Source organism: Coregonus clupeaformis, chromosome 24, assembly GCF_020615455.1.
Source record: "Coregonus clupeaformis isolate EN_2021a chromosome 24, ASM2061545v1, whole genome shotgun sequence".
Classification (NCBI taxonomy): Eukaryota; Metazoa; Chordata; class Actinopteri; order Salmoniformes; family Salmonidae; genus Coregonus; species Coregonus clupeaformis.
In genome coordinates this window covers 31595784-31884141 of record NC_059215.1, presented here as the reverse complement: position 1 = coordinate 31884141, position 288358 = coordinate 31595784, and the positions used below count along the sequence as shown (strand labels likewise).

Here is a 288358-nt window from a genome sequence, read left to right as displayed (position 1 = left end):
AAAGAGCCATTGATTGGCGGGAGAGAAAAGAGGACCGGGGACAATAAGCTGTGGCTGTGGAAGAGGTGGTGATCAATACTGTCAGTTCTGCTTGAGGGGTCCATCCCACTCGATGTTTATACAGTGAGACACAGAGTAAAGAGCACCTATTGTACATCAGGCCACCACCGTCAATCAGTGTGGGACTACACAGCGGGGCGCACACAAGCGTGCGCACACACGGGCACGCTCACAAGCTTGTGCAGAGACATGCACACCATGCAAAAAAAAGACACAAACAGTGTTCCCACAATTTCCAGGGGGTGGTGATACTTGTGTTGTGTGTGTATGTTACTAGTGGACACATGGGTCATATGTGCAGACATTGACCATTGAGGTATACTTGGCTCCTGTCCTGCACGTCTAGATGTTACTGCCCATAGAACGTGCTTGAGTCTGCTATAGTACCAGATGTGTTAGTCCAGCCCAGCTCCATGTCTCTCCTGGGTCACTGTATCATCCAAACCCTGTTACACACCAGGGGTTGTACTGTATGTATCAAGTTCTGATGTAGGATCAGTTTAGTCTTTTAGATAATAATGAATAAGGTCATATGTACAGAGAGGACTGGATCCTAGATCAGCAGTTTCTGCTCCTGTTGACATAAATTAACATTTTACACGAAGGTCTGAGTTGTGCTTGTTTGTACAGTACCAGTCAAAAGTTTGGACACACCTACTCATTCAAGGGTTTTTCTTGTAGATTAATAGTGAAGACATCAAAACTATGAAATAACACATATGGAATCATGTAGTAACCAAAAAAGTGTTAAACAAATCAAAATATATTTTATATTTGAGAATCTTCAAATAGCCACCATTTGCCTTGATGACAGCTTTGCACACCCTTGGCATTCTCTCAACCAGCTTCACCTGGATTGCTTTTCCAACAGTTTTGAAGGAGTTCCCACATATGCTGAACACTTGTTGGCTGCTTTTCCTTCACTCCGCTGTCCGACTCATCCCAAACCATCTCAATTGGGTTGAGGTCGGTGTATTGTGGAGGCCAGGTCATCTGATGCAGCACTCCATTACACAGCCTGGAGGTGTGTTGGGTCATTGTCCTGTTGAAAAACAGATGGGATGGTGTATCGCTGCAGAATGCTGTGGTAGCCATGCTGGTTAAGTGTGCCTTGAATTCTAAATAAATCACAGACAGTGTCATCAGCAAAGCATCCCCACACTATAACACCTCCTCCTCCATGCTTTACAGTGGGAACTACACATGTGGAGATCATCCGTTCACCCACACAGCGTCTCACAAAGACACGGCGGTTGGAACCAAAAATCTCTGTCACGACTTCCGCCGAGGCTGCCTCCCCTCCTTGTTCGGGCAGGTTTCGGCGTTCGTCGTCACTGGCTTACTAGCTACTGCCGATCCCATTCTCATCACTCCACTTGTCATGTCTTGTCTTGTCAATCACACACACCTGGTGTTCATTCCCCTAATTAGTATGTGTATAAGTGTTCCCTCTGTTCCCCTTGTCTTTGTGAGTGATTGTTTCATTGTGAGAGCGAGTAGCTCGGTTGAGCTACTCTTCCATTTGTTATTGCCAAGGTGGAATATTTCCCTTGTGATAGTTTCGTATTGACGATGGGTGCGTTTTATTTATGTAAACAAAATAAACTCTGGACTTCGGTGTTTTACCTCCTGCGGCTGACTCCTTCATTCACACCTCGTCACAATCCCAAATTTGGACTCCAGACCAAAGGACAACTTTCCACCGGTCTAATGTCCATTGCTCGTGTTTCTTGGCCCAAGCAGGTCTCTTCTTATTATTGGTGTCCTTTAGTAGTGGTTTCTTTGCAGCAATTCGACAATGAAGGTCTGATTCACGCAGTCTCCTCTGAACAGTTGATGTTGAGATGTGTCTGTTACTTGAACAATGTGAAGCATTTATTTGGGCTACAATCTGAGGTGTAGTTAACTCTAATGAACTTATCCTCTGCACCAGAGGTAACTCTGGGTCTTCCTTTCCTGTGGCGGTCCTCATGAGAGTCAGTTTCATCATAGCGCTTGATGGTTTTTGCGACTGCACTTGAAGAAACTTTCAAAGTTCTTGACATTTTCCGTATTGACTGACCTTAATGCCTTAAAGTAATGATGGACTGTCGTTTCTCTTTGCTTATTTGAGCTGTTATTGCCATAATATGGACTTGGTCTTTTACCAAATAGGGCTATGTTCTGTATACCACACTTACCTTGTCACAACACAACTGATTGGCTCAAACGCATTAAGACGGAAATAAATTCCACACATTAGATTTTAAGAAGGGACACCTGTTAATTGAAATGCATTCCAGGTGACTACCTCATGAAGCTGGTTGAGATAATGCCAAGAGTGTGCAAAGCTGTCATCAAGGCAAAGGGTGGCTATTTGAAGAATCTCAAATATGAAATATATTTTGATTTGTTTAACTCTTTTTTGGTTACTACATGAGTCCATATGCGTTATTTCATAGTTTTGGTGTCTTCACTATTATTCTACAATGTAGAAAATAGTAAAAATGAAGAAAAACCCTTGAATGAGTAGGTGTGTCCAAACTTTTGACTGGTAGGGTACGTGTGTGCATGTGCCAGTGTATACAGCAGCGTTTCCCAAAACTAGGGGTCGCGACCCCATGTGGGGTAGCCTGATTTTGAAAATGGAGTCGTGAGAGAAACTCTGAAATGAAAGAAAAAAATGGTGCTTGGTTCATAGAACAAGGGTTACGTCAGACTGGGGGAGGGAAAAATAACATAATCAAGATCATACAAAATTATTGCCTGATGATCTTCTGAACTTCCCAATACTTTTCTGATGCATTTCAGTCACTTCAAACCATACTTCCTTCAGATTGAAATACTGCCAAAAGTACTGTCAGACTGATTTGTAATAGACTGTCATAACCCCAATTTAAAAAGTAAACATTGTCCGTTGATTAAGTCACTTTGTTCACATGGTGGGGTAGCAAAATAAATTTGATCTCAAAATGGGTTCGAAGGCCAAAAAAGTTTTGGAACCACTTGTCTACAGGTATGTCAACAGCTATAATATATGTGTGTGCTGGAGTGTCCCATGCGCGTGGGTGGGTGGTTATGTTTGCCCGCGTTAATAATCTTATCTGCCTACATGCATTTATCATGCAGTCTTGTCTCGTGGCCTCTCGAGAGCGGACGTAGATTCCAGATGAGTGGTTCTGGTGGAGGGGTGATCCATCCTCAGCTAATTGCTGTTAGACAGCGGTTATGTCCCAAATGGCACCATATTCCCCATATAGTGCACTACTTTTGACCAGGACCCATAGGGCTCTGGTCAAAAGTAGTGTACTATGCAGGGAATAGGGTGCCTTTTGAGACACACCTGGCAGAGAGGCTTGGGAGCCTCTGTTTATTCTCTGTCCGCTTGCAGCCAGCACCCATTGTAAAGGATCACTAAGGATCTGTTTATTGTATCAGTACAGATACGGGAATAGCACTGGGATGACGAAGTAGAAATAGGTAAAAACTTTTTTTTCATCTCAGGATGCATGGAATAGGCATGGTATGATACATGAAGATAAAATCAAATTCACAATCAATTAAATTGATGTCATTGTTGTCTATCTTGAATGAAGTCATAGTAGACTGTCATTAGAAATTGTTATATGTTTTTATTTTAATTGTATCAAAACAATTGTATGAAAATAATTTGTCATCCAAATTATTAAAGGCCCAGTGCAGACAAAACTCGATTTTCCTGTATTTATATATATTTCCACTCTATGAGTTTGGAATAATACTGCGAAATTGTGAAAATTATGATAATGCCCTTTTAGTGTAAGAGCTGTTTGAAAAGACTGCCTGGAATTTCTGCCTGTTTTGATGGGAGGGAGTTTTGGCCTTCCATGGTGACATCACCATCCAGTAAAATGTGTTAATATACCAACAAGAAAAAGTTTGAAAACCTCTCTGCCCACTCAAACCACTCCCAGACAGTCCTAGCAAAATTCTTTCTTGAAAATTGCTCTTTGCTAAGAATGTATTTTTGTTTCTTTTTGGCCATTTTCATTGAAAACAATCACAGTAAGTTACTTACAGAAAGTAAGGTACTTACAGAAGTGTCTGTATTGGACCTTTAAGAAACTTTATTCACTAAAAACTAAAAACTTAAATGTAGGTTGTAGTGCGGCTGGGTGACACATTGAATTTGTTCGATTAATTCAAGTGTTTTTTTTTGCACGATATTCCAAATGTCTGTATTGCAAGAATCCATGTTCAGAACAATTCAACTGTTCTGTTCTGCCTTGTTAGCTAGCAAATAGAGCCAAGTTGGCTAAACTTTAAATATAAAGATTAGATGGCAACTCACTAGCACGTGGGCTTGTGCTTGAGAGATTGTCCATGAGACCTGTGTTCATTTGCTACAAGAAGAGAGCAATTAAGAGAGAGAGAGAGATGGGTGTGCTTGTGAGCAGTTTGTGTGTGTGCCCAGCTGCATTCTCAGCTCTCTTTGCCAGTCTCTCAACACATTTGTTTGGAGTGAGGCCATCCACTTATTGACACTTGTCTGCCTTGCCTCTTGCATGAGAATCAAAGCAATAAAACCATGAGTGGTGGGCCACTGCGCATCATTTAACATAAGAAAAAACAAGAGCAAAGAGGAACAGTCTTTACCTTCCCATGACATGAAAAGAAGAGGAGAGTGAAGCTAAAGAAAAAGACAAGGGCTCATAACTCCGCCTCCCACCACACACACAGACGTACGTGCGCTGCAGTGGATAGCTGCCATCTTACGGGCTCCTGACCATTTATTATATTTTGTGTGTTTTTTCTACACTGATCTTAACTATATTTTTACATAATATTTCTGCCATAATTTCCTACGACCGAAAACAGCTTCTGGACATCAGAAGAGCGATCACTAACCTCGATTTGGATGAAGATTTCTACTTCAACGAGTCAACATTGTTTGTAACTTAATTTGTACATAATGTTGCTGCTACCGTCTCTTATGACTGAAAAGAGCTTCTGGACATCAGAACAGCGATTACTCACCTTGAACTGGATAAATAATTTTTCTTTAATGAGTCGGACGAGAGGGATTTGCTCCAGACAACCGACAGGGCCCTCATCCCCGTCATTCGCAGTAGAAAGAAAAGGAGATATCGCGGAAGGAGATCGGGGTGCCTGGTAAGGAGCCGGCGACGAGTGGCTAATCTGCCTTTGCCATTGATACTATTGGCCAATTTACAATCGCTTGATAATAAAGTGGATGAACTACAAGCACGTATATCCTACCAATGGGACATTAAAAACTGTAATATCTTATGTTTCACCAAGTCGTGGGTGAACGAAGGCATGAAGAACATACAGCTGGCGGGTTATACACTGTATCGTCAGGATAGAACAGCAGTCTCTGGTAAGACAAGGGGTGGCGGTCTATGTATACTTGTAAACAACAGCTGGTGCACGATATCTAAGGAAGTCTCGAGGTTTTGCTCGCCTGAGGTAGAGTATCTCATGATAAGCTATAGACCATAATAATAATATGCCATTTAGCAGACGCTTTTATCCAAAGCGACTTACAGTCATGCGTGCATAATTTTTTTTTTTTTGTGTATGGGTGGTCCTGGGGATTGAACCCACTACCATGGCGTTACAAGCGCCGTGCTCTACCAGCTGAGCTACAGAGGACCACACTATCTACCAAGAGAGTTTTCATCTATATTCTACGTAGCTGTCTATTTATCGCCACAAACCGATGCTGGCACTAAGACTGCACTCAATGAACTGTATACGGCCATAAGCAAACAGGAAAACGCTCATCCAGAGGCGGCGCTCCTAGTGGCCGGGGACTTTAATGCAGGGAAACTTAAATCCGTTTTACGTACTTTCTACCAGCATGTTAAATGTGCAACCAGAGGGAAGAAAACTCTAGACCACCTTTACTCCACACACAGAGTCGTGGACAAAGCTCTCCCTCACCCTCCATTTGGCAAATCTGACCATAACTCTATCCTCCTGATTCCTGCTTACAAGCAAAAACTAAAGCAGGAAGCACCAGTGACTCGCTCAATAAAAAAGTGGTCAGATGAAGCAGATGCTAAGCTACAGGACTGTTTCGCTAGCACAGACTGGAATATGTTCCGGGATTCTTCCGATGGCATTGAGAAGTACACAGTCACTGGCTTCATCAATAAGTGCATCGATGACGTCATCCCAACAGTGACTGTACTTATATACCCCAACCAGAAGCCATAGATTACAGGCAACATCCACACTGAGCTAAAGGGTAGAGCTGCCGCTTTCAAGGAGCGGGACTCTAACCCGGAAGCTTATAAGAAATCCCGCTATGCCCTCCGACTAACCATCAAACAGGCAAAGTGTCAATACAGGACTAAGATCGAATCGTACTGCTCCGGCTCCGACGCTCGTCGGATGTGGCAGGGCTTGCAATCTATTACAGACTACAAAAGGAAGCACAGCCGTGAGCTGCCCAGTGACACGAGCCTACCAGACAAGCTAAATTACTTCTTCATCGTCTTGTCCATTTTCCACCACAAACCGAAGCTGGCACTAAGACTGCACTCAACGAGCTGTATAGGGCCATAAGCAAACAAGAAAATGCACATCTAGAGGTGGCGCTCTTAGTGGCAGGTGATTTTAATGCAGGGAAACTGAAATCCGTCTAACCTCATTTTTACCAGCATGTCACCTGTGCAACTAGAGGCGAAAAAAACTCTAGATCACCTTTACTCTACACACAGAAACGCATTCAAAGCTCACTCTTCATTTCGCAAATCTGACCATAACTCTATCCTCCCGATTCCTGCTTGCAAAAACTCAAACAGGAAGTAACAGTGACGCGCTCAATATGGAAGTGGTCCGATGAAGCAGATGCTAAGCTACATGACATTCACTAGCACAGACTGGAATATGTTCCGGGGATTCATCCAAAAACATTGAGGAGATTACCACATCAGTCACCGACTTCATTAATAAGTGCATCGACGATGCCATCCCCACAGTGACTGTACGTACATATCCCAACAAGAAGCCATGGATTACAGGCAACATCCGCACCGGACGCTTATAAAAAATCCCCCTACGACCTCCGACGAGCCATCAAACTGTCAAAACGTCAATACAGGCTTAAGATCGAATCTTACTATGCCGGCTCTGATGCTCATCGGATGTGGCAGGGCTTGCAAACTATCACGGAATACGAAGGGTAACCCAGTCGCGAGCTGCCCAGGGATGTGAGCCTACCAGATGAGCTAAATTCCTTCTATGCTCGCTTCGAGGCAAGCAGGTAATCATTTACAAGGCCGCGGGGCCAGACGGATTACTAGAATGCGTGCTCAGAGCATGCACTGACCATCTGGCAACAGTCTTCACTGACGTTTTCAACCTCTCCCTGACCCAGTCTGTAATATCTACATGTTTCAAGCACACCACCACAGTCCCTGTGCCCCAGAACACCAAGGTAACCTGTCTAAATGACTATCGCCCTATAGCACTCACATCTGTAGCCATTAAATTCTTTAAATGGCTGGTCATGGCTCAAATCAACACCATCATCCCAGATATCCTGGACCTTTCCAATTCGCATACCGCCCCAACAAGGTAGCGCAATCTCTATTGCACTTCACGCTGCCCTCTCCCACCTGGACAAGAGAAACATACGTGAGAAGGCTGTTAATTTACTACAGCTCAGCATACAACACCATAGTGCCCTCCAAGCTCATCACCCTCTGCTACTGGTTCCTGGACTTCCTGACGGGCCACCCTCAGGTGGTGAGGGTAGACAACAACACATCCGCCACGCTGACCCACACGGGGCCCTCAGCAAGACAAATGAGCTGATCGTGGACTACAGGAAATGGAGGGCCGAACACACCCCCATCCACATCAACGGGGCGGTGGAACGGTGTCGAGAGCTTCAAGTTCCTCTGTCTCCACTTCAGTAAGGAATTATTATGGTCCACATACACCAACACAGTGGTGAAGAAGACATGACATCCCCTCTTCCCCCTCAGGAGACAGAAATGATTCAGCTTGACTGGCTGCATCACTACTTTGTATGGCAAATGCGTGGGGCCGAGCTCCCTGCCATCCAGGACCTCTATACCAGGCGGTGTCAGAGGAAGGCCCTAAAAATTATCAAACACTCCAGCCACCCAAGTCATAGACTGTTCTCTCTGCTACCGCACGGCAAGCGGTACCGATGCAGCAAGTCTGGAACCAAAAGAACCCTGAACAGCTTCTACCCCCAATCTATAAGACTGCTAAATAGTTGGTTAAATAGTTAACCAATAGCTACCTGGACTATCTTCATTGACCCTTTTTGTACTAACTCTTTTGACTCATCACATATCCTGCTGCTACTGTTTATTAATTATCCTGTCACTTTATCCCTACCTATATGTACATACAGTACCTTCGGAAAGTATTCAGACCCCTTGACTTTTTTCACATTTTGTTACGTTACAGCCTTATTCAAAAATGTATTAAATATGATTTTCCCTCATCAATCTCCAAAACAAAATACCCTGTAATGACAAAGTGAAAACAGGTTTTTAGAAGTTCTAGCTTTTTTTTAATTTTTTTACCAGAAATGCCTTATTTACATAAGTATTCAGACCCTTTGCTATGAGACTTGAAATTGAGCTCAGGTGTATCGTGTTTCCATTGATCATCCTTGAGATGTTTCTACAACTTGATTGGAGTCCAACTGTGGTAAATTCAATTGATTGGACATGATTTGGAAAGGCATACTCCTGTCATGTCAGAGCAAAAACCAAGCCATGAGGTCGAAGGAATTGTCCGTAGAGCTCCGAGACAGGATTGTGTCGAGGCACAGATCTGGGAAGGGTACCAAAAAAAATTCTGCAGCATTGAAGGTCCCCAAGAACACAGTGGCCTCCATCATTCTTAAATGGAAGAAGTTTGGAACCACCAAGACTCTTCCTAGAGCTGGCCGCCCGGCAAAACTGAGCAATCGAGGGAGAAGCACGGTCGTGGCAGCATCACGCTGTGGGGATGTTTTAGGCGACAGGGACTGGGAGACTAGTCAGGATCGAGGGAAAGATGAACGGAGCAAAGTACAGAGAGATCCTTGATGAAAACCTGCTCCAGAGCGCTCAGGACCTCAGACTGGGGAGAAGATTCACCTTCCAACAGGACAATAACCCTAAGCACACAGCCAAGACAATGCAGGACTGGCTTCGGGACAAGTCTCTGAATGTCCTTGAATGGCCAGCCAGAGCCCAGACTTCAACCTGATCGAACATCTCTGGAGAGACCTGAAAATAGCTGTGCAGCGATGCTCCCCATCCAACGTCACAGAGCTTGAGAGGATCTGCAGAGAAGAATGGGAGAAACTCCCCAAATACAGGTGTGCCAAGCTTGTAGAGTCATACCCAAGAAGACTCAAGGTTGTATTCGCTGCCAAAGGTGCTTCAACAAAGTACTGAGTAAAGGGTCTGAATACTTATGTAAATGTCATATTTGTGTAAAACATGTTTTTGCTTTGTCATTATGGGGTATTGTGTGTTGATTGATGAGGGGAAAAAATTGTTTTAATCCATTTTAGAATAAGGCTGTAACTTAACAAAATGTGAAAAATCAAGGTGTCTGAACACTTTCCAAATGCACCGTATCTACCACAATTACCTCAAACCCCTGCACATCGACTCGGTACTGGTACCCAAGTGTATATATATCCAATTTATCGTGTGATTATTTTCTATTATTTCTAATTTTTTCTTTCTGCATTGTTGGGAAGGGCCCGTAAGTAAGCATTTCACTGTTAGTCTACACCTGTTGATTACAAAGCATGTGACAAATAACATTTGATTTGATTTGACACACACATGCAAGCACATATGCACGCACACACACACACCCCACTTCTGTTGCTGGAGGGCATTTACAATCCAAAGCCACATTTGGGAAAATTGCATGATACAGTGGCTTGCGAAAGTATTCACCCCCCTTGGCATTTTTCCTATTTTGTTGCCTTACAACCGGGAATGAAAATTGATTTTTTGTGGGGTTTGTATCATATGATTTACACATCATGCCTACCACTTTGAAGAAACAAACAAGAAATAGGACAAAAAAACAGAACACTTGAGCCTGCATAACTATTTACCCCCCCACTGGGATTTTTGCCCATTCTTCAAGGCAAAACTGCTCCAGCTCCTTCAAGTTGGATGGGTTCCGCTGGTGTACAGCAATCTTTAAGTCATACCACAGATTCTCAATTGGATTGAGGTCTGGGCTTTGACTAGGCCATTCCAAGACATTTAAATGTTTCCCCTTAAACCACTCAAGTGTTGCTTTAGCAGTATGCTTACGGTCATTGTCCTGCTGGAAGGTGAACCTCCGTCCCAGTCTCAAATCTCTGGAAGACTGAAACAGGTTTCCCTCAAGAATTTCCCTGTATTTAGCGCCATCCATCATTCCTTCAATTCTGACCAGTTTCCCAGTCCTTGCCGATGAAAAACATCCCCACAGCATGATGCTGCCACCACCATGCTTCACTGTGGGGATGGTGTTCTCGGGGTGATGAGAGGTGTTGGGTTTGCGCCAGACAAAGCGTTTTCCTTGATGGCCAAAATGCTCAATTTTAGTCTCATCTGACCAGAGTACCTTCTTCCATATGTTTGGGGAGTCTCCCACCAGCCCTTTGGCGAACACCAAACGTGTTTGGTTATTTTTTTCTTTAAGCAATGGCTTTTTTCTAGCCATTGTACAGCTTAAAGTGGTCCTATGGACAGATACTCCAATCTCCGCTGTGGAGCTTTGCAGCTCCTTCTGGGTTATCTTTGGTCTCTTTGTTGCCTCTCTGATTAATGCCCTCCTTGCCTGGTCCATGAGTTTTGGTGGGTGGCCCTCTCTTGGCAGGTTTGTTGTGGTGCCATGTACTTTCCATGTTTTAATAATGGATTTAATGGTGCTCCGTGGGATGTTCAAAGTTTCGGATATTTTTTTATAACCCAACCCTGATCTGTACTTCTCCACAACTTTGTCCCTGACCTGTTTGGAGAGCTCCTTGGTCTTCATGGTGCCTCTTGCTTGGTGGTGCCCCTTGCTTAGTGGTGTTGCAGACTTTGGGGCCTTTCAGAACAGGTGTATATATACTGAGATCATGTGACACTTAGATTGCACACAGGTGGACTTTATTTAACTAATTATGTAACTTCTGAAGGTAATTGGTTGCACCAGATCTTATTTAAGGGCTTCATAGCAAAGGGGGTGAATACATATGCACGCACCACTTTTCCGTCATTTATTTTTCCACTTCACCAATTTGGACTATTTTGTGTATGTCCATTACATGAAATCCAAATAAAAATCAATTTAAATTACAGGTTGTAATGCAACAAAATAGGAAAACGCTAAGGGGTTGAATACTTTTGCAAGGCACTGTAAAGGAAAGAAGAAAAACAAGTTGATATTTTGACATGGCAAGGAAGAAGACTCCATGGCTTGAAAGCAGTGGCATCTTTTCAAAAGCTGGTGACATCTGGTTATAGGATCTGTTACAGTATCCCTACACACACTTCTCCTGAGACACCAGTGATGCTGTGTGTGTGTGTGGTGTGTGTGTGCATGCGTGTGTGTGTGTGTGTGTCACACACCAAGACATCCTGTTTGAGAACAATGACCCCCCCCTCTTGGGGCACGAGCGTGATAAAGTGATAATTATCTGAACACAACACTGCAGTCGTCACATAGTGACTGGGATCCATAGTGACTGGGATCCAGTCTCACCACTCACCAGACAGAAATGCTTGGGTTAGAAAAGTGAGGCATCATCACCTCTAGAAATGGAGTGACATGCTCTTCTCTTTCCTCCATGAGATGGATATTTAGCTCTCTTTCCAAAACAAAGTGGATTGATCAACTTTGGGTATTTGAAGTGTCATGATTTTTGTGAAAAGTAGAAAAAAAACAATCTTACTTGAGGACTTAAATCATGTACCAAATCTCAGGGGGTAGTCCCAACAGGGGCTGGATCTCACTCTCCTTAGCTGTTACACCAAGAGATCTGAACTTCTTGAGGTCACTAGGTGTTGGGTTGGTCTTTACAATATCAAAAGAGACCTCAGTCACACATACTGTAGCTGTTTTGTATGGTTGAGAGTTTAAGGAGAGCGGATTTGCAGCTGTAATCACCTTCAATAAAATTCCCTCTTCCTTTCTTTGGGATTCTTTCCTCATTGTCCATGTTTTTCATTGTTTGATAATCATTTCTGTTTTGCTCTAAAGGTGTTGACTAGCAGTGGCCCTGTAAACAAGCTCAGCATATCCTGTGTTTGACTGCAGTCAACGGATGTATCAATGAAATCAGGCACATTCTCTTTCTCACACTCTCTCTCACACACACACACACACACACACACAAACGCATACTGTATGAGTCAGAGCAGTGAATAAGTTGCTCTCAGGTGTCAAATCTGGGGCATGTCTGGGCATGTGGTGAGACCGTAGCTGATTCACACATGCAAGTGCGCGAACACACAAAAACACACACCACCCCCAAAAGAAGTCACCAAAACCAGTAGAGGTGCCCTGAGATCCTTTCACATAGTAGTTGGAGACTACTAAAGACCACCAATACATTAGCAGGGTTTTATCTGGATAAAAAAGAGGTTTAGGTGGTGGGCGTGGCAGGGGGCGTGGTGGGGGCATGGCAATGAGCGCAGTCGGCACGGCAAACATTTTTTGACATTTTTTGAGGCCCCCAACTTGGTGCTGTAGAGAAATGTTAGCATTTTTATGCCAATTTCCTGCAATTCTACACATTTTGCCATGCAGTTGAGAGAAAATGTTGCCTTTTTAAAGCTAATTACCTGCGATTATACATATTTCCTGCAATTCTATGCATTTTGCCATGGTTAATGCTGTGTTCTTTTGCTCTAACGTAATAACAAAATGAATACTACTAAATAAATAAAAATTTGAATGTTTTATTCTCACTGACTGTCTAGCTTTTATTTTGTTGATTGTTAGTTCTCAAAGATTATATTATTTAAAAGTATAAAGGTCCATTATCTTTTTCTACATACTTTCTATCTGGTTGTAGTCGTTTAAGTTTACACTTAAAGCATTTTTCCATCCCGAAAATTATTTGATTTATTTTTAATACTGTTTGGATTTAGGCAACCCGAAAAAACGCTTAGGAGGCCTGCCCAAGGATTACAATGGCAGAAAAATCATTAGTTGGCACTCTAACGAAAGTTTCCATTTCAGTGTGGGAACAGACAGGAAAGGATGCTTTGTACAAGCATGAGTTTGAGTGTTTGCTACACTTGTGACAATTATAAGGAGTTACAGTCAGTATCAGAATGGGTAACTAATAATAAACTGGTCTTAAATACATCTCAAACTAAAAGCATTGTATGGGTTCAAAACATTATCTAAGACATAAACTTTAACTTGAGTTGTGCATAATAGTTTTGGGATTAAATATTTGTTATAATTTCTATTCGTTTTTAGATTTCTATAAACTAATTAGCTTAGTTTCAGCTAGTTTTCAGACTGTATTTATTCATTTTTATTTAGTTTCAGTTTTATAAATATATTTACATTTTGTTTTTATATTATTTAGTTTCCGTTTTAGTGTTAGGGACAGAAAGTAGCCTATACGTGTGAGGCTAGGAGCAATTTATGTGTTGTAGGCCTATAGTTCGTTTTTTGGGATGACACTTCTTGCCACTGGGTGGCAGTAATTCATAAGGTGATGGGCCAGGACCATAGACTAGGATACATTTACACATTTAAGTCATTTAGCAGACGCTCTTATCCAGAGCGACTTACAAATTGGAGACATAACATATTTCTATCTGTGTCACGAGGGCATCGGTGAGAGCATGGGCTATCTCCATTTTGAAATAGTCAATTTTCTTCTTCACAAGTCAAATTCATTGGCTGATCCCTCCTGATGACCCAGCTGTCACGACTCTAACCGAGTCATCAGGTCATGCCAATCGGGTCATCAGGTGGGATCAGCCAATGAAGTTCGAAGTCCCGCCCAGTTGACTAAATCAAAATGGTGAAAAGTCCTCAATGGCGCTGCTCATGCTAACACAGACTAGAGGACTCCATACAACTCCATGGCCAAGACATTTGGTTAGGTTTAAATTATAATTCAATCCTAATGTGACTTGGATCTAAAGGATAAGCACCTAGACTGGTGCAAGAAATATGGTGGAAGGAAACTCTTCCCCATGTTTACAACAATCCAATGCTTTTTTAACTTTAGGAGTAGATTTAAGAAGAATGAAGTAACTTTAACTTTATCTGACAGATAGAGAGAGGAAAAAACTACAAATTAAGTCATAGCACATTTGACATAGGGCAGGGAATTTCCAGGGACCTCACGATAATATATTATCTTGATACTTAGGTGCCGATACGATATGTATTATGGTTCTCACGATTCTCATGATTCTATACATTGGGGAAAAAAAGTATTTAGTCAGCCACCAATTGTGCAAGTTCTCCCACTTAAAAAGATGAGAGAGGCCTGTAATTTTCATCATAGGTACACGTCAACTATGACAGATAAAATGAGATTTTTTTTCTCCAGAAAATCACATTGTAGAATTTTTAATGAATTTATTTGCAAATTATGGTGGAAAATAAGTATTTGGTCAATAACAAAAGTTTCTCAATACTTTTGTTATATACCCTTTGTTGGCAATGACACAGGTCAAACGTTTTCTGTAAGTCTTCACAAGGTTTTCACACACTGGTATTTTGGCCCATTCCTCCATGCAGATCTCCTCTAGAGCAGTGATGTTTTGGGGCTGTCGCTGGGCAACACAGACTTTCAACTCCCTCCAAAGATTTTCTATGGGGTTGAGATCTGGAGACTGGCTAGGCCACTCCAGGACCTTGAAATGCTTCTTACGAAGCCACTCCTTCGTTGCCCGGGCGGTGTGTTTGGGATCATTGTCATGCTGAAAGACCCAGCCACGTTTCATCTTCAATGCCCTTGCTGATGGAAGGAGGTTTTCACTCAAAATCTCACGATACATGGCCCCATTCATTCTTTCCTTTACACGGATCAGTCGTCCTGGTCCCTTTGCAGAAAAACAGGCCCAAAGCATGATGTTTCCACCCCCATGCGTCACAGTAGGTATGGTGTTCTTTGGATGCAACTCAGCATTCTTTGTCCTCCAAATACGACGAGTTGAGTTTTTACCAAAAAGTTCTATTTTGGTTTCATCTGACCATATGACATTCTCCCAATCCTTTTCTGGATCATCCAAATGCACTCTAGCAAACTTCAGACGGGCCTGGACATGTACTGGCTTAAGCAGGGGGACACGTCTTGCACTGCAGGATTTGAGTCCCTGGCGGCGTAGTGTGTTACTGATGGTAGGCTTTGTTACTTTGGTCCCAGCTCTCTGCAGGTCATTCACTAGGTCCCCCCGTGTGGTTCTGGGATTTTTGCTCACCGTTCTTGTGATAATTTTGACCCCACGGGGTGAGATCTTGCGTGGAGCCCCAGATCGAGGGAGATTATCAGTGGTCTTGTATGTCTTCCATTTCCTAATAATTGCTCCCACAGTTGATTTCTTCAAACCAAGCTGCTTACCTATTGCAGATTCAGTCTTCCCAGCCTGGTGCAGGTCTACAATTTTGTTTCTGGTGTCCTTTGAAAGCTCTTTGGTCTTGGCCATGGTGGAGTTTGGAGTGTGACTGTTTGAGGTTGTGGACAGGTGTCTTTTATACTGATAACAAGTTCAAACACGTGCCATTAATACAGGTAACGAGTGGAGGACAGAGGAGCCTCTTAAAGAAGAAGTTACAGGTCTGTGAGAGCCAGAAATCTTGCTTGTTTGTAGGTGACCAAATACTTATTTTCCACCATAATTTGCAAATAAATTCATAAAAAATCCTACAATGTGATTTTCTGGAGAAAAGAAATCTAATTTTGTCTGTCATAGTTGACGTGTACCTATGATGAACATTACAGGCCTCTCTCATCTTTTTAAGTGGGAGAACTTGCACAATTGGTGGCTGACTAAATACTTTTTCTCCCCACTGTATGCATTGCGATTCGATACCGTAATTTTATTGCAATTTGAAGTTCCAAACATATTGCGCACCAGATGTCTGCTGCAGAGGGACAAGAGAGAGCTATGAGAAAATGAGTTTTCATCAGTCATGGAAATAAAAGTGCTGAAAAAAATGGGGTCTCTATTTAAAAAGAAGATGGAGAACAAGCTATGAACAAAGAATACTGGAGTTTTGGTGCAGGTACAGCAAATCAGCGCAAAAATAATATTGCGATATTGTCAAAACGATACCATATCGTCAAAAATAATATTCCGATATATAACTTAATAGATTTTTTCCCTGTCACTAATTTCACATGTTATGTTTATATAATATTAAACATGTATGACTGACATACCTCTTCAACTAGGGTTAATAAAAACATCTGCAACAACAGCAAAAACATAAGCATAAACATTTCTTCACATTTCTGGTAGTACGTCCAACCGGCCTCACAACCACAGAACACGTGTAACCACGCCAGCCAAGGACCTCCACATCCGGCTTCTTCACCTGCGGGATCGTCTGATACCAGCCACCCGGACATCTGATGAAACTGTGGGTTTGCACGACCTAAGAATTTCTGCACAAACTGTCAGAAACCATCTAAGGGAAGCTCATCTGCGTGTTCGTCATCCTCACCAGGGTCTAGACCTGACTATAGTTCAACGTCGTAACCGACTTCAGTGGGCAAATGCTCACCTTCGAAGGCCAAAGTGTGCTCTTCACGGATGAATCCCGGTTTCAAATGTACCGGGCAGATGGCAGACCACGTGTATGGTGTCGTGTGGGTGAGCGGTTTGCTGATGTCAACGTTATGAACAGAGTGCCCCATGGTGGCGGTGGGGTTATGGTATGGGCAGGCATAAGCTACGGACAACGAACACAATTGCTTTTTATCGATGGCAATTTGAATGCATAGAGATTCTGTGATGAGATCCTGAGGCCCATTATCGTGCCATTCATCCGCCGCATTAACCTCATGTTTCAGCATGAAAATGCACAGCCCCATGTCGCAAGGATCTGTACACAATTCCTGGAAGCTGAAAACGTCCCAGTTCTTCCATGGCCTGCATACTCACCAGACATGTCACCCATTGAGCATGTTTGGGATGCTCTGGATTGACGTGTATGACAGCGTGTTCCAGTTCCTGCCAATATCCAGCAACTTTGCACAGCCATTGAAAATGAGTGGGACACCATTCCACAGGCCACAATCAACAGCCTGATCAAGTATGCGAAGGAGATGTGTCGCGCTGCATGAGGCAAATGGTGGTCACACGAGATACTGACTGGTTTTCTGATCCACACCCCTACCTTTTTTTTAATGCTATCTGTGACCAACAGATGCATATCTGTATTCCCAGTCATGTGAAATCCATACATTAGGGCCTAATGAAATTATTTCAATTGACTGTCTTCCTTATATGAACTGTAACTGATTAGAATATTTGAAATTGTTGCATGTTGCGTTTATATTTTTGTTCACTGTATAATAACCTTGTGTGACCGTTGAGCAAGTTGAGGAAGCTAAACTCCTAGGTATAACATTGGATGGTCAATTGTCATGGTCAATTCATATTGACAAAGTTGTTGTGAAGATGGGGAAGGGTATGTCTGTTATAAAAAGATGTTCTGCGTTTTTGACACAAAAATCAACTGTACTAGTTGTTCAGGCTCTGGTCTTGTTCCATCTTGATTACTGCCCGGTAATAGGGTCAAGTGCAGCAAAGAAAGATCTAGCAAAGCTGCAGCTGGCTCAAAACCAAGCAGCATGTCTTGCCCTTAACTGCACATACAGAATTAACATCAACAACATGCATGCCAGTCTTTCCTCTTTGAGGGTAGATGAGAGATTAACTGCATTTCTTCTAGTTTTTATGAGAGATATTACTGTGATGAAAATTCCAGATTGTCTGCATAATCAAATAACATTCAGCTCAAACACCCATACATACCCCACAAGACATGCCACCAGGGGTGTCTTCACAGTCCCTAAGTCCAAAACGAATCCACGGCAATGCACAGTATTATACAGAGCCATGATCGCATGGAATTCCCTTCTATCTCCAATTACTCAAGCAAACCGCAAAATTACCTTTAAAAAACAGATTAAACAACATCTCTTGGAACGGCAGGGACTGTGAGGGGACACACACACAAACACACGCACACACAGACACACTCTAACACACATTATTTTGTTGTATTGTTTGTATTCTTTTTTTGTTGTATTGTTTTTATATATTGTATTTAAAATGTGTTTGACTGTCCTTGTCTATCTGTGTATTGTTCCTTTTCATGTTTTGTGTTTTTTGTGGACCCCAGGAAGAGTAGCTGCTGCTTCTGCAAAAGATAAAGGGGACCTAAATAAACAAATAAGTTAATAAATAAACAAACAAAACCATGGAAATTATTGTTGGAAGGGGAAAAATCCTTAGGTGGGCGGGGCAGTTTATGCCCCTATATATCTGGATGTGTTCATTGACCCAGTCTCCATCCCACGTGGACACAACTTCTGCAAGGAGTGTATCAACAGTGTTTGGGATAGCAGAGACCAGTGCCAGTGTCCACTCTGTCAGGAGAGATTCCAAAGACCAGAGCTTCGTGTTGACAATCAAAGAGATTGTTGATTAATTTAAAGCAAGACACTCTGACCAGGCTCCAGGTGACTCTTGATAAGGATACCATACTGCCTATACTTTCATACATCATCATTATCATCATATGCTGTATCTTATGCCCCCTTGGGACCCTTTTGTGCCACTCTACCTATCCTTCGTTTTCTAATTGACCGTCAGATCCGGTGAGACAATACTGGCCATTAGATCCAACATGACAAAAATGTAAATAAAATATATTGAAATATATCTGGAAAATGTATCACTTACTAACCCTCTCAGAAAGTGGAAATGAGATTCTTTCAAACAGGATGGCACTATTAATTGCATTGGGTGGGTAATAATGCTCTTGGCATTGTTTACGGTGCCATGAAACTAGACCTGAAACAAACTAAAGTGTTTTTCCTTCACAGCTCCCGACAGCTCCCAACATTTTGACGCAAAACTCTAAACCTTTGTTAAAATAGAACAACAGCTGATCAGTCTGGGAGAAGAAAGATGAGGATCCCCCTCTGATAGATTAATAAATACAAATATAACGCGTTCAGATTTAAGGGCCAGGCTCTTTCAAGGCCACATAGGAGTCAGGAGGAATATAAACACTTGGGCGAGACCTCTAGCCTGTCAAGACTTTCCTTTACTTTCTCCCATGGAATCTGCACCAGTTGCAAAGGCATAAAGCCGAGGGCCCAATGACTTGAAACTAGAGATGTTGCTGAAAAGCCAAACCAGGCCGTAGAAATACCTCCTGCAGACAAGTGACAAGAATCAGTAGCCCCACGTGGCACCGGGCCCCTGTGATATCTGATCGGCCCTGGGGCGTCCCTACGTGTCTGCCAACCCGCGCCTCAACTCCTCCGACTACACACCCCACGCCTGCTCCCAGGGATAAGTGGTTCCTTACTATAAATGCTGGAATGGATTTTGGGGAGGTGGGGGGGTTAGGGGGAAGGGTGGTGGGGTGAACTACTTGAGAATGGTTTATGTCAGTAAAACACATACTGTATATAGTGTATCCTAGTGAACCTCAAGCACTTATTGCTAAGATGCTCCTGGTACAGTGCATCATTCATAATTTGAGACAGTTGTTGTTGTTATGACAGAACAGAACCTTTTGGAGAGAGCTTTAGAATTGCAAAGGAAACAAGACAGCCATGTATGTAGGCCTATTAAGGACAGTATGCATAAAGAAGTACAGTACGCTTCAGAAATGTTGCTGTTCTCTGTCTTATGTTTTAAACAGATTGATCAAGATTGCACCCGCTAATGTGCAAAGTCCACTAATATTGATTTTCCTTTAATTCTACACCTCAGACAATCTGAATCTAATGACGTTAACAATTACATCTTTCCCAAAAAAACTGTAATTATGGTATAGCTGATTAATATATGGCAAGAACAAGCACAATTCATAATTCGCGCAAAGTACAGAAGACCAGACTATTTATCTGAAATATCTCTCTCTCTCTGTCTCTTCCTCCCTCTCTCCCTCTCTGTCCCTCCCTCCCCTCAAGAAAACAGGTGCAAGGAGAATGAGTGTTCCTCTCTCTTTTCCGGAATAACCCCTCTCCCCCCTCCACCCCCACCTTTCTCTCACTGGCATCCATAGCCAAGCATGCTGAGCATTTCCTTCTGTGTCCCCATGAATGCGTCTTCGGTCTGGAGAGAAAATTTAGCCAGACCTCCACTTGAAAGTGGATGTGGTATAGCTCAGTCACAATCCTCCCTCAGCCTTACTCAGAGGACTGGGTTGAGTGCTTTTTTCTAGCCTGCCAGGAGTGCCAGGTGGGCAGGTTTGCTCAATCAAGCTCAATCAAGTTCAGATAAAGTATTTGCCATGGTTTCAAATAGTATTTGAACCCAGGTCTGCTCTGCAGTTCTATATCAGGCCATTATTCAGCCATTTCCTGTAAATACTGATACAGTATCTACTATTGACTAGACCTGGCCAGTTGAAGGCAAAACTCAATGTATGGGATACACCAAGAGATACAGTGCCTTCAGAAAGTATTCTCACCCCTTGACTTTTCCCACATTTTGTTGTGTTACAAAGTGGGATTAAAATTGATTTAATGGTCTTTTTTTGCCCAATGATTTACACAAAATACTCTGTAAGGTCAAAGTGGAAGTAATATGTTTTAATGAATGGAAAATAACACTAATATATTTGGGGTGGCAGGTAGCTTAGTGGTTAAGAGCTTTGTGCCAGTAACTGAAAGGTTGCTGGTTCTAATCCCCGAGCCGACTAGGTGAAAACTCTGTCGATGTGCCCTTGAGCAAGGGACTTAACCCTAATTGCTCTGGATAAGCGCGTCTGCTAAAATGTAATGTAAAAATGATTAGATAAGTATTCAACCCACTGAGTCAATACATGTTAGAATCACCTTTGGCAGCGATTACAGCTGTGAGTCTGCTTTTTAAGAGCTTTGCAAACGTGGATTGTACAATGTTTGCCCATTATTCTTTTTACAATTCTTCAAGCTCTGTCAAGTTGGTTGTTGATCATTGCTAGACAGCCATTTTCAAGTCTTTTCAAAACTGTAACTCGGCCACTCAGGGTAAGTAACTCCAGTGTATATTTGGCCTTGCGTTTTAGGTTATTGTCCTGCTGAAAGGTGTATTTGTCTCCCGGTGTCTGTTGGAAAGCAGACAGAACCAGGTTTTCCTCTAGGAGTTTGCCTGTGCTTAGGTCTATTCCTTTTCTTTTTATCCTAAAAAAACTCCCTAATCCCTGCCAATGACAAGCATACCCATAACATGTTGCAGCCACCACCATTCTTGAAAATATGAAGAGTGGCACTCAGTGATGTGTTGTGTTGGATTTGCCCCAAACATAATGCTTTGTATTCAGGACAAAGTTAATTTCTTTGCCACATTTTCTGCAGTTCTACTTTAGTGCCTTATTGTAAACAGGATGCATGTTTTGGAATATTTTTTATTCTGTACAGGCTTCCTTCTTTTGACTGTAATTTAGGTTAGTATTGTGGAGTAACTACAATGTTGTTGATCCATCCTCAGTTTTCCGCTATCACAGTCATTAAACTCTGTAATTGTTTTAAAGTCACCATTGGCCTCATGGTGAAATCCCTGAGTGGTTTCCTTCCTCTACGTCAACTGAGTTAGGATGGACGCCTGTATCTTTGTAGTGACTGGGTGTATTGATACTGGGCGTATTGATACACCATCCAAAGTGTAATTAATAACTTCACCATGCTCAAAGGGATATTCAATATCTGCTTTTTATTTCATTTTTAACCATCTACCAACAGGTGCCCTTCTTTGCGAGGCATTGGAAAACCTCCCTGGTCTTTGTCATTGAATCTGTGCTTTGAATTCACTGCTTGACTGAGGGACCTTACAGATAATTGTATGTGTCGGGTACGGAGATGTGTTAGTCATTCAAAAATCATGTTAAACACCATTATTGCACACAGAGTGAGTCCATGCATCTTATTATGTGACTTGTTAAGCACATTTTTACTCCTGAACGTATTTAGGCTTGCCATAACAAAGGGGTTGAATGACTCAAAACATTTCAGCTTTTCATTAATTTGTAAACATTTTTTAAAACATCATTCTACATTGACATTATGGGGTATTGTGAGTAGATCAGTGACACAAAATCTAAAATGTATCCATTTAAATTCAGGCTGTAACAACAATATATGGAAGAAGTCGAGGGGTGTGAATACTTTCTGAAGGCATTGCTTTGCAGTATGCTTTCAGAAAGATAGTATGGAAAATAAATAAGTAAACATGCTATTCTCATTTTATACTTTAGAGTTTGAGTTGGTTCATACTGTATACAGTATGCATGCAAAAGTTAAAGGATTGACGTATCATCCATCCTTAAGCATCTCTGACCTTCCTCAATGTTGACCTAATGTCACTGGGCACCTGAGGGATTCATGTACAGTATATCTAATTCTCAGTGCCCCATCATCAGAATAAAAAAATTAATAAATGTGTGTGTAGATCAGCTTAATATTGCAGATAGATTGTAACTTCCATCAATGTAATTGTCTGCATCACTTCAAATCCACCATGTTTTTTAAATATATATATATATATTTTACATTTATGTCATTTAGCAGACGCTCTTATCCAGAGCAACTTACAGTTAGTGAGTGCATACATTATTTTTTTATTTTTCACACTTGCCCCCCGTGGGAATCGAACCCACAACCCTGGCGTTGCAAACGCCATGCTCTACCAACTGAGCTACATCCCTGCCATACACATATACACACATACACACACACATACATACCCACATACATACATACATACACAAACATATCCTTTAAAAATATATATATATTCCCCTTTATTACTTTCCAACCCCACCACCCTTTCCTTACTTGGAGTAAACTAGTGAACAACAATGCTTAGGCCTCTACTTCCAGCTTATACTTACTATCTACATTTTATGGACACAGTCAATTTTACAATAATTACATTTTGTTTGTTCTTTCTCCTGAAATTCTTCTACTCTCAACCTCTCCGATCATTTTCATGATGTCCATCCGGTTTGCTTCTATATGCCATACAGTGAGGGAAAAAGTATTTGATTCCCTGCTGATTTGCCCACTGACAAAGACATTGTCAGCCTATAATTTTAATGGTAGGTTTATTTGAACAGTGAGAGACAGAATAACAACAACAAAAATCCAAAAAACGGATGTCAAAAATGTTATAAATTGATTTGCATTTTAATGAGGGAAATAAGCATTTGACCCCCTCTCAATCAGAAAGATTTCTGGCTCCCAGGTGTCTTTTATAGAGGTAACGAGCTGAGATTAGGAGCACACTGGGCCAGGACCCATCCATCGAAAACAGCACACAGTGCCACGCACAAAACAGAAGCAGATTAACCGCCAAAAGCATTTCCAATGCTGTCACCTCTATTTATATAACTATTAAAAAATATATATCTATTCAAATATCTTGCATATCTTATTTTCCATCATTATCAATTAATATGCGTAATAATGTTGGCAGTTCATGCGTAGGATTTTAACATATAACCCGGATTGCCATTGTATTACATTTAATTTATTGACAAGCAATTTATTATCCTAGCAAATAATTACTGCGGTCCATCCCATACCCCCCCCAACATCCCCACCCCCCGACAACAGATGCCGGACAAACACACACGCACATACTCACATACTTCAACACACTCAACCCCCCTCCTCCACAATCCACCATAAAATCAGATACTCAATGGTTGTTATATCCCAGAGCCCAACTCAAGAAAGGACCTGATTTACGAGTGCACATACAGTTACAGCTGATTGAGAAAGCATGCAAGATTGAGCAGAAATTGACAACAATGTGAGATTTGATTAATCTACTTAATCTATGTCAAGTCTTAGGTGATGGAGATCAGATCCACCCTCTTCACCTGAGACACAAACACTCTGGTCCCCCGTTGTAACCATTTTTCCCAAGCATCTCCGTGCAGTCAGACCTTTGATTATTTTGTGCCACCTGGGCCACAATGATAAACCCCCTCTCTGATTGTCCGAGTGTGACCCCTTCTCCATGGGTTACTGCAGCCAGTGTTGCCAGCACTGCCACTACCTGGGTGGGGGTACCCCACCGGAATCCCCACCGGCTAGGTACAAGGTCGTCAAGGTTCTCATTAGCAGCTTTGAGAATTTCCTTGTATATAATGCTCTCCCATCAGAGGGCTCTGGCTTTGTAGGACCAATCCTGCCAGGCAGGCTCAGAATCTTGAGGGGGCGGTGCTGCTCAAGTAGGTCTCTGACCGCATTTATTTCTCTGTTTAGGCTGCATACTCACAGCAGGTCCATAAAAGAGATGGGAACTTCTCTTTGGTGTATGGGTCACTCAGGTGGGTGTCCAGGATATAGGGTTGGGGATCGTTCCATCATGATAGGACAATAAAAAAATTTGATTAGATGTATACTATATTTAAAAATTTATATCCCTCATCTACACAAAATCGAAAGCTCTCTCTCACTACCCCTGCTCATAGACACCCGTCGGCTCTGGGATATGCAACCATTTCCCCTCTCACTCACTTAACACCGCACCTTTCCAAACACAAAAATGCACACCACATGGTTGACTGCGGAGGAAATGGGCCGAGCGTGCAAACGCACCCACATCCCACACCTGCCGCAATCAAACTTGTTTAAGAGCTGAAGGATGGACTGACAGAACCTCATCTCCCTTCACACCAAAGGAAATCTGTAAAAATCATGTCTGTGGAATGCACATTTATAAAGTCAGTTTGCAACAGTCAAACTCCTGAATAATGTTAAACATTCAAGTAGGCCTATTCTCAAAGAAAACATCGACATAACAGTGAAATAGGCTAAATGTCCACGTCTAGCTAAGGGTTTGTAAATCTAAGACTCATGCAGCCATAAAAGGTTTAATAAAATAATAGAAGGTAGTATATCCAAAAAAAAAAGTAATTAGGAGTGTAGTGCTTGGGGAGCGCAACCTCACCTTTTTCAATTTGAGAATACATGGAAAATTTATTCTGATCAATTCTAAATAAATATTTAATTACCACAAAAATTCCATGAAAAACGATAGAATGACAAACCAAATAAATATGTAGGCTACAGCAGCCTAGAGGTACAGTAGGTAAATAGTGGTTTCTTCTCTGTCTTCTCTCTGGCGAATGATGAAGAACTGTAGGCTACATGTGTGCGCTGCAGAGGCCCATTGGAGGCTTGACAACTTCAACACGTCAAAACGTTGAAAAACAGAATTCACCTGTCTACCTTGATGTTCATAAAACTCCACCAACCTGCTCTTGCGCAGTGGAACCCAGAATGATATGTGACCACTTGGTTACAGCAACACCGTTCTGCTGAGGCCAGCCAAACCAACGTGGCCACCATAAAGCCTGATCCTCTCTGGAAGTTGCTGTAGCCCTGCTTGGGATCTTTAGCCTATATTGGCTATATTGGTTGAGACGCAGGGCCCGTTAGGGTAGGCTATGTCAGGGTGGGAAATTGGAAATGCATTTAGGTTATAGTTTGTTGAGATGAATGAATACACTACACCAAAGCTTGATTTTATGGCTGTTTTAAAACGAATTAGCTGCAATTCTAATTAGTAATGACTTATGTCCACTACTTGGTCAATTGATTTGATGATTAAATCTATGCAAATAAATTATATTAATTGATAGTTCAGCCCTCTGTTTTCTTTTATTCTGTAATAGGTATATTGTAACAATGTGTTCAAGCTAATCAAATCAAAGTTTATTTAGCACTGTCCTTTTAAAACCATGAAGAGTGCTCCAATCATTTAAAATAACACTCATCAATATCTGTTGCCTAGCCTAATAGTCCTACTCATCACTTATTACAATTAGAAGATTATCACTTCTCACAAAGTTAGATCAAAGCTGAATCAATGTCTTGCAAGATCACATAACGATTCATTAGTATTTTATATAACAGAACCGAATAGCATAGCAGGCCTATAACATTACTGTTACACCAAAAACACCTCATTTCAAATGTGATTTTAGGATGGTTAGCTGAAGCTGAACAGTATATATATACAAAAAAAAGTATCATGAGCCAAAACTCTGAGCCACTATGCAGGATATATGCTTTGATTCCCTCACGAAACAGTAATTCAAGAAGATCGAAATGCATAGGCTATTCCCATGAAACTGATTGAGATCAATCAAATGATTGGCATGCAGATGCAGTTTCCCCGGTAAAACGTGAAAAATTATAATTCATGATTGACAGTGATGATGGCGTATTTTGAAATGAGGTATACCTAACTTGGTGTTTGAGGGTATTAAAAATAGAGACAATATGTGTGGGCATAGGAAGACATTGCAATTGGAGGATGCATTTTAAGCATATTCTATAACAGGGCTCTCCAACCCTGTTCCTGGAGAGCTACCATCCTGTATGTTTTCATTCCAACCCTAATCTAGTGCACCAGATTCTAAATATTAGCTTGTTTATAAAATCAATCGGGTTAGTTACAACTGGGTTCAGAGTGAAACCCTACAGGACAGTAGCACTCCAGGAACAGGGTTGGAGAGCCATGATAAGCTATTCAATAGGCTACATCTGTCAGTACAAACAATTTTTTGCGCACCCTCATCTAAAAAAAATAGCACTACACCACTGAAAGTAACATCTGTGGTAAGTCTGTAGCCAGTGGTGTCTGTGTACTGCATGTGTTCCCCGCTGGCTTCATCCATCTGAGCAGAAGCCAAAATGCAACCGTCCATGCTCCTTTCGAACATGGTAAATAAAGGACCTTGAATGAATCCACCATGTAAAACTCCTGGGTTCACCCGGAGACTTCGTGCCACTATTTTGATCTGCTGCTGACCACGTTTTAGCCTTCTTCTCCATTTACATTGTGTTATAGCCTACAATTGGATTAGCCTACACTGTAATTCATTAAACTGGACTGGATTATTTTACCGCACCAGCATTGCAACCCAATTCATGCACAATTTATGCAATAAACTGAGATATATTGTGGCGCGTTACATTTTTGGGGGTCTGTGCTACAGAAGGCTATATTGGTCCGCTAATACAGGACTAGTAAAGGCCCAGTGCACTACTTTTGCAAAGAAAAAAACAAACAATATATATATGTATTTACAGTGTATAAAGTGTTCAGACCCCTTGACCTTTCCCACATTCTGTTAAGTTACAGCCTTATTCTAAAATTGATTAAATTGTTTTTTTTCCTCATCAATCTATGCACAATACCCCATAATGACAAAGCAAAAACAGGTTGTTATTGACGCACCTTTGGCAGCGATTACAGCCTCGAGTCTTCTTGGTTATGACGCTACAAGCTCTGGAACAGGTTTTTATCAAGGATCTCTCTGTACTTTGCTCCGTTCATCTTTCCCTCGATCCTGACTAGTCTCCCAGTCCCTGCCGCTGAAAAACATCCCCACAGCATGATGCTGCCACCACCATGCTTCACCATAGGAATGGTGCCAGGTTTCCTCCAGACGTGACACTTGGCATTCAGGCCAAAGAGTTCAATCTTGGTTTCATCAGACCAGAGAATCTTGTTTCTCATGATCTGAGAGTCCTTTAGGAGCCTTTTGGCAAACTCCAAGTGGGCTGTCATGTGCCTTTTACTGAGGAGTGGCTTCCGTCTGACCAATCTACCATAAAGGCCTGATTGGTGGAGTGCTGCAGAGATGGTTGTCCTTTTGGAAGGTTCTCCCATCTCCACAGAGGAACTCTGGAGCTCTGTCAGAGTGACCATTGGGTTCTTGGTCACCTCCCTGACCAAGGCCCTTCTCCCCCGATTGCTCAGTTTGGCAGGGTGGCCAGCTCTAGGAAGAGTCTTGGTGGTTCCTCAGATCTGCGCCTCGGCACAATCCTGTCTCTGAGCTCTATGGACAATTCCGTCAACCTCATGGCTAGGTTTTTGCTCTGACATGCACTGTAAACTGTGGGACGTTATATAGACAGATGTGCCTTTACAAATCATGTCCAATCAATTGAACATAACACAGGTGGACTCCAATCAAGTTGTAGAAACATCTCAAGGATGATCAATGGAAACAGGATGTACCTGAGCTCAATTTTGAGTCTCATAGCAAAGGGTCTGAATACTTATGTCAATAAATCCATTTTAGAATAAGGCTGTAATGTAACAACATTTGGAAAAAGTCAAGGGGTCTGAATACTTTCCGAATGTATATATATATATAAATCATACAATGTGATTTTCTGGATTTTTGTTTTAGATTCCGTCTCTCACAGTTGAAGTGTACCTATGATAAAAATTACAGACCTCTACATGCTTTGTAAGTAGGAAAACCTGCAAAATCGGCAGTGTATCAAATACTTGTTCTCCCCACTGTATATATTATGATATATATATATAGAGAGAGAGAGAGTACCAGTCAAAAGTTTGGACACACCTACTCAATCCAGGGTTTTTCTTTATTTTTACTATTTTCTACATTGTAGAATAATAGTGAAGACATCAACACTATGAAATAACACATACGGAATCATGTAGTAACCAAAAAAGTGTTAAACAAATGAAAATATATTATATATTTGAGATGCTTCAAATAGCCACCCTTTGCCTTGATGACAGCTTTGCACACTCTTGGCATTCTCTCAACCAGCTTCATGGTGTACTCATCTGGAATGCATTTCAATTAACAGGTGTGCATTCCTAAAGGTTAATTTGTGGAATTTATTTCCTTCTTAATGCGTTTGAGACAATCAGTTGTGTTGTGACAAGGTAGGGGGGGTATACAGAAGATAGCCCTATTTGGTAAAAGACCAAGTCCATATTATGGCAAGAACAGCTCAAATAAGCAAAGAGAAACGACAATCCATCATTACTTTAAGACATGAAGATCAGTCAATAAGGAACATTTCAAGAACTTTGAAAGTTTCTTCAAGTGCGGTCGCAAAAACCATCAAGCGCTATGATGAATCTGGCTCTCATGAGGACCGCCACAGGAATGGAAGACCCAGAGTTACCTCTGCTGCAGAGGATAAGTTCATTAGAGTTACCAGCCTCAGAAATTGCAGCCCAAATAAATGCTTCACAGAGTTCAAGTAACAGACACATCTCAACATCAACTGTTCAGAGGAGACTGTGTGAATCAGACCTTCATGGTCGGATTGCTGCAAAGAAACCACTACTAAAGCACACCAATAAGAAGAAGAGACTTGCTTGGGCCAAGAAACATGAGCAAAGGTCGTTAGACCGGTGGAAATGTGTCCTTTGGTCTGGAGTCCAAATTTGAGATTTTTGGTTAAAACCACTGTGTCTTTGTGAGACGCGGTGTGGGTAAACAGATTATCTCTTCATGTGTATTTCCCACTGTAAAGCATGGAGGAGGAGGAGGTGTTATGGTTTGGGGATACTTTGCTGGTGACACTGTCTGTGATTTATTTAGAATTCAAGGTACACTTAACCAGCATGGCTACCACAGCATTCTGCAGCGATACGCCATCCCATTTGGTTTGGCCTTAGTGGGACTATCATTTGTTTTTCAACAGGACAATGACCCAATACACCTCCAGGCTGTGTAAGGGCTATTTGTCCAAAAAGGAGAGTGATGGAGTGCTGCATCAGATGACCTGGCCTCTACAATCCCCCGACCTCAACCCAATTGAGATGGTTTGGGATGAGTCGGACGGCAGAGTGAAGGAAAAGCAGCCAACAAGTGCTCAGCATATGTGGGAACTCCTTCAAGACTGTTGGAAAAGCATTCCAGGTGAACCTGGTTGAGAGAATGCCAAGAGTGTGCAAAGCTGTCATCAAGGCAAAGGGTGGCTACTTTGAAGAATCTCAAATATAAAATATATTTTGATTTGTTTAACACTTTTTTGGTTACTACATGATTCCTATGTGTTATTTCATAGTTTTGATGTCTTCACTATTATTCTACAATGTAGAAAATAGTACAAATAAAGAAAAACCTTTGAATGAGTAGGTGTGTCCAAACTTTTGACTGGTTGTGTATATATATATAGGCCTATATTATTATTGTTAGTTATATATATATATTTTCCCATATTTCCCTCAGCACCCCTGCTTCCAGCGGCTATGGAGATATGGTGTTTGTGCGGGATCTACAATGTTAAGTTAATGACAATGAGAATTTGCCAGCTCCAAGAAGGCAACCCTGACCCCTTCAATAGCGTCATCTCCCACGGGACACCATTGCGCTACTCCCCCAGGGCGCTCTATCCTCCGAAGGAATTCTATTGATCCCCAAGCACACCAGAAAAGGGGGTGAATTCGCGCGTATTTCTTTTTAACTTACATTCAAGACTGGTCGTTCCTATTGTAAATGAATGCATTAATAATAGTATGTGATATTTGACATGTTGCCTCACTTAACTTGCTTTCTGCCTCACTTAACTCCCTCCATATCCAAATATAACATTTAGCCTATAGGCATTATTTCTTAGTTGCTGCTGCCATATAAAGAAGGAAGGGCTCAGTAAACTCCCTCTGGGGCGGTCGGGTGGGTGTGTGCTCGAGCTCTGTCCAGCTTCTTTTCTGTTTACACCAGTACAGGCTCACTTCTTGGCGGCCTGCACGACCCGGCCTGCCAGCGGGGATTTACTGATTGGCGCTCTGCCCGGCCGCAAGCAGTCTAGTTCGCTCGGTTCTCACGACCTAAGCAACACAAAGGCATCTCTGAACTTAGACACGCAGGCACAAGGAACAAGGAACAGCCGCAGAGCCCACACACTGCCAACTAGTGTTTCAGTTATGCCTCTGTGCAGAAGCAGCCTTTTATACATTGCTGGCTGGAAGTTTCAGAATGCCATTTTCGGAGAGTGTCATTCTTGGGGCACCGAGAGAAAAGTAAAAAAGAAACTACACAAATTAACAAAATACAAACCGCATGGTTATTGTTATCTACAGTTAAACGGTCAAACAGGCCTATGTGATAATAAATTACAACTTCTCATTATTAGACATGGAGAAGCTAAAAGGGAACATTTTACGCACGATGAGTTGTATTAGCAATTCAACTGGCAAAATAGGTATTCTAATATTATTATAGGCTATAGTGAAAAGATATGTTTATTTACCTCGTAGTCCAAATGCTCAACAGAAATAGTCAAAAAAATTGCTCGCAACACGTATTCATTCTATTATGGACATAATATTGGTCTTTGCGCCCTATGTGCGGTGCGCTCGCACTGGCGTGAGTCGATTGGTGAACCTTTCTGAGCAGCGGTAAAGGGGGCCCTCTGACTGCAAGTGGCTGACACACGCCGCCCGCCGCAGCAACACGTCCCACAGTTCCGGAGCGCACTCACTGGGGAAAGATACGTTTACATCCAGGGATAACATAGAGAGTGGCGGAGAGGGAGGGACAGAGAGAGAGAGAGAGAGAGAGAGAGAGAGAGAGAGAGAGAGAGAGACAGTTTGGATTGGCTGGAGAGATGAATGTGCTATTTTGTTTTATTCATAACTTATTTGGAGCATGAACCCATACTTCAAAAGGAAATTTCGAATTGAACATGTATTACGTCAATTCAAAGTCATGAGGTCCAGGAGAACTGCTTTGATCAATTCAACTCTCCCATCCAATTTACCCGCCAAGGCACTAAACTCCCCATGTTCCCTCGTTTTCCGCTATCCACTTAAGCCTACACGGGTTAACTGAACAATCGGTTGCACAAAAGGAAGCGAGGATCCTTCCATATTCTCATTTCAGCGAGGCAATCTGTTAGTGACATTAACCCCAAAGCGCATTTCCCAGGCTCATGAATAGGGGTTTAGACTTCTTAAAGATCCCGCTGCATACAGGATGAGACCCCTTTCAAACTTGTAATTACCTTTTTGCAAAAGAAAGAATACCCCCCCCGCCATTGTCATTTCAACCCCATTTCAACTTCCCGCCACACTTAAGAAAAGTTGTAAACAACTGAAATGTCAGGACTTTTTACCATCCTATCTCACTAGGCCTATAACTACTAAGCCTGCATTGATATGAGCCTAGACCGTGACAAAAATTAGGCCTATATCTGATGTTCAAATGGCTATTCAACTTTTACACACAAGACTAAACAAGAAGATAGCCTACTTAATATTAACTTTTACACATAAGTATGTTCTAAGTGTAAAGTAACTAAGTACAAATACTTTGAAGTAGCCTACTACTTGACGTTTTGGGGGGTATCTGTACTTTACTATTTATATTTGACAACTTTTACTCCACTACATTCCTAAAGAAAATACGAACTTTTTACTCCCATACACTTTCCCTCACACCCAAAAGCACTGGACAGGAAAATTGTCCAATTCACGCACTTATCAAGATAACATGTGGTCTTCCCTACTGCCTCTGATCTGGCTGACTCACTAAACACAAATGCTTGGTTTGTAAATTTTGTCTGTTGGATAGCCCTCGGCTATACATAGGCTACATAAAATAAAAAAACGTGCCCTCTGGTTTGCTTAATATAATGCATTATAAACGATTTATAGCGTTTACTTTTATGTTTGATACTTTAAGTATATTTAAAACCAGATAGCCTACTGTTAGACTTTTACTCAAGTAGTTTTTTACACTTTGACTTTCACTTTTACTTAACATTTTCTATTAAGGGATCTTTACTTCCACTAAAGTATGACAATTGGGTACTTTTTTCACCACTGTAAGTGATATAGCAGTGATATCGAAGTGAAGACAAAATTGTTAATTTCTGACAACTGATTTATTAGGTAAATGGGCCACTGCCCAACATCAATTTCCAAACATAAAACGACAAACAATATAAAAACACACAGCTTTGGTATAACAATCAATATCAACTTTGTACAAAACTACATCTTTCCATAAAAAGTACTTAATCACAAACATTTGAATAAATCTTCCATTGCATGGACACCATATTTATCACCAACATCCACATTTTGGAATCAGCCAATAACTTAAACAAACGTTTACCATGTCCAACAAATGAAACGATGTCCCCTAGAACGGAACTATTTACTTCATGAAAATAACTTTCATTATTGTAGTGTCCATTTCAACCAAACTACCAGGGTCGCCAAACAGCCTCAGTGCTCTCCGAACCAGTGCTGACACCGACAGGGCTGACGGCCTGAGAAACACCGACGAATGATGTCATCCCATGGACTGGGGATGATGCTGTTGGCGCAGAGCTGCGGTGGACGGGACTGGCGTTAACTGTCATAGGCACACCTGCGTTAGCATACAGAGGGATGACTGGGGTTGATGATGAGGCGAATGCAGGGTTGGGAATCAGGAAAGCAAACTGTCCGTCGGTGGCAGGCACAAGCTGGAACCCCCCGAAAACTTTAGGAGACAAGGATTCCACGGTGCTGAGTTTGGAACCCATAGAGACACTGTTGGGCAAGGTAGAAGGTAGCTGCACGTGAAGAGGCTGCGCAAGGTGAGCCTGTTGAGTTGGGGTTGACTGGGGGTAGTTCATGGAGATCATCTGGCCTAGGGAACCGGACAGGTGGTTGAGAAGCCGCGACCTCACCTCCGTGTTCACCCCCTCGCTGGTGGACAAGAAGTGAGTGACCTCATTCATGCATTCGTTGAATCCCGCCCGGTATTTACTGAGGACGGTAGTGTCTGCTGACAGCGCTGCTGAGGCAAAATAAAAAAGAGAACATTAGAAACCGTGTCTATTCGATGAAAATGTAAAAAAAGTGTTTGCCAGATGTCAAATTAGATATTCGCATTTCAATTTACCAGTCATCTGCACACGCTGTAAATTCCGTAAGTGCTTCACTGTCATCTCCAGAATATCGGCTTTCTCCAATTTAGAATGTCTGGAACTCTGTGGATAAGAACATGGTAAAGGTAAGGAGTGTGCATTAATACAAAATAAAATTTCAGGAATAATGAACAAAACAGTGATTTTCAATTGTGAAATCACTTAGACTTACATCTTTTTTAAGTGCATCGAGGATGAGTGTCTTGAGTTGGCCAAGGCTTTCGTTTATCCTCGCTCTCCTACGTTTCTCCATGATGGGCTTTGAGGACTGCAAAATAAATATTTTTTACATTAATTGCATGTTTATGGATAATTCCGAGTGCAAGCCTTTCTTTATCTCACAAATACAATGTCGTTAGCCTACCTACAGTTTAATTGGCAACAACATTCGCCTAGTAGGTCTATGCTGAATATATCAGAAACGTTTTAAATCCATAGGCAGTTTTAGAAGTGTACCTTTCTATGCTCGCTGGCATTCTTGGGTTTGTCTGGAGTATGGGACCCATTTGCAGGTGTACCAGCAATAGGGGATGCCGTTTGCTTCTCCATGGTGTCGGCTGGCATTTTGGTTTAAATGACCTCCTCCGGCAGATAGAAAAAGTATATCCTTTTGGAGACGTTGGAAAATATTTCTGCTTCTTTATGTTCAGATCAAATCGTAACCAGTGTGAACTATATCCTACGACAGTCACGCAGAAGTGAGCAAGTCCCACTGATCAGCTATATCACTTGGTATAACCGAATTGTCATCAGGTATAAGAGCGTGCGCGGTGCCAGGCTGCGTTGGGCAGGTCGAGTCTGCTCTGCTGCCGACACACGCCAGCGGTACTTATAGATAGTTCGCATGCTCCCAGTTCGTGTGAAACCCTCTCTGCATTCTTTCCCACACTCGTCTCAGCCAATGGGCGTAAGGACTCACCCATTGGGCGCGGGGCAGACCGCTGATTGGACAACACCCCCGCGGGCTGTCAGTCACGCGCTGCTCAATCCGCACTGGAGGGACAAACAACAAAGCGGCGAGTGCAGTCGGTCTGTCTGTGAAGTGATAAGGCGAATTGGGGGAATGTGCTGGCGGTTTACTTCCAACTTCTTCATACCCTTCACAAATGTATGCTTTTTGTGTTGACAAATATTCACGATGCTTAAAGATACTGTATTTTACAAAGCCTCATCATGCTTTTAATACTATGTTGCTATAAATAGCCTACCTTTGAAATAATGTTGCATGTCTATTTTTTTCAATCGTTTCTATAAGCCTATCCCAAATGTCGAAAATAAATACTTGTTTTTCTCAATGGTTGAAGGCAAGAATATAGCCTACATTCAAACAAGTGTGTGTGGGTTTATACTAAAGTACCCAATAAATACATTTTTACTATTTTAATATTCATGTCACTGACGCAAATGCATAAAATGCATTTATATTTTGATAAACATAAGGGTTGTAATAACTACATTAATACTTTAATGATATAGGTTAATATTTCAGTATAGCTGTTCACTTCGTCTTAACCTATTAATAATAATAATATTTAATATATATATATATATATATATATATATATATCAGCAGCTAGGCGTAATCATGAGATCCAGTTGCGCCTCAGAACAACAACTGTAATAGCACGCGAGGCTGTTTGGAGGGGCACGCAGTCAACCAATGGCAGGTGACCACTTTATGCAAATCTAACTTAGCTACGTCTTATTGGCTGTGTGAACATCCAAGTGTCAATCATTCCAGCGCGGGAGCTGTGAAGGGGAGGAGGCAGAGCGATGCGACATCTGTCCGCGTGCCAGTAGTACTGTGTGCGCCTGCTCCGTACACTTGAGCCTCCACTGAGCACGTGCCGAAACGGATTTCCCTTATTACAGCCTAGAGGGGGGCTTTTCCTTGGATCCTTGGGACGTCCCTACCCCATTGAAGTTGACGTTGAAAATGGTTCGGGTTAGGTAAGGGTTATGGTTAAGGTTTAGTGTAGGGACGTCCCAAGGATCTCGGATAGCACTGACCCTTTTCCTCCCGAACTCGTTAATATTTTTTAATTTTTTTTATTTAACCTTTATTTAACCAGGTAAGCCAGTTGAGAACAAGTTCTAATTTACAACTGCGACCTGGCCAAGATAAAGCAAAGCAGTGCGATAAAAACAATACAGAGTTACATATGGGGTAAAACAAAACATAAAGTCAAAAAAATACAACAGAAACTATATATACAGTGTGTGCAAATGTAGCAAGTTATGTAGGTAAGGCAATAAATAGGCTATAGTGCAAAATAATTACAATTAGTATTAACACTGGAATGATAGATGTGCAAGAGATGATGTGCAAATAGAGATACTGGGGTGCAAATGAGCAAAATAAATAGCAATATGGGGATGAGGTAGTTGGGTGGGCTAATTTCAGATGGGCTGTGTACAGGTGCAGTGATCGGTAAGGTGCTCTGACAACTGATGCTTAAAGTTAGTGAGGGAGATAAGAGTCTCCAGCTTTAGAGATTTTTGCAATTTGTTCCAGTCATTGGCAGCAGAGAACTGGAAGGAATGGCGGCCAAAGGAGGTGTTGGCTTTGGGGATGACCAGTGAGATATACCTGCTGGAGCGCATACTATGGGTGGGTGTTGCTATGGTGACCAATGAGCTAAGATAAGGCGGGGATTTGCCTAGCAGTGATTTATAGATGGCCTGGAGCCAGTGGGTTTGGCGACGAATATGTAGTGAGGACCAGCCAACAAGAGCGTACAGGTCACAGTGGTGGGTAGTATATGGGGCTTTGGAGACAAAACGGATGGCACTGTGATAGACTACATCCAATTTGCTGAGTAGAGTGTTGGAGGCTATTTTGTAAATGACATCGCCAAAGTCAAGGATCGGTAGGATAGTCCGTTTTACGAGGGCATGTTTGGCAGCATGAGTGAAGGAGGCTTTGTTGCGAAATAGGAAACCGATTCTAGATTTAACTTTGGATTGGAGATTCTAAATGTGAGTCTGGAAGGAGAGTTTACAGTCTAACCAGACACCTAGGTATTTGTAGTTGTCCACATACTCTAGGTCAGACCTTCGAGAGTAGTGATTCTAGTCGGGTGGGCGGGTGCCAGCAGCGTTCGATTGAAGAGCATGCATTTAGTTTTACTAGTGTTTAAGAGCAGTTGGAGGCTACTGAAGGAGTGTTGTATGGCATTGAAGCTCATTTGGAGGTTTGTTAACACAGTGTCCAATGAAGGGCCAGATGTATACAAAATGGTGTCGTCTGCGTAGAGGTGGATCTGAGAGTCACCAGCAGCAAGAGCGACATCATTGATATACACAGAGAAAAGAGTCGGCCCAAGAATTGAACCCTGTGGCACCCCCATAGAGACTGCCATAGGTCCAGACAACAGGCCCTCCGATTTGACACATTGAACTCTATCTGAGAAGTAGTTAGTGAACCAGGCGAGGCAGTCATTTGAGAAACCAAGGTTATTTAGTCTGCTAATAAGAATGCGGTGGTTGACAGAGTCGAAAGCCTTGGCCAGGTCGATGAAGACGGCTGCACAGTACTGTCTATTATCGATCGCGGTTATAATATCGTTAATTCCTCTATGGAGAATGGAAGCCATTTGGCCTAGGCTACAAAACAATGCAGGTCACACAACACATTGAAAGCAGAAATATAATAACAGAAAATAATAATAATATCATGTAATAGCCTAACATAATAGCATAAGTAATATAACTTTTGAAATTTACTAGGAGAATGGGGTGAGAGCCTGAGTTTGAAGGAAAAGGGCTCCATCTAGTGACTAATTTCTTCTGGCTTCTCAAATCCAGAACTGACAACAGTGCCTTTTACCATAGATGTTCAGGGTTTTACTTCTCAAACGAAGAGCGTAATGAAATATCAACAGCTAGGCTATAGGCCTAATCATGGATGATTGGCATGAGAATAACTATAATGTGTTATTTTTTTAGCAAACATTTCTTAGATGGGGGGAGTACAGCATATTTTTGTGCATTCAATACTTATTGGTTACATAATGAAGTAATCAATCAAAAGTCGCAAGAGGGAAAGGAAGTAGCCTATATTTGATGTCGACAAGTAAGCCTATCACTTGTCTACAGTGTTTGTATACCACAGATGTATTTCTGACCAACTCTACAAGTGCTCAGAGAGGATGTATTTCTGCTTACATTGGCCACAAGGTGGCACAGTGTAGCCCAACTCACTAGTTGAATCATTAAAATTAGAATTGAAATGAAATGGTTTAAATAACTTTGTCTTCTGCTGCACTGGAAGAGGTTTAAAATCGTTTTTGTTAAAAGTCAATATGACATGACTCAACATTTGAATTATGGAAAAAGTAAGGTTGTATGCTTTATAATGGCAGAATGAAAGCTCACACATTCAGTACAGAAACAGCCATTTATCATTAAAGATGTATCAATCAATCATGAAGATAAACTCCCAATTTTCTCAACTATAACTTAAAATAGAAAACACATTTTACATAATGGAAGTAGCCTACTGTAGTACTTCCATAGAATGAAGTCACAGTTTCATATACAACAGATGATAAATACTGTATACCCACTAACAGGCCTCGATTCTTGTGGTTTTAACAGAGTAATGGGCAATCCCACGGTAACAGAGTGACACTGAGACTCAGATTTTTCACCTTGAAATGTATGTCAAACAAAAACCAATGATTGCAAAGTTAAACAAACCATATAAATTATTGCACAAGGACAACTTTTAACAATTTCCATAGAAAATGTTTCAAAAACACATTTACTTGAAGAACATTGCAGATGCAAGAATTACGGTTTGTGCTGTTTGTGCCGTCATTCTGTTACCAAACTTTGCATCTGCACTTTGCAATCATTGGTTTTTGTTTGACATAGATTTTTAAGTGAAAAAACTGAGTCTTATAGTGTCACTCTGTTCCTGTGGAATTACCCTAATCTTAAAACCCCTGTCTGAGTCCATGATCCAGAGTTCACCGCAAGTTTATTGACAAGCACCAAATGTAATAAAAGTTTTTAAGCCTTAGTCCTGCATATACTCTGGGCTGGTGTCATATCAGTCATTGTTCATGAGCTCTAGTCCTCGGTGGGTGAGCTTTGACAGAGCATGCTGGACACTTGTTTACCCGGGATCCCCAGGTCTCAAGGGCCAGCTGTGTGTACTTGAGCTCACGTTTACTTTATTTGCTTTGGGATCGGGGCAAATGATGCATACCTAGTTCTAGGGGGTTGGTTGGCAGAGCATAGGTTTCCCCCTACCACTGCCTCCTATTGCAGTGGCATGCATTGGCATGTTTAGGGATTTTATTTTTGTGATTGGATGTTGTTGGATGACAACCCATTTTTCTAGTCCGGATTCTGTCTATAATCTTTTTTTCTTTACTCTGACAATTCAAAAGATCAAATGATTCAAAGGCATTTCAATTGACTAAAGAAGGGCAACTTGAAAAAATGTACATCCATAATTCTGTCTACATTTCGGAATTTCAAACATGGAGGTCTTTGTGATACACAACAAAGACAACAGGAATCCCCTTCCAACTGGTTGAAACATTAAAAAAATCCCTTCATTATTACATCCTTGAAACACTTGTCGACACTGACAATACCATGTGGTGGAATGCAGAGTACAGGAATCACTGTTGAGAAGGGATCTAGTCTACATTCATCAAACAAGTAAAGCCAAAAGTACTTGCTGTTTGACTTAAGTTTATGAGGGAGTGAAGAGAAGCCGGGGAGATGAAAAGACCAAAGGGAAGGGGCTGTGTTTGCAGATTTATCACAGTCCAGTAGGCTGTTGTCCGGGTTCAGAGTGTGCTCAACAGCTCCTTTTCACCGGCGCCTGGTTAGTTTGTCGTTGGGTAATGAGCCACCCTCTGCTCTCCCCTCAAATCCGTGTGCAGAATGCAGAAAATAGAGTCAATTATATCTGTATTAGCTGCTGTTGACCAGCCAATCCCCTCGCACACTCTTTAATTGCAGTGCTCGTAATAGTGTTTACTATGGTAAATCCTTGCACAAGGCAGCAACGATGCCTGCAAAAGTGACTTGTGTTCTTCCTCCAGATGACTACTGTGGCTACTTTACAAGGACCAAAACACCAGGCAAAAACAGAGAGATAATTCAAAAATGCACCTATACTTTATTAAACTACCAAACATAGATTATCATGCTCTAGGTGTCCAATGTAAAATAACTTCCCAGGCCAATTTCTCCATTTTTGGTAATAAGTTATGATGAACTGGTCCCTTGTGTTTATGGACTAGGATTGAGAGAGTACTTGTTGCTGGAAAGGTTTTGAGATTGCAGGTGTAGCTCATAGTCTTGAGGTTTGTCATGTAATATATATATTTTTAAAGCCTCTAAGTTTTTTGTTGTTGTTGAAAGTCCATAGAAACTAAAGACGCTCATATTTGCTCAAAATAAATACATTTTGACAGCAGCATCTTGGTAAGTGTTATATAATGTTAACAGGCATGGAAATGTGCCAAAAGAGGATGCAGACAGAGCTATCAATGAAATGGTTGAGACAGTAGGCCTACTTTCCCAAACTACAACATTCTTAAGCTAAAATATCCCATCTGCTTTTACTTTGAGTGATTATCTTTTCTGTTTTAGAACAACACAGGGAAATAAGGAATGGATTTACTCATATAGAAAGGGCTTGAACCAGCCAAAAGTAGCCCACTACAGCAGTGCAGCTAAAGTTAGTGGACTGATTTATTGTTAAAAGTATACTAAGCACATGCGCAGACAGAACACTTATCCACTTAAGATATTATTGGCTAAAGATCTAAAGATATTTTGTCTTGGCAGGGTAAAATATCTAATGTGAATTGTTGCTAGGGATTTCTTAATATTTGGAATAACTTAATGTATTATACGTCTTTTTTTTTGTATAGGTATTAAAACATATTATTTCCCTGGTCTTGATTTTCTTGTTTGATGTGTTACCAGCTCTGTTTTTTTTTAAATAAGATGTCAAAAATGGAATTAATTAATATAAAGTGGGTGATATTCCTCATAGCGTGAAGGGGGTGGATGCATTCAAAGACATCAAAGCAGAATGTTAGCACCACAAACGTGACAGAGTGGTGTTTTCCATGAACTTTCACCTTATTCTTTCTTAATCTCATTACTCCATTTATTGTTCTCGTACCTGGAAAAAAAAATGTGGATCAATTATATTTGCTTCGCTTTTCAAGTAGTTGGTTGTCATTTTGCCATCTGCAGACCAGCATGTCCAGTACAATGTGATGTATTCACAGAGCCTAGGTTTTCTGAGCAGAGAGAGAACCCTTTCTCTCGCTTCTGAGCCCAATTCATGGCTTTCTTCTCCCTTTTAAGTGGGCTGTTGATGAGGTTAGCCTAATCAGATTAAGTCAACTGACATTGGTCGCCGCAGTTTGTTTTCCTTCCAAAGGCGGCCTGACATCTCCTATACTTTTTCTTTATCCTACTTTTTTTTTTGCACTTTTCATCAAGGCTTCCACCAAATTCTTTGAGCGCAGATTCCAATGGACTCCTTTATAAACCTCAGTACTCCAATGATATAGGTTATTTAGAATGGGTCACTAAACTACAATACTTTGGGGGAGCGCATTAAAGTTGTGCAATGACGCATTTGGGAATTTCCACTGGTGTCTGTGTAAAGAGGCTGAACGCCGCAGATTAGCAATACACAAAACACCAAATGAAATTCTGGAAATCACTGGAACCTTTAATTTGATTTCAAAATAAATGTTTGAAGGATGTTGTATTAACTACAATACTTAATGCAATCTTCCCTGATTTCAAGACACAGAGATAGGACCAACGTTTTCACAGCTGGTTAACTAGTCTTTTAGTGCAATAAGCATCCATTGTTTATATTGCATTAATAGATGTAAATACAACGCCCACTGAATTTAAACATCTACAATTATCCAATTCATCATTCATTATTTTTGTTGAAAATGTGAATGTTTCTGTAGATCCTTTAGGGACTTAATCTGAGTTCTATACTTTCACTGGGGAAAAAATGGAAAGGTATTTCATAGCCTACACTTACCAATTACACCCAAATAAAAGAGTAAAATTACTATGATTATTTTTTCCCCCTTTACTCTGCAAGGTAAGGATGATAACCAGGTTATCTTTACACAACATGAAGGGTATATTTGTTTCTGTTCATTGATAAAGTCGAAGTTACCATTAGGCCTACACCAAACTTTTCTCAAATGTTTACAATGGTATTTTGGTATATGCCTATATGACAATTAACAGATACCAACTAAATAGGTATGTAATAGACATTACTCTTGTGGTCCAGAAAACCTGGGCACCATAATTATCTTGATTAAAAAACCATGTAGACTACTCATCATCTATTATTTTTCAATGTGCTAGCCATAGACCCGTTTTGTTACCTAGCGACAATGTTAATTCAACAAAACATATGTTCTTGCAATAGCAGTGTGAATTTCTTTGTTTGGTTAATCGTCCAATATGCCTATAAAATCTAAATGTTTATGTTAGAGAAGACATTGCAATAGATGTCTTTCAAATTATTTCACTCAACATTGATCATTCTTACAGGAGGTATTCCTGGTATTTGAACCCTGAGTCGAGATGCCCAGTTGAACAGACATTCCCCCATTTATAACCGTACATCTCTGTTGTTCTCATCCGTGGTGTGCCGTAACTTGATTCTCCCCCTAATAACAGGCTTACAAAGACAATGAGCACAATCAGTACAGGAGAGGCCTTTTCATGAGACTTAAGAGGCCTCCCTTGAGAAAAGACATGGCAGCCCAATGACTGAAAGGGGGCTGTGGAACCATTTAAAGTTAATGGTTCTGAGAGTCTGTTGCCATAACTACATTATAGGGTTTCAGCAGCTCTTTGAGTTCCACACTTACAGTTTGGGCACATCACTGCCCTTCATTCATATCAGCGCTCTGCACTGGAATTCACTATGAGAGATATTGCCCTCTCAAGCACTGTTGAACCCGAGGTTGCACTGCCTGCAAATTCCTAGAGTTAAAACAGAGGGTGGGCACGACAAAGACTATCGATCAAACGCCGAGGGCAAAGCAAATCGGAAATCTAATTATTACAAAGGCATGTGTCAAATAACTACTGTTTGAGGCCATCTACAGTACATGGCATGCCTCTTCGCAATGCTGCTTCTCCTCATTGGCAATTCCACGATAATGCCATTGCGCTGAGACTCAGATTTTTCACCTAAAAATGTATGCCAAACAAAAACAAAGATTTCAAAGTTTAACAAAACATACAACTCTATGCACAAGTACTACATTTAAGAATGAACAAAGACAACAACAAAAAACACCCAGCTCAGAGTAGGCTTTAGGATGATGTTAAGACACTGCCCAGACAAACGCTGAGCCAGGAGTAATATCAACTCATAGAAGTTTATCTCAATGGTAATCAGACAGTTTGAGGTACCGCAAGGAAAGATAGTGAAGACGCTCATTGACACTAGCTAGGTTTCCATCCAGTTGGCGACAGATTTTCATGTGAATATTCTAAAATCGCATTTTCCCTCCAGAGATGTTTCCATCAAATTGACTTGTTGCAGATAAAAGTCTGTGCGTGATGACATAGTGCACATAACATATATTTTGCGGTTAAATTACCATGTACCGAATAAGAAAGACAAGTTAAATGGGTTTCAATCTTATTTTCAACTAAAACATCTCACAAAAATATTTGCATTATATAGCGAATGTGCCCACTCTGGTATTGGCATGTGCACTCCAGTCAATACCGCTATCTGTGCACTGTCGGCTAGAGCGCATGTAATAGCCTACATCAGTGGTCACCAACATTTTCTGATTAAAGATCAGTTTCGCAGTCAAAAAGCAAGCCGAGATCTACCGCTAAGATAAAAACAAAACAACATGACTTTTTTTTTACATGAACCGACGAAAAACAGTTATGTAGTAATCAGGTGTGTGCAGTAGGCAGGCCTAATACATTATCACAGCATAATGGCTAAATGCCTGGCCTGCCAATATTGTTATTCTCAGACCATATTATATTTCAAAACTCGAGCTTTGATAACAAAATTGATCAGTTCAGGGCCTGAAACTAACTTTTTGGTCCACCAGCCACTGTGGCAGGTAGATTTAAAAATCTACCAGCCAAATATTTTTTCCCGACATAATTACACTAAAAACTAAAAACGATGTGCATGCTTTGTAATGTTTCTAAAACAATACATGTATTACTAGTAAGTGATGTGTTATATTGCTCAATTTAATTTAATTTTTTGAGACCCTAGTCTTTTAACCAAAATATCACAGATGAGACAAATGTTCAGCTGCCCCTTTAAGCGCAGGGGGTTACCGTGGCAACAAGGGCACTCGAGCGGCTGGGAGTCGTCAGTTATAGTGTGCCTGCCTGGGAGATAGGAGAATCTGACTAGTAGCTGATGCGTCTTCGCTGAAGCATACACTCAAACATTTAAAAACAACCCTAGCTTGTGAACAAAACAATGTAAATAGCCAAGAAACACAAGGACAAAGGCTCACTTTAGTAGACTTAAGTAAATTAGACCAACTTTTATGCCTGTGTGCTGGGCTTCTAAAAAATGTATCTTCACTTCAATCACAGTGCGCACAGGTTCCCAGCCAGGCAGTGTTGATGCGCGTCGCGCGAGGTGGGATATATAATAATAATATAATATGCCATTTAGCAGACGCTTTTATCCAAAGCGACTTACATTCATGCGTGCATACATTTTTGTGTATGGGTGGTCCCGGGGATCGAACCCACTACCTTGGCGTTACAAGCGCCGTGCTCTACCAGCTGAGCTACAGAGGACCACATAAGATTCGTAGGTCTTTGTGTGATTAGCTACTAGCTATGAAACAAAAATACAGAAACACTTCGAAAAAAAATCATAATATATTTTGCTATAAATGTGCTCATACTTGACTACTAATTATGTTTATTTGCAAATACGAGTGAAATCCTTGCACTGTGGAACCCTGACCACCCGCCATCGTGGCTGGTGAAATAGCCTATAGATTTTACCCACCAATTCCATAATCTAACCGCATTTGGGGGGTGGTGGGTGTTAGTTTTAGGCCCTGGATCAGTTGGTGTAGCGCTTGCAAGGCACACCAGCTGAGTATAAATTGAAATAATTAGCAAATATTGTATTTTTTATTTTACTAGACTGATGGTAGGCTACATGCATCTGATGGTCATGGTGATTTCAAGACAACTGGGAAATCGGAAAAAAACGAGGTAAAATCACGACGTTCAGGTCGGAAAGTCGGTGCTCTAGAAAGATGCCTGAGTTTCCAACTTGGAATTCCGAGTTGGATGACGGTTCAAACCGATTTTTCCCTGTCGGATCTATTTTTTTCTGAGTTCCCAGTTGTCTTCAACGCACTGAAGTCGGAGATGTCGGAGTTCCGAGTACCCAGTTGTTTTGAACATGGCATTAGTCTCAACTGAGGGAGGGAGCGAGCAGCAGATGGTCAGCCTCTCACGGTCCCTGCTCTCTCCTTCCTTTCCTCCATTGGGACTGACCAGAGAGAGGTGACAGTCTTCCACCTGATGGCCAAACTCCAGTCGCATGGCATACGCATCTGCCTCAGGCACAAATTCATGTTGTTCCTATGACCAGAGAAAGTGAAATATTCCTTGATATTAAAATAGACATGACGAGCTGCTAATAATAGCTTAATAAAAACGCAGGGCTATTGATACACTTGGCTACTCATTCATTGCAGCAGGCAGTTTTATGTTTACATTTTAGTCATTTAGCAGACGCTCTTATCCAGAGCAATTAGGGTTAAGCGCTTGCTTAAGGGCACATCGATAGATTTTTCACCTAGTTGGCTCGGGGATTAGAACCAGGGACCTTTCGGTTACTGGCACAACGCTCTTACCCACTAAGCTACCTGCCGCCCTGTTCTGTAGTAGTGTTGAATAAAAACAGTGTTGACAATGCTTAATACACAAATAAACATAAACTCACTCATAAAAACAGCAGCTCTTTGCTGTATTCTTTGACAGTCTCTCTCTCTGGTCATGGTTTTAAAAGTTATGAAATCTCATGTAGGCTAGTATAAAAACCCAGTAGGCACACTCGATTTAGCAACAGATCTCCAGGTCCACCGGGTAGGCGGAGTTAGACTTTTAAAACAAATGAAATAGTTCAAAATGGGAACACTTTTCCTACCCGGTGCGCAGGGCTTCTGAATCAAGTGCACCTACTGTCAACAGCGCAGCACGAATAATGATTTTAAAAAGGAGCGCAATCCTTTAGCACTGGCTTTTTTACAGAAATGTTTGGTGATCCACTAGGAATGCCTTGAAGATAGACCACGGTTGGTGACCACTGGCCTATATGATGAGATTATTATTATGTGCAAAAGAGCGAGATAATTTGTAATTCCATCTGTAGCCTAATAAACTGCATGCTTTCCTAACGTCGTAGTGGGAGGACCACAACATGCCATTGCGTGACTCCAAGTTAACTTCGATATTCTGGTTATTAGGCCTATATCAATATTTGCGCATAAAAGCCTTTCCACCAACATTTCTTGCATAATTCAGTTTACCGACACAAAAAGATCCCACCATGCATATTTGATATTGTAGCATATTTGGATTTGTCATTTGGAAAGTTTAGCGAAAAATGTTCTATTTCCATCAGGCCCGTGATTTTTGTTTTACCGACATGGCCTACCTTACTCGCATAAAACGGTTGGATGGAAACCTGGTTACTGTTGCAAATGATGGGGAATAACCAATCGCAACGAGTCTTTGCCAGATGTGAGCTTTATAGCACTTCAGACAACCAAGGTGAATGTTGCAATGGAAAAACGTTTGACATCATTTATGCCTGACATGATAATAATAATAATATGCCATTTAGCAGACGCTTTTATCCAAAGCGACTTACAGTCATGCGTGCATACATTTTTGTGTATGGGTGGTCCCGGGGATCGAACACACTACCTTGGCGTTACAAGCGCCGTCCTCTACCAGCTGAGCTACAGAAGACCACATGTTCACTTTTCCTACTCTTAATTGTTGCATAATAAGCTGCCTTGCATAACTGTATATATATATATATAGTGGGGAGAACAAGTATTTGATACACTGCCGATTTTGCAGGTTTTCCTACTTACAAAGCATGTAGAGGTCTGTAATTTTTATCATAGGTACACTTCAACTGTGAGAGATGGAATCTAAAACAAAAATCCAGAAAATCACATTGTATGATTTTTAAGTAATTCATTTGCATTTTATTGCATGACGAAGTATTTGATCACCTACCAACCAGTAAGAATACTGGCTCTCACAGACCTGTTAGTTTTTCTTTAAGAAGCCACTTCTTCTGTTCTCCACTCATTACCTATATTAACTGCACCTGTTTGAACTTGTTACCTGTATAAAAGACACCTGTCCACACATTCAATCAAACAGACTCCAACCTCTCCACAATGGCCAAGACCCGAGAGCTGTGTAAGGACATCAGGGATAAAATTGTAGACCTGCACAAGGCTGGGATGGGCTACAGGACAATAGGCAAGCAGCTTGGTGAGAAGGCAACAACTGTTGGCGCAATTATTAGAAAATGGAAGAAGTTCAAGATGACGGTCAATCACCCTCGGTCTGGGGCTCCATGCAAGATCTCACCTCGTGGGGCATCAATGATCATGAGGAAGGTGAGGGATCAGCCCAGAACTACACGGCAGGACCTGGTCAATGACCTGAAGAGAGCTGGGACCACAGTCTCAAAGAAAACCATTAGTAACACACTACGCCGTCATGGATTAAAATCCTGCAGCGCACGCAAGGTCCCCCTGCTCAAGCCAGCTCATGTCCAGGCCCGTCTGAAGTTTGTCAATGACCATCTGGATGATCCAGAGGAGGAATGGGAGAAGGTCATGTGGTCTGATGAGCAAAAAATATAGTTTTTGGTCTAAACTCCACTCACCGTGTTTGGAGGAAGAAGAAGGATGAGTACAACCCCAAGAATACCATCCCAACCGTGAAGCATGGAGGTGGAAACATCATTCTTTGGGGATGCTTTTCTGCAAAGGGGACAGGATGACTGCACAGTATTGAGGGGAGGATGGATGAGGCCATGTATCGCAAGATCTTGGCCAACAACCTCCTTCCCTCAGTAAGAGCATTGAAGATGGGTCGTGGCTGGGTCTTCCAGCATGACAACGACCCGAAACACACAGCCAGGGCAACTAAGGAGTGGCTCCGTAAGAAGCATCTCAAGGTCCTGGAGTGGCCTAGCCAGTCTCCAGACCTGAACCCAATAGAAAATCTTTGGAGGGAGCTATTGCCCAGCGACAGCCCCGAAACCTGAAGGATCTGGAGAAGGTCTGTATGGAGGAGTGGGCCAAAATCCCTGCTACAGTGTGTGCAAACCTGGTCAAGACCTACAGGAAACGTATGATCTCTGTAATTGCAAACAAAGGTTTCTGTACCAAATATTAAAATCATACAATGTGATTTTCTGGATTTTTGTTTTAGATTCCGTCTCTCACAGTGGAAGTGTACCTATGATAAAAATTACAGACCTCTACATGCTTTGTAAGTAGGAAAACCTGCAAAATCGGCAGTATATCAAATACTTGTTCTCCCCACTATATATATATTATGATATATATATATATATATATATAGAGTACCAGTCAAAAGTTTGGACACACCTACTCATTCCAGGATTTTTCTTTATTTTTACTATTTTCTACATTGTAGAATAATAGCGAAGACATCAAAACTATGAAATAACACACATGGAATCATGTAGTAACCAAAAAAGTGTTAAACAAATCAAAATATATTTTATATTTGAGATTCTTCAAAGTAGCCACCCTTTGCCTTGATGACAGCTTTGCACACTTTTGGCATTCTCTCAAACAGCTTCATGAGGTAATCACCTGGAATGCATTTAAATTAACAGGTATGCCTTGTTAAAAGTTAATTTGTGGAATTTCTTTCCTACTTAATGCGTTTGAGCCAATCAGTTGTGTTGTGACAAGGTAGGGGTGGTATACAGAAGATAACCCTATTTGGTAAAAGACCAAGTCCATATTATGGTATGAACAGCTCAAATAAGCAAAGAGAAACGGCAGTTCATCATTACTTTTAAGACATGAAGGTCAGTCAATACGGAACATTTCAAGAACTTTGAAAGTTTCTTCAAGTGCAGTCGTAAAAACCATCAAGCGCTATGATGAAACTGGCTCTCATGAGGACCGCCACAGGAAAGGAAGACCCAGAGTTACCTCTGCTGCAGAGGATAAGTTCATTAGAGTTACCAGCCTTAGAATAAATGCTTCACAGAGTTCAAGTAGAAGAGACATCTCAACATCAACTGTTAAGAGGAGACTGCGTGAATCAGGCCTTCATGGTTGAATTGCTGCAAAGAAACCACTACTAAAGGACACCAATAAGAAGAAGAGACTTGCTTGGGCCAAGAAACACGAGCAATGGACATTAGACCAGTGGAAATCTGTCCTTTGGTCTGATGAGTCCAAATTTGAGATTTTGGGTTCCAACCGCCGTGTCTTTGTGAGACGCTGAGTAGGTGAATGGATGATATCCGCATGTGTGGTTCCCACCATGAACAATGGAGAAGGAGGTGTGATGGTGTGGGGATGCTTTGCTGGTGACACTGTCTGTGAATTATTTAGAATTCAAGGCACACTTAACTAGCATGGCTACCACAGCCTTCTGCAGTGATACGCCATCCCATCTGGTTGGCGCTTAGTGGGACTATCATTTGTTTTTCAACAGGACAATGACCCAACACACCTCCAGGCTCTGTAAGGGTTATTTGACCAAGAAAGAGAGTGATGGAGTGTTGCATCAGATGTCCTGGCCTCCACAATCACCCGACCTCAACCCAATTGAGATGGTTTGGGATGAGTTGGACCGCAGAGTAAAGGAAAAGTATCCAACAAGTGCTCAGCATATGTGGGAACTCCTTCAATACTTTTGGAAAAGCATTCCAGGTGAAGCTGGTTGAGAGAATGCCAAGAGTGTGCAAAGCTGTCATCAAGGCAAAGAGTGGCTACTTTGAAGAATCTAAAATCTATTTAGATTTTTTAAACACTTTTTTGGTTACTACATTTCAGTCATTTAGCAGACACTAATCCAGAGCGATATACAGTTAGTGAGTGCATACATTTTTCATACTGGCCCCCCGTGGGAATCAAACCCACAACCTTGGCGTTGCAAGCGCCATGCTCTACCAAGCGCCATGCTCTACACTGGGCCTTATGATTCAATATGTGTTATTTCATAGTTTTGATGTCTTCACTATTATTCTACAATGTAGAAAATAGTAAAAATAAAGAAAAACCCTTGAATGAGTAGGTGTGCCAAACTTTTGACTGGTACTGTATATATACAGTGAGGGAAAAAAGTATTTGATCCCCTGCTGATTTTGTACGTTTGCCCACTGACAAAGACATGATCAGTCTATCATTTTAATGGTAGATTTATTTGAACAGTGAGAGACAGAATAACAACAAAAAAATCTAGAAAAAAACGCATGTCAAAAATGTTATAAATTGATTTGCATTTTAATGAGGGAAATAAGTATTTGACCCCTCTGCAAAACATGACTTAGTACTTGGTGGCAAAACCCTTGTTGGCAATCACAGAGGTCAGACGTTTCTTGTATTTGGCCACCAGGTTTGCACACATCTCAGGAGGGATTTTGTCCCACTCCTCTTTGCAGATCTTCTCCAAGTCATTAATGTTTCGAGCCTGACGTTTGGTAACTCGAACCTTCAGCTCCCTCCACAGAATTTCTATGGGATTAAGGTCTGGAGACTGGCTAAGCCACTCCAGGACCTTAATGTGCTGCTTCTTGAGCCACTCCTTTGTTGCCTTGGCCGTGTGTTTTGGGTCATTGTCATGCTGGAATACCCATCCACGACCCATTTTCAATGCCCTGGCTGAGGGAAGGAGGACCTCACCCAAGATGTGACGGTACATGGCCCTGTCCATCGTCCCTTTGATGCGGTGAAGTTGACCTGTCCCGTAGCAGAAAAACACCCCCAAAGCATAATGTTTCCACCTCCATGTTTGACGGTGGGGATGGTGTTCTTGGGGTCATAGGCAGCATTCCTCCTCCTCCAAACACGGCGAGTTGAGTTGATGCCAAAGAGCTCGTTTTGGTCTCATCTGACCACAACACTTTCACCCAGTTCTCCTCTGAATCATTCAGATGTTCATTGGCAAACTTCAGACGGGCCTGTATATGTGTTTTCTTGAGCAGGGGGACCTTGCGTGCGCTGCAGGATTTCAGTCCTTCACGGCGTAGTGTGTTACTAATTGTTTTCTTGGTGACTATGGTCCCAGCTGCCTTGAGATCATTGACAAGATCCTCCCGTGTAGTTCTGGGCTGATTCCTCACCGTTCTCATGATCATTGCAACTCCACGAGGTGAGATCTTGCATGGAGCCCCAGGCCGAGGGAGATTGACAGTTCTTTTGTGTTTCTTCCATTTGAGAATAATCGCACCAACTGTTGTCATCTTCTCACCAAGCTGCTTGGCGATGGTCTTGTAGCCCATTCCAGCCTTGTGTAGGTCTACAATTTTGTCCCTGACATCCTTGGAGAGCTCTTTGGTCTTGGCCATGGTGGAGAGTTTGGAATCTGATTGATTGATTGCTTCTGTGGACAGGTGTCTTTTATACAGGTAACAAACTGAGATTAGGAGCACTCCCTTTAAGAGTGTGCTCCTAATCTCAGCTCGTTACCTGTATAAAAGACACCTGGGAGCCAGAAATCTTTCTGATTGAGAGGGGGTCAAATACTTATTTCCCTCATTAAAATGCAAATCAATTTATAACATTTTTTACATGCGTTTTTCTGTTTTTTATTGTTGTTATTCAGTCTCTCACTGTTCAAATAAACCTACCATTAAAATTATAGACTGATCATTTCTTTGTCAGTGGGCAAACGTACAAAATCAGCAGGGGATCAAATACTTTTTTCCCTCACTGTATATATATTTACCAATTCTGATATTTTGAATAATATGATAGGCATATTGCAATTAATCATACAGTATGATGGTTGTTAAAATCAGAATTTTGATAATATTACTGTTATATCAACACACTCATCACTCCCGTTCAATAACACTAAATCACTTTTGGCACAGTAGGCATCAACTCACTTGCCGATAATGTTGTATAAAACGTTTGAAAGGTCTACCATTAAACACTTAACACATAGGCCCTAAATGCTGTCAATTGTCCAATTTATAGGCATGCTCAATTTAGGCATTGTTTTTAACAACGTGATATTGCGCTCCACATGGATAACTTGAAATAACATGATGTGGGTTAACGAAATAATAAAAATAAAAATATGCCTAATGTAAAATAATTGTCAAAAGCGCAAGAGATAGTGTTTTGTGTAGGTAAACATTATTTATGGATTGCTCATACAAAAATATCAAAACATTCAACTCCAAAGCAGTTGCCTGTCTATGACGCAGTAACCAATGACTCAGCTTCCTTTTTCTATAATCAAGACACCTGCTGGTAACTCATAACTGGTTAGAACAGCTCATGAGGTCTTCTAAATATCTAATGACTAAAGAGGCTTTATGCCTAGCTTATATTTTTACCCTTAAGAGTAGGAGTAACTTCACGTTGGTGCTCATGGGTCCTTTAATGGTACAGACACACCGAGAAATCTGACTGCTGATAGGTACTTAGCACAGTAGGAGGCCATTCCTTCTCTTGCTAGAACAAAAGACGTCCCTGCTGTGTACCGACCTGGTACAGAACCTGCCGTTTCTACTTGTAGAATCACAATGCTCATCAGTGGCCTAGAACTTGACTTTGAGCCAATCAGAGAGCACAAACCTCCACGTGGGGGAGCTGACAGAAGTAATCTACCCCCTTTTATCAGAATTGTTATAACTAAACTGTCTTCACATCTTTTACATCTAGCTAAGGAGTTTTGTGCTTGAAATTCTAGCTAGCTAGCTAGGAACATCAATAGCGCAGCTTTCTAGTTAGCTTACATTAGCTACAGCAGGCACAAGCCAAACAAGCTACTGCCACCTTGTGGCCTGGAGTATTTAAACGAAGCAAATCAGAGGTAAAACTGTTCCATGTGAAGAACAAAAAGTTAACTGCCGACACTGGGCAATGGTGCTAATTACCTATAGGCAGTTAGATTTCTCTGTGTGTCTGAACCTTTACATGGAAATGCACATATGTTGCTGGGCAATACGTTTCAGTCTACTGTGTTGTGTTTGGATTTGTTCACATTTTTATGATAAAGTATACTACTACCTCTTTGAAAACTGTATCAATGTGCAATAGTCTATACGATAATAGCTTATATAATGCAGACATAATTTGCCCTGTATTTCCTGTGCATGTCATCCTTACTAGTGGGCCACAATGTTCAAAGCGTGATGAAACTATCAAGCTATTCACACGATTACTCAAATACAGTGAGTGTACGAAACATTAGGAACACCGGCTCTTTCCATGACATAGACCAGGTGAATCCAGGTGAAAGCTATGATCCCTTATTGATGTCACTTGTTAAATCCACTTCAATCAGTGTAGATGAAGGGGAGGAGACAGGTTAAAAAATGATTTTTAAGCCTTGAGACAATTGAGACATGGATTGGGTATGTGTGCCATTCAGAGGGTGAATGGGCAAGACAAAATATTTAAGTGCCTTTGAACAGGGTATGGTAGTAGGTGCCAGGCGCATCGGTTTGAGTGTGTCAAGAACTGCAATGCTGCTGGGGTTTTTCACGCTCAACAGTTTCTCGAGTGTATCAAGAATTGTCCACAACCCAAAGGACATCCAGCCAACTTGACAAGTGTGGGAAGCATTGGAGTCAACATGGGCCAGCATCCCTGTGGAATGCTTTCGACACCTTGTAGAGTTCATGCCCCGACGAATTGAGGCTGTTCTGAGGGCAAAAGGGGGTGGTGCAACTCTATATTAAGAAGGTGTTCTTAATGTTTTGTACACTCAGTGTATATTTCACTCCTGTGATTTCAGTATAAAACTACAGCAACATCTGTACCACAAGAGTGTTGATGAACTATTACTGCACCTCCACCAATGGCATGTCCTGAGATTCTGAGCATTCAACAATGACTGGACAAAATCAACAGACTTCAACATCATTGAATCTGACAATAAATGTGGCTTACAATAAATGTGAACAAATTAAACAGTGGCAAAATCTTTGTAGTTGGCAAGACAGCTCAAACGTGAGAATACAAACAGGTTGTAATACCTTTCTCAATGTTCCAATATTTTGGGATTTACTACCTCATTATTTATTGCAGTACAACTTTTTGTTGTGAACTTTTTGCCTATCTGCCATTAATCCAAAGGTTTCCTCCTTCAAATTAGTTTAGGATATTTTTAAATGTTCCTTTTCTCCCCTTTAGTGAAGACATGGATTCTGAAGTAATTGCCAGAACTGCAGATTACACAAATTGTATTGGAGAAGGTCTCATTTGTTTATTTTAACATGTTTTCCCCATTCATTTAGTGAAAAATGTATAATTCACTTCAAAATTGTAATGATATGGTTGTGAATTAAATACCGGAAGAAAAATAAGGCAGAAAATGCTAATTTTTCATCTTTCGGCCTGAATTGAGCTTGTGTCGAATGCATTTGGCCAAACCAAAACAGATGTAAAAAGGCAAACAGGACTTTTCACAGGCTGTGGCGAATGGTGTTGGTTAAGTCAAACAAACTAACACAGAGCAGAAAAAGCACATTTCTCACCGCATTACCATGCTGAATTCAATCCTAATGTGTTTGATTTATAAAGAACCTCTCCAGACCTTCACAAGCCAAATTATTCAAATTTAGACTGATGTTTCTAGTCTGGTGATTAAACATGCACATTCCATAGAAAAGTCACAGAAAAGCTATGGCTACAGACCAAGTGGAAAATTGTCCAAAATGAATAATACACAAAGGACCAATTTCAAGATTTTCCTCCTTGATAGCCATATTAAACGGTGCCCATTGATTGTTTTGTTCCATTTGGTCGGTTGGAGAAACGCTTTGCCCTCTAGTTTTTGGGGACAAAAAATGACTTCTTTTGTCAAGGGGAAAAATCAATGCAAATTAATCCTTTATGCATTTCCTTTTTGTTTGGTGCCCGCCGCTAGCTAAACAAAATCATAAGAAAAGGTGGAGAATGCAAGCGTTTATCGGCCAGTGGAGGAGAGAGATGACCCTGCTCTTGGGTTAACAATGAGCCCTTTATAGCAACTGAGCATTTCTATGAAGCACAAGTATTCCACTCTGCCTGACCAACACCACGGGAGACCCCAACACGTGCAGATGGTCCCCAGCAGAATCAGCTCTATTTACTCACATAAAGGGAGAGGAAAATCAACCAACCACATCTATGGCCATGAGCCATTCTTGGCCAATATTCCCAGGGACAATCAGACAGGCCAGAACTAGAACGACCGAGGACAGGATGCAGATTTGTTGGCAGACAGTACTGTATTGTCAGGTGCATAGACAGATGACCAGAGAGAGGAGACTTTCCCATAGGAATGTAAGAATGGCAGCCAGGAGATGCTACTGACTAAATAAATCACTGTCGGCTGTGGGGCTGAAACTGAAAACGTGGAGTTTACCCAAGAGAAATAACAATCCCTGAATCATCACTTCTTGGCCTCTAAGCTCACCCACTGAGGTTGAGCGCTGCATGCTCCATAGAGTGCAATGAGACCTGAGATAAAACAAAGGCCATACTAACAGTACACGTTTTCAGGATTTAATGCAGATTTTGTATTTACAGTATATCTACAGTACCAGTCAAAAGTTTGGACACACCTACTAATTCGAGGGTTTTTATTTTTTATTTTTACTATTTTCTACATTGTAGAATAATAGTGAAGAGATCAAAACTATGAAATAACACATATGGAATCATGTGGTAACCAATAAAAGGGTTAAACAAATTAAAAAATATTTGATATTTGCCTTGATGACAGCTTTGCACATTCTTGGCATTCTCTCAACCAGCTTCACCGGGAATGCTTTTCCAACAGTCTTCAAGGAGTTCCCACATATGCTTGGTACTTGTTGGCTGCTTATCCTTCACTCTGCAGTCCAACTCCTCCCAAACCATCTCAAATGGGTTTAGGTCATTGTGGAGGCCAGGTCATCTCCATCACTCTCCTTCTTGGTAAAATAGCCCTTACACAGCCTGGAGGTGTGTTTGGTCATTGTCCTGTTGAAAAACAAATTATAGTCCCACTAAGCCCAAACCAGATGGGATGTCGTATCGCTGCAGAATGCTGTGTTAGCCATGCTAGTTAAGTGTGCCTTGAATTCTAAATAAATCACAGACAGTGTCACCAGCAAAGCACCCCCACACCATAACACTGTGCCACTCGGGAGACAAAGTTATGGCGCAGTGGTCTAAGGCACTGCATTGCAGTGCTAGCTGTGCCACTAGAGATCCTGGTTCAAATCCAGGCTCTGTCGTAGCAGGCCGTGACCGGGAGACCCATGGGGCGGCGCACAATTGGCCCAGGGTAGGGGTGGGAATGGCTGGCTGGGATGTAGCTTAGTTGGTATAGCATGGCGTTTGCAACGCCAGGGTTGTGGGTTTGATTCCCATGGGGGGCCAGTATGAAAAAAATAATAATAATGTATGCACTCACTAACTGTAAGTCGCTCTGGATAAGAGCGTCTGCTAAATGACTGTAATGTAATAACACCTCCTCCTCCATGCTTTACGATGGAAACTATACATTTGGAGATCATCCATTCACCCACACCGTGTCTCACAAAGACACGCCGGTAGAAACCAAAAATCTCCAATTTGGAGTCCAGACCAAAGGACACATTTCCACCTGTCTAATGTCCACTGCTCGTGTTTCTTGGCCAAAGCAAGTCTCTTCTTCTTATTGGTGTCCTTTAGTAGTGGTTTCTTTGCAGCAATTCAACTATGAAGGCCTGATTCACACAGTCCCCTCTGAACAGTTGATGTTGAGATGTGTCTGTGACTTGAACTCTGTGAAGCATTTATTTGGACTGCTAATGAACTTATCCATTGCAGCAGAGGTAACTCTGGGTCTTCCATTCCTGTGGTGGTCCTCATGAGAGCAAGTTTCATCATAGCGCTTGATGGTTTTTGCGACTGCACTTGAAGAAACTTTCAAAGTTCTTGAAATGTTCCGTATTAACTGACCTTCATGTCTTAAAGTAATGATGAACTGTCGTTTCGCTTTGCTTATTTGAAATGTTCTTGCCATAATATGGACTTGGTCTTTTACCAAGTGCTATCTTCTGTATAACCCCCTACCTTGTCACAACACAACTGACTGACTCAAACGCATTAAGAAGGAAATAAATTCCACAAATATACTTTTAAGAAGGCACACCTGTTAATTGAAATGCATTCCAGGTGACTACCTTATGAAGCTGGTTGAGAGAATGCCAAGAGTGTGCAAAGCTGTCATCAAGGCAAAGGGTGGCTATTTGAAGAATCTCAAATATAAAATATATTTTGATTTGTTTAACACTTTTTTGTTTACTACATGATTCCATGTGTGTTATTTCATAGTTTTGATGTCTTCACATTTATTCTACAATGTAAAAAATTGTAAAAATAAAGAAAAACCCTTGAATGAATAGGTGTGTCCAAACTTTTGACTGGTAGTGTATATACAGTGGGGAGAACAAGTATTTGATACACTGCTGATTTTGCAGGTTTTCCTACTTACAAAGCATGTAGAGGTCTGTCATTTTTATCATAGGTACACTTCAACTGTGAGAGACGGAATCTAAAACAAAAATCCAGAAAATCACATTGTATGATTTTAAAGTAATTAATTTGCATTTTATTGCATGACATAAGTATTTGATCACATACCAACCAGTAAGAATTCCGGCTCTCACAGACCTGTTAGTTTTTCTTTAAGAAGCCCTCCTGTTCTCCACTCATTACCTGTATTAACTGCACCTGTTTGAACTCGTTACCTGTATAAAAGACACCTGTCCACACACTCAATCAAACAGACTCCAACCTCTCCACAATTGCCAAGACCAGAGAGCTGTGTAAGGACATCAGGGATAAAATTGTAGACCTGCACAAGGCTGGGATGGGCTACAGGACAATAGGCAAGCAGCTTGGTGAGAAGGCAACAACTGTTGGCGCAATTATTAGAAAATGGAAGAAGTTCAAGATGACGGTCAATCACCCTCGGTCTGGGGCTCCATGCAAGATCTCACCTCGTGGGGCATCAATGATCATGAGGAAGGTGAGGGATCAGCCCAGAACTACACGGCAGGACCTGGTCAATGACCTGAAGAGAGCTGGGACCACAGTCTCAAAGAAAACCATTAGTAACACACTACGCCATCATGGATTAAAATCCTTCAGCGCACGCAAGGTCCCCCTGCTCAAGCCAGCGCATGTCCAGGCCCGTCTGAAGTTTGCCAATGACCATCAGGATGATCCAGAGGAGGAATGGGAGAAGGTCATGTGGTCTGATGAGACAAAATATAACTTTTTGGTCTAAACTCCACTCGCTGTGTTTGGAGGAAGAAGAAGGATGAGTACAACCCCAAGAACACCATCCCAATCGTGAAGCATGGAGGTGGAAACATAATTCTTTGGGGATGCTTTTCTGCAAAAGGGACAGGACGACTGCACCGTATTGAGGGGAGGATGGATGGGGCCATGTATTGGCTCTCCCTCAGTAAGAGCATTGAAGATGGGTCGTGGCTGGGTCTTCCAACATGACAACGACCCGAAATACACAGCCAGGGCAACTAAGGAGTGGCTCCGTAAGAAGCATCTCAAGGTCCTGGAGTGGCCTAGCCAGTCTCCAGACCTGAACCCAATAGAAAATCTTTGGAGGGAGCTGAAAGTCCGTATTGCCCAGCGACAGCCACGAAACCTGAAGGATCTGGAGAAGGTCTGTATGGAGGAGTGGGCCAAAATCTCTGCTGCAGTGTGTGCAAACCTGGTCAAGACCTACAGGAAACGTATGATCTCTGTAATTGCAAACAAAGGTTTCTGTACCAAATATTATGTTCTGCTTTTCTGATGTATCAAATACTTATATCATGCAATAAAATGCAAATTAATTACTTAAAAATCATACAATGTGATTTTCTGGATTTTTGTTTTAGATTCCGTCTCTCACAGTTGAAGTGTACCTATGATAAAAATTACAGACCTCTACATGCTTTGTAAGTAGGAAAACCTGCAAAATCGGTAGTGTATCAAATACTTGTTCTCCCCACTGTATTTGAGCTGTCAACAATGACTAGTATTATTATCTGTTTAAATGTTGCATGTGTGATGTGTGTTGTTGTAAGCTACTGGAAACCTTGAATTTCCCTCGGGATGAGTAAAGTATCTATCTAAAACTATCTAGATCTAGGCTATCTACTAGCGCATTAATTGCATTTTAAAATACTGAGAAGAGCAGTAAGCAAAAGGACTGACGTGTGGGTGATCCAGTTTCTGACCTTAGTGCCAAATGTTCTAAGATGTTGTATAACTGTCAATAAGGATGCTAACATGCTAGTATGCATGTGACACAACTGTCTGGTATTGAAATGATACAAACCATTGTTCATGGTTTATGCCACTTCTGCTCTGTTTCAGTGCACGAAAGTACAGGAGGGACGACAGACATGCCACATTCAGAGTAATGGGCAGTCTGATATAGTAATGCAACCAAATGATTGCATATCCCACACCCAGCCACACAGGAACAGTAGCTTTTAACAAGCACAACTGGCTGTGAATCACGCAATGTCATCTGAAATACACAGAAGCATAATTTAATGGGTTTTGAAAGACGAGGGCTACAGCATCAGGAGTAGGAGCAAAACTTGTTCTTTCTACTTTTTACTGGTGTAAGCAACTTATCTACTGTCTCGTGTCACTTTTGTGCTTTCTGCATCACTTTCCTACTGTCTTGCACCACTTGGTTATACTGTCTCCCACCACTTACCTATTGTCTTGTGCCATTTACCTATCTTCAAACAGTATTGGCAGAGCAGTAGGTGAGTGGTGCAACATTGTAGCATAGTACCAATAACAACAGTAGAATGAAGGTTTTGCTCCTAATTCCTCTTGAAAAGTAGAAACATCAAGTACAAAAGCAAGGAAGTTGGGCCACATGTTTATAAAGAAAGAAGTAAAGATGACAGGACAGTTTTCAGTAGAACATCAGCAAGAATAGCTGAGTGGAATATGTTACTGTCATTGCAGTCATCAAGTCAGGAAAAAGTAGTAATCTCATTATAGTTTACATTTCAAACCAAACTCCAATTTGTTTACAACAGACCCAACAACAAAGCATGGCAATTCCCACTCAGCTACCCTGGTCTGTATTAGGCTACCACTGTTCAGCTATCGTGAAAACCACTAAAGTATTCTCTTAGCAATGGCAATCAAAGATTTTCACCTAGTTGGCTCAGGAATTAGAACCAGCAACCTTTCGGTTGCTGGCACAATGCTCTTAACCACTAAGCTATAATGGAGATCTCATTTGTAGCCCTGTTTTTACCTGATACTTTCATAAAAGTACAAACACATGAAGTGAGAGGTATATACACATGATTAAACTTTATTTAAAGCATGATTAACCTGAAGCAGGACGGAGTCATGTATTAAAACACCAAAGCAAGTTCTCTCACGTCACCCCGCTCCTCTGCACACTCCACTGGCTTCCAGTTGAAGCTCGCATCTGCTACAAGACCATGGTGCTTGCCTACGGAGCTGTGAGGGGAACAGCACCTCCGTACCTTCAGGCTCTGATCAGTCCCTACACCCAAACGAGGGCATTGCGTTCATCCACCTCTGGCCTGCTGGCTCCCCTACCTCTGCGGAAGCACAGTTCCCGCTCATACCAGTCAAAACTGTTCGCTGCTCTGGCACCCCAATGGTGGAACAAGCTCCCTCACGACGCTAGGACAGCGGAGTCACTGACCACCTTCCGGAGACATTTGAAACCCCACCTCTTTAAGGAATACCTGGGATAGGATAAAGTAATCCTTCTACCCCCCCAATTAAAAAAAAAAAAAACATTGTAAAGTGGTTATCCCACTGGCTATAAGGTGAATGCACCAATTTGTAAGTCGCTCTGGATAAGAGCGTCTGCTAAATGACGTAAATGTAAATGTTCTAGCTCAGGCTAGCTAGCGTTAGCATATTACCTTCAAAGTCGCAAAGAAAATAAGAAACTTAAAATTTGAAGCCTTTATCCAGTTTGCTACGTGGAGTCGTACTGGATGTCCGGACGACCCTCCGTATATCATTAACAGATACTTTAGGCAACTCCAGCAAACACCTTGTAAACTTCATCTCTGCCATCATAACGGTCTACTGTCACTGTCTAATGTTTTTTTCCGGTAACCGGAAATGCCCAAGCATCCTTACGCCAATGCGGAAGTGATGCGTGCATAGAGCCCATTGCTGCAGAAGTGCTCAATACTGTTTGAGCATATGGTACTTGGTACTCCCCAAAGCATGGCGCAACAAACGGGTGTGTCACAAGCTAAACACATGTACTTTGTCATCTTCTCTGCTTCCTTTTCCTGGTACTGGACAGGCAGACTTTGCAGTGCCTTCGTGTGCGACCGCCTTGAGCAGCAGTTTGATGGACTTCAGAGGGAAAATGCTGTGCAGTGAGATGTCTGCAGCAGGACGGCCCCCAGTGGATGGACGCCAAGGGTTGTGGTGCTCCTCCAGCAGATCTCTCATGGAAGGTAATCACCTCACCTATGGGGAGAGGGAGTGGAGAGGATGAGGGAGTGGGACAGTGGGTGAGATATTGTCAATATTAATGCATAATGGAACTGCATGTGATTTGTATGTGAACTGTATGTCCAATTACATAAAAAAACGTGTTCAGTAACCTGTTAGCTTGGGGATGAACTATGTGGCCATTGAGAACAGCAGTGTTGATCAGATGGAAAAACATATTCTTATACCACTTGGTAGTTTTCCGTGCGCATTCCACAAAGCTGTTTATCATGTCTGTCTTATCCACTGCCCCCATTTTGAAGTTATAGTCAACCACACATTCTGGTTTGATCTTTCTCTCTCCCGTCAGGTGGTCCAACTTCCCTGTGGCTGACATGGTTGCTGTATGGACAGTGGAGAGGACATGGACGTCTCGTTTGTCCTGCCACTTTACTGACAGCTGTTGACCGTTCTCCTTGAACACCACCTCCCCCCTCTGCATCTTCCTGTACATTTCAAAAGTGCTAAACAAATAGTTATATTGACTACATCCGTCCTAGCTCGCTCATTAATGTCTTAATCAAAATTACGGATTGCCTCTTATCCACTTGTCGTCCCCTTATGCCATAGTTTGTACATCTCAAATGTTATTAGAAACCACTGCACCACTCGGGAGGCCACCATTCTGTTAATTACAAGCATACCCATAACATGATGTAGCCATGACTACGCTTGAAAATATGGATAGTGGTACTCAGTAATGTGTTGCAATGGATTTGCCCAAACATAACACTTTGTATTCAGGAGATTTTTTGCAGTATTACTTTAGTGCCTTGTTTCAAACACGATGCATGTTTTGGAATATTTTGTACAGGTTTCCTTCTTTTCACACTGTCAATTAGGTTTGTATTGTGGAGTAACTGCAATGTTATTGATCCATCCTCAGTTTTCTCCTATCACAGGTTTTCTTGACCTTAGGCATCTATATCACGGTGTCAAGGCATATGAACTAACAGGTTATAGAGCAAACAACACAATTATCACAACACAGGTTACAATATGGCTTTTTCCCCCTGGCTTTCCCGGTGATTTTACCCAAGCACCGCTACTGATTGGTCTCATGGTGAAATCCCTGAGCGGTTTCCTTCCTCTCCGGCAACTGAGTTAGGAAGGACGCCTTTGTAGTGACTGGGTGTATTGACACCAGTGGTGGAAAAAGTATGCAATTGTCATACTTTAGTAAAAGTAAAGATACCTTAATAGAAAATGACTCAAGTAAAAGCGAAAGTCACCCAGTAAAATACTACTTGCGTAAAAGTCTAAAAGTATTTGGTTTTAAATATACTTAAGTATCAAAAGTAAATGTAATTTCTAAAATATACTTAAGTATCAAAAGTAAAAGTATAAATAATTTAAAATTCCTTATATTAAGCAAACCAGACAGCACACTCCAACACTCAGACATAATTTACAAACAAAGCATGTGTGTTTAGTGAGTCAGCCAGATCAGAGGCAGTAGGATGACCAGGGATGTTCTCTTGATAAGTGCGTGAATTGGACCATTTTCCTGTCAAAATGTAACGAGTACTTCTTGGTGTCAAGGAAAATGTAGGGGGTAAAAAATACATTAATTTCTTTAGGAATGTAGTGAAGTAAAAGTGAAAGTTGGCAATAATATAAATAGTAAAGTAAAGTACAGATAACCCAAAAAACTACTTAAGTAGTACTTTAAAGTATTTTTACTTAAGTACTTTACACCACTGATTGATACACCGTCCAAAGTGTAATTAATAACTTCACCATGATCAAAGGGATATTCAGTGTCTGCCTTTTTTATTTTTACCCATCTACCAAATGGTGCCTGTCTTTGCGAGGCATTGGAAAACCTCCTTGGTCTTTGTGGTTGAATCTGTTTGAAATTCACTGCTAAACCTTACAGACAATTGTATGTGTGGAGTAAAGAGATGAGGTTGTAATTCAAAAATCATGTTAAACACTTACTGCACAGAGTCCATGCAACTTATTATGTGACCTGTTAAGGAAATGTTTAATCCTGAACTTATTTAGGCTTGACATGACAAAGGGGTTGAATACTTATTGACTTAAGACATTTCAGCTTTTCATTTGTATTAATTATGAAAAACAATTACACTTTGACGTTATTGTGTGTAGGCCAGTGACAAATAATCTCAATTTAATCAATTTTAAATTCAGGAGCTAACAACAAAATGTGGAAAAAGTCAAGGGGTGTGAATACTTTCTGGAGTCACTGTATGTGTGGAGCCATGTTTGTTGACATCACACAATGTAAATAATTAAATAAATAATTAGTCATTTAGCAGACGCTCTTATCCAGAGCGACTTACAGGAGCAATTAGGGTTAAGTGCCTTGCTCAAGGGCACATCGACAGATTTTTCACCTAGTCGGTTCGGGGATTAGAACCAGCGACCTTTCGGTTACTGGCACAACGCTCTTAACCACTAAGCTACCTGCCGCCCTATAAACAGACCCAATGTATTCTGGATGTCACGTAAACGTCTGTCAGACCAAAGATGTTATAACAAAACGAGGTGAAGGGATGGTTCCCTCGTCTTTCGAGTAAACTTCCGGAAGGTAATGATGGGAAATGAATGATGGTAGACGACACACCCCCTTCAACATGCATACTGCAAACAGACCCAACTCATATTTTCACCTCTTCTTATCTTTGGTTGTCGGGCGCACAAACTCTACCCACCATTGGATTACTTTCAACTTTTAGAAAGTGTTTTACTCAATTATTTCAATCACTGGTGAGCTCACCCGTGATGTGATGAATTGTAAATAATAATTGCTATTAGCTAATTCATATTATGGTTTCTGTCACCCGAGAGTTAGCTAAATAGACCGCTTGTGTTAGCTCATTCTTTCCTCAGTTAGCGCTAGGACAATGTATCCCACATTTTTCGATTTGGACGAGAATTGTGTTATGCTGTTGGTACTTCTGTGAATGTCTGAACATTTCATCCAAAAATAAATTGCTCACATTGAGGACATAAAGTTGTGCAAAATGTTTAGGTGAACAAAAAAATATGGCCAGCTCAAACACTGACTGTTGCGCCAATTTTAACTAGACATTCTAAAGAAGTACTCCAATCACACCGGTTTGAGCGTACGCTGCAGGGACCACATCCGCATGCACGTCAAACAGTTAACATACAGTGTTATCAACTCAAATATGACACACTTTGACGTACATGACTACATTGTTCATGTTCATTTATACAGTAATTATTATTCAACATGTCCTCACCTGGGATTTAAACTCACAACCTCTTGGTTCACAATACTCCGATCTTCCTGCGACACCACCATGTCTGTGTCATGTATTGGTTAATCTAACTATTCTCATCACTGATTTGATTTAGGCCTACTTATTTCAGCAATTTATGGGCTTTCAGTATAGTTGTCTAATGTTGGTTGGGCATGTTAACCTGTTTTAATGATACTCCTGAATCACTATGATCAATGAACGTTTTTCTTGAGTGTACTTTTAACAGAGCTGAGATTTACTTAAGTGCATTCACCTAATTGCTAACAGCCTTAACACCTATCAAGCTGTTTCAGATCTACACAAGTGCCTAAGGAGGAGGGGGTTGGGTTTTTTCTGGGCAGGCTAGGGCCTAACTATATTGTCCCAATAAGCATGTCCTAGAGATATCCTATATTGGGACAGCGGTTAGGGCGTTTGTCATTGGTGCTGGTGGCATGGGTTCAAGACCTGCTAGGGCAGTCAACCTTCTCTCACATCTTTAGCAAAATATGTTAATGTCATTATTTGGCATAAATTACAACACACATCTGATCTCATTAAAATTAGTTTCTCATTGAAAGATGGGAATCTGTAGGATTTCACCTTGAGCACAAATTATGACCACATTTCCCCTACCTCACAAATTATCAGTATTTATTCGTTTTATATAGCTGAACATCTCAGAGAACTCTCGTCTTCTTTAAATCTACACCACATATAACATTTATAACAAACGTATCATTGACAAACTCATTTTAATTAGATAAGATAGGTGTGTTGTAACTGTTGCCAAATAATTACTTTAAAGGGATACTTTGGGATTTTGGCAATGAGGCCCTTTATCTACTTCCCCAGTGTCAGATGAACTTGCGGATACCATTTCTATGTGTCCAGTATGAAGGAAGTTAGAGGTAGTTTCGCGAGCCAATGCTAACTAGTGTTAGCGCAATGACTGGTAGTCTTTGGGTATCAGCTAGCATGCTTTTTTTGGGACCATAAGGCAATGTCCTGACAACTGACACACATAAATGTTCCTGTACGTTCCCATGAAACAAGTCTAGAACATTAATATCTTATATTCTGAGAACATGGTAACCATGTTCTGTGTATGTTTGGTGGGACGTTGAAGGAATATTCTCCTAACCCTCTGGACATGAATGTTCTTGCAGCGTTCCAATAAAACGTGCCTAGAACATTTATATCTTAAATTCTGAGAACGTGGTCAGCACGTTCTGGGTAAGATCTATTTGACATTAAGGGGATGGTCTCTTGGAAACATTCCTTGCACATCATGGGTACATTCCTATGAAAACATTATTTAATGACCTAATGAGACTCTTATGGGAACTTTCTCTAAGGTTGTTGGAACATTTGTTGTTAGCTGGGAAGCAAATAAGTAGGCTATACTGTATAGTCACTATAAAAGTAATAGGAGGCCACAAACCCAAAATTGTATTATTTTTCATCTTGTAATTAAAACAAAGTGTCAGTGAAACCTTTCCCCTCTGAAGAGACCAAAGCAACACCTCCTCCCCCCAGCTTCTCTTTCCCATACACACACACACTCCTACCAAAGTTTATACTCAAATGTGTGATCCTCAATAAGAGCCGCCACAGCCATCCTTCTCTCCCTAAGATCGGCATGCGTTCCTCTCATCCTCCCTCTCCCATCTCCAGCCCCCTGCCTGCGGCTGACCCTGTGTCTACCCGGCCGTCGGGCTCCCTCCGGGCCACCTGTGGGTCCCCTCCCAGGCCGGGGAGGCCCGTGGCGAAGCTACAATTCGGGCTCATTAGCAGGGGCCACCTGGAGGCTGGCCAGGGGCCAGCGGAGGGCCCGGGCCCATGATATGTGGTCTATGAACAGCGGTGTGACACGCTGCCTGGCTGGGGCTGGCTGGCTGGGCTAACATTACAGCTCACCCCAACCCAGGCCAGCACACAGCCTGTGGAAAAAGAGCCCCCTCCAGCCTTCAGCCAACTGCAGCCCAATCACTTTAATTGTCCCTACAACCAAAACAAGCCACCCTACTCTGTCCCCGTCTTATGACACCACCTGGAGCTTCCATTCACCCACTTCAAACACAAACTTTTTTGAGGAAATGCAGGACATCTTAGCATGAATTAGCTACATGTTTTTTTTTTTTACTGTTGCTGTTAGTGATATCCTTTGCATAAGCTGCTGGTGAAAATGGTAGGGTTTTTCATGTTTTCAAATCAATCAAAATCACATTTTGTATTTGTCACATGCGCCGAATACAACAGGTGTAGACCTTAACGAGAAATTTACATTTACATTTACATTTTAGTCATTTAGCAGACGCTCTTATCCAGAGCGACTTACAGTTAGAAATGATTACTTACCAGCCCTTAACCAACAATGCAGTTAAGAAAAAGAAGAGTTAAGAAAATATTTACTAAATAAACTAAAGTTTAAAAAAGTAACACAATAAAATAACAATATCTAGGCTATACAGTGCATTTGGAAAGTATTCAGTCCCCTTGACTTTTTCCACATTTTGTTACGTTACAGCCTTATTCTAAAATGGATTAAATAAAACAAATTCCTCATCAATCTACACACAATACCCCATAATGACAAAGCAAAAGCAGGTTTTTAGAAATGTCTGCAAATTCATTAAAAACTAAAAACTGAAATACCTTATTGACATAAGTAATCAGAACCGAAATTGATACTCGAAACTGAGCTCTGGTGCATCCTGTTTCCATTGATTATCCTTGAGATGTTTCTACAACTTGATTGGAGTCCACCTGTGGTAAATTCAATTGATTGGACATGATTTGGAAAGGCACACACCTGTCTATATAAGGTCCCACAGTTGACAGTGCATGTCAGAGCAAAAACCAAGTCATGAGTTCAAAGGAATTGTTCGTAGAGCTATGACACAGGATTGTGTCGAGGCACAGATCTGGGGAAGGGTACCAAAACATTTCTGCAGCATTGAAGGTCCCCCAAGAACACAGTGGCCTCCATCATTCTTAAATGGAAGAAGTTTGGAACCACCAAGACTCTTCCTAGAGCTGGCCACCCGGCCAAACTTAGCAATTGGGGGAGAAGGGCCTTGGTCAGTGATGTGACCAAGAACCCGATGGTCACTCTGACAGTGCTCCAGAGTTCCTCTGTGGAGATGGGAGAACCTTCCAGAAGGACAACATCTCTGGAGCACTCCACCAATCAGGCCTTTATGGTAGAGTGGCCAGATGGAAGCCACTCCTTAGTAAAAGGCACATGACAGCCTGCTTGGAGTTTGCCAAAAGGCACCTAAAGCACTCTCAGACCATGAGAAACAAGATTCTCTGGTCTGATGAAACCAAGATTTAACTCTTTAAACTGAATGCCAAGCGTCACGTCTGGACGAAACCTGGCACCATCTCTACTGTGAAGCATGCTGGTGGCAGCATCATGCTGTGGGGATGTTTTTTAGCGGCAGGGACTGGGAGACTAGTCAGGATTGAGGGAAAGATGAACGGAGCAAAGTACAGAGAGATCCTTGATGAAAACCTGCTCCAGAGCTCTCAGGACCTCAGACTGGGGCGACGGTTCACCTTCCAACAGGACAACAACCCTAAGCACAGAGCCAAGACAATGCAGGAGTCTCTGAATGTCCTTGAGGGGCACAGCCAGAGCCCAGACTTCAACCCGACCCAAGAAGACTCAAGGCTGTAATTGCTGCCAAAGGTGCTTCAACAAAGTATTGAATTCTTATGTAAATGTGATATTTCAGTTATTTGTTTAAAATAAATGTGCACAAATTTCTACATCTGTTTTTGCTTTGTCATTAGGGAGTATTGGGTGTAGATTGATGGGGGGAAAAAATGATTTAATCGATTTTAGAATAAGGCTGTAACGTAACAAAACGTGGAAAAGTCAAGGGGTCTGAATACTTTCCCGAATGCACTGTATATACAGGGGGTACCGGTACTGAGTCAATGTGCAGAGGTACAGGTTAGTCGAGGTAATTGAGGTAATTGTGGTCCTCTGTAGCTCAGCTGGTCGAGCACGCGCTTGTAATGCCAAGGTAGTGGGTTCGATCCCCGGGACCACCCATACACCAAAATAAATGTATGCATGCATGACTGTAAGTCGCTTTGGATAAAAGCGTCTGCTAAATGGCTAATTAATTAATAATTTGTGTACCTGTACGTAGGGGTAAAGTGTCTATGCATAGATAATAAACAGCGAGTAGCAGCAGTGTAAAACAAGCGGGGATCAATGCAAGTAGTCCGGGTAGTAATTTGATTAGCTGTTCAGGAGTCTTATGGCTTGGGGGTAGAAGCCTTTTGGACCTAGACTTGGCGCTCCGGTACCGCTTGCCGTGCGGTAGCAGATTGAACAGTCTAAGACTAGGGTGGCTGGAGTCTTTGGCAATTTTTAGGGCCTTCCTCTGACACCGCCTGGTATAGAGGTCCTGGATGGCAGGAAGCTTGGCCCCAGTGATGTACTGGGCCGTACGCACTACCCTCTGTAGCGCCTTGCGGTCGGATGCCGAGAAGTTGCCATTCCAGGCGGTGATGCAACCAGTCTGGAGTCTCTTGATGGTGCAGCTGTATAACTTTTTGAGGATCTGAGGACCCATGCCAAATATTTTCAGTCTCCTGATGGGGAAAAGGCTTTGTTGTGCCCTCTTCACGACTGGCTGGGTGTGTTTGGACCATGATAGTTTGTTGGTGATGTGGACACTAAGGAACTTGAAGCTCTCGACCTGCTCCACTACAGTCCCGTCGGTAAGAATGGGGGCATGCTCGGCCCTAGTTTTCCTGTAGTCCACGATCATCTCCATTGTATTGATCACGTTGAGGGAGAGGTTGTTGTCCTGGCACCACACTGCCAGGTCTATGACCTCCTCCCTATAGGCTGTCTCATCGTTGTCGGCATACTTAATGATGGTGTTGGAGTCGTGCATGGCCACGCAGTCGTGGGTGAACAGGGAGTACAGGAGGGGACTAAGCACGCACCCCTGAGGGTCCGCCGTGTTGAGGATCAGCGTAGCAGATGTGTTGCCTACCCTTACCACCTGGGGGCGGCCCATCAGGAAGTCCAGGATCCAGTTGAAGAGGGAGGTGTTTAGCTTAGAGTCCTTAGCTTAGTGATGAGCTTTGAGGGCACTATTGTGTTGAACGCTGAGCTGTAGTCAATGAACAGCATTCAAATATAGGTGTTCCTTTTGTCCAGGTAGGAAAAATAGAGATTGCGTCATCTGTGGATCTGTTGGGGCGGTATGCGAATTGTAGTGAGTCTAGGGTTTCTGGGGTGATGGTGTTGATGTGAGCCATGACCAGCCTTTCAAAGCACTTCATTGCTACAGACATGAGTGCTACGCGTCGGTAGTCATTTAGGCAGGTTACCTTGGTGTTCTTGGGCACAGGGACTATGGTGGTCTGCTTGAAACATGTAGGTATTACAGACTCGGTCAGGGACAGGTTGAAAATGTCAGTGAAGACATTTGCCAGTTGGTCAGTGCATGCTCTGAGTATACATCCTGGTAATGTGTCTGGCCCTGCAGCCTTGTGAATGTTGACCTGTTTAAAGGTCTTATTCACATCGGCTACGGCGAGCGTGATCACACTGTCTTCCAGAACAGCTGGTGCTCTCATGTATGCTTCAGTGTTGCTTGTCTCGAAGCGCGTTTGAAGTCATTTAGCTCATCTGGTAGGCTCGTGTCACTGGGCAGCTCGTGGCTGGCCTTCCCTTTGTGGTCCGTAATAGTTTGCAAGCCCTGCCACATCCGACGAGCGTCAGAGCCGGTGTAATAGAATTAAATCTTAGTCCTGTATTGAAGCTTTGCCTGTTTTGGCAGCTTAGGAATGGTTATTCGGCTGTTCGGCTATACACTCTACCTCTCCATCATTTTGACAAACATTATCCCTGTTGGTGGTTGTTTACTATGTATTTTGTGTTTGCTGTGTTCTATCCGTGCTCTGACTCCCTGGGTGAATCTCAAAAGTATATTCTTGATTCCCCATGTCCCTGTTTCCTTGGCCATGTCCAGAAACAACCCATGGACCCTAGAGACTTATGGAGATCTGATAGGATTGGACAGGTACAAGCAACATGGCGATAACTCCACCCAGCCTGTCAGAGGGCAAGATGGAGCTATTACCAAAGTGTTTTAGGGGGTAGGGGCTAGGTATTCTTTTCTGGACAGGGCCATCGATTCTTCATCTCATATCAACAAGAGTATGTTTTGACTAAGGCCGCTACTATCTAAAGTACACTGTGAAATCCTAACCTAGGCTAATACGCATATAACCAGGAACCTCAACAATTAGGCTACTGACAGCACATCACTTCTATTACTCATATTTTCAAAAGTAGTTTACGTATTTAGGTTCTTGAAAAGGGGATAGTTCACTTTAAGCTAAAACTCCCTTTTAAACCTCTGAACTGTCCCTTTAAACCTGACAGGTGCCCTCTGGCACAGTGTTTGCAACCTAATGACAGATGTGTTGAAAGTAACAGCAGGGAGAACATAATGGTTTATTCAGTTAGTAAACATAGTAGCCATGCCCCCCAGGCAGCCGGTGCCCCCAGGCTCAATGTCATAGCATGGCACAGCCTCAGGTGAGAGCGTCTGTGGGGCTTCACAAGACAATACCATGTCAATACACAAGCTAACAACACCCAGGGGCAAGCCAAATCTACCATAGCTGAATGGTAAATCTACAATGGCTGACTTAAGAAAAGGTCAACTTTGTAAAAGAGATGGCTAACTGCAGTAAAGTGAAGGTTAACTTAATTAAATAGCACAATATGATATAATGACACCACTGAAGATGGGCAATTCCACTGTAACGGAATTTTTACTTTATGCCAAACAAAAACCATTGATTTCAAAGTTTAACAAACCATACAACTCTATGCACAATGACGACTTTGAACAATTTCCACAGTAAATCAAAAAATAACATTTACTGGAAAAACTGTGCAGATGGTAAGTTTGGTAACAGAATTACAGTAAAATCTCCCTCAGTTTTATTCTGTAACCAAACTTTGTATCTGCACAGTACTTCCTGTTAAATGTGTTTTTGTAAAATGTTCACTGGAAATTGTTACAAGTAGTCCTTGTGCATTGAGTTCTATGGTTTGTTAAACTTTGAAATCAATGTTTTTTGTTTGGTATACATGAAAAAGTGAAAAATCGGAGTCCGTTAAGCACATTCCACCTGCAGCCTGCTGTTCAAAAGGCTCCTGTGAACTCCCTCTGCTGCACCTCAGCAGTGTACCGCAGACGGCCACCACCACCCCCTGCCATGAGGCTAACCTGGCTACAGCTAACCTATCTCTACACCGCAGGTGACCAGCTGATCCATCAAACACCACACCTCTGTGGATTTGAGAGGATTTGATAGCAGGCTAAGCAATATAGGTGAACATTCCACTATGCCTATCAGAGGGCAAGATGGAGCGATTGGATATTGTTTACCTATCCAATCCTCCCCACAGGTACATAGGGATGGGGGTAGGGGTTGATTTGGGTCTGGCTCACTGCCTCAGGTAATGTTCAAATGTTATATTATTAATTTCAAATGTTATACAAATGTTATAATATTCAGCATTGGCCACACCTCTGGCCTCTGACAGAGAGCACAAGGATAACAGTAGCATTTAGTCAGCTCCACATCAATCCCCCAACTGTTTGAAAAGATCTGGATGGTGATTGGGAAGTCACGCTCCCTCTTTACTATAAAGCTAATGATCTCTCGACTAACCTGTGCCCCCGCACATTGACTCTGTACCGGTACCCCCTGTATATAGCCACGTTACTGTTATTTTATTGTTGCTCTTTAATATTATTTTTTACTTCAGTTTATTTTAGTAAATACTTTCTTAATACTTATTTTTCTTCAAACTGCATTGTTGGTTAAGGGCTTGTAAGTAAGCATTTCACTGTAAGGTCTACGCTACACCTGTTGTATTCGACACATGTGACAAATACAATTTGATTTGATTAACGAGACTAAATCAGGACTGTTAAACTGCATTGTTCTCTGGTTGTTTCCACTGTGTTTTGGCATGCCTTTTCCCTTTACTGCCTTACTTTATGACAGCAAGTAAGAATTGAGGTTCCTCCCCCAACTTTCCCCTAATAATTTGTCAGCAAAAGCAAATGGGTACTTTTATGACTCACCTATACTTGTAAGTTAGGCTAATAGCTAAATACAGTGGGGAAAAAAAGTATTTAGTCAGCCACCAATTGTGCAAGTTCTCCCACTTAAAAAGATGAGAGAGGCCTGTAATTTTCATCATATGTACACGTCAACTATGACAGACAAATTGAGAAAAAAAAATCCAGAAAATCACATTGTAGGATTTTTAATGAATTTATTTGCAAATTATGGTGGAAAATAAGTATTTGGTCACCTACAAACAAGCAAGATTTCTGGCTCTCACAGACCTGTAACTTCTTCTTTAAGAGGCTCCTCTGTCCTCCACTCGTTACCTGTATTAATGGCACCTGTTTGAACTTGTTATCAGTATAAAAGACACCTGTCCACAACCTCAAACAGTCACACTCCAAACTCCACTATGGCCAAGACCAAAGAGCTGTCAAAGGACACCAGAAACAAAATTGTAGACCTGCACCAGGCTGGGAAGACTGAATCTGCAATAGGTAAGCAGCTTGGTTTGAAGAAATCAACTGTGGGAGCAATTATTAGGAAATGGAAGACAAACAAGACCACTGATAATCTCCCTCGATCTGGGACTCCACACAAGATCAAACCCTGTGGGGTCAAAATGATCACAAGAACGGTGAGCAAAAATCCCAGAACCACACAGGGGGACCTAGTGAATGACCTGCAGAGAGCTGGGACCAAAGTAACAAAGCCTACCATCAGTAACACACTACGCCGCCATGGACTCAAATCCTGCAGTGCCAGACGTGTCCCCCTGCTTAAGCCAGTACATGTCCAGGCCCGTCTGAAGTTTGCTAGAGTGCATTTGGATGATCCAGAAGAGGATTGGGAGAATGTCATATGGTCAGATGAAACCAAAATATAACTTTTTGGTAAAAACTCAACTCGTCGTGTTTGGAGGACAAAGAATGCTGAGTTGCATCCAAAGAACACCATACCTACTGTGAAGCATGGGGGTGGAAACATCATGCTTTGGGGCTGTTTTTCAGCAAAGGGACCAGGACAACTGATCCGTGTAAAGGAAAGAATGAATGGGGCCATGTATCATGAGATTTTGAGTGAAAACCTCCTTCCATCAGCAAGGGCATTGAAGATGAAACGTGGCTGGGTCTTTCAGCATGACAATGATCCCAAACACACCGCCCGGGCAACGAAGGAGTGGCTTCGTAAGAAGCATTTCAAGGTCCTAGAGTGGCCTAGCCAGTCTCCAGATCTCAACCCCATAGAAAATCTTTGGAGGGAGTTGAAAGTCTGTGTTGCCCAGCGACAGCCCCAAAACATCACTGCTCTAGAGGAGATCTGCATGGAGGAATGGGCCAAAATACCAGCAACAGTGTGTGAAAACCTTGTGAAGACTTACAGAAAACATTTGACCTGTGTCATTGCCAACAAAGGGTATATAACAAAGTATTGAGAAACTTTTGTTATTGACCAAATACTTATTTTCCACCATAATTTGCAAATAAATTCATTAAAAATCCTACAATGTGATTTTCTGGATTTTTTTTCCTCATTTTGTCTGTCATAGTTGACGTGTACCTATGATGAAAATTACAGGACTCTCTCATCTTTTTAAGTGGGAGAACTTGCACAATTGGTGGCTGACTAAATACTTTTTTTCCCCACTGTATAACAATATGCTCAAATTAAGGAGATTGATTACCAGTACATTTTCAGATTTAAATCTACAGATTTACAGTCATTGAATGATGAACATGAGGGGGAATACCTCAGAGTCTACCAGGTATGAGTGGAGAAGATGTATTTAGGAGGGGTGTTTGTCAGCAATGCTCAAATGGTAGTTTATCACATGGCACTCCAGGTGGACAGCACTACAGAGCACAGCAGGACCCCCAGTTCGAAGGCTCCACATCTAATTAGATTCCACACAAAATAAAAGCCCTGAGAATGCCTAAATCACAACCCAGCAGAAAGTCACCAGAGGAGGGCCCTGCTCTCTGCTATTTTATCTCTCTCTAGCTTACACACACACAGCGCAGGAACTCAGTGACTAGCCAAAAAGCGTAAACTAACACACACTATATCTCTCCACTCATAATCAATGTCCCATGTCAAAGTCCTGCCCAGCCAACTTACTTGTCAACAGAAAGCAGAACGAGAGACAACAAAAATAATAAAACAAATACATTCCTATAAGTAGTGATGAAATAAGTACAGTAATCTACTGAATCATTTTGACTATGAATTAAAACTAAACAGAAAGAGAACTACATAAAACACAGTTAGGCCTAAGTATGCAATAAAGAAAAAAACGGAATCCCATCTCTCAGCGTTTTGATTAAAACCAGGAAATATGACACCATTGTGGAAGGTTGCATTCCCCCCCAGCAGCATATTGTGGTAAAGGCCAGGATGCCCCTGGTTACCTTCCTGGGAAAGTAGTGCCGGGCTCATAATGAAGCAGGGACTCCTGCTGGAGCGGTGATTAGGACGAGATGCCTTAGCTATGAGGCTGCTAGACCGTGTGTCAGCACAGTCTCCTGCCCTGCAGGACTGAAGTCATTCACTGTAACACAACACTGACAACACTGGCTGAGTGGCTGAGATCTCGCGCCCTCTCTCCACACATTTAGTGCGGAGCTCAAGCAGCAGAGGTAGGAAGGAACCCCAGAGATGAAAGATATTACATGGTGAAGAAAAAGGGGAGGGGGGACTTTGACAGCAGATCTTAAAGCTTTTTACCACAGTGCTCTACCATGCAGCTAGCACCATATAAAAAAGGAGAGTGCTAACGCATTCAGAGACGTGTTGGAAAGTACATTTGTTATGCCGGTCAAGACAGTTTTATGTGATTGAGGAAGATGGCGATAGGCCTATATATTGTTAGTGTTCTTCACACACTTATGTTACTATCGTATCTGAAGATTATGCCTTTGTTAAATGTTTTGGAGGAACAAAGAATGTTGTTTTATGATCTTAGTTCAAATGTAGCGTTGGGAGGGTGATGCCCCAGGGGAGACTGGTGATTGGCCAGAAGAGGGGAGTCACTCCTCTTTTTGCATTGTTTATAAATAGGGGGTAAACGATGAGACGGCAGAACGGCCATATCAATCTGGGGAGCCGTTCTCCGGACATCGCGAGTCTGTATCTATGCTGTAAACTCGTGATTTTAATAAAAGCCTCTAACACGATGCAGCATAGCGGACTTTTTGTTGACAGCAATAATTGCCACCATTCATCATATACGACATAATGGCGCCCAACGTGGGGCTGGGTTTGCGTCTCTTCTGTGTTTCAGTCAATCGCCGGGCTGACTCGCTCTGAAGCGTGGGAAGAAACAAAACAAAAATGGTGAGTGTTTTCTTACCGCTTCGGAGTTTGTTAGATTGGATATGACTTGTGTACACTGGAGAGATGTTCCATTTCGACTTGGCCTCGGTGGCGTTATTGCGGTCGACTGGAGTCTGCTAAAATGTTATTTCATTGGTAACAATAGACAATGATACTTTAGAGCATTAAGATAGATTTCATTGGTAACGAGTGACAATGATAATTTAGAGCATTAAGATGGTCCATTGGTAACGGGTGACAATGGGAAATTCAGATATGTATACATTTTAGAGCATTGCAGGTTTAGATAAGCCCTCGTGACGAGGCGACCGCATGGTGGGCCAAAATCCTGGAAGGGCGTTAGGACTTTTCAGGTCAGTCTTGGACTGGGGTTTGGTTGAAAATTTATTGGGGATGGCTTGCTCAACTTCTGTTCGACGGGATAGTTGCATTGGGGGGGATCGCTCACTTAAATAGCCTTACCCACGGCAGAATAAATTTAGGGCAAACGAAACAGTACTCAATTAAAGGAACGCAATGCTGGGTTTTGTTACATGTTGTAGGCCGCAGTTAGCGAAAGGCTAATGCTAAAGGCTAATTGTGTTGCGTGCTACATGATAATCTCAACCTTAGAGGTCCACTGCGATGGATTCAAGCCTCTTAAACTTGTTTGTATGTGGTGGAACTGAACGTTTTACGCAAATGTGAGCTCTGTTATGTGTAATTGTGTGAGTATAACGTATAAAATAGTGACGCTGTAGCGTAATGCTATCGGTCTATTGTGTGGTAAGCATGGGCTTAAGGGGATGTGCGCATGCGTGTGATTTCTACGGGGCTAAAACTACAACATGTGTTTATGTGCTAAGCCTACAAAGCACGGCATTATGGGTAAGGGTCATAGGTCCCATGTGGGGGGTCGGAAGGGACAATAGTCACAGAATAGAGAGATTTTGGAAAAAATCTCCTAGGTGTTAAACGGCTGTTGTTTGAATGTGAAACTATTTGGCGAGATGTAGTACATTTATAGATCAAATATATGTTGACGGAGTATAATTAATTAAATTAAGACGATTAAAATTAAATGAAAAGTTTTGGAGCGATCTATTTAATAAATGTATGGGCATGCGTTTAATTTTGCGACACTACACTACAGAAAGAGGGAGTTTATGGCACGAGATTAGGGAACGTTTTGTTGTACGGCACTAGACGGCACCACGATGGGATGCTGAAACTCAAGCATGAGCTTAAAATGATATTTGCGCATGTGTGGAATTCTGTAAAACAACACATTGGTTAAACTGCAGGGGGAGACAGAGGAACACAGACGACGGAACAAATACGCATAAAGAGACTTTAACACGAATCTTATAAGTTTCAACGGCGGTGGGTTAAGATGAAACTTGTTTTGGGACCTATTGAATTTATAAATTAAATATATGATAATGGATTATAATGGATTGAATTAAATAATTAAATAACGGATTAAAATAATGTTTTTGAGCGATCTATTTAGTTCTGAGTTTAGTCTTAGAGTGAATAATGAAGAACGAATGAATATTGAATGGTTGGAAATACTCAGTGATGGCATTGACTACTAAAAGCTGTTCTTGTGTCTTTGTCCCTTGTCATGAGAGACAGGAGAGAGGGGGAGCGAGGAGATACAGGAAGTGATCACGTGACGCGGCAGAGGATCAAGTCATAAAAAAGGTTACTGTTACAAGATATGTGATGTTATGACGATTTTACATAGACTTGGCAAATACTATTTCATTAAAAATTGCATTTTGGATGCTCTGTGTATCACTGGGGTTTAATTACAGTTGGGTTGGGAATCAAGGACTGACATTATTCTTTAAATTTAAGATAATTAGGTGCTTATAGTGCAAGAGCTAATAGAGCAAGGGGTTATGGGAATTGGAGTATTGAAGGGTTGTAAGGTTAGAAGGCTTTGTTTATGGGTATTTTAGTCTGAAGATGACTAACTTGCATTTACTTGCATTTGATGGGTTGTGGTAATATACTCAACACTAATTGATAAATTGGTGATATAGGAATAAAGATTGGATTTAATTATTCATGATTTTTAATTGATTTATTTAAAAAAGAATTAGAGTGGGGGAAGCCAGAGGCTATACAGTCTAAAATAGCATAGTTCACAATAAAGGAATTTAAAAGGGTTGATATAGGGGAAAATTGACTAAAATAGTAATTATTTAACTAAGGTAGTGTTAGGAGAGACTAATGGCAGAAGTTAGTACACCTTTCTCACATATGGATTCAGCAGAAAGACATCATCCAGCAGGGTGATTATGGCATCAGAGATGAAGACGAATACGAGCAGAAACGACGATGAAGATGAATTCAAAACTCCAGAAGGAAGGAAAACCGGGATGTCTGGGAACTTAAGGAGATGAGGATGATGAACATGAGAGTGATTGAGAGAGGTCATGCATGGGTGGATATGACTCTGTGATCAGAAGGAAGTGGCAAGAGAGGAAAGAAGGGTACACGAGATTTGATCTCTGATGGAAGTTGAAGATGAAGAAAGCGATGAAGATTTGGAGATTAAAGGTGCTTTATTTTCAAGAGGAGTTTGTCCTACAAGGACTGGCACAGAAGAAAAGTAAGAAGATGATGGAAGATGATATTTCGAGGACAGAACTTAGAACTAAGGTTGAAGAATACTGATATGTCAACGACGAGAAGGAACAGGACTAAGAAAACTGCTGAGAGGATCCCAAGAATTGGAGAAGAAGAAACTCTGAAAACTCAATCATACAACGGGTGGAGAAGCTTGTGTGATGAAGAATCAGGGTGAACCAAATCAACAATCACTGTTACAGCTTCAACTGAACAATATCAAAGGCAATTGTACCAGCCAAGGGGGGACCAGATGTTCCATATCGACCGCCAGTTTCTGGACAGACACAGAATTGGAGAGGGAGAAGAACAAAGAAGAAGGAGGAATATTTCAGCTACACTTTCAGCAACTTTCAGAAGATTGGTATAATTATGGACAGATTGGGTACTTTACCTGTTCATGCAACAAGTTAGGAGGAAGAACAGAGAACATTTTTAAGGAAGATACAGGGGCAATTCAAGATCACCTGTTAGTGCCTAGAAGAGACGAAGGGGGGTGCATTGCTGAGAGCCTCGATTAGAGGAGAAGAGAAAATAGCTAACAGTTGAAACAACCGGCCATTAGAAGTGATAGTGAATAGTGGGAAAATTTATGTGTTCAGCCTAAAGAGGTTAAACATCTCACTATGTAAAATTAATTAGGGTAGGATAGGGATTTGATGTAGTAAAACAGTTTAATTACTCTTAAGGAATCAATTGAGCTCTGCTATAGAAGTCAAATAGGAATTAAAAGAGACAATATACCAATGACATTGTGGGAAGAGATGCATGGTGTAAATTGAAGTGTTCAATCAGAGGCACACTAGACAACTGACTGTCTGGTAGAATATTTTAAGAAGTAGGGTTTTTTGGGAATCATTTGCTTAAAAGATAATATCATAGGAAGGATGATAATGTATTAGATTACCTGTTAGACAATCTGTCTGGGAAAATAAACTTAATAGGGTGACTGTTATTCTGGGTTACATCCTGACACAAAGAGATTTGAGGTTAGGCTAAAGGTGTTTAGTCGGTTTTGCCAAGTCTGTGTGTAATGAGTCAGAAGCAGGTGGGGAACTTTCCCAGTCACATAGTCTAAACATTTGGTGGTAGGGGATTTTGTGAAAATCAGGGGAAAAGGTTTTAAATGTTATGGGAGAAAAGATTAGATTAAAATAAGTTAGGAGTAGATTAGGGTTGAAGGAACTCTGAGACAGTAAGCTAAGTTTTAACGTTAGTAGTAAGAGAGAGAGAGAACCGTAATGAATGACACTTTAGAATAGGAAGATCAAGGTAATTGTGGGTACCTTTTGTTATAATCAAAAGGTTTAAAGTTTAGAGGTAGAACTGAAAGGGGGAAAAAGTGACACTAGTGGGGATAGATGGAAGTACAAGTAAAGAGTTCAAAGTCTTAGGGGAAAACTGGGGGAAAACTAGGAGTAAATAAGGACATTAACACTTCAGTCTATTATAACAACAGTGAGAAGCAAGTTAACTCTTTCAACATTGATAGGTATTAAAGTCATAAATATATCGCATTTGATTATAAGGGAACCAATACAGCACCAATTTTAGGGGGAAAAATACTTATTAGGGTTTAGGATGGGGACGTTTCTCCCATATGGAGAGATAATTATGGAGAATAAGTATTGTTATCAGGACCAGGAGTAAAAGGAGGTATAGTTTGGAAGAGGTTAGGAGGGACTGTTCACTTATGTTGCGTAATGTTACAGAGAAAGGTCAGGGAGAATATTTGTATACTTATCTAGTGCAAGCATTAGAAGTTGTTTTGGTTAAGAATTATTGGTTAAAGGGCTATGTAATTTGTAAGGTGACGCTTATAATGGAAGATTTGAAGTCTGTAGAAGTTTCCACAGTCACAGAGGGAGTTAAGGATAAGTTTATTACAGTAGTCACTCCAACAGTGAATAATACACATGGGATATGGGTAGCTTTTCCACTAGAAGGAATTAAGGGTTTAATTCATCAACTAAATCAACGACGGTAATGGTAACTTTGGAAAGAAATTAATGACTCAGGAGTTTATGTTACGGATGGAGAGGGCTGTCAATGATAGTACGAATAGGATTAAAATAGGAGAGCAGATAGAAACAATATAGATTAATCTGAAATGGAGAATATAGATTCATCATGGAAGCTGCAGGATGGGGTCTTTTGATTTTGATGACAGAGGGGGGTATCTGATCAGTACTGCTCGTTCCTCTGTTGTGAAAATTAGAGATAGATTAACTCATTCTGTAAGGTCAGTGAGGAATCTTGAGGGTTGATGTCTGTTGGGGATGCCAGCCCAAGACGTGTTAGACGGTCGCGCGGCCTCTATCAGGTGTGGGTAAGTCTTATGCTTTGTCATGGCTGTGGTATCGGCAACAGTCATTGACAGATAAAATAATGTAGTTGTCAGAACAGTAGGGTTTAAGTGTTCTTGGGTAAATGGATTACCCTATGGGAATTGTTAGATGGAAAGTAAAGTCAGGTAACAGTGGAAACCTGAAGTATTCAGGTGAACCAGTGAGGATAAAAGTTGTTGTTGTTCTAATAAAACATATGAGGTAAGGGGTATGTTTATGGGAAGATCAGAGTGGGATGTTATATGATAACTTGGATAAGTATGACCTTAAGGGTAGTAATGACAAATAATAGATTACTTTTTATATATCAGGTAGTAAGAAGAGCAGGACTTTGATGGTTAAAAGATTAGCTTTTGACTGACAATGTGACTATGGGAATTTTAGAGATATTTGGTGGGTTTGTGATGATAGAGTATATTCTTACCCTATGGGGGATAGGATGTTGTTACAGGTCAACGTTTAAGCTTCCATATGAGGTTTTTACCATTAAAAGAGGAGTGGTACCAACACAGAAATCTGAAGCTAGGGTTGAAAATGGGGTGAAAAGAGACATGGCTACATGTCATAGTCTTCAAGCCTATCATTGAAGGGTAAGTCTAAGGGAGAAGGGGGGGACTTCATTCATGGTATGGTGTAACATTTGGGAAGATAATATTGATAAATATTAGTTATACTTTGAGTCCAGATAGTTCAGATAATATCACTGGGGTTATAGATGCATTATAAGGGATGTGTTTGGGAGATCTGAGAGGATGCAAGATCAATTAGGCCAGTAGGGGCAGTGATGGGTCAGATTTTAGTTTCAGCTTTGATAACACTGTGATGTTTGTACTGACTTTTGAGAAAGCTATGATATTGAGATAGGTTGGAGAGTGATTCCTGGAGACAACACTCAGATGCCGGTGTTGACTGTTCCTGATCTGGATAAAGATGGATGGACTACTGATGGATAAATATCATTTTTTTTATGAGTTGATTATTTTTCAAATTTTATTTTTTTTCAATAGTAGGGTGATGTTGGTATGATTTATGAATCAAGGGGGGGATAGGTTAATGTGATTCATACATCATTTATAGGTCATTTTTATATTCTTAAATTGATGTTGAGGTTTAATTTGAAAATGTTGTTTTGCAAAAGATACTGTTTGGTCGTTTATTTTCTTGTCATTCCAGAAGTATTTGGGAGAACATGTGGAGATTGGAATACTCAAACAAAGACAATATGAAGGGACAATATGACTGGAGGAGATGAAACAAGGAGGGTGTGGCTGATTCCATCATCAACAAGTCCATTGGAAGAGGACACTACAGGGAGATGAAGTGTAGTGGACTACATTCCAGTGTTTGCAATGAAATATAGACATGTGTAATACATAATTGTGTAATAGTCTCAGGTATTAATTTTTGTAGAATGATGTTTGATGTTATTGAATACATGGGAGGATCTTAGATGTTTTTGTTTATTTCGGTGAATGTTTAGGGACAGAGAGGCTAGGAAGGGAGAGTTTCATTGTCCGGTCCTATGGGTTGACCAGCCGTACAATGAATGTTTATGGATAGGATTTTGTTTGCAGGGCTTACATGTGTATTTAATTACATCATAGTTTCAAATGCATTTACATGGTTAATGAGGTTATCTGGAGTACCGACGGTGGTTGCCTGGGGCAGAGGGACCGTGAGAGAATTTTACTGTCTTGATTGATATGGATGGATGGCTGCTGGACAGTTTTTCGCTCTTACACTCCATAGAGATTTCTTCATATGTCATAGTAATGTATTTACACTCCATAGAGATTTCTTCATATGTCATAGTAATGTATTCACACTTCATAAACAGGTATTTCATAGAAAGGTATTTACACTCTAGAGGAGAATGTGTTTGGTTTAATGTTAAAGATACTCAATGAGATAAATGGTTAATAGTCATAATCTTATTCTGTTTGTTTTCGAGACGTTTATTTCGTCTCGAAAGGGGGGAATATCGTATCTGAAGATTATGCCTTTGTTAAATGTTTTGGAGGAACAAAGAATGTTGTTTTATGATCTTAGTTCAAATGTAGCGTTGGGAGGGTGATGCCCCAGGGGAGACTGGTGATTGGCCAGAAGAGGGGAGTCACTCCTCTTTTTGCATTGTTTATAAATAGGGGGTAAACGATGAGACGGCAGAGCGGCCATGGCAATCTGAGGAGCCGTTCTCCGGACACCGCGGGTCTGTACCTATGCTGTAAATCTCGTGATTTTAATAAAAGCTTTGAACACGATGCAGCATAGCGGACTCTTTGTTAACGGCAATAATTGCCACCACTCATCATATACGACATTACAAAACAGCAGCCAAAAGATTATTACTCTGTAGCTCAGCTGGTAGAGCACGGCACTTGTAACACCAAGGTAGTGGGTTTGATCCCCGGGACCACCCATACACAAAAAAAATTATGCACGCATGACTGTAAGTCGCTTTGGATAAAAGCGTCTGCTAAATGGCATATTATTATTATTACTGTATCATGATTAAGACAGAAAGGTGGAGAAATCAAGAAACCGATCATCAATTTCCTCAGATACAGAAGTGAATAATAATAATATACTTCTGTCAGAATTATTTAACAACTCTGACTTTGTCTAGACACAGATCCAAATGAGTTTGTTTGGGTCCTGCCCTGACCATCACTCCGGGGGGCCACATGTTTGGGAGACAATTACATTCCAACCAGGAGACAACAACAGTCTACATACTAGGGAGAAGGACCAAAACCACGTTCCACGGCTTGACCGTGTCTCTGCTGACCTTATGCCAGAAAGCCGACTGGAAATGCCAGGAATGCTAGACTGCAGCTCGATAGGAGACCATGTTCCTCTTATTGGCTACTGGTGAGCAGAGCCTCAGAGACAATGTCCACGATGAGTTCCCACACAATAGGAACAAGACATTTATGACTCTTTGGCCATGGAAAAATGAGAAGAGATTCACACTCGAGACACACCGGTGCTGTAACCCCGCTGACACCCCAGGAATGGGAATGCTCGGCTTGACATCCTGACATTTTTTAGCAAAGAGATGAGTGGAGTTTATAGGGCTGGAGAAAGGGTCTCCCCACAGTGCCGAAACGAGCCTGTCCCATTTGGGGTGATTTAAATGCCCGGTTATTACCTTTCCCAGACATAGTCTCTGCTCTTATCCAAGTCTTACAGGCCACTGCCTTTAACCATTAGTCTCAAAACTCATTATCTGCTGTCAGCAGAATTCCTGAATGGCATTATTCTATTGGAGCATTTCCCAAACTCGGTCCTCGGGACCCCAAGGGGTGCACGTTTTGGTTTTTGTCCTAACACTACACAGCTGACTCAAATAATCAACTAATTATCAAGCTTTTATTATTTGAATCAGCTGTGTAGTACTAGGGCAAAAACCAAAATGTGCACCACTTGGGGTCCCCAGGACTGAGTTTGGGAAACGCTGTTATACTTGTATGTGAAAATGACAAGCCGAAGTCATTGAAGTGTTGCCCTTTAAATAAATTGATAACCTCATGAAACTTCCTCACAACATGAGACTCTGTCCCCATCATTGTATCCCGATAAATGACATACAGACCACGTAGGCAATGCAGGCTTCAAAGGCCTACACTTCAGTACTGCCTATGGATAATGCACATTGTGAGTCTCATCCAAAAGGAAGACATGAATTTGATGGCAACTGCCTCCAGATAAATTATAACTGTGGGCAAGTATGCAGGCCATTTTGTTAACTTTGTTTAGTTCTCAAAACAACATTTTATTACATTAGTTTCTGGGTTGTCGCAATTGCAAATAGTTTTTTTTGCTGATGGCGTATTGATGAGAACCATTGACTGAGTAGCCTACATGCACTTACACAGGAAAGCATTGAAAGTTAAAATCTAAACATTTGATACGAAGCAGCAAGGTTTGAATTACCGATTGGCGTGCTCTGGCTGCAGGATAAGTTGTTTATGTCTGAAGTTGTCTGAAGTTGTTTGCCACCTACCATCGTTAAAGGGACATCACACATGTGGTCCTCTGTAGCTCAGCTGGTAGAGCACGGCGCTTGTAACGCCAAGGTAGTGGGTTCGATCCCCGGGACCACCCATACACACAAAAAAAAAAAGTATGACTGTAAGTCGCTTTGGATAAAAGCGTCTGCTAAATGGCATATTATTATTATCTTCAATGGAAACGGTGAAAGGACTTATTTTGTGCGCATAGGTCGTGCATCAAAATTACCTTGGAATGACATGTCTGTCAGAATGCCCTATTTTCCCCCTTTCCAAACTTCCAAAAAGATAATCTACGCAGTAAAAACCAAAAAAAAATGCATCTTCTTGAAAATGCATAGGCTTAAAAAATGGTATTAGAAATAGGTGTTAAAAATGCTTTATTGATAGATCAAACAATAAAATCAAATACAGGTATGCCCAGGTTATTGTTCAAATAGGCTATACACCAAGAATCAAAATCAATATACAGAAAATGGTCAGTCAGTGACTGAGAGAAACTGGTGTAGCAGACAGAGGAGAAGACTATGGCTAACCCACTGGGATGTCATGGGATCATCAGTCGTTTGGTAACAGGTTTAAAATACCTGTGATTTAACTTATGTTTATCTTATTCTCTAAAGATGTTTTTGTAAGTGATAATGAACTGGCATACTCAATAAGTTGGAATGTCTGCAGACTGCAGCAATCATTCATGTCTCTGTGATAGGTTAGGCCTAGCCTACTCTATAAATACATTTTTAATCGCTGACTACAAGGTATAAATTAAATGTTCATAGAGATTTTACATATTTGTAAAATGGTCTTACATTAATTGCAAGCTAGTTATTCATACTAGAAATAACCCTAACCCTTTTTTGTCAATTTAGTATTTTCTTCATATTTAGACCTATCCCAATTAAATTGGTGTGCAGTGATGTTTCCGGGAGCTTCTTTTGATACCTATCACACATAGCCCCAATTAGGACCATGCCTGAACCAACACCTTTTCATCTACTGAGTCTCCTGCTCCACTACTGATAGCCATTGTGTGCTTCAGCTGGTCTGCTGCTGTTTGAACCTCACATTCTAACCTTTTCCCAATTAGAACCATCTTCCACTTGAGGTTTACTTACTCAAAAGACAGGGAGAAAATGGACCCCTTTTTAACAAGTGTGCTCCATTCTCTAGTTCACTGGACGTTTACCCACATCCGCCGCAGCCCCTAACCCATGGAAGAGAATGGGTCGCTGCAAAGGTCAGGGGTCAGTACTTGTCCTATTGTGGCCTAGAGCCAACTCCAATCCAAGGCTGCCGTCAGCAGGGGAGAGCGCACGGGTTGTTTCAGGTCCACCGGGATGAAAACTGAACAGGGGTTGTTGCTTTGACATGGGCTGCTGCATGGAAGGGGTTGAAAGGGACTGTTCAGATTTTCTAATTAAGATAATAACAAATAGTTGAGCAGCTTTGTCGCTCTTTTATGTACCGTCAATGCTGCAGCACCAAATTGAGGGGGATCGGGGGGGGGAGTCAGAATTTGCAGTTGCTTAGATGCGTGTGAAGCAGCTTGGTGAGAAAAAGTTTACGTGGCTCCTGGGGTGAGGGGGGGCTGCTGTGTGAGAACGGCTCTTGTTAGGAGCGTCACAACAGGCCGGGCAAAACCAGGCAGCCAAGTCAAGCTCCACTCTGTCTGTAGGGTGACCCGGTGGTATTCTAATGGGTTATTATAAAACAGCAGACTCCCTCTCTTTCCCTCATTGTCTTTCTCTCTCTCAATTTCTTTCTCTTATCATCAAGCCATCGTCTATAATTGACCTGATTCCCAGATTCTAGTTCCCTCTGTGACCACCCTTGCTGTAGCATAAAAATGGGCAGCGTAGGTGACAGAGACTGCCTGACCAAAAAGAAAGGAACGTAAAAGAAAGTATTCTTCTAATGGCATTGAAAAGAAAACAGGAAAATCAGCATAATGACCAGCTCCTCTCCTCCCACACCTCCACTTCCCCCTCCTCTCTTCCTCATCCAAATCTTGATTAACCTCCTCTCACACACCCCCCTTTCCCTCCCACACACATTCACATACACACAATGTGCCTTGGGGGCCCCCTGACAGATGGGGAGAGAGGGGGTTCTTGGGGGTTTGCTTGGGACAAATAGCAGCCTGGTTTAGTGTGGTGTTGTCAGGATTTGAATTGATCCCTTGGACCACAGAGGCTTCTCATTGCCAGTGTGTCACAATGGCAACAAGTGTGTGGAGCTGGGAGCAAGCTTGTGGAGGCATGGGACCCTCACTCATGAATGATAGCTTAGCAAATGTCCCTCCTTTCATTGCGGGCCATCGCTCGTTTTCTTTTCTTCAAAACGTAGCAAAGCTTCTTTTTTGAGATTCTGAAATGTTACTTTTTGTCTGATTTCTGGGGTATTTTTTGTGTGGTAAATTTCTACGTGTTAAGTGGGTGAGCTCAGTCTCACGGTACTGTCTGGGGGATGGTGTAAAGCTATCTGTCATCAGCTAAAGGGACTGAATGTGATTGGGTTCCATCTAAAAGCGCCTGTCTGGGAGGTCTTGATGTTTTTCATCGCAGTGAGATAAACTGAATGTGTGACATTCCATAAATTCAACTAGCTAACCGCAACACTTTTATTTATTTTGATTAATTTTAGTCCTTGTTATTCGCCATTCTGTAGAAATATCTATGGATAAGATCATGAGGGAATTTCCCAAGCACATTGTCATAGTAAACCATAAACTCAACCATCAAATACGTTTGGTTTGATGTGGCTGCTATGTTAATGGAAAAATATCAGACCTGGTTTCATAGCATTTGTTTCTTTAAAATATTTAAGCTGTGCTTGATTGAGCTTACCTGGCGGAATCGAACCAATGGAACAGTCCCAAATGTGCAAACCCCACCCATCTGGCACTGCAGGAAGGCTCAATCAAACGCTCACAGTATATGAAAGAAAATTATTTTAACCCAGGTCTGGGCCCGTATTCACAAAGTGTCTCAGAGTAGGAGTGCTGATCTAGGATCAGGTCCTCCCTGTCCATATAGTTTTATTCATTATGAGTGAAAGGACAAAACTCATCCTAGATCAGCTCTCTTATACTTTGAGACACTTTGTGGATACAGGCCCATACATGGTCCTATACATGTGAGTAATGAGTCCCCCCCGGAGTAGAGCTCAGCTGAACGCCCACTCTGACCCCCTCAATGACCCGGTGGAGGAGGAGAGGCTTGGTTAATGACGAAAAAATAGAAAATGGAAGGTGATCGATTGATTGGTAAACAAACAGGATGGACAATGCAGCAGAGCAGAAGGGACTGGAGGGAAGAGTTGGGGTGGGGGTGTACTCCTGCTCTAGTACCTGTTACACGACAATTGATCACAGCTCATTGCTCTAATCCCACAGAACAGTCAATCCTCCTTTTAACAGATTTCACTTCAGCACCATATTTCAACCAAAATATTCGTATAATGCAAATAAAACCAATGATGAAGCAGTGAGCAGGTTGTAATGGCAACAGGTTACAAGTGTACTGTACTGTATTACTTTTAATTCCTTGCTGAGGATGTTTTTGTAACACCATGTATGGCTTGTAAGGGGTGATTGCATGCATTACAGTTTAGTGAATGGGTTTCAGAATGGAATTTGGCTTTGGACAACATGTGGGCCAATATCTAGATTCTTATTACTCTTTGCAATAACTTCATTAGTCAATATGGCCCAAAATGATCTATACATATAAAGAGGTGTCTGCATGAATGATGGTCTTGAGATGTGCATCGTCTGTGGTCTACACTGGTTACGGGTCAAATAGCAAATGTACATACATCTCAGACATATCTAGGTGTCAAGACGTTACGTTCTCTCGCTCTCCTCTGTGCCATTCAGCCTGCATAGCAATGGCAAGTACATTACCATGTGTTTGAGTTGGGGAGGTGTAGAGGTTTGCACGTATTGTTCACAGGCAAGGTCCGCATACTAAGAAAACACGGGGCAGAGAACAGTGAACTGACAAGGAGCCTGAATGAGAATCAATTAATTTTCATTTACCGCCATTATCACTGGGCTTCAGATTAGCATCTGTGTACCTCATGCCAACCTGGCTGAGGCTTTTTAGTGGGGAGAGAGGGGGACACATTAAGATAATGACACAGGGAGCGAGGGAGACAAAAGAGAGGGAAAGGCCATCCTCTGCTCTCATTAGCACCATAGTGCCCTCCGTTTGCTGGCTATCGTCACACAGACCTCACTGGCTGATGATTAACCACCACTACCAGCGGTGTGCCAAAAGTTGAGGCAGGCCACTAATGCCTGCTAATGGGCAGCAGGGTACCAATGAGCTCAGACCCAATCAGGACCGTAGAGAGAACCTTTTTCACACTACTGAGCCAAACTGAACCGAGCCGAGCTGATCTGTACTAGGCTGGCGTGGTTGTGCATTCATCATAATAACTGGAACCGTGCTGGAAAGGACAATGTGAAAATAAATGATCTGAGCCGACAGATTACGGTTCGGGTCGGCTCAATAGTGTGATATGCAGACTGTCATTGGGACTACTACTCTACCCTACATTCATTGCACATCACCGCCATCTACAGCCACATCATATAGTATTCATAACTTGTTCTCTTGTGGGCTTTGGGGAATGGTGATCCCCTCCAAGTACAACCTTTAAAAAAAATTGGACAGTATGGATTAATAGTCTGTAGGACAACTTTATACCAAAATAATGCTTATTTTTTGTTCAAAGGAAGCATTGTGAGAAATTGTGAAAATAAAAGAAAATGCACTAGTGAGCAATGCTCTATAGGTAGCAAGTAAGCAAACAATGAACACAACCATGTAACTAGTGTACTACTGATTGTTGTAGATTAGGTAATGATGTATCCTCAGATCCACAACAAGTTGCGAAAAGGGGAAGACTAAGAACATACTGTATGATTTTTAAAAGATGGCAGTGTCTTCAGAACAGTGTGGGAGAGCATTGGTCAGCTAAATCATGCATGCAGATCTCAAAAGTGAAACTCCTCAAGATGGCTAAACCCCCTCTCTCTCTCTCTCTCTCTCTCTCTCTCTCTCTCTCTCTCTCTCTCTCTCTCTCTCTCTCTCTCTCTCTCTCTCTCTCTCTCTCTCTCTCTCTCTCTCTCTCTCTGACGTCTCTCACGTTAGAAGTGGCAGATTGTGGAAAAGAAGCCAAATTAAAATGGAATTAGATGTGAGAAGCTGGGGGGTGTTTTATTGCCGGAAGTCGGAGCTAGGAGCAGGATGCTGTTACTAGGGTCCACGTGTAAGGCGGGATCCAGACAGTATGAAATGGGGCGGAAGGTATGGGCGAAGAAAAGAGGATGAAAGCCCAAATGAGGGAAGGGTGCAGACAGGGTCACAGCTGTGACATTACAGAGACAATACGAGAGACTGGGTAAAAGTGTGTAGACATCCCATCTTGGCCAAAGCTGTCTCCCAGCTGGTTTGATCACCTGTCTATTAAAGGGGAACATATTTCTCAGCACACACAAAAGGAGAGACTGCTTTATAGGCCTGACAGGCCTGACAAGGGAGAGGGGCCTTTAAGTGGTTGGATTATAACACTGGGGGCAGTAATTTCCTCTCGATTTGGGTGACTGGACTGGAAAAGCTTGTTAGACCCGCATATATGGATGGATATCTACAATATTGAGTGGAGGATTTTGTTAACTGGAAGCATACAGGTCAGGTGTTACATATACAGTATGGCGTCTGCACACTATATAGGACAGATAGGTTCCCTTCATAAAGTAGTAGTAAAGGACTGGCGTTTCGTCATCCTAAACACCGACTGTGTCAGGGCAGCAGGCCTCTCTAAGTCAAAAAGTAATATCAATCAATTCAGAGCTCCTTCTCTAAAGGTTCCTGCATGCACATTGTGCACACACATTGACATACATACACCCACGCATACATACAAAATGTAAACAAGTCACTAAGACAGAGGATTCCAGCCTGCCACTTTAAGCGGACCACAAGCTGTGCACCCCACGAGCTCTGCATGATTTAAGGCCCCATGGTGGGGGGCTTTGCATTGAGACCCAGACAGATATTGGACTGACCTCAAGTCCTTTTCCACTCAAGAGACACCACCCTAAAACAAAAGCAGACACGACAGTGAAGAGGGGGAGAAAATAAGAGGGCTTAATTGTTCTCTCACAATTAGCCCATCACTCAAGAGGAACATTAAGCAATCTAGCAAAAAAGTAGCAAAGGGAGGGGAACGGGAGAAGAAAGGAATGAAAGAAGAGGGAGCACTAAAACACCTACTGAGCGAGAGTGAGTGAGAGGGAAAGAGGGAGAGGGCCCTGCTATTGAAGGTGACAAGGAACAGTTGACAATACTGTACAATGCTGTTCTGCACCATTAAGTGGCATGGAGGGCAGGGACAATGAGGCTTATGTCCCCAGAGAGAAGTGGACAGCAGCTCCAGAGGATCTGTCCCTTTCAGCCCATATGCTTTCCGGCCGCCTCACAGGACGCTCCTGCCTCCACGGCCGCATGCTCGGCATCTGGACACACGAGGTCCTCGGTTACCTCGTGACCAGGGAGCGAGTAGGGGGGAGGGAGGCAGGCAGGGGGGTCACTTTAGGAACACTAAAGGCTAATCTAGTTTTCGGATTAGATCAACTTTTTTTGTAATTGTGGTTTCCCTGAAGCATGAGTAAAGTGGCTGCACAAGGTTATAATGTTTGACCCCTTGTCAGTGTTAGACAATATCATGAGTCTATTCTGTTTTGGAGACATAGTATTTCATATGCATTAAAATCAATTGATTATAGCATGATATGTTGCTTTCATGAAATCCTTGCAGTTTTGATCCATAACTCTGCCTGGAGCGCAGAAATAAATTCTGCTTGGATTTTACCTCTAGCTTTTGTATGGAACATGCAGTACATACATACAGACTTTTCAGAGATGCTAGTGTCTGTTTTCTGTAAGATAACACATTTGAGTCTGCATGTGGGCAATATCTGTCCTGAAAGTATGTTGCTACAAACTTTCCCTTTATTTTTTGCTATGTTGATATGTTTCTCCCAGAAGCTTGTTTTGTGCAGATGTGAATATATGAATTATATATACTGTTCTGTGTTTGTCCCTGAGTAACACTGGGTCCTATCTTGTCCCTTCTGGACAAGTGACAAAGAACTGTCACAATGATGGACTGTGGAGCTGCTGCCTGCATTTCAAACAAGGGACCTGCCTTCACTCCTGTCCATCCTTAACACACAGACCCCCAAAAACAAAAGGAGAAAGAGAGAAAAGGAGGAGTCGGGGTGCAGCTCAGAGAAGAAGAATCACCTCTTAACAAGTGTTTACCCTCATTCTGTTGCAGAGCTGTGGTGCAATAACCTACCGTAGCAAATGGCTGCCCCTGATCCAGAAAGAAAGCTCAGAGGCTGGTGAGGTCAGGGGTCACTAACTCTGCCATTGTGCCTGACAGGGCAAGCACACTCCAGCTTTTCTCCAGCTTTCAAAGGCCTGTGCTGGGGGTGGAAAGATAGGCCTGAAAACACTGGGTCGGGACCAGGGGCTTTGTGGTAGCTGAGAAAGAAAGAATCAGTCCCAAAAGGTTAAATGAAGAGCGAAAGGGCCCTTCTGTCCAATTACTGAGGGAACAAATGCTCCTCGTGACCTGTCGGGGTCAGAGTTCAGCGCAGCCTTTGGCAGCGGCACACTCAGGCCCTTTGTGGCCCACATGAGATGAACTTCCGCAGTGTTTATCTAAGTGACTCCCCGGCCAATAGTAAGGGTATAAATAATTTTGGGGCCTGAATGCTGCCACTTAACAGAATACATTTATAGACCTGGACCTTGGCAGGTCAAATTCTTTAACAAACTTGTTTAGCGCGTGGATGCACATGAGGACGATCCATAGAGAGGATTTCTAAAGCATTTCTCTCATGTTTTCTTGTCCAAAAGAGAAGTGAACAAAACTATCCATGGGGTTGTTCTCATCGTGGTTTCTATACCAGTCTTAATACATTAGCATCACATAGGACCCACTCAGAACAGAGACACAGAAATACACTAGAGACTCTCTACATCAGATTCTGTCCCCAGCAAAGCTATGGAGACCAAGTGCTTTTTTTGCTTTCAACTCGAATTGAGAAATGGAAAATGCAAGCCTTGCCAAGTCTCACCTTGAGTGCGACCTCCATCTCTCCCTGCCCCCCTCCCCTCCATTTCCCTTCGCTCCACGCCTTTGAGTCCTGGACTTTCCCAATCTTCTGCCCACCGCTGTCTCGGGCTGCACTTGTGGTGCTAATACCTGCTCACACAAAGACCGTTGGAGTGGCGAGGTGAGTGGTGAGGCTTGGATTAGACTGCCGGAACTACTCCCCCCTGAGCCCATAGGCCGCCAGGGATTAACTGACTGACTTAATCATCTAGTAGTTGTTAGGTTAACAAGCAAGGTGCAATCATATTACTGGTTCTGACCTGACTTCTCCCTCTATTTCCTACCTCTTAACGCACCACAGTCAATTCTAAATATATCCAGGAATCCCTGGACTATGATGTTGAGTGGTGTTGGCCATGGTGATTACGCCGATGGGGTTGAGGACGGCACAGGTGGTGGTAACTGAGCAGTTCAATTAAAAATTCAAGGCTCAAAGCTATGGCCTCTAGTGATGGACTGAAAATTACCCAAAAAGTCAGCTTTTTTAACCCGTAAATAAAGCTTTGAAAGTTATTTGATTCAGATTTCAGATAGCCGTTTGAACCTTCCAGTGAATCTTTGATTCCACAAGTCGACAACTCAGCTCGTTAGCCAGCATTAGCAGCCATCTTCACAAAAAGGATTTGCAGAAGCTTGTGGAGTATCCAGGTTAACAAGGTTAGCACTTGGGAGTCAAAGGTCATGAAGTTATTATTAGTGAGAGTTTGGAATAAAACTTTCCAGAAGGCAACAAGGCAAGGCAACAGCCTAGAAAAGGGTATTGTACCGAAACGTTGACCACAATAAATGTGCAGAGGTAAACTCGTCTGCGCAGGAGTTTCTTTTTCTTTTTCTACAAAGCAACATCCTTGAACCATCTGCAACAATTTCAAATATTTTACTGACTTACAGTTCATATAAGGATAATACATTCATTAGGCCCTAATCTATGGATTTCACATGACTGGGAATACAGATATGCATCTGTTGGTCACAGATACCTTAAAAAAAAGGTAGGGGTGGGTATCAGAAAACCAGTCAGTATTTCGTGTGACCACCATTTGCCTCATGCAGTGCGACACATCTCCTTCGCATATAGTTGATCAGGCTGTTGATTGTGGCCTGTGGAATGTTGTCCCACTCCTCTTCAATGGCTGTGCGAAGTTGCTGGATGTTGGTGGGAACTGGAACACGCTGTCATACACGTCGATCCAAAGCATCCCAAACATGCTCAATGGGTGACATGTCTGGTGAGTATGCAGGCCATGGAAGAACTGGGACATTTTCAGCTTCCAGGAATGGTGTACAGATCCTTGCGACATGGGGCCGTGTATTATCATGCTGAAACATGAGGCGGTGGATGAATGGCACGACAATGGGCCTCATGATCTCGTCACGGTATCTCTGTGCATTCAAATTGCCATCAATAAAATGCAATTTTGTTCGTTGTCCGTAGCTTATGCCTGCCCATACCATTACCCCACCACCACTATGGGGCACCTTGCTCACAATGTTGACATACGCAAACCTCTTGCCCACACGACGCCATACATGCTGTCTGCCATCTGCCTGATACAGTTGAAACCGTGATACATCTGTGAAGAGCACACTTCTCCAGAGTGCCAGTGGCCATCAAAGGTGAGCCTTTGCCCACTGAAGTCGGCTACGACGCCGAACTTCAGTCAAGTCAAGACCCTGGTGAGGACGACGAGCAGGCAGATGAGCTTCCCTGAGACTGGTTATGACTGTTTGTGCAGAAATTATTCTCCTTGCAAACCCACAGTTTCATCAGCTGTCCGGGTGGCTGGTCTCAGATGATCCCGCAGGTGAAGAAGCCGGATGTGGAGGTCCTGGGCTGGCATGGTTACACGTGGTCTGCAGTTGTGAGGCCAGTTGGACGTACTGCCAAATTCTCTAAAATGACGTTGGAGGTGGCTTATGATAGAGACATTTACATTAAATTCTCTGGCAACAGCAGGTGGACATTCCTGCAGTCAGCATGCCAATTGCACGCTCCTGCACAACTTGAGACATCTCTGGCATTGTGTTGTGTGACAAAACTGCACATTTTAGAGTGGCCTTTTTGTGTCCCCAGCACAAGGTGCACCTGTGTAATGATCATGCTGTTAAATCAGCTTCTTGATATGCCACACCTGTCAGGTGGATGGATTATCTTGGCAAAGGAGATTTGCTCACTAACAGGGATGTAAACACATTTGTGCACAACATTTGAGAGAAATAAGCTTTTTGTGCGTTTGGAACATTTCTGGGATCTTTTATTTCAGCTCATGAAAGATGAGACCAACACTTTACATGTTGCGTTTATATTTTTGTTCAGTATATTTGATAGAAAGTCCACAAATGAACTAGAGAACAATCCATCAAAGCCTTGCTGCTCTTAAATGAAGCGGCCTGGAACAAAGTATGTGCTATGAAAGCTTTAAGTCGCTTCCGCTGTGGAATTCATTTTGCATGCTGCCACTCTGGTCCAGAGAACGGTCCATGGTACTGGGACAACAGGACAAGGTGTGGGGGAGAGATGGGGACGGGGGGATGGAGGTTGGAGCCGTTGTTGAGGATTTTCCTCTCCCTGGTATTCCTCTCGGCAGGCCCTCTCTCCATCCCTCATGACTTGGGCTAAGCCTGTTGGACACACATCAGGCCAGGTGAAGGGGACACACCGGGAGCGGCTAGGGCTCCCAGGGGCTTACAGGCCCTTAGAGGGAGCCGGATGACCTTTAATCAAGGATCAGGAGCCAGGCCTGCAGCTGGAGGCCCCCAGCCCATATTATACCTCCGGCCTTGGTCATGCTCACAGCCCACTGCCGCCACATAGCATCAGCCGGGTTTAGATGAAGCGGTCAGCACAGGCACGAGGTATATGACAATACGGCTGAATCTCAATCCAGTAAAATTAGGCCCTCATCCCCATACACTTGACAACTCACTCCAGAAAACCCATACGGCAGGGGTGCATGTACAGTATACTGTATACCCCACTCTTCAGATCTTCACTGTTTGCAAGTTTGGTCTGCTGGTCACAAACTCGAAGACAAACACAAAAAAACATCAACATGCCTCCCGAACACTGTAGTTGTCCCTGACTAATAGATATTCCCAAGTGAAGTTTGTGAGTATACATGGACAAGTGCATGGATTGAGATTCAGCTAATGTGGATGCTTCCTCTTTTTTTTCTTAGAGCCAGCCTTGTCCTCTTCATTGGTCATGAAATACAAATGGTGTCAGAAGTGGGATCCTTTAAGCACATAGTCGTCCGTAAATTGTTACCGTTTAGTATACTAAGTTCAGCTGCCTAAGGCCCATATGGAGCAGATCACATTTCTGTCTCTGGAGCTGAGACTGGGGTGGAAAAGGCAACATTAGGGTAACATTAGGGTAACATTAGGGTTAACATTCTGACCACTTAACTACTGATGTTACAGAAAGTAACTATTTCTAACTTACTTGACGTACTTACTTGTTAAATCCGTCATAATTGTCTAAGCCAGAAAACTAAGAAAATTACTGGTAGGCTGGGGAAATGTTCTTAGTGATGTTGATTGGCAGATTTCCTCATACCGTAAGTGCTGTACTATTTGTTTAGCAGTTTCATAACAGTTAGAGGCTTTGGACAGCAGGAGTTGTGGAGTGGAGGCAATAGAAATGCTTAAAGTCTTACTGACAGGGAGGCAGCATGACACTAGCCCTAGAATCATCACTGAACCTACCGCGCAGGTAATAATAATAATAATATGCCATTTAGCAGACGCTTTTATCCAAAGCGACTTACAGTCATGCGTGCATACATTTTTGTGTATGGGTGGTCCCGGGGATCAAACCCACTACCTTGGCGTTACAAGCGCCGTGCTCTACCAGCTGAGCTACAGAGGTAGACTCATTCTAGATGGCACGGATCTGCGCTTTCTTTGCCCAGGAGCTTTTTTAGGCCAAATCTCTGTAGGCTTCTGGGTAACTTCTGTTGTGCCCACGCGCAAACACACACACCCCCACAGGCACGAACACACTCCATTCATCCATCCATCCATCCATCCATCCATCCATCCATCCAAGGGAATGCAGTCCCCCCTGCCCCGGTGGGAATTAGCCCCCTACCTCCATATCGCTGGGTACTACTCCACCCCACTACACCCTCCACCCCCTACTTTCATATCTGATCCACAACTACTCCCCACCCCCTGCTTCATCCTCCCACATGCACCACCAGCAACGCATGCCCTCTCTTCTTGGGCAGCTCTCAGTGAGAAGAGGATGAAGAGGCATGGGCCTTTCACTGGGAATAATCTGCCAGGGGGCCCAAAGAATGAGCGGGCACTCAATTAAGGGCTGCTCATTGAGCCTACAGAGTGACCTTGAATGCGGGCCCCTCCAGTGGAATGAAGTCCCATGAATAGATTGCAGGCCCTCATGAAATATTAAAGAGTGGACAGATTTCCCACAATATTTGTACACCTCCCTTTGTGGGGATTTCTCCCTCCATTGAGCCCGAAACTGTTAACACATCCGCTCTGAAGCATGGCCATGGAACTATGCTAAAGAGTTCTGTGGTCTGGGGCATCAAACGTCGGGCCCACTCCCCCCCTTCCTTTTTTTCTCTTCAGTCGATCTCCCTCTCTCGCGTTCTCTCTCTCTGCCCATGACCATGGCTCAGAGTGAGAGAAGTCCTGAGCTATTCATGGAAGGGATTACAGCAGTTTTAATGACCACCTGCCCTTTCTCATGCACTGTATTGTGTAGTGTTGGGCCGAGCAGCTAGGATCCCTCTGGTTTTAAAGGGTCAGAGACCAACTAACGACCCTTGTCTCCACCATCACAAACCTGACGGGCACCACTTTAAAACACTAAAACATTGACAAACTGTTGGTTTCATTTGAACATTATTTTCATCACACAAGAGAAGCTGTAGCCTATGAAATTACCATGTTGGCTAAATGGATGGATGACTGTTAATAATAACGTTAACTATGACCACACAGGTCATAGTTAATAATAAAGTTATTTTGACATTATCTTACTTTTTTTCATTGCTTTTCTCCCCTTTTCGCTCTCTCCTCGCCCTCTCCCCCTTTCTTTCACACACACATGCACACACACACACACACACACGCACACACACACACACGCACACACACACAGGGATCAGGCCTGAGTGCTACAGCATAGAGAGCTCAGGCAGCTTGGTGAAGGAGGTGGTTCAAGCTCCCATTAGCATCAGAATGGCAACATATTCCTGCCGTGAGTCAACATTAGTTCATTTCAGAATCGAGGGGTTGAAGGCAGGCCAAAAAACTATAGCTTTCTCCTCTGGATAAGTGTTCTGGGTCCTAATAGTTGCTGTGCCTCTTGCACCAGGCTTGCGTGTGTGGTCCATCCTCATTGTGGAGTGAATGAACTACACCTCTTCCGTATCTCTATGGAATTTATGGTGGCTTTCAAACAGGTCTCCAGCCCCTGTGTAAGATTTGCGTTGTCTTCACATACACATGGCTATCACATGTTGTACTTGTGTTAATGAGGGGATGGGTACTAGGCAATGAATAGGGTACATAACCAATGTACTTAGGTGCTCATGCCATTGTCCCAGCTTCATACCTTTTACTGTAAGGACATAATTACATCTGATGAAGACCAGTACTGATGAAGACTATTAAACAGCAGACTATATTTTAATTGTCTGCTATTTAATAGTTAAAAATGTTAAAACAGGGTCATCACATTGTCCTTTTACACCACACCTCTTGCCCATCACATTGGGTCTGTGTGTGAGTGAGAGCGATTGGGGTGTGTCTCTGCACTACACTGCCCAATCCACCAGACCTCCAGCTGAGTCCACAGAGGAGAGGAGTCCCATGGTCTGGCCTCCATATGCTGGGGCTCTGGACCCAGGCTGTCAGTGTTAGCCCCAGCACATGGAGGGCAGTCGGGGGCAAGGGGGGGGGGGGGCTGCCTCCCTACCAGTATTGTGCGGAGGGGACGGGAGCCGAGCGGGGCCCAGCAGGAGAGGAGAGGCTTTTTCTAAAGAGTGAACCAACCGGAGCTCTCTTTCTCACACCCTGCTTTCTCTCTCCCTCCACATTTCTCCCCCACCCTCTCTCTCTCTCTCTCTCTTTTTCTTATTCACCCACACCACCTCCCCTCTTTCTTCTCTGGGCTGGCAGATTGATACACTCTCTGAAATGTGATTTTTGTTCCAGTGTTCTCTGTGAATTGACTTTTCTGAAACCGCACCGACCCTTCCTCTTTCACACTAACCTATTCTCGGCTAAATTAAATCGAGCCACACTGCTCTAATTTTTCAATCATTTTGTACACATCAAAGTTGCTCGCGAGATGAGGTAAAAAAGGAAGACAGGACCAGACAAATCTCTCTGGTCTTTCTCCACACAATGCCTCTCATTTGAATTCCCACATGTATTGCTGATCACCAGTCTGAATGGTCCTGATTAAGTGTTGTTTTTGTGGTCTCCACACTTGAATTCCAAAGCCCTAGGGAGACATTTTCCCTTTTGTCTTTGCGACTGAGGAATCATGGGGTCATCAAGTCTAATGTGTGTTTACCAACCACCACCCAACCAATCTTGGACTATGAAACTATGGAATCATCATCGGGCATAACATGCATTCTTCAAGTGTTGGTGTGTTTTTGTGGTGGTACTGATTCCCATAGAGATCCTATATATTTCTAGACGTAATTCAATGGTGATTCCTGAATTTTGTTCTGTCAAAAACTGAGACATTCTTCCTTTTTTAGGTTTGGTTAAAGAGGAGGCCTTTTATTTTGATGATCACCTTAATTTATTAGTCATGTCTGCTATTCAGTTCCATACCTGGTGTGGATTGCCCTGGGTTTTAGAGCTTCAATGTTCAATGGACACAGTCCAGTACAGGACAGACCATAAATAGGCGGTGGAGAGTCATTCCTTTAATGAAACAGTTAGAGGGTACTGCTGAGTACAAATATACTGTGTGGATTAACAGAGCTATCACAGGAGTTTGTTCTATGTAACACTTTGCCCAGCAACTCACATGTCTTGTTTCAAGTTTGGTGTACACATGGTATACACCTTCCAACAAAATGCTTACTTGCAGGTTCCTTCTCGACAATGCAACAACAATGAGAAATAATAAAAGATAAGAATCCAAACATAAAGTAAATGGCTCAGTAGAATAGAATAAACATTTTAATATAAGTATAATTCAGGAAGGCACAATTTATAGTACAATATTTACACATCAGAGAAAGGGGGGATTGAGGGCAAGTGTTTAAATTATGCAGTATTAGCAATACTAAATAAGAATCTGGTAGCAGCAATTGTGATATGTGTAGAGTGTGTGTGCACGCGTGTGTGTGCGCGTGAGTGAGTGCATGTGTGCTAAGTTGCGGAGAATCAGAGCATGTGGTTAGTCCAGTTCAAGTGTTCAGCAGTCTGATGGCTTATAGATAGAAACTATCTCTGAGCCAGTTGGTATCAGACCTCATGCTCCGACACCGTCAGCCCGACGGTAAGGGAGTGAACAGCTCGTGGCTGGGGTGTGTGGTCCTTGATGATGCTGCAGGACTTCCTCATGCACTGTACGTATAACAGAGTGAATAGTTGATAAAACAAGAGAAGATTAATATATAGATCAAAAAGATTTACTACATTTACAGTATTTGTGTATTCTATTGGTAGGCAACAATAGTGTTACTACATTTTAGGTATACCATATCATATAGCATTGACTCCAGCAAGGTTATGTTGGATTTTGTATATTATTATAAATGGTGTATTAATGTTATACTATTATTTTCTATTATATTATAAATTATTAAACTGCAAAAAAGTTTAGCTATAATAGTTGTTAGTATTATGCAACGATGTGTAGCTGTGCTGTACCTAAACTGTAGCTGCTAATATCATCATCATCATAATGTAAATACAGTTTTAGCAATAACTTATAAAGAGGGACACACTTGATTGACCTCAAACCTCATTGTTTGTAGACATGTTATTATTAATTGTGTGAGCCAAACTTGTACATTATGGAATTTAAACGTAGATCAAACTGTGTAAAATGACTGAATGGCCAGGGGTGGAATTGGTGATATAAAAAGTGTTGTTTTAGTAGCTGAATTCCTGGTGATTTTACTGATTTTACTGAAATCCTGGTGATTTTACTGAATTCCTGGTGATTTTCCAGACTGATGTTTTTCTAACTGTATATTGAGGACATGTTGGCTGAAATAACAATACTAAAAAATATACATTTGTATCCGTAATTTATATCTGATGGTATGGTACTATGGAATTATTGGCACAATTTTAAACAAGAACTTACTGTTTTTCATAAATCCAGCTGTTGAATGGGGGCATATTACTTCAACTACCTCAACTAGCCGGTGCCCCCGCACATTGACTCTGCGCCGGTACCCCCCTGTATTTATATCACCTCCCTACTGTTATTTTATTTTACTTCTGCTCTTTTTTTCTCAACACATTTTTGTTGTTTTATTCTACTTTTTTTATTAAAAATAAATGCACTGTTGGTTAAGGGCTGTAAGTAAGCATTTCACTGTAATGTCTGCACCTGTTGTATTCAGCCCATGTGGCCAATACAATTGTATTTTATTTTATTTTATTTGAGATATTATCTCAGAGGTTTTATTGATTTTCAAGTCTGCTCTGACCATGTTCCTCTGATGCCCTCTACTGTTGTTGTTCTGAACTACAACTAGAGTGACACAAATCAAGGGTTTTATCTCAATTCATATGATTCCTTGCATCCTATCTCCTCTCGCCTCTTTCTCAACTGTATTGTAGGAGATCCAAGACTACTTACCTACACAACACTGCATTTTCAGCCTTTTTTGCACCATATATTTTGCTTTATCTAGTAGGAGGGGGGTCATGCATTTGTAAATTTGTACCATGGCATTTTACTTTTATGTCATGGACATTTAGACGTATTACATCCAGTGGTGGCTGGTGGGCGGAGATCTCGGCGGGGATGGGCTCATTGTAATGACTGGAATGGAATAAATGAAACGGTGATGTGTTTCATATCTTTCCATAGCAGCGGTCTAAGGCACTGCATCTCAGTGATTGAGGCGTCACTACAGAACCCCTGGTTCGATTCCAGGCTGTATCACAACCAGCCGTGATTGGGAGTCCCATAGGGCGGCGCACAATTGGTCCAGTGTCGTCCGGGTTTGGCCGGTGTAGGCCGTCATTGTAAATAAGAATTTGTTCTTAACTGACTTACCTAGTTAAATAAAGGTAAAATTAAAAATTAAAAAAATTCAGCCATTACAATCAGCCCGCCCTACGATATCTCCCCCCACAAGCGTCCTCTGATTGCATCGTTATGTGCGCTGAGACTGGACGCTAAACCAAAATTTATATCATTATTTCAGTCCAAATATTGCTAAATAACTCATATATAGCATGGTTTATCCAGGAGAGTATCATCCCAGTATCATACCCAAAACATTATTGCTTTCCTTTGTAAGAGCTGATAAATTACCATCTACACAATGTGCCTATTAGGCTTGGTGGGGGACTCAGGTGCAGAGACGGACACACGGACAACAGAGGGTGAATTAGGATGTCGTTTATTCAGCGTGAATTGGCAGAGAGAAACAGTTCAGGGTGGAATAGCTTCAGACCGGGGTAGGAGCTGAGTGGGGGGGAGAGCCAGTAGTCCGGAGAGCTGGATGACGAGGATATCAGACAACAGATGAGCAGGTTGCGGCGTGGGAATGGCAGGTAGGCAGGCAGCAGGAACAGACGGGATCTGGTCGAAGGAGAGACAGGTTACAAAACGTGGCAGAAACAACTATAATGCTGAGATAGTAACAACTAGACTGAGATTGCTGTACGGGGCCAAGTTACCACAGGTAGTGTAGGAACGAACTGGCGCTGGAGAGGTGTCCAGCCCGGGTAGATAACTGCTGGTTGATTGATGACAATGAGCCGCAGCTGGAAGTAACGGAGCATGAGAGAGAATGGCCACGCCCCCTGACCTAGATCCTCTGACTGGGCTGCACAGCAGGGGGAGACAGACACAGACAACACACACACACAGGGGAAAAGGAAAAGGGAAACAAGCGGGAACCGGACCAACAGTGCCGAACCGTAACAGTACCCCCCCCTCAACGGGCGCCACCCGGCGACCCACCCGGCTTGTCAGGGTGGTCCCTATGGAAGTCAGCCACCAGCTGCGGATCCAGTATAAATCGTCGGGGAATCCAGGACCTCTCCTCGGGACCGTATCCCTCCCAGTCCACCAGGTACTGAAGCCCTCTACCACGCCTCCGGACGTCCAGCAGTCTCCGCACCGTGTAGGCTGGATGGTCGCTCACATATCGCGGTGGCGGAGGGGGATCCACAGGCGGACACAAAGGGCTGGAGGAGACCAGCTTCAGCTGGGACACGTGAAATGTAGGATGGACTCTCATGGCCTGGGGAAGCTTCAACCGAACAGCCGAAGGGTTGATGATGGAGTCGATCTCGAAAGGACCCAAATACCGGGGCGACAGCTTACGGGAGTCAGTGCGCAGGGGGATGTTGCTGGAGGAGAGCCAGACTCGCTGACCAGGCTGGAACTGGGAGCGACTACCCTGTGCCTGTCCGCCACCCTCTTGTTACGCTCTGCTGTCCGTAGAAGGGCCTCACGGGTGTCCACCCACACCTTGCGGCAGCGACGAAGGTTATCCTGAACTGACGGGACGGCTAACTCCTTTTCTTGAGACGGGAACAATGGCGGTTGGTACCCCAAAGCCGCCTCAAAAGGTGAGAGGCCGGTGGCAGATGAGGTGAGGGAATTGTGGGCATATTCGACCCACGGGAGATGTTTGGCCCAGGTGGACGGGTTCTGGGATGTCACACAGCGTAGAGCAGCCTCCAGGTCCTGATTGGTCCTCTCAGTCTGGCCATTGGACTGGGGATGGAAACCTGATGAGAGACTGACAGAGGCACCCAGAGCCGAACAAAACTCCTTCCATACCCGAGAAATGAACTGTGGACCTCTATCGGACACTATGTCCACAGGTATTCCATGGGGACGGAATACATGTAGGACAAAGAGGTCGGCTGTCTCACTGGCAGACGGTAATTTTGGTAATGCAACAAAATGGGCAGATTTAGAGAATCTGTCCACGATGGTGAGTATGGTGTCATTACCCTCAGACATAGGAAGTCCAGTGACGAAGTCCAAGGCCACGTGAGACCAAGGACGACTCGGGACTGGGAGAGGCCGCAGCAGGCCGAAGGAGCCCTGTGGGAAGCCTTATTTTGGGCACAGATGGAACAGGCCGCCACGTACTCCCGGACGTCAGCCTCGGCGGATGGCCACCAAAAGTGCCTCTTAAGTAGCGACAGTGTACGGTTCATACCTGGTTGGCAGGAGAATCGTGAGGTGTGGATCCAGTTGAGCACTTGCGGCCGCACGGCTGCGGGAACATAGAGAAGGTCGGGGGGGCCATCGGCCGGTCCAGGTTCCAACTCTTGTGCCGATCGGACGAGGGACTCGATTTCCCAGTGAACAGCCGCCACCAAACAGGAAGCGGGCAGAACAGGTTCAGGATTGCTGAAGTCTTCATTGTCTGTAAACTGGCGAGAGAGAGAGCATCAGGCTTGACATTACGTGTGCCAGGACGATATGTTAAAATAAACTTGAACCTGCTGAAGAACAGAGCCCATCTGGCCTGACGGGAGTTCAGCCTCTTGGATGACTGGATGTAAGCCAGGTTCTTGTGGTCTGTCCAGACTATGAAGGGTTGCTCTGCTCCGTCTAGCCAGTGCCTCCACTCCTCCAACGCCAACTTGACAGCAAGCAACTCCCGGTTACCCACGTCGTAGTTCTTCTCAGCAGGGGTCAATCTCCTGGAGAAAAAGGCCACAGGATGGAGCTTCTGGTCCGTGGGGGAACGTTGTGACAGGACTGCCCCCCACCCCCGAATCAGAGGCGTCCACTTCCACAATAAACTGCAAACTAGTGTCTGGATGAATAAGAACAGGTGAGGTGGTGAACAGTTCCTTCAATGTACTCACAGCTGACTCGGCCTCAGGCGTCCACAGGAATGGCACCTTAGGGGAGGTGAGCTTGGTCAGGGGGGCAACCACTCGGCTGAAACCCCTGATGAAGCGGCGGTAGAAGTTGGCGAAGCCCAGGAAGCGTTGTAGCTGCTTCCGAGACGTGGGTGTGGGCCACTCCACAACCGCTCTGATCTTGTCAGGGTCTGGTGACACTTGTCCCCGCTCGATAATAAAGCCCAAAAAGGGGACGGACTGCCGGTGGAACTCACATTTTTCTGCTTTCACATACAGTTTATTTTCCATGAGGCGTTGGAGAACCAGACGGACGTGGGAGACGTGTTCATCCTGTGACTTAGAGAATATTAGAATGTCATCCAAATAGACAAACACAAAACGGTGTAGAAAATCCCTCAACACATCGTTAACCATGGCCTGAAACACTGCTGGGGCGTTAGTGAGACCGAATGGCATGACTAGGTATTCAAAGTGTCCGAGAGGGGTATTGAACCCAGTCTTCCATTCGTCTCCCGGCCTGATCCTAACGAGGTGGTAAGCGTTACGTAGGTCGAGTTTGGTAAACACGGTGGCACCATGAAGGGGTTCAAATGCTGAGTTGATGAGAGGCAGGGGGTCACGTATTTCTGACTGTGATGTTATTAAGTCCTCTGTAGTCAATGCAGGGGGCGTAATGTTTTATCCTTCTTCTCTACAAAAAAGAACCCAGCACCAACAGCGGAAGATGAGGGACGAATGATGCCAGAGGCTAGGGAGTCGCCTATGTAGGTTTCCATAGCTTCTCTCTCAGGACGGGACAGATTGAAAAGCCGACTGGACGGCAAAGGGGCTCCAGGCAGTAACTCAATAGCGCAATCGTATGGCCTATGAGGTGGTAATGAAAGTGCCTTGGACTTACTGAATACCTCGGCCAGGTCCAGGTACTCCTCAGGGACTGAAGAGAGGTCTGGGGTTTTGACAGGGGAAGCAGGGGAACCTACCGAGGGCGGAATAGCCGACCCAAGGCAAACAGAATGGCAGTGAGTGCTCCAACTGTGTATTTTGTGGTTTTGCCAGTCAATATGGGGGTTGTGAATGCTAAGCCAAGGGAAACCGAGGATAAGGGGGAGGCCGAGGAGGAGACTACTTTAAACTGGATGGTTTCTTTGTGATTGCCGGACAGCATGAGAGAAACGGGGACAGTTTGATGGGTGATGTTGGCAAACTGATGGCCGTCAATAGCGGTTACTGTTATAGGCTTAGGCAGGGGCTTAACAGGGATCTCAGCCTGAGTGACCAGGTTAACGTCAAGGAAACTATCCTCAGCACCAGAGTCGATGAGAGCAGCTAGTGGGAGAGATAGATTCCTGAACTGGACTGTAGCTGGGATAACTAGACGGGGTGCTGTGGGCATTGAGTCAGGTGTAGCACTCGCAAGTATGCCCACTTTTACCTGCGAGCTTGGTCTTTTGGGCGAACCGGACAGTTAACCAGGAAATGAGTGCGGTCCCCACAGTACATGCACTCACCAGCCCGCATGCGCCCGTTCCTTTTCCGGCAGGGGACAGACGAGCACGGCCCAGCTGCATGGGCTCGTCTAGTTCCGTGGAGGGATCCGCTGCGGTGTGTGGGCGGTGTCCGAGTGGTGGTGTAGCTCGGGCTGCAGAAAGCGAGGGGCCCCGCCTGCGGTGTGGACCCGACCGCCCCTCTCCTGTCTCCTCTCCCGTAGCCTGTTGTCTATTCGTGTAGCAAGGGAAACGAGAACATGAAGGTTAGCAGGCTCATCACGAACAGCTAGTTCATTCTTAATCGTGTCACTTAGACCGTTAACAAACGCTCCCTGAAGAGCTTCGTCATTCCACTTGGAATCGGCTGCCAAGGTCCAAAAATCAATGGCGTATTCAGCCACGCTACCCGTGCCCTGTCGTAGCTTCAATAGTCTCTTTGTGGCGGTCCCGGCATGGTCCGGGTGATCAAACACAACTTTCAATTGAGAGGAAAAATCGTCAAACGACAGGCTGGCAATCTGCTGAGTAGAACAAGCCGCTTCTGCCCAAATCAAAGCTTTGCCCCTCATTAACCCCAGTGCGTAATGTACCTTTGAGGATTCCGTGGAGAAAGACAGGGGCTTCTGTTGGAACACCAAGCGGCACTGAAGCAGGAAACCACGGCATTTGTTCAGGTCCCCGGTGAAAGGTTCGGGTGAGGTTGTAGGGGGTTCCCGAAGGGCAGGAGCGGAAGCCGAGCCTGGAGCCACTGTAGGAGGAACAGGCGGAGGAGAAGCAGAGGGAGGAAGGGTAGTGAGTGTTACCAGGTTAGCTACCTGAGAGGTGAGATGAGATACTTGATCCAACAACTGCTGGTTGTTATCCACAAGAGTCCGGATGAGTTGGTCGTGTTGTCCCAATAACATTCCCTGTGAATGGAGGGCGCGTTGTACGCCATCACCCGTTGTTTCATGTGGCATCTCTGCTGAGTCCATGTTTGGCCAGTTCGTTCTATTAGGCTTGGTGGGGGACTCAGGTGCAGAGACGGACACACGGACAACAGAGGGTGAATTAGGATGTCGTTTATTCAGCGTGAATTGGCAGAGAGAAACAGTTCAGGGTGGAATAGTTTCAGACCGGGGTAGGAGCTGAGTGGGGGGAGAGGCCAGTAGTCCGGAGAGCTGGATGACGAGGATATCAGACAACAGATGAGCAGGTTGCGGCGTGGGAATGGCAGGTAGGCAGGCAGCAGGAACAGACGGGATCTGGTCGAAGGAGAGACAGGTTACAAAACGTGGCAGAAACAACTATAATGCTGAGATAGTAACAACTAGACTGAGATTGCTGTACGGGGCCAAGTTACCACAGGTAGTGTAGGAACGAACTGGCGCTGGAGAGGTGTCCAGCCCGGGTAGATAACTGCTGGTTGATTGATGACAATGAGCCGCAGCTGGAAGTAACGGAGCATGAGAGAGAATGGCCACGCCCCCTGACCTAGATCCTCTGACTGGGCTGCACAGCAGGGGGAGACAGACACAGACAACACACACACACAGGGGAAAAAGGAAAAGGGAAACAAGCGGGAACCGGACCAACTGTCACGGTTCCCTCAGACAGAACCCAGAAGCAGACCAGGACAAGGAGAGTTGAACGAAGGTGAGGGTTTATTACAGATTCAAAAAGGTGCAGAATAATCCAGGGACAGAGCGGGCGGCGTGGATGAGTTGTTGAGGGTGCAGTTGTTGGTCCAGTGATGGCTCGGCAGCCGCCGACCATCAGGCAGAGGTAGGGTGAAGGTTCGGACGAGTGACTGCAGATGGGACAAAAGCGGAGGTAAGTAACCCAAAAACCAACAAGGTACAAAACAACAAAACTAACGCTAGACGCTCTAGGACTGATACTCTGACAAAACCTACTGTTCATGGCTAACGATCCGGCAGGAACTGGATGTTCGGCCAGAGCCTAAGAAGGGTGATGATCAGGACCAGGTGTGCAGATTGCTGATGGGATGCAGGTGCGAAACCAAGAGCGCTCCCCCGAGCGTTCCCGAACCCTCGGGAAACTGGAGATTACGAACAGGAAAAACTAGTCACCAGACAGGACCCGACTCAGACAGCCGGGATCGTTACAGTACCCCCCCCTCCGGCCAACGCCACCGGGCGGACTCCCGGAGCGCCAGGATGGAGCGGTAGAAGTCACTGATGAGGTCCGCATCTAGGACCTGTCGCCGCGAATCCAACTCCTCTCCTCAGGGCCATACCCCTCCCAGTCCACGAGATACTGGAAACCCCGGCCCCGCCGTCTGGAATCCATGATGCGACGCACCGTGTAGGCAGGACCACCTCCGATCATCCGAGGAGGAGGAGGAGGAGGCGGAGGAGGCAACAGAGGACTGAGGAAGACAGGCTTGAGGCAGGAGACATGAAAGGTGGGATGGACTCTGAGCGTCCTCGGTAGTTTGAGTCGAACTGCCACTGGGTTGATCACCTTCTCCACCACAAAGCGGACCAATGAACTCGGTAACAACTTCCTAGACTCAGTCCGTGCGGAAGATCCCGTGTGGCCAACCAAACCCTATCTCCGATGGGTATAGGTGGGAGGCGGGGATCCGGCGACGATTCGCCTGGAGCTGATACCGGTCCGAAACTCTAGGGAGTGCCTTTCTGGCCCGATGCCAGGTCCGGTGGCAGCACGAATTGGGCCTGAACAGAAGGCACTGAGAGCTCCTTCTCCTGAGAAGGAAACAGGGGAGGTTGGTAGCCATACAGGCACTGGAAGGGAGACATCCCAGTGGCAGATGTAGGAAGAGTATTGTGGGCATACTCAACCCAAGGCAACTGAGAGACCCAGGAGGTGGGGTTGGAAGAGACCAGACAGCGTAGCGTGGATTCCATCTTCTGGTTGGCTCTCTCCGCCTGCCATTGGATTGGGGGTGAAAACCAGATGTGAGACTGACTGTAGCTCCGATGGCCAAACAGAAGGACTTCCAGACAGCAGAGGTAAACTGAGGGCCACGGTCGGAAACGATATCACTGGGCAAACCGTGGACCCTGAAAACCTCCTAACCAGGATCTCGGACGTCTCCGAGGCAGAGGAAGCTTGGCAATTGGCACAAAGTGGGCGAACTTGCTGAATCTGTCCACGATAGTCAGAACGACCGTGTTCCCCTCAGAAGCGGGCAACCCAGTAGCGAAGTCCAGGGCCAGATGCGACCATGGTCGCGGGGAATAGGAAGGGGGTGAAGTAGTCCAGAGCTGGGCCGATTGGTACTCTTATTCTGCGCACACACTGGACAAGCAGCAACAAACCCCGAGTATCTCGGCCGCAGGCCACCAAAAACGTCTGCGAAGAAACGCCATTGTCCGAGCCACGCCAGGGTGACAAGCCATCTTGCTGGCGTGGGACCATTTGAGGACAGCCGGGACGAACCGACTCAGGCACAAACAACCGACCGGGTGGACCGTTACGGGACCGGGCTGAGTCCGAAGGGCCGCCAGCACCTCCTCCTCAATCTTCCACATAACTGCTCCCACGACGCAGTTCCGGGGGAGAATTGTCTCGGTCTTGGACCCACTCTCCTCCGTCTTGGAGAACATCCGGGACAAGGCGTCCGCCTTGCCGTTCTTAGATCCAGGTCGGGCGTCAGGGAAAACTTGAATCGTCCGAAAAACAACGCCCACCTGGCCTGGCGGGGAGTTGAGGCGTTTAGCCGATTGCACGTAAGCAAGATTCTTGTGGTCAGTCCAGACAATAAGCGGTTGCTCCGCCCCCTCAACCAGTGGCGCCACTCCTCCAAGGCAAGTTTCACCGCGAAGCTCCCGGTTACCCACATCGTAATTCCTCTCCCGCAGGCGAAAGGCGGCGAGAGTAGTAGGCGCAGGGATGGAGTTTACTGTCCGTGGAGCATCGCTGCGACAGGATGGCGCCAACTCCCACATCAGGCGCGTCCACTTCAACGGCGAACTGACGGGCCGTGTCCGGTTGAGAGAGAATCGGTGCGTTGGTGAATCGCCTCTTCAAATCCAGAACGCACGATCCGCCTCCGGATTCCACTTGAAGGTCCTGATACTGGAAGTCAAGGCAGTTAATGGAGCGGCCACACGGCTGTAATCCCGGATGAATCTGCGGTAGAAATTCGCAAACCCCAAAAATCTCTGGAGCTGCAATCTCGTACCGGGCTGGGCCCATTCCAGAACCGCTCTAACCTTCTCCTGGTCCATCCTAATCTCTCCCCTGGAGATGATGTACCCGAGAAAGGATGTCGTGTGGGCGTGAAACTCGCACTTCTCGGCCTTCACGAACAGGCGATTCTCCAACAATCGCTGCAGAACCTGCCGGACATGCTGGACGTGGTCGGAAGGTTCCTTCGAGAAGATCAGAATGTCATCCAGGTAAACAAACACAAAGAGACCGATCATATCTCTCAGGACGTCGTTCACCATACTCTGGAATACCGCTGGAGCATTGGTCAGTCCAAACGGCATCACCTGATACTCGAGTGACCCATCGGTGTATTGAACCCCGTCAACCACTCGTCCCCCCTCTCTGATCCGGACCAGGTGATACGCATTGCGTAGGTCTAGCTTGGTGAACACCGTAGCACCCTGTAAGGAGTCGAAGGCAGAACTCATCAAGGGCAGGGATACTTGTTCTTGACCGTGATGTCATTCAACCCCCGATAATCAATACACGGTCGAAGAGAGCCATCCTTCTTACCCACAAAGAAGAATCCTGCCCCCCAGGGGTGATGACGAGGACGAACGAGACCAGCAGCTAGGGACTCCTTGATGTAGGTCTCCAACGCCTCACGTTCAGGTCGGGAGATACTGTATAACCTTCCCCTTGGGGTAGACAGCTCCAGGAACCAGGTTGATGGCACAATCATTATGGTCGGTGGGGAGGAAGTGACAGAGCCTTCTGCTTACTGAAAACTTCCCCCAAATCGTGATATGTCTCGGGAACCAGGGACAAATCTGGGGTTTAGCCTCAATCACCTGACTGGGAACCGAATGGGGGCAGGCAGTCTTGAGACAGTTAGCATGACAATCAAGGCTCCAACTTCGTTACCTTGCCCGTCACCCAATCGAACGTGGGATTGTGTTCCTTCAGCCAGGGGTATCCAAGGACCAGAGGAACATGGGAAGACGGCAGAATGAAGAATGAAATCATCTCAGAATGATTCCCCGACAACCGCATCTTAACCGGGTTCAGTCCTCATCGTGATACGTGCCAGACTACTGCCGTTCAGAGTGGTCGCTTCAATGGCTTCCGGCAATTGCTCCTTGGAAAGCCCCAGCTGTTCCACCAACTTCGGCATCAAGAAAGCTTCCATCGGCACCTGAATCGATAAAAGCGTTAAGCGCTAAGCTCTGATTCCTGTTCACAAGGGTAGCCGGAAACGGGGTCTGACAGAGGTACTGAGAGGTTGAAACTGGCTCGCTAACAGTCCTCCCAACTTTAGCGAGCCGGGCAGTTTGACGACCGCCGGGAACAAGTGGAGATGTAATGTCCCGAGCGACCACAGTAGAGGCAGCAGTTGGTCTTACGTCTATGTTGACGCTCCTCCTTGGTTAACCCGTGCCGCCCCCACTTGCATGGGTTCAGAATCGGGAGAGAGGTCCTCTCCACTAATCCTTTGTGGTGGAGAATGATCGGCGTGTTCTGGTCCACCACCCGACCCGACTGGGAACTGAGAAGCTGATCGATTGGGCGGACCCCATTGCTTCTCCCTCCTTCGCTCTCGGACTCGATTATCCACCCGAATAGACAAGGCTACCAAGCTGTCCAGGTCACTAGGCTCCGGATAAGAGATCAACTCATCCTTGAGCTGCTCCGACAGACCCTGGTAAAAGGCCGCTTGCAAAGACTCCTCGTTCCACCCACTCTCCACAGCCAACGTCTTGAACTCGATCACGAAGTCGGCCACGCTGCGAGCTCCTTGGTGAAGAGAAAACAGGCGCCTAGCGGCGTCCCTCCCTCGGACGGAATGGTCGAAGAGCTTCCTCATCTCGGCCGTGAACCCCTGGTATGAAGCCATGCAGGGATCCTGTCGTTCCCAAACGGCTGAAGCCCACTCCAGCGCTCGACCACGCAGCAACTCAATCACAAAGGCTATCCTAGCCTTGTCTGTGGCATAAGAGTAGGGCTGTAGATCGAACACTAATCCACACTGCATAAGGAAGGAACGGCATCTTCCCAGCTCCCCCTCATATTTATCCGGCGTCGGAACCTTGGGCTCACGGAGGGACACAACTTCAGAAGCGGCAGGCGAGATGGGTGAAACCGGTAGTGGGTCCTCCACCGGACACTGGCGTTGGTTCTGGACCTCCGTCAGACCGGAAGAAAGGTTCCGAACTGACAACGCGATCTCCTGTAGTACCGTGCTATGATGGCCCAACATCTTCTCCTGCTGGGTAATGGCATGGCGAACAGAGTCCAGGTCCGCTGGGTTCATTTCTGGCCGGATCGTTCTGTCACGGTTCCCTCAGACAGAACCCAGAAGCAGACCAGGACAAGGAGAGTTGAACGAAGGTGAGGGTTTATTACAGATTCAAAAAGGTGCAGAATAATCCAGGGACAGAGCGGGCGGGCGTGGATGAGTTGTTGAGGGTGCAGTTGTTGGTCCAGTGATGGCTCGGCAGCCGCCGACCATCAGGCAGAGGTAGGGTGAAGGTTCCGGACGAGTGACTGCAGATGGGACAAAAACGGAGGTAAGTAACCCAAAAACCAACAAGGTACAAAACAACAAAACTAACGCTAGACGCTCTAGGACTGATACTCTGACAAAACCTACTGTTCATGGCTAACGATCCGGCAGGAACTGGATGTTCGGCCAGAGCCTAAGAAGGGTGATGATCAGGACCAGGTGTGCAGATTGCTGATGGGATGCAGGTGCGGAAACCAAGAGCGCTCCCCGGAGCGTTCCCGAACCCTCGGGAAACTGGAGATTACGAACAGGAAAAACTAGTCACCAGACAGGACCCGACTCAGACAGCCGGGATCGTTACACCAACAGTGCCGAACCGTAACAGTGCCACTATATTACAGGATTAAGCTGTACAGAACAGTGCAGAATCAGTATCATCCCATTATTAATCACTCATTAATAAATACTACATAATGTCATCTGACAGAGGTACAAGAGATACCAAACACAGAAAAGTTCACAGGTCCACAATTCAGATCTTTAGCCAGCTAGCTGGTGTCAGCAGTAAAACTGCTATATGGAGAGAATGAATGAATCATTATTGTTCTTCATAAAAATGAAAGGTATTGTTCTTCATCAAAAATGAAATTATTTCCACAGCTCACCAGTACTTTTGAAAAGTAGTTATAACATTGTATTTTTTGTGTTTAATGAAATTATAATTTAATGTGAACCTAATTTGAGACATGCCCAAATTATGTAGATTTAAGTTGCAGTCTGTGACTGGTACATCCATTTTTTGATTTTTAAATTCATGATATATAGTCATTGATTATTGAAGAATATAACTAAATGCCTCATGAGCTTAGCTCAACTGTCGTATCCCATCAGAACCCCCAAATCTTGTTTAACTCCATTGTTTGTAAACAATGTAATTGTAATTTAACACTGTGGGGACATACTTGCGAACATTAGAAAAAGTTTAAGTTTAACCTGGACCTCCAACTCAAAATGCGCATCAGCCAATTAAAATCGTTGAAGTACTTGCACATGACAGAATGTTACATTGTATGTGGTCCCATCAGATAACCTGGCACATGTTAGCCCTATGCTAACTTCACCAGCTGACAGTGATTTCCTGTAACAAATTCTGCATCATCCTATGAAAGACCTTAGACTTTGTCTCCACCAACCAATGGCATTTCTTAAAATAGGTCAACTTGGCCATCAGAAGGATATTTTAAACTTCCAAATTCAAGGTTTACTTTTGTTCCACTAGGTCTGTAAAGTGTAGTGTCACAATCAATATTGCATGATGCATCCTTGACTAGGCAGGCTACTAGCTACAAAAATTTTTTAAAGCAAGTTTTCGCATATGACAAACTCCCATGTTTTTGTCTCTCACACACATTCATGTGCTTTCACAGCAATAAAGATGTAGGAGGATTATATAACATGTACATTTATATTTTAAAAAAGTTGCAGACGCTCGTAGTCATGTCAAACAGCTGTAATCTACTCCTCCTTTACTACTATCACTAATTGGTGGTATGATCCACAAAGGCGTTAAATCCAGAGACAGCAAAATACAATGGCCGGGAGTTCAAATCCCCCTTCTGGCAAGGTTTTTATTTGAGGAAAAAACTATCAACTGTTTGTCCTCGAGTCAAATAACGCATATGTGACAAAGTAGATGATTATAAAAATGCATATAAAACTTTGTAGGTCTACATTTATGTGTACATGTCCATGTAATATAGACTATGCAATATGATTATTAGGCCATAGCAGTGTTTGTCTGCAAGGCTGAAGAAAGACGTAGTTCCTTATTCAATTCATTCTTAATCTTCATTTTCAAGATGTTGGCTGCACTTCACTTCTCAACACACTAACACTATAAATGTAATTCTACATTTCAAAGGGGAATATTTTGGGGGATTTGAACCCTTGACACCATCTGCAACAAATACAAGAAGCTAGGCACTCTACATTGAGCTATATCAGTCAGTCCAACACGTGATCTAGTTGCTTTGATTATCAGAAGGTGCCATAGAGTACAACAGTATGAGTCATAATACCCATTAAACCTAGCGGTCAAACGGGGAAATGGTTCCAATCGTTTTTCCATCACTCATTTTTCCCATAGGCGATTTTAGAAACACGTATAATACGGGCTGTGTTTCGTGTAGGCTTACCCTGGCGTGACGTTTTGACAAGTTTACTTTTATCAATATAATCGCCTGTATTTACCCCATAAATAAAACGCTAATTAGCTGCTAATGTGGCCATCATAAAGAACTACAAATGCCATGATGATCTGGACGAGACTGCCGAATAGAGGCAAAGGTAAGAATCTCTGAATTAACTCTAATGTTAGCTAAATGTAGTAATGAATAAATTAGCTACATTTCTTTAAATGGACAATTCTGTGAACTGCCTTGTGCAATTTTTTAATTGACACAATACCAGTTAGTCAAAGTTGTCAGCAAGAGATGACGTGCAGGAGCTTGCAGGGATTTGTAGTTTTGCATGATGTCTACTTTTATGCTAATTAGTATTTTCAAATCTGAGAGTAAATAGAGACGATTATATTGACAAAAGTCTCCTTGTCCGAGAGAGATTTACATGGTTATCAAAACACCACGCCAAGGTACGCCTACACGAAACACAGCCCTTATTTTAAGGGTTTCGAAAAACCCTCTGGGAAAAACGAATGGTGGAAAAACGATTGTAACCATTTTCCTGTTTGACTGCTAGGTTTTATGGGTATTATGACATCTCCACTGTGGGGCTCTATAGAACTTCTGTTATGTGCAGCTTCCATGAACAAGTGTTGGATCACGTCCAACTACGTTGACGATTTTAATTGGCTGATACGGAATTTGAACCAGATATAATCACGGCCAGCTGTGTAGGTTAGTGTAGGGATAAGAAAAGACAAGTGTGAGTGTTAGTACAAAAAAGAGAAGTACAACAGTAGTATAGTATTTAGTAGGGGTAGGGGTGGGTGGGTGGGTGGGGGGGGGTGCTAGGAGGTTCAACTAAGGTTCTCTTTGAAGAGAGAGAGAGTTTTGGGAAGGTTTACAGCAGGTGAGTCTCACCTTCTTCAAGAAATAAACACCTCATCTATTAAAGCAAGAAGAGCTAAACTTCTATCTTCTGGAAATGATTCAAAATAAGACCCATCAAGACTATTCAAATGTACCTTTTATGGGGGTCTAGTATAGACAGAACTCTAAATTTAGAAATGATATATTTCTTACTTTGTGAAAAGCTCTCCTCCTATACCAGTGCCTTCAGAACGTATTCAGACCCCTTGACTTTTTCCACATTTTGTTGTGTTACAGCCTGAATTTAAAATTGATTAAATTGAGATTTTGTCACTGGCCTACATCCAATACCCCATAACGTCAAAGTGGAATCATGTTTTTAGACATTTTTACAAATTAATTACAACTGAAAAGCTGAAATGTCTTGAGTCAATAAGTATTCAACACCTTTGTTTTGCCAAGCCTAAATAAGTTCAGGAGTAAAAAATTGCTTAAGTCACATAATAAGTTGCAGGACCCACTCTGTGTGCTATAATAGTGTTTAACGTTATTTTTTAATGACTACCTCATCTCTGTACCCCACACATACAATTATCTGCAAGGTCCCTCAGTCGTGCAGTGAATTTCAAACACAGATTCAACCACAAAGACCAGGGAGGTTTTCCAACGCCTCGCAAATAAGGGCACCTATTGGAAGATGGGTAAAAAAATAAATGACACTGAATATCTCTTTGAGCATGGTGAAGTTATTAATTACACTTTGGATGGTGTTTCAATACACCCAGTCACTACACAGATACAGGCGTCCTTCCTAACTCAGTTGCCGGAGAGGAAGGAAACCACTCAGGGATTTCACCATAAGACCAATAGTGACTTTAAAACAGTTAAGAGTTTAATGGCTGTGATAGGAGAAAACTGAGTATGGATCAACAACATTGTTGTTACTCCACAATACTAACCTAAATGACAGAGTGAAAAGAAGGAAGCCTGTACAGAGTAAAATATTCCAAAACATGCATCCTGTTTGCGATAAGGCACTAGAGTAAAATTGCAAAAAATTGTGGCAAAGAAATTAACTTTATGTCCTGAATACAAAGCGTTATATTTGGGGCAAATCCAACACAACACATCACTTAGTACCACTCTACATATTTTCAAGCATGGTGGTGACTGCATCATGTTATATGTATGCTTGTCATCAGCAAGGAATAGGGCATTTTTGGGGGGTTAAAAATAAATGGAATAGAGCTAAGCACAGGAAAAGTCCTAGAGCAAAACCTGGTTCAGTCTTCTTTCCAACAGACACTGGGAGACGAATTCACCTATCAGCAGGACAATAACCTAAAACACAAGGCCAAATATAATAAAATAGCCAAATATAATATAGAAATATAATTGAAAATCTATGGTAAAACTAGAAATTGGCTGTCTAGCAATGATCAACAACCAACTTGACAGAGCATTTTAAAATAATAATGTGCAAATATTGTACAATCCAGGTGTGGAAAGCTCTTAGAGACTTACTCAGAAAGACTCACAGCTGTAATAGCTGCCAACATTGCTTCTATATAGTATTGACTCAGGGGTGTGAATACTTAAGTAAATTATATCTTACTCAAGTCGGCCACGGAGAAGAAGAGCCCACAGTCCTTGGGAGCGGGCCGCGTCGGTGGCACTGTGTTATCCTCAAAGCAGGCGAAAAAGGTGTTTAGCTTGTCCTGGAGCAGGACGTCGGTGTCCGCGACATGGCGTTTTTCCCTTCGTAAACAGTGATTGTCTGTAGACCCTGCCACATAAGTCTCGTGTCTGAGCCATTGAATTGCGACACTTTGTCTCTGTACTGACGTTTTGCCTGTTTGATTGCCTTACGGAGGGAATAACTACACCGTTTGTATTCGACCATATTCCCAGTCACCTTGAGGTAATCATGGATTACAAAGGGGACAATGGGGTCGTCCCTCTCCACCAGGTCCACGGGGTCGAACTGCCGGGAGAGCGTGTCAGGCTTGGTGTTCTTCGACCCCGGACGGTATGAGATCGTGAACCGGAACCTGGTGAAGAACAACGCCCACCTGGCCTGGCGTGAGTTCAGCCTCTTGGCCCCCTGAATGTAGGCTAAGTTCTTATGGTCAGTCCATACAACGAATGGATGGGCGGCCCCCTCTAGTCAATGCCTCCACTCCCCCAGGGTGAGCTGGACTGCTAGCAGCTCACGGTTCACCACGTCGTAATTCCGCTCCGCCGGGGACAGCCGACGGGAGAAAAACGCACAGGGGCGAGTCTTACCGTCCGTGAGGAACCGCTGGGACAGGATTGCTCCCATCGCAACGTCTGAAGCATCCACCTACACAATGAATGGCAGGGATGGGTCAGGATGCCCTAGGACTGGGGTCGATGTAAAGCGCTGCTTAAGCGCATCGAATGCGTTCCCCGCTTCCGGGGTCCAGGTGAAGGAGCGCACGCTCGTCTGGGTGAGGGCTGTCAGGGGAGCGGCTAGGGAGCTAAAATTGCGAATAAATCACCTACAAAAATTAGCAAACCCTAAAAACCGTTGTGGTTGCTTGAGGGAGGAGGGTTGGGGCCAATCCAGTACAGCGTTGACCTTGGCTGAGTCCATCCGTAGGTCCCCCTGGGTGACGATGAAACCCAGGAAGGAGACTGTCTCCATGTGGAACACGCACTTCTCCGCCTTGACGTAGAGCTAGTGACGGAGAAGGCGTTGGAGGACCTGCCGAATGTGCTGCTGGTGTTCACTCATGTCCTATTAGGATGTCATCCAAATACACGAAAACGCTGTAGTCGAGGAGGTCCCGGAGCACGTCATTGACCAACGCCTGGAACACCGCAGGTGCGTTGGCTAGACAGAACAGCATGACTTGGTACTCGTAATGCCCACTTGGTGTGTTAAAAGCCATCTTCCACTCGTCCCCCTCCCAAATCCTCACCAGGTTGTAGGCATTTCGTAAGTCCAGCTTGGCGCCGGAGAAGATGGCTGCCGTTTTAGAGCCCTCTAACCAATTGTACTAAAATGTTGTTGTTTTTTCGCGTTATTTGTCATTTATTCTGTACATAATGTTTCTGCCACCGTCTCTTATGACCAAAAAGAGCTTCTGGATATCAGGACTGCGATTACTCACCTCGTATTGGACAAAACAATTTTTTTCAACGAGTCGGACGTGAAGGATATCCTACAGACACCCGACAAGGCTCAAATCCCTGTCATTCGCATGACAAAGAGAATCGTGGACGTAGGTCGGGGTGCCTTGTAAGGATCCAACGGCGAGCGGGTAAACTGCCTCTTTCATCAATCCTATTAGCCAATGTTCAACATTTGAAAATAAATTGGACAACCTAAGATTAAGGTTATCCTACCAACGGGACATTCAAAACTGTATTATCTTATGTTTCACCGAGTCGTGGCTGAACGACGACATGGATAACATACAGCTGGCGGGATATAAGCTACATCGGCAGGATAGAACGGCTGACTCCGGTAAGACAAGGGGTGGCGGTCTGTGTATATTTGTAAACAACAGCTGGTGCATAAAATACAATACTAAGGAAGTCTCAAGGTTTTTCTCGCCTGAGGTAGAGTATCTCATGATAAGCTGTAGACCACACTATTTACCAAGAGAGTTTTCATCTATATTTTTCGCAGCTGTCTATTTACCACCACCACAAACCGATGCAGGCACTAAGATTGCACTTAATGAGCTGTATAAGGCCATCAGTAAACAGGAAAACGCTCATCCAGAGGCAGCGCTCCTAGTGGACGGGGACTTTAATGCAGGGAAACTTAAATCTGTTCTACCTAATTTCTACCTGCATGTTAAATGTGCAACCAGAGGTAAAAAAAACTCTAGACCACCTTTACTCCACACACAGAGATGCATACAAAGCTCTCCCTCGCCCTCCATTTGGCAAATCTGACCATAACTCTATCCTCCTGATTCCTGCTTATAAGCAAAAACTAAAGCAGGAAGCACCAGTGATTCGGTTAATAAGGAAGTGGTCAGATGACGCAGATGCTAAGCTACAGGACTGTTTTGCTAGCACAGACTGGAATATGTTCCGGGATTCTTCCGATAGCATTGAGGAGTACACCACATCAGTCCCCACAGTGACCGTACATACAGTTTGCACAAAGTCCAGTGTAGTTCCTTAGGACCGTCGTGGTATCGGCTTATCGTGGTATCGGCTTGAGGGGGAATATACACGGCTGTGACTATAACCGAAGATAATTATCTTGGATGGTAATATGGTCGGCATTTGATTGTGAGGTATTCTATGTCAGGTGAACAAAAGGACTTGAGTTCCTGTAAGTTATCACACTCACGCCATGAGTAGACAATCATGAAACATACACCACCGCCTTTCTTCTTCCCGGAGAGTTCTTTTTTCCTGTCTGTGCGATGTACTGAGAACCCAGCTGGCTGTATGGACAGGGACAGTATATCCAGAGAGAGCCACGATTCCGGGAAACAAGTCCCTGAGCTCGTCTACTTTATTGTCCAGGGACTGAACATTAGCGAGTAATATACTCGGAAGCGGTGGATGTTGTGCACGCCTCCTGAGTCGGACTAGAAGTCCACTCCGAATACCTCTTCTCCGCCGGCGGCGTCTTGGAGCAGCCTCTGGGATAAGTTCAATTGCCCTGGGGGGTACGAACAAAGGATCCAAAGGATTCGGGAAAGTCGTATCATATGATACAAAATGGATGATGGAGATCCACAAATTAATACACACCATATGAAACATAATCTACACTCAGCTCCTTTCCTCCTTTCTCGCTTTCCATTTCCACATCTCCACACTCTTTCCGCTCCTTCATTCACTGTAGTAGCAAACTATTCAAATTGTTCTTGTATCTTGAATTTGCCACGATGTCTCAACTCTACCAAAGCTCTACCGGCTGCCATTACTCCTCCGAGCGCTGATGTTACACCCATCGCTGTTGATCAACCCACTTCTTTCGCAACGCCCACTTTCAAACACTCTTATGTATGCAGTTACCCATACTTGCTCTGGAGAGCAGAGCATACAGTTATTACCAAACATCACTATGGAACTAGGATATGCACCTAAGGTAGCTATACATCTCTGCCTGAATGGAATTATTGGTACATTTGAACTTAATAATAAATAATAATAAATGGGCAAAAGACCCAACCACGTCTGGAAAGCAGTTACGTTTTCAACATTTAGGACTATTTGCAATCCGACATACAGTGGGGAAAAAAAGTATTTAGTCAGCCACCAATTGTGCAAGTTCTCCCACTTAAAAAGATGAGAGAGGCCTGTAATTTTCATCATAGGTACACGTCAACTATGACAGACAAAATGAGAAAAAAAAATCCAGAAAATCACATTGTAGGATTTTTAATGATTTTATTTGCAAATTATGGTGGAAAATAAGTATTTGGTCAATAACAAAAGTTTCTCAATACTTTGTTATATACCCTTTGTTGGCAATGACACAGGTCAAACGTTTTCTGTAAGTCTTCACAAGGTTTTCACACACTGTTGCTGGTATTTTGGCCCATTCCTCCATGCAGATCTCCTCTAGAGCAGTGATGTTTTGGGGCTGTCGCTGGGCAACACGGACTTTCAACTCCCTCCAAAGATTTTCTATGGGGTTGAGATCTGGAGACTGGCTGGCCACTCCAGGACCTTGAAATGCTTCTTACGAAGCCACTCCTTCGTAGCTCAGTTGGTAGAGCATGGCGTTTGCAACGCCAGGGTTGTGGGTTCAATTCCCAAGGGGGGCCAGTATGAAAAATAAAAAATAATGTATGCACTCACTAACTGTAAGTCGCTCTGGATAAGAGCGTCTGCTAAATGACTAAAATTTTTTAAAAAATGTAAAAATGTTGCCCGGGCGGTGTGTTTGGGATCATTGTCATGCTGAAAGACCCAGCCACGTTTCATCTTCAATGCCCTTGCTGATGGAAGGAGGTTTTCACTCAAAATCTCACGATACATGGCCCCATTCATTCTTTCCTTTACACGGATCAGTCGTCCTGGTCCCTTTGCAGAAAAACAGCCCCAAAGCATGATGTTTCCACCCTTTCTTCCCAAAGGCCTCACTGAATTCCCGATCCACTTGTAACTCGCCTCCCACTGCACTACCATCCTCCCGCTGCACTGCCTCCGGTGGCCTCTCTGCTGCCATGGAGCACCCCTCCCCAGGTGCTGCTCCGTCGTCCTCACCACCGTGTCTCTCGCCTCTGGTGGCCTCCGCGCCGCTGGGGACCCCCGCTCCTCTGGTGCACTCTCCGTCCTACGTAAGTCCTGTGGTCCCACTCCACCTTCAATGCTCACACACCCCGTGGGTACAGCATACAGACAGCAAAGGTACATTTCATTGACCCCATGCCCAAAGCTAGGATTGCTGCATTTTAGATGAATCCACTGCGTGCATTCCAAACATACCAGAGCTTTGCTCTAACTCTTAATCCAACGTTCGCAAGAGGAGCATGGGTGCATAGGCCGTTTGATGGTGTTTGTGATAAATTGAGGTACAGGGCTTTGATGGATATCACCCGATAAGAGAAGGCATAGAGTTATTATAAGATCTCCACCATTCATTTGAGATTTCAGACTGGCTTTCGATTATCATTTTGGTTTGTGCCAAGGTGCTATGAAAGTTTGGTATTTAACATTCCTTCCAAATCCGAAGTGCTGGATGCCATCATAAGTGTCGGCATGACTGAGAAGTTGCTGAGAATTTACCGTTCTTTCATCTAGATTGCAGATGCAATTATTTCCAGTGATATTTAAAACAACCATAAAGTAAAAGTGCTGCCACCATGCCGAACTTACCGGTCACCATTTTGCTTAGCTCCTATCAATCACGACTTGCTAGCTAGTAACTAACTGTAGCTAACAACAAAAATATCAGGAATAGTGACAAAGCAATGGACAGATCGACTCACGCTTGTAAAATAATCAGCCTGCATTGATTGCTGTTATAGTTTAGTGGCCTAGTAGTTCTATCATGCGTTTCCAAATCCTGAATCCATCCATACTATTCGATTACGGATAGTGCTATCCAGGGTCCTTGGGATGTTCCTACCCTAAGCCTAACCTTAACTCCTTAACTCTTACCCTAACCATAAACCTTACCTAACCCTTACCTTAACCATTTTACATTTCAACTTCAATGGGGGTAGGGATGTCCCAAGGATCCCGGATAGCATGGACCATTTGACTACAGGCAGTAACCTTCGCTATTGGTAAAAAAGGCAAGACAGCTAGCCATGCCCCACGTGGAGATGGTAGCTAATTTGAATATCCAAGTGCTCATTCGCTGAGTTGGCAAATCAGCAGCTAATTTGAATATTCAAGTGCTCATTGGCTGAGCTGGCAAATCAGGTTTTCTTCCCTATACGCCCAAATCCCTGTTTCCACTCAGACCAAGCAGGGACACAAAGAAAAGCTGCTTTTTAACATCCTCAATTATAATTTTTGGGAAGGACATCTATTCAATTCATATTGTAATTCATTTTAGGTCAATATTTCATAGAAATCTGGAACACTGGATAGATACTAAGATGAAAAGACAACCAGTTGTATTTGACTATTTTAAATGTGACACAGAAAAATCTTTGCAAACTTTATCTTGGCAGTGCTGAGATCTGCAGTTGACAGTAGCTATGTACACACTTGTTATTCTTGAAAATGTTACCACAGAAGTGATCCAGACATTTTGTCTCCACTCAATGGCAATGATCAGCTACTGATTAATGATGAAAATGACAGGGATTGCAGTAACTAATTAAACTGTATAAATGTATGCAATTTATTTCACAGAGACAGTACACAGTTATCAACATGTCAGTTTACACGTCAATGTAAATTTGCCATAGTAAGCTATAAAGCTAATTTACATCCTTACCACCCGGGCATGCTACAACCCACAACATACTGAGTAGCATTTTTAGATATGGTTAGATTTGTTTGCAAGTGTACTCCATTAAGATGTGAATCTACTTTATCTGTTAATAATTAGGTTTAAAAAAACACTGTGTGTCTAAGTGTTGGGAAAATGAATATTATTGAATGCAGTAGCCTAATAGTACACCCACAATTCAACAGTAGAATGGTAGGCTTGTCTTGGGAGTGGATTAGCTGGCTGCTGTGGAGTGAGTTGCAGCGCTGTGGGCTGCAGGCCAGACTGGCAGAAAAAAGGCCCACATGCTGTCATGTAGAACCTGCCCAGTGGTGCATTGTGGGAAAAGGCATGGGTCACTGGCTTGGTGAACTGAACAGGGAACTCTTGTCTCTCATCACTTGAGAGAGGCAGGGCCGCACCTAGCACGGGAATTCAGCCAAGGCAAACTGACTTGAAGAAAAGCCATTAGGTATTCTATTGAAACAATTGATCTAATGTATCATCTCTTTGTTTGGTTTTATGCTGCTTCATTATTGTATGCATGACCTAACCTAGAGAAGTCATCACAGTGATAGTTCTGGACTTAAATGTGTAGGTAGGGAGGCATGACTGATGACATTTTCTATCCCACAATCCTTTCCATTCTCTAGAGTTTCACATTTCCCTACTATGAGAAAAACAAGAAGAGGTGGCAGAACAGCATTCGGCACAACCTCAGTCTCAATGAGTGCTTCTTCAAAGTGCCCAGGGAAGGTGGATGTGACAGGAAAGGGAATTTCTGGACTTTGGATCCTGCATTTGAGGACATGTTAGACTCGAGAAAGGCAACTTCAGACGTCGGAGAAGGGTGAGGAGATCCTACCTGTCTATGTACAGGCACCTTTTGTCAATAACCCCTGGACTCTCTCCCAGCCAAACTCACCTCAGGCCACCTCAAACAGCTATCCACAGTCGTAACCTATCAACGGACATGCGCGCCCTGTGTCTCCAAATGGATACATCAGCTCCCCTGTGACCTACTGCCATCAGTTCCACGCCACCTACAGTGCTTACCACCGAAACGCATCCGTTCTGGTGCCACATAACGGATGCCCCTACGGTGGTATGGCCCAGCCTTTGAGCCCCAGTGGTGGCTAGATTTTCTCTGCTAACTACCCCCATTTCTCCTATGCCAGACAACCAGAAATGTAACTTGCACACTCATTTGTATAGAAACTTTGGACCCAGGTTTGCGAACATTGAACGCATGTTTTCTCCCGATTTCTGATAATTTATAAAATAAAATATTTGTGCAAATACAGACAGCTTGTTGTTTTGGATTTGGACTCGTGGTTTTACTTAATTCTCCGTAATGGCCAATGATTATAATGGTGATTCTGATCCAACCATATATTCATACATTGTGCCCTTGAGAGGAAGGAAGTTCAACATGTAGCTAGATGTAGAAGGCTAATGTTAACTAGCTAAGTTAGGTTAGCGAGCAAGCATTTTAACCAGGTAGCCTAGGACAACAAAAAATAAAAGCGTTGTCACGCCCTGACTCTGGGGACTCTTATTTGTTGAGTCAGGGTGTGATTTTCTATGTTGTGTAGTTCTATGTTTTCTATCTAGTATGTCTAGATCTATGTTTGGCCGGGTGTGTTTCCCAATCAGAGGCAGCTGTCGCTCGTTGTCTCTGATTGGGGAGCATACTTAGGCAGCCTATTGGCAATTAGGTGTTGTGGGATCTTGTTCTGTGTGAGGTTTGTTGTGTGTACCTTAGGACATCACGTATCGTTGGTTTATTGTTTTGTCGTTGTGTTTATTCGTTAAAATAAACATGTATGCAAATCACGCTGCGCCTTGGTCTGACCCGTCCTATGAATGAACGTGACAGAAGATCCCACCAAACGAGGACCAAGCAGCGTGCCCAGGCGGAGAGAGTCGCCATGTCACAGGTGGGCAATTTGTGGTCATGGGAGGAGATATTTTCGGGAAAAGGACCCTGGGCGAAGAAGGAAGCCCAGGCAGGAGAGGAGCAATGGCAACACGGAAGCCGGCCGAGGAGGAGGCCCGAGAAGTAGCCCCAAGAAAATGTTGGGGGGGGGCTAAAGGGGTGGTCGGGGAGCAAGAGAGAAGAGCCCCGACCACTGCACCCGGTTGGTTTTCAGATTGGGTCCCTACGACCATGGGAAGAGGAGTGGGAACAGTATTATACTGAGGAGTCGGAGGATGACGACGACGACGAGTTTCTGCTCAGTGGTGCCAGTGGTGCGCGTCTGCTCCCTAACTCGTGGGGGCTCCCGGAGGAGTCCTCACGGGAAGAGGAGTGCCGACGACGGAGACCCGAGAGGCAACCCCAAGAACATTTTTTTTTTGGGGGGGGGGCACACGGTGTGGATGACGAGGCAGCAGGAGTCCGTGGAAGGGCGAATCTGCAGGTTAGGAGAGGAGGCCACCATGTTACGGGGGCTATTGGTTCAGAGGGAGCAGGAGTTATTCGGTCAGAGGGAGGCGCTACAGGAGGCTAAAAGAGAGAAGGAAAGTGTAGAGGCACGGCGAGAGGAGCTGGTTAGGCAACAGAAGGAGTGGGGGTTAATAAAGGAACCCAGTCCCGCTCCTCGCACCAAGAAAGTGGTGCGTGTCGCCAGTCCGGTCCGGCCCGTTCCTGCTCCCCGCACTAAGCCAGTGGTGCGTGTTCCCAGTACAGGCCGACCCGTTCCTGCTCCTCGCACCAAGCCAGTGGTGCGCGTCGCCAGTCCGGTCAGGCCCGTTCCTGCTCCCCGCACTAAGCCAGTGGTGCGTGTTCCCAGTACGGCCTGACCTGTTCCTGCTCCTCGCACCAAGACAGTGGTGCACGTCGCCAGCCCGGTCCGACCTGTTCCTGCTCCTCGCACCAAACCAGTGGTGCGTGTTCCCAGCCCGGCCCGGCCTGTTCCTGCTCCTCGCACCAAGCCAGTGGTGCGTGTTTCCAGCCCGGCCCGGCCTGTTCCTGCTCCTCGCACCAAGCCAGTGGTGCGCGTCGCCAGCCCGGCCCGGCCTGTTCCTGCTCCTCGCACCAAGCCAGTGGTGCGCGTCGCCAGCCCGGTCCGGCCTGTTCCTGCTCCTCGCACCAAGCCAGTGGTGCGCGTCGCCAGCCTGGCCCTGCCTGTTCCTGCTCCTCACACCAAACCAGTGGTGCGTGTTCCCAGCCCGGCCCAGCCTGTTCCTGCTCCTCGCACCAAGCCAGTGGTGCGCGTCGCCAGCCCGGCCCGGCCTGTTCCTGCTCCTCGCACCAAGCCAGTGGTGCGCGTCGCCAGTCCGGCCCGGCCTGTTCCCGCTCCTCGCACCAAGCCAAGCCAGTGGTGCGTGTCGCCAGTCCGGCCCGGCTTGTTCCTGCTCCTCGCACCAAGCCAGTGGTGCATGTTCCTAGTCCGGTTCGGCCCGTGCCTGCTCCTTGCACCAGACCAGTGGTGATTGTGTCCAGTCCGGCACGGCCCGTGCCCGTTCCACCGGTGCCTGGTCCGGCACCAGTCAGCAGCTCCAGTCCGGAGCCAGAGCAGTCCGCTCCACCGGTGCCTGATCCAGCTCCGGTCAGCTGCTCCAGTCCGGAGCCAGAGCAGTCTGCTCCACCGGTGCCTGATCCAGCTCCGGTCAGCTGCTCCACTCCGGAGCCAGAGCTGTCCACTCCACCGGGGACCAGTCCAGCTCCGGTCAGCTGCTCCACTCCGGAGCCAGAGCAGTCCGCTCCACCGGTGCCTGATCCAGCTCCGGTCAGCGGCTCCAGTCCGGAGCCTGAGTAGTCCGCTCCACCGGTGCCTGGTCCAGCTCTGGTCAGCGGCTCCAGTCCAGACCCAGACGTCAGCCCCTCTCCAGGTTCGGGGTCTACCACACCAGGGTCCAGACAGGGCTTGGAGTATAGTGGGAGGAAGGAGAGGGGAAGCAGCGCACCGAGGTCCAGATCAGACCAGGGGCGCAACAGGGAGGCGGAGAATAGGTGGTTGTCACGCCCGGAGCCGGATCCGCCTCCGAGGCGGAATGCCCACCCGGCCCCTACCCTGTTAAGTAAAGGTTGTGCGGTCAGAGTCCGCACCTTTGGGGGGGGGGGGGGTACTGTCACGCCTTGACTCTGGCGACTCTTATTTGTTGAGTCAGGGTGTGATTTTCTATGTTGTGTAGTTCTATGTTTTCTATCTAGTATGTCTAGATCTATGTTTGGCCGGGTGTGTTTCCCAATCAGAGGCAGCTGTCGCTCGTTGTCTCTGATTGGGGAGCATACTTAGGCAGCCTATTGGCAATTAGGTGTTGTGGGATCTTGTTCCGTGTGAGGTTTGTTGTGTGTACCTTAGGACATCACGTATCGTTGGTTTATTGTTTTGTCGTTGTGTTTATTTGTTAAAATAAACATGTATGCATATCACGCTGCGCCTTGGTCTTACCCGTCCTTCAACGAACGTGACAAACGTGTACTGTCATAGACCGTTTCGTCAACATGAAAGAGAGGAGGATAGCAATGGCATTTCTCTACAAGTAGGGTGAGTCAACATGTTTTTTCTACTTGCACGAAAGCACACACACACACACACACAGAGAAATAAGAACCATGGACAGCCATATCATATTTAGCTTACTTTGATTGGACTAAATAGTTTTTGTTTTCTTTTAGTTGTCACTGTATTAGACTAAGCATAGGTGATTTGATTATGTTGAAGTTGAAATGGTGCTGGAATAGTGGAAGCAGCTCCTGTTTTCTATGCGACTTGCGGTAACTCTCTGTGGTTCTAAATCAATAGTTGTTTAGTGGTCCGAACTTGCTTGACCATGCTGTAGGTCATGTAACTGTTACATGCAATATGCTTTGTGGACTTCACCGGACAGAGGTTGCTCTCCGGTTTTGTGATGAAACAAAGGTGTGGTTGAATGTATTATTATTATTGTTGTCTTGGCCTTAGGCCTATATATCACGGTCACAGTGCCTTGCAAAAGTATTCATCCCCCTTCGCATTTTTCCTATTTTGTTGCATTACAACCTGTAATTTAAATAGATTTTTATTTGGATTTCATGGAATGGACATACACAAAATAGTCCAAATTGTTGAAGTGAAATGAAAGAAATACCTTGTTTCAAAAACGTCAACAAAAAAAAATAACGGAAAAGTGGTGCGTGCATACTGTGAGGGAAAAAAGTATTTGATCCCCTGCTGATTTTGTACATTTGCCCACTGACAAAGAAATTATCAGTCTATACTTTTAATGGTAGGTTTATTTGAACAGTGAGAGACAGAATAACAACAACAAAATCCAGAAAAACGCATGTCAAAAATGTTATAAATTGATTTGCATTTTAATGACGGAAATAACTATTCTTGAAATGTTGCATCAAAATCTTGCTGCTGGGAGCCAGCGAACCATTCAAACCATTTTTGCGATACAAAATTATCCAGACCTCCAAGGGAGGCTTGACAACGATGTGATTTTGGAGGTATGGCAGTGCGAAACTAGGCCACAGGTAATCATTCCAATCTGATCAGAATGTTTTTAGGAATGTTTCTTAGGAATATAGAACTGTTTTACTGTTAGTGAGATGATCAGGAAGATCCTACTTCCTTGACAGTATGTCAACCACCTTTAGTTTGAAAAAGAGAGGTGACATAGCTAGGTCAATTTGGGAACGGAATGAGATAATTTTCTATAGAAATGTCACCTTCAGTATTTCATACAGAACAAGTAAAAACCTGTGTCACAATTTAGCGTGTGTTTGTGTGCGTTAGACCATGAGAAATCGGTCTTCTCACGAAATCGTCTGATCGTCTCCGTTTTGCTCTACGACCTCCACAAGCGTCTTGGGACTCGTCTGAAGTCGGTATCCCTGGAAAGGTAGCTCCTACTCACTGAAAGCCATGAAGGTGATGCGTGTCTCCATAGTTGCGGTGTCCTAACATCTGTTGGTCTCAAGACACCATCATGTGGTCGTATGTTTGATGTCTTTCTTTCTGTTTGTAACTAAATTCTATTGAATTTGAATGCAGCGAAAACATACCTGACCTTACATTCTATACATTCTAGACCTGAATAACTCTCTTGCCTGTTCTAAAGTTATACTGCTTGTTAATATTCAATTGAAACCACTTAATCAAATGTAAAAAATTATACTCTGTTTCTACATTTAAAAAATAATTGTCATTAGTTATTTTTGCACTGTTGTCGTCTTTTGAGTATGAGGTCATATTGAGGGAGTAATAGTAGAATAGCAAGGTCACTTTCATTAAAATTCCAGTCAATTCAGAACGTAAACGGTATTCTATTTCCACATTTTCTTCATTGAAAAGCATTGAGAATTGGAATGGAATTGACCCCAACCCTGTAGAATAGGCCTACTAGCAGCACCCCGCCCTCATTCGATTCGATGCAATTTCACCTTTGAGGACTACCAGTGAAGAAACCATCACAGAATCTGAATTCACAAAGAGTCTCAGAGTAGGAGTGCTAATCTACACATTGTCTGTGGTCCTGCATGTCCGTTGAACATATCTAAGCTAGGAATGTAGGCTAAAATATATTTTGCCCTTCCAGTGTAGGCTGGCAATCAATTCTAAGAATTCATGTTGACTTGCTGTATAGTTGCTGTAGCTCTTTTTGGAAACCGGACAGATATGTAATGTGGAGAGCCACCAGAAGATGGTGACAGAGGCTTCTGCAGGGAGGAATGAAGAACACCTTGACTATGCAGTTTGATCACACTGGCTGGCGATGACCAAGATTATCATCTCTATAGACACACTTAAATATTTTCTATATAGATGGTCAATTTTATCCTCATCCCATACCTGTATGTGCTTTAGAAAACTCTTCTGATTATTGCTCCCACACCATACATACAGTCAGAGGAGTTTGCTAATGTACATACAGATCTGGGATCAGGCTAAGTAAATGTATAGCATCTGTAGAGTAGTTGTACATGACTCCCCTCTGCTATCCCTGGCTCTATATGGAACAAATGCAGTCTAAGGACATTTGCTCTTAGACTGCATGAGATTATGAATATGAGCTTGAAAAGCTGTGGAATTCCTCTTTAAATGCAGTCTAAAGCTTTACTTCTGGTTTGAGTTATATTTTGCAGCACACATAATACAATCCGAAAATTGCTTTATTGAAAACCGCAGCACTTTTCCCTCCATTTCGCTGAGGAACTGTAACTTACTTCATACAGTATACAACATGTAGATTAAGGCATATGGACTAAAGCCTATTGACCTGTGTGCATGACTGTGCACTTCATCATCACTGGGTACTAATTTTCTAAATACTGTAGAACATTTCATTCAGATCAACATTATCCTGAATTGTTTCTTATTTTTAAATCAACTGTGTCATAGGAGTCTGTATAGTGCAATGGTGGCAGCAAAGAGAACAAATGGATCATGTGTGTGTAGCCTATTGTTTTTGGAGAAGCCAATAAGCAGCACTACAACTTCAATGATATTACTCCAAAGTACAACAAATTCTGTCAACGTAATGCAAATATCCTCCATGTGAAAACCTCCTTCCAATGAGGTACTACCATATCGTGAGAGTATAAGTACAACATAATTGTATTGTAGACGTGAACACATTTACATACACACAACGTACACGCAATGAAATGTCCTCTTATACAGGGCAAGCAAGAAAAAGTGTCCCAGTGTCTGGTAACTCTTAAGTACCTTTGAGAGTCAACCGTATAACATGAAGTGTAGCAGAGTCAACCCCGTAACAAAAAGTATAGAAGAGTCAACCCAGTCACGCAAAGTGTAGCAGAGTCAACCCCATAGCGTGAAGTGTAGGATGGTCAACCTCGTAACGAAAGGTATAGAAGAGTCAACCCCGTCACGTAAAGTGTAGCAGAGTCAACCCCGTAGTGTGACGTGTAGCAGAGTCAATCCTATGATGTAATGTGAACTCCATTGTCTCAATGTCTGCGATTAGACAACTCTCCATAAATGGCATCTCCAGTTCATAGGTCCCGGCTCTGACACCAATAGACGGTCTCGGTACAAATTCTCTGGTGACACCTACTGGTATTTAGTTCATCAAGTCCCAGCCATTGCACTCCCATCTCTGTATAAACAGTCTATTGTTTTGAGAGTGTGTCAGTTCAGTTTGGAGCGCTGTGGCCTCTAGAGGTGACCTGTAAACCCCAGCTGGGGGTCAGTCAGTAGGGGGTGCTATACTGGAACAGGAGAGTGTGAGTGATTATTTTCTTGATTTCTGTTGGGACGGCTGTGGAGACGTGAGGACCCTCCTGCAGATGAGAAGACAGAGAGAGAAGAGAGAGCATTATTTGTTTTAGATTGAATTCCTATAAAACAGCTTTCACTATCATGTTATACTTTTTATTTATGTTCTTTTATTCATATATTCTATTGCCTCCTGCTTGCTTTTTATCTCCTTTATTTTTATTGTAAAGTGTGTTTCGAGTTATTTTATTTGATCTTAAATGTCTCTGTACATGTGTGTTATTGTGTAGCACCTTAATCAGTGGGATATTTCTCCTAGTCATGCAGTTCTTAGTGTAGAATGTACTATAGTGCCCATAATACTGTGCCTGCTCTGTCCCGTCACCTTATTAATACACGTACCTTCCTGACAGGTGGGTCCTATCCAGCCCTGTAGACAGTTGCAGCGGCCGTTCCGTGGATCACACCGCGCCCCGTTCCTACACTCACAGCTCTCAGAACAGTCCGGGCCGTAGAGGTTCACTGGACAATCTGGACACAACCCAGACAGGGACGCAAGAAGTGCGACAACACTTTTAGATTATAGTGTTGTTAGGCATGGTTGAATCCTTACATTGACTTTAAGTCTAACTTCATTGATGTTAATGGGAGACTAAGTGAACATTTGACTTAAGTGGAAGTTAGGAGTCGCCCCATAGTTGTTTGAAAAATGTTGATAAATCACACTACTTAGATATTAGATAAATCAAAAGAAGCAAACAACTACTTGTGTCACAGCGCATTCCCATCTTCCCTGGGGGGCACAGACAGTGGCCGGTCATGGGGTCACATGGGGTGTCCCCCTCACAGTCACATGACTGGTTGCAGTTCACCCCGAAACGACGCTGCTCACACTCTGTGACAGGGAATGAGAGGGGGGGTGTAGCATTCAGGGCACACATGGATATGAGAATGGAAAGTAGTCCCCATCCTTCAGCATTGTAGGTAAAAGACTATGACTGGGGCATGTAACATTCCCACTTTATCAGCAATGGTATCTAATAAATCACAGCATAATCCTTATTTCTGATTGTTAAACACGCTTTTCACCTTTCTCACAGCGGTATCCATGGTAACCAGGAGGGCAGAGACAGTGCCCTGTGCTTGGGTCACAGGGGGCGAGGCCTCGGCACTTACACTGGTGTTGACAGCGGTGGCCATGGAAACCAGCAGGGCAAGCTAGACAGAACATTAGAACATCAGACAGAATAGTAGAACTTTAGAACATCAAACAGACCATAAGAACAACAGAACATCAGACAGACTGAATGGCCCTGCCTCACCGTGTTCACACAGGTGACCATAGTATCCCGGGTCACACCGGCACTCTCCCGTCACTCTGTCACATGTTCCGTTGTTATGACAATCACACCGCAGTTTGCAGTTGGCGCCGTAACTCCCTGATGGGCACTCTGCATGACCAAGCAACAGAAACACACACAACACCTTGTCATGGGTATGCAATGGAATGGTGTCATGGGCTCATGATATCAGGGGCACTCAAATGGAGTCTTCACATCAATTCACAAAACAACACAGTGAGGAGTATGGGAAATGTGAGTTGTTGACATGGTTGTCACGACCTGGGTTTAAATACTATTTGAAATAATTTAAATACTGTGTATGTGCTTGATTGAGCTTGCCTGATCCAATTGAACCAATATAAATGTCTTTGCAAACATCACCTACCTTGCACTCCAGGCTGGCTAAAGCAAATGCGCAAAGTCATTGAAAGAATTAAAATAGTATGTATAGTCAGGTCACCTGTATCACAGCTGGGTCCGGTCCAGCCTAGTCCGCAGGTACAGCCTCCAGAGACGAGTTCACACACACCACCGTTACTGCAGTTACAGTGCTGGCCACAGTCTTCCCCATACCAGCCCTGGGCACAACCTGACACACACAAACGCATACCATACTGTCGATAAACCTTGACTGGGTGGATTATTACATTGATGACACTCATTGTGGAGCAAGAATAAACTGAAATATGTGTGTGTTTTACCCTGTCTGCAGTCTTCTCCCCGCTGGCCAGCCTTGCACACACACCTGCCTGTCTCTGGGTCACTCTGTGCCCCTTCACCACACAGCGCCACCCTGGCACAGTCCTGCCCATAGCGCCCTGACAGGCATGCTGGTAGAACCAGAGGAAAAGATAGGGGAAAGAGAGGAGACCATACCAAATGTTATATGGTACTGCTTGTGTTATAGGATCAAAAATATATTAAAATAATTTTTTTATATAATTATGCAATATATAATTATGCAATTACCATTTACAACTAAATACTCTGTAAATATCAATGTATTATATGAAAATGTAATCTCCCCCTCCTTTTGTCAGTAGCCTATGGATAAGCCCATTCCCCTGGCACACGTTCGCACTCACTGGTGTTGCAGTCTGCTCCGATGTACCCCGATGGGCACTGACAGGTGCCCGTGGTGGTCTGGCACACGCCGGCATTCAGACACTGGCACAGGCGTTCACAGTTTGGGCCATACCGTCCCATGTCACACTCTATCAAGGCAAACATACACAGGACTTAGTTGTGGTAGTTATTATGGTTAGAACATTTCCTACTGGTAAGAGCAACGTTTTTTTCTGATCAGGTGATGTCATAACTAGGGCCAAGAGTTCTTCCTGATCAGGTCACATTGTGGAAAAACTCCTGAACCTAACTATGACTATTGTAAGCTAACACATTTTTAACAGTGGAATTCCTTTGTGACATTGGTTAAGGAAGTGTGTGCCTGTCTGTGTATGTGTGTGGGGTGCTTGCCTTGATCACAGTTGTTGCCATGGTAACCCGGGGCACAGACGCAGAGGCCGGTGACAGGGTGACACAGCTGGTTGGTGCCAGAGCACTGGCACACCTGGTTACAGTTCAGCCCATACGTGCCAGGTTGGCATACTGGTAGACAAACACAAAACACACACGTCAACCCCATACAACAAAGGTACAGTATGCCTACCGTAGAAGTAATAAGAAAACAATACGTATATTTACTGCCGTTTCAATCAGCACCACCATTACATACAATGCATATCTACCTCATAGGCCCTGTTCGAATACTTCAGAAATGCATCCTTCCTTCCTACTTTCCTTGAGGTTATCATAGATCTGCAATGGTTGGATTGGTGATGGTGAAAGCATACTAGATCTGTGCTTACCTCAAGGAACCACGGATACATTTCTGGATTATTCAAATATGGCAATATAATTCTGTTCTCCGTGACTCTATTCTCCTATCCCTCTGGCTCTAGCTTCTAGGCTAGACTATAGCTCCCTCTACAGGCACTTAATACACTATGACACACCACAATCTATCACCAAACTAATGCTAACTTGTCAGGATGCTAAACAGCTGATTTTCAATCATTGCATGTGTCATTGCAGAGTCTGTTATTTTGTTAAGCACAATGCAACACAAAACAAGAAAAACAGTACAATACACTATCCTTCAGCTTTCCCAAGTCACTCACTTTGCTCACAGCCATTGCCAGTGAATCCAGGGGGACAGCCACATTTGCCGGACACATGGTTACAGGAAGTGCCGTGGGGACAGTTACAGTAGCTCAGACAGTCCTTCCCATAGGAGCCAGGTAAACAGGCTGTGGTGAACGTGGAAATTACATATGTTCAATTAAGGCAATGCATACAGTCTGTTGTGATTTACAGTATATACAGGTCCTTGTAATAAATAGTTACTATACATTAATATTTTACTATATATCATGGCCTGTATTCATAAAGCGCCTCAGAGTAGGTTTGCTGATGTATGATCAGGTATCCCCTGTCCATGTAATCTTATTCATTATGATCTAAAAGGCAACACTGATCATAGATCAGCACTCAGTCCTTACCTCGGTCACACTTGGGTCCCCTCCAGCCAGGAGGACACACACACACTCCGCTGACATGGTCACACACAGCCCCATGGTTACATTGACACTGCTCCTCACACCCTGGGCCAAACAGGCCAGCCCCACACGCTGTTTAGGACACAAGTGCACAAAAGACAAAAACATGTTTAATAACTGCTGTCAAAGTGCTTATTCTCCTGTGCACTACTGCTTCTCATATTCAACCGCTAGACGGAACTCCTACCCTTGGCTTGGAGACAAAAGCCTTCTATAGGCTACTACCACCATCACCATTATCAAAGATGATCTATATATTTTTTACCTTTATTTAACTAGGCAAGTCAGTTAAGAACAAATTCTTATTTACAATGACAGCCTACACCGGCCAAACCCGGACGACGCTGTGCCAATTGTGCGCCGCCCTATGGGACTCACAATCACGGCCGGTTGTGATACAGCCTGGAATCGAACCAGGGGGTCTGTAGTGACGCCTCAAGCACTGAGATCCAGTGCCTTAGACCACTGCGCCACTCGGGAGCCCTATTACGCTGTTGTTGTTGCTGTTGTGATTAAGCATACACAAACACATCCAATGTTTTACATTTATTTATTTTATTTATTTAAAAAACCAAAAGCACCAGAAAGCAATGTACAGATAGCACACATACAGTTGAAGTCGGAAGTTTACATACACTTAGGTTGGAGTCATTCAAACTCATTTTTCAACCACTCCAAAAATGTCTTGTTAACAAACTATAGTCTTGGCAAGTCGGTTAGGAAATCTACTTTGTGCATGACACAAGTCATTTTTCCAACAATTGTTTACAGACAGATTATTTCACTTATAATTCACTGTATCACAATTCCAGTGGGTCAGTTGACTGTGCCTTTAAACAGCTTGGAAAATTCCAGAAAAGTATGGCTTTAGAAGCTTCTGATAGGCTAATTGACATAATTGGAGTCAATTGGAGGTGTACCTGTGGATGTATTTCAAGGCCTACCTTCAAACTCAGTGCCTCTTTGCTTGACATCATGGGAAAATCAAAATAAATCAGCCAAGACCTCAGAAAAAAAATGGTAGACCTCCACAAGTCTGGTTCATCCTTGGGAGCAATTTCCAAATGCCTGAAGGTACCACGTTCATATGTACAAACAATAGTACGCAAGTATAAACACCATGGGACCACGCAGCCGTCATACCGCTCAGGAAGGAGACGTGTTCTGTCTCCTAGAGATGAACGTACTTTGGTGCGAAAAGTGCAAATCATTCCCAAAACAACAGCAAAGGACCTTGTGAAGATGCTGGAGGAAACAGGTACAAAAGTATCTATATCCACAGTAAAACAAGTCCTATATCGACATAACCTGAAAGGCCACTCAGCAAGGAAGAAGCCACTGCTCCAAAACCGTCATAAAAAAGCCAGTCTACGGTTTGCAACTGCACATGGGGACAAAGATCGTACTTTTTGGAGAAATGTCCTCTGGTCTGATGAAACAAAAATAGAACTGTTTGGCCATAATGACCATTGTTATGTTTGGAGGAAAAAGGGGGTATCTTGCAAGCCGAAGAACACCATCCCAACCGTGAAGCATGGGGGTGGCAGCATCATGCTGTGGGGGTGCTTTGCTGCAGGAGGGACTGGTGCACTTCACAAAATAGATGGCATCATGAGGAAGGAAAATTATGTATATATATTGAAGCAACATCTCAAGACATCAGTCAGGAAGTTAAAGCTTGGTCGCAAATGGGTCTTCCAAATGGACAATGACCCCAAGCATACTTCCAAAGTTGTGGCAAAATGGCTTAAGGACAACAAAGTCAAGGTATTGGAGTGGCCATCACAAAGCCCTGACCTCAATCCTATAGAAAATGTGTGGGTAGAACTGAAAAAAACGGAGTTTAAATGTATTTGGCTAAGGTGTATGTAAACTTCCGACTTCAATTGTATGTCTGCACAACATAGGCACGATGTATAGAGGATACTTCGGGATGATGCAGTTTAGGCATAGTTTGCCTATTGGCAAGACATCTTGCAGATGTATTTAGAACATTCTATTCTGATGTCTCGGCGACGTCTTCCCAATGTGCAAACGCTCTCCAAACGAAATATTACCTAAAGAATTTGATATGTCGGCCAAAGGTGTGCGTTTTTACTGGGATGATATAAAGACATTAGCATTGCAACAACAAGTACCTGTACTTAGGCTTTAGTATAGACAACAACAAAAAACAGAGCAAGAGACTGCCATAAATACAGCCCTAAACCTTTCAAAACATAGATTTAAAGAAATGCTACATTTCTTCTTATAAACAAATTGTTGAATGAAAAAGCAAAAATAGGGCTATGGTAGGCTGTTGCACTCAAAGTGTAGGCTATAAAAAAAGGCAATAGGGCCTATTATCTCTCATAAACAAATTGTAAAAAGCAAAGATGTGCCATGTACTCATAAAACCATTGTCTATTTTTAGGCTAGTCTGCTATAGTAGGCCTATAGCACACACCAAAGTTAGGCTGTAAGCTTTTAAGTCTTCCTCCTCCTTGAGGTTCCAAGCAAGAAACTCCAGAATGTTTACTTTATCTGGGTTCAGTGAAGACTGGACAGAGATGTTCCCTGCTGTGTTGAACACTCTCTTGGGCGCAGTGCTGGTTGCACAAATGCACATATACTTCTTTGCAAGTTGAGCCAAGAAAGGAAAGCAAGAGTGGTTATCCCGCCACCATGACAAAAGGGTTATCTGATGCATCCAGTACCTCCTCTTTCAAATAGCGCATCATCATGGTGGCGGAGGGAAGCTTAGAGGGCCCATTTCCTTCTTAATAAGATACCCTAGATTCCTATTTTTAGCTGGGGGAGGTGCACAGCCATCCCAGTCTCCAGCTGTAGTGGCAGCGGCACCACTGGCGCCGACTCTGCGTACTGCCCCCAGTTCCAACATCTCCCAAAGTAGGCCTAGGGTTTCTTTCGTGGCCCCCAAGCAATCTCTCCTCCTGCCTTTGTACCGGGGGTCGAGAAGGGAGGCCTTTGACAAAAGTCCCTGTAGTTACGGTGCACTGTACTTGTGCTGCAATACACTGCCCATCTCTCGTTTTCATATTTCTTGTGAGCTTGGAGTTGTGGGGGTTCGGAGTGAAAATTTTCCACGTTAAAAGTTGTAGAATGGGCTTAACTGACGACACTGTCACATAGGTCTTCCCAGATAGGACATCAGTGAAGTTGGCCAAAGGCTTCAGTGCGGCATTGACTGATTCCAGAACACTGATGTCCTGTTTTATTGCGGGGGCTGCTCCAGAACTCTTTCAACCTGTTGTGCAATCCTTCAAAAAAAATGTAATAAGTTGTTAGTTACTTAGGTATATTCCTCTTTACTAGATTTCCAATTTTCCATTATAATAAACTGAATAAATTTAACAAAAAATGTAATGTAGGACTCTTGTTTGGAATAGCGTAACTCAGTAAAATCTTAGAAATTGTTGCATGTTGCAATTATATTCTTGTTCAGTGTATTTTGGAACTATATGAAAATATACACTACCGTTCAAAAGTTTGGGGTCACTTAGAAATGTCCTTGTTTTCGAAAGAAAAGCAATTTTTTGATCCATTAAAATAACATCAAATTGATCAGAAATACAACGTCAACAGTAAAAAGGCAACTCCGGGATGCTGACCTTCTAGGCAGAGTTGCAAAGAAAAAGACATATCTCAGACTGCCCATCTTAATCTTTTCTTTTTATTGGCCAGTCTGAGATATGGCTTTTTCTTTGCAACTCTGCCTAGAAGGTCAGCATCCCGGAGTCGCCTCTTCACTGTTGATGTTGAGACTGGTGTTTTGCGGGTACTATTTAATGAAGCTGCCAGTTGAGGACCTGTTAGGTGTCTGTTTCTCAAACTAGACACTAATGTATTTGTCCTCTTGCTCAGTTGTGCACCGGGGCCTCCCACTCCTCTTTCTATTCTGGTTAGAGCCAGTTTGTGAAGGGAGTAGTATACAGCGTTGTACGAGATCTTCAGTTTCTTGGCAATTTCTCACATGGAGTAGCCTTCATTTCTCAGAACAAGAATAGACTGACAAGTTTCAGAAGAAAGTTAATCGAACCCACAATTGCTGATGCTCCAGATACTCAACCAGCTTCAGCTTCAGTGACATAAGGTAGTCACCTGGAATGCATTTCAATTAACAGGTGTGCCTTCTTAAAAGTTCATTTGTGGAATTTCTTTCCTTCTTATTGTGTTTGAGCCAATCAGTTGTGTTGTGACAAGGTAGGGGGGTTTTCAGAAGATAGCCCTATTTGGTAAAAGAACCTGTCCATATTATGGTCCTCTGTAGCTCAATTGGTAGAGCATGGTGCTTGTAACGCCAGGGTAGTGGGTTCGATCCCCGGGACCACCCATACGTAAAAATGTATGCACACATGACTGTAAGTCGCTTTGGATAGAAGCGTCTGCTAAATGGCATATTATTATTATTATTATTATTTATTATTATTATTATTATTATTATTATTATTATTAGTATTATTATTATATGGCAAGAACAGCTCAAATAAGCAAAGAGAAACGACAGTCCATCATTACTTTAAGACATGAACGTTAGTCAATCTGGAACATTTCAAGAACTTTGAACGTTTCTTCAAGTGTAGTCGCAAAAACCATCAAGCGCTATGATGAAATTAGCTCTCATGAGGACCGCCACAGGAAAGGAAGACCCATAGTTACCTCTGCTGCAGAGGATAAGTTCATTAGAGTTACCAGCCTCAGAATAAATGCTTCACAGAGTTCAAGTAGCAGACACATCTCAACATCAACTGTTCAGAGGAGACTGCGTGAATCAGGCCTTCATGGTTGAATTGCTGCAAAGAAACCACTACTAAAGGACACCAATAAGAAGAAGAGACTTGCTTGGGCCAAGAAACACAAGCAATGGACATTAGACTGGTGGAAATCTGTCCTTTGGTCTCATCAGTCCAAATTTGAGATTTTTGGTTCCAACCGCCGTGTCTTTGTGAGACGCAGAGTACGTGAACGGATTAGCTCTGCATGTGTGGTTCCCACTGTGAAGCATGGAGGAGGAGGTGTTATGGTGTGGGGGTGCTTTGCTGGTGACACTGTCTGTGATTTATTTAGAATTCAAGTCACACTTAACCAGCATGGCTACCACAGCATTCTGCAGCGATACGCCATTCCATCTGGTTTGCGCTTAGTGGGACTATCATTTGTTTTTCAACAGAACAATGACCCAACACACCTCCAGGCTGTGTAAGGGCTATTTGACCAAGAAGGAGAGTGATGGAGTGCTGCATCAGATGACCTGGCCTCCACAATCACTGGACCTCAACCCAATTGAGATGGTTTGGGATGAGTTGGACCACAGAGTGAAGGAAAAGCAGCCAACAAGTGCTCAGCATATATGGGAACTCCTTCAAGACTGTTGGAAAAGCATTCCAGGTGAAGCTGGTTGAGAGAATGCCAAGAGTGTGCAAAGCTGTCATCAAAGCAAAGGGTGGCTAGATTGAAGAATCTCAAATATAACAATATATTTTGATTTGTTTAACACTTTGTTGGTTACTACATGATTCCGTATGTGTTATTTCATAGTTTTGATGTCTTCAGTATTATTTTACAATGTAGAAAATAGTAAAAATAAAGAAAAACCCTTGTCTAACTTTTGACTGGTACTGTATATAAAATAAGCATCAGCTTGCTCCGATGGGCAGCTGTAGTGCCACCAGTTGGGAGAAGGGCAACTAGGCAGTGTGAGGCTCACCCGCTGGAGGAGCGTGGCTGCTCGCTGACTAATAGCGTTCTGTAGTGGGCGCCCCACCTGTCTAGCTGATAGGCAGCTCTGCTGTCGCACCACAGCACCAAATGTTGGAGGAGTGCTCATTGTTAACTGTACATATCACATAGGCTAAATCATTTGGAAAAATCTATTTGGACCTACAGACAGCTGGGACTCTCTTTCTTCAACAGTAACAAACAGTAGTTGCTTTCATTTTACATTTACATTTGAGTCATTTAGCGACTTACAGTTAGTGCATTCATCTTAAGATAGCTAGGTGGGACAACCACATATCACAAGCACTAGAAGAGCAGGACTATTTAAGATACTTTTTGAAGAGGTAGGGTTTCAGAGATTTTTGGAAGATGGGCAGGGACTTAGCTTCAGGGGGAAGCTGGTTCCACAGTTGGGGTGCCAGGACAGAGAAGAGCTTGGACAGGGCTGAGCTGGAGCTACCCTCCCGTAGGGGTGGGAGGGTCAAGAGACCTGAGTGCTCGGGTTGGGGTGTAGGGTTTGGCATAGCCTGAAGGTAGGTGCAGTTCCTCTTGCTGTTCTGTATGTAAACATTTTGAAATGTTGTGCAACCAGAATTTTTTTCTCCCACTACTACAGAGAGAGTGAAAGTACATAGGCTACAAAGCAGCAAGCAGGAACTCTGTGGAGTCCAGACGACTAATTGACCTGTGGGCCAGATGTAAATGGTTTGGAGGCCAACTATTGAGTCAACCAACCAGTATGAATACAAAAGAAGCCATCCACCCTTGATGGGTGATTAGCAGGGCAATAGAATCTTTCTGAGATGAGAAAGTGAGAAGTCTTGAGGGTGCGCTAAATAACAGAGATGCTTATAAAGTTTTATCAAATGTTCCTTTTATTAGATGAAGTAATTCCAAAAAAATCCAGGCTGATTAGAGTTAGTTTACATAATCCCCAGGACAACAACCTCTCCCTCAACGTGATCAAGACAAAGCAGATGATTGTGGACTACAGGAAAAAGAAGAGGACCGAGCACGCCCCCATTCTCATCGACAAGGCTATAGTGGAACAGGTTGAGAGCTTCAAGTTCCTTGGTGTCCACATCACCAACAAACTAACATGTTCCAAGCACACCAACAGTCGTGAAGAGGGCACGACAAAACCTAAGGAGACTGAAAAGATTTGGCATGGGTCCTCAGATCCTCAAAAGGTTCTTCAGCTGCACCATCGAGAGCATCCTGACTGGTTGCATCACTGCCTGGTATGGCAACTGCTTGGCCTCCGACCGCAAGGCATTACAGAGGGTAGTGCGTACGGTCCAGTACATCACTGGGGCCAAGCTTCCTGCCATCCAGGACCTCTATACCAGGCGGTGTCAGAGGAAGGCCCTACAAATTGTCAAAGACTCCAGCCACCCTAGTCATACACTGTTCTCTCTGCTACCGCACGGCAAGCGGTACCAGAGCGCCAAGTCTAGGTCCAAGAGGCTTCTAAACAGCTTCTACCCCCAAGCCATAAGACTCCTGAACATCTAATAAAATGGCTACCCAGACTATTTGCATTGCCCCCTCTCGCTGCTGCACTCTCTTTTTTTCCCCTCCACCCCCTGTACAGTGAGGGAAAAAATTTTATCCCTGATTTTGTACGTTTGCCCACTGACAAAGACATGATCAGTCTATAATTGTATTGGTAGGTTTATTTGAACAGTGAGAGACAGAATAACAACACAAAAATCCAGAAAAACACATGTCAAAAATGTTATAAATTGATTTGTATTTTAATGAGGGAAATAAGTATTTGACCCCCTCTCAATCTGAAAGATTTCTGACTCCCAGGTGTCTTTTATACAGGTAACGAGCTGAGATTAGGAGCACACTCTTAAAGGGAGTGCTCCTAATCTCATCTTGTTACCTGTATAAAAGACACCTGTCCACAGAAGCAATCAATCAATCAGATTCCAAACTCTCCACCATGGCCAAGACCAAAAAGCTCTCCAAGGATGTCAGGGACAAGAGTGTAGACCTACACAAGGCTGGAATGGGCTACAAGACCATCGCCAAGCAGCTTGGTGAGAAGGTGACAACAGTTGGTGCGATTATTCGCAAATGGAAGAAACACAAAATAACTGTCAATCTCCCTCGGCCTGGGGCTCCATGCAAGATCTCACCTCGTGGAGTTGCAATGATCATGAGAACGGTGAGGAATCAGCCCAGAACTACACGGGAGGATTTAGTCAATGATCTCAAGGCAGCTGGGACCATAGTCACCAAGAAAACAATTGGTAACACACTACGCCGTGAAGGACTGAAATCCTGCAGCGCCCGCAAGGTCCCCCTGCTCAAGAAAGCACATATACAGGCCCGTCTGAAGTTTGCCAATGAACATCTGAATGATTCAGAGGAGAACTGGGTGAAAGTGTTGTGGTCAGATGAGACCAAAATGGAGCTCTTTGGCATCAACTCAACTCGCCGTGTTTGGAGGAGGAGGAATGCTGCCTATGACCCCAAGAACACCATCCCCACCGTTAAACATGGAGGTGGAAACATTATGCTTTGGGGGTGTTTTTCTGCTAAGGGGACAGGACAACTTCACCGCATCAAAGGGACGATGGACGGGGCCATGTACCGTCAAATCTTGGGTGAGAACCCCCTTCCCTCAGCCAGGGCATTGAAAATGGGTTGTGGATGGGTATTCCAGCATGACAATGACCCAAAACACATGGCAAGGCAACAAAGGAGTGGCTCAAGAAGAAGCACATTAAGGTCCTGGAGTGGCCTAGCCAGTCTCCAGACCTTAATCTCATAGAAAATCTGTGGAGGGAGCTAAAGGTTCGAGTTGCCAAACGTCAGCCTCGAAACCTTAATGACTTGGAGAAGATATGCAAAGAGGAGTGGGACAAAACAAGGGTTTTGCCACCAAGTACTAAGTCATGTTTTGCAGAGGGGTCAAATACTTATTTCCCTCATAAAAATGCAAATCAATTTATAACATTTTTGACATGCGTTTTTCTGGATTTTTTTGTTGTTATTCTGTCTCTCACTGTTCAAATAAACCTACCATTAAAATTATAGACTGATCATTTCTTTGTCACTGGGCAAACGTACAAAATCAGCAGGGGATCAAATAATTTTTTCCCTCACTGTATATAGCCTCGCTATTGTTAATTTTACTGCTGCTCTTTCATTATTTTTTACTTTTATTTTGTATTATTTTATATCGTATTTTTTTGTGATATTGTTTAATTTTTTGGTATTCTTTCGTAAAACTGCAATGTTGGTTAAGGGTTTGTAAGTAAGCATTTCACTGTTGTATTCGGCGCATGTGACAAATAAAATTTGATTTGATGTGATCTGTTAATACTCCTGCTCAGACACAAACATGCACATACAGTGACAAGACACATACACACACGTACACATACACTCAGTAAGTCAGGTCAGAGTGTAAGAAAGTACAGGTTTTAAGGTAATATGTTTAGGATACTTATTCCTTACCTGTCTGACAGTGCTGTCCTACCCAGCCCGGGCCACAGCTGCACTCTCCAATGCGACGGTCACACACACCACCATTCAAACACTCACAGGGCAGAGCACAGTCCGCCCCAAACCAGCCATGGGCACACTCTGGGGATAGAGAGAGAGAGACATGAGGATGGAGGAAGATAAGGAAAGAAAGAGGGAGAAAGAGACAGAAAGAAAGATAATTTCCAGACCCAGGTACTAGTCTGTGGTGACCTAAATGTCAGAACTGGACAAGAACCTGACACCCTCAGCACACAGGGGGACAAACACCTACCTGGAGGTGACAGCATTCCCTCCCCCATATGCCCCCCTAGGCACAACTATGACAACATAACCAACAAAAACGGGTCACAACTCTTGCAGCTCTGTCGCACACTGGGTATGTACATGGTTAATGGTAGGCTTCGAGGGGACTCCTATGGTAGGTACACCTATAGCTCATCTCTTGGCAATAGTACTGTAGACTACTTTATCACTGACCTCAACCCAGAGTCTCTCAGAGCGTTCACAGTCATCCCACTGACACCCCAATCAGACCACAGCAAAATTACAGTCTACTTGAACAGAGCAATACTCAATCATGAGGCATCAAAGCCAAAGGAACTGAATAATATTAAGAAATGCTATAGATGGAGGGAAAGTAGTGTCGAAACCTACCAAAAAACAATTAGGCAACAACAAATTCAATCCCTTTTAGAAAACTTCCTGGACAAAACGTTCCACTGTAATAGTGAAGGTGTAAACTTGGCAGTAGAAAACCCTAACAGTATATTTGACCTCTCAGCTTCCCTATCAAATCTAAAAATCTCTAACAGAAAACCAAAGAAAAGTAACAACAGTGACAAATGGTTTGATGAAGAATGCAAAAACCTAAGAAAGAAATTGAGAAACCTATCCAACCAAAAACATAGAGACCCAGAAAACCTGAGCCTACGCCTTCACTATGAAGAATCACTAAAACAATACAATACGGAAAAAGAAGGAACAGCATGTCAGAAATCAGCTCAATGTAATTGAAGAATCCATAGACTCTAACCACTTCTGAGAAAATTGGAAAACACTAAACAAACAACAACACGAAGAGCTATCTATCCAAAACGGAGATGTATGGGTAAACCACTTCTCCAATCTTTTTGGCCCTATAACAAGGAACAAACAGCAAAAAAATATACATGATCAAATGCAAATCTTAGAATCAACTATTAAAGACTACCAGAACCCACTGGATTCTCCAATTACATTGAATGAACTACAGTACAAAATAAAAACCCTCCAACCCAAAAAGGCCTGTGGTCTTGATGTTATCCTCAATGAAATGATAAAATATACAGACCACAAATTCCAATTGGCTATACTTAAACTCTTTAACATCATCCTTAGCTCTGGCATCTTCCTCAATATTTGGAACCAAGGACTGATCACCCCAATCCACAAAAGTGGAGACAAATATGACCCCATTAACTACCGTGGGATATGCATCAACAGCAACCTTGGGAAATCCTCTGCATTATCATTAACAGCTGACTACTTCATTTCCTCAGTGAAAACAATGTACTGAGCAAATGTCAAATTGGCTTTTTACCAAATTACCGTACGACAGACCACGTATTCACCCTGCACACCCTAATTGACAAACAAACCAAAACAAAGGCAAAGTCTTCTCATGCTTTGTTGATTTAAAAAAAAGCTTTTGACTCAATTTGGCATGAGGGTCTGCTATACAAATTGATGGAAGTGGGGTTGGGGGAAAAAACATACGACATTATAAAATCCATGTACACAAACAACAAGTGTGCGGTTAAAATTGGCAAAAAACACACACATTTCTTTCCACAGGGCCGTGGTGTGAGACAGGGATGCAGTTTAAGCCCCACTCTCTTCAACATATATATCAACGAATTGGCCAGGGCACTTGAACAGTCTGCAGCACCCGGCCTCACCCTACTAGAATCTGAAGTAAAATGTCTACTGTTTGCTGATGATCTGGTGCTTCTGTCACCAACCAAGGAGGGTCTACAGCAGCACCTAGATCTTCTGCACAGATTCTGTCAGACCTGGGCCCTGACAGTAAATCTCAGTAAGACAAAAATAGTGGTGTTCCAAAAAAGGTCCAGTTGCCAGGACCACAAATACAAATTCCATCTAGACACCGTTGCCCTAGAGCACACAAACTATACATACCTCGGTCTAAACAACAGCGCCACAGGTAACTTCCACAATGCTGTGAACGATCTGAGAGACAAGGCAAGAAGGGCCTTCTATGCCATCAAAAGGAACATACAATTTGACATACCAATTAGGATCTGGCTAAAAATACTTGAATCAGTTATAGAACCCATTGCCCTTTATGGTTGTGAGGTCTGGGGTCCGCTCACCAATCAAGAATTCACAAAATGGGACAAACACCAAATTGAGACTCTGCATGCAGAATTCTGCAAAAATATCCTCTGTGTACAATGAAAAACACAAAATAATGCATGCAGAGCAGAATTAGGCCGATACCCGCTAATGATCAAAATCCAGAAAAGAGCCGTTAAATTCTATAACCACTTAAAAGGAAGCGATTCCCAAACCTTCCATAACAAAGCCATCACCTACAGAGAGTTGGCAGGTAGCTTAGTGGTTAAGAGCCTTGTGCCAGTATCCGAAAGGTCGCTGGTTCTAATCCCCGAGCCGACTAGGTGAAAAATCTGTCTGTGCCCATGAGCAAGGCACTTAGCCCTAATTGCTCCTGTATGTCGCTCTGGATAAGAGCGTCTGCTAAATGACTAATAATAATAATAAAAGATGAACTTGGAGAAGAGTCCCCTAAGTAAGCTGGTCCTGGGGATCTGTTCACAAACACAAACAGAGCCCCAGTACAACAACAACAACACAATTAGACCCAACCAAATCATGAGAAAACAAAAAGAGAATTACTTGACACATTGGAAAGAATTAACAAAAAAACTGAGCAAACTAGAATGCTATTTGGCTTTAAACAGAGAGTACACAGTGGCAGAATACCTGACCACTGTGACTGACCCAAACTTAAGGAAAGCTTTGACTATGTGCAGACCTGGCTCTCAAGAGAAGACATGCTATGTCATTTACATTTTAGTCATTTAGCAGACGCTCTTATCCAGAGCGACTTACAGTTAGTGAATACATATATATATATATAATTTTTTTTATACTGGCCCCCCGTGGGAATCGAACCCACAACCCTGGCGTTGCAAACGCCATGCTCTATCAACTGAGCTACATCCCTGCCGGCCATTCCCTCCCCTACCCTGGACGACGCTGGGCCAATTGTGCGCCGCCCATGAGTCTCCCGGTCGCGGCCGGCTGCGACAGAGCCTGGATTCGAACCAGGATCTCTAGTGGCACAGTTAGCACTGCGATGCAGTGCCTTAGACCACTGCGCCACTCAGGAGACGGTCATGCTATGACTGCCCACAAAATGAGGTGGAAACTGAGCTGCACTTACTAACCTCCTGCCAAATGTATGACCATATTAGAGACACATATTTCCCTCAGATTACAGAGATCCACAAAGAATTTGAAAACAAACCCAATTTTGATAAACTCCCTTATCTACTGGGTGAAAAACCACAGTGTGCCATCACGGCAGCAAGATTTGTGACATGTTGCCACAAGAAAAGGGCAACCAGTGAAGAACAAACACCATTGTAAATACAACCCATATTTATGTTTATTTATTTTCCCATTTACTTATTTTGCACATTGTTACAACACTGTATATATACAGTGAGGGAAAAGCATTTAGTCAGCCACCAATTGTGCAAGTTCTCCCACTTAAAAAGATGAGAGAGGTCTGTAATTTTCATCATAGGTACACGTCAACTATGATATTTTTTTTCTCCAGAAAATCACATTGTAGGATTTTTTATGAATTTCTTTGCAAATTATGGTGGAAAATAAGTATTTGGTCAATAACTAAAGTTTCTCAATACTTTGTTATATACCCTTTGTTGGCAATGACACAGGTCAAATGTTTTCTGTAAGTCTTCACAAGGTTTTTACACACTGTTGCTGGTATTTTGGCCCATTCCTCCATGCAGATCTCCTCTAGAGCAGTGATGTTTTGGGGCTGTCACTGGGCAACACGGACTTTCAACTCCCTCCAAAGATTTTCTATGGGGTAGAGATCTGGAGACTGGCTAGGCCACTCCAGGACCTTGAAATGCTTCGTACGAAGCCACTCCTTCGTTGCCCGGGCGGTGTGTTTGGGATCATTGTCATGCTGAAAGACCCAGCCACGTTTCATCTTCAATGCCCTTGCTGATGGAAGGAGGTTTTCACTCAAAATCTCACGATACATGGCCCCATTCATTCTTTCCTTTACACGGATCAGTCGTCCTGGTCCCTTTGCAGAAAAACAGCCCCAAAGCATGATGTTTCCACCCCCATGCTTCACAGTAGGTATGGTGTTCTTTGGATGCAACTAAGCATTCTTTGTCCTCCAAACACGACGAGTTGAGTTTTTACCAAAAAGTTATATTTTGGATTCATCTGACCATATGACATTCTCCCAATCCTCTTCTGGATCATCCAAATGCACTCTAGCAAACTTCAGACGGGCCTGGACATGAACTGGCTTAAGCAGGGGGACACGTCTCGCACTGCAGGATTTGAGTCCCTGGCGGCGTAGTGTGTTACTGATGGTAGGCTTTGTTACTTTGGTCCCAGCTCTCTGCAGGTCATTCACTAGGTCCCCCCGTGTGGTTCTGGGACTTGTGATCATTTTGACCCCACGGGGTGAGATCTTGCGTGGAGCCCCAGATCGAGGGAGATTATCAGTGGTCTTGTATGTCTTCCATTTCCTAATAATTGCTCCCACAGTTGATTTCTTCAAACCAAGCTGCTTACCTATTGCAGATTCAGTCTTCCCAGCCTGGTGCAGGTCTACAATTTTGTTTCTGGTGTCCTTTGACAGCTCTTTGGTCTTGGCCATAGTGGAGTTTGGAGTGTGACTGTTTGAGGTTGTGGACAGGTGTCTTTTATACTGATAACAAGTTCAAACAGGTGCCATTAATACAGGTAACGAATGGAGGACAGAGGAGCCTCTTAAAGAAGAAGTTACAGGTCTGTGAGAGCCAGAAATCTTGCTTGTTTGTAGGTGACCAAATACTTATTTTCCACCATAATTTGCAAATAAATTCATTAAAAATCCTACAATGTGATTTTCTAGATTTTTTTTCTCAATTTGTCTGTCATAGTTGACGTGTACATATGATGAAAATTACAGGCCTCTCTCATCTTTTTAAGTGGGAGAACTTGCACAATTGGTGGCTGACTAAATACTTTTTTTCCCCACTGTACATAATATAATATTTGAAATGTCTTTATTCTTTTGGAACTTCTGAGTGTAATGTTGACTGTTAATATTTATTGTTTATTTCACTTTTGTTTACTATCTACTTCACTTGCTTTGGCAATGTTAACATGTGTTTCCCATGCCAATAAAGCCCTTAAATTGAAATAGAATTGAATTGAATTGAAAGGGAGGAGTGGGAGAGAGAGAAAGAGAACCCAGTTTCCAGTTGATTATGTAAATAGCTCTTTGAGACATTAACATACTGTAAATACTCAGATTGTAAGAGCTGTGAACTGACCTGTGATGGCTCACATCTACCACAACCTTTCCTTTTGTGTTTGTAAGCACCACAGCAATTATTGCTGTCATTGTTTGAAATGTGCTCATAGATACAATACAATGGGAGGGGGAGTTTCCATGAGGTTGAACTCAAACTTCTATTTAGGACTTATTCTATCTAGAGACTTTCATACCATATAACTAGCTCTAGTCAGCAAATAAACCGAACAGATCAGCCAGCCTTTGATTCCTCATTCTACTTTATAACTACACAGGACCTCTTGAGGTCGGCTTGGTTCACAAGATATCAGGAATAACATCTGGCACAAATCATAGTGGATGCAATGGTGAGTAGCCTAATGGAAACACTTATTAATTCATTACACATTATTAAAATGTATTTCTAGGTAATTACACAGTAAGTTCTGTACAGTAAAAGAAAGTGCTACCAATAGTTCTGTTCCATTTCTAGTTCCAAAGTGTACAGCAGTCGTTTTGAGACAAATTTCTGTTTTTTAGACTCAACTGCGAAAGTCGAAGAGTTGTTGACATGTGGTGAAGAGGCTTCATCAGCGTTGCCTGTTCTACTGAGCCCCTCCCTTTCTGTGCTTTGGTCGCTTGGCCAGTGTTAACTTGCTACATGCCCTGTACATCTCTCCAAGTGCACAGAGTACCCTAGTACAGTAAATTCAGTAGCCTAAAAAATGCCAGGAAAGAAGTGCATCCTCTCTGGATGTCAGACACCGAAGCCAACACTATTTCGCTTCCCGAAAAAAGTCCTGAACGCCTCCGAAGGTGGGTGGAATTTGTTGAGAGGGATGTGTCTGACCTTTCCAATAATAGCCACCTGTGTCAGGGAAGAAGCTGTAACATCGATTTATCCTAGCCATGGCTGGTCAGAATATTTTCAACATTAAACATGAAGAAGTGAGCAAGTCCCCATGTAACAAAATAAAACTCCAGGATGACAAGGTCATTGATTCAACTGCCTTGTGGAGGAAGATGTTCGATGTATTAGATAAAAAAAATTAAATAACATTTAACAGATGCTCTTATCCAGAGCGACTTACAGTTAGTGAGTGCATACATTATTTTTATATTTTTCATACTGGCCCCCCATGGGAATCGAACCCACAACCCTGGCGTTGCAAACACCATGTTCTACCAACTGAGCTACATCCCTGACGGCCATTCCCTCCCCTACCCTGGGCCAATTGTGCGCCGCCCCATGGGTCTCCCGGTCGCAGCCGGCTACGACAGAGCCTGGATTCAAACCAGGATCTCTAGTGGCACAGCTAGCACTGCATCTGCAGTGCCTTAGACCACTGCGCCACTCGGGAGACTGCATTATCTGATCTTTATGACCAATTTGGATAATATGTAGCTTCTCTCTTGAAATCACTGAGTGTTGAAAGAAGACGTCACGCACAAGAGGCAATGATGAGAGAGCTATATTGGTACATATCCGAGCAATACACTGAAAGCAACTTCTATAGTCAAACACTGAGGTTGAATGCCAACATTTAAGATGAGTCCCCTGTAGCTCAGTTGGTAGAGCATGGCGCTTGCAATGCCAGGGTTGTGGGTTCGTTTCCCACGGGGGCCAGTATGAAAATGTATGCACTCACTAACTGTAAGTCGCTCTGGATAAGAGCGTCTGCTAAAATGTAAGAGGAGGGTGAGAAGATTGGAGGATTGGATCCAGGTAAGAGCAGTTTGCCCCTCTTAAGTTGTCACCTGTGAGGTGTTAGACTATTTCATGTCACAGACTTGCGTGGTTTGGCATCAACATTCTCAATGCCAATACTTGTTTTACTGGCAGTCGGTAGTTTACATTTTTTACCACAGCCCGTTGGTAAGAAATGACACAACATATGATATGGTTTCTGATCCCTCTCTTTTGCTGCCTTCCATAACCCACTTCCCTTGTCATGTAAAGCCTACTTACAGTAAATGCATTTGTATATCACACCAACTGACTTGCTATTCGGATGTCATTCAATATTTTTTTTTTAAATGTTGACATGCTGAATGCACCGAGGTGTCTGTTTAAAGTACTAGCACACAGCTTGGACACCCATGCATACCCCACAAGGCATGCCACCAATGGTCTCTTCACAATCCCCATGTCAAGAACAGACTATAGGAGGTGCACAGTACTACATAGATTAATGGCTACATGGAACTCGATTCCACATCAGGTAACTGATGCAAGCAGTAGAATCAGATTTTTTTTTAAACTGATAAAAAGACACCTTATGGAACAGCGGGGGCTGTGAAGAGACACACACAGGCACAGACAAACATACACATGATAAGACACGCAATCTACACACACGTGCACATGGATGTTGTATTGTAAATATGTGGTGGTGGAGTGGTGGCCTGAGGGAACACACTCAATGTGTTGGGTAAGGTGTTATGAAATGTAATGTCATGTAGTATTTTAAACCGTATGGACAGTGCATTCTGAAAGTATTCAGACCCCTTCACTTTTTCCACATGTTGTTACGTTACAGCCTTATTCTAAAATGGATGAAATAGTTTTTTCCCTTCATCAATCTATACACAATACCCCATAATCACAAAGCAAAAATAAGTTATTAGCGAGAAAAAAAATAGCATTTATTAAAAATAAAAACTGAAATATCACGTAACAAAATGTGGAAAAGGGGAAGGTGTCTGAATACTTTCTGAATGGACTGTAAATGCTCAGGTAAGAACTGTGAATTGACCTGCGATGGCTCACATCTACACTACCACAACCTTTTGTGATTGGAAGAACCACAGCACTTATTGCAGCCATTGTTCGAAAATGTGCTGAGATACAGTACAATGGGAGGGGGAGTGGCACACACAGGAGGTTGAACTCAGACTTCTATTAAGGACTTATTATATGGTGTCTACATGGTATACATAGTTGTAACTAGGTCTAGCCAGCGGATTGATTAGCGTATCACCCTTAAAATAAATTAAATAAATCATAAAGACAGTGATTTTGGAATTTTACATGATCCGTTGAAGTTAATTATTCATCCAAAAAGTTGTTACTCACCTAATAACATAATTAACCACAGGATAACACACTAACTTATTACAGTGGAAAAAAGATCACATTATCTGTTCAACATGTTTATTAGCCTACATTATCCGGCAACTTATTACATTACCCTGTTAAAAAGTTATTGCATTATGACCAGTTATAACATTATCTGTTATTGCATTATAGGGATACTGCAAGATTCTGGCATTTACCGTACCTGTAGACTTTCAGTAATTGTGCAAACGCTAGTTAGCTTTGCTTGCAAAACTACTGCTAACTTTCTTCATACGGCACGCAGAGACATACAAATGGTATCCACGAGTTCATATGACTTTGGGTAAGTAGAATCTCGCAGTATCCCTATAACCGTTGTTGAGGGCCTAAGTGCATTGGAAATCTCCCAACCCCCCTTCTTCCCTATTTGGCCCTAGAAGTTGATCCACCACTTACGCAGTTCGCAGGCTGCCCCGGTCCACCCATTGGAGCACGAGCAGCGCCCAGAGAACTGATCACACACACCCCCGTTCTGACACAGGCAGTGATAGTGGCAGTCTTGTCCATAGAAGCCGTCTACACATTCTGAAAGAAAGATACACATCGCTGTAAACATGAGTTAGATTCCACCATATTTCAAACGTACACAAGTCCATGAAAAAGTTGAGTGAAAAAGTTGAGTGCACACTTCAGGGGACAGGGAAGATAATCAAAGTGCAGCCACTGTATTGTATGTATTGTCTGTTCTATTTCAACCCTTTAGGGGGAGTGAATGACTGCACACTTTAGGGAGAAGGGTAGAGAATCAGAGTGTAGCCACTGTCCTGTATGTATAGTGGTTGGAAAGGGAGGGAATGCTACCATTACTTAGCATTAGGGACGCTCAATGAAATGTACAGATGTGGAGGATTGAATAGCAGCTAAATATAACCTGCTTTTCAAATGGACTTTCCAATTTTGTAAGCAAAATAATACATTCTCTGTCACGCATGCACACATGCATGAGCACACACACAGGTTGTCTTTTACAAACATGCCCGGATGTGTGTGCATGGATAAATGCACATATGCATACAAACACACAGGAGGGTTGTTCCACAAATAGAGTGCCCTTTGAGTCCCTTTGATATTTTAAGTAGAAATTGTGAACTAACATTGAATTATAAAAGCCTGTTATATTAAATGAAGGTGCCTTTAACATACACCACATGAAAAATTCAATATATCAGATTTTGAATATCAATGAAGACTTGCTAAAGTGCCAAAAATCTGCGTTTTCACATGTCCCTCGTCATATTTTTCCGACTTCTAGGAAGACTAACTCACTTAACCCCAAAATGTCTCCAAGTTTTCCCCATCATTGTAAAGCCATAGTTATTTTTGTTGCTTTGAAAAAGTCATTTCTGAAGATTATAATTTATTTAATGTGATAAATGATTAATTTCCATCTGTCCCTCATTTTAAGGTCAACCCTGTTATGGAAACTGAACTCTCGTTTTAACCTCTTAAGGATTGGACCCTTTTTTTCAATTTTCCCATAAAATGACATACCCAAATCTAACTGCCTGTAGGTCAGGACCTGAAGCAAGGATATGCATATTCTTGATACCATTTGAAAGGAAACACTTTGCCACAATATAATATTGCAGTTTAGGCACACATTTGATTTAGGCCCCTAGATGGCAGCAGTGTGTGTGTGCAAAGTTTCAGATTGATCCAGTGAAGCATTGCAATACTGGACTATTTTGTATCAAGTCTGCCCAAATGTACAGAATTGGTCAATTGATACATTTTCAAGTACATAACTACAGAGAACATACAAAAATGATATGGTAATACAAAATTTAAGTTTACACACTCCCAGGAATGTCATACATGATGGATCATTAGCTTATACACTAACTTTCACACATCTAGATGGCCGGGCGGGGTTGGTGTGGAGCCAGAGACAGCAGGGGTTGAAACTGTAGAGCCCAGTTCCTACATTTTGAATATAAAAATGGATTTTATCAAACAAAACTAAATTTTTATCTCTGGGACCCTTAGGATGACAAATCAGAGCAAGATCACTGAATGTAAGTACATTATTTACCTTCAGAGATGAATGTATCAAACCAGTTGCAGCGATACGTTTGTTGTTGTGCACTCTCCTCAAACAATAGCATGGTATTTTTTCACTGTAACAGCTACTGTAAATTGGACAGTGCAGTTAGATTAACAAGAATTTAAGCTTTCTGCCATATAAGACATGTCTATGTCCTGGAAAGTTCGCTGTTACTTACAACAGTCATGCTAATCACATTAGCGCACGTTAGCTCAACCGTCCCGTATACGGGACACCGATCCCATAAAGGTTAAATTCAAAATAAATATTGAACATAGTAGTAAAATCATAATGTAAAAGCAGGTGAGCTAGTTCTACTTTGTTTGGCAATTTTCTGGTGTTTTGTGGTGGAAAACTGAGCACGTCAAGCATAACACATCAACCCTGTTACCGATAGATAGACAGGATAGAACATAAAAATAAATTTACAAAATTAAGCTTGCATGTAATTGTCCCTTCCTGTAGCACACAACATGCTTCCATCCCCCATATCACAAGGGGATTTATGGCTGATTTAAGATGCAATGTCAATCCTGTTACAGTCAACTCTGTTACTTGAATTGGGACTTAATTGGCAATTTATTTTATTTTTATACTATATATACAAAAAATAAATCAATAAAACACTACAATACACAGACAATACAAATGTTAATTGGAAATTACTATAGCCTTTTTTTAACCACTTGAGATGTGAAAACATGTTTTTTTTATTAAGTTAAATGTGCTCTTTATGACAGAATGTTAAAATAAGGTGAGATAAATAGATTTTGTTTTGACCAAATTACAGTACCCAAGAGGCACTCTTGGTAGAATGACCCATGAACCCCCGCAAGTGCACACACACGCATACACACACACACATATTGACGGTACCTTTCTCACAGCTGGGGCCGATCCACCCTGGCGTACACTGGCACTGCCCACTCACAGGGTCACAGGTGGCATTATTACGGCATTCACAGGTGTGTTTACACCCACGGCCAAACCACCCTGTCTGGCATTCTACCACAGGAACAGGGCACAGAATGTTAGGGGGAACAAAAACAGCCATAACAAACTATAACTGTATACAAATACAAAGGGTGTCGTGACAGTTGTGTGCAACGCTCGGCTCTCCACACAATATAGGCACACGCACAAACACACAGGCACACACACAGGCGCAGGCACACATACGCACACACAGGCAGGCACACACACAGGCACACACAGGCACATTCTTTGGAATGGGCCCTCCTCAGACTTACCATTAGACAACCAAATCTCGCTTAGGGCCCCCAAAAGGCTAGAGGCGGCTCTGGGCAGGGATCTCAGACAGGCCTCTGCTTGGGGCCTCCAAATCACTGAGTCTGCCCCTGGCCCTCCTGGCACCCCATTACCAGTCAGAACAGAAAAATGACTATGTCGATCCAGGGGATTATGCAATGGCACATACAAGCGGGGAACACGAGGGGTATTCACCAGACACGTCATTACCATTACCACTTCATAAAATGTACTGCCACCTGTTTTTCTGTTTTTCTTTTCTTTTATTGAGCGGCTACAGAAATCCCCCAGATATTGGTTTGATACATGTTTGGTACTATTCAGGCTGTTAAAGATACGCTCCGGAACTTTGCCACAACATCCCTAGTTTGAAAGCCACTGTTTTTCTGTAAGCTGTGCTGCGCCATTTCCCCTACATTTTCCCCCACGTGGGCCAGCCCCCTAGCAATTTGAGTTCTAGCCAATGAGCTTCAGCCCCTCGCCATTTGAGTGACAGATAGCAAGATGCACACACAGCAGAGCGAGAGAGAGAGCAATGACATAGTGCACATATCTGCATATATGTGACGTAGTAATACATTTTCGGGGACCACTTTTGGCTCGTGAGCATTACTTTCAGAACTACTGGCTAAAAAGTATATAACAGTACCAGAGAATCTCTTTAAAGGGGTGTTCCATAACATTTTTTCACACAAACAGCTCTTAATGTGATGTTAGTAGGAAAATGTAATTCCTGGAGAAATTAAAACAATCTGATTACGGTGTGGAGTTGAACTATTGAAAGTATCTTAAATAAACTATAATGCAATAGAAAAGATCTCATATAAATTTAGTTACTAACATAATTCATTTGTGTGCTTTTGTCTAGTTTGTTTGACATGTGTTTGATGCTCTTCTCCAGAGAAACTTACAGGAGCAATCAGGGTTAAGTGCCTTGCTCAAGGGCACATCGACAGATTTGTCACCTAGTCGGCTCAGGGATTCGAACCAGTGACTTTTTAGTTACAGGCCCAACGCTCTTAACTGCTAGGCTACCTGCCGCGTGTTCTGTATGTGTATGGATAGATGGATGGATGGATGGGTGGATGGGTGTATGGGTGGGCAGGATGGAATTTGCATAGCGGGCCTAGGCCAATGGGACTCACTGGTATTGCATTGTGGTCCGACCCAGCCGTCTGGACAGTGGCAGGCACCCGTCAGGTGGTCACATCTCCCCCCATTAGAACACTGACACTGCTGCTGACACTCCAGCCCATGGAAGCCGTCAGGACATGCTGCACACACACACACATTTTAAAATGTCACCTTTATTTATACAGTTAAGTCAATTAATGACGACCTTACACACCTCCAAACATATCATGTGGCCATTCTCACATACTCTAATTAGTTATCCAACACACACACACACACTTACATTTTTCACAGTAGGTGCCGGTCCAACCAGTGAGGCAGGTGCAGGCTCCACTAACATGCTCACAGGCCGCCTCGTTGGCACACTGGCACCTGTGTCTGCAGCCTACGCCAAAGGAGCCTTCTGGGCACTCTGTGGCAGTGCCAGGGCAGAGAGAGAGAGAGAGCTCAGAGAGAAACTAAAACACTTTCCCCTGCTAGTGACTTTGTTAAGGCATTGTCCCCAACCCAGCAAGTGTATGTACAGTTACACACAAATCGACACACACACATGAAAGTGCACAAGCATAGACACACACACAAGGAGATGTACTGTATGTGTTTACTCTGTTGGCAGTGTGGTCCCGTGTAGCCCGCCTCACAGTGACACTGTCCCGTGATGAGGTCACAGCTGCCATCGCTGCCCGGGCACTCACACATGTTGGCACAGTCCGCTCCCCAGCGCCCGGCATCACATGCTGCCATAGAGACAGAGGTCAGAGGTCAACACAAGGTCATGACCCCCACAACTCATATATCTCATATTTTTTCACAGCTTTTCACTAAAACAGTCATGATAAAAGAAGGAACCAACTAATGAACTACAATGTTATTATAACTATTATTACAAGCTGAAGTGGTAGCAGACCTGGGTTCAACTACTTTAGCCTGGTTTGCTTTAGCCTGCCTGGAGTGCAAGATGGGCGAGGTTTTGCAATTTTGCGACTCTTCTATTGGTTCCGTTGAGCCAGGGAATTAAGCCCAAATTTCAAATAGTATTTTATTTGAACCCAGGTCTACGTGGTAGGGCGGACCATAAAGTACTCCAGTGATGATTGTGGGTCACACAATCAATCATCTTTACTTACCTCTGCTGCAGCTGGGTCCAGTCCATCCTTCAGGACAGGCACAGTGGCCCGTCACCGGGTGGCAGCGGCCACCGTTATCACACAGACAGCGTAGCTGACAACCCAGGCCAAATCTACCCACCGGGCAGGCTACGAAAGAGAGATAGTATGGTCAATTATACTAAGTCTGAGGAGTGGTGACTAGTGTGTGTGTGTATCTCTCACCGCTCTGACACAGGGTGCCCATGTATCCAGGTTGACAGCAACACACTCCATTGTGTTTGTCACACACTCCCCTGTTCTGACAGCGGGGACAGGAGCCTGAGCAGCCCACACCCCAACGACCCTCCTCACACTCTAACAGACATAAGGGGAAAGAGAGGGACAGAGAGAGAGAGAGAGAGAGAGAAAGAAAGTGAGAGAGAAAAAGACTCCAAAGCTGTCCTTAGTGAATGAAATGTTATATTCTTCATATGGGGCTAATACTATTCAGCATTATTATTCTAACCAGTGTTCCATGACTAAAGAATGAACATAGTACTCATTCTCATATGGCTTCTTTGAAAATCTAATTTCATAAAGTGCTGTTTTAATATACTGTATGTATAACTCGCTACAGTGGCTTTCTGACCATGAGTACTCTTGATCTGTCTCTCTCTCTCTCCCTTTCTATTCCCATCTCTTGCATGTGTACTTCAATGGGTTAATATTGTTTTTATGGGTCTGTATTGTGACACAACTCCTCTTACGAAGCAGTGATTGAAGAGATGCTACAATGCTTTAGCTGCCCCATAATTTTCCATGCCATTTCGGTTCAAGTTAACCTTAGCCGGTCTTGAACAAGGTTGAGAAAAGACACTGGTTGTGTCCCAAATGGCACCCTATGGACCAGAGCCCTGGTCAAATGTAGTGCACTATGTAGGGAATAGTGTTCCATTTGGGACATTGCCACTGTGGACCTTAAAGGTCCAATGCAGCTGTTTTTATCTCAATATCAAATAATTTCTGGGAAACAATTAAGTACCTTAATGTTATTGTTTTCAATTAAAAGGGTAAAAAATAAACACAAATAGCTTCTTAGCAAAAAGCAATTTTTCAAGCAAGAATTTAGCTTGGACTGTCGGAGTGGTTTGAGTGCGGAGAGGAAAACTGATAATTAGATGTAATTGGCAGAGAGGTTTGGAACTCTTTATTATTGGCCTATCAACACATTTACTGCAGGGTGATGTCACCATGGAAGGCCAAAACTCACTCCCACCAAACATGCTGAAATTTTAGGCAGTCTTTTCAAACAGCTCTTATACTAAAATGGCATTATCATCATTTTCAAAATTTCACAGTATTAGTCCAACTTCATAATGTGGAAATATATATAAAACACAGGAAAATCATGTTTTTGACTGCACTGGGCCTTTAAGTACTCTCTCTTCTTCTCTAAAACTGCCAGGCTCAGTTCCATCACCTCTTCCAAGGAGCTCGTATTCACAACAACGTCCAGGAGAAGCTCAAACGGACCAGAATGGAAACACATTAAAGATGGAATCACAACACGTTTTCTGGGTTGTTTTACTATGGTTAGCAGTTGGAGAGAGATGTGTGCGATCACATTGTTGAATATAACACACATACTGCTCTGGCCAGCCCAGCCAATGTTGATTTGAAGAGAGCTTTTAAAGAGGACCGACGTGGTACAGTGATTTTTCCATGCCGGTATGCTAGGAGGATATTCCTATGGGATTTGTCATTATGCCCGGCCAGCCAGAAGAGGATGGGCTCCGTTTCTAGGAGGACTGGTTCGTCTTCCTAGAGTTTTCCTTGTTTTTCAAACGCCTTGGAGGTTGAGGTGTTTTATTCAGTAACACCTTTATTTTTTGTACAGTTCATATTCTACCTACCTAGTGCCAGACAAATGTATTTGGATGTTTGCCTAATATCTGATGAAGGCCATGGCATTGACGGCCCAAACGTCATGATTTGAATTTGAAGTAGATAATAAAATCTCATGTTTTTATGATAACGAGTCACACCTTTCCTTTCCTGATGTTTGTGCAGTACATGTAAAGAAAATACAAAAACTATTTTTGATTTATTAATTGGAACCCCTTGCACCCTCCACCCACCATCAGAGTTCCTCTTCCCCCATGGCCCTACACAGCACACCTTATTAGCATGTTGCCCCCCATCCTTACCAGTCTCACAGTGCTGTCCCTTCATACCGGCAAGACAGTCACACTGTCCTGTCACATTGTCACATGGGGAGCCAGAGCAGTGGCACGATTGGTTACATCCAGCCCCGTAGCGACCCTCTGGACAGTCTGTGAAAGAGGACACACACATACACACACATTTATGATTTATGATATGATATACAGATGAAAAACACACTATACTCTTTTATGCTTACACAACTGTTTGGCTACCCTCAATTGAACTGAATTTGGATGAATATGTTTGATTAGATTGAAACGTAGGACATATCTGTGTCAAGTTTGTCTGATATCCCCCTTGGCCTGTGAATGGTGGATCTGTCTAGCACAGCATGTCCAGCAATTCCCCATCTGCTCATGTTGATTTACAGAGAGAGAAAGAGAGAGAGAGAGAAAGAGAGAGAGTAAGGGATAGAGAGATATACTGTATATATACATACAGTGGCTTCAGAAAGTACAGTATTCACACTCCTTGACTTTTTCCACATTTTGTTGTGTTAAAGCCTGAAAAGAGAGACACACACACAGAGAGAGAGAGAGAGAGACAGAGACAGGGAGAGAGAGAGTGAGACAGACAGAGAGACATAGAGACAGAGAGAGAGAGAGAGAGAGAGAGAGAGAGAGAGAGAGAGACACATACAGAGAGAGAGAGAGAGAGAAGGATAGAGAGACAAAGACAGAGGAAGAGAGCCAGAGATCAAGAGACTCAAATCAATCAAATTGTATTTGTCACATGCTCCGAAATGCTTACTTACAAGCCCTTAACCAACAATGCAGATTTTTTTTTTTTAAGTAACAAAATATATTTAAAATAAATAATACAAAAACAAAAAGTGAAGAAGAAAAATAATAATAATAATAATAATAATAATAACACAATCAAATAACAGTGATGAAGCTATATACAGGGCGTACCGGTACCGAGTCAATGTGTGAGGGTACAGGTTAGTCAAGGTAAATTAGGTAATAAGTACATGTAGGTAGGGTTAAAGTGACTATGCATAGATAATAAACAGCGAGTAACAGCACCGTAAAAAAGGTGGTCAATGCATATAGTCCGGGTAGCCATTTGATTAACTGTTTAGCAGTCTTATGGCTTGGGGGTAGAAGCTGTTAAGGAGCCTTTTGGACCTAGACTTGGCGCTCCGGTACCACATGCCGTGCGGTAGCAGAGAGAGCAGTCAATGACTTAATTGGCTGGAGTCTTTGACATTTTTTCGGACCTTCCTCTGACATCGCCTGGTGTAGAGGTCCTGGATGGCAGGAAGCGTGGCCCCAGTGATGTACTGGGCCGTACGCACTACCCTCTGTAGTGCCTTGCGGTCAGATGCCGAGCAGTTGCCATACCAAGCGGTGATGCAACCAGTCAATCACTCGATGGTGCAGCTGTAGAACCTTTTGAGGATCTGAGGACCCATGCCAAATCTTTTCATTCTCCTGATGGGGAAAAGGCATTGTCGTGCCCTCTTCATGACTGTCTTGGTGTGTTTAGACCATGATAGTCTGTTAGTGATGTGGACACCAATGAACTTGAAGCTCTCGATATGCTCCACTACAGCCCAGTCGATTTGAATGGGGGCATGCACGGCCCTCCTTTTCTTGTAGTGCACGATCAGCTCCTTTGTCTTGCTCATGTTGAGGGAGAGGTTGTTGTCCTGGCACCACACTGCCAGGTCTCTGACCTCCTCCCTATAGGCTGTCTCATCATTGTCGGTGATCAGGCCTACCACCATTGTGTCGTCGGCAAACTTAATGATGGTGTTGGAGTCGTGCATGGCCACGCAGTCGTGGGTGAACAGGGAGTATAGGAGGGGACTAAGCACGCACCCATGAAGGGCCCCCGTGTTGAGGATCAGCGTGGCAGATGTGTTGTTGCCTACCCTTACCACCTGGGGGCGGCCCGTCAGGAAGTCCAGGATCCAGTAGCAGAGGGAAGTGTTCAGTCCCAGGGTCCTTGGCTTAGTGATGAGCTTTAGAACACTATGGTGTTGAACAGTACAGTATTCTCAAATATGTGTTCCTTTTGTCCAGGTGGGAAAATGCAGTGTGGAACGCAATGGAGATTGCGTCATCTGTAGCTCTGTTGGGGCGGTATGCGAACTGTAGTGGGTCTAGGGTTTCTGGGATGATGGTGTTGATGTGAGCCATGACCAGCCTTTCAAAGCACTTCATGGCTACAGACGGTAGTCATTTAAGCAGGTTACCTTAGTGTTTTTGGGCACAGGGACTATGGTGGTCTGCTTGAAACATGTAGGTATTACAGACTCGGTCAGGCAGAGGTTGAAAATGTCAGTGAAGACAGTTGGTCAGCGCATGCTCTGAGTACGCGTCCTGATAATTCGTCTGGCCCTGCGGCCTTGTGAATGTTGACCTGTTTAAAGGTCTTACTCACATCGGCTATGGAGAGCGTGATCACACAGTCGTACAGAACATCTGGTGATCTCATGCATGGTTCATTGCTGCTCGAAGCGAGCATCTGGTAGGCTTGCGTCACTGGGCAGCTCACGGCTGGGTTTCCCTTTGTAATCTGTAATAGTTTGCAAGCCCTGCCACATCCAACGAGCGTCAGAGCCGACGTAGTTGGATTCAATCTTAGTCTTGTATTGACGCTTTGCCTGTTTGATGGTTCGTCGGAGGGCATAGCGGGATTTCTTATGACAGTGTCCCACTTCTTGAAAGCGGCAGCTGTAGACTTTAGCTCAGTGGGGATGTTGCTTGTAATTTATGGCATCTGGTTGGGATATGTACGTACGGTCACTGTCGGGATGACACGTCAACGCACTTATTGATTAAGCCGGTGACTGAAGTGGTATACAGTACTCCTTAATGCCACCGGATGAATCCCGGAACATATTCCAGTCTGTGCTAGCAAAACAGTCCTGTTAGTTTTTGCTTGTAAGCAGTGATCAGGAGGATAGAATTATGGTCAGATTTACCAAATGGAGGGCAAGGGAGAGCTTTTTATGCGTCTCTGTGTGTGGAGTAAAGGTGGTCTAGAGTTTTTTTTTCCTCTGGTTGCACATGTGATATGCTGGTAGAAATGAGGTCAAACGGATTTAAGTTTTCCTGCATTAAAGTCTATGGCCACTAGGAGCGCTGCCTCTGGGTGAGCATTCTCTTGTTTGCTTATGGCCTTATACAGCTCAATGAGTGAGGTCTTAGTGCCTGCATTGGTTTGTGGTAAATAGACAGCTACGAAAATTATAGATGAAAACTCTCTTTGTAAATAGTGTGGTCTACAACTTATCATGAGGTACTCTACCTCAATATTAGAGATTGCGCACTAGCTGTTATTGACAAATAGACCACCACCCCTCGTCTTACCGGAGGTTCCTGTTCTGTTTTACAGAAAACCCAGCCAACTGTATATTATCCATGCCCTCGTTCAGCCACGACTCAGTGAAACATAAGATATTACAGTTTTTAATGTCCCGTTGGTAGGATATTTTCTAATCGAGCTCATCCAGTTTATTCTCCAGTGATTGCATATTTGCCAGTAGGACGGATGGTAAAGGCTGATTATCCATTCGCCGACTAATTCTCACCAAGCACCCGGATCTGCAGCTCCTGTATCGACGTCTCCTCTTCATGCGAATGACGGGGATTTGGGCCTGGTCCGGGAGGAGCCGTAAATCTTTTGCCACGATTCATTAAAGAAAAAATCTTCGTCCAGTCTGAGGTGAGTAATCGCTGTTCTGATGTCCAGAAGCTCTTTTCGGTCATAAGAGACAGTGGCAGAAAACCCACAACAGAATAGCAGAATTGGTTAGGAGCCCGTAAAATGGCAGCCATCCCCTCCGGCGCCTTTTTCTGAGACCCTGTACTCATTTACAGAGTGAGGGTATCCTTCCCCTCCAGAGTGCCCAGAGTATCCAAATGGAAACGGAGGGGAAAGGTTGCAAAACATACAATAAGAGAGATGCAGATAGACAGACGGGGGAATTAATTACAGACGTGAGTGCTACGGGTCGGTAGTCATTTAGGCAGGTTACCTTGGTGTTTTTGGGCACAGGGACTATGGTGGTCTGCTTGAAACATGTAGGTATTACAGACTCGGTCAGGCAGAGGTTGAAAATGTCAGTGAAGACAGTTGGTCAGCGCATGCTCTGAGTGGAAACGGAGGGGAAAGGTTGCAAAACATACAATAAGAGAGATGCAGATAGACAGACGGGGGAATTAAGAGGAGGTTGGCCAGCACGATTCCCCTCGCTCCCCGATATTTCTAATTGATTGCAGATGCAAGGCTCTGATCGCTTAATGGCTTCCAGATGACAAGCAACTCACCGCCAGCTTGGTGTTTCAATGAAACGATTCTGGTTATTTCCATCTGTTATTGACCCACACACGTAAACGGACACACATAGATACACACGCATGCATAGCTACATACACACGCAGACACAAAACACTAATATAGGAACTTACTTATGCAGTAAGTGCATCTCCACAAACACACACACTTTCATGGATGCAAGCATGCGTGTATGTAAATGTGCGCGCATATACACACACACACACACACACACACACCTCTTTCTCCCACAGAGTTTGAGTACATTCATTACACAATGACCATCCTATTAGCCAGACACCAAAGTGGAAACTAGAGTGGGATAAGTAAAAAGATGGAGGGATGGATGGAGGAAGCAGACCCAATGGACAGCCCCGGTTCCCAGAACATCACCCTCGGAAGTATCTGAGGTCAAGAAGCATAGCCCTAAACATTCACAGAGCTGCTTGTCAGTGTGGCCACCCTGTGAGACTCACAGGTTGGCTCATAACTAGGGTGCTGCATGTCAGTTGATGTGGGGGTGCTGTGAGCTCTGCTTTTTTCCATTGTCAAAATGTCACCCTTTAATAAACAGTCTGGACCTTGATTAGGTGAATAGGGCCCTATAAAATCGGTTTTATTTTTTGCCTGATTCCATTGAGTTTTCTTCCAAATTCCGTTTTCTCAGTTTTGTGTTTCCATTTTTCCAAATTCTTTCAGGTATTCACTCTCAAAATCACACTTTTTTAATAGAAAATCTAAAATAATTGTTAGGCCTACTGCTGCTAGGTAGCTCTCTCTCTGCTCTCCCCCTCCCCTCTGTCTGTTCTTGATTGCAGGAGTGAAGTCTGGTGTGCGGGAGTCAGGGTTCCAGCTGCAGCTCATTCACCATAATCACCTCAGCCTTAAAGACCCGGTCAAACTTGCCACTCATCGTCAGATCATAGTCAAGACGACCATGTTAGTCTCGCTGCTGACTCAACCTGCTTGTTTTCGCTCTTTGTGTTTTTGGCCTGTTCTATTTACTTTTCTCCTGTGCCACAGATTATTGGAACCTGACTCCTGCCTCCGCTTCACTCCTGCCACCACCATCCTGCTTTCCACTACTGGACCTCCCTTTTGGACTCACCACGGACACTAGGACGTTACGGTACCACTCCTGCTCAGAACCTGGATCTGTTACCCTCCCTGTAGACCTGGACTTGCTCTTCCCCTATTTTTGGAAACCTAGACAATTTAACTTTGTAAATAAACCTGTTAAACCTTCTCTGGCTCGGTGTAGTTGTCTGCATTTGGGTTCATATCCAGTTAAATCGTGACAAGAATGACGTTCTAAGTCCACAAAAATGATTAAAGGCCCAGTGCAGTCAAAAACGTGATATACCTGTGTTTTATATACACTACCGGTCAAAGTTTTAGAACACCTACTCATTCAAGGGTTTTTCTTTCTTTATTTTTTAATTTTCTACATTGTAGAATAATAGTGAAGACATCAAAACTATGAAATAACACATATGGAATCATGTAGTAACCAAAAAAGTGTTAAACAAATCTAAATATATTTGAGATTCTTCAAATAGCCACCCTTTCCCTTGATGACAGCTTTGCACACTCTTGGCATTCTCTCAACCAGCTTCATGAGGTAGTCACCTGGAATGCATTTCAATTAACGGGTGTGCCATCTTAAAAGTTAATTTGTGGAATTTCTTTCCTTCTTAATGCGTTTGAGCCAATCAGTTGTTGTGACAAGGTAGCGGGATATACAGAAGATAGCACTATTTGGTAAAATACCAAGTCCATATTATGGCAAGAACAGCTCAAATAAGCAAAGAGAAACGACAGTCCATCATTACTTTAAGACATGGTCAGTCAATAGGAAAAATTTCAAGAACTTTGAAAGCTTCTTCAAGTGCAGTCGCAAAAACCATCAAGCGCTTTGAAACTGGCTCTCATGAGGACCGCCACAGGAATGGAAGACCCAGAGTTACCTCTGCTGCAGAGGATAAGTTCATTAGAGTTACCAGCCTCAGAAATTGCAGCCCAAATAAATGCTTCACAGAGTTCAAGTAACAGAAACGTCTCAACATCAACTGTTCAGAGGGGACTGTTTGAATCAGAACTTCATGGTCGAATTGCTGCAAAGAAACCACTACTAAAGGACACCAATAAGAAGAAGAGACTTGCTTGGGCCAAGAAACACGAGCAATGGACATTAGACTGGTGGAAATGTGTCCTTTGGTCTGGAGTCCAAATTGGAGATTTTTGGTTCCAACCGCCGTGTCTTTGTGAGACGCGTGTGGGTGAACGGATGATCTCCACATGTGTATTTCTCACCGTAAAGCATGGAGGAGGAGGTGTTATGGTGTGGGGGTGCGTTGCTGGTGACACTGTCTGTGATTTATTTAGAATTCAAGGCACACCTAACCAGCATGGCTATCACAGCATTCTTAACCAGCATGGCTACCACAGCATTCTGCAGCGATACGCCATCCCATCTGGATTGCGCTTACATTTACATTTACATTTGAGTCATTTAGCAGACGCTCTTATCCAGAGCGACTTACAGTTAGTGAGTGCATACATTCTTTTTATTTATTTTTCATACTGGTCCCCCGTGGGAATCGAACCCACAACCCTGGCGTTGCAAATGCCATGCTCTACCAACTGAGCTACTGTCATGTATGTTAAGAGACGGGTCGGACCAAGGCGCAGCGTGATATGCGTACATGTTTATTTAACGATAAACACACGACAAAACAACAAAGGAAACGAAACGTGAAGTCCAAAGGTACAACACAACAAACCTTACACGGAACAAGATCCCACAACTAGACAGTGCCAATAGGCTGCCTAAGTATGATCCCCAATCAGAGACAACGAGCGACAGCTGCCTCTGATTGGGAACCACACCGGCCAACATAAAAATACACATACTAGAATATACACATAGATAACAAAGAATATACACACCCTGACTCAACATATACGAGTCCCCTGAGTCAGGGCGTGACAGCTACATCTCTGCCGGCCATTTCTCCCCTACCCTGGACGACGCTGGGCCAATTGTGCGCCGCCCCATGGGACTCCCGGTCACGGCCAGCTACGACAGAGCCTGGATGGGACTATCATTTGTTTTTCAACAGGACAATGACCCAACACACCTCCAGGCTGTGTAAGGGCTATTTTACCAAGAAGGAGAGTGATGGAGTGCTGCATCAGATGACCTGGCCTCCACAATCCCCCGACCTCAACCAAATTGAGATGGTTTGGGATGAGTCGGACCGCAGAGTGAAGGACAAGCAGCCAACAAGTGCTCAGCATATGTGGGAACTCCTTCAAGACTGTTGGAAAAGCATTCCAGGTGAAGCTGGTTGAGAGAATGCCAAGAGTGTGCAAAGCTGTCATCAAGGGAAAGGGTGGCTATTTGAAGAATCTCAAATCTCAAATATATTTTGATTTGTTTAACACTTTTTTGGTTACTACATGATTCCATATGTGTTATTTCATAGTTTTGATGTCTTCACTATTATTCTACAATGTAGAAAATAGTAAAAATAAAGAAAAACCCTTGAATGAGTAGGTGTTCTAAAACTTTGTGTATATTTTATTTTACAGAGCTCTTTGAAAAGACTGCCTGAAATTTCAGCTTGTTTTTGTGGGATGGAGTTTTGGCCTTCTATGGTGACATCACCATGCAGTAAATTAGTTAAATAGACCAATAAGAAAGAGTTCCAAACCTCTCTGCCAATAACAGATAATCTTCAGTTTTCCCCTCCCCACTCAGATCACTCCCAGACAGTCTTAGTAAAATTCTTACTTGAGAAATTGCCCTTTGCTAAGAAGATATTTTTGTTTCTTTTTGACTATTTTAATTGAAAACAATCACAGTAAGGTACTTAATTGTTACCCAAAAATGATTTGATATGGAGATAAAAACGGCTGCATTGCAGCTTTAAACCACATCAGGAGACCACTTTTGAGGTCTTGGAAAAATTGAAGAAATGCAAGTGCGCACCAGCAAGAGACCTTTGTTTGGTTAGCGATGTTTCTATAGCGCTCATGTGATTGCAGAGTTTGCAAAACAAATGGCCGCTGGATTGATGCAAATAATCATAATATGCCAGGTAGGCATAGGCTACTTTATAGTTAACATTTGATGGAGAAGGTTTTTGGGAAAGCCTTTCCATCTGTACCAGACGGCATCCCTAGCATCGTCTTCAGAGCATGCGCAGACCAGTTGGCTGGTATGTTTACGGGCATATTGAATCACTCCCTATCCCAGTCTGCTGTCCCCACATGTATCAAGATGGCCACCATTATTCCTGTACCCAAGAAAGCAAAGGTAACTGAACTAAACGACTATCGCCCCGTAGCACTCACCTCTGTCATCATGAAGTGCTTTGAGAGACAAGTCAAGGATCATACCACCTCTACCTTACCTGACACCCTACACCCACTTCAGTTTGCTTACCGCCCCAATAGAACCACAGACGATGCAATCGCCATCACACTGCACACTGCCCTATCCCATCTGGACAAGAGGAATACCTATGTAAGAATGCTTTTCATTGACTGTAGCTCAGCATTCAAAACCATAGTACCCTCCAAGCTCATCATTAAGCTTGAGGCCGTGGGTCTGAACTCCACCCTGTGCAACTGGGTCCTGGACTTCCTGACGGGCCGCCCCTAGGTGGTGAAGATAGGAAACAACACCTCCACTTCGCTCATCCTGAACACTCGGGCCCCACAAGGGTGCTTGCTCAGCCCACTCCTGTACTCCCTGTGCACCCATGACTGCGTGGCCAAGCACGCCTCCAACTCAATCATCAAGTTTGCAGACGACACAACAGTAGTAGGCTTGATTACCAACAATGATGAGACAGCCTACAGGGAGGAGGTGAGGGCTCTGGGAGTGTGGTGCCAGGAATATAACCTCTCACTCAACGTCAACAAAACAAAGGAGATGATCGTGGACTTCAGGAAACACCCGCAATCACATCTGGTAAACTTGATTTGATTAGCGTCACCGCTAACGGCTACACATATGCGCACCGCACAAACACACACACACACACAGACAAGGGCATTCCTGTGCCATTTCAGAAAGTTGCAGGAAAATACAATCACTGATGGATTTTGTTCATGTCTTATGATTAACTTGGGCAATTAATGCATTTTCTAATAAGTTCAATACATTTAGTTGATTTTCTACTAGATGATTTGAATACATGTTTGAATATTGTTGAATTCAGTTTTAATGTCTGGATTCCGTGATTCTGTCCACAACACAGATTTTATAGGGCCGTAGGTGAAGCAGGTGTCTTGGAATTGGGTTAGAACCAAACCCTGCACACCCAGGCCAGTAGCTCTCCAGGACCAGAGTTGGAGACACCCCATCCGTCTCTTGATTATTGACAGAGAATGAGTGCAATAGACTTAGATGCCATATACTGTGCGTGTGTGTGTGTGTGTGTGTGCATGTCTGCGAGCATTTTGTGTTGTCTCGCCTGATGGAGTTAGAAGAAACAAGAAATACACATTTCTGTTCCCAATAAATGGACAATAAAGTACTATTCTGCATTGGTCTGGGTTGGCATGCCATGCCATGCACTGTACCCACCTAGGTCACAGTTGTCCCCATGGAAGCCAGGCGGGCACTGGCGCAGACACTCCCCTGTTACATGATCACAGGGTACCCCTGATGGACACTGACATGTACTCTTGCAGGCCAGGCCATAGTATCCTCTATTACACTCTAGAGGAGATGAGCAAAAGTGGGTTAAAGGTACTGGTTACACATTTAGGGCCAGATTCCTGGAACCAGATCAAACCAGATAGAACCATTCCTTGACATGTGTGTGTTTAGTTTGTTTGTGTGTCTGTGTGTGTGTGCGTGCGTGTGTGCATGCACATACGTATATGTATATGTGCATGCATGTGTATGTTTATGTGTGTGCGTGCACATACGTGTATGTGTGCATGTGCATGTGTATGCTTGTGTATGTGTACGCTTGTGTGTGTGCGGAACATCTTTCTGGACCACTGACCCTCCTGGCAGTTCTTGCCATGGTAGCCTGGTTTGCAGACACAGGAGCCATGGCGGCGGTGGCACTCTAGGGTGTTCTGTTGGACACACTGGCACTCCTCCGAGCAGCCAGGGCCATACGCCCACTTAGGACACACTGGGGAGAGATGGCACACCAAGGGTTAAACAGGACTGCAGGCCTAATAGGGTACACATTAATACTGCCCGACTGTGTACATGGTAGTGCAGGGGAAGAGAGGTCCAGGGCCCATATTCATAAATGTATCTTATCTTGATTATGGTTCAGTCATATTGACAATATAAGCACGTCTTGCTCTTCATTGTAATCAGAATGCTAATATTAATACTATGCATGCCAGTCTCTCTTGACTAAGAGTTGAGGAAAGACTGACAATCACTTCTTGTTTTTATAAGAAACATTAATGTGTTGGAAATTCCAAATTGTTTGCATAGTCAACTTACACACAGCACTAACACACACACTTACCCCACCAGACATGCCACCAGGGGTCTTTTCACAGGTCCAGAACAAATTCAAGGAAATTAACAGTATTATGCAGATTAATGAGTGCATAGAACTCCATTCCGTCTCATATAGCACAAGTGAACAGCAAACGACACAACGCCTCTCCCCCATGTGACCTACTTGTTGTGTGTATGTACTGACATGTATGTGTAACTGATAGATGCACACACACACTACATGTTAATGTTTTTAAATGTATGTAAATTGTAAAGTATTTTGTCTGTAATGTCTTTTCCGTTATGTGTCGGACCCCAGTAAGACTAGCTGTCGCCATTGGCGTCGGATAATGGGGATCATAATAAAGCAAATCAAATAAAGCATCTTAGAGTTGGTGTTCTGATTTTGGATCGGTTTTGCCTTTTAGATCACATTGAATAAGATTACATGGACAGAGGGGACCTGATCCTAGATCAGCAATCCTACTCGCTGGACAGCCCCAGATCACAGTAAGATCCAGATGTACTAGGAATGAGTCCTTCCTGAGGTAATCACTTGGCATGGCAATCGGAGAAAATGGCTACAGGGAGTGAAAGAATGACATAAAGGAAATAGAGTGAAAGAGACCGAGGTAGAGAGGCAACGAGACATCATGCCACTCACTTAGATGACAGAAGCGCCCGTAGAGCCCGGGATCACACAGGCAGGCTCCATAGGTGCGATGGCAGCGCCCGTTATTGGCACAGTTACACATCTTATTGCACAATTTCCCATACAAGCCTTTAGGACAGCCTACAGAGCACAGATACACAGAGGCAAGAGTAGAAAGTACAACATATTATAAGGTGCACCAATATTAGGATTTGCACTTTTAGGACAATTCCATTGGTTCAATTGTAAGCTAAATCAATTGTACCTTTTTGAGAGAAAACAATGCTATTTTGATCCAGTGCTGCATGAATCTGTGCCAACTCACCATCCTGGCACATGTCCCCGCTGACGCCAGGTGGGCAGCGGCAGTGCCCACTCACAGGGTCACAGGTGGCACCATTCTTACACTTACAGCTGAAGGAGCAGTTCCTGCCAAAGGTGCCCTCTGGACAAGCTGGGCAAAGGGAAGGAGAGTGAGAGCGAGAGAGGTGAGAGAAGCAGAAACAGAGGTATGGCGTTAACTCTCTCAACAAAGCTATATACGGTAGATACGTCACCAAATAAGGAATTTTCTGTATGATGATTGGCCCCGTGTAGCTCAGTTGGTAGAGCATGGCGCTTGCAACGCCAGGGTTGTGGGTTCATTTCCCACGGGGGCCAGTATGAAAAATGTATGCACTCACTAACTGTAAGTCGCTCTGGATAAGAGTGTCTGCTAAATTACTAAAATGTAAAATGTAATGATTGTGTCTGACAGAAGGTGACATTCCATTTAAACACAAGGTAGGCCACTTTTATAGCTTCACCCAGCAATGGATAGAGAAACACTGGGTTAGAACTTAGATGACTAGTAGCAAAACAGGGGTGTATTCATTAGTGCACACCATAGCAAACTGTAGCAAAACGTTTTGCAATGGAATTTTTTGTTTAAATTGGTTTGCTTTCGTTTAGTTCCTAGTGAATAAATCCTCAGGTGATCAGTAACACCTGTGACTGAGGGTTAAAACCCTGTTGATGCTTTGATGTTTTATTTTCTCTGCGTGGCTACACTCACTCTGGTTGCAGACAACGCCTGTCCACCCATCAGGACAGTCACAGTGGCCCTCCTCCATGTCACACACACCACCGTTGGAACAGTCGTCACACGTCAGGCTGCAGTCGTGGCCAAACGTGTTGTTAAGACACACTGGGGAGGTGGAGGAAGAGCAGAAGAAGGAATAGGAAAAAGTAGTTAAACAAATACAGTTGAAGTCAGAAGTTTACATAAACCTTAGACAAATACATTTAAACTCAGTTTTTCACAATTCCTGACATTTAATCCTAGTAAAAATTCCCTGTCTTAGGTCAGTTAGGATCACCACTTTATTTTAAGAATGTGAAATGTCAGAATAATAGTAGAGAGAATGATTTATTTAAGCTTTTATTTATTTCATCACATTCCCAGTGGGTCAGAAGTTTACATACACTCAATTAGTATTTGGTAGCAATGCCTTTAAATTGTTTAACTTGGGTCAAACGATTCGGGTTGCCTTCCACAAGCTTCTCACAATAAGTTGGGTGAATTTTGGTCCATTCCTCCTGACAGAGCTGGTGTAACTGAGTCAGGTTTGTAGGCCTCCTTGCTCGCACACAATTTTTCAGTTCTGCCCACACATTTTCTATAGGATTGAGGTCAGGGCTTTGTGATGGCCACTCCAATACCTTGAATTTGTTCTCCTTAAGCCATTTTGCCACAACTTTGGAAATATGCTTGGGGTCATTGCCCATTTGGAAGACCCATTTGCGACCAACCTTTAACTTCCTGACTGATGTCTTGAGATGTTGCTTCAATATATCCACATCATTTTCCTTCCTCATGATACCATCTATTTTGTGAAGTGCACCAGTCCCTCCTGCAGCAAAGCACCCCCACAGCATGATGCTGCCACCCCCATGCTTCACGGTTGGGATGGTGTTCTTCGGCTTGCAAGCAACCCCCTTTTTCCTCCAAACATAACGATGGTCATTATGGCCAAACAGTTATATTTCTGTTTCATCAGACCAGAGGACATTTCTCCAAAAAGTATGATCTTTGTCCCCATGTGCAGTTGCAAACCATAATCTGGCTTTTTTATGGTGGTTTTGGAGCGGTGGCTTCTTCCTTGCTGTTTTACTGTGGATATAGATACTTTTGTACCTGTTTCCTTCAGCATCTTCACAAGGTCCTTTGCTGTTGTTCTGGGATTGATTTGTACTTTTCGCACCAAAGTACAGTTGAAGTCGGAAGTTTACATACACTTAGGTTGGAGTCATTAAAACTCGTTTTTTCAACCACTCCACAAATTTCTTGTTAACAAACTATAGTTTTGGCAAGTCGGTTAGGACATCTACTATGTGCATGACATAAATCATTTTTCCAACAATTGTTTACAGACAGATTATTTCACTTTAAATTCACTGTATCACAATTCCAGTGGGTCAGAAGTTACATACACAAAGTTGACTGTGCCTTTAAACAGCTTGGAAAATTCCAGAAAATGATGTCATGGCTTTAGAAGCTTCTGATAGGGTAACTGACATCATTTGAGTCAATTGGAGGTGTACCTGTGGATGTATTTCAAGGCCTATCTTCAAACTCAGTGCCTCTTTGCTTGACATCATGGGAAAATCAAAAGAAATCAGCCAAGACCTCAGAAAAAAAATGGTAGACCTCCAAACGCCTGAAGGTAACACGTTCATCTGTACAAACAATAGTACGCAAGTATAAACACAATGGGACCACGCAGCCGTCATACCGCTCAGTTCTGTCTCCTAGAGATTAACATACTTTGGTGCGAAAAGTGCAAATCAATCCCAGAACAACAGCAAAGGACCTTGTGAAGATGCTGGAGGAAACAGGTACAAAGTATCTATATCCACAGTAAAACGAGTCCTATATTGACATAACCTGAAAGGCCGCTCAGCAAGGAAGAAGTCACTGCTTCAAAACCACCATAGAAAAGCCAGACTACGGTTTGCAACTGCACATGGGGACAAAGATCGTACTTTTTGGAGAAATGTCCTCTGGTCTGATGAAACAAAAATAGAACTGTTTGGCCATAATGACCATCGTTATGTTTGGAGGAAAAAGGGGGTTGCTTGCAAGCCGAAGAACACCATCCCAACTGTGAAGCATGGGGGTGGCAGCATCATGCTGTGGGGGTGCTTTGCTGCAGAAGGGACTGGTGCACTTCACAAAATAGATGGCATCATGAGGAAGGAAAATGTGGTGGATATATTGAAGCAACATCTCAAGACATCAGTCAGGAAGTTAAAGCTTGGTCGCAAATGGGTCTTCCAAATGGACAATGACCCCAAGCATACTTCCAAAGTTGTGGCAAAATGGCTTAAGGACAACAAAGTCAAGGTATTGGAGTGGCCATCACAAAGCCCTGAAAAAGCGTGTGCGAGCAAGGAGGCCTACAAACCTGACTCAGTTACACCAGCTCTGTCAGGAGGAATGGGCCAAAATTCACCCAACTTATTGTGGGAAGCTTGTGGAAGGCTACCTGAAACGTTTGACCCAAGTTAAACAATTTAAAGGCAATGCTACCAAATACTAATTGAGTGTATGTAAACTTCTGACCCACTGGGAATGTGATGAAAGAAATAAAAGCTGAAATAAATCATTCTCTCTACTATTATTCTGACATTTCACATGCTTAAAATAAAGTGGTGATCCTAACTGACCTAAGACAGGGAATTTTTACTAGGATTAAATGTCAGGAATTGTGAAAAACTGAGTTTAAATGTATTTGGCTAAGGTGTATGTAAACTTCTGACTTCAACTGTACGTTCATCTCTAGGAGACAGAACGCGTCTCCTTCCTGAGCGGTATGACGGCTGCATGGTCCCATGGTGTTTATACTTTCGTACTAATGTTTGTACAGATGAACGTTGTACCTTCAGGCGTTTGGAAATTAACCTATCAGAAGCTTCTAAAGCCATGACATCATTTTCTGGAATTTTCCAAGCTGTTTAAAGGCACAGTAAACTTAGTGAATGTAAACTTCTGACCCACTGGAATTGTGATACAGTGAATTATAAGTGAAATAATCTGTCTGTAAACAATTGTTGGAAAAATTACTTGTATCATGCACAAAGTAGATGTCCTAACCGACTTGCCAAAACTATAGTTTGTTAATCAAAAAGTTGTGGAGTGGTTGAAAAACGAGTTTGAATGACTCCAACCTAAGTGTATGTAAACTTCCGACTTCAACTGTATGTATACCAAAGGTCTGGGTGAGGGTGCTCTGGGCCCGCAGCTCTCCCAGGCTGTCCTCCTCGTAGTCGTCATAACGCTCCAGCTGCTGGAAGTAGTCCCTCAGCAGGGTGATCTGGGGTAGAGGGCGCTCTACCGCGATGCGACTGCTCCACTCCAACGCCTCTACTGCCCCCTCCAGGGCTGAAGGGAGAGTGTACAACAGTCATTGTCATTCTCTTTGCACACTTTCTCTCCATTCTAATATCCAGTTTAGCATGCCACTTAACATAAAGCAATTTGTTAATTGTAAACTCTGGGCCCTAGTTAGAGCCTTTAACTTGTACTGCCAGTTATAGCCTACCACTAAGGCCCAGATTTTTTCCCAGTCAGGTTACAGTCAGGTCAGGAAAGACTCCTGGCCCAATGTGTTATTTCTACCTGAGTACCACCAAGACAGGATTCATATCTGATCCACTTACGAATACAAGAGAGACGGTCCTCGTCTAGCCGGTGTCCTAGGCGACAATAGCACTGGAAGGAGCCGGCTGTGTTCTGGCAGGTATGGTCACAGCCTCCATTGTCTACCAGACACTCATCCACATCTGCAACATCAACGACCAGAACATTTTGATTTCCTGACGAAAATGTGTGTGCTTGCTTCAGCAGTCTAAAATATATTTAATGGTAGTGTCAGAGGTTTAAATTGTTAGGGGCAAATGAACAGTTTAAGTTGAAGCAAGCACCCTTATTAAAACAGCAAAGAAAAGGGCATTAAAGAGCACCATAGGTTCAGCAACATCATGACATGACATCATCATACACTGCGGGGTGTCTTCCTGCTTACAAACATCAACAACGGAACAAAAATCTGCCAAGACTGCGGTTATTGCCTCCATCCAATTTGCCCCCTTGTGGTATACAGTACAGTATATTGGGAAGAGCTAACTATGACAATCTTGATGGATTTATATTCTGTTGTTGATGTCTGTAAGCAGTAAGTCATAACACTGTGTAGATAGATTTATAGATCATGTTTGATCAAGGAGATTATGTTGCTTAATAGACCGTACCATCACAGCCACACCCATCCGAATTGAGACGGTAGCCAGCCCCGCAGTAGCATTCGTAACCCCCGGGATAGTTGGTACAGTCCTGCTCGCAGCATGAGCTTCCCGCCTCACACTCGTCCAAGTCTGAAACATACACAGCCGTTGTTGACAAGTCTGTCTATGTAGAGATTTTAGTGTCAATTTTTGAATTGAATTAAATAATTTTGAATTAATGTAAAATTCTAAATTATTGGCAAATAAAATCACTCCATATCGATCAAACTGCTTTTTGCTCACCCACACATGTCCTGAGGTCGTCGTCCAGGTGGTAACCATGGTGACAGCTGCAGACAGGTCCGAGGGTGGACTGTTGGCACTTTTGGGAACAGCCTCCGTTGGCAGTCTCACAACCATTCACAATCTCCATCTCGATTCCTTAAGAGAGAGAAATATGGCCAAATGCCAAGAATATAGGATTATCGTTGCATTGTGAAGTTCTGCTGATCTGCGCAGACCTTCGAACCTGCATGAGAGTTGACTGAGAGAGATTGGGAGTTGACTGAGAGTGAATAAGAGTTGGCAGAGTGAATGTGAGTTGACAGAGAGAATGTGAGTTGACTGAGAGAGAATGTGAGTTGACTGAGGGTGAATGGGAGTTGACTGAGAGTGAATGGCAGTTGACTGAGTGAATGAGAGTTGACAGAGTGAATGGAAGTTGACTGAGAGAACATTTTAGTTGACAGAGAGAATGGGAGTTGACTCACGATAGCATTTCCTGCCGTCGGCACCCAGCTCGTATGCTGGGTTACAGACACAGGTGAAGGAGCCCTGGGTGTTATGGCAACCATGGGCACAAGCAGCTTGGCCTGTCTCACACTCATCGATGTCTGGGGGACACACACAACTTTCAACTACTTGCTTTTTAACATTATCATCAAAATCATCATCCCCACCACCATCACCATAATCCATAACCAATCAAATTAATTTAGTAAATTATGGATATTTACCTTCACAGTTTTTGCCATCCTGTGCCAGTGTGTATCCAGGAAGACAGTTGCACTGAGCTCTCCATCCGTCATTCTTGCAGGTGTGCATACAGCCCCCATTTCTGTCTGCACAGGGGCTTCTTACTGAAATACAGTTACATGGGATGAGTACACACACACACACACAAACAGACAGAAACACACACACACTTCATAATATGTTCGTCAGCCCTTCTCTCTCTCTGACTGACAGGGACATATGCATAACACACACACACACACACACACACACACACACACACACACACACACATACACACACACACACACACACACAGACAGACAGAAACACACACACACACTTCATATGCTCTTGCTAGCCCTTCTCCCCTGTGGATTTGAGGGAGTAAGAGGGTAATGGGGTTAAATGGGGGTGTGATTACTTTCTCTGTGCAGAAAAGGCCATAATTACTTCCATGTCTGCACCCCTGAGAGGTGAATTTCCAAGGAGCTCCACTTACTAGAAATTAGGGATTTTAATTTTTTTAATTTTCTGGTAGCTAGTTGTTGATGTATGGAAGACGATGTTAGACAGTGCACATCTAGCTAAGCAGGAAACATTGTAAAGGGACAGAAAATCAGTAAAGGTACGAGATGTCCACATCTGCCCAAAGATAGAATGGATACAGCAGTAACAATGTTACTTTTTCACAATGCGGGTTTGTTTGAAATCCACACTAGGTGGATAACTATTTCATGCGTTCCTATATTTCGCTTTTGGATCGTGGTTCAGTAACCATGGTAACAGCGGACCTCTGGTAAGCCTCATGTCAATTGGATTTACCAGTCATTCTGCTGGCCAGACAGACCATTGGTCAGAGGTCGCCAAGGCGATGACGGCCTGCTCGAACTGGTCTCTCTTTCAGACCTTGGAGTCGGATACAAGACGAGAAATTTCAAAGCCTGCCAAAGTGCACAGTAATTTAACATCTAGAGGTACTACAGTGCACACTCCAAAACAGCTGCAATCTCTGTATTACATCCTAATACATTTATATAATTGTATTTTTCCCCCATTCAGTGCTAAAATTGGCCTAATGCATGTCTGGTATCAAAACCATTTAAATATAACTTCAATCCTATTGGATCTAAAATAGCATCGACATCTCTCCAAGTGCCTTTTTTCTTTTGATGTGAAAATGTGAAATTCCAAGAATATTAAATATGTCCATATGTCTTGATATATAAAATACGACATGATATATCTGAGATCTACGTGTCGACCACAATAAGAACCATCTGAAGTCAAAGGATCTGCGCTGCCAATGGACTTTGGGTAAGGACTGACGACTGCCAGGCACGATATCTGAAGCCAACCACTCCAGCACAGCTGTATCCTTTATCTATTATATCTGTAGAAGGAGGAAATCTGGGTGCTACAGTTTGGCCTAGTAGTCATTAACACAAGCTAGTAAGTACAGTATCGTTGGACAGAATCGGTGCAGTCTCCAGCCTTTAAGTACGTTTCAAATTCATCCCGGGCCATGGCTGCCAAACCCCTATATGGGGTCATACCAAATGGGCATGGGAAACCACAATGGCCACATGTGCATTTGAGTTTGTTTAAAGTGCTACTTTTATGAGTATGCAGTGTTTGTCCACGGTTTTCGTGAGCCTTGTTTGAGAAAATAATGTGGAGTTGGTAAGGAAAACACCAGGATGGAGTTATAGTCATGTAATTGCATCAGGTTTATTCAGCCCCACGACAGGACAGACAGACAGACAAACAGACAGGAAGTGAGCTGTCGAAGCACAGTCCGAAAAGCCAACACAGTCAACACAGTCGGCACAGTCAACACAGCCAACACAGCCAGCACAGTCAGCATTTTGTTATTTCACCTCACCCCCGACATGGCAAACAAAGACAAAAAAGTTTGTGCTGCATGGAGATTTAAGCCCAAGGATGGACTGAGAAATTGCGTGCACACCCACATCCACTATAATGTTTAGGCACAACAGTGCAGTAACATTGATTACATAATTTACGACAACACTAGTGTAATACGACACATCATGGTGGATCATTGCTATCAGTCAACCACAGAACATATACAGTGGGGAGAACAATTATTTGATACACTGCCGATTTTGCAGGTTTTCCTACTTACAAAGCATGTAGAGGTCTGTAATTTGTATTTTATCATAGGTACACTTCAACTGTGAGAGACGGAATCTAAAACAAAAATCCCGAAAATCACATTGTATGATTTTTAAATAATTTTAATTTGCATTTTATTGCATGACATAAGTATTTGATCACCTACCAACCAGTAAGAATTCCGGCTCTCACAGCCTGTTAGTTTTTCTTTAAGAAGCCCTCCTGTTCTCCACTCATTACCTGTATTAACTGCACCTGTTTGAACTCGTTACCTGTATAAAAGACACCTGTCCACACACTCAATCAAACAGACTCCAACCTCTCCACAATGGCCAAGACCAGAGAGCTGTGTAAGGACATCAGGGATAAAATTATAGACCTGCACAAGGCTGGGATGGGCTACAGGACAATAGGCAGGCAGCTTGGTGAGAAGGCAACAACTGTTGGCGCAATTATTAGAAAATGGAAGAAGTTCAAGATGACGGTCAATCACACTCGGTCTGGGGCTCCATGCAAGATCTCACCTCGTGGGGCATCAATGATCATGAGGAAGGTGAGGGATCAGCCCAGAACTACACGGCAGGACCTGGTCAATGACCTGAAGAGAGCTGGGACCACAGTCTCAAAGAAAACCATTAGTAACACACTACGCCGTCATGGATTAAAATCCTGGTCCCCCTGCTCAAGCCAGCGCATGTCCAGGCCCGTCTGAAGTTTGCCAATGACCATCTGGATGATCCAGAGGAGGAATGGGAGAAGGTAATGTGGTCTGATGAGACAAAAATAGAGCTTTTTGGTCTAAACTCCACTCGCCGTGTTTGGAGGAAGAAGAAGGATGAGTACAACCCCAAGGAAACCATCCCAACCGTGAAGCATGGAGGTGGAAACATAATTCTTTGGGGATGCTTTTCTGCAAAGGGGACAGGACGACTGCACCGTATTGAGGGGAGGATGGATGGGGCCATGTATCGCAAGATCTTGGCCAACAACCTCCTTCCCTCAGTAAGAGCATTGAAGATGGGTCGTGGCTGGGTCTTCCAGCATGACAACGACCCGAAACACACAGCCAGGGCAACTAAGGAATGGCTCCGTAAGAAGCATCTCAAGGTCCTGGAGTGGCCTAGCCAGTCTCCAGACCTGAACCCAATAGAAAATCTTTGGAGGGAGCTGAAAGTCCGTATTGCCCAGTGACAGCCCCGAAAACTGAAGGATCTGGAGAAGGTCTGTATGGAGGAGTGTTGTTTTTATGGCCGTCTAGCGGCACTTACACTTGCAGTGTTTGCCGTCCTCTGCAAGCTGATAGTTGGGTCTGCAGCGACACTGGTAGTGAGCAGGGGACAGCTGCACGCAGTCCTGCTCACAGCTTCCATTGCTGACGGCACAGGAGCGGACGGCTGGAGACAAACACACAGAGAGAGACAATAGATCAACAATTAGATCAACAAGGTGATGTATAGCAGAGCAGAATTCATGGTTCCTTCTATTAAGGCAAGTCGTCCAGGTCCTGAGGCAGCAAAGCATCCCCAAACCATCACATCACCACCACCATGCTTGACCTTTGGTATGATGTTCTTACTGTGGAATGCAGTGTTTGGTTTTCGCCAGGCATAATGGGACCCATCTCGTCCAAAAAGTTGACTCAAGTTTGCCAAAAAGCACCTGGATGATCATCAAGACTCTTGGAAGAACATTCTATGGACAGATGATTCAAAAGTATAACTTTTTGGACGACATGGTCCAGTAATGCCTTTATCTAATATTAGGTTTTGGTTGAAGATCTGATAACATTCAGTATCACAAATATGTAAAAGTAGAGAAAATTAGAAAGGGGGCATATACTTTTTCATAGCACTGTAGTTGATTGATTATCATGTGCTCTCAAAGTCTAATGCAGACAGACATTTTGACCACTATTGTTTTTGGTTCAGATTATTTACATTGACACAGGCCCAGAGTTTTTCATGAGAGCAGGATAAACTCCTGGCCCTAACAACGACTAGTAATTGGTATGAACATTACAGTAGGTCTACTTTCTCTGACAGCAGGAGCAAGTGTTTGTCTATATGTTTTCTCACAAAGAGCAAGACACCACAAGATCATTTCAAACATTTGATTTATGCTAACCCAAGGTGAACTGTATCGCTTTATGAGAAGTAGCTGCTCCATTTTCATTTGGATGAACTCAGAAAAGGGAGTCCCAGTTTCAAAACCAAAACAGCCAATAAGCGTGCGGACAGCAGGGGGTACTTACGTGGCTCTTTGCAGTCGACCTTGTACAGAAACAACCCCTGCCACTAACCCCTAGGCCATTGGAACCTTATGTATATCTGACAGGAATGGATAGATATTAGCAAGATGGTAGTTGCTTAACCTTGCCCTCTAGGTGGAACTTGCAATATTGCTTACACCTATCCAGTCCTGTCAGATCTACTAAAGTACCTAGAGTGGTATAGGGGCAATGGGTTGTTTCTGGACAGGGCCTATGTTTATGGAGGAAAGCTGTGAGATCGTCAGTGGAAAGTATCAGGTCTTCCCCTGACTGGCAACGTGCCCCGGGAAGCCAACATGATTCAGCCGACAGGCTTGCTTTGACAGTTAGATTGCCCATTTGCTCTCCATTGTTAGTAAATCAATCAACACTCCATATAACCAATATCTGAGCCAGGTAGGCATACAGCATTGGTGCAAGTTTCACTTATTCTCAAAGAACAATGATAATTTTCCTAATGATGGATGAGTTGGCTCTTTTGACTTTGCTAAGATCAGATGAGACTGACTGTCTCCAGTTAGCTTCTATAGTACTTGCTCCTGGTTTCAGGAGGAATCACAGGAACAGAGCTCTTAGTGGAGGGAGGCTCCAGAGCACTCTGGTGTGAAGGGGGAGAGAGACATGCTTCTCTGGCTGGCTTGGTTCATCTGGGGATGCTAGGGGACAGTTGAGACTACTTACATAGGTCTACACATTTCTTTCAGGGAAAGAGAGAATTTAATTGAAAGGAAATTGAGCATTATCAAGAGTGAGTCTTTCATTTAATTTTTTTTGAAGTAGGATCACACTAAGGGAGTTGTCAGTCATATCTTTTTCAGTAAGCCATATCACACAGTTTATTAAGGATGTCTTATGTTTTTCTACTGTTTGGAGCATCCTTGAGTTCGTCAGCTACCTTTCATTTAAAGGAGGAAAACTAGGCCTGGTGAAAAACAGCGTGATAAGGATGAGACGGTTTGTTTGACACATCATGCCATCAGAGGTTTCCGTGCCATCAAAGCAGCCTGATTAAAATCGAAATAAATAACTTGATTGATTCCGCGCTTTTGGACTACACACAGTTGCTGTGCATAAGACTAAAGTGAATCTAAGATTAGTGCGTGTGTCGAAGCACATGGTCTGCCGCTTCAATGGTGAAAAGGAAAAGCAATGTGGTTGAAAGTCTTTGTAGTTGAGCTAAGAGGACAGCATTGGGGGTGGCCAACCCTGGAGAGCTACAAGGAGTGTACATTTTGTTCCAGCCCAGCTTTAACAGTAACACACCTGATTCTACTAAATAGCTGCAGGACCTTGAACCAGGTATGTTAGTGCCGGGCTGGAACAAAAGCCTGCACACCCAGTAGCTCTCCAGGAAAAGGGGTTGGCCACCTGCACTCTAAATCATCACTCTGCGGAATTATATTCACCAACTGAGGTAGTGTAATTTGGCGCACATTTGGAGTATAAAAACGTCAACAATATGAATGGATTCCCATCTCTGTGGTAATAACTCATTGAAAAATAACAGGCACACTAACATTTCATCCAGACCGGCTCTGGTCAAAGTCAATTGTGTTTCAACAGGCCTCAGGGCTTCCCACCCACTGAGCACACACTGGTTGAATCAACGTTGTTTCCACGTCATTTCAATTAAATTACGTTGAACCAATGTGGAATGGACGTTGAATTGACATCTGTGCCCGCTGTGCGGTAACGCCCTAATCAATCAGAGAGAGAGTTATCCTGACACGCTGTTGTTGTGTGCCATAGCCATGAATGAAAATAAGCTTTCTGATACAGCACTGGAACTCACAGAGGAAAAGAGAGGAGATCTATATGAGAGCGAGAGAGTGTGCGTGCGCGTGCACACGTATGTGAGAGAGAGAGAGAAACAGTGGGAAAGCTTGTCTGCTGCCAGCACAACAGACTCTTTGATTCCCCCTTTTGACACAAGCAGAAGGTGGAGACCACTCTTTCCCTGCTGTGATGTGAGACCCAGCTTCTCCCATAGCCTAGCTTCCAGACGGTGAGGGCAACAACTGAATACATCCAGTACGTTGGACCAGATCCACCTGTTTCAGCCCAAACCTCCCTCAACCCTGACCCCTTCACCTCTGACTTCAGTTGACCTTATGTGAACCGTCCATGACCATAGGTGACCCCTCCACACCCTCCCCTCGGATCTTACCGATGCAAGTTCGGCCATCTGTATGCAGACGGGTGCCCAGGTTGCATTCGCAGTAGTACGAGCCCCTGGTGTTGACGCATCGGTGCTGGCAGCCCCCATTGTAGACCTGACACTCATCAACATCTGTGGGTGAGAAATGACAAATCAGTGTAATCACTGTTTAATAGTAAAGTACAGTATATTGTGGTGGAAGAGCTCTGCCTAAGCCCAGGGCCGGCGTTATGAGTGGGGCTTAGGGGGCCTGGCCCGCCCTATCGTACCTCCTTGCCCGTCCAAATATTTAAATATTGATAATTGATTTGACCGAAAGACCCATCAATCTCACATAAATCATCCAAGCGAGCAAAACAGCGCCCCTCTGTCTCAGTATGTGTAGCCCATGTATCTGATGCTGTCTGGACAAAAATAGTATGGAATTAGCTTGAAGGGGGGGGGTCTGTTGAGGCCCAGCTGTTCTATATATATATTTTTTTATGTGTGCAGCACGTGCAGACATAGGAGGTCCCATGAATTTTTTAAATAATATAACCTTCCAACTGATTCGTTCTGGCACTGGTCCTGCCTAAGCACCAGAAGCCCCGCAGGCCTCTTATAGAGAAGCCTTTAGACACACACAGAGCATTCAGCAAGAAATACAGGCACATGCCAATCTCACAGGGTCAGGCGGTAACTGGAGACAGATGGACGAAGGCCAGAACGGTTAGCAAAGCAAGCACTTGAGGGCTGGTAAACACACACACACACACAACTAGCCCTCTAACCACAGAAGCCCTACGGCATCTTGACAACCAACCACTACAATGGCATTGTCTTCCGACAGGTGGCGTCCCTCCAACGCAACCATTGTCCTTCAAGCGACGTGTCTTGTAGGACGTGGAACTCATATTCAAAAATAAATATTCCCGAGCATCAGCCATTTAACAATGAAAACATAGTTACAATTTTTGTTTTATATCACTGCGCTCTCGTATGACTCTCCATGAAATAGGCAGAATAACTAGCTAGCTACACTAAACAAAAATATAAGTGCAACATGTAAAGTGTTGGTCCCATGTTTCATGAGCTGAAATAAAAGATCACAGAAATGTTCCAGAAGCACAAAAAGCTTATTTCTCTCAAATTTTGTGCACAAATTTGTTTACATCCCTGAAGTGAGCATTTCTCCTTTGCCAAGATAATCTATCCACCTGACAGGTGTGGCATATCAAGAAGCTGATTAAACTGCATGATCATTACACAGGTGCACCTTGTGCCGGGGACAATAAAACGCCACTTTAAAATGTGCAGTTTTGTCACACAACACAGTGCCACAGATGTATCAAGTTTTGAGGGAGCAATTGGCATGCTGACTGCAGGAATTCTCACCAGCAGTTGTTGCCAGATAATGTAATGGTAATTTCTCTACCATAAGCTGCCTTCAACATCATTTTAGAGAATTTTGTAGTACGTCCAACCGGCCTCACAACCGCAGACCATGTGTATGGCGTCATGTGGGCGAGCAGTTTGCTGATGTCAACGTTGTGAACAGAGTGCCCCATGGTGGCGGAGGGGTTGTGATATGGGCAGGTATAAGCTACGGACAACGAACACAACTGCATTTTATCAATGGCCATTTGAATGCACAGAGATACCGTGACGAGAGCCTGAGGCCCATTGTCGTGCCATTCATCCACCGCCATCACCTCATGTTTCCGCATGATAATGCACAGCTCCATGTCCTCACGGATCTATACACAATTCCTGGAAGCTGAAAATGTCCCAGTTCTTCCATGGCCTGCATACTCACCAGACATGTCACCAATTGAGCATATTTGGGATGCTCTGGCTCGGCTTGTTCCCGCCAATATCTAGCAACTTCGCACAGCCACTGAGGAGGAGTGGGACAACATTCCACAGGCCACAATCAACAGCCTGATCAACTCTATGAGAAGATGTGTTGCACTGCATGAGGCAAATTGGTGGTCACACCCCTACCTTTTTTTAAAGGTATCTGTGACCAACAGATGCATATCAGTATTCCCAGTCATGTGATGTCTATAGATTAGGGCCTAATGAATTTATTTCAATTGACTGATTTCCTTGTATGAACTATAACTCAGTAAAATCTTTGAAATTGTTGCATGTTGCGTTTATACTAAATGATTAAACACGTTGTGACAGTGATTTAATAGTTTCAATTTTGAGAAAAAAATTATCAAAGCGGTGTCTATCTCCTGCACAAATTCTGTGCAAGGAAGTCGGTCGCCAGTGCAGTAACTTAATCAGCTGCTTAGCTAACTGTTTAGCTAGCTTTCTGACATAGCTAGTTAGCTAGCTAGCTCTATCTTTACTGACATAAAAGCTTGCTTAAATTACACTGAAGTGGTAGACATACAGCTCCAAAATTAGGAGGGACTGTTATCAGAAATCAGTCCATAACTCAGCATGTTTCTCCACAATCGCTAACTTGTAACTAGTAAGTCCAAGCCTTGACCAAAACAAAAAAAGAGATGGCGGACAATCTCTCGCCTCAGATCCAGAACCAGTAGTAACCACAAACTTCAATGAAGGTTATCTTAAAAGTAAAATACTAATCTAACATTCCTGCACCTGAATAACATTGTTGCTGAGGTGGACTTGCTAGCCAGCTTCAGGTTTTGAGTTCTTAGCCATTTTCTAATAAAACAACTCAACTAGCAAAATAATTTGTAAAATTAGCTGGGTGGTTAGCAGCACCGTTTCAGTGACTGGCTCAGTTAGCAAGCTAATATTGAACAGATGTATGCTAGCTTTCGTGCCCATTGTTAAACTTCAGAAATACTGCTCCACGATTAATTCAGACAGCTTTGAGGCAGAAATGGGGTTCAGCAGACGATGTCACCTAGGTAATATTTTCTAATGTTAGACACCACATTGTAGCCAAACTTATTTAGATCTATCCCATTAGTCTTTGCGAGATATGAGACAGATCAGTGCAAGCAATGCTAAAATGGAGTATATCTACCCCATTTATCACAACAAAAATGTACCATACTCCCTGGATTAGGACTGGCACTGGAAAATTAACATATGGCCCCATACAAGCCTCCTCAAAGGCAGTAAACATAATCCAGTTCATCTCCATAACAGCCAGTTTTATATGTCCTTCACAGGTCAGAGGTCAATGTTTCCCTTATAAAAAAAGATTGCAGTTTTGAAACTGCAGTAAAAGTGCAGTAACTGCAGTCGACTGTGGTATTTTGGATGCAATAATTGCAGAATATTTGCAGTGTACTGCAGTTATATTGCACTCTAACTGCAGTTACACTGCAAAATTATTTTGGATTCAGTATTTGCAGCATACTGCACTTATAATGCACTCTAACTGCAGTTATACTCCAGTCTACTGCAGTTATACTGCACTCTGACTGCAATCTTTTTTTGTAAGGGTTCTCTGTGCCTCTATTAAAACTTTATCCAGAGGCCCCTATGACATTAAGTGTCCTTCAGGGGCCCGTTTGAAGACATTTTCTTCTGGATATCACCGCTTCGAAGAGCACTAGCATGGGGAAAATACATACTCAGCACAAACCTGCACCTATCAAAAACGTAATGGTTTCCTGCACAGTTGATTTTGCTCTATAAGCTACACTTTTGTTATTCTAAGGAGCCACATCCATATAATCAACAAGATACATATTGCAGAAAACAGCAGTCATAACAAGTACAGAATGTCTCTATGAAGAGAATTGCTGACTTCGTCAAAGCAATGAAGTGACATTTTCTTAATAAGACAAGAGCTTATTCTTCATTCAAGATTTATGGAGAACAAACATGGTTTCCTTGGATTCTTTGATATACAGCCATCGTTCCACAATGTCAAGTACAGTAGCAATCCACGACATGCTTTACTGTTATCATTTCAAGGCACTGGGGTCACAAGGCTCGCCTTTCAAGCCTATGAGAAACCATCTGTGACGCAGACATCCCCTACTTCCAACTTCAACAAAACCAGAGAGCACCAAAAGAAGACAAATGGCAGAATGAGAAATAGGCTATGAGGAGGTATTTGGCTTTTGACACAAAGACCGTTGAAATTGGATGTCCTCTGTTGTCCTCTGTCTTTTGGTCTGGAGCTATATTAGGGTCCACCAGGGGGCATGGGCCTGAAAGAGCCTTCAGAGGACATTACTAAAGCGGGAAGGAAAGGTCTGGCTTCGGCCTCAAGAGGCCCAGGAGTGGAGAGTGGCCCAGTTGCCATTAAAACTGTGCAGTGTGATAAGCAGTAATTGCCTGAAGTGATCAGCAAAATTATGTTTACTGGATTTATCTTGGTACCATGAGGGATTTGGAGTTACAGCAAAGTTCAATCTATGTATCAATCTATACGGAACAAAAATATAAACGCAACATGCAACAATTTCAACGATTTTACTGAGTTACAGTTCATATAAGGAAATCAGTCAATTGAAATAAATAAATTAGGCCCTAATCTATGGATTTCACATGACTGGGCAGGGGTGCAGCCATGGGTGGGCCTGTGAGGGCGTAAGTCCACCCACTTGGGAGCCAGGTCCACCCACTGGGGAGCCAGGCCCAGCCAATCAGAATGAGTTTTTCCCCAGAAAAGGGCTTCATTAAATAAATATTCCTCAGTTTCATCAGCTGTCTGAGTGGCTGGTCTCAGCCGATCCCACAGGTGAAGAAGCCGGATGTGGAAGTCCTGGGCTGGCGTGGTTACACGTGGTATGCAGTTGTGAGGCCGGTCGGACGTACTGCCAAATTCTCTAAAACAACGTTGGAGGTGGCTTATGGTAGAGAAATGAACATTAAATTATCTGGCAACAGCTCTGTTGGACATTCCTGCAGTCAGCATGCCAATTGCACGCTCAAAACTTGATACATCTGTGGCATTGTGTTGTGTGACAAAACTGCACATTTTAAAGTGGCCTTTTATTGTCCCCAGCACAAGGTGCACCTGTGTAATGATCATACAGTTTAATAAGAAATAAGCTTTTTGTTCGTATGGAAAATTCGGTGATCTTTTATTTCAGCTCATGAAACACTTTACATGTTGCGTTTATATTTTTGTTCAGTATATATTTGAACATTTTGTTTGTGTGTCAGAGCAGACAGCATTGGCCGGCGGCAAGGTTTTTGTTGGATTTGATATTTGTCCAATGTACATATGCAGGAATATTTCCATTTCACATGGAATTTGGCCAAATAATCAAGTGTTGTGTCTGGGTGAGGTCAAGGTTGTCAGTTGAAATTACCTGAAAATCCATTAACAGACAAAACAAACTTTCTAAAATAAATGAAGCTGTCATTAACACGGCATTTAAACACTTTCCTCCCAGAAAGCCTTGCAGCCAAGAGACTCTTGCTGCCAGATGTCATCTGTTTTCACATGGCCACGAGGGTGTAATAGTTCTGCCCAAATTGTGGAGCTCAGAGACCCATTTATAGAATGTAAATTATATAAGGATTTGAAAATCTTGCTACTTTTCACAGCCAAGGGACAATTTACTGCTGAAGGGCCTTGAGACCGATTGGATGGAGAGAGAATCAAAATAAAAACAAAGAAATGTCCGGATTAATTAGTGGAACGACAAGAGATGGAAACAGAAAAATAACACAAAGAGGCTGAGAAATGAATGTTGCAGGGATCTTAGTTTCATTGCTTTAACATTCAGGAGCCAAACAAGGAGTTACTCAAAGTGAAACACCCATATTTCAAGTTGAACGACACATATCACCAACTGTTATACATATACAAACCAATTATGATTAAGAAGAACCACAACATCATGATTCTTCCATGCTCTTCCAAATGACAATTTTCATACACTGGTATGGTGCTGGAGATAATGAATATAAGGCTGAGAAGTTGTGGAATATTGGTTAGGGGAGGGTTTGGCTGGCCGGAATGTCCTTGTCCCATCACACTCTAGCGACTCCTTGTGGTGGGCCGGGAGCATGCACGCTGACACGGTCGACCAGTTGTACAGTGTTTCCTCTGACAAATTGGTGCGGCTGGCTTCCGGGTTAAGCGAGCAGTGTGTCAAGAAGCAGCGCGGCTTGGCAGGGTCGTGTTTCAGAGGACGCATGGCTCTCGACCTTCGCCTCTCCCGAGTCCGTACGGGAGTTGCAGCAATGGGACAAGACAGTAACTACCAATTGGGGAGGAAAAAGGGGTAAAAAGTACAAAAGTAAAATAAACAAATAAAAATAAAGGACTCATCAGAAGTCTTAATTGCATTCAGGACTATTGTGATGATGCTTAAAGTCCTGCCTATTCTACTCCAGGAGATAAATAAGTGTGTCTGACCCCTGGGGTCCACCGTACTTAGATGGCCAGCAGCCTTTGTGTTGATGGGGCGTCTGAACTGATATACAGTAGGCACTACTAACATATCTCTCACTGCGCTGGCAACCCCATTTACATTCTGCTGGCAAGAGATCTGGGTTGTCAATCATTGTCTTAAGGAGGTAGGCACTTTGACATGATATATGTTTTTTCCCAAATCGACAAAGGCATTAGTTATTTTTTACCAAACAAAACAATTGAGAAAAATAGGGGAGGGGAGGATGAACTTTTCTTCACATTACAACTTAACAAAATCTGGTCTAAGCATCAGTTCCATAACTTTATATCCTCTAGACAATTACAGGGTGAAACATGAAGATGAATCTCATAAGAAATGTTACCAGACAAAATGGCTGTTCACGGGTCGTGAATGTTAAGACTCCACAACAAAGTGGTCAGTACGCATTTCAATTTGAGAGATGATAGCTGTTTCCACATGTCATTAATCATATGGCTTCGAGTAATTTTATTAAGCTGCTAGTGTATGCAAGATGTGACAGGTTTTCATAAGACGCAGCCAACAGGGAGATCAAATCCAAAGCCACATCAACACTGATGGAAAATGGGGATTCATGAAACATGCCATGCAGACTTTACACACTGGCGCACACGTACACACACACACGCTCACACAAGCTCGCTAGCAAGCACGCACGCTCAGACCTCACAATTGTTAATAAAGCAGGAAACAAGGAACAACAGCCAACGGCCCATTTCCATAAAATTCTGTTTATCTGTGCAGAACATACACTGTGTGCACAAAACATTAGGAACGCCTGCTCTTTCCATGACATAGACTGACCAGGTGAATCCAGGTGAAAGCTATGATCCCTTATTGATGTCACTTGTTAAATCCACTTCAATTAGTGTAGATGAAGGGGAGGAAACAGGTTAAAGAAGGATTTTTAAGCCTTGATACATGGATTGTGTATGTGTGCCATTCAGAGGTTAGAGTGTGTCAAGAACTGCAACGGTAATAGTTTTTTCACGCTCAACAGTTTCCCACGTGTATCAAGAATGGTCCACCACCCAAAGGACATCCAGCCAACTTGACGCAACTGTGGGAAGCATTAGAGTTAACATGGCCCAGCAACCCTGTGGAACGCTTTCGACACCTTGTAGAGTCCATGCCCCGACGAATTGAGGCAGTTCTGAGGGCAAAAGGGGGTGCAACTCAATATTATAAAGGTATTCCTAATGTTTTGTACATTCAGCGTATACTAGCCTCCGGTTTCAGTGCAGTAAAAGACATACTACACTGTAACATACAGTGCATTCAGAAAGTATTCAGACCCCTTGACTTTTTCCACATTTTGTTACATTACAGCCTTATTCTAAAGTGGATTAAATAGTTTTTTTCCCTCATCAATCTACACACAATACCCCATAATGACAGAAAAAACTGGTTTTTAAACATTTTTGCAAATGTATAAAATAAAAAAAACTGAAATATCACATTTACATAAGTATTCAGACCCTTTACTCAGTACTTTTTTGAAGTACCTTTGGCAGCGATTACAGCCTCAAGTCTTCTTGGGTATGATGCTACAAGCTTGGCACCCCTGTATTTGGGGAGTTTCTCCCATTTTTCTCTGCAGATCCTCTCAAGCTCTGTCAGGTTGGATGGGGAGAGTCGCTGCACAGCTATTTTCAGGTCTCTCCAGAGATGTTTGATCGAGTTCAAATCCGGGCTCTAGCTGGGCCACTCAAGGACATTTAGAGACTTGTCCCGAAGCCACTCCTGCGTTGTCTTGGCTGTGTGCTTAGGGTTGTTGTCCTGTTGGAAGGTGAACCTTCGCCAAAGTCTGAGATCCTGAGCGCTTTGGAGCAGATTTTCATCAAGGATCTCTCTATACTTTGCTCCGTTCATTTTTCCCTCGATCCTGATTAGTCTCCCAGTCCCTGCCGCTGAAATACATCCCCACAGCATGAGGCTGCCACCACCATGCTTCACAGTAGGGATGGTGCCAGGTTTCCTCCAGACGTGACACTTGGCATTCAGGCTAAAGAGTTCAATCTTGGTTTCATCAGACCAGAGAATCTTGTTTCTCATGGTCTGAGAGTCTTTAGGTGCCTTTTGGGAAACTCCAAGCGGGCTGTCATGTGTCTTTTCCTGAGGAGTGGCTTCCATCTGGCCACGGTACCATAAAGGCCTGATTGGTGGAGTACTGCAGAGATGGTTGTCCTTCTGGAAGGTTCTCCCATCTCCACAGAGGAACTCTGGAGCTCTGTCAGAGTGACCATCGGGTTCTTGGTCACCTCCCCGACCAAGGCCCTTCTCCCCCGATTGCTCAGTTTGGCCAGGTGGCCAGCTCTAGGAAGAGTCTTGGTGGTTCCAAACTTCTTCCATTTAAGAATGATGGAGGCCACTGTGTTCTTGCGGTCCTTCAATGCTACAGAAATGTTTGGGTTCCTTCCACAGATCTGTGCCTCGACACAATCCTGTCTCAGAGCTCTACGGACAATTCCTTAGACCTCATGGCTTGGTTTTTGCTCTGACATGCACTGTCAACTGTGGGGCCTTATATAGACAGTTGTGTGCCTTTCCAAATCATGTCCAATCAATTGAATTTACCACAGATGGACTTCAATGAAGTTGTAGAAACATGAAGGATGATCAATGGAAACAGGATGCACCTGAGCTCAATTTCGAGTCTCATAGCAAAGGGTCTGAATACTTATGTAAATAAAAAATATAAAAAAATTCTACAAACCTGTTTTCGCTTTGTCATTATGGGGTATTGTGTGTAGATTGATGAGGGAATGTTTTTATTTAATCAATTTTAGAATAAGGCTGTAACGTAACAAAATGTGGAAAAAGTCAATGGGTCTGAATACTTTCCGAATGCACTGTAGTCTAGGAGAGACTGGGTTGTCTTACGGGTTGGTTGTCACAGTGCTAATGACTCCCAATCTAAATGGTGTAAAATTTTTAAGGTTCAAATGTGTGAATTCTTTGAAAGAACTCGTTCACCTGGTCAATTCATGTTAGCATGACTAAACACTGAGATTATTGGAATTCATGTGTTTTTCATAGGTGAAAGTAAAGAAATACATTTTCTTTGTAAATGTTTGAATTATGGGAGTATCCATGAACAATTATGTTTGTTGAAAAAAGGGAAAGAAGAGCTATATTTTGTGCATGTGCTATAAAGAGCCCCCTTCATTGCCTCTCTTACACACGTTTTCTGTCACACAACCACACGTCTGCAAACACCCTAAAAATGTACTCAAAATGTAATATGTTATTCTCACAGCATAAAATGCAGAATTATGTTAGGAATATCGTTAGATCAAAGAAAGGAGTGGCTAGTTCTAAGACTCTGTATGTGACAACCAACCCCATACTGTGTGACAACCAACCACGCTATGGCACTGTGGACAGAGTGTGTTTGATGGTTTACAAAAGCGTCCCCATTTCAACCCATCTTATCCTAATATTGAAAAGAGTATTGTCAGATAGACTGGTGCTGAGAAATACACACGAGAGTAAAAAGTGTGACAACCAACCCCAGTCTCCCCTACACATTTACAGTGTATGCAAAAGTGTGCCTCCCAAACAGTGTACCAATCGAGCACATGCAGACTCTACAGACTAACGAGGACCACCTGCCCGAGAGATCTGCAAAGAATCTTAATCGCTGTGGCCCGGAGCGCTGATGGGAGGCTAAATGAATGCACCTTGTGTGTGTGTCTGTGCGTGCATGTGTGTCACTCACACACATGGTCAGCGAGGACATTAACAGCAGCACTGTTTCACACAGAATCATTAGAGCATGATTACACCACTGTGAGTAAAAGTGGGACATGATCTGGTATGACAATACAGTACATTCCCACCCAGCAACCAATTGTTATTGGTAAAGCCAAATGTATGCAACAGCTTAGCATGGAGTAGTGGTTAAAGCTTAGGCATTTGCTCTGGTGCTGGAGCATTTAGGATATAGCCAAGCTAGGAAATTTATCTGGTGCACATACCTGGGGGTCAGTTGTGCATAGACAGGTAGTGGGAGATTAAGAGAGAGAGAGAGAGCGCGTTGTCGCAATACCAGAATTTTGACTTTGATACCGATACCAAGTTTAGCATCACAGTACTCGATACCATCATGATACTTGATACCAAAATGATACCACGGCAACAAAAGAAGACGTATTAGCCAAAGTAACAGAATGGCCCTTGATCCAGACAGATCTTTTGAGTTCAATATCATTACATTTGACGTTTTTTTTTTTTTTTTTTTACAACATAACTGCATAATGGTAATCATTTATTTGAATGGTAAATCTTTATTGATAAACTGAGTAAATCAAGATCTATCTGTATTTATTATGGATCCCCATTAGCTGCTGCCTTCTTCCTGGGGTACAGCACAATTAAGGCAGTTATACAATTTTAAAAACATTACAATACATTCACAGATTTCACAACACACTGTGTGCCCTCAGGCCCCTACTCCACCACTACCGCATATCTACAGTACAAAAATCCATGTGTCCATGTGTGTATAGTGCGTATGTTATCGTGTGTGTGAATGCATGTGTCTGCGCCTATGTTTGTGTTGCTTCACAGTCCCCGCTGTTCCATAAGGTGTATTTTTATCTAATTTTACTGCCTGCATCAGTTACTTGATGTGGAATAGAGTTCCATGTAGTCATGGCTCTATGTAGTACTGTGCGCCTCCCATAGTCTGTTCTGGACTTGGGAACTGTGAAGAGACCTCTTGTCTTGTGGGGTATGTATGGATGTCTGAGTTGTGCGCCAGTAGTTCAAACAGACAGCTCGGTGCATTCAACATGTCAATACCTCTCATAAATACAAGTAGTGATGAAGTCAATCTCTCCTCCACTTTGAGCCAGGAGATTGACATGCATATTATTAAAGTTAGCTCTCTGTGTACATCCAAGGGCCAGCCATGCTGCCCTGTTCTGAGCCAATTGCAATTTTCCTAAGTCCCTTTTTGTGGCACCTGACCACACGACTGAACAGTAGTCCAGGTGCGACAAAACTAGGGCCTGTAGGACCTGCCTTGTTTATAATGCTGTTAAGAAGGTAGAGCAGCGCTTTATTATGGAAACACTTCTCCCCATCTTAGCTACTGTTGTAGCAATATGTTTTGACCATTACAGTTTACAATCAAGGGTTACTCCAAGCAGCTTAGCCATCTCAACTTGCTCAATTTCCACATTATTTATTACAAGATTTAGTTGAGGTTTAGGGTTTAGTGAATTATTTGTCCCAAATACAATGCTTTTAGTTGTAGAAATATTTAGGACTAACTTATTCCTTGCCACCCACTCTGAAACTAACTGCAGCTCTTTGTTAAGTGTTGCAGTCATTTCAGTCGCTGTATTAGCTGACATGTATAGTGTTGAGTCATCCGCATACATAGACACACAGGCTTTACTCAAAGCCAGTGGCATGTCGTTAGTAAAGATTGGAAAAAGTAAGGGGCCTAGTCAGCTGCCCTGGGGAATTCCTGATTCTACCTGGATTATGTTGCAGAGGCTTCCATTAAAGAACACCCTCTGTGTTCTGTTAGACAGGAAACTCTTTATCCACAATATAGCAGGGGGTGTAAAGCCATAACAAATACAGTACCAGTCAAAAGTTTGGACACACCTACTCATTCCAATGGTTTTTCTTTATTTTTTACATTGTAGAATAATAGTGAAGACATCAAAACAATGAAATAACACATATGGAATCATGTAGTAACCACAAAAGTGTTAAACAAATCAAAATATATTTTATATTTGAGATTCTTCAAATAGCCACCCTTTGCCTTGATGACAGCTTTGCACACTCTTGGCAATCTCACAACCAGCTTCACCTGGAATGCTTTTCCAACAGTCTTGAAGGAGTTCTCACATAAGCTGAGCACTTGTTGGCTGCTTTTCCTTCACTCTGCTGTCCGACTCATCCCAAACCATCTCAATTGGGTTGAGGTCGGGGGATTGTGGAGGCCAGGTCATCTGATGCAGCACTCCATCACTCTCCTTCTTGGTAAAATAGCCCTTACACAGCCTGGAGGTGTGTTGGGTCATTGTCCAAATGATAGTCCCAAAACAGCCCAAAACAGATGGGATGGCGTATCGCTGCAGAATGCTGTGGTAACCATGCTGGAATTCTAAATAAATCACAGACAGTGTCACCAGCAACCATGCAGCAACCAAAAAAGTGTTCAACAAATCTAAATATGTTTTATATTTTAGATTCTTCAAAATAGCCACCCTTTTCCTTGATGACAGCTTTACACACTTTTGGCATTCTCTCAACCAGATTCATGAGGTAATCACCTGGAATGCAAATCAATTAACAGGTGTGCCTTCTTAAAAGTTAATTTATGGAATTTATTTCCTTCTTAATGCGTTTGAGCCAATCAATTGTGTTGTGACAAGGTAGGGGTGGTATACAGAAGATAGCCCTATTTTGTAAAAGACCAAGTCCATATTATGGCAAGAACAGCTCAAATAAGCAAAGAGAAACAACAGTCCATCATTACTTTAAGACATGAAGGTCAGTCAATACGGAACATTTCAAGAAGTTTCTTCAAGTGCAGTCGAAAAAACCATCAAGCACCATACATCTGCTGCAGAGGATAAGTTCATTAGAGTTACCAGCCTCAGAAATTACAGCCCAAATAAATGCTTCACGGAGTTCAAGTAACAGACACATCTCAACATCAACTGTTCAGAGGAGACTGCGTGAATCAGGCCTTCATGGTCGAATTGCTGCAAAGAAACCACTACTAAAGGACACCAATAAGAAGAAGAGACTTGCTTTGGCCAAGAAACACGAGCAATGGACATTAGACCGGTGGAAATCTGTCCTTTGGTCTGATCAGTCCAAATTTGCGATTTTTGGTTCCAACCACCGTGTCTTTGTGAGACGCAGAGTAGGTGAACAGATGATCTCTGCATGTGTGGTTCCCACCGTGAAGCACGGAGGAGGAGGTGTCATGGTGTGGGGGTGCTTTGCTGGTGACAGTGTCTGTGATTTATTTAGAATTCAAGGCACACTTAACCATTCTGCAGCGATACGCCATCCCATCTGGTTTCCGCTTAGTGGGCTCCTCCAGGCTGTGTAAGGGCTATTTGACCAAGAAGGAGCATGATGGAGTGATGGAGTGCTGCATCAGATGACCTGGCCTCTACAATTACCCAAACTCAACCCAATTGAGATGGTTTGGGATGAGTTGGACTGCAGAGTGAAGGAAAAGCAGCCAACAAGTGCTCAGCATATGTGGGAACTCCTTCAAGACTGTTGGAAAAGCATTCCTCATGAAGCAGGTTGAGAGAATGCCCAGAGTGTGCAAATGAGTAGGTGTTTCCAAACTTTTGACTGGTAATGTAAGTTTTTCTAGCAGCAGATTATGATCGATAATGTCAAAAGCCGCACTGAAGTCTAACAAAACAGCCCCCACAATCTTTTTATCATCAATTTCTCTCAGCCAATCATCAGTCATTTGTGTAAGTGCTGTCATTGTTGAATGTCCTTCCTTATAAGTGTGCTGAAAGTCTGTTGTCAATTTGTTTACTGTAAAATAGCATTGTATCTGGTCAAACGTTTACTAAGGGTTGGTAACAGGCTGATTGGTCGTCTATTTGAGCCAGTAAAGGGGGCTTCCACAATTGTCCTCAGTAATCTTCCATCCAAGCTGTCAGACCCCGGTGGCTTGTCATTGTTGATAGACAACAATCATTTCTTCCACACTCACTTTACAGAATTCAAAATTACAATGCTTGTCTTTCATAATTTGGTCAGATATATTTGAATGTGTAGTGTCAGCGTTTGTTGCTGGCATGTCATGCCTAAATTTGCTAATCTTGCCAATGAAAAAATCATTAAAGTAGTTGGCAATATCAGTAAGTTTTGTGATGAATGAGCCATCTGATTCAATGAATGATAGAGCTGAGTTTGCGTTTTTTCCCAAAATGTCATTTAAGGTGCTCCAAAGCTTTTTACTATCATTCTTTTTGTCATTTATCTTTGCCTCATCCCTCTCAACCATACAATTTTTCAATTCCTCATTAATCCACAGGGATTTAACCATTCACACACAAAGCCAATTCGAGGCTCCAGCAAAGATTATCTCGTCTGGTGGTGATACAGCCCAAACTCCCAATGAGTGCAGTGGTTCCTCATGGCAGGCTAGAGCTAGCAATGAGGAAGTGGAGCAGGATTATTTATATGGATTGGAGCCACTGGCCTCTGCTGCTGTGGCAACATCCCTCCCTGACCTCACAGTCATTCAGTGCTTATCTGGCCTCAAGTTACTGACCTCTCATCAACAGCCATGAGATTCACACTGACTAGCACAACAAAACTCAGTTGTAATGTCCTAAACAGCTGCCCTGGGGTCTCTCTCACACTCACAGCCAGCATCAACATGTTTGGAACTGGAACCACGACCAGAGCTGGAACACACTTGGCTCAGATCAAGTATGTAGTTTGGCAACCTGTGGTGGTTACAAGACTGTGGTCCACTGCAGTCCAATATCACAACATTTTTCAGGATTAGAGGTATGGAGGGCAGCAGAACCTTGATTTTGGGAAGTAGCATTGGCGTGTGCGTGATTGCGTGCGTGCGTGTGCACACATGAATGTGTGTGCATGTGTGAGTGAGTTCTTGTGTGTTCTTGTGTGTGTCCATGCATGGGTGTGTGTGGTGCCAGGATCTCCCTGTGCTTGTCATACTCTTACTGGACAATGATAAGACGCATCAAAAAGCAACAGAACTCCAACTGTCATAAATCAGGAGGATCACAGAAATTCACCAAGTCAAAGAAACAACAAAGAAACTGCTGCATCTGCAGATTTAATATGCCAGGTAGTCTATAGCTCTAATATCTAGTCTAAGGGTGTTTTCACACTTGGTTCCCTTTCAGCCAATTTTTGTGGTTCGCTTGATTTTTGGGGCAGTGTGAACACTCAAAAGAGCCCCCGAAGAGAACCAAACTGAACTGAGATCATCTTGAGAGATGGTCTGAGTTCAATTCACTTGAATTTCACGGTCTGGTTACCTTTTTTAGTTCAATGTGAACACAAAGCTCCCCAGGTTTGCTTGTCATTATTCCTGCACCACACACTAGACTACTGCAACACCATTTCCTGTGCCATAACCCCTCACATTTGTGCCACAAAAGAGAGAAGATGATGATGTGCAGGTTTGAGGAAAAAACGTGTGCTGTTTTTGGATATTGATTAGCGATTATCAAGGATGCACAGTTTTTAGTTCAAGATTATTTGTTTGCAATATGTGATCTATAGGCTAAGATAACTTCATAAGCTGTTTATTTGATTGTGGGGTTTGAATAGTGTGAGAAGACAACATATTTGGTGAGAACATATGGTACAAAATCAATTCTAGACAGTTAAATTACAGCATTATTTAATCTGCAGTAATTATTCTGCTATTTATTCTGTTAACAATTATATTTATATGTTAATATCATCTTCAAATTACAATTATTATGTCTAATCTTTTAACTAAATGCAATCTATTAGCTTCCAAAATGTAAGTAGGTATATCTAACTGTCCGATAACACATTCTGATAAAATGGCTTGTCCTGCACTTTGTTAAAACCCAGAGTGCATTGAGCGAATGTTTAAAAAATATATTGGTTTCTTTGTAAACATAGCAATGTGAATGCAAAGAGGACTTAGACCACAAAATAGGTGAAGTGAACTGGCAAAAGAGTTGAGTCCTCGTTCAAAGGCAAGGGCAGAGTGAATACAAAGAGAACTGAGGTAGTTTGCCTTTTTTACCCCAGTGTTTACTTTAAAGAGGACTGTGATCGGTTCTTTTAAAGAGGACTATATGTGAAAACACCCTAAGACACACACTGAGTGTACAAAACATTAGGAACACCTTAATATTGAGTTGCACCCCCTTTGCCCTCAGAACAGCCTCAATTCGTCGGGGCATGGACTACAAGGTGTCGAAAGCGTTCCACAGGGATGCTGGCCCATGTTGACTCCAATGCTTCCCACAGTTGTGTCAAGTTGGCTGGATGTCATTTGGGTGGTGGACCATTCTTGATACACACTGAAAACTGTTGAGCGTGAAAAACCGAGCAGCGTTGCAGTTCTTGACACACTCAAACCGGTGTGCCTGCTACAATACTCAGTTCAAAGGCACTTCAATCTTTTGTCTTGCCCATTCACCCTCTGAATGACACACATACACAACCCATGTCTCAAGACTTAAAAATCCTTCTTTAACCTGTCTCCTCCCCTTCATCTACACTGATTGAAGTGGATTTAACAAATGACATCAATAAGGGATCTTAGTATTCACCTGGACAGTCTGTCATGGAAAGAGCAGGTGTTTGTACACTCAGTGTACATCTCACCGTCCCCTGATGCTGACACAGGATACACCATTTACAGTTGGGTTAGGGCACCGACACACTGGGATTTGGTAACATCACCAGGAATTCACCTAAAAATGTATTTTATTTAGGAAATCTGTTCACCAAGTATACACCAAAAATAGACATATGTGATCGTGTCTCAATGTAATCAAGGTATGAAACTATTGTTATTTTCAATTACAATCTATTTTTGGGCTTAGTTATGGTGAATGTGCAGTGTGCAAATTATTATAACTACTGTATGTTCCGGCTCCCCGACCATCCGCTCCGACAAAAACTCACCTACCCATGTCATAGGATTTAATTAATCTCTATCTCTCTCTCTCCAGGGCCGGACTACCGCATTTGGGGCCCCGGACAAGGGAAAAAGGGAAACAGATTTTTTTAGGAAAACAACTACTTTCCTGCATTTTAAAATTTTTTGCTATGGGGCAGATAGAAATAAAAGTGCAGTTTTATGATGCTATTCTACACATTCTGTTATGAGGCTGAGAGAATTTTGCAGTTTTAAAGCGAAATTCCTGCTGAGAGAAAAATGTGATGTTTTAAAACCAATATTGTGCAATTCTACACACTTTGCCATTGCTTATGACATGTTCATAATGCTCTCTCTCTCCACATAGAGATCCTCCCTGTATCTCTGACAAGTGAGAGGCCATTAATCATCTTCCAGGATATGCCCCTTAACTGCAGGAGCAGTATTGTCTCCTGATCCCTACCTGCTTTCAATGAATTTTACACAAGTCCCATTAGTTCACTCACACCATTACAATTTTACCACTAATGTAGGTTCATAGCCTCATGTGGGACAATAAAGTTGCATTGTATTTCTAACACTCACACAGACAAACCCACACTGATAATGTAGTGACATGTCAGATGTCAACACACACAGAAGCCATGATTCAGAATGATAATTTCTCAGACTAGAGGTTCTCTTGCATTCCAGGAGATGCAAGTGACACTGTCTAACGTCATACAGTACACATGATGACAGACATGACATGTTCTTGCTCACAACAAGGACTGATATACTATGTCAGGGATGGGCAACTTTGTAGGTTTAAGCCACTATTATTATATATATATATTTTCAGTCTTACTGTTGAGAGTTCAAATAGCAGATTTTTCCCCTCCCCATGGCAAAATGAGTAGAATTGCATGAAATGTGTTATAAAATTGCAAAATCACCAACAAAATGTATTCGCTTAGGTTCCCCAAAAGGCTAGGGCCGGCTCTGACTGCATGTGTGGGTATGGATGTGGGTACGCAGACCCGCAAGCCACTGCTGCCCCTCATGATGAGTTCACATTTTTTGTGGCCCCCACCCCCATCAAAGTTGCTCATCCCTGTACCATGTACTATGGTAGAGCACTGTGCACACAGCACATACTTCCTACTCACCTGCACCCTGCATGTCTCCCGTGTTGTAGCCACTGTATCCATAAAAACAGGTGAAGCAGTTCCTGCGCTGGTAGCGGTATCTGCCAAGCCTGTTATTAGCTCCCCAGCTTAACTGACTCCAAAAGCCCACTAGAACCACCATAAACCATCCTAAGGAAGCCATGGTCTAAACAGCACTGAAAGTAAGAGATATGTATCTACAAAGAACTAAGCTTGTACCAAGCTGTCGATAGCATCTTTCCCAAAGGAGGTATGATCACTGCACCAGCTGACTCTCTGCGTTTAAGTATCGCGAGTCATTTTCTTTGGTATTTCAGGCAGCATTCCCCCCTTTTCTCTTTCTCTCTCTAACTCTCTCTCTCAGCTTTGACAAACATGTTGTATGTGATTCTCTTTTACTTGGGAGCTCCTCCCTCACCCCCCTCTTACTCCTACTCCTCTCTCTCGCTCTCTCTCCCTCCCTCTCTCTCCGAAGACAGGTCCACTCTCCTGCTCCTTTGTTCCTCCCTCCTCCCTGCCCCCTCAGGTACAGTGACAGAGACACAGTTGTACGGAGGAACTCTAACAACTGCACCGCATAGGAACATTTACTGACATCACATCACACCAGAAAAGCCAACCACTCTCACACCTTTCCCTCTTTCCTGTAACTCCTAATGCCATAGAGAAACTTACTGTAAATCCCACTGATTTCATGGCAAAAAAAGTGGGAGAGCTTGAGTAGGCATGCGGCTACTCTACATGTAACTGGGATTTTGACAGCTAGCTGGCTCGTCACAGGTGACCGTAAGATGCAATAAAAGATGGAGGAATATAGAAAAATATGGAAATATTACGGCAGAGGTTAACATATATACAGGATAGAGAGAGGGGGGGGGGGGGGAGAGAGTAGGAGGGAGAGAGAAAGAGACTACTATTTTGGTTTTACAGGCTCGTCCAGCAAGCAGAATTGAGCATATGTGAATGGAAGTGATTACTGAAGAGAGAGCAGAAAGGAAGTCAACAGTAACAGCATGCCCACCTCATCTCACTACCCACAGGGGATAAGACAGAAACCCATTATCACACTGTTACTTTTAAATTCTCAAACATTGGGCCGGGGCTCTGTTTGTCCCTGTTCACAACCATCCCAGCACAAATAACAAAATAAGGTAATCATTTTTCCAGAGTGATTCATAATGCAGTCCAAAAGAGTTCCCAAGATGTTGAATTAAACCACAATAAAAGTCTCTCTCCCTCTCTCCAAGGCACCTGCCGCCCTATAAATCAACTTTATCCACCAGAGCTCACCAGACAGAGGTCAACCCCTATTAAAAACCCCTTGAGTCAATTGACGCACGGGTGTCAATCTAAGTGACGTAACAAAAAAATCCCCATCAAAATCCTCAGTTTAAGCTAGAGATATCGGCATCCACCAGTGTCGCACTTCCACATCTGCGGTGAAAGGTGGCAGAGCTAGAGCGGTGTTTGTCAGACCATGAGACATCCCGAAAATCAGCGTCTGAACGATTTGACCTACAAAGGATTACGGAAAGGGGAGACTTTCACGAACAAGATTGTGTTCTCTGTTTTGCTCTACGACCCCCACAAGTGTCAGGGGACTCGTCTGAAGTCGGTACCGTCGATGTGCCAACTTCTGTTTGTAGCGTCTGAACCGGTTGGGCTACAAACTAATGTGTCCCCACTGTGGAAAGGGGAGATTCTCCCAAATCAAACCCGGAACTAGAAAAAACCTCCAGGGGATCATGACACAATGTCCCAAGAAAGTCCTTGTGGACCAACCAGGAACTGGACAAAACACAACTTCCTGCATGACACAACTTCCTGCTGACTTTAGGCGACCATTTCGTGACGTCCCAGGGACGTCCTAACTACTCTGTCACGTTCGTTTAAAGAAGGGTCGGACCAAGGAGCAGCGTGATATGCGTACATGTTTATTTAACAATAAACACACGACAAAACAACAAAGGAAACGAAACGTGAAGTCCAAAGGTACAACACAACAAACCTTACACGGAACAAGAACCCACAACTAGACAGTGCCAAAAGGCTGCCTAAGTATGATTCCCAATCAGAGACAACGAGCGACAGCTGCCTCTGATTGGGAACCACACCGGCCAACATAGAAATACAAACCTAGAATATTCACACCCTGACCAAACTAGCTAGAGTTCCGTAGGCCAGGGCGTGACAGTACCCCCCCCAAAGGTGCGGACTCCGGCCGCACAAACCTGACTGAATAGGGGAGGGTCCGGGTGGGCTTCCAGCCTCGGTGGCGGCTCCGGCTCCGGAGTGGAGCCGCTGCCCGGAGCTGGCTTGGGCACCGGTGGGGCGGACTGCTCTGGCTCCGGAGTGGAGCTGCTGACCGGAGCTGGACTGGGCACCGGTGGAGCAGACCGCTCTGGCTCTGGAGTGGAGCAACCGACCAGATCTGGATCAGGCACCGGTGGAGCGGACTGCTCTGGCTCCAGAGTGGAGCCGCTGACCGGAGCTGGATCAGGCACCGGTGGAGCGGACTGCTCTGGCTCCAGAGTGGAGCCGCTGACCGGTGCTGGATCAGGCACCGGTGGAGCGGACTGCTCTGGCTCCAGAGTGGAGCCGCTGACCGGTGCCGTACCAGGCACCGGTGGAACAGGCACGGGCCGTGCCGGTCTGGCGACGCGCACCACTAGCTTGGTGCGAGGAGCAGGAACAGGCCGGGCCAGACTGGCGACGCGCACCACTGGCTTGGTGCGAGGAGCAGGAACAGGCCGGGCCGGACTGGCGACGCGCACCACCGGCTTGGTGCGAGGAGCAGGAACAGGCCGGGCCGGACTGGGAACACGCACCACTGTCTTGGTGCGAGGAGCAGGAACAGTCCGGGCCGGACTGGGAACACAAACCACTGGCTTGGTGCGAGGAGCAGGAACAGACCGGGCCAGACTTGCGACGCGCACCACAGGCTTGGTGCGAGGAGCAGGAACAGGCCGGGCCGGACTGGGAACACGCACCACTGGCTTGGTGCGAGGAGCAGGAACAGGTCGGGCCGGACTGGGAACACGCACCACTGGCTTGGTGCGGGGAGAAGGTACGGGGCATACCGGACTGGGAAACGGCGCTGGAGGTCTATGACTGTCTCCGTCCTTTACACTCCGCGCCCCGTCCTCCTCCAGTGAGGACTCCTCCTTGAGCCCCCACAAGTGCAGTGGTGGGGACTCCTCTCTGTCGCTCTCCGACCACCCTTTTAGCCCCCCAAAATTGTTTTCTTGAGGCTGTCTCTCCTTCTCCACCCTGATCCCTTTCAGGGCCTCCATCTGCCTTGCCAGATCCTCTCTTATCTCCCGCCAAGTCCATACTCTCTGCTCCTCCACCTGTGTCCAGGGTGTCTGCTGCTCCTGGGCACGCTGCTTGGTCCTTGTTCGGTGGGTTCTTCTGTCACGTTCGTTTAAAGAAGGGTCGGACCAAGGCGCAGCGTGATATGCGTACATGTTTATTTAACAATAAACACACGACAAAACAACAAAGGAAACAAAACGTGAAGTCCAAAGGTACAACACAACAAACTTTACACGGAACAAGAACCCACAACTAGACAGTGCCAAAAGGCTGCCTAAGTATGATTCCCAATCAGAGACAACGAGCGACAGCTGCCTCTGATTGGGAACCACACCGGCCAACATAGAAATTCAAACCTAGAATATTCACACCCTGACCAAACTAGCTAGAGTTCTGTAGGCCAGGGCGTGACATACTCATTATTGTTTGCAGGTAACTATTGCAGATTATATGTTTAATACTAGGGTCCTACAGATTCATTCAGGTCTTTTTTTATCAGTGTGTATGTGTGTGCATGACTGTGCATGTGTACATTTCAATGTGTGCTTGTGAGTGTCTCTATGTATGAGTATTCCTGTATGATGTGCATGAGTTTGTTTGTGTAGTACATAAAAACATTGATTATTACGTTTACCGTTCAACATTTACCGGCAAGTTATTACATTTACCGGGTTTATTACATAAAACATTTGAAAAGTTCTTACAAATAGAAAAGTTCTTACATTTACCGTTGTTACAGGCCTTTAAAGGAGAGAGAAAGAAAGAGAGCAGAACAGAGGGAGGATCTGGAGGGAGTAATATGCGAAGAGACAGAGCTAAGTGAATCAACGCCCTGCTTCTGTCACCAGGACTGTCAGGAATACAAGGAGAGAAAGGTGACCTAGCGTCCATCCACGCTACTAGCATACTGATGGACTGTGCATCAATGGTACTGCTACAAGGGCTCCATGCTAGAAAAGGCATGATTTCTTACTGCTAATGGACCCATAATGCCTTCCTGGTGTATCAAAGTCTTCAGAGTAACCATTACATTGCACTCTGTGAGAGAGCACTGACTCTGTTTATTAATGGGCCATCTGAAGAGCCCATATTGCGACTGTCAGTCGCTTAGTTTCAGTCTCCTATGTAGTAAAAGTAGCAACTGGGGGAACCAGAGCTATCCAAGAGCCACAGAAGGGAGCTTCCAAAGCACTAACCACTGGAACATTCTCATAAGAACACACACAAAGAACACATCTATTACAAGACACTCATCTGACCAAAAACCGATAGTAACTACCCCTGAAGGACATTCAGTTTGGTGAGGACAAGACACTACACTACCTACACTGCACTAACTCAACACGGACACTTCCTGACATAAATCAAGACATCAATGCCATTTTGGACATGAAAGGCATTGTGGGAATTGCCAGGGCTGTTTTTTGATGTAATCAATCATCGACTGCTGTGCTTGGATGGGAGCAGTGAGAGAAGGGCCAACTTCAGCTGAGTGAGGGGAATTATAGGTAATAGTGTGCTCAAGTGATGTGCCAGGCAAGCCATATGTGAGCTCATCTATAGAATGACAAATCCTGAAGTACACTGCTACATGTACAGTAGGAGATGTATAGAAGATAATTGAAACTGAAATACTATTTTACAGGTTGTTCATTACCGGGAAATAACTAGCTTTGAGGATGGGGACTATGTCCCAGATAGCAGACAAATCCGGGCCAGTTTAGGCAATTAACAGAAAGTGTCATGTGGTCCAAGTGCGGCCGAGTGGGATTGAAAAGTTCATAAATTAGTTGAAGATGGCAGTTTTCAGGAGTGTGTTTGATTTGCACAGAAGTGTGTCCTGGATGATATGGAGGACTAAAAGTGCCACAATTAAATAAATAAATACACCATTAAATAATTACTTAAATGTGTCATTAATTAATTAAAATTAGAATTAAATACATAAATGTGTAATTAAATGTATCATTAATTAATTCAAATACCGATTCATTTTATGTAAAATACATATATAATTATTTCACTATTTACATTTACATTTCATGATCCTGCATTGCAGTGATTCATGAATTACTTAAAACTGTCAAACTGAACCATCAAAGTCAGTGGGCGGGGCTAACGCGAATCTAGTCTGATCCATTGCTTTGGTCTGAAGTAGAGTAGGCCAACCTGGATAGAGACAATGGAGGATCTCCGTGAACTTTCCAGGGAGTTGGTTAGAGACATTTTAAACTTAGCAGAGGATGTAGAAGCAGGACCTGCTGACATTATCCGGAATTGATTTGTCTTGGCTTGATGCAGAGGGTAACCAATCAGGCGTTAGGTTCCGCCTACCAACTTTTGATGGGTCAGTTTGACAGTTTTAAGTAATTCAGGAAGCACTCCAACGCAGGACCATGAAATGTAAATGTAAATAGTGAAATTATTATATATGTATTTTACATAAAATGAATCGGTATTTGAATTAATTAATGACACATTTAATAACACATTTATGTATTTAATTCTAATTTTAATTAATTAATGACACATTTAAGTAATTATTTAATGGTGTATTTATTTATTTAATTGTGGCACTTTTAGTCCTCCATAGGATGAAGGCAGTAGACATTAATTTAAGAAAATCAACAGTCCATTAGCCACTTTCCTGAATGCATATGCTTCATCGACGCATGTCTCTTCATAGGAAATACACTAGGCACGCAACCCACAAGCGTTGCTGTGCTGATGAAGCTGCGTATATAACAGGCAGGCAGTATTCCCCACAGTGGTGTCTCACATCCTGAAGCTGTCCTAATATGGATACCGTACCTCAATAAATACTTGGCCGGTGTACCTGTGCCATAAGTGTCACGATCGTCGGAAGGAGCGGACCAATACGCAGCGCGTGGAGTGAACATGATGACTTTATTTATAAAGCAACCACGTAAAAACAACAAAAGACGATAGTGAAGTCCTAACGTAACAATACACTGAACTTGGAACAATAACCCACAAAACAAAGGTGAAAACTGACAGTTTAAATATGGCTCCCAATCAGAGATAACGAGCCGACAGCTGACACTCGTTACCTCCGATTGGGAGTCATTGACTACAACATACAACACCTAGAAAAACAACCCACAGACCTGCAAACATAGAAATACACCCGACAGAACTACCAACATAGAAAAACACCCAAATCCCCAACAAAACAACATACACTCTAGCTCACATACAAAAAGTCCTAGAGCCAGAGTGTCACAGTACTCCCCCAAAGGTGCGCACTCCGGGCGCACCAGCATACGCTCTAGGGGAGGGTCTGGGTGGGCGTCTGTCCACGGTGGTGGCTCTGGCCCCGGTCGTGATCCCCACCCCACCACAGTCACAAACTGTTTAGTAGGCAGTACCGGACTGAGGGGCAGATCCTGGCTGGCTGGCTCAGGCGGATCCTGGCTGGACGGCTCTGGCGGATCCTGGCTGGCGGAAGGCTCTGGCTGATCCTGTCTGGCAGAAGGCTCTGGCTGATCCTGTCTGGCAGAAGGCTCTGGCTGATCCTGTCTGGCAGAAGGCTCTGGCTGATCCTGTCTGGCAGAAGGCTCTGGCTGATCCTGTCTGGCAGAAGGCTCTGGCTGATCCTGTCTGGCGGAAGGCTCTGACGGCGTTGGGCAGACGGGCAGTTCAGACGGCGTTGGGCAGACGGACAGTTCAGGCCCCGTTGGGCAGACGGGCAGTTCAGGACGGGCGTTGGGCAGATGGACAGTTCAGACGGGCGTTGGGCAGACGGACAGTTCAGGCCCCGTTGGGCAGACGGCAGACTCTGGCCGTCTGAGGCGCATCGTAGGCCTGGTGCGTGGTGCCGGAACAGGAGGTACCGGGCTGAGGACACGCATCTCAGGGCTAGTGCGGAGAGAAGCAACAGGGCTTGCTGGACCCTGGGAACGCACATGACGCCTAGTGCGGGGAGCCGGAACAGGGCATGCTGGACCCTGGGGACTCCCATAACGCCTAGTGCGGGGAGCCGGAACAGGGCATGCTGGACCCTGGGGACTCCCATAACGCCTAGTGCGGGGAGCCGGAACAGGGCATGCTGGACCCTGGGGACTCACATACCGCCTAGTGCGGGGAGCAGCAACAGGGCATGCTGGACCCTGGGGACTCCCATAACGCCTAGTGCGGGGAGCCGGAACAGGGCATGCTGGACCCTGGGGACTCCCATAACGCCTAGTGCGGAGAGCAGGAACAGGCCGGGCGGGGCTGGCGACGCGCACCGTATCCCTGGTGCGAGTGGCCGGAACAGGCCGGGCCAGGCTGGCGAAGCGCACCGTATCCCTGGTGCGTGGAGTAGGAACAGGCCGGGCTGGGCTGGCGACGCGCACCGTATCCCTGGTGCGAGTGGCCGGAACAGGCCGGGCCGGGTTGGCGAGCGCACCGTATCCCTGGTGCGAGGAGTAGGAACAGGCCGGGCTGGGCTGGCGACGCGCACCGTATCCCTGGTGCGAGTGGCCGGAACAGGCCGGGCCGGGTTGGCGAAGCGCACCGTATCCCTGGTGCGAGGAGTAGGAACAGGCCGGGCTGGGCTGGCGACGCGCACCGTATCCTTAGTGCGAGGGACCGGAACAGGCCGTACCGCACGGGGAACACACACTACTGGCTGCACCACGGGACTAGGAACGGGCCGGACCGAACTGGTTACACACCCCAGTACCTCACGCCGTGCCTCAACACTTTCCTTCCCTGCTTTACCCAGTTGCCCCCTTGACCTGGTAGCCCACTGAATCCGTCCCTTCTCTGCCTCCGTCAGCCCCCTTAACCTGGCAGCCCTCTGACTCTGCCTTGTGGCAGCCTCCTGCTGCTCCGTCGCCCAAGCCATGTGCCCCCCCAAAAAATTTCTTGGGGTTGCCTCTCGTCCTTCCGACGATGATGGCCCTGCTGATGCCGTTGCTCCTCTCGCCGTCGCCTCTCCACCGTCTCGTTCCATGGTCGGCGATCCATACCATCTAGGATCTCCTCCCAAGTCCAGGACCCTTTACCTTCCACCAGTTCCTTCCATGTCCAGACCCTTTGTTCCTGGACGCGCTGCTTGGTTCCTTTATGGTGGGTTATTCTGTCACGATCGTCGGAAGGAGCGGACCAATACGCAGCGCGTGGAGTGAACATGATGACTTTATTTATAAAGCAACCACGTAAAAACAACAAAAGACGATAGTGAAGTCCTAACGTAACAATACACTGAACTTGGAACAATAACCCACAAAACAAAGGTGAAAACTGACAGTTTAAATATGGCTCCCAATCAGAGATAACGAGCCGACAGCTGACACTCGTTACCTCCGATTGGGAGTCATTGACTACAACATACAACACCTAGAAAAACAACCCACAGACCTGCAAACATAGAAATACACCCGACAGAACTACCAACATAGAAAAACACCCAAATCCCCAACAAAACAACATACACTCTAGCTCACATACAAAAGTCCTAGAGCCAGAGTGTCACAATAAGTCTATGATACAAACCAGGTACTCTGCGACATTTTAGACATTGATCAGCAGCCAGTCAGACATGATTAGAAAGAGATTTGGGCTTTTCACTTCATTCTGGTTCATACCTTCCTGAACGCACCCCCATTGATCAGGCTAAAGGCCTGCTTTGAAGTGAGAGCATTGAGAATTTGATGTTGGCTTTGACTCAAGGATCCTCTGTTATTTCCATGGTATTGTTCCTATCTTTTATAGGTGCTGTCCTCAAGCCAACAGGTCTGGACTTAAAGAGGACACACATGCGCACCAAGCACACACACACACACACACACAGACGTGCAGACACACACACAAACACAAAGAACACGATCATTGTAGCACCAGTACATCTCTACTATGGCTATAGGCTCAGTATAGATTGTTCCCCACAGTGATCCCCACACAAATGATTCATTCCTTGCCGTGTGTGCTTGCTTGCGCCTGCGTGTGTGCATACATTAGTACATGTGTGCATTACTCTCTCACACACACCTACATACAAACCAACACACAAACACTCCTGTTTACTCTAATAGAACACGGCATGGACACAGCTTCTGAAGGCTTCTTTTGATTAATGAGGCCAAGGAAAGAAAACTTTGCAGTTCTTTCAACCCCGAAAAGCCAAACGTTAATGTAAACCAGACAGGACATTCTTAATTTTAATGATTTACAGCTTTCCAAACCTTTGCCTTTTTTGTTCATTTCCATAGGCGGGTGTTGGGACTCCTACTGTTAGGATTCCTAGTATTCATACTGTAATAGAGCAATATTTTTAGTATCACAGTTTGTTCTAACAATTCTCACGAAAACTTAATTGGGAGGAAGAATGTTTAAAATGCTTTTTACATTTGTATCACAAACCATTTTTTTGAAAATCTTGATGAATGTGGCCATTTTAGGCCCTTTTTAAACCTATATGGACTATAGCAGTGGTCCTAGTACCCCTGGTTGGGAACCGCTGGTCTATATGTTAATTGTCTACATGTGCATGCTTCCTGTAAGACCATATGATCCGTGAACCGTACATGGTACATAGAACATCTTGTTTTCATTATACTCCTTATAGTGTACTCTAAAATATGGAGTATGTCTATATTCTGAAATACAAATGTTCACATTAATTTACTCAACATTAAATATATGATTATCCATATCTCAAAAGTACCCATTTTGATTTAGCTTACTTTTAGACATTGTTTGGAACAATTTACTCTTAATTTAAAACACATAACATTTCCAGAGTGGGCTCTCTGTTACTTTTGAAGAAATTATCCATTTGATACATAGAAATTGACATTATAGGTCATTAACCAATCACAGCCGTATTGTAGGATTGCACATTCAGCAAAACACCAGCAGAGGGAGTTCCCTTTGAATCCATTTTCACATTCACAGTATTGGTTGTGCTTATAAAATTGATCATAACTTTAAAAGCAGCAGCGAGCCCACTCTGGAAATTGGATGTACTTGTAGAGTATATCGTTTAAATAATATGTTTAAAAAAATACAAAATCAAAAATGGGTACTTTTGAGACATTAGCATTAATAGTTTAAATGTTTAATAAATTAATATGTAAAATTGTTTTACAGAATGTATAAATACTCCATATTTTAGAGCACACTATAAGGAGTATAATGACACCAAGGTGTTGTCTGTATCATGTACGGTTTACAGATCATAGGGTCTTAAAGGAGGCATTTATACCAAATATATTTTTGGGCCACCCAATAGCCCAATCACCCAATGGCCCGCACAAGATTTAATGACATCAACGTTGCATTGTTTTTCTTTAGCAAACAATGAATTAGGGTGCTAAGACATCCATGCATGTGTAGCAGATGGCTACATTGGCATTACAATTTGACATCAAATCACCTTTCTGAAAGTTGAAGACCTATCGGCCTGGACTCAGAGGCTTCGACTGTTCAAATTGCAGGATCAAATCCCGGGTCGGACTATGTTACACTGGGTAGAATAACATGGTTGGTCTTAAAGGCCTGCAACTGAGCCCGTCTTTAACAGAGGTAACTCATTGATTATATTGTAGTTTACATCCAGGATGTAGAGGATCAGGTAGAAAGCTTTAGGACACACTGATTACAGAGCAAAGAGGAGCCCCCTGTAATAACACTGCTTTGTGCAATCACTTCCTATTCTATCAGACAGACCATCACACCTACGCACTAATGACGGGGCTAACGCTATGGTGAGGAGAACCTTTCATCTCCTATTCTAGATGGTCATTAGTGAGACTGAGTGCAATGGTGCAGTCCAGGTAGACTGGAAGGTTCATATATAGACAATACTATACAGTATTATTTGGTAATTCTGTGAAACCATACCCTTAAGTTTTAAAGGGATAGATCACCTAAATTATTAAGTTACAAACCATTTACAGGGTAAGAAAACCCTGGCGCGACGAAGATGGCGGCCTCGCGACTAGCTCTTAGGAAACTTTGCAGTATTTAGTTTTTTAATGTATTATTTTTTACATTATTAGCTCAGAAAATATTTTGCATCATTACATACAGCCGGGAAAAACTATTGGATATCAGAGCGGCGGTAACTCACCAGCATTACGACCAGGAATACGACTTTCCCGAAGCAGATCCTTTGTTTGCTCCCCCAGGGCAACTGAACTGATTCTAGCGGCTGACCCAAAACATTGGCGGCGGAGGAGAGGCACTCGGAGTGGCCTGCTGGTCCGACTTAGGAGGCGTGCACACCACCCACCGCTTCCAAGTATTCTACTCGCTAATGTTCAATCTTTAGTTAACAAAGTCGACGAACTACCGGCAAGGATTTCTTTCCAGACAGACATCAAGGCCTGTAACATACTCTGTTTCACGGAAACATGGCTCTCTTGGGATATTCTGTCGGAATCGGTCCAGCCAGATGGGTTCTCAGTTCATCGCGCAGACAGGAATAAATATCTCTCCAGGAAGCAGAAGGGCGGAGGTGTGTGTTTCATGATTAACGACTCGTGGTGTAATTGTAGTAACATAGAGGGACTCGAGTCCTTCTGTTAAACCGACCTAGAATATGTCACAATCAAATGCCGACCGTATTATCTCCCAAGATAATTTTCTTCGGTTATAGTCACGGCCGTGTATATCCCCCCTCAAGCCGACACCACGACGGCCCTCAAAGAACTTCACTGGACCTTATGCAAACTGGAAACCACATATCCTGAGGCTGCATTTATTGTAGCCAGGGATTTTAACAAAGCAAATTTGAGGACTAGGCTGCCAAAGTTCTATCAACTGTTGTACTCGCGCTTCTAAAATCCTCGACCATTGCTATTCAAACTTCCGGGATGGTTATAAGGCCCTCCCCCGCCCTCCTTTCGGCAAATCTGACCACGACTCCATTTTGCTTCTCCCTTCCTATAGGCAGAAACTCAAACAGGAAGTACCCGTGCTAAGGACTATTCAACGCTGGTCTGACCAATCGGAATCCACGCTTCAAGATTGTTTTGATCACGCTGACTGAGATATGTTCCAGGTAGCTTCGGAAAATAATGTAGACATGTACACTGAAACAGTGACTGAGTTTATCAGGAAGTGTATAGGTGATGTTGTGCCCACTGTGACTATTAAAACCCTAACCAGAAACCGTGGATAGACGGCAGCATTCGCGCAAATCTGAAAGCGCGAACCACCGCATTCAACCATGGCAAGGTGACTGGGAATATGGTAGAATACAAACAGTGTAGCTACTCACTCCGCAAGGCAATTAAACTTGCAAAACATCAGTATAGAGACAAAGTGGAGTCGCAATTCAACGGCTCAGACACGAGACGTATGTGGCAGGGTCTACAGACAATCATGGACTACAACAAGAAAACCAGCCACGTCGCCGACACCAACGTCTCGCTTCCAGACAAGCTAAGCACCTTCTTCACCCGCTTTGAGGATAACACAGTGCCACTGACGAGGCCCACTACCAAGGACTGTGGCCTCTCCTTCTCCATGGCCGACGTGATTAAGACATTTAAGCATGTTAACCCCTGCAAGGCTGCCGGCCCAGACGGCATCCCTAGCCGTGCCCTCAGAGTATGCGCAGACCAGCTGGCTTGTGTGTTCATGGACATATTCAATCTCTCCCTTTCCCAGTCTGCTGTTCCCACATGCTTCAAGAGCGCCACCATTGTTCCTGTACACAAGAAAGCAAAGGTAACTGAACTAAATGACTATCGCCCTGTAGCACTCACCTCTGTCATCATGAAGTGCTTTGAGAGACTAGTCAAGGATCATATCACCTCTACCTTACCTGTCACCCTAGACCCACTTCAATTTGCTTACCGCCCCAATAGATCCACAGACGATGCAATTGCCATCACACTGCACACTGCACTATCCCATCTGGACAAGAGGAATACCTATGTAAGAATGCTGTTCATTTACTATAGCTCAGCATTCAACACCATAGTACCCTCCAAGTTCATCATTAAGCTCGAGGCCCTGGGTCTGAACCCCACCCTGTGCAACTGGGTCCTGGACTTCCTGACGGGCCGCCCCCAGGTGGTGAAGGTAGGAAACATCATCTCCACTTCGCTGATCCTCAACACTGGGGCCCCACAAGGGTGCATGCTCAGCCCCATCCTGTACTCCCTGTTCACCCATGACTGCGTGGCCAAGCACGCCTCCAACTCAATCATCAAGTTTGCAGACGACACAACAGTAGTAGGCTTGATTACCAACAATGACGAGACCGCCTACAGGGAGGAGGTGAGGGCTCTGGGAGTGTGGTGCCAGGAAAATAACCTCTCACTCAACATCAACAAAACAAAGGAGATGATCGTGGACTTCAGGAAACAGGAAACATCGACGGGACCGCAGTGGAGAAGGTGGAAAGCTTCAAGTTCCTTGGCGTACACATCACCGACAAACTGAAATGGTCCACCCACGCAGAAAGTGTGGTGAAGAAGGCGCAACAGAGCCTCTTCAACCTCAGGACGCTGAATAAATTTGGCTTATCACCTAAAACCCTCACAAACTTTTACAGATGCACAATTGAGAGCATCCTGTCGAGCTGTATCACCGCCTGGTACGGCAACTTTTTATTTTTATTTTTTATTTCACCTTTATTTAACCAGGTAAACCAGTTGAGAAGAAGTTCTCATTTACAACTGCGACCTGGCCAAGATAAAGCAAAGCAGTGCGATAAAAACAACAACACAGAGTTACATATGGGGTAAAACAAAACAAAGTCAAAAATACAACAGAAATACATATAATATACAGTGTGCAAGTTTAGCAAGTTATGGAGGTAAGGCAATAAAATAGGCTATAGTGCAAAATAATTACAATTTAGTAATAACACTGGAATGATGTGCAAGAGATGGTGTGCAAATAGAGATACTGGGGTACAAATGAGCAAAATAAATAACAATATAGGGATGAGGTAGTTGGGCGGGCTAATTTCAGATGGGCTGTGTACAGGTGCAGTGATCGGTAAGGTGCTCTGACAACTGATGCTTAAAGTTAGTGAGGGAGATAAGTGTCTCCAGCTTCAGAGATTTTTGCAATTTGTTCCAGTCATTGGCAGCAGAGAACTGGAAGGAATTGCGGCCAAAGGAGGTGTTGGCTTTGGGGGATGACCAGTGAGATATACCCGCTGGAGCGCAGACTACGGGTGGGTGTTGCTATGGTGACCAATGAGCTAAGATAAGGCGGGATTTGCCTAGCAGTGATTTATAGATGGCCTGGAGCCAGTTGGTTTGGCGACGAATATGTAGTGAGGACCAGCCAACAAGAGCGTACAGGTCACAGTGGTGGGTATTATATGGGGCTTTGGAGACAAAACGGATGGCACTGTGATAGACAACATCCAATTTGCTGAGTAGAGTGTTGGAGGCTATTTTGTAAATGACATCGCCGAAGTCAAGGATCGGTAGGATAGTCAGTTTTACGAGGGCATGTTTGGCAGCATGAGTGAAGGAGGCTTTGTTGCGAAATAGGAAACCGATTCTAGATTTAACTTTGGATTGGAGATTCTTAATGTGAGTCTGGAAGGAGAGTTTACAGTCTAACCAGACACCTAGATATTTGTAGTTGTCCACATACTCTAGGTCAGACCCGTCTAGAGTAGTGATTCTAGTCGGGTGGGCGGGTGCAAGCAGCGTTCGGTTGAAGAGCATGCATTTAGTTTTACTAGTGTTTAAGAGCAGTTGGAGGCTACTGAAGGAGTGTTGTATGGAATTGAAGCTCGTTTGGAGGTTTGTTAACACAGTGTCCAATGAAGGGCCAGATGTATACAAAATGGTGTCGTCTGCGTAGAGGTGGATCTGAGAGTCACCAGCAGCAAGAGCGACGTCATTGATATACACAGAGAAAAGAGTCGGCCCAAGAATTGAACCCTGTGGCACCCCCATAGAGACTGCCATAGGTCCAGACAACAGGCCCTCCGATTTGACACATTGAACTCTATCTGAGAAGTAGTTGGTGAACCAGGCGAGGCAGTCATTTGAGAAACCAAGGCTATTTAGTCTGCCAATAAGAATGCGGTGGTTGACAGAGTCGAAAGCCTTGGCCAGGTCAATGAAAACGGCTGCACAGTACTGTCTATTATCGATCGCGGTTATAATATCGTTTAGGACCTTGAGCGTGGCTGAAGTGCACCCATGACCAGCTCGGAAACCGGATTGCATAGCGGAGAAGGTACGGTGGGAATCGAAATGGTCGGTGATCTGTTTGTTGATTTGGCTTTCAAAAACTTTTGAAAGGCAGGGCAGGATGGATATGGGTCTGTAACAGTTTGGATCTAGAGTGTCACCCCCTTTGAAGAGGTGGATGACCGCGGCAGCTTTCCAATCTCTGGGGATCTCAGACGTTACGAAAGAGAGGTTGAACAGGCTAGTAATAGGGGTTGCGACAATTTCGGCGGCTAGTTTTAGAAAGAAAGGGTCCAGATTGTCTAGCCCAGATGATTTGTAGGGGTCCAGATTTTGCAGCTCTTTTAGAACATCAGCTGTCTGGATTTGTGTGAAGGAGAAGCGGGGGGGGGGCATGGGCAAGTTGCAGCGGAGGGTGCAGAGCTGGTGGCCGGGGTAGTGGTAGCCAGGTGGAAAGCATGGCCAGCCGTAGCAAAAACTGCACCGCCCACAACCGCAGGGTTCTCCAGAGGGTGGTGCGGTCTGCCGAACGCATTACCAGGGGCAAACTAACCGCCCTCCAAGACACATACAGCACCCGATGTCACAGGAAGGCCAAAATGATCGTCAAGGACATCAACCACCCGAGCCACTGCCTGTTCACCCCGCTATCATCCAGAAGGCGAGGTCAGTACAGGTGCATCAAAGCTGGGACCGAGAGAATGAAAAACAGCTTCTATCTCAAGGCCATCAGACTGTTAAATAGCCATCATTAGCACATTAGAGGCTGCTGCTGCCTATTGGAATCACTGGCCACTTTAAGAAATGGAACACTAGTCACTTTAATAATGTTTACATATCTTGCACTACTCATCTCATATGTATATACTGCATTCTATTCTATAATATTCTTCTGTATCTTAGTCCATGCCGCTCTGTCATTGCTTGTCCATATATGTATATATTCTTAAATCCCCTTCCTTACTTTTTTTGTGTGTATTGGGTATATGTTATGAAATTGTTAGATATTACTGCACTGTCGGAGCTAGAAGCACAAGCATTTCGCTACACCCGCTATAACATCTGCTAAACACGTGTATGTGAAAAATAAAATTTGATTTGATTTGATTTTAATATGTAATTTTGTGATTTGGGTGAACTATCCCTTTAAGCTATTCCTCAGGCTAGTATACAGAGATGATTCTGGAGAGAGTGCGAGGTGATAGGTGACATCACCGGGTGACAGGACTCACCTTGGCAGATCTTGCCATCCTCTCTGAGCTCCTGGCCATGGGGACACTTGCAGTAGAAGCTGCCGATGGGTTTGCAGCACAAAGCCTCACAGCCACTGTTGGTTTCCTCATACTCATTCACATCTGAGAGAGAGAGAGAGAAGGGGTTAGGGCAGGGTTTCCCAAACTAGGGGTCGCTTGATTTGAAAATGGGGCTGAAAGATCAAATTCATGCTTGGTTCATAAAACCGGGGTTATGTCAGTAACTTCTGGTAGCCACTAGATGCGGTTGTAATAAACAGAGCGGTTTCTGTTTTCTTCCTACATATCTGTTGAAGGGTTTAAGATACAAAATATCATGACCCTATCACTGAAAGATAAGACTCTCGTGAACACATACATACTGTTTCTCTCTACTATGCCCACAAGCTGTTAGAACCGAGGGAACAAGACCAGGCACTAAATCAGACTGGGGGGAAATGAACATCAATGATGACGTTCTTTTCCACACAAAAGATCATACAACATTATTACCTGATGATCTTCTGAACTTCAAATCAAATCAAATTTTATTTTTCTCACATGCACCGAATACAAAAGGTGTAGACCTTATCGTGAAATGCTTACTTACAAGCCCTTAATCAACAATGCAGTTTTAAGAAAAATAAGAGTTAAGAAAATATTTATGAAATAAACTAAAATTAAAAAAAAAAGTAACACAATAAAATAACAATAATGAGTGCATTCGAAAGTATTCAGATCCCTTTACTTTTTCCACATGTTGTTACGTTACAGCCGTATTCTAAAATGGATTAAATCAATAAAAAATCTCATCCATCTACACATAATACTCCATAATGACAAAGCAAAAACAGGTTTGTAGAATTTCTTTCACATTTATTAAAAATAAAAAACAGATATACCTTATTTACATAGTTATTCAGACCATTTGCTATGAGACTCGAAATTTAGCTCAGGTGCATCCTGTTTCCATTGATCATCCTTGAGATGTTTCTACAACTTGATTGGAGTCCACCTGTGGTAAATTAAATTGATTGGACATGATTTGGAAAGGCACACACCTGTCTATATAAGGTCCCATAGTTGATAGTGCATGTCAGAGCAAAACCAAGCCATGAGGTCGATGGAATTGTCCGTAGAGCGCCGAGACAGGATTGTGTCGAGTCAAAGATCTGGGGATGGGTAACAAAAAATGACAGAGCTCCAGAGTTCCTCTGTGGAGATGGGAGAACCTTCCAGAAGGACAACCATCTCTGCAGCAGTCCGCCAATCAGGCCTTTATGGTAGAGTGGCCAGACGGAAGCCACTCCTCAGTAAAAGGCAGATGACAGCCCGCTTGGAGTTTGCCAAAAGGCACCTAAAGTACACTCAGAACATGAGAAACAAGATTCTCTGGTCTGATGAAACCAAGATTGAACTCTTTGGCCTGAATGCCAAGCATCACGTCTGGAGGAAAACTGGCACCATCCCTACGGTGAAGCAGGGTGGTGGCAGCATCATGCTGTGGGGATGTTTTTCAGCGGCAGGGACTGGGAGACTAGTCAGGATTGAGGGAAAGATGAACGGAGCAAAGTACAGAGAGATCCTTGAAACTCCCCAAATACAGGTGTGCCAAGCTTGTAGCGTCATACCCAAGAAGACTCAAGGCTGTAATCGCTGCAAAAGGTGCTTCAACAAAGTACTGAGTAAAGGGTCTGAATACGTATGTAAATGTAATATAATGTAACAGGGAAATTTGCTACAGTACATCCTTGGAAGCCATTTTGAAAATGGATTAGTTCAAACAAACATTATGTACTGTAACGACGACTATCCAATGGCAGATAATAATAGACGAAAATCAATGGCAAATATCTTCCATAAACAAATTTGAAACCTGGCAAATGACTTCAACCGTTTCATTCTATTTCAATAATTGCACCACTGGCTATGGAAACCACAGACAGCGATCTGAAAAACCACAACTTCCTGTTTCGCTGGCTCCAATTCCTGACCTTTTCAAAGTAGATAATAATAATAATAATGATGACAGAGAAATGGCTGCACAGTGCACATCCAATTTTCCAAGATTAGGAGCAAATATTTTCCAGCTCGTCTTATTGAACATTAGGAAAAAACATATCTGACTGTTTAATATGTGTGTGACTGAAGGAGAAATGAGCACAACTGTTTGCTTCAATCAGTGCATTCTGCCACTTGTCTAAGCTGCCTAATCAGAAGGGATCACATCAATAGCTCTGTTATTGAATATTGATGTCTGTAGGATTCAATGGTCAGCAAAGTTTGGTAATCCAGTAAAAAGTTAATACTGTATAAGCTTGAGGGAGCAAAGTGTCTTCTAGTGTCATACAGTTCAACAAACTCTGATGTACAATATCAAAGTTGTCCAAGTGGCTCAGTTGGCTGCAATATGGTGCTGGTCAAGGGTTCAATCCGAACATTGGCCACATATCACTGTTCAGCGTGTTAGCTAACTGTACAGTAATGGGGACAAGTTTTTAATGACTGTAAAGCTTTCTAAGCATAAGGGTTGAATCATATGTATCTCTGCTACTACTCCTAGCTAAGGTCCCTCTGGTATCACTATAGATAGATTATGTAAGCAACGAGATCCATCAACATTCACTGGATTAAAGCGTAAACTGTTCAAAGATGATTCAGGCCAAATAATTTGAATAGTCAAAATTCAATTTCTGTTATTCAAGAATGTTCCAGCCATAAAAGATTCCACAAAGCCATAGTAGAAGGGAACAAGGGAATCTTACAGCCAGTTCTCCAGGACCCAGGCCTATACTGGTGGACACATGTAATGAGGCAGGGCTGTGTTTTAGAGGTGTGATACCTTTACAGGTCTCCAAGTCCTGGCATGCACACACACATACACGGCACAGGAGGTTGGTGGCACCTACATTGGGAAGGACGGGCTTGTGGTAATGGCTGGAGCGGAATAGGTGGAATGGTATCAAATACAACAAACACATGGTTTGATGCCATTCCATTCACTCCGTTGCAGCCATTATTATGAGCCGTTCTCCCCTCAGCAGCCTCCACTGGTACACGCAGCTACACGGTCACACTCACACACACACACACACACACACACAGGCCGTGTTCGAATACCCATACTTGCGTCCTAAATAGTAGGCTGTTTCAGTATGTGAAAAAAGTAACTTTTAGAGTATGTGAAACTTCTTTAAATGCCTGGATGTCGTACTCATTTTGGCTTTTCATCTAGTAGAATTCACTGCACAGAGAATTGTCTTTTCATACCCACGTGTGTTCGACAACAGCTGCTAATCAGAATAGGGGACACACTCTACAAAAATGAATGAATGGTGGGGAACAAACGCTATTGCTCATTCGATGACACCTTCTCAGTATGGATGAGTAGTATGTTGATATTTGTTGTACTAAATAGTCCTTTCCAAATAGCATGTAGTACGATTAGTACACAGTATGCACTAAGTACTGTAAGTAGTAGGCAAGCTAGATTTCGGACAAGGCCACACACACACAAATCAAATGGAACAGAATGTACCTCATATGCCGGCCAAAGAATGTATTCCTTCGGCCTCCTGAGTGGCACAGCGGTCTAAGGCACTGCATCGCAGTGCTAGAGGCGTTACTACAGACCCGGGTTAATTCCTGGACTGTGCCACAACCAGACGTGGACGGGAGTTCAATAGGACGGCGCACAATTTGCCCAGTGTTGTCCGGGTTAGGGGAGGGTTTGGCCGGTGGGTCTTTACATGGCTCATCGCAATCTAGAAACTCCTTGTGACGGGCTGGGTGGCTGCAGGCTGACCCCAGTCGCCAGCTGAATGGTGTTTCCTCCGACACATTGGTGCGGCTGGCTTCCGGGTGAAGCTGGCGGGTGTTAAGGAGCGCGGTTTCAGAGGATGCATGACTCCACCATCGCCTCTCCCGAGCCCATTGGGGAGTTGCAGCGATGAGACAAGATCAAAAATTGGGGAGAAAAAGGGGGTAAAATACAACAACAACAAATATACAATGGGGAAAAAAAGTATTTAGTCAGCCACCAATTGTGCAAGTTCTCCCACTTAAAAAGATGAGAGAGGCCTGTAATTTTCATCATAGGTACACGTCAACTATGACAGACAAATTGAGAGAAAAAAATCTAGAAAATCACATTGTAGGATTTTTAATGAATTTCGTTGCAAATTATGGTGGAAAATAAGTATTTGGTCACCTACAAACAAGCAAGATTTCTGGCTCTCACAGACCTGTAACTTCTTCTTTAAGAGGCTCCTCTGTCCTCCACTCGTTACCTGTATTAATGGCACTTGTTTAAACTTGTTATCAGTATAAAAGACACCTGTCCACAACCTCAAACAGTCACACTCCAAACTCCACTATGGCCAAGACCAAAGAGCTGTCAAAGGACACCAGAAACAAAATTGTAGACCTGCACCAGGCTGGGAAGACTGAATCTGCAATAGGTAAGCAGCTTGGTTTGAAGAAATCAACTGTGGGAGCAATTATTAGGAAATGGAAGACATACAAGACCACTGATAATCTCCCTCGATCTGGGGCTCCACGCAAGATCTCACCCCGTGGAGTCAAAATGATCACAAGAACGGTGAGCAAAAATCCCAGAACCACACGGGGGGACCTAGTGAATGACCTGCAGAGAGCTGGGACCAAAGTAACAAAGCCTACCATCAGTAACACACTACGCCGCCAGGGACTCAAATCCTGCAGTGCCAGGCGTGTCCCCCTGCTTAATCCAGTACATGTCCAGGCCCGTCTGAAGTTTGCTAGAGTGCATTTGGATGACCCAGAAGAGGATTGGGAGAATGTCATATGGTCAGATGAAACCAAAATATAACTTTTTGGTAAAAACTCAACTCGCCGTGTTTGGAGGACAAAGAATGCTGAGTTGCATCCAAAGAACACCATACCTACTGTGAAGCATGGGGGTGGAAAAGTATTTAGTCAGCCACCAATTGTGCAAGTTCTCCCACTTAAAAAGATGAGACAGGCCTGTAATTTTAATCATAGGTACACGTCAACTATGACAGACAAAATGAGAAAAGAAATTCCAGAAAATCACATTGTAGGATTTCTAATGAATTTATTTGCAAATTATGGTGGAAAATAAGTATTTGGTCAATAACAAAAGTTTCTCAATACTTTGTTATATACCCTTTGTTGGCAATGACACAGGTCAAACATTTTCTGTAAGTCTTCACAAGGTTTTCACACACTGTTGCTGGTATTTTGGCCCATTCCTCCATGCAGATCTCATCTAGAGCAGTGATGTTCTGGGGCTGTCGCTGGGCAACACGGACTTTCAACTCCCTCCAAAGATTTTCTATGGGGTTGAGCTCTGGAGACTGGCTAGGCCACTCCAGGACCTTAAAATGCTTCTTACAAAGCCACTCCTTCGTTGCCCGGGCGGTGTGTTTAGGATCAACATGTTTCCACCCCATGCTTCACAGTAGGTATGGTGTTCTTTTGGATGCAACTCAGCATTCTTTGTCCTCCAAACACGACGAGTTGAGTTTTTACCAAAAAGTTCTATTTTGGTTTCATCTGACCCTATGACATTCTCCCAATCCTCTTCTGGATCATCCAAATGCACTCTAGCAAACTTCAGACGGGCCTGGACATGTACTGGCTTAAGCAGGGGGACACGTCTGGCACTGCAGGATTTGAGTCCCTGGCAGCGTAGTGTGTTACTGATGGTAGGCTTTGTTACTTTGGTCCCAGCTCTCTGCAGGTCATTCACTAGGTCCCCCCGTGTGGTTCTGGGACTTGTGATCATTTTGACCCCACGGGGTGAGATCTTGCGTGGAGCCCCAGATCGAGGGGAGATTATCAGTGGTCTTGTATGTCTTCCATTTCCTAATAATTGCTCCCACAGTTGATTTCTTCAAACCAAGCTGCTTACCTATTGCAGATTCAGTCTTCCCAGCCTGGTGCAGGTCTACAATTTTGTTTCTGGTGTCCTTTGACAGCTCTTTGGTCTTGGCCATAGTGGAGTTTGGAGTGTGACTGTTTGAGGTTGTGGACAGGTGTCTTTTATACTGATAACAAGTTCAAACAGGTGCCATTAATACAGGTAACGAGTGGAGGACAGAGGAGCCTCTTAAAGAAGAAGTTACAGGTCTGTGAGAGCCAGAAATCTTGCTTGTTTGTAGGTGACCAAATTCTTAATTTCCACCATAATTTGCAAATAAATTCATTAAAAATCCTACAATGTGATTTTCTGGATTTTTTTTCTCTCAATTTGAATGTCATAGTTGACGTGTACCTATGATGAAAATTACAGGCCTCTCTCATCTTTTTAAGTGGGAAAACTTGCACAATTGGTGGCTGACTAAATACTTTTTTCCCCCACTGTATATATTTTTTCTCCAGTCCAGTGGGGAAAGCAGTTTGTGCTTCATCTCTCAAACAGGTCACACTATCAGGTCAGTGCAAGGTAACACAAAGACATGCCAAAGCACACACCAAAATAATATATTCTCACTGAAATGGGTTTACACCCACAGAGACACACATACAGCAGGTTAACAGTCTTGCATGCGCAGACAGGTGAACCCAGCTTCAAACCCAGTCGGTCACATTTATCAAGATTGATGGATCACTCTAAAATCATTTTAAATGGGTTCTCATAGTGGCTGATATTACAACAAAAAGTTGATACTACCCGGTTTAACAAATAATATAACATAAAATGGATACATGTATACCACAGGAGGTTGGTGGCACCATAGAGCGTCTGCTAAATGACGTAAATGTAAAATGTAAATGTAATAAATTGGGGAGAACGAGCTCGAGGTAATGACTGGAGCAGAATCAGTAGAATGGTATCTAATACATCAAACACATGCTTTCCAGGTGTTTGATGCCATTCCATTTGCTCCGTTCCGGCCATTATTATGAGCCATTCTCCCCTCAGCAGCCTCCACTGATATACATCACTAAAGTCAATGACACCTAGACGAGGGAGGAAAATATGAACTCTTTATCAGTGCAACCATTTATTTTGGTCTCTCTATGCAATAACTCCTACTCTGTGCCATAACTCTTACTCTTTGAAATAACTTCCACCTCGGAATAACATTTTCTATAGCACTCGGTTAGCACTGCGGGGAACAGAAGGCAATCAATTCACATTTAGAGTAAACACGATGCGAGCAGGTCTGCATTCATCACAGCAAAGAAGTCCTGGCACTGCTTCGGGCCTGGCGTCATATAAATACAGTAGGGCTTTGTCTAGGAAACATAATATAGCTTCATTGCTTTCCTGGCATCCGAATGCTCAACAAATCCACTAGTTACTTTGATTTATCGGGAGAAACATGCATGAGCTACATAGGCCTCCTGGTTTATGTACATGTGATATCACTTTCACAAGCTACGCCAGGAGGAGAGTGTGGAGAGTGAGTTATGGATGTGTAGAAGTCAATTCCAGTGCACAGTTTTGATGTTATCCTCTGCCCATAAAGGATTTATGTGAAGGGCCCAAATTATGTGTGAGGCCCATACAAATCATGCATGGTAAATCACTCCCACACTTTATCGTTTTATGGGGTTATAGTATAGAAGCCAGTTTATAAGAGCGTTTCATTCAGATCCATTTTACATTTTAGTCATTTAGGAGAAACTCTTATCCAGAGCGACTTACAGTTAGTGAGTGCGTATATATATATATTTTTTCATACATGCCCCCCGTGGGAATCGAACCCACAACCCTGGCGTTGCAAGCGTCATGCTCTACCAACTGAGCTACACGGGGCCTACTGAGCTACACGGGGCCTTGTGATCCATGGGATGTTGTGATCAATGTTCTGTACCATCTTACGTTTAAAGGCCCAGTGCGGTCAAAATTCTGTTTTTCCTGTGTTTTGTATCATATTGTACAACAGCTGATGAAACTAACACTGTAAAAATGTGAGCAGTGTTATTTCCTGATAGTTGCTGGTTGAAAATACAATTTACACCAGACCTTCTAATCAGCAGGTTTTGCATGGGTGGAGTTTTTGCTTGCCTGGTGACATCACCAGGTGGTAAAAATGTACAGACCAATAACAAAAATAGTTCCAATCCTCTGCCAATAACAGCTAGTTTTCAGGTTACATATCCCCCCCATTAGGTCCCTCCAAAAAGGTCCCTCAATCAGACCACTCCCTGACAGTCCTAGCAGAATTCTTGGTTGAGAAATTGTCTTTTGCTAAAAGCAATTTTTGTTGCTTTTTGACCATTTTAATGAAGGTACTTCATTATTACCGTTATTAGTTATATTTTCTTGATAGGCCAAACATCATGAAATGAATTGAGATGCGTGAAGGTTCTTGAAAGAGAGTCAAAGAAAAAGGACGGGCCTCCTGAAGGAAGGGGGTTGTGTAGCATCTTTAGGGCACGGCCACACATGCATTAATACAGACGCAATCGTATATGACGCACAGTACCAGTCAAAAGTTTGGACACACCTACACATTCCAGGGTTTTTCTTTATATTTACTATTTTCTACATTGTAAAGTTAATTTGTGGAATTTATTTCCTTCTTAATGCGTTTGAGCCAATCAGTTGTGTTGTGACAGGGTAGGGTTGGTATACAGAAGATAGCCCTATTTGGTAAAAGACCAAGTCCATATTATGGCAAGAACAGCTCAAATAAGCAAAGAGAAACGACAGTCAATCATTACTTTAAGACATGAAGGTCAGTCAATCCTGAAAATGTCAAGAACTTTAAAGGTTTCTTCAAGTGCAGTCACAAAAACCATCAAGTGCTATGATGAAACTGGCTCTCATGAGGACCGCCACAGGAAAGGAAGACCCAGCGTTACTTCTGCTGCAGAGGATAAGTTAATTAGAGTTAACTGCACCTCAGTTTGCAGCCTAAATAAATGCTTCACATAGTTCAAGTAACAGACACATCTCAACATCAACTGTTTAGAGGAGACTGCGTGAATCAGGCGTTCATGGTCGAATTGCTGCAAAGAAACCACTACTAAAGGACAGCAATAATAAGAAGAGACTTGCTTGGGCCAAGAAACATGAGCAATGGACATTAGACCGGTGGAAATCTGCCCTTTGGTCTAATGTGAGATTTTTGGTTCCAACCGCCGTGTCTTTGTGAGACGCAGAGTAGGTGAACGGATCATCTCTGCATGTGTGGTTCTCACCGTGAAGCATGGAGGAGGAGGTGTGATGCTGCTTTGCTGGTGACAGTGTCTGTGATTTATTTCGAATTCAAGGCACACTTAACCAGCATGGCTACCACAGCATTCTGCAGCGATGCGCCATCCCATCTGGTTTGCGCTTAGTGGGACTATCATTTGTTTCAACAGGACAATGACCCAACACACCTCCAGGCTGTGTATGGGCTATTTGACCAAGAAGGAGAGTGACGGAGTGCTGCATCAGATGACCTGGCATCCACAATCACCCGACCTTAACCCAATTGAGATGGTTTGGGATGAGTTGGACCACAGAGTGAAGGAAAAGCAGCCAACAAGTGCTCAGCATATGTGGGAACTCCCTCAAGACTGTTGGGAAAGCATTCCAGGTGAAGCTGGTTGAGAGAATGCCAAGAGTATGCAAAGCTGTCATCAAGGCAAAGGGTGGCTACTTTGAAGAATCTCAAATATAAAATATATTTTGATTTGTTTAACACTTTTTTGGTTACTACATGATTCCATATGTGTTATTTCATAGTTTTGATGTCTTCACTATTATTCTACAATTTAGAAAATAGTAAAAATAAAGCCTCAATTAGCCTAGTTAGCTAACGTTAGCTAGCTTAACTAGCTTCTCTCGGTTTGATGCAGTCAAAGGTACTACATAATCATGTTTGATAATAAATAACCTAGCTATGGTAGCTATTGGTCTACTATAGCGCAAGTTGGTTTGGTTGGTTGCTGTCTCTCCCTCCCTGCTCCTGTGTCTCTCGCTCACGGTACGGCCCCTCCCCTCCCTCCTCTCACACTTTATCAGCTCCGGTTAATAAAGTAACTTTAAAAAAAATTCTGCTGCTTCCCTCACTCGGATCGGACTGGGTCTGGATCTGAGCAGGTCTATACGGAACGGGTCTAGTTGTCCTCGGGTCCATTCAGAACGGGTCTCTATATTTAAAAAAATTATTTTTGGACCTGTGAAGACCTCGTGTGAATACTTATATAAATGAGATGTCTGTATTTAATATTCATTACATTTGTAAAAACATGGGGGGATATCAATGTATTACATTTTGAATTCAAGCTGTGACACAACAGAATGTGGAATAAGTCAAATCACATTTTATTTGTCACATGCGCCGAATACGACAGGTGTAGACCTTACCGTGAAATGCTTACTTACTAGCCCTTAACCAACAATGCAGTTCAAGAAATAGAGTTAAGAAAATATTTACTAAATAAACTACAGTAAAAAGTAACACAATAAAATAACAATAACGAGGCTATATACAATTTGTACATGTAGGTAGTGGTGACTATGCATAGACAATAAACAGTGAGTAGCAGCAGTGTAAAAACAAAGGGGGGTGTCCTTGACGGGCCCTGTGTAGCTCAGTTGGTAGAGCATGGCGCTTGCAACACCAGGGCCGATTAACAGCACAAAATGTAAGCACAGAAAGCAGGCCCTACATCTCAAGCAAGAAAACAATATCAGCAACGCACTCACCAGCTTTTTTGTTGTTGTTGTCATTTAGCAGACGATCTTATCCAGAGTGAATTATATGAACAATTAGGTTAAGTGCCTTGCTCAAGTGCCTTGCTGTCATATTGACACTTTGACACTCGTTATAATGCTCTTATTGCTTTTGTGCAAATGTTCACTCTTTATCAAGCACACTTGGCGCTTATAGTGATGTTTAGGCTACTGATGCATCATTTGACTGTGCATCTTGGTGGTTGGGGTATATATATTTTTTGTAATTATAAAAATAAGCTGTTACCGCATTCCAACACATATGCTTTCGGTTCCATAGGTATTAATTACACTGTTAGAATGTTGCAGTCAGAATTACTGCTCATTAGCTTGAAGGGGGTCCCTCGAGGCCCAGCGGTTCTTGTGTTAATGACAAAAGACAGCAATTTCCATTGCGAAAGTAATGCTAAGTTCATTGGTCATATTTTCATCCATGAGATGGCACAAAATAACCGGCTACACTTTGCTGCTTCATCGCTGGTGCTATTCTATTTCGATGCTTGCTGCCTGTATCCCCAGGTGACCGAACAGTATTTGGAACTTCATTCCGCCTCCTCAGTCAGCCATACTAGCCAGAGCATGTGAGTGGATTGGAGCTTGAGTGCAGCTGGATTGGAGCGTGCATAATTTGAGTGTGAAGAGGATTTTTTTTTGGGAGGGGAGCATCGGCCTTCTCTCTCGTTCCAATTTCGAAACGGTACCGCTCAGTCATAAGCTCTGGGCATGCCAGCATCTTTCGTTTCCTTTATCACTATTACTTTAATAAGGCCAATTTCTGTTGTATTTATTTAGCCCACCCCACACCATTAGTAATGCGCAGAGATATGAGTCGACCAAGAAATAGGTCACTGACAGTCACACTCCAAACTCCACTATGGCCAAGACCAAAGAGCTGTCAAAGGACACCAGAAACAAAATTGTAGACCTGCACCAGGCTGGGAAGACTGAATCTGCAATAGGTAAGCAGCTTGGTTTGAAGAAATCAACTGTGGGAGCAATTATTAGGAAATGGAAGACATACAAGACCACTGATAATCTCCCTCGATCTGGGGCTCCACACAAGATCTCACCCCGTGGAGTCAAAATGATCACAAGAACGGTGAGCAAAAATCCCAGAACCACACGGGGGGACCTAGTGAATGACCTGCAGAGAGCTGGGACCAAAGTAACAAAGCCTACCATCAGTAACACACTACGCCGCCAGGGACTCAAATCCTGCAGTGCCAGATGTGTCCCCCTGCTTAAGCCAGTACATGTCCAGGCCCATCTGAAGTTTGCTAGAGTGCATTTGGATGATCCAGAAGAGGATTGGGAGAATGTCATATGGTCAGATGAAACCAAAATATAATTTTTTGGTAAAAACTCAACTTGTCGTGTTTGGAGGACAAAGAATGCTGAGTTGCATCCAAAGAACACCATACCTACTGTGAAGCATGGGGGTGGAAACATCATGCTTTGGGGCTGTTTTTCTGCAAAGGGACCAGGGCGACTGATCCGTGTAAAGGAAAGAATGAATGTGGCCATGTATCGTGAGATTTTGTGTGAAAACCTTGTGAAGACTTACAGAAAATGTTTGACCTGTGTCATTGCCAACAAAGGGTATATAACAAAGTATTGAGAAACTTTTGTTATTGACAAAATACTTATTTTCCACCATAATTTGCAAATAAATTCATAAAAAATCCTACAATGTGATTTTCTGGATTTTTTTTCCTCATTTTGTCTGTCATAGTTGACGTTTCCCTATGATGAAAATTACAGGCCTCTTTCATCTTTTTAAGTGGGAGAACTTGCACAATTGGTGGCTGACTAAATACTTTTTTTCCCCACTGTATGATGGCAAGACAATGAATGAGCGTATGCTGCAGCACCGGCGACGTTTTGATTTCTACAGAGGCTATTGTTACAAATGTGGATAGTCTAAATTTGTAACAGTGCTAACATTGTCTGTCAACTGTAAAAATGTAGCACAACAGAGCCAGTTACAACTGAAGAATCTGATCATCAATGGATTAGACAAAAAGGTATTTGTTTTTTAACACAGCGGCCGCATATCATCAGGTATGCACTTGCAACTTTTTTCATCTGGGAAAATGTAATTTTCTAATTTATTATTTTTTAATACATTCTATTGTTATAAAAAAATATATTTTAGTTGACTGTAATTAGGGCATGGAATATAAGAGCGTCTACTAGGCTAAATTAACTAACAAACTAGGCTATGCCGGACGACATTGCGCAGTTATGGTATTTCTAAAAGTGAATTCAAATATTAGGCACTGTATTGCCTAATAAGGCATTTTCGTAATTTATTTTATTTAATTCAAAGAACATTTTTGTATTTCCTTTTATATAGCCTAAAGGCGCAATTTATAGGCTGAAGATTAAATATAACAAGGTGTTGTTGAAACGCTGAGTGCTCGTGCTGCATATAGAGTGTCGCAAATGCTTAAAAATGTATTTCTTAAAATGGTAGGCTATAGCCTTGAAATTATAATAGTATATCCTAAATAATTCAGCTATCTGGCTGGCTCCTGACTGATATAGAATTAGTATGTTGTTTAATAGCCTTCGACATGTTGTTGAAATGTTGAGCGCTTCTTACAATAGCCTAGTTCAAAACCAAATGGTACATAGCCACAAAGGTAGATGAGATGTTTGTTAAATTTAGTTTTTAAACAAAAAGATGAATGGAGCGAATTTTGAGTGGCCGTTTTTTGATCCTGTGAGCAAAGAACGATTTTTAGTGGAGAGGGGGAAAGGATGCTCCGTGAGTGAGCATCCTTTCCCCTGATACTTGTCAAACCCTGCTTGACTAGTGCAGTGTTGAGACTTGACTTGGTCTGGGGTGAGAGCTGAGGAGGAGGAATTACAAAGTTCCTAATGTGGATTCCATACCCTTTCACATCCATGGCTCATTGGTCTTTACTGGCCCTCAGGAACTCACGGCCGTGGTGTTAGCTCTGTGTTCTCCCATTGCACACCTGAAGCAGACTTGCATGCATAGTCATGGCCATGGACTAGATATTAAGCGGAAATGGAGCGAATGCAGGAGAGTGGAAAGGGAGTGTTGGATGTCTCCATTGTCTATTTGAAGTAAACTTATGGATGCTTTGGTCCATCACTGCATCTACATATGCTATGCTTAATGTCATGACAAATCGCTGGAGTATTTCCTATAGGCACCATCTCCCTCAGTTCTTCAAATAAAAAAATCTCCAACAGTTCCTCAAGATGGCCTAGCCGACAGCCAAGAGCTCCAGGACCCGAGAGTCCATAGGGGAGTCTGGTATTGATTCGGTGTACTGTACATGTATAAGTATCATGGCTAGCGTTTCCAGACCTGACGCGTCGAGCCAGCATTAGACAGACTCATTGTAGCTGTAAGTGAATTAGAGTCAACCACAGATTGGTCTATTTTGTGAAAGTCTATTATCATATCATATGATAATATGGATAATATGGAAGCTGGATAGCCCAACAAAGCCGTGACAATCCTACAGCAATTTCAACATCATAAAACAAATGTTAAATTACATAAAGAACATTCTTAAACACTGATACTTTGTCATCCATTCCTATACCTTTTAAGTGACACTCTCAAAGTGATCCTTATATAATCTAATAGTACGGCCAAGAGTTAGTTTGAAGCCATACACTTTGCAGTGCAACTGACAAAATAAAGGAAACACCAACAAGGTGTCTTAATAGGGCGCCACCACAAGCCACCAGAACAGTTTGAATGTGCCTTGGCATAGATTCTACAAGTGTCTGGAACTCTATTGGAGGGATGTGACAACATTCATCCATGATAAATTCCATCATTTGATGTTTTGTTGATGGTGGTGGAAAAAGCTGTCTCAGGCGCGGCTCCAGAGCCTCCCATAAGTTTTGGTCCAGTTGGCTTCACAATGCCAAATGTCAAACAAACTAAAATGACTAAACAAAAGCATGTGTTCATGCAAGTCACTTGTTTATTGGAGAAAATTCTCACATTAAATCCATCTACGATTATCAAGAAGCATAACTTGTGTCCCAAACTTCATATTACTTTTTTTCAACAACATGCGGGAGGAACAGCACAATAGCCGCTTGAACTGCAACAAAACAAAGGAGCTGATTGTGGACTTCAGGAAACATCAGAGGGAGCACGCCACTATCCACAAATAAAGGAAACACCAACAAGGTGTCTTAATAGGGCGCCACCACGAGCCACCAGAACAGTTTGAATGTGCCTTGGCATAGATTCTACAAGTGTCTGGAACTCTATTGGAGGGATGTGACAACATTCATCCATGATAAATTCCATCATTTGATGTTTTGTTGATGGTGGTGGAAAAAGCTGTCTCAGGCGCGGCTCCAGAGCCTCCCACTTACACAGAAAGTGTGGCAAACTACCTGCCCTCCAGGACACCTACAGCACCCGATGTCACAGGAAGGCCAAAAAGATAATCACGGGACCGCAGTAGAGAAGGTGGTAAGCTTCAAGTTCCTCGGCGTACACATCACTGACGATCTGAAATGGCCCACTTACACAGAAAGTGTGGTGAAGAAGGCGCAACAGCACCTCTTCAACCTCAGGAGGCTGAAGAAAACCCTCAAACTTTAACAGATGCACAATTGAGAGCATCCTGTCAGGCTGTGTCACCGCCTGGTACGGCAACCATCCTCTGGAGAGCCCTGCGGTTGCGGGCGGTGCGGTCTGCCCAACACCAGGAGGCAAACTACCTGCCCTCCAGGACACCTACAGCACCCGATGTCACAGGAAGGCCAAAAAGATAATCAAGGACATCAACCACCCGAGCCACGGCCTGCTCACCCCGTTATCATCCAGAAGGCAAGGTCAGTACAGGTGCATCAAAGCTGGGACCGAGAGACTGAAAAACAGCTTCTATCTGAAGGCCATCAGACTGTTAAATAGCCATCACTAGCCGGCTTCCACCCAGTTACGCAACCCTGCACCTTAGAGTCTGCTGCCCTATATACATAGACTTGGAATCACTGGCAACTTCAATAATGGAACACTAGTCACTTTAATAATGTTTACATACTGCTTTACTCAGCTCATATGTATATTCTGTATTCTATTCTACTGTATTTTAGTCAATGCCACTCCGACATTGCTCGATCTAATATTTATATATTTCTTTATTCCATTCTTTTACTTTTAAGATTTGTGTGTTTTCTCTGAATTGTTAGATACTACTGAACTGTTGGAGCTAGGAACACAAGCATTTCGCAACACCTGCAATAACATCTGCTAAATATGTGTACGTGGCCAATACAATTTGATTTGATTTGATTTGAATGTCAATAGCCTGTATTCAGTTGCCTACAGTGCATTCGGAGAGTATTCAGACCCCTGGACTTTTCCCACATTTTGATTCATTAAAGCTTTATTCTAAAATGGATTAAATAACTTTTTTTCCTCATCAATCTACACACAATACCCCATAATGACAAAGCGGAAAAACAGGTTTAGACATTTTTGCAAATGTATTTAAAAAAACAGATACCTTTTTACATAAGTATTCAGACCCTTTGCTATGAGCCTCAAAATGGAGCTCAGGTGCATCCTGTTTCCATTGATCATCCTTGAGATGTTTTTACAACTTGATTGGAGTCCACCTGTTGTAAATTCAATTGATTGGACATGATTTGGAAAGGCACACACACACGTCTATATAAGGTCCCACAGTTGACAGTGCATGTCAGAGCAAAAACCAAGCCGTGAGGTTGAAGGAATTGTCCGTAGAGCTCCGAGACAGGATTGTGTCGAGGCACAGATCTGGGGAAGGGTACCAAAAAATGTCTGCAGCATTGAAGGTCCCCAAGAACACAGTGGGCTCCATCATTCTTAAATGGAAGAAGTTTGGAACCACTAAAACTAAGGACAACCATCTCTGCAGCACTCCACCAATCAGGCATTTATGGTAGAGTGGCCAGACGGAAGCCACTCCTCAGTAAAAGGCACATGACAGCCCACTTGGAGTTTGCCAAAAGGCACCTAAAGGACTCTCAGACCATGAGAAACAATATTCTCTGGTCTGATGAAACCAAGATTGGCCTGAATGCCAAGCATCACGTCTGGAGGAAACCTGGCACCATCCCTACGGTGAAGCATGGTGGTGGCAGCATCATGCTGTGGGGATGTTTTTTAGCGGCAGGTACTAGTCAGGCTCGAGGGAAAGATGAACGGAGAAAAGTATAGAGAGATCCTCCAGAGCCCGGACATGAACCAAATGTAACATCTCAGGAGAGACCCTAAAATAGCTGTGCAGCGATGCTCCCCATCCAACCTGACAGAGCTTGACAGGATCTGCAGAGAAGAATGGGAGAAACTCCCCAAATACAGTTGTGCCAAGCTTGTAGCGTCATACCCAAGGGAACTCCTTCAAGACTGTTGGAAAAGCATTCCAGGTGAAGCTGGTTGAGAGAATGCCAAGAGTGTGTAAAGCTGTCATCAAGGCAAAGGGTGGCTATTTGAAGAATCTCAAATATAAAATATATTTTGATTTGTTTAACACTTTTGTGGTTACTACATGATTCCATATGTGTTATTTCATAGTTTTGATCTCTTCACTATTATTCTACAATGTAGAAAATAGTAAAAATAAAGAAAAACCCTTGAATGAGTAGGTGTGTCCAAAATTTTACAGGTACTGTATGTAAATGTGATATTTCAGTTTTTCAAGGGGTCTGAATACATTCCAAATGCACTGTGTATCCCCGGTATAGCCCCCCGTCTTCCCTAATCTGCATCGGATGCGCTCATAACATAAATGGGCTGCTAAGCTACTCACAGAATGTTTTAAAGATATCAAGTTTATGGTAGCCTAACTGCGTGCATTTCATTAAATGCTCAGTCAAACAACCAATAATACTGCACGCCTCTGGTTCTTTTCCTGTGTTTGGTCCGGACTGCGTTCTCACCTGCAGCGAACCGCACCACAGTACAAATGGAATCGGACCTGCTTTCAATATATTTTGAATCCCTCATTTACTCAAGTGTTTCCTTTATTTTGACAGTTACCTGAACATCAAACATAGTCTTTAAGCTCAGTGGACCAATGGCAAACAGTCCTGTACGTTTGAAAAAACATGACGCTTGTTTGATCTGTCCTATGAGAACTGCATCAACATGGACTTCTCTTTGAGCACTGTGATTGTGTACACACACTGTGTGTGTGCGTACAAGTGTGCGTTGTTGGGGCCATAGAGACCCAGGATGCACCATGTTCCTGAAGGATCCAACCAACAGGCATCCAATCAGACACAGATGTACACTATAGCCCAAGTCAACAGTGAATAGTGTGATGTTATGCAGAGAAGGCCAAACAACTGTCTGTCTCTGTCTATCTGCACGAAATGACATTACAGGAGCAAACATGCTCCTGAGACAGTTGGCTTTAACCTTCTGGGCAGTGTTTGCATGTTCTGAGTCTACCTCTTTGACCTTTGGAAGGGTTCACATAGCCCTGAGGAAAAGTTAGGAGACAGACAGGAATGTCAGAATTCCCAACTTTCTGCTATGGCTTCTTTCTACTTGACCTGCTCCAAAACAACTTAATTTATCAGCTACTTTTGTGTACACTGAAACAGCATGTTTCCACATACACACTGGTTTGTCCCTAACGTGACAGTAAACTGCTTGTGGAAGTGTGTGACAAGTTTGTGTGAGTGTGTGTGTGTGCGCATGTGTGTTCTACAGTGTTTGAGGACCTGCTGTACCCCCCCAATTTCCAAGAACAAATCAACTGTGAAATATCCTCCACAGTGCCAATGCCTCTGGCACTGAAAGCACACAAGCTTAACCTTCCTTCCTGACCCCCATAGTGATTAGCAAGTTCAAGGGGAACACACCCAAACAGAGTGCCTGACGGGTGACATTGTGTAGTTAGTAGGAGTTGTCACCCTTTAATCCCCATCCTACAGTACATACAGACACACAGATAGGATAGTCTCCATGGACCAGGTGCGCCAAGGCAGGGTTGTGTTCAGTAGGACCTATATCACCCAGATGTCATCTAATCCCATCTAGCACATAACGTTTTGGGAACCATACAGTGGCTTCAGAAAGTATTCATACCCCTTAGGTCCAAAAGGCTCCTTAACAGCTTCTACCCCCAAGCCATAAGACTGCTGAACAATTAATAAAATGGCCACACGGACTATTTACATTGACACCCCCCTTTGTTTTTACACTGCTGCTACTCGCTGTTTATTATCTATGCATAGTCACCCCTACCTACATGTACAAATTACCTCAACTAACCTGTACCCCCCGCACATTGACTCGGTCCCGGTACCCCCTGTATATAGCCTCATTATTGTTATTTTATTGTGTTACTTTTTACTTTAGTTTATTTAGTAAATATTTTCTTAACTCTATTTCTTGAACTACATTGTTGGTTAAGGGCTTGTAAGTAAGCATTTCACGGTAAAGGTCTACACCTGTCGTATTCGGCACATGTGACAAATACAATGTGATTTGACTTATTCCACATTCTGTTGTGTCACAGCTTGAATTCAAAATGTAATAAATTGATATTTTTTCCCCCCTCACCCATCTACACACAATACCCCATAACGACAACGTGAAAACATGTTTTTACAAATGTATTGAATATTAAATACAGAAATCTCATTTATATAAGTATTCACACAAGGTATTCACGGGTCCAAAAATACATTTTTTAAATATAGAGACCCGTTCTGAATGGACCCGAGGACAACTAGACCTGTTCCGTATAGACCTGCTCAGATCCAGACCCAGTCCGATCCGAGTGAGGGAAGCAGCAGAATTGTTTTTAAAGTTACTTTATTAACCGGAGCTGATCAAGTGTGAGAGGAGGGAGGGGAGGGGCCGTACCGTGAGCGAGAGACACAGGAGCAGGGAGGGAGAGACAGCAACCAACCAAGCCAACTTGCGCTTTAGTAGACCAATAGCTACCATAGCTAGGTTATTTATTATCAAATATGATTATGTAGTACCTTTGACTGCATCCAACCGAGAGAAGCTAGTTAAGCTAGCTAACGTTAGCTAGCTAGGCTAATTGAGGCTGCAGTGCATGCACTTTCTCATCCTACAGTTACAAATAACTCCATTAAGAATATAAAGTAGCAGCCTACCTGTTGGCTCTTGGTCGTTGTACTCTATCCTCCTTTAACTTTTAATTCTGCCATTTTAATTCCATCTTCCATTGATTAGATATCTCCTAACTTTTGCCATACACGGAGGCTCTATGACTGTAGCCTATTGCCGCTTTGATTACTTATTGGCCAACAACAAGCTACATGCGCCATGCTCCACACTCGTGAAAATTATAACATTTCTCGCTCTCTCTCTCTCTACTGCAGCAGTTGAGTTCGGATCTGTACGGGCCCTTCCGGACAGGTCAGTTAAAATTACACATACCCGAGACCTGTGACTATCATATCAGATCCGACCCAGACCCGTGACATTATTTAGGGTCCCGGATCTGGTCTCGGACATTCAGGTACAGGTGGATACATGAAGCACCTTTGGCGGCGATTACAGCTTTGAGTCGTTTTGGATATGTCTTTATCAGCTTTGCACAGCTGGATTTGGTGATTTTCTCCCATTCTTCCTTGCAGCAATCTTTAAGTCTTTCCAAAGATTTTCAATGAGATTCAAGTCTGGGCTTTGGCTGGGCCACTCAAGGGCTTTCACATTCTTGTTCTGAAGCATTCCAGCGTTTCTTTGGACGTACACATTGGGTCATTGTCCTGTTGGAATGTAAATCTTCACCCCCAGTTTAAAGTTGTTTGCACTCTGATGCAGGTTCTCGTCAAGGATTTGCCTGTATTTGGCTCTATTCATTGATCCATCTATCCTTACCAGTCTCCCAATCCCTGCCGCTGAAAAGCATCCCCATAGCATGATGCTGCCACCACCATACTTCAGGGTAGGGATTGTGTTAGACAGGTGATGAGCTGTGCCTGGTTTTATCCAGACATAGCGCTTTGCATTCAGGACAAAGAGTTACATTTTTGTCTCATCAACCAGATAATATTTTGCCTTATGATCTGAGTCTTTCACATGCATTTTTGCAAACTCCAGGTGTGCTGTCATGTGCCTTTTTCACAGGAGTGTCTTCCGTCTGGCCACTCTCCCATAAAGCCCAGATTGGTGAAGTGCTGTAGAGACTGTTGTCCTTATGGCAGGTTCTCCCATCTCAGCCAAGTAACTCTGTTGTTCTGTCAGTGGTCATTGGGTTCTTGGTCACATCCCTGACCAAGGTCCTTCTTGCCTGGTTGCTCCGTTTGGTCGGACAGCCAGCTCTAGGCAGAGTCTGGGTAGTTCCATCTTTTTTCAAATTCCCAATGATGGAGACCACTGTGCTCTTGGAAACTCTCAACACTCTAGAGATGCCAGATATATGCCTCATCACAATTCTATCTCGGAGATCTACGGACAGTTCCTTGGACTTATAATATAATAATAATAATAATAATAATAAAGAATATTAATATTATAGTTTCTGCTCTGACATGCACTGTCAACTGTGGGACATTATATAGAAAGAACAATTGAATTGTCTACAGGTGGACTCCAATCTATTTGCAGTAACATCGCAAGGATGATCAAAGGAAATTGGATGCACCTGAGCTCAATTTGGAGTGTCATAGCAAAGTGGTGTGAATAATTATGTAAATTATATATTTCTGTATTTAATTTTCAATACATTTGCTAAGAAAAACAACATGTTTTAATTTTGTCATTATGGGTTATTGTGTGTAGGTGAGTGTGAAAATATATTTAATCCATTTTGAATTCAGGCTGTAACACAACAAAATGTGGAATAAGTCAAGGGGTATTAATACTTTCTGAAGGCAGTGTATGTTTCTTAGAGCTTGGTGAGGGCGTGGTTGTCCTGTGGTTATTTTGCATACAACCTTCCCATAACAGGTTTCCTCATGGTTCTATTTAAAGTAATGTTCTCAAAATGTTCAGAAAACGTTAAGAAACAACGTTCTTCTGTGGGAATTTCAGTACTTTAGCATAATATTTTCTGCATGTTTCCTCATGGTTCTATTTAAAGGCATGTTCTCATATGGTTTCGTTCCCAGAACCAATGGGAAACAAAAAACATACGGTCCCATAACTTCCAAGGAACCAAATATGCTAGCTGGGATGTTATGTTGTTATTTATTTTAAGTGTTGGATGACTTACTTTGGTGGCTAGGTTGAGGAACTTGGAAATGCTAAGGAAAACAAAGGCTTTATTGGAAGGCATCGGACCATGAGGAAACTCGGACACAGAAACATAGTTTGGTCATCGATAGGTCTTCATGGCGTAGAGTGATGTGGTAGAGCAACAGTAGAAGAGGTTACAGTGGGGGAAAAAAGTATTTAGTCAGCCACCAATTGTGCAAGTTCTCCCACTTAAAAAGATGAGAGAGGCCTGTAATTTTCATCATAGGTACACGTCAACTATGACAGACAAAATGAGAAGAAAAAAAAAATCCAGAAAATCACATTGTAGGATTTTTAATGAATTTATTTGCAAATTATGGTGGAAAATAGGTATTTGGTCAATAACAAAAGTTTCTCAATACTTTGTTATATACCCTTTGTTGGCAATGACACAGGTCAAACGTTTTCTGTAAGTCTTCACAAGGTTTTCACACACTGTTGCTGGTATTTTGGCCCATTCCTCCATGCAGATCTTCTCTAGAGCAGTGATGTTTTGGGGCTGTCGCTGGGCAACACGGACTTTCAACTCATTCCAAAGATTTTCTATGGGGTTGAGATCTGGAGACTGGCTAGGCCACTCCAGGACTTTGAAATGCTTCTTACGAAGCCACTCCTTCCTTGCCCGGGCGGTGTGTTTGGGATCATTGTCATGCTGAAAGACCCAGCCATGTTTCATCTTCAATGCCCTTGCTGATGGAAGGAGGTTTTCACTCAAAATCTCACGATACATGGCCCCATTCATTCTTTCCTTTACACGGATCAGTCGTCCTGGTCCCTTTGCAGAAAAACTGCCCCAAAGCATGATGTTTCCACCCCCATGCTTCACAGTAGGTATGGTGTTCTTTGGATGCAACTCAGCATTCTTTGTCCTCCAAACACGACGAGTTGAGTTTTTACCAAAAAGTTCTATTTTGGTTTCATCTGACCATATGACATTCTCCCAATCCTCTTCTGGATCATCCAAATGCACTCTAGCAAACTTCAGACGGGCCTGGACATGTACTGGCTTAAGCAGGGGGACACATCTGGCACTGCAGGATTTGAGTCCCTGGCGGCGTAGTGTGTTACTGATGGTAGGCTTTGTTACTTTGGTCCCAGCTCTCTGCAGGTCATTCACTAGGTCCCCCCGTGTGGTTCTGGGATTTTTACTGACCATTCTTGTGATCATTTTGACCCCACGGGGTGAGATCTTGCGTCGAGGGAGATTATCAGATCGAGGGAGATTATCAGTGGTCTTGTATGTCTTCCATTTCCTAATAATTGCTCCCACAGTTGATTTCTTCAAACCAAGCTGCTTACCTATTGCAGATTCAGTCTTCCCAGCCTGGTGCAGGTCTACAATTTTGTTTCTGGTGTCCTTTGACAGCTCTTTGGTCTTGGCCATAGTGGAGTTTGGAGTGTGACTGTTTGAGGTTGTGGACAGGTGTCTTTTATACTGATAACAAGTTCAAACAGGTGCCATTAATACAGGTAACGAGTGGAGGATAGAGGAGCCTCTTAAAGAAGAAGTTACAGGTCTGTGAGAGCCAGAAATCTTGCTTGTTTGTAGGTGACCAAATACTTATTTTCCACCATAATTTGCAAATAAATTCATTAAAATTCCTACAATGTGATTTTCTGGATTTTCTTTTCTCAATTTGTCTGTCATAGTTTACGTGTACCTATGATGAAAATTACAGGCCTCTCTCATCTTTTTAAGTGGGAGAACTTGCACAATTGGTGGCTGACTAAATACTTTTTTTCCCCACTGTATGTCTGTAAAAACATGACTAACATTTTGAAACAGTCTTCAAAGGCAATTTTGAATGATATATTGGCGAATTTCTGTGGTATCTCATCACAATAAATACTTTGACCTGGTATCTAGGGTTGGGCGGTATCCAGATTTTCATATCGTCATACCGTCCTTCCCTCATCGTGGGATTTACGGTTTTACTGGCTTAGTACACAAGGGGTAGCTAAAAATGCTAAACAAAGCCCATTAGGAGTGTATTACCAGAATGTTAACAAATTTAGCACAAGTAATAGCGAATTTCCATAGAGGCTGCTAGCTAAATATGCAAATGAGCGCAAACGAAAATAAACTAAATTGCAAAGACAGGCAATCCAGCTTATAAAGTTATACATATACTTAACAAAAATATAAAAACGCAACTTGCAACAATTTCAATGATTTTACTGACTTACAGTTCATATAAGGAAATCTAATCTATGGATTTCACATGACTGGGCAGGGGTGCAGCCTGGGAGGGCATGGGCTCACCCACTGTGGAGCCAGGCCCAGCCAATCAGAATGAGTTTTTCCCCACAAAAGGGCTTCGTTACAGACAGAAATACTCCTCAGCTTCATCAGCTGTCCCGGTGGCTGGCCTCAGACGATCCCACAGGGGGTTACACATGGTCTACCGTTGTGAGGCCGGTTGGACTTACTGCCAAATTCTCTAAAATGACATTGGAGGCGGCTTATGGTAGGGAAATTAACATTCAATTCTCTGGCAACAGCTCTAGTGGACATTCCTGCAGTCAGCATGCCAATTGCATGCTCCTTCAAAACTTGAGACATCTGTGGCATTGTGTTGTGTGACAAAACTGCACATTTTAGAGTGGCTTTTTATTGTCCCCAGCACAAGGTGCACCTGTGTAATGATCATGCTGTTTAATCAGCTTCTTAATATGCCACACCTGTCAGGTGAATGGATTATCTTGCCAAATGAGAAATGCTCACTAACAGGGAAGCAAACAAATATGTGCACAACATTTGAGAGAAATAAGCTTTTTGTGCATATGGGACATTTCTGGGATATTTTATTTCAGCTCATGAAACATGGGACCAACACTTTACATGTTGCATTTATATTTTTGTACAGTGTACATAGGTAGTAGCTACGGAATGTCATATTTAGTGAGTTTGGACATTTACAAGCGAATGTGAACGAGAGACATTGTGCAAATGAACAAACTTTTGACACATGCTTGAAAGAACAGCACTGGCTCTATACACGCTGCACTTGTGTGGAGTCTGGAGTCACTAGGGCAATGGGCCTGCCTGCTCTGCTCTGAGAAGATCAGGGGAGGAGCAAACTGAGGGGCCAAGAAACGAAAGGAGAACAAAACGATAGCAGTGGCAGCTGTAGCGATAACTCATCCAAAGAGCTTGGACTTCTCAAACATGGCAGAAAGCTAACACTATATGGTGCCCCGTCTCCTTTTTAATTCAGCCACTTCCTTAGCTAACTATCAAGTTAAACCAAATACACAGCTGGACTCACCTGCTCCCGCTTTCTCCTGTTGTGCTATTTACAAACCAACATGTGACTAGCTCAACTGTTCTGGGGAACTACGGTAAGCTTTATAATGTAAAATAATGTGACAGGTGAAATGAAGAACGTAATCTGCTTTATCGCTTAATGTATTGCACAAGTTGACTGCAGGTATTTACTTAAAAAGTAGCTACAAATATTTCACATTTATTGAAAAAACTCAAATAAATAGTTTCAACGGTATTGATGATATTGAAAAACTATCCTGTGGCCATTTCCAAATACCCCGGTATAAGGTATACCGCCCAAGCCTACTCTTAACCAAGAGTACTCACTGGAATTTGAGAGAGTGATCTGCATGAAGTTTGTGTATTGTTTCCAAAAAATATCATTTTCAAGCATAAGCTAAGCAGTTACAGGACAGAATGGGGTGAGTTGCATGCTTAACATGTTTTGAGTGGACATGACTTCCAAGTCTAAACATGAAGTGTGAAAAGGTGTGATTCCTATCGTATGCGCACTGGTTCTACCACAGATTAGGAGGGATTAGAATTCCAGATGAGATTACACAACAAATCACTGTCCACGATACCACATCCCTGAGCAGTACCTGCCCTAAGCAGGGAAGTCCTGGCGCAAGGAGGGAAATTATTTCTCTAATGTGTGTGCTAAAACATGGGTGGTTCTTTTTTCTTAACAACCTACAGTATATTGTACATTTACTGTACATACTGTATGTATCTCTGAAATCATCAATATACTGTGTCACAATCTACAGTGTAAAACTTAAATGTTTATTATTTGACATATGACATAGCCTTATGTGGCAAGAGGGAAGACCTAATGTAAGGTTCTGACGTCCTCCTTCCAGGGTTTTCTAATGGAAGCAGATTAGATGCTAGCAGAAGCAACCCACAATGAAGTGCATGCTAACGACCAGATGCCTTCGCCAGTGTGGCCAAGGAGTTTAACTGTGAGATCTTGTGTTCTTTGGCTCTCCCAAACCATCCTTTAGCAAGAGCATAGAAGATACATGGGAGATGCCTCCAAGGTCAAGAACATGAATCAATATAAAACACTCCAGAAGGAGATTTGTTATTTTCATGGTGCTTCTGGTTCTATTTCAGTTTGGGCCCGATCAAGACTTATAAAATGTGCGCCTTTCCTACACACTCCTGAGTAGTTGGTATTAAGACTATTAAATTCCTTGTTTTATTATTTTTAAATTTTTCAAAAAAAAATGTATCTGCATTGTTGGGAAGGGCCGTAAGTAAGGATTTCACTGTTAGTCTACACCTGTTGTTTACGAAGCATGTGACAAATATGATTTGATTTACCTTATGCAGGTGCGTAATGGGCTTTGCAGGAGTGGTTCCCTTGCGCTCGCTGAATAAAGTTAATTAAACTGCTGAAAAGCCTCCCACTTACTGGCCAATAGATTTTCTTGTGGAGTTTTCATTAAATAGGGTTTTCAGTACATTTCACTTTTAAATTTGGTGTATCTTTAATTCAAATTTTCTCGACAGACTCACTAGAATATATGGAGAGAACGGTTCAGAATATTAGGGATCAATGAAAGAAAGCCATGTAAAATACAGACATGTATCTTATTTTCAGCACCAATTGGTTGATAAAAAAATACTCTGATCTTGTATATTATTTAGGGTTAGAAAGTATTTATGAATAATAAAAAACCTAAAGACGGCTGTGGAGACGGCTGTGAGTCTTTCTGGGTAAGTCTCTAAGAGCTTTGCACACCTCGATTGTACAATATTTGCCCATTATTCTTGTCAGCTTTCTTCAAGCTCTGTCAAATTGGTTGTTGATCATTGCTAGACAGCCATTTAAGTCTTGCCATAGAATTTCAAGCAGATTTAAGTCGAAATGGCCACTCAGGAAATGTCACTGTATTTTTCGTAAGCAACTTCAGTGTAGATTTGGCCTTGTGTTTTAGGTTATTTCTTAAAAGTGTAAGCCGTTGGAATTATTTAAAGATGGTCATTTAACTAGTTGATTTTTAATTTTAGGACCCCTTTAGGTATACATTTTTTTTCATATATTTTTTTGTATAGAATATTGAATTTGGCCTTTACTACTATAGCCCAGAGAAACGCATTGAATAACACATTCATAAATGGCAAAAAGACAGTCAAAAAATGAATCATAAGCAACAAGGTTTTGAAGTGTTTGTCCTATATCTAGGAGATATAAGAAAGCTCAGGAAATATATATATATATATTTTTTTTTTTGGGTAGACACAACTACCTTCATACTTCCATTTTTTAAAACCGGTACCGGTTACTTTCAGACAGTCTCGTGACACTTGTGGGGCTCATAGAGCAAAACGGAGAACACCATCGTGTTCGTGAGAATCTTCCCTTTCCACAATGGATTTGTAGCCCAAAATGTTCGGACGCAACTGACGTTTTCATGAGAAGACCGAATTTAGGTATGTCTCATGGTCTGACAAACACCGCTCTAGCTCTGCCACCTTTCACCGCAGATGCAGAAGTGCAACATCGGCGGATTCAGTGGATTGAGAGATTTTTTTTATCTCTAGCTTAAACTGACTGATTTTTTTGGGGATTTGTATACTATGTTACTTAGATTGACACACCGGTACGTCAATCAACTCTACAGTTATTGTCCCGCTGAAAGGTGAAATCATCTCCTAGTGTCTCGTGGCATTAAGGCACTGAAGAAAAGTGCAAAACATTTTGCAAAGAAAATAACTTTAGGTCTGTGACGCTGGGAGTCAGGAAGCAGGTGCAGAAGGTACGTTTAATGAATAAGAAAAGGCAGATAAACAAAACAGGAGAAGCGTAATGAACGTGAACAAAACCAATACTGCCTGAAGACTGAGGCTACTGAGGGCTAAATAAAGGGAGAGTAATCAAGGTGATGATGAGGTCCAGGTGTGCATAACGGTGGGGAACAGGTGTGCGCAATGATGATTGCCAGGACCGGTGGTTAGTAGACCGGCGACGTCGAGCGCTGGAGTGGATGTGAGGCTTCTCCATGAAGGCTCTTCATACACGCAACGTCAATTTGGGGCCACTGCTGGAACAGTGCCTCAGCGACCTGGAGAGCGGTAGGGAGACCAGAGAGAGGGATAAAACAGAAGGATTTTGAGAATCTGTCCACAACAACCATAACAGTGGTGAAACCATCAGACGGGGGAAGATCAGTAATGAAATCTATGGACAGATGAGACCAAGGCCAATGAGGCACGGGAAGGAGTTTCCCTGCTGGAGCGTGCCGGGGAGATTTGGTTTGAGCACATAAGGAGCAGGAGTTGACGTAGCGCGCAACGTCCTGCACAAAGGTGTGCCACCAGTACTTTGCGGAGATGGATTGAATGGTGCGGGTGATATCTGGGTGTCCAGCGGCAAGGGATGTGTGCGCCCAGGTCAACAGCCGATCCATTACCTCCGTGGGGACGTAGGTGCGCGCCGGAGGGCAGGTAGCAGGTGTGGGTTCCCTCTCCAGAGCCTGGCGGATGTCCATGTCTACGTCCCAAAGCATGGGGGCAACGATTCGGGAGGGAGGAATGATGGGCGCACTCAGGACAGGAACCTCTCCCGAATCGTGGAGGTGGGACAGGGCATCGGCTTTGATGTTCTTTGAACCTGGGCGATATGACAGGGTAAAGTTGAATCTAGTGAAGAAAAGGGCCCACCAGGAGCTCCCAGTCGCCAATGTCATAGTCCTTCTCTGCAGGAGACAGTTTCTTAGTGTAGTATACACATGGATACCATTTCTGTGGGTTACCTTGGCGTTGGGACAGGACGGCCCCCACACCCACTTCTGAGGAGTCCACCTCCACCACAAAGGGCAGCGTAGGATCTGGGTGTTTCAGCAACGGGGCGGAGGTGAAACGCCCCTTCAGTATGCGGAAGGCCTCATCTGCTGCAGGACTCCACACCAACTTATGGGTACCGCCCATGAGGAGAGAGAGGAGAGGCGATGGAGCTTAAGTTTTTAATGAAGTGGTAGTAGAGGTTGGAAAAACCCCAAAATCGTTGTAGTCCCTTTATGGTGGTTGGGACTGGCCATGACCTGACTGCCTCGACCTTCCTCTCATCCATCACCACTCCCTGCGGGCTGATCCGGTATCCCAAGAAGGAAACAGCAACCTGATGGCACTTCTCTGCTTTGACATACAGGGGGTTCCCCAGGAGGCATCCCAGGACTACTCGGACGTGGGTGATGTGATCCTCTAAGGTGGCCGAGAAGACCAGGATGTCGTCGACATACACGACCACCTGGCGCCCGAGCATGTCCCGGAACACCTCGTTTACGAATGCCTGGAACACCGACGGAGCATTGGCTAATCCATAAGGCATCACCAAGTACTCGTAGTGCCCAGACATCGTGCTGAAGGCCATTTTCCATTCATCCTCCTCCCGGATGTGGATCAGCTTGTAGACACTCCACAGGTCCAGTTTAGTACAAAAATGAGCCCCGCGGAGCTGTTCAATGGCGGCCGGCAGCAACGGGAGAGGGTAGCAGTACTTGGTGGTGATGAAATTGAGGCCTCTGTGTACGGGTGCGTTGATGATGAGGAAAGGCTTTCTTGGTGCAGAAGTCACACGTGAGGGTGAGTGGTGCTGTGATGTGCGTGATTGTGCCGGATCCATATGGTCGATTATCCAATGCTTGTACCGGAAAAGGAGAGGAGAGTGGGTACGAGGAGATGTTCAGGGAGGGGCGAGGGCCTGGTCGATTAAATTCCCGCTGCACCGAAGTCCACTAGAGCTGTAGAGACAACACGAGGGACAGCCAGCCAGTGAAATGGAAACCAGGAAGGGTTTGGCAGAAAGCGATGATGATGGAATACAGTGAGGGAAAAAAGTATTTGATCCCCTGCTGATTTTGTATGTTTGCCCACTGACAAAGAAATGATCAGTCTATAATTGTAATGGTAGGTTTATTTGAACAGTGAGAGACAGAATAACACAAAAATAATCCAGAAAAACGCATGTCAAAAATGTTATATATTGATTTGCATTTTAATGAGGGAAATAAGTATTTGACCCCCTCTCAATCAGAAAGATTTCTGGCTCCCAGTTGTCTTTTATACAGGTAACAAACTGAGATTAGGAGCACACTCTTAAAGGGAGTGCTCCTAATCTCAGTTTGTTACCTGTATAAAAGACACCTGTCCACAGAAGCAATCAATCAATCAGATTCCAAACTCTCCACCATGGCCTAGACCAAAGAGCTCTCCAAGGATGTCAGGGACAAGATTGTAGACCTACACAAGGCTGGAATGGGCTACAAGACCATCGCCAAGCAGCTTGGTGAGAAGGTGACAACAGTTGGTGCGATTATTCGCAAATGGAAGAAACACAAAAGAACTGTCAATCTCCCTCAGCCTGGGGCTCCATGCAAGATCTTACATCGTGGAGTTGCAATGATCATGAGAACGGTGAGGAATCAGCCCAGAACTATACGGGAGGATCTTGTCAATGATCTCAAGGCAGCTGGGACCATAGTCACCAAGAAAACAATTGGTAACACACTACGCCGTGAAGGACTGAAATCCTGCAGTGCCCGCAAGGTCCCCCTGCTCAAGAAAGCACATAAACAGGCCCGTCTGAAGTTTGCCAATGAACATCTGAATGATTCAGAGGAGAACTGGGTGAAAGTGTTGTGGTTAGATGAGACCAAAATGGAGCTCTTTGGCATCAACTCAATTCACCGTGTTTGGAGGAGGAGGAATGCTGCCTATGACCTCAAGAACACCATCCCCACCATCAAACATGGAGGTGGAAACATTATGCTTTGAGGGTGTTTTTCTGCTAAGGGGACAGGACAACTTCACCGCATCAAAGGGACGATGGATGGGGCCATGTACCGTCAAATCTTGGGTGAGAACCTCCTTCCCTCAGCCAGGGCATTGAAAATGGGTCGTGGATGGGTATTCCAGCATGACAATGACCCAAAACACATGGTCAAGGCAACAAAGGAGTGGCTCAAGAAGAAGCACATTAAGGTCCTGGAGTGGTCTAGCCAGTCTCCAGACCTTAATCCCATAGAAAATCTGTGGAGGGAGCTCAAGGTTCGAGTTGCCAAACGTCAGGCTTGAAACCTTAATGACTTGGAGAAGATATGCAAAGAGGAGTGGGACAAAATCCCTCCTGAGATGTGTGCAAACCTGGTGGCCAACTACAAGAAACGTCTGACCTCTGTGATTGCCAACAAGGGTTATGCAGAGGGGTCAAATACTTATTTCCCTCATTAAAATGCAAATCAATTTATAACATTTTTGACATGCTTTTTTCTGGATTTCTTTGTTGTTATTCTGTCTCTCACTGTTCAAATAAACCTACCATTAAAATTATAGACTGATCATGTCTTTGTCAGTGGGCAAACGTACAAAATCAGCGGGTTATACTTTTTTCCCTCACTGTACTCACGCCTACCCCGGGAGACAGATGATCACAGGGCCTCCCCTCTGTCCCTGTGGACCCCGGGTTGGGACGCACCGTACCCCGCTGAAGCTGGTGCCGATCCTGGCCGCAATAGGAACATAGCCCCTGCTGTCTCCGGCGACGTCGCTCTTCCACTGAGAGGTGTGTGGCCCATACCTCCATGGGTTTAGGCTCGGTCCGGAAGGTGAGGGCGTACTCAGCAGTGGTCTGGACACCCTGCCGGAGTTGGAGTAGTCACTCTCCTCCCTCTCTGCCCTCTGGTGGATGGTCGAAGACCGCCCTGAACAGAGCCATGAACCTCTCGTAGGAACCCAGCTCCCCCTCTCTCCCAGACGGCCGTAGCCCACTTCAACACCCGTCCGGTCAGCAGGGAAATTACCGTGGCAACCTTGGACCTCTCGGTGGTGGGGGCTCCCTTCTGATGGGCCAAATAGAGGGAGCACTGGAGTTTGAAGCCACAGCATTGGGATGGAGACCCATCATACTTGTTCGGGAGGTACAGTCGGGCATCGCTGACCTGGGCAGACTGCTGGGTAGGCTGGGGGGCTGGCTCGCTGGGACGACACGTGGTAGGAGGCCAACCGCTAGTTGGAGGTGAATCCTCTCGTTATGGTGTTGAGGAGGTGGAGAACCCCTTCCATAGGACCCCTTCCATAGCCGTACCCAGTTGTACTAGCTGATCGTGGTGTTGCTGGAGTAGGTGTCACTGTTCATCGACCGTCTGGGAGATGTCTTCCTCTTCTGCTTCTTCCATAATATGAGTCAGGAAGCAGGTGCAGAAGTTAAGTTTATCGAATAAGAAAGGCAGATAAACAAAACAGGAGAAGCGTACTGAACGTGAACAAAACCAATACTGCCTGAAGAATGAGGCTACTGTGGGCAAAATAAAATAAAGGGAGAGTAATCAAGGTGATGATGAGGTCCAGGTGTGCGTAACGATGGGGAGCAGGTGGGCGTAATGATGATTGCCAGGACCGGTGATTTGTAGACCGGCAACGTTGAGCGCCGGAGCGGGGGAGCAGAGGTAGGTGTGACAATGTCCTGAATACAAAGTGTTACCTTTGGGGGCAAATCCAACACAACAAATAAGTGAGTACCACTCTTCATATTTTCTAGCATGGTGTTGGCTGCATCATGTCATCGGTATGCTTGTCATCAGCAGGATAATAACCTAAAACACAAAGCCAAATATACACTTACCAAGATGACATTGAATGTTCCTAGTTACAGTTTTGACTTACAGTACCAGTCAAAAGTTTGGACACACCTACTCATTCAAGTTCTTAAAAAAAAAAAAAAAAACTGAAGTAACCAAAAACGTGTTAAACAAATCAAAATATTGAATATTTGAAATTCTTCAAATAGCCACCCTTTGCGTTGATGACAGCCTTGATGGGCCAAAATCCCTGCTGCAGTGTGTGCAAACCTGGTCAAGACCTACAGGAAACGTATGATCTCTGTAATTGCAAACAAAGGTTTCTGTACCAAATATTAAGTTCTGCTTTTCTGATGTATCAAATACTTATGTCATGCAATAAAATGCAAATTAATTACTTAAAAATCATACAATGTGATTTTCTGGATTTCTGTTTTAGATTCTGTCTCTCACAGTTGAAGTGTACCTATGATAAAAATTACAGACCTCTACATGCTTTGTAAGTAGGAAAACCTGCAAAATCGGCAGTGTATCAAATACTTGTTCTCCCCACTGTATATAATATATATATATATATATATATATATATATATATATATATACATACACACACATACACACACACCCTTTAAACCCCTTATGCTCCTTTGAGGCCCCTCTTTCAAAGCCACTGAGACCTCTTCTTCTAGCCATGGTAGCCAAAAACATGGGCAACTGAGCATTTTAATACATGATCCTAAGCATGATGGGATGTTAATTTCTCAACTCAGGAACCACACCTGTGATAAAGTGTCTGCTTTCAATATACTTTGTATTCCTCATTTACTCCAGTGTTTCCTTTATTTTGGCAGTTACCTGTATGTTTATGTAAGTCTTGCATCTGTCCCTCTCCTCACCCCAACCTGGGCTCGTACCTTGGACCCTCTGAAAACATCGACAACAGTCACCCTCAAAGCATTTTTACCTATAGCTTCGATGCAAGCACCCGCTGCTCGTTGAGAAGAGTAAGAACAATACGTACTTTCACGTCAGAGTCTCCAAAAGTCTCCAATAACACCAGAAAAAGTCGCTAGATTTGTCGCTAGTCGCTTTTGTGAAAATGTGTCGCTAGAGGTGTGGGGATCTAGATGTGATGACTAGCTTAGAAAGAATGCATTAATCATTAAACATAAAGGTTTGTACTGTACTGATATAAATTGTTTCACATAACAAGCTGTGATTCATGTGAGGAACGTTAGGGGGTAGGATGAGATAAGACTTGTATTTCTCACAGACACGAACATTGCCTCTTTGTGATCTGTGAACCGTCCTTGGACGTAGGTACAAGGAGTACAGGGGAACAGTGGCTAAAGGAGCTGACTCTACAGGTTGTGATGATAACAAACTTATGCCTGGCAACAGTGGAGCGCCAAGGGGCTGGGACCAGCCTGTGCGCCAACGGATAGGCTGAGTAAGTCTAAACCACGCTCAGTCTCTACTCTGATTGGCCCAGCAGGAAGCGGGAACTATCTCTGTCAGAGTATTTGAAGAAGAACTTAGAACAATGGATCAGTTCTCAGAGTGCACTGCGTGGTATTTCAGTGGACCCGTATATACGAACATCATATTTACCATTGAAGTGGTTTGCATTAATTAAAATACTAGTCTATTTTAGAAGACGTGTATTGACCTCTTTTGTTCCTAATACCAGATTTGAATTGACGCAACTTAACAGAGGAGTCTGAAAACTCACTAAATATAGCGACAAAGTCGCTAAGTTGGCAACAGTGGTGAAGCAGGCAAGAATAACTAAGTACATCTGGGTCACAGATTCTTGGAATCCTTCAGAATAAAAGTCAGGTCTTGTATACTTTAATTACGGTGACAATTATGAGAAATGTGAACAATTATCAATATGTTATACTAGTTATCATACACAAAAACAATGATTTGTTTTTCAAGCCTAAATAGTCAACAATGTGTACTCCTATGATTCATTGCACTGTACAAAATGATCTGTACATTATGTCGCAGTAAGGATCCATTCTACTCAGGGGCACCTCTAGTTCACAAATCAGAGTTTACACCATTAAAGATCGGCCAATCAGCTTAAATCCAATCATTTTTTCATATTGCCTTCAGAAAGTATTCACACCCCTTGACTTTTTCCACATTTTGTTGTGTTAAATTTATTAAATTGAGATTGTCAAAGTGGAATTATGTTTTTAGAAATGTTTACTTATTAAAAATGAAAAGCTGAAACGCTTGAGTCAATAAGAACTCAACCTATTATGGCAAGCCTAAATAAGTTCAGGAGTAAAAATTTGCTCAACAAGTCACATAATAAGTTGCATGGACTCACTCTGTGTGCAATAAAAGTGTTTAACATGATTTCTGAATGACTACCTAATCTCTGTATCCCACATATACAATTATCTGTAAGGTCTCTCAGTCGAGCAGTGAATTTCAAACACAGATTCAACCACAAACACCAGGGAGGTTTTTCAATGCCTTGCAAAGAAGGAAGAATTGGTAGATGAGTAAAAACAAAAACACTGACATTGAATATCCCTTTTGAGCATGGTGACGTTATTAATTAAACTTTGGATACACCCAGTCACTACAAAGATACAGGCGTCCTTCCTAACTCAGTTGCCGGAGAGGAAGGATTTCACTGTGAGGCCAATGGTGACTTAAAAAAAAAACAGTTAGTTTAATGGCTGTGATAGGAGGAAACTGAGGCTGGATCAACATTGTATACTAAACAAAAATATAAACGCAACAATTTCTAAGATTTTACTGAGTTACAAGTCATAAATGGAAATCAGTCAATTCAAATAGATAAACGAGGCCATAATCTATGCATTTCACATGACTGGGTAGGAACGCAGCCATGGGTGGGCATGGGAGGGCATTGACCCACACACTTGGGAACCAGGTTCACCCACTGGGGAGCCAGGCCCAGCCAATCAGAATGGGTTTTTCCCCCACAAAAGGGCTTTATTACAGACAGACACTCTCTCTCCCCCCTCCTCAGACGATCCCACAGGTGAAGAAAGCGGATGTGGAGGTCATGGGCTGGTCGTGGTTACACGTGGTCTACGGTTCTGAGGCCAGTTGGATGTACTGCAAAATTCTCTAAAACGACGTTGGATGTGGCTTATGGTAGAGAAATTAACATTCAATTATCTGGCAACAGCTCTGTTGGACATTGCTGTGACATTGTGTTGTGACAAAACTGCACACTTTAGGGTGTATTTTTATTGTCTCCAGCACAAGGTGCACCTGTGTAATGATCATGCTGTTTAATCAGCTTCTTGATATGCCACACCTGTCAGGTGGATGGATTAGCTTGGCAAAGAAGAAATGCTCACTAACAGGGACGTAAACAAATTTGAGAGAAATAAGCTTTTTGTGCGTATGGAATATTTCTGGGATCTTTAATTTCAGCTCGTGAAAAATGGGACCAACACTTTACATGTTGCGTTTATATTTTTGTTCAATGACAGAGTGAAAAGAACGATGCCTGTACCGAATAAAAATATTCAAAAACATGCATCCTGTTCGCAATAAGGCACTAAAGTAAAACTGAATATAGAGCGTTTTGTTTGGGACAAATAAAATACAACACGGAGTACCAAAATACAACACGGAGTACCACTTCATATTTTCAAGCATGGTGGTGGTTGCATCATGTTATGCTTGTCATCGGCAAGGACTATGGAGTTTTTTTAGGATGAAAAGAAATGGAATAGAGCTAAACACAGGCAGAATCATAGCGGAAAACCTGGTACTCTGCTTTCCCACAGGCACAAATTACCCTTTCAGCAGGACAATGGCCAAATATACACTGGAGTTGCTTACTAAGACAACATTTAATTGAGTGGCCTAGTTATTGGACTTAAATTGGCTTCAGAATCTATTGCCAGCCATTTTAAAGTCTCGCTTGCGACAATAAAACTTGACAGAGCTTGAAGAACTTTAAAAAATACTATAGTAAATTCCAGGTTTGCAAAGCTCTTCCAGATTTACCCAGAAAGACTCACAGTTCAGGGCTGTGAATACACTCAAATTCATAAACATGTAAATGAAATCCAGAAATCTCAATAAATGTGCAAAGAAATTAACATGCTTTCCCTTTGTCATTATGGGGTAGTGTGTAGATGGGTGACACATTTTTCACTGCACCTATCCAGTGTTAGTGACAAAAAACTCAATTCCTGCTGCAACTATACTGAAGAAAAATAAAATACAACAATTTCAAAGATTTTTAACAGGGATGTGTGCTCAACTTGAGCTTTTTGTGCGTATGGAACATTTCTGGGATCTTTTATTTCAGCTCATGAAACATGGGACCAACACTTTACATGTTGCGTTTATATTTTTGTTCAGTGTACAATTCTGTCCAGTTTTACACTTCTTGTTTGGGCAGTACAATGAATCACCTGCGCAAAAAAACCGCCATAAAATCCACCTTCTTTACAATGAATGTATCAGTATCCCTCAGCTGTTGAGAGACATTCTGAACCAGCTGCGGGTCATCCACTGCCATAGCTTCCTCAGCTTCACTTGCTCCTTCAACGATTTCCCGCACCTTTCTGTAGGAGACATGTTGTACATCTCGGATCCTTGCAACTTCAAACTAATTTACCCTAGCAGGGCACTCCAGGAATTTGGCAACATGATTTTCACCACAATTGCAACACTGGAACTCTATTGGAGGGTTGAGATACTATTATTCCATGAGAAATTCCATCATTTGGTGTTTTGTTAATGGAAAACATGGTCGCAGGCGCCGCTCCAGAATCTCCCATAAGTGTTCAATTGGGTTGTGATCTGATGACAGACTGCCATGGCATACATCGTGCTCAAACCAGTGACCACTCAAGCTCTGTGGATGGGGGCATTGTCATCCTAAAGAGAGGAACCCTAGCCATGGTATCTATAATATTGGCCTGCCTAATTAACTCAAGAACTACACCTGTGTGGAAGCACCTGCTTTCAATACACTTTGTATCCCTCATTTAACACAAGTCTCTCCATTATTTTGGCAGTTAACGTATATCTTTGTTTTGCATAGGTTTGTATATTTGCTTATTACAGGGCTCACCTATTTATTTATTTTGTAAATACCTTTCTCAGGGTAACTTCCCTGGTTTGATGAAATGGAGGGTTATGGAATGGTAGATTCAAAACCTAGATCTTAATCCACTAGAAATGCTGTGGGGGGACTTGAAGTGGGCCGTACATGCATGACAGCTCTCAAACATCACAGTTGAATAAGCTCTGTAATGAAGAGTGGGCAAATAAATCCTCCCAGTCGATGTAAGAGACTGATAGTTACAAGAAACGTCTACATTAAGTTATTTCTGCGAAAGGGGGCAACAGCTATTGAAGCACAAGGATTTTTCCGCACAAGGAAATTGCATGTTTTTGTTGTTGAATAAATTGCAAATTGTCAGTGTTGTTGGTTGAATTAGGTTACCTTTGTCAATAGTGTTAGAAAGTAAGATTAAATATCCATATGTCCAAATACTGTAAATCAAAAAAGACAACTTCTCAGAGGGGGGTAGTTTTTCATAACACCGTATCAACATAACACCGTATATTTTTAGTGTCTCTGAAATCATTTGAACAACAGAGGCAGAGCTTGAGGAATACCCTTCGCAAAGAGCGAATATAACACAAGATTTTTAGCAGGCTGTAACTGTCATAGTTTAGTGTGAAGCCCTTTTTACTCCACCCAACACAGGATGTAATGTTCTCCAGAACACAACCCCAACACAGAAGACCAGGACCGGTAAGTATGCTCAAGGTAAGTTTTATTTTAAATTCCCTACCTCCCACAGCACGACTCCCGGACGGTGTCGACACAATAGAGCCTCCCCTCAGGTAGGTTACCCTCCCCCTGACTCCCTCAGGTAAATATTGGGCATGCAAAAGGGACACACTGCAACGCACTGCACACCAAATTATTCTGATATGGGACTGCAACAAGGTAGTTATTCTAAGGGAAGGCACTGCAAACAATATGTTGAAAGGAATTACAATCTCACTCTGGTGCTGCATACAATATGGGACCCACCCTTGGCCCTGCTCTACTCTGCCAGCCTCTCTAACAGACTCTACTGCTATGGTACAAAATAGGGAGGGGGAAAGACCGACAAGACAACATATAGAAAGGGTGGGGATAGGTTCTCAATTTCTATGGCCCGTCGAGAACCATATCCCCACTAAATAAAATAAACGTCACTGTATGGCGATATCCAGATCCAGACAGCTCCCGGTCCTGGAACGCGACCGGTCTGACATGCTGACTAGACCGGGCACACGTCCGCGTACACATGTTGATTTTGTCCATCCACACCAGACGCGATCAGGACACGCAGGTTGAAATATCAAAACGAACTCTGAATCAACTATATTAATTTGGGGACAGGTCAAAACGCATGAAACATTCATGGCAATTTAGCTAGCTAGCTTGCTGTTGCTAGCTAGTTTATATCCCAGGACAAATATTGGGTTGTTATTTTACCTGAAATGCAAAAGGTCCTCTACTCCGACAATTAATCCACTGATAAAAGGGTAAAACTAGTTAGTTTCTAGATCCCCAGCACCATGGGCACTCCTTCAATTAACACATACCACTACTTTCTCCAATGCTACACATTCCTGTATTCGGCACAAAAGCTCGTACAGGATAACTTATATATCCTAACATCACTTTGTCAGGCAAAGACTCAACATCAAAACTCAAAAAGAACAGACAATGACTTCTGTTTTACCACTCACGCCACCCTGTCGGCGTCGCACCAAACGACGAACAACACAAACACCGGGAATCTTCCCCTTCAGTTCGTCAGCTTTCACATTTACTGCTACCCAAGTAATCACTTTCTTGAGAGCAAAACAATTCACATCTCTTGCCCCCATTCGTTTAACTGGTTGGGTTATAAAGTGTCCGTCCAGTCTGTAGCGCGCCAAGGCAAGATGGGCCATGTAAAGAGCGCACTCTTCAAGGCAAATAATGAAATGCAAAAAAACAATAAAGTAATTCTGTGACGAACAACTTTTTTCCCCGAGTGTTTTCTCTGCATCTTATGAATCCGTCCTTTCCATATAGGTCTACCTAGCAACATCAGTTGAATCAAAGTAAACCTTAATGTGATGGTTGATTAGGGCTCATGTTAAGGCTAGGAGTTCATCCTGACCACATGACCTGACCTGGAAAAACTCAAGTCAACCATTCTTGAAACATGTACCTGAACCTGTCCCAGGTCATGACCCCAGCTTAAGGTCAAGGGTGAGTGATGGGCCTAATAACACCAATTAACTGCTGCTGTGAGAATAGCATAATATGCCAGTGCACTCTTTTCTCTCTTTCTGACACACACACGCTGTGTGTGTGATGTAATGGGAAAAAAAAGAGGGCTCAATTAAAATAATGAGGCTGAATATATCCTCTGGAACTTGTTCAAAAACTCTGAATTGCCTAGTCTATGGTTGCTCTCACAAAATGCGTACTCAATACTAGCCTACACTACCACCTTGTGGACATGGAACGTACCATAGATGGGATTCAAAACATTTGTATTTATTTATATTTTACAATGATGACAGGGAACATCCTTCAGGAAACAAAAGCTGAAGTAGTTCAATATAGTAAAGGGCGATTATCTGTAAAAGTAAACCTGAGCATCCGCAAATAAAGTTAGTCATTTCCAAATGAAACCACGTTCATAATTAATCTCTAACTGTTGGGAGTTTGGGCTTTATTTGAAAAGTTTAAGTATACTTTATCGATAGGCAATTTCATGAATTTTGACCAGAGTAGGTCGCCAAGACTCAAAAAAGGTTTTTCAGTCAATCATATTTCATGGCTTTTAGAAAGGGCTCACAGCCTCTTTTTCCACTTACAGCTGCCCCCCAGTATGATATGTTAATGAAGCAATAATACTGACCAAATTGAAGTGTCTTGAGTTTTGTTTGCGTGTTACTTTTTTTTTTTCTGTCAATAATATTTCATGGCTTTTAGAAAGGGCTCACATCTTGTGTCAGCTTGTGTCTTTAGTTTTGTTTGCGTGTTCTAGTCTTATAAAAAGAGGGCTGACTGGGACAGGCAATGCAACATCCATAACGTTTTTTGGGGGAAAGTGTTTGAAAAACATGCACATTACATCGGATCATCTTGAAACTTTCTCTGTAAAGCTAACTTTTTGTGCCTGACCAAAGAGCTCTATTTTCAACAAATGTAAACGCCTGGTGTTTGCTAAACGGCATTGGCACTTGGATTGGAACAGGTGCTATGGTCAGATGACATGAAAATAGAGCTCTTTGGCTACGCACACCAGTGGTGGGTTGTGAAAAATATATATTATATTTGTGTCTAAATTCAACTAGTAAAGGTTCATTTTGATATGTATTAAGATTTTTTTTTAAATAACCTATTAGGGTGTGTATACTATTCAGGCTACCTGGAATTGTGCAATCCTAAAAGGTACTATGCCTTCTGATTACATTTTAAAAACATTCCAAATGACAACTAAATGTGTTATGATAGATTTTGATCAATACATCTAAGATTTGATTGTCTATTTCAGACTAACATCCATAACAGAGGGTGTAACATCCATAATGGTTGTTTTTCCTGTGTAAAGTAATAATGGAAATGAAAATATTTTCAAATCGGGCAGGTAGCGTTCTCCTGGCATCCGCCAAACCCAGATTTGTCCATCGGACTGCCAGATGATGTAGGGTGATTCATCACTCCAGAGAACGCGTTTCCACTGCTCCAGAGTCCAATGGCGGCGAGCTTTACACCACTCCAGCCGACGCTTGGCATTGTGTATGGTGACCTTAGGCTTGTGTGTGGCTGCTCGGCCATGGAAACCCATTTCATGAAGCTCCAGACAAACAGTTATTGTGCTGACGCTGCTTCCAGGGACAGTTGCAACAGAGGACAGACAATTTTTACGCACTACAGCATTCAGTGGTCCCGTTCTGTGAGCTTGTGTGGCCTACCACTTTGTGGCTGAGCAGTTATTGCTCCTAGAAGTTTCCACTTCACAATAACAGCACTTACAGTTGACTGGGCCAGCTCTAGCGGGGCAGAAATGTTACGAACTGACTTGTTGGAAAGGCGGCATACAATGATGGTGCCACGTTGAAAGTCACTGAGCTCTTCAGTATGGGCTGTTGTACTGCCAATGTTTGTCTATGGAGATTGCATAGCTGTGTGCTCGATTTGTATACACCTGTTAGTAACGGGTGTGGCTGAAATAGCCAAATCTACTAATATGAAGGGGTGTGCACCACAGGAGCCTGCTGAGGAGAGGACAGCTCATATTAATGGCCATAACGGAGTGAATGGAATGCCATCAAACACATGGAAACCATATGTTTGATGTATTTGATACCATTCCAGTGATTCCGCTCCAGCCATTACCACGAGCCCGTCCTCCCCAATTAAGGTGCCACCAACCTCCTGTGGTGTGCACATACCTTTGGCCATGTAGCTTTTTTTGTTTGCTTTTTACAAGTCTGCTTCTTGGGGTATACACTCCCCCCAAGGGGTACTATAGACACACACAGTTTTCATGTATTCTCTGTTTGTCCATTCTGTGAGACATTAAAGTTGTGATTTTGCATGCAAATGTAATGTCCATAACACTGGAATGGATCTAAAACATATACAGGCAGTATACTAAACTTTTACACATGTACAAGAATAGCAAGCTCCTTCATCACATCAGCTTGAAGCATTGAATCAAGTTGTCAGTTGCTGAACCTCCATTCATCCCAGACTTCAATGACTTGCTTGCTGCACAGCCCACGGTAGAGAGATCGGTGTGAAGATAGATTTGTAGAATGGGTGGAGTTATTTTCCATACCAAAGGTAGAACTCACACTAAGGTTGTTTATGTGGCGTTCTGTGGTAGTGGTCCAGCTCCTGTCTGAATGTCTCTGTTGAAGAGCAGCACAGGGTCCCCTGTCTCCATTAGGTGGGGCCCCTCTGTGGAGGTATGTGGCCCCATCCAGAACACTTCATCCTGGCATTAGCGTTCAGCATAGATGCCTTCCTCAGAGGATCTCAGCACCACCCCTCCCTCCATGTAGGGCAGCGGCTTGGAGAGGTTGAACGCCTCATAAGATGGAGGAGGTGGGCTTTGGGAGTGAGATGCAGGGGATCCTATCCATCATCAGGGAGGAGGAGGAGATCGGGGGCAGACAGTCAATTTTGGCTTTACTCCCCGTGACATCACACCTAAGAATCTTCTTCCCCCAGTAACTCACTGAGACTTTAAAAAAAGCCCTGGACTTCAAGGATACGGAGGGACAGGATAGGGACTCTTTACTGAGCTCAAAAACATCATGTTTAAGTTCAGAGTTCTCCTGCTTCAGGCTGCTCAGAGATCCTCTTATTCAGTTCAGAATTCTTAACTTCACTCCTCTTTTCACAGACGCTCTCCCTCTCCTCCTCAGTCTGTCTCAAAACGTTTTATCATCGGACAACATATCAGAACCCGCTTCATCAGTAGTAGCCTACATTCGATGGATAAACAAGGATAAAATAGCTATTATTGGTCTTCTTCTACTTCTTCAGTGGGGTTTATCGGCAGTTGGCCACCAACTGTACTGGAGTGTGGGCCAGAGACAGGGATAAACTAAATCCTACCTGCCAGCCCCGTTGCTCTTAAAAAATATAAAATATTACTAATGACGTTCTACTCAATATACTCTTTAAACTAATTTCCTGTATCCCCTTCTCCCTCATACTAGATCTCATCCTCTCTCTTTCCCTCTGATACTGCCCACACTGTAGCAATACATGCTCCACGGTCTCTGTTTCCTGACAATAATCACACTTTCCTGTTGGATGCTTTCCTATCACATTTAATGTCTTATTCAACTGGCTGTGTCCCACCCTTAATCTTGTAAATAGCCTCCTCTCTTCTGTCCCTTCCTGCTGTCCTCCCCTCCCCGACTTTCCTCTGTACTTGAAATAAATGCCTTCCCTTATTATCTCTATTCCACTGCTCCTGCCATCTCTGCACCATCACTGTATATATCAGTCTTTTTGCCTCTGCCTTGCTCATTGAAACTTCAACATCAACATCCCCACTACTACAATGAGGGAAGAAAGTATTTGATCCCCTGCTGATTTTTTACGTTTCCCACTGACAAAGAAATGATCAGTCTATCATTTTAATTGTAGGTTTATTTGAACAGTGAGAGACAGAATAACAACAACAAAATCCAGAAAAACGCATGTCAAAAATGTTATAAATTGATTTGCATTTTAATGAGGGAAATAAGTATTTGACCCCTCTGCAAAACATGACTTAGTACTTGGTGGCAAAACCATTGTTGGCAATCACAGAGGTCAGACGTTTCTTGTAGTTGGCCACCAGGTTTGCACACATCTCAGGAGGGATTCTGTCCCACTCCTCTTTGCAGATCTTCTCCAAGTCATTAAGGTTTCGAGGCTGACGTTTGGCAACTCGAAACTTCAGCTCCCTCCACATATTTTCTATGGGATTAAGGTCTGGAGACTGGCTAGGCCACTCCAGGATCTTAATGTGCTTCTTCTTGAGCCACTCCTTTGTTGCCTTGGCCGTGTGTTTTGGGTCATTGTCATGCTGGAATACCCATCCACAACCCATTATCAATGCCCTGGCTGAGGGAAGGAGGTTCTCACCCAAGATTTGACAGTACATGGCCCCGTCCATCGTCCCTTTGATAAGGTGAAGTTGTCCTGTCCCCTTAGCAGAAAAACACCCCCAAAGCATAATGTTTCCACCTCCATGTTTGACAGTGGGGATGGTGTTCTTGGGGTCATAGGCAGCATTCCTCCACCTCCAAACACGGCGAGTTGAGTTGATGCCAAAGAGCTCGATTTTGGTCTCATCTGACCACAACACTTTCACCCAGTTCTCCTCTGAATCATTCAAATGTTCATTGGCATACTTCAGACGGGCCTGTATATGTGCTTTCTTGAGCAGAGGGACCTTGCGGGCGCTGCAGGATTTCAGTCCTTCGCGGCGTAGTGTGTTACCAATTGTTTTCTTGGTGACTATGGTCCCAGCTGCCTTGAGATCATTGACAAGATCCTCCTGTGTAGTTCTGGGCTGATTCCTCACCGTTCTCATGATCATTGCAACTCCACAAGGTGAGATCTTGCATGGAGCCCCAGGCCCGAGGGAGATTGACAGTTATTTTGTGTTTCTTCCATTTGCGAATAATCGCACCAACTGTTGTCACCTTCTCACCAAGCTGCTTGGCGATGGTCTTGTAGCCCATTCCAGCCTGTGTAGGTCTACAATCTTATCCCTGACATCCTTGGAGAGCTCTTTGGTCTTGGCCATGGTGGAGAGTTTGGAATCTGATTGATTGATTGCTTCTGTGGACAGGTGTCTTTTATACAGGTAACAAACTGAGATTAGGAGCACTCCCTTTAAGAGTGTGCTCCTAATCTCAGCTCGTTACCTGTATAAAAGACACCTGGGAGCCAGAAATCTTTCTGATTGAGAGGGGGTCAAATACTTATTTCCTCATTAAAATGCTAATCAATTTATAACATTTTTTACATGCGTTTTTCTGGATTTTTTTGTTGTTATTCTGTCTCTCACTGTTCAAATAAACCTACCATTAAAATTATAGACTGATCATTTCTTTGTCAGTGGGCAAACGTACAAAATCAGCAGGGGATCAAATACTATTTTCCCTCACTGTAAGTGCTTTTTTAGCCTGTTCATCTACTGCCTCGTTCCCCTCCACCCCCACATGGGCTGGGACCCAAGTAAATCTTATCTGTATACCCATCTGTTTAATCCTGCCATGGGTTTGTAGCACCTCATAAAGCAGGTCTTGTCTGCTACGTGAGCTAAAGGACTGGAGACTCATTAACACTGCACATGAATCAAAGCAAATAACTACTCTGTCTTGTTTGACTTCCTCCACCCTCTGCAAGGCCAACAGTATGGCCATCAGCTCCACCGTATATACAGTCAGATGATCTGTAATACGTTTCCTGACTTCCACCCCACATTCCTGCACTACAAATGCTGACCCAGTACGTCCTGTCCTTGGATCTTTTGAACCATCTGTGTAAATGGCCACAAAATCCTGATACACAGTATCTAGACTTCTCTTTAAAAAATCAAATGGATCAACACCCTCCCTATCTTTCTGTAGTCTCTCCAACACTTTTATATCAACTACTGGAGGTGGGAGTAGCCATGGTGTATTTACAGGAATAACTACTGTTGGACTAAACTCCCTTCCATACAGTCCCAGCTCCTTCGCCTGGGTATTACCCACCCAACCAAAGCTCGTGTTCGGTCTTCGCTCATGTTCCCAGCATGCCTGTAAAATCCCTTTCGCAGGATGAGACACCCCATGTCCTTGTAGGTTGACCCAATAATTAATTGCCAGCTGCTGTCTTCTAATCTGCAATGGCATATCCCCCATCTCCACCTGTAATGCAGCCACTGGGGACGTCCGAAACGGCACACTACATATTCTGAGTGCTTGCCCTTGTATGACATCTAGCCTTTCCAGTGAAGTCCGGGCTGCCGAACCATATGCTATACTGCCATAGTCTATGCAACATACATGGTCTTCAATGAGGAACGCCCACTCCTTCCCTGTCAGACAGCACATCACATTTAGCAACTCCTTACACTTTCCCACCACTCTCTCAATGTGTTCTGCCCAGGTCAGTCTAGTGTTAAAGTATACCCCAAGGAACCTGAAGGCCCCCACCCTCTCCAAGTTTCTCCCATATAACCTCGAGCATCCCTCATCTCCCACCTTCCTCCTGATAAAGAACACTGTTTGAGTTTTCTCTACAGAGAACCTGAATCCCCACATTAATGTCCACCGCTCTACCTCATTAATTGCTTCCTGTACCTTCCTGACTCTGTATGGCACATTTCTTCCCGTCTTCCATAAGGCCCCATCATCTGCAAATAACGACCTCCCTATATCCGGCTGTACCTGAGAGTAAACATCATTGATCATGATTGAGAACAACAGAGGACTAATCACTCTCCCCTGTGGTGTACCGATATCCACCAAGTAGCTGCCTGATAAAGACTTCCCCACCCTCACCTGCATAGACCTTCCAAATAGGAAATCCTTTATCCAGTTGTACGTTCTTCCTCCTACCCCCATAATATCAAGCTTGATTAACAACCCCTCCTTCCACATCATATCATACGCTTTCTCCATATCAAAAAAGACAGCTACAACAGTCTCCTTGTTCACCTGAGCCTTCCTGACCTCTGCTTCTAAGCAGAGCACTGGATCCATAGTTCCCCTACCCTTCCTGAACCCACTCTGATGTGGCGATACTAGCCCTCTGCTCTCCAGGAAGTAAGTTAGCCTCTCCGTAATCATACGTTCCATAATCTTACATACATGTGATGTTAAAGCTATTGGCCGATAGCTTGTTGGATCATTCCCGGGCTTCCGGATTGGTACCACTACTGCCTCCTTCCAACTGCCTGGTAGTTTCCCCTCCTTCACACTCTGTTGTACAACACCAATACCTTATCCAGTGCCTCATCACTAAGATGGGCCAACATAACATAGCACACCTCATCTTTCCCAGGTGACGTTAACCCAGCCTTACCTATTGCTCTTTTCACCTCTGCCATGGTAAATGTTTTACATTTTTAGTCATTTAGCAGACGCTCTTGACTTACAGTTAGTGAGTGCATACATTTTTCATACTGGCCCCCCGTGGGGATCGAACATACATCCCTGGCGTTGTAAGTGCCATGCTCTACCAACTGAGCTACAGGAGGGCATTTAATGCATCATTTACATCCTCCCTCCTATCCAGCACTCCAGGATGCTCCTCTCTCGTCTTCTCTCTCCCCCACTGCCCCTCCTCTGACAGATTTGCGGAGCTATGCACAAATGCTTTGGCCATCATCTCTGCTTTCTCCTCATCTGTTACTGCCACATCCTCCCCACTCATCAACACTGGATAATCCCACTCTCTTCTGACCCCACTCATCCTCTTAATCATCCCCCACACTTCTCGCCTTTCCAATGGTGTCACAGAACTGATGCCAACATGACCTCTTTGCCTGACGGATAGTTCTCCTCACCATGGCCTGCTTATACTGAATCAGATGTTGAAAGTTATGCATCCTTTTCAGTACTCTAAATGCCCTGTTCCTACTGCTCACCATTGCCCCACATTCCTCCATGGGACTGCTTTCCTCCTCCTCGAACTCTTAGGTATAGCCTCAGTAGCTGCCTCCACTAACGATGTTCTCACCCAGTTAGTCATACTAGCCACATCCCCTCTCATATCCACCCGAGCCATCACCTGCTCACTCAGCTCCTGAAACTGATCCCACTTTGCCCTTCCAAACACCCACCTGCCTACTCCATCCACTGACACCTCCTCCTCCCTCAGGCCTACTGTGGGGTAATGATCACTCCCTACTGTCGACTCCTCCCACTCACATATTCCTGCCATCGCACTAGATAGAGGTCCAAGGCAGACTCTTTCCCTGTGGCTACATCAATCCTGGTCCCTCTGCCATCATTCAGGTGTTAAAATCCCTACACATTACATTTTAGTCATTTAGCAGACGCTTTTATCCAGAGCGACTTACAGTTAGTGAGTGCATGCATTTTTCATACTGGCCCCCCATGGGAATCGAACCCACAACCCTGGCGTTGCAAGCGCCATGTTCTACCATCTGAGCTACATGAGGCTACACCACATTAATTTACTTCTTTCCTGGCCCTCCACCCTCTCCAGCACTTCCATGTCCAATATCTGACACGGATTATAGTAGTTAGCTATTACTGATGAAATTTAGAAGGCAATAAAAACTATTTCAATGTCGTAGAAATGATCACGAGACTGAACGAATTCCGACACTTCCGGTTGCTGTCATCCAACATGATTTACGGTAATCTCAGTAAACCCAAAAGTGTCAACGACAGATTGGTGAGTTGCTTGAACAGAGTAATCCACTTTAACAAGGAATGAAATCTCACAACTGCTAGACACAAGCAACAAATGAGCAACAATTGCACTCAATGGACGTATTGCCACGATGTGAGAAACAAATGCAAAGTGTCGCCTAATTTGCATCGCAACAATGCTAGTTTGCAACCGCCATAGCTAGCTATATATATATATATATATATATATATTGTAGGTTGTTACAGTCAGTAGCTTGTTTTGTTATCGTAAGCCTGTTAACTTGTTAGATTTGACAGCAAGCAAGGTTTGACATGGAATGTATGTTGCTCTTAGTCGGATAGCAACATAGCTAGTCATACAATCTTTTGAGTACCAGTTTACTAGCTAGCTAACTAGCTAGTAAAGAGCTAGCTACCAGTTTAGCTAATTTACCTTGTGCATTGCGAACGTTAGCTAGCTAACGTTAGTTGTCAACAGGAAATACAACACTTCCCACAAAATTAGCGAAATACCTTAAGCGGTCATCTAGTTAGTCTGTTAACGTTGCTTTTGGTCAGATTAGAATGGATAACCAACGTTGACCGTTTGTGTCATTATCTAACGTAAGCAAGATAGCTCATTAACACAAGTTGCAAACTTGAGTTAAAGTGACTCTTAAGGGTAAATTCAAAATGTGGCTCCAGCAAAGACTAAAGGGCCTACCAGGTGTGCTGTCAAGCAGCTGGGCTAGAAGAATGCTCATTGGACTGCTGGTTTTCCTCATCTTCTACTGGTACCTTAGCTCAGATGGTGCTTTGAGGTTGTTTAGTGGCTCAGGCCAATCAGGGGGGCCGGCCGGACAATGCCTCCAGACTGAGATCCACAGGTGGAAGTCACTGGTGGACAGGGGGGAGGGAATTTACAGCACTCCCCAGGAGAAAGCGGTCACGCCTTTTGTCTCAGGTAACGGCCATTTCCTGGTGGACATTGACTCCAACAGACTGTGGGTGGCCTCGTCCTCCCAGCCCGGGTCGGCCCCTGTCCACCAGACTGAGTATTCGCCCATAGTGGGTGTCCACGTCCCTGGGAAGCGGGCCGAGGCGCGGGCCACCATGCTGTGGTTCCGCAAAGGGGCCGTCCTGTCCGTCCACTGTGTCCTCCCGGGGGGCACCAGCAGCTCCGTGTCAGCCCGTGACTGCCTCACCGTCCGAGAGGAGTTCATCGCCCACCGCAGCCGGCCCAATGTCTACCTCCAGAGGATCCATGTCAACAACCCCTCGGAGCGGGCCGCCACCCTGGAGGTTTCCACTGAACCACCCTCGTTCGGGAGCAAGTTCTCAGCCAGTGTGGAGAAAGTGGAGGACAAAGAGGTGGTGCTGTCGTCGGGCCGCGTGGTTCTGCCGGAGAAGAACCAGATAGTGCTGGTGGTGGTGGCCACCAACAAACTGGGCAGCCGCATCCAGGTGGCGGCCAAGTCGGAGTACACAGACAGTGTGCTGTCGGTGGTGTGGACGTCGGAGCCCATTGAGTCGACCAAGTTGCAGGAGACCTTCACTAGGCTTAGAGAGGGGGCCAAGAAAGAGCTGGGCGAGCTGCTGAGGGCTAATGTAGAAGATCTGGTCCAGGACCACCAACAGGCCTGGATGGACCTCTTCATTTCTGGTATGTGAAAGTCAAGGCTGAGATGCGTGGTCCTCTGTAGCTCAGCTGGTAGAGCACGGTGCTTGTAACGCCAAGGTAGTGGGTTCGATCCCCGGGACCACCCATACACAAAAATGTATGCACTCATGACTGTAAGTCGCTTTGGATAAAAGCGTCTGCTAAATGGCATATTATTATTATTATTATTTTCTCTTTACAGTGCAAATACTGTGGGAGTTAGTATGTGAGAGTTTTCTCGTAGACTGTGCAGGACAAAACAATTAATGGATGGGGTAGTTCCATTTGATTTCAATCACTTTTTGACCGCACCCCTTTTGATTTTAACAAAATGTTCCATACATATTTGCCTATGATAGAAGTGGTCAGAAAGTGATCTTTTAGACCTGAATGCCAAAACATTTAGTAGATAGAGGTGCTCAAAGTTCACCCATTTTGCATACCCCACCCTACCATGAGACATGTCTTCATCACTGGAAAAGATAAACGGTTTAATTTGATATAATTTAAAAGCTTACAAATAGGGTTGTCAAACAGGCTTTTAAATAAAAATTGTCATTTTTTTATTCTTTAACGTCAATTATCAAAAAATGCGTAAACTTCATTTTCAAGTATGTTGTAGCTTAGACCCTATTTTACACCATCTAAGGTGTTTGTGTTGTGCCCGCCATCAGTTGAGAAGCAGCTTACGGGCACGCTTAACATACAGCAGCATCGTACGCTGAAACATCAGAAGCCATTCACTTTCATTGGAAGGAGAGAGAAGCGGACTGGGCGGGGGGAACCGTTGAGCAATGCAAGCATGGGCGAGGGAGCTGAACAGGGTGGGACTAAAGTTGGGGATAGATTAACTTTATGCAGATCCTCCGTGATATCGTGGCGCTAGTGACCAGTCGAAGCTCACCATGGCTTCCAGACCCTACTGGATTGGCTGACAATGGCTGTTGATACCTAGCACTACCGAGCTTGCTTGCTTGCTAGCACCCACATGAGGGTGAAGCTAACGTGGCTAGGTGAGTTTCGCTTGTATAGTTAAAACACACTGATACTCTTGAATACAGGGTGGGTGTCAATTTAATTATAGATGGACATATCCCTTCAGACCACTGCATTTTAGCTGGTACATCATTAACATTTCAAAGATTGCCGCCGGTCCACCCACCTTCGAATGTTATCTATATTTTCTATGATTTCAGTAGGTTTCCAGTGGAAGATTGACAGTATAATTTAAAACTGATATTCCATTTCAAGTCAACATTCTCTGATGTGTGGACCTCCAACCAACCATCTTTGGGCTACCATTTGAAAGTTGAAATTTCAAACGTATTCCCATTTTAGTACATTAATCAGCCAAAACATGACACCCACCCTGTATTCAAGAGCATGCTGTTTCTCAACCGACGGCGGGCACAGCACAAACACGTCAGATAATGTAAAATAGTCTAAGCTACAACATATATATTTTTAACAGTGTGTTTTTAGATAATTTACGTTAAAGAAAATAAATAAATAAATTTATTCAACTCTTTTTTTCAAGAAATTATTAAATACTTTGGCAGTCCTGTTTGTAAGCTTGTAAATTATATCAAACTCAACCTTTCATATTTTCCAGTGACGAAGACATGGATGCTTTATGGTAGGGTGTGGTATGCAAAATGGGTCAACTTTGAGCACATCTATCTCCTAAATTTTTTGGCATTCAGGTCCAAACAGTTACTCTCTGACCAGTTCTAACATGGGCAAATATGTATCGAATTTTTTGTTCAAATCAAAAGGGGTGCGGTCAAAAAGAGATTGCAATCAAATGGAACGACCCGAATTATATTAACACAGCCCAGTATTTACAAAATATACTAGCATTCAATCTGATCATGATGAATAACTAAGCTAATGAATTATGTAGTTCGAGTTCAAATGACTATGTAGACCTTTTCTGTTCCCACATCTACTGTGTGTGTCTCCTGCAGGGGTGGAGATGCGTAAGATCACTGACGCGCACACGCCGTCCAGCGCCACGGTCAACACCACGCTCTACTACGTCCTCTCGGCCTCGCCGGCGCCCCTGCTGGACCGCCGTCTGGGCGCTGAAGAGCGCGCCCGTCTGGAATCCAGCCTCAACTACGCCGACCACTGCTTTAGTGGGCATGCCACCATGCATGCCGAGAACCTGTGGCCGGAGCGGGTCAGCAGTGTGGCCCAAGTCCTGCAGCTGGTCACCCTGTGGACCCTCACCCTGCAGAAGAGGGGCTGCAAGGTGCTTGTGGCGGCGGGTGCCCATGGCGTCATGCAGGGTGCCGTGCTCAGCTTCGGAGGCCTCTCCTTCAACGAAAACCACCTGCAGTTCCAGGCGGACCCGGACGTGCTGCACAACAGCTATGCGCTGCGTGGCATCCACTACAACCAGGACCTGATCAACCTGGCTGTGCTGCTGGACGCCGAGGGCAAGCCCTTCCTGCATGTGTCAGTCAAGCCCCAGGAGAAGCCCGTAGCACTGTACGCCTGCGAGGCGGGCTGCCTCAACGAGCCGGTGGAGCTGACGTCGTCAATGGTGGAGGCCAAGGGCCACGTGTTCCCGGTGATGGTGACGCAGCCCATCACACCACTGCTCTACATATCCACAGACCTGCGCCACCTGCAGGACCTGCGGCACACACTGCACCTCAAAGCCATCCTGGCACACGAGGAGCACATGGCCAAGCAGGACCCAGGCCTGCCCTTCCTCTTCTGGTTCGGCGTGGCATCGCTTATCACCCTCTTCCACCTCTTCCTCTTCAAGCTCATCTACAACGAGTACTGCGGCCCCAGCGCCAAGCCCCTCTTCAGGAGCAAGGTATAATAACACAAACACAACAAACTGCTTTGAACTGATGAACAAAAAAAACTGTCCAAATTGTCCTCTTCTCACTTAGTTTTTTGGGTGTGGTGGTGAATTCCCTTTCACTTTCATTCCTCTTCGGGTGTCTTTCTCTGTCTCAGCGGGGACATAGTTTGGATGTGTGGAATGTTGTTTGGATAATTGCTGTGCACAGCCTCAACCTTTTTACTGCTCTCCTCCGTACAAACAAGAAATGATTTGGTGATTTCTCATTTTCTATGTGTGAAAGGAATCAGTTTGAGAAGACATTTGATGACAAATGCTCTAATCGGAAAGTAAGGCACAATTTATTTTGTAATGGGTAGCATATTAGGAATATATTCTAACATGAGCCATGTCAATTTAATTTGAAAACTTCTGTGTCATTGAACGCACCAGTATTAGTCCTCATTTAAAATGGTGGACCACAAAATCCCAGTTCTGTTACTGAACATTTCACTACATGCAGTAATGCAAGTTGTTTTAATCCATCGATTTCAGAAGCCTTACATATATTTCCAAATGTAGCCTATAGCATTTCCCATCTGTGTGAAAGCAAACAAATAGTTTTTTCCCCAACCATAAGCCTCTTGTGTAGCTAATGTATGTTGTTTAAGCTCAGTTCACCCTCCGTTTAATCCCTTTACTGGTGCCTTGAAGTCTCCTCTCAATCAACAATGGTGCAAATGTGGGTTTCCAATCTTTTCAGTTCTGTTCGCTTCTATAGTAGCCTAGCTACTACCACCTCGATTTGATACACAGCATACTAATTTGGAGAGGTTTAAAGTATACTAAACAAAAATATAAACATAACATGTAAACTGTTGGTCCCATGTTTCATGAGCTAAAATAAAAGATCCCAGTTCAATACTCACAAAAAGCTTATTTCTCTCAAATGTTGTGCACAAACTTGTTTACATCCCTGTTAGTGAGCATTTCTTCTTTGCCAAGATAATCCATCCACCTAACAGATGTGGCATATCAAGAAGCTGATTAAACAGCATGATCATTACACAGGTGCACCTTGTGCTGGGGACAATAAAAGGCCACTCTAAAATGTGGCCTTGTATTGTCACACAACACAATGCCACAGACCTCTCGAGTTTTGAGGGAGCATGCAATTGGCATGCTGACTGCAGGAATGTCCAACAGAGTTGTTGCCAGAGAATTTAATGTTAATTCCTCTACCATAAGCCGCCTCCAAAGTCGTTTTAGAGAATTTGGCAGTAAGTCCAACCGGTCTCACAACCGCAGACCACGTGTAACCACGCCAGCCCAGGACCTCCACATCCGGCTTCTTCACCTTGAGGGGAAAAACTCATTCTGATTGGCAGGTCCTGGTTCCCCAGTGGGTGGGCCTGGCTCCCAAGTGGGTGGGCCTATGCCCTCCCAGGCCCACCCATGGCTGCGCCGTTGCCCAGTCATGTGAAATCCATAAATTAGGGCCTAATTTATTTATTTGAATTGACTGATTTCCTTATATGAACTGTAACTCAGTAAAATCTGAGCACAAATAGGCTAGGCTATGTCTCAAAATTAGAAAGAAAATGCCCATGTGCCCATCAGGCATTTAGCCAAAGAGAGACACCAAAACTGGAACTGGAACACAAACAGGTCCAACGAGGTGGTACTAACTAGTCTGGGAATTATCCAAAATCTTCTTGATGCCTGTCTCCAATCATGTACAAATACCCATCTATCTACAGCATTGGTTGCAAAATTAGATGTCTGTGTTTTGAAATAATGGGCACTACGAAGGAGGAACATTTCTACAGTAAGTGGTTGTCTTTGATTAGCTTTGACTGAGTGCTGGCGAGTAATCCCTTTCGCCATGTGGCATCGTTTTGATTTGGCTGTGTTTTTTGGGTGGTGTTTTCTATTGAATCACTCTGATTTAAATTAAGAAATTAAATTGACAGGAGGACTTGGTTCTCTCTGATATCCAATCTAACAACAAGCTTGCTGTTACTTATACCTATGTGTGGATAGGCATTTGGCCTATCCCCAACCGACTCCTAGCCACTAGCTCCTATGCTCTTGTGGAGATCTTGATGACGGCCTAAGCAATGTTGCAGTAGCTCCACATTGCTTTCTGATAGGCCAGGTGGAATTGCTGTCATATTTCTTACGCCTTTCCAATCCTCTCAGATCTCCACATTTGCCCAGGGGGTAGAAGCTCTGGTAGAAGACCTGGTTTAAACGAGCTCTAGGTTCGATTTGGGATTGGGGCGTCTGCCAGTAGGAGCTTGCTTCAGTAAACAGCCTTGCATTTCCTGTTTCCTCTTCCTGTTTGTAACCCTCCCCTTTAACCTCACCAGGTGACGAAGCCAAGTGAGGAAATGGAAGCTTAGGAAGCAGCCATGACATCACTGGTGCAGAGTAGCAGCCAGCGATGGCAGCATGAGACAAATTACATTGCCATAAAGTGTGTTACTGTACATGTCATTATTTGTCAATGATTTGTGTTGAGATGGTCAATCATGTTTATTTAACTTTCGACATGTTGGAGCTGAATTCAGAGAAACAAGCTCACCTCACCTGATGACCTCTTTCATTGGCAAGGCTAACGAAAGTTTCACTGTTTACAATGCTTCCATTCGTTTTGGCGGGGTGACCCCTCGGTTTGAACGAAGAATAGGGATTCTATTTATATGGTTCTAGTCATAGCTTTGTTTTGTTTCTACCATATAGAATTCTGAAAAATGTGAGTTATCCCTTCACCTTTTTTTCAAGATGGTGGAATCCTAACCCAAGCTACACACATGTATTTTACCCTGCGTTTATAACCAAGTGGGAAGGTGGTATTTACCACATATGACTAGGGAAAATCCACTTAAACGCCCCTCCAACTGGTAATTACTAGAGGAAAACTCGTTTATCATCCCTGAGCTCTGACTTCTCCCACATGCTGACCTCTGACGTCACCTACTAAGGAAATGACCTCGATAACATATTTTTTTCGGCAATTTAATGCAACAAAACATTATTTATAAAAAGGAATCTATTAATATGGGTTTTGAACACAATATCATTTGATGGCATGATAGCTGTACTTTTAGTTTATGGTTGACGCAGCTTGTTGGCCATTAGCCAATCTGTGTTTGTCAACGAGTTCAATGCATGTGAATACATACAACTGGTATTTACGACTTCACAAGTGGTTATGAACGCAGCATTAAGATAGGATTAGGCCCTAAGAAATCATCTCCATTAAAAATGGATTGAGATGAAAACATTGACATTTAAATGAGTCCTGGTTCTTTTAGTTGATTTACTTAAATGTGGTCCTCTGTAGCTCAGCTGGTAGAGCACGGCGCTTGTAACGCCAAGGTAGTGGGTTCGATCCCCGGGACCACCCATACACAAAAATGTATGCACGCATGACTGTAAGTCGCTTTGGATAAAAGCGTCTGCTAAATGGCATATTATTATTTATTATTATTAAATGGGTTTTGTAGCCTGTAGGTTTCCAGTTTCCACTGCCACTTCACACTGTTCAATCTGTCACATTAAACCAATATAATTACATTTGGACATTCTTACAGTAATGTTTCTACTTCATATAGGCTACTCTTAATGGTAACAACATTTAAATGTGTGGTTGCAGCATGTTATGCTAATTAATCCACCACGATTGAGTGAATTTATGCACATTAACTTAATGTTTAAATACTCCACAATTACTAGATAAACTGAGTTTCTACAAATCTGATTTATTGTGAAGTGTGACTTAATTGTTTTCTAGATTGTTAATATTATAATTTTTGCATTTATTGTTCATCTTTGTTCATAGCATTTTTAAGGGCTTTTTTTGAATCTGTTATTTTGTTTGTAACGAACTACTGAGTGTGCCTTAACAAGTTTAATTTATTCTGATTACACCTACAATTTGGTTGGATTGTATTTGAATATTGTATGATAATGTGATTTGGGAGAAAATAAAAATGTATGTGGATAAGAGCGTCTGCTAAATGACTAAAATGTATGTGTATGTTCTTGTAAGTTGATTTAAATTAGGATGAAATAGAAATGTATACATAAAGACTTTGAATTAAGATGTAAATATGTTAAACAATTTATCTGACAGTATACATTAATTTAACTCGTTTGTGAATTGAAAGTGAAATCTATTATGTTCTATTTGTAATCAAAGTTATTAGGTTCTATGCATGTGTGAAGCTGTTTTAATTATGGTTTTAATTACATTGGTTGAATTGCCAAAGAATGGTATATAGCTTTTAAACTAGATGTTGTTTTTCACAAAGTTGAATGTCCTTTGCGTTTTCTCAACCCACCAAAAATAAAATAATATCAAGGATGTTCAAAACCCATAAAAGGTATAATTAGTCATGCAAAAGGGGGTTTAAATGCATTACAATAAGTATTTCTCTGATTTTAATTTTATTATGGCGCAGACACTGAATTAGGCAATTAACTGCAATACTAGCTATAATTTCCCTTAGTCCCTTGTTCCATTATTCGGCATACTATAATTTCCCCTTATTTCCCTTTTAATTTAAGCATTCAAGAATAGCATATACTCACGGGTGGATGCAGCTGTCATTGAGACCCATATACAGCAAAAGCAATTACACACTATTCATTGAAGGTGCAATATGCATTAATCTCTCCTCCATTTCCTGGTTGCTACAGTTCTAATAGTTTGCTTAATTTCAGTTTATGTGACAAAACAAGCATGTATAGTGTAGAGAATCATTGTACTATCTACACCGCTGTGAAATATATTTTCCATAACCAAAACTATTGAATATTCAGCTGTTTGAAGCTGGTGTACAAAACCGAAAGTAAAAGATGCAAAAACTAAACTTAAGCACGGGAAGCATAGAAATATTGCACATAGAACACTTACACTTGCTTTCAATGAGAATGATAGATCTATAACTCACATTTCTATGTGAATTTGGTTGGGTTGCCCAAAAAGTTACATATTGCAGCTTTAATTCCCCAGTTCATGGAAACACATATTTTCAACTAATTTAGGAGATTTTCTGATAAAGGAAAATATCTCCATTTTATTCGTGAAACACAAATGATTCAATAAGCATGAAACTCAATAGGAGTCCATAGATTTGCGTGCTGATAAGATGATGCCCAGCAGTAGCCTACTTGTTACCTCAAAATAATTTATGTTGGAACGAAATATATTTAGTGTAAAAACACAGGATATTTTAACTATCTTAATATGATGGGCAATTGTTGATTAGCCCGTTTTGCCAATATGAAAATGTAATATTTCAAAGAGAAGCAAGATAAATTGAGTTAGAATATAATGTATAACTTTTTTCTGTTGAAAAGCCTTGGGTGAAATGAGGTGAGAGATTTGATTGGCATGTATTCCTCCATTTGCAGAAATTAAACCACACAATTATCCAACCCACGTCACTAGTTGCATCCTATTTATAAGCCTCCTATCTGATATCTGGAACAAGCGATATTCCGGAGCCAAATGACAGACATTTTTGTAATAATTGGTCACATAATGTCCGTCTTCTATTCTCTTTAAATGACATCATACAAATGTAGGCCTACATCATAATAACTTTGATATCTGCGTTTTACTTTAGAACGACAAGTCCATGTCATCTTTGGAGTACATGAAAAAGGAATGCTTCGCATCCCAGACTCTGTCCTCGGCTTCTCTGAAAGGAACATTTACCAAAATTCAGAACAGCAGACATAAAAAGAGAGTCGCACCAAAGACTCAAGAGAAGACCGACATCGACTGCGATATTTGCAGGTAATTGTGAATATTGTTTTGTTAAATGTTAATAGCCTACAAACCTACAACACCTTGGTTTGCGTGTAGGCCTAGCTAAAGGGCTTATTTTTTTGCAAAAATCATGATATCAACATTATATCCTATAAACAAATGCAATTAGTTTTCCTTTTTTTCCACATTAAGCTTTCACAGAACAATAGAACAAACGTGTACCAATGTATTCACACAGGCTTACCCGGATTCACTGTTGTCTTAGCTTTTATCCTCTGTCTAGTTCACTTCCCTGGTTAGTCTGTCATGTTTAGTGTACTATTATATACTGGCTTATTTTCATGTGATTTTATTGCTTTTTATCCTGCAGATTTTCTTGTGACTGTAAAGTGACTTTGGGTGTTGTGAAAAGCGCTTAAAATGAAAAAATTGTTATTAAACATAAACATTTAGATCCTACATGTATCTATTAATTCACCAATAAACAACAGCCTTGATTCCAAGGTTTTTAAATGATAATTGCATTATCATTTAATAATCATATTGAATATTTACAATCAATCTATTGCATTTTTTAAACAATGTAATCATAGATCCTTATCTAGGTAACTTTTTTCCGTATCATTATTTTTTATTTTTTTGCAGTTGATCTCTCCGTGTCTCAGCAATAACCGCACTGTTTGTCGCATATTGACTGCTTGTCTGCTCTCGTTTCTGGCTCTGCTTGGCTCAGTCTCCGTTGACCTCAGCTCCAACTTGGACCTGCTGCGCGCCACAGAGGCCGCTTTCGAGGAGCTGACTTCATGTAGGACTATGGCTATTCTCCAACTCATAGATGAACTCCAAAACACGAGAAGTCTATGCAAATGGTACAGGAGTAACGAGACACGCCAAGAAAAGTGTACTGGTATTTTACCTGTGATTATTAGACTTTGCACTGATATGGAGGGCCACAGAAACAGTCAGGGTCACCCATGCAGCGCGGAGTTGGTGGGGTTCTGCCAGAATCTTAGGGAAGATTTCACAACATTTCTGAACACAACATGGGGAGCTGAGGACAACAACAACAAGCCTGTGTTCTCCTTGACGATTGTCAGACTCCTGGACATTTGGGGGGACATAGAACAGGACATTAGTCAAGTCAAGCAGTTTTCAGACTGGAAAGATGTCCTCTCACTGAGACTGATAGTCACATTCCTGGAACTCAATCACCAGTTAAGTGAACTCCCTTCCATAGGAACCCAAGCTGACTTTCACGAGAAGTGGATCCACGCACTCAGCCGCCTAGCCTTTGCCCAGCTCTTGTTAGAAACACTGCAGGACTGTTGGGTGGAAAACATTCACCTAAAGCTCAACCTGACCAACAGCCTCAAAGTCGACGCGTATGTCTTCGACTCTGCACCTTGGCAGATTCCAGCGTCTGACATGGTGGGCACAATGGGCATCCTCACAGGCTCTCAGACAGGCTTCCAGGCCCTGAGGGACGCCCAGGCGTGCCTGCTGGCCAGAGCGGTGCCAGCTCTGAAGCTCCGATCCAGGGCCGTGTTCTTGGGGCTCAGCATGCGGATCGCTCTGTTGACATTGGCCTGCCTGATCTATCCACTGGTGCTGATGTCCTTCAAGCAGATGACGGCGTGGATTCAGAATTATGCGCGCAGCCTGCGAGAGAGGACCGAGGACCTGAAGCGCCAGAGACAGCTGGCTGAGGACCTCCTGCACCAGATGCTGCCCAAGTCGGTGGCCAAGCAGCTGAGGCAGCAGAAGTATGTGGAGGCAGAGAGCTACGAGAAGGTGGGTTTGATTGATCTGAGGAGATGTGGGGCTTCAGTTCCATCATGTCGATCAATTCCATTTCGTGCTGTTCCATCAAGTGAATTCCTGTGTCATCATTACCCAATTGTCATACTTGGGTAAAAGTAAAGATACCCATTAAAATACTACTTGAGTAAAAGTCTAAAAGTATTTGGTTGAAAATATACTTAAGTAGCAAAAGTAAATGTAATTAATCAAATATACTTAAGTACCAAAGTAAAAGTATAAATGATTTCAAATTCCATTGTATTGTTTATTTATTTATTTTTTACGGATAGCCAGGGGCACACTACAACACTCAGACATAATTTACAAATGAAGTATGTTTGTTTAGTGAGTCCGTCAGATCAGAGGCAGTAGGGATGACCAGGGATGTTCTCTTGATAAGTGAGCGAATTGGACCATTCAAAATGTAATGAGTGCTTTTGGGTGTCAGGGAAAATGTATGGAGTAAAAAGTACATTATTTTCTTTAGGAATGTAGTGAAGTAAAAGTTGTCAAAAAATAAAAATAGTAAAGAAAAGATACCCCAAAAAACAACTTAAGTAGTCCTTCAAGTATTTTTACTAAAGTACTTTACACCACTGCTATCAAGAACCCATGTTTTCTTAGAGGGTATGGCACCTTCTAACAACAACTTTAAATTGAAAGAAACTCCTCCATTTCTATAACCAACTTAAATAGACCCATTCTCTCTCCCCCAACCTCTCCCTCTTATCACTTTTACCATTTAAACAAATTACTGTGAGGGCCTTGTAATGTTAAGGGACTCTGTTGGTGAAATAGGTTGGCAAGATCACCAAACCAACGTGCTGAATGAACCCCTGCATTGGGTTCTTTGCTGTTATTGTTGTCATAATAAAACATTATTTGATATATTGTAAAGTGGTTGTCCCACTGGCTATCATAAGGTGAATGCACCAATTTGTAAGTCGCTCTGGATAAGAGCGTCTGCTAAATGACGAAAATGTAAATGTAAATGTAATAATTACCTGTAATTATGGTGTTCCATATTCATTAGAAGATCAAACAGGTTACACGGGTGAAAATTGCATCCAGCTCATTGAGTGGCTTGAAGCAGCTGGGCCAAAAGCACTTTGCTCAGGGCTATTGGCTACCAAAGGGGATGTGGTCCGTTTTGACACATGCTTCTATGGCTGCATTCACACAGGCAGCACAATTCTGATCTTTTTTCAGCTAATTGGTCTTTTGACCAATCACATCAGATCTTTCGCATTAGATATTTTTCAGATCTGATTGGTCAAAATACCAATTACTGAAGAAAATATCAGAATTGGGTTGCCTGTCTAAATGCAGCCTTTGCATTGTAACATTCTGAAAATGGAACACATATAATTTTGTATTTATTTATTTAACCTTTATTTAACCAGGTAAGCCAGTTGAGAACAAGTTCTCATTTACAACTGCGACCTGGCTAAGATAAAGCAAAGCAGTGCGATAAAAACAACAACACAGAGTTACATATGGGGTAAAACAAAACATAAAGTCAAAAATACAACAGAAAATATATATACAGTGTGTTCAAATGTATCAAGTTATGGAGGTAAGGCAATAAATAGGCCATAGTGCAAAATAATTACAATTAGTATTAACACTGGAATGATAGATGTGCAAGAGATGATGTGCAAATAGAGATACTGGGGTGCAAATGAGCAAAATAAATAACAATATGGGGATGAGGTAGTTGGATGGGCTAATTTCAGATGGGCTGTGTACAGGTGCAGTGATCGGTAAGGTGCTCTGACAACTGATGCTTAAAGTTAGTGAGGGAGATAAGAGTCTCCAGCTTCAGAGATTTTTGCAATTTGTTCCAGTCATGGGCAGCAGAGAACTGGAAGGAATGGCAGCCAATGGAGGTGTTGGCTTTGGGGATGACCAGTGAGATATACCTGCTGGAGCGCATACTACAGGTGGGTGTTGCTATGGTGACCAATGAGCTAAGATAAGGCAGGGATTTGCCTAGCAGTGATTTATAGATGGCCTGGAGCCAGTGGGTTTGGCGACGAATATGTAGTGAGGACCAGCCAACAAGAGCGTACAGGTCACAGTGGTGGGTAGTATATGGGGCTTTGGTGACAAAACGGATGGCACTGTGATAGACTACATCCAATTTGCTGAGTAGAGTGTTGGAGGCTATTTTGTAAATGACATCGCCGAAGTCAAGGATCGGAAAGATAGTCAGTTTTACGAGGGCATGTTTGGCAGCATGAGTGAAGGAGGCTTTGTTGCGAAATAGGAAGCCGATTCTAGATTTAACTTTGGATTGGAGATGCTTAATGTGAGTCTGGAAGGAGAGTTTACAGTCTAACCAGACACCTAGGTATTTGTAGTTGTCCACATACTCTAGGTCAGACCCGTCGAGAGTAGTGATTCTAGTCGGGTGGGCGGGTGCCAGCAGTGTTCGATTGAAGAGCATGCATTTCGTTTTACTAGTGTTTAAGAGCAGTTGGAGGCTACTGAAGGAGTGTTGTATGGCATTGAAGCTCGTTTGGAGGTTTGTTAACACAGTGTCCAATGAAGGGCCAGATATATACAAAATGGTGTTGTCTGCGTAGAGGTGGATCTGAGAGTCACCAGCAGCAAGAGCGACATCATTGATATACACGGAGAAAAGAGTCGGCCCAAGAATTGAACCCTGTGGCGCCCCTATAGAGACTGCCATAGGTCCAGACAACAGGCCCTCCGATTTGACACATTGAACTCTATCTGAGAAGTAGTTGGTGAACCAGGCGAGGCAGTCATTTGAGAAACCAAGGCTATTAGTCTGCCAATAAGAATGTGGTGGTTAACAGAGTCGAAAGCCTTAGCCAGGTCGATGAAGACGGCTGCACAGTACTGTCTATTTTCGATCGCAGTTATAATATCGTTTAGGACCTTGAGCGTGGCTGAGGTGCACCCATGACCAGCTCGGAAACCGGATTGCATAGCGGAGAAGGTACGGTGGGATTCGAAATGGTTGGTGATCTGTTTGTTAACTTGGCTTTCAAAAACTTTCGAAAGGCAGGGCAGGATGGATATAGGTCTGTAACAGTTTGGATCTAGAGTGTCAGGGGGATGACCGTGGCAGCTTTCCAATCTCTGGGGATCTCAGAATTTACGAAAGAGAGGTTGAACAGGCTAGTAATAGGGGTTGCGACAATTTCGGCGGCTAGTTTTAGAAAGAAAGGGTCCAGATTGTCTAGCCCAGATGATTTGTAGGGGTCCAGATTTTGCAGCTCTTTCAGAACATCAGCTGTCTGAATTTGTGTGAAGGAGAAGCGGGGGGGGGGGCAAGTTGCAGCAGAGGGTGCAGAGCTGGTGGCCGGGGTAGTGGTAGCCAGGTGGAAAGCATGGCCAGCCGTAGCAAAATGCTTGTTGAAATTCTTGATTATTGTAGATTTGTCGGTAGTGATAGTGTTTCCTAGCCTCAGTGCAGTGGGCAGCTGGGAAGAGGCGCTCTTATTCTCCATGGACTTTACAGTGTCCCAAAACTTTTTGGAGTTAGTGCTACAGGATGCAAATTTCTGTTTGAAAAAGCTAGCCTTTGCTTTCCTAACTGCTTGTGTATATTGGTTCCAAACTTCCCTGAAAAGTTGCATATCGCGGGGGCTATTCGATGCTAATGCAGTACGCCACAGGATGTTTTTGTGCTGGTCAAGGGCAGTCAAGTCTGAGGAGAACCAGGGGCTATATCTGTTCTTAGTTCTGTATTTTTTTGAATGGGGCATGTTTATTTAAGATTGAGAGGAAATTACTTTTAAAGAACAACCAGGCATCCTCTACTGACGGAATGAGATCTATATCCATCCAGGATACCTGGGCCAGGTCAATTAGGAAGGCCTGCTCGCTAAAGTGTTTTAGGGAGCGTTTGACAGTGATGAGGGGTGGTCGTTTGACCGCGGACCCGTTACGGACGCAGGCAATAAGGCAGTGATCGCTGAGATCCTGGTTGAAGACAGCGGAGGTGTATTTAGTGGGTAAGTTAGTCAGGATGATATCTATGAGGGTGCCCATGTTTACGGATTTAGGGTTGTACCTGGTAGGTTCGTTGATCATTTGTGTGAGATTGAGGGCATCTAGTTTGGATTGGAGGATGGCCGGGGTGTTAAGCATATCCCAATTTAGGTCACCAAGCAGTACGAACTCTGAGGATAAATGGGGGGCGATCAATTCACATATGGTGTCCAGGGCACAGCTTGGGGCTGAGGGGGGTCTGTAGCAAGCGGCAACAGTGAGAGACTTATTTCTGGAAAGGTGCATTTTTAGAAGTAGAAGCTCAAACTGTTTGGGCACAGACCTGGATAGTATGATAGAGCTCTGCAGGCTATCTCTACAGTAGATTGCAACTCCACCCCCTTTGGCAGTTCTATCTAGACGGAACATTTTGTAGTTGGGGATGGACATTTCAGAATTTTTGGTGGCCTTCCTAAGCCAGGATTCAGACACTGCTAGAACATCAGGGTTGGCGGAGTGTGCTAACGCAGTGAATAACTCAAACTTAGGAAGGAGGCTTCTGATGTTAATGTGCAGAAAACCAAGGCTTTTACGGTTACAGAAGTCAACAAATGATAGCTCCTGGGGAGTAGGAGTGATACTGGGGGCTGCAGGGCCTGGGTTAGCCTCTACATCACCAGAGGAACAGAGGAGGACTAGAATAAGGATACGGCTAAAGGCTTTAAGAACTGGTCTTCTAGTGCGTTGTGTGAAGTTGCGTCAATTCAAATCTGGTATAGGAACAAAAAGAGGTCAATACACGTCTTCTAAAATAGACTAGTATTTTAATTTATGCAAACACTTGAATGGTAAATATGATGTTCGTATATACGGGCCCACTGAAAAACCACGCAGGGCAGTCAGAGAACTGAGCTTTTGTTCTAAGTTCTTCTTTAAATACTCTGACAGAGATAGTTCCCGCTCCCTGCTGGGCCTTTCAGAGTAGAGGCTGGGTGTGGTTTAAACTTACCCAACCTATCGATGGCGCACAGGCTGGTCCCAGCCCCTTGGCGCTTCACTGTTGCCGGGCATTAGTTGTTATCTTTACAACTTGTCTCGAGTCAGCAACCTCAGACATAGTTTGTTCTTCTTTGTAGCAGAACACATGTCCTTGAGCGGTTTAACAAAGAGGCAGTGTGTGTGTGAATCACAAGTCTGTCTCAGCCTACCCCCTAATGGTTCCTCACATTAATCACAGCTTGTTATGTTAAACAATGTATATCAATACAGCACAAACCTATTATGTTTAATCATTAATGTATTCTTTCTAAGCTAGGCATCACATCTAGTTATAAGAAAATAGATCCCAACAGTTGGGTACAGAGAATAAAGGGGGCAGATTTCCGGGCGTTGTAGAATAGATTCAGGGCATTATGTACAGACAAGGATATGGAAGGATATGAGTACAGTGGAGGTAAACCTAAGCGTTGGGTAACAATGAAAGAGAGAGCATCACTGGAGGCACCGATTGAGCCGGTCTCGGCGTGTATGGGGGGTGGAACAAAGGAACTATTTGAGGCAGTTTGAGAGGGACTTGCGGTTCTACAGTGAAATTGTATAATAAGAACTAACTGGAACAGCAATAGGCAAGGCATATTGACATGGGAGATAGGCATAAAGCAATCACAGGTGTTATTAGAGAGAGCTAAGACAACAACTGGTAATGGCGATAAAGTTTGGGCTGAGGCTAAACAGATAAACAGGACAGGGTACCGTTTAAAGGAACAGTCCAGCAGGCATCAGCTGTGCAGCTGAGTGATCATAAGGTCCAGTGAACAGCAATATGTGAGTCCGAGAGCAGTTCGAATTGGTACTACAGCACAGCGATCAGGAAGCACGGCTGTCGTTTGCGTGTGCTAGCGGGCCGGGGCTAGCAGATGGATCTTCGTGGTCGTCGCAACGGGAAGCCTGTTGAAACCACAGACGATTACGTCGGCAGACCAGTCGTGATGGATCGGCGGGGCTCCGTGTCGACTCTAGGAGGTCCCGTCTGGTTGACAGAGAGGTAGATAGCCGGGAGATGTGCCTGACTCAAGGCTAGCTCAAGG

The 288358-nt window shown here is 43.4% G+C and overlaps 3 protein-coding genes and 1 pseudogene across 4 annotated transcripts; 2 read left to right on the top strand and 2 right to left on the bottom strand.

Moving 5' to 3' along the window:
• Positions 1–32892: 32892 nt before the first annotated feature.
• On the bottom strand, positions 32893–34761 carry LOC121537481 (transcription factor HES-4-B). 2 transcript variants are annotated; one of them, XM_041845103.2, is made up of 4 exons: positions 34403–34761; positions 34119–34214; positions 33922–34009; positions 32893–33816 (listed from the first exon to the last, which is right to left on the bottom strand). In XM_041845103.2, the coding sequence occupies exons 1-4, from the start codon at positions 34508–34510 to the stop codon at positions 33236–33238; spliced, it is 873 nt and encodes a 290-aa protein (XP_041701037.1). In that variant the 5' UTR covers positions 34511–34761; the 3' UTR covers positions 32893–33235. The 2 variants fall into 2 exon arrangements, with proteins under 2 accessions (XP_041701037.1, XP_041701038.1); XM_041845104.2 differs by having other exon boundaries at positions 32893–33813.
• An 88228-nt stretch (positions 34762–122989) lies between these two features.
• Positions 122990–125925, top strand: LOC121537255 (annotated as a pseudogene).
• A 5909-nt stretch (positions 125926–131834) lies between these two features.
• On the bottom strand, positions 131835–253946 carry LOC121537256 (multiple epidermal growth factor-like domains protein 6). Its single transcript, XM_041844934.2, has 40 exons — positions 253900–253946; positions 253572–253746; positions 253252–253449; positions 250820–251413; positions 250527–250683; positions 250037–250384; positions 221590–221712; positions 186808–186930; positions 183640–183765; positions 180235–180357; positions 179989–180111; positions 179522–179659; positions 179246–179368; positions 178655–178777; positions 178203–178376; positions 175008–175139; positions 174279–174407; positions 173966–174094; positions 172841–172975; positions 172414–172548; positions 162506–162631; positions 160542–160673; positions 160338–160466; positions 159816–159947; positions 159494–159622; positions 159222–159350; positions 157684–157812; positions 155160–155288; positions 146041–146169; positions 136792–136920; positions 136411–136539; positions 135707–135838; positions 135316–135444; positions 134932–135060; positions 134691–134819; positions 134210–134338; positions 133977–134105; positions 133654–133782; positions 133290–133418; positions 131835–132952 (listed from the first exon to the last, which is right to left on the bottom strand). The coding sequence occupies exons 1-40, from the start codon at positions 253944–253946 to the stop codon at positions 132876–132878; spliced, it is 5889 nt and encodes a 1962-aa protein (XP_041700868.2). The 3' UTR covers positions 131835–132875.
• Positions 253947–270260: 16314 nt separating this feature from the next.
• Positions 270261–278127, top strand: LOC121538301 (uncharacterized protein KIAA2013 homolog). Its single transcript, XM_041846178.2, has 3 exons — positions 270261–271923; positions 273888–274750; positions 277093–278127. Exons 1-3 carry the CDS (start codon positions 270954–270956, stop codon positions 277123–277125), a joined length of 1866 nt encoding a protein of 621 aa, XP_041702112.1. The 5' UTR covers positions 270261–270953; the 3' UTR covers positions 277126–278127.
• The last annotated feature ends 10231 nt before the right edge of the window (positions 278128–288358 follow it).

What these genes read in the sequence shown, in the direction of transcription:
- LOC121537481 (XM_041845103.2), bottom strand. Translation starts at nt 34,510, where the DNA reads ATGCCAGCCGACACCATGGAGAAGCAAACGGCATCCCCTATTGCTGGT. An exon ending in ATGCCAGCGAGCATAGAAAG is followed by an intron (nt 34,215 to 34,402) that starts GTACACTTCTAA and finishes TTTATTTTGCAG; the next exon opens with TCCTCAAAGCCCATCATGGA. An exon ending in TCGATGCACTTAAAAAAGAT is followed by an intron (nt 34,010 to 34,118) that starts GTAAGTCTAAGT and finishes TCTTATCCACAG; the next exon opens with AGTTCCAGACATTCTAAATT.
- LOC121537256 (XM_041844934.2), bottom strand. Translation starts at nt 253,946, where the DNA reads ATGGAAGAAGCAGAAGAGGAAGACATCTCCCAGACGGTCGATGAACA. An exon ending in GGGACCACACTGCCAACAGA is followed by an intron (nt 159,623 to 159,815) that starts GTAAACACATAC and finishes GCACTGCCACAG; the next exon opens with AGTGCCCAGAAGGCTCCTTT. An exon ending in GGGAGAAGACTGCAGACAGG is followed by an intron (nt 134,820 to 134,931) that starts GTAAAACACACA and finishes TGTGTGTGTCAG; the next exon opens with GTTGTGCCCAGGGCTGGTAT.
- LOC121538301 (XM_041846178.2), top strand. Translation starts at nt 270,954, where the DNA reads ATGTGGCTCCAGCAAAGACTAAAGGGCCTACCAGGTGTGCTGTCAAGC. An exon ending in GATGGACCTCTTCATTTCTG is followed by an intron (nt 271,924 to 273,887) that starts GTATGTGAAAGT and finishes TGTCTCCTGCAG; the next exon opens with GGGTGGAGATGCGTAAGATC. An exon ending in AGCCCCTCTTCAGGAGCAAG is followed by an intron (nt 274,751 to 277,092) that starts GTATAATAACAC and finishes TAACCTCACCAG; the next exon opens with GTGACGAAGCCAAGTGAGGA.